Source organism: Micrasema longulum, unplaced genomic scaffold (assembly GCF_059751315.1).
Source record: "Micrasema longulum isolate JH-2025_06_02 unplaced genomic scaffold, ASM5975131v1 h1tg000826l, whole genome shotgun sequence".
In the NCBI taxonomy this organism is placed as follows: Eukaryota; Metazoa; Arthropoda; class Insecta; order Trichoptera; family Brachycentridae; genus Micrasema; species Micrasema longulum.
Genome location: NW_028278018.1, coordinates 65,036 through 309,536, shown reverse-complemented (window position 1 = coordinate 309,536; position 244,501 = coordinate 65,036). Strand labels below are relative to the sequence as shown.

Sequence of the window (244,501 nt, the reverse complement as noted above, 5' to 3'; positions counted from 1 at the left end):
AGAGCCCCGCTGCGCCGTCTGCCCTGATGACGTACCGTTTCCCAGACCTTAGACTACCGAGCGTCGCCGACTCTGATGACAGTAATCATCGCGTGTTGCATATTTTCCGATGAACGTTCGATCTAGTACTGGGTTCAATGCCCGGTGAGAAAGCAAAAATTAAATGTGGTTTTTCTCAAGGCTGGGTGTTCTGCGCTGTGATTGGGCCTACTGGCCTGTTGAGGCGCGAGAAAAAAATGTCTGTATCAAGAATGAAGAATGCAGCGTACCTACACTGGACACGGGAGACTGGAACCTCTTTCCGGGGGGATGCGTTCGTCGCAGTGCCGTGTGAAAAATATATTCTAAAATAAGAACAATGCTGGATTGATTTTCTTGTATAAAATTCAATTAGGGTTTTTTTTTAATCTACTCTTTATCATACCCTACTCTTTTTCTTAATGTAACACAACAATTATTAATTAAAAATGTAAAAGAACGCTTAGATCAGCATGTTATCGATATAATATATAAATATAATTTAATTTCTTCAGGACAAGTTTCAATTCTATTTAAGAAATATAGAGGATGTCGTGGGGGAAGAAAAATAAAAAATAAAAATAAAACAAACACTGTTGATAACACAAATAACACTTTTATTAATCAGATCTCTAAGTCACAAGTCACATATTTAAATAAAGATAAAAATCAACCAAAAACAATTAAACACGTAAAAATAAATAGAAACGCAAACACACCTTGTCTTCTTTCACTTGGTACATGGAATGTACGTTCAATCAGAAATAAAATTGATGATATCCTCAACATAATTAACGATAATAATCTAGACGTTCTTGCATTAACGGAAACTTGGCATGAAGACCATAATTCTGTTACCATTAATCTACTTCGTAGTAAGGGTTTTAATGTTATTGAAGAGGCACGGAAACCATCCATTGAAACCGTTCATAAGAAAAATAATATAACATGGACGAACCACGGTGGAATTATTGTACTAACAAAAAATCAGCTTAAATTAACAAAAAATAAAATACCACTCTACACAACTTTTGAATGCATTGGCTGTAGGGTTAGCGCAGGCAGCAACCATTTTACCTTAATCACAATTTATAGACCAGGTTCTCAAGCACCACCTCGGAAATTTTATTCGGAAATAAAATCTTTACTTGAATGGGCCATCACTCGTACAGAAGTAACATACGTAACTGGAGATCTGAACATTCGTTTCGACCGCAAGACGGATTCAGAATCGGTTCGTTTTAACGCACTTTTAAGTGATTTCGATTGTTCACAAGAAGTAAATACCCCTACACATGATGCGGGAGGTACACTTGATGTTATAATACGACGGAATTGTGATAAAAAAATCACAGTTTTTGTAACAGACATCGGACTTTCAGACCACAGATTAGTGCACTGTAAAATTAATATCCAAAAACCAACACCAACTTATATAACACTCGCATCAAGGCCATGGAGAAAATTAAATTTAGAACATTTTAAATCCGAACTTCTGACATCGTTGATTGGTCCGGACATTGACCGTCGCTCAAACGACGTCGATCAATTGGTTGGGTTGTACAATGAGGTACTATCTAACCTGAAAGACAAACATGCACCATTTACTACGAAAACTATTCGAAAAAGGAAATCTGATGCATGGTTTGACGAAAATTGTTGACTCAAAAAGAAAGAGCTAAGACGTCTAGAACGCAAATACAGAAACACACTGTCAACTTCGGACCGATCAATATGGTTAGATATGCAAGCCTCTTATAGGACATTTATAAAAGAAATAAAATCTAGTTTCTGGTGTACAAAAATCACTGAACAGAAAAAGTCTCCAAAACAACTCTGGCGAAGCCTTCAATCTGTTCGTGGTGACTGTATAGCAGAGACATCTAACACAGGCGCTACTGCCACTGATTTTGCCGACTTTTTTACAAATAAAGTCGAAAAAATAAGACTGGCGTGTAGTTCAGCGAAAAAACCTGTAATTTTAGCTAATGCCCTTCAAAAATTCAGTAAATTTGAACCAACATCTATAAATGAGGTTAAAAAAAAATTTGCGGCATTACCCAACAAACAATGTATATTAGATCCGATGCCAACATGGCTTTTGAAAAAATGCATTAACGTATTAGCTCCATTTTTAACAGATTTATTTAATACATCCATGGAGCGCAGCATTGTTCCGAGAGCCATAAAAAAAGCAAATGTAACTCCACTTTTAAAAAATTCACAACTAGATGTGGAAGATCTTTCCAGTTTTCGCCCTATTTCAAATCTTCCCATCGTATCAAAAATACTAGAAAAAATAGTTTCTCATAGGCTCGTTAACTATATCGAGCGGAATTCTTTATTTTCGGTAAGGCAATCGGCATACCGACGTTTTCATTCCACGGAGACGGGAGTGATAAGAGTACAGTCTGACATTATAACGGTGGTGGACTCTGGTAATCTGGTGTTGATGGCTCTTCTGGACATGAGTGCTGCATTTGATACTGTAGACCATAATATTTTGCTTGAACGTCTGGAGAAAACTTATGGTATCCGTGATCAGGCACATATGTGGTTCAGTTCATATCTTAATAAAAGAGAATATGCAGTTGTGTTCCAGGGTAAAAGCTCAACCAACTTTCGGGTGTCTACAGGAGTGCCTCAAGGGTCAGTACTCGGACCACTTCTCTATCTCTTTTAAACTAAAGATATAGAGAACATTATCAAAGAATGTGGATTGTGGTCGCACTGCTATGCAGATGATACGCAGATTTATTTTTATTGCAAACCAGGCGAGAGAAGTGTGCTTGTCAATTTAATTGATGGATGCATCAAGAAAATAGGAAACTGAATGGCTGAAGACAGACTAACATTAAACCCATCAAAAACTGAACAACTGTGGGTGGCTTCAGCCAGACGACAGAATTTGATCCAGGATACGGCTCTACCTAATGTAGGGAGTACCGCTGTTACCCACCGTTAAACTACTGGGAGTTTTACTCAATTCTGACCTATCTCTTGACGCTCAAATTAGTAGAACGATAAGTTCATGCTTCTACCAGCTGAGACAAATTAAATGCATACGCAAAAATTTGCCGGTTGATGCCGCCCGTCAATTAATAAATGCGTTTGTAGTGTCTAGAGTCGATTATTGTAATGGTATCTATGCAGGTCTACCAATGAACAAAATGACTCGCCTACAATCTGTATTGAATGCCGCAGCGAGACTTATTTTCGGAATCTCTAAGTTCAGTCATATCACTCCACTACTTCGGGAACTACACTGGCTACGTTTTCCACAGAGGGTCGAATACAAACTCTGTTGGCTTATGTATAAGTCACTGCACAACTCGGCTCCGGAATATCTAAGGGAACTATGCATTCCAGATGAACTAGCTGACAGGCGTCTCACGCTTAGATCAGCTACGTCTATGGCGAGAGGAAAAGTTATTATACCTCTACGCAAACAGCGCACTAAATTTGGTGAACGCGCATTTGCGGTCGCAGGCCCTATGGCATGGAATGCTCTCCCAGCAGAGGTGCGAGGCTGTGAAAGTGAAGTGATGTTTCGGAAAAAACTTAAAACCCACTTGTTCTCTAAATCATTCGAATAAATCCGTAGCACGTGACAACAAAAAAAAATATTTTAATTAAATTACAAATTTAAAAGCTTCAATTAAATTAACTTATCAATAGAACCACCATGTAAAGCGCCCTTGAGGTATTTTATTACGAAAATGGCGCTATATAAGTTATCCATAATTAATTTAATTTAACATCAAAATACTATTAAAAAAACGTAACAAAGATTAAAATTTGTTGCAACAAAGAGGGAAAACATTTTTGAGAAAAGAATATGGAAGTCTAGGAATTTACAGGGCTTATGAGGCTTATGATTATTATATGATTGGCTGGTTTGTATGGCCACTTTACACACTGTGTAACATTCACCGTTCTGCCCATGTTTAAACATCCACATTTCCTCAACAATACAATCAATAGGTCTCCCTAAATCTACTCGAGAGTTATATTTATTGTTGGAAAACAAATTTTATTGCCACGTACTCACTAAATAAACTATATAAAACATACTGTAGAAAAATAATAACATAAAAATTAAATAAATATTTTGAAAAGGTGCAAAATATAATTTTACAATGACTACAAGGAGTAAGCAACAATCGGGCGAAATAAATAATTATACTCGTATGATTAAATACATCGATAAAAAAAAATTATCGCTTAAAATTGATATTCTATCGAAATTCAATGAGCAGGGAGAAAAAAATATAAAAACTTTGAATCATTAAAAAAACCGAGGTCAAGGCAACTTCAGAGCGTTTAAAAGAATAATTCTAAATGAATATTAATGGAAACAAAGATTTGAGAACTTGTTTGCTCTGGAACTTCATCAACAACGACGAGAGCAGTTGGACAGGGCTTCCAATATTAAAATAAGTGGAGTGCCTTTTAATAGAAACGAGAACTTAATGCGCACATTTTCAAAGATTGCAGAAAAAAATTGGAGTTAATATTCAAAGAGAAGAATTTGCGTTTATTTACCGTTGGAAGATCTGTTTAAAAAATGTGAGGAAAATGCTGAAACTATAAAGGAATATAAAAAGGAAATGGAAGCCTTGCGGTCGAATGACGTCAAAAGGAATCTCGAAATGAAAGAACTTCGACACAGAGAAGATGATTTGGAGAACCCGGATAGAAATCTGAGTGTAGAAATCCTCGGCATACATTTTTCTGATAAATAGACCCATTTCTCTCCTGACCATTTTTAGTAAAATCCTTGAAAATATAGTATCTGGTCAGCTGTTCAGTGTTATAAAACCACATATTACTCCCAATCAACATGGATTCTATAAAAAGCGGTCAGTTGAATCAAATCTTTGTGAATTTACCGATATTGTTTTGAATGCAATGGATGCAGGTTTTCAGGTAATTTTTGTTTGTATACGGATTATTCCAAAGCGTTTGATAATATAAGTCATTCGGTTTTACTTCGCAAGCTTTGGAATATTGGTATACGGGGGAATCTGTATCGTTCAATATGTTCCTACCATAGTAACCGCAGTCAATCAGTCTCACTTAAAGGATTTAATTCATCATTTAAACCAATTCCATCTGGTGTCCCTCAAGGTTTGCATCTTGGACCCTTAGTTTTTACTATTTATATCAATGATATAAGTGTATGCAGTCAAAACTAATTTTTTTTTCTATACGCTGATGACGATGATTTCTATAAACTAATTTGTCGTTTGCCATAAGATAATTAAATAAGATAGGATTTTTTATTCTAAAAAATCGCAATACCTGACATTTTTTAATGTTTGGTTGCAACTTGTTTGTCGAACACCACATAAACAATTTTTCAACATTTTTCTGTAGAGTTAAACAATCATTTACAGGTCGGGTTGTGGTCGTGTGGCTAGTGTCTCGGACTCACGGACCAAAGGTCTGTAGTTCGAATCCCACTCTACCCCAACTTGATTCCATTTTCTAATAGTGAGTTATTTATAACTCGTTGAAAATGGCCCTCAAAATGAAATATTTGGGTAAATCATAAGAACGCAAATATTTCTTTTTCTAAAAAAAATAAAAAATAAAATTTATTTCAACAGAGAGGGAAAAAGTTTTCGAGAAGGGAATATGGAAGTCTAGGCATTTACAGGGCTTATGACCTGTCAATGCCTAGACTTCCATATTCCCTTCTCGAAAACTTTTTCCCTCTCTGTTGAAATAAATTTAAATATGAACAACTCCCTAGGGAGGAAATCCAGCCAGTCTGCAAGCATTTGGACATAATCAAACATTGTTGAATCATTTACAGTGTTTATTACTTTGAAAATCCTTATATCGTCAGCAAACAACAATACCTCTACATCATCGAATATGACTACTACATCATTTACAAAGATAATGAACAGTATTGGACCCAAGTGGGATCCCTGAGGAACACTACTTGTCAGTATTCTACCGGTTAGATAACTTGTAAACCAATTCAGCATAGGTCCGCTAATACCCAGACTAGATAGTTTATTCACAAGAATTTTTAACATACCTTATCAAAGGCCTTGCTAAAGTCGGTATAGATCGAATCAACCTGTTTTCGTTTTTTAAAAGAATCCGAAATAACATTTTCATAAGGTTAATAAGAGTTGATCTTGAAGACATAAATCCATGTTGATGAGTGGTTACTATTTGGCTAATACAAGAAGATATTTTATTTAAAATAAGATTTTCAAAAAGTTTTGGTATGGCAGATTGTATGCATATTGGTCTGTAATTGGTGGTGTCACTCCTATCTCCACTCTTAAAAATGGGAGCAGAAAAGTGTACCTCTGACAAAGATTTGTTAAAAATTATATGAAGTGGATAAAGTAGGCAATCGACACATTTTATAATGAACATGGATGGTATTTTATCACGCCCATAACCACATTTGGATTTTAATTGTTGAATGCTTATTAACTTATTTCTACTTAATAACCGCACGCAAATCGGTCCATCGCATTCAGTTCACCGGGGACACACAAACGAACATTGCCTTTTATATAATACGAGCTGAACCCGGCAATGCTTTGCTATTGCTAGATTTGAGTTAATACTCGTGCTATTGCTAGATTTGATTTAATATAGATTAAAATATATACGATAGATGCGCAAATGTTGAGATCCGTACATTACGTAAGGTTGATATGAGCATTAACAACAAAATCAAGAAAGGAGTTCGCGTTGGTTTGAACATGTAGAGCGAATGGACGACGAAAGAACGGCTAAAAATATTTACAATGCGAATGTTCATGGATGCAGAAATAGAAGAAGACCGAGAAAGACATGGCATGACCAAATCCAACAAATACTTGAAGATGGACATGGTAAAAGTCGGAATAATCGGCGCGCGTGCATGAGAAGATCTATGAATGTAAAGGAAGCGAGATCTGAATGCAAAGATATAGTCCTTCTCTCTTCTCTCCCTATCCTTAAGGGTAAACAGCGTGATAGTTTGTTGTTGTTTTTGAAAAAAAAAAAACATTTCTCCAATGCCATAATTCAGAGAGAAAATACGTGAATCCGTTTGTATGAAGAAAAGACGGACCGCGTTTCCTGTTAAGGTTAAACATAATTTAGTATACCTACTTATTTATTTATTTATTTGACACTTTATATACATAAACAATAAATATACATATAAGGGCGGGCATATTGTCTTAAGGCAATTTCTTACAAAAACTTACAAAACTTCACTAATTTTTTTTAAGTAAAAACCGTTCGGATAAACGTAAAAAAGATGTTGTAACTTTTCATTAGTAAGTAGATACCTACAGAGGTACTTGTTTATGATTAAATTCCAAATCTAAAAATAATAGATATTTAAATATTGAATTCAAGTAGGTACTTAAGTACTTGTTTATGTTTGAATTCGATTCAAAAATCATTAATGCGATTTTCAAAAATGCATAGAATGTCAATTGATATTATTTTAGTATAACCAAAAATCCAATAAAAAGAAATAAATGGGTAGAAATTATAAGGAATTTAATGAAATAATCTGATTGCGATCCATAAAAAAACGAATGCTGTCTGTTAACATTCAAAAACAAACTTTTTTATATACAAAAATACAACTATAAAGAAAATGCCACAATCTATAAAGAAAATACGTGAATGCGTGTTAATGAAGAAAAGTCAGAAAGCGTTTTATCCTGAGCCTTCTAAAACTATGACACTTAACTCATGCCCAACGCGAATTTAGTCATTCTTTAATCGCCGGCCGTGTTATGATTTGAGCTTGACATTTAATTCGAAACCAAAATAAATTACGAAAATGACAAAATACATAGTTTTAACTTACATATTTCATAACATTATTTTTTTTTGTACAAAATATTACCAATCAGCAAAAGTGCTGGTCTGAGGGTATATAATTTATTGGCTTGTATTTATTGTTTGTATATTGCAGTTATAATTTAATTTAATATTTGTCTTAAAATGAAAAGAAAAATACTTGATTGTGTCGTGAAAGCGTGCAAAAACTATTCGAACTTAAGGAAAAAGACTTTTCATTAAAAATAAGGTACTTGTTAATGTGAGAATTCCGAAACTTAAAGCTAGTGATACTCAAATATTGAATTTAAGTAGGCACGTAGGCAAAAATCACTGCTCAAGTGCCATAATCCAGGAAGAAAATACGGGAATACTTGCTAATGAAAAACAGTCTGACCACTATATATTCAAGCCTCTAAAACAATGACACTCAACTCATGCTCAACGCTAATTCTTTAACCTCCAGCCAGATTTTACAATATATTACGTGTTAACGAAAAAAAGTCAGACCGCGATTAACCTTGAGCCTTCTAAAATTATGTTATAACTCTTGCCATAAGTGAATTTAGTTATTTTTTAATCGCCAGCCGTGTTTCGACGTGATCTTGACATTTTATTCTACACCAATTCTCATTTTTTTTTGGAATATTCATTTCAGTCGAATGTAACCCTGAAAAATCGATGAAAACACATATATGCTTCTAACTTTTTTTCTACTCAATATATTGAAGATGTTATTGTTTGTAAACCTTGAGTACTCGAATTAGAAAATTTTGCAAAAAATCGCATGTAAATCTGCCAAGCTATTTTCGAGTTTTTGCGAGACACAACACGGTGATTCATTTTTATATATATACAGAAGATAGATAGATAGAAGATAGAAGATAAATAGATAGATAGATAAGAAGATATAGATACTCATAGATAACAACCTCTATGGAAAACGCAAATGTCAACGATTATTCTTTTCTCGATTAAGTTTTTTTATTTTTTATCACATTTAATGTTTACATTTTTTACATAATTTATGAAAACCTAATGGGGTATTTTTATGTTAGAAAATCATTTTTGTTTGCTTATTATAGATGACTGCATGTTTTGTGAATAATTTTTTTTTTAAATATATATATCGCGGGGTAATTACTACAACTACGTAACTTCAAAATCAGCGTTTTTTGTTACCCACTAAAAACACATATTTGTCTCATGTTACAAATAGGCAAGTCGTGATTGCATGACTTGTCTGTTTGCGGCATTCATGGAGGAGGATTAAAAGTTGTATTTTTATGTTTTTATGTTGCTAGTATGCATTTATTAATTTAATTTTTGTTCCGCGTTTTTTGGATTTGGTCCTAAAAAGGTATGCTGCGAATAGGGAAATATCACTTTTTTTATATTTACATTTTTAAAGTAATAAGGGTCTATAAAATACAGTCCGGAAAAAAATCGCTACTTATTAGTAGCATAAAATATATTTTCGAATTTTTAATTTTTAATTCTCGCAAAAACGGTCATCGCATTGGCCGCACCCCTCCTCTTAAACGTCACGATTCACGTTCATTTTTAACTTTGTTCCAAACCATTCAAATGTGTATGTTATCTTGACGTCACAACTATCAATGCCAAACATGTCACGTTTTTCTAGTGAGATTTTTTTTATATTTTCTTTTTGTAATGTTATATATGAAAATATTTCTCCACAATATCCATATTCATTTTAAAAAGGCAATTAATTATTCTAAATTCATTTCATATATAATCCCAAAAATGCTGGCTATTTGTTTCTCAGAAACGGAAAGAAAATGAACTTTCTTCCAGTATGGTCTTTGGAAATCAGTCAGCTTACAATGAACAAGACATAGTTAATCTTCTTGCCTCCCACTTTTCATCCGTATACTTTTCTAATTGTCCACTGAATTATGTCAAAACATTTGACTACCATAATACAGTTGACTTTAGTTGCTGACATATATCGACCACCTTGCTCCTTTGCTATACAATCTATTAATTAATGATCTAAACAATTATTTTCTTCATCGACGACACTAAGATTCTCAAACAGATTAACAACCCTTCTGATTGTTCACTTTTACAATCCGATTCACTGTCTTTTAACACCTGGTGCTCATTCAATAATCTACATCTCAACTTAAGTAAGTGCAAGGTTATGAGATTTTTTCGTCTTTAAAATCCAAACATATACGACTACTCACTGAACGACGAAAAATTATCATCTGTGTCTAGTATATGAGATTTAGGTATAAGGTATACTTGACACTAAACTTTCTTTTACAATTCATATTGAACATGTTATCAATAAATCCTTAAAACTCCTTGGATTTATTAACAGAAGCACAACTGACTTCAAAAATATCAATACCCTTAAAACTCACTTCTGTTTCCTAGTTCGCCCGCACCTAGAGTATTCCTCTGTTATCTGGTCTCAATATGATGATGTTCACATCAAGAACATTGAATCAGTTCAACATCGATTTTTGAGAAAGATAGGCTGGAGTTGGGCTTATCCAGAGACCAACATACGTATAATGAGTTAGAAACTAGCTTAAATATATCTTCTCTTCATGACCGTCAAAATAAATCCGACATTCTAGTTCTATTTAAAAATTCCCAACTCACTATATCCCAACTAGAAACCTCAGACAAAACTTCCTCTTTCATACCTATAACCATAGAACTAACTATGGTTTTCATTCCCTTATGCCTAGAATTCTTAGGTTTGCCAACAAACATCCCAGTCTTGATTTCTTTCATGACAAGTTGTCTTCTTTCATACGATCACTGAATCAAATTAAATTATAAACACTTCTGTCCCGCTTCCACTCCCACCAAGTCTTTTTTTAATTTATTTTTTTTTATATGGGAGTTGATTTATTGTTTACCTTGCTTATAATATACAAGGTTTATATTTCAAAAAGTGGATTTTTCTGCAATTAAATATCTTAAAATTTATCTAAACTATTGGGATCAGGAGGGATATATTAATGTGGGCTAATCAGGAACTTCTCAGCATTTGCTCACGTGGAGAGGAAACCACTTAAAACTCTTCAGGAGAAGCCGGCCTGTTGGCAGTAGTCAACAGGCCTTCCGTTCCACTAGAGGAGGGTTCGGCATTTTGTTCCCTACTTTGGTTTATTTTACCAATTTCCTGCGCTATATTTATCATGTATGATACTACCTCTCGTGTGAGTTCTTTATTACCTATCACCGATGGGATGTCACATAGATCTTCACCCAGGCCTCTGCATCGCGCCTCCAGCTGTTGTCTTTGAAAGCTGAAAAAGGGGCAATACATCAACAGGTGAGGGACATCTTGAGGAGTTTCATCGTCGCATTGGCAGCTGTCGATCTCTGAGCTCATGAAGCCACCATGACCCGTAAGCATCTGGGTGAGCTCGTAGCCAGCATTTTGCATTTTTCTGAAATCATAGGCATGAAAAATTGTAGGGAAAAACATTTTAGTTACACTTCCGGTTGTCTCACTCAAATAGCGATCGTTCCAGAGTTGAAGGGTCCTGCTTCTTATTTTCCTTTTGGCAAAACTGAGCGGAAAATCGGCGAAATCGGGGGCTGTTTTCTTAAGCGTAGCCTCCCGAGCCTTTTCGTCAGCCTTTTCGTTGCCAAGGATTCCACAGTGTCCTCGTATCCAGCCGATGTACACGTCCTGGTGTCTGCATCGTAGATTCTGGATATCTGTTCTTATGTCCATTACAATAGGGTTGACCGAATTTCGGTCAGTTATTGCATGGGCTCCAGATTTGCAATCTGTCAGGATCGTTATTTTCTTCCATCTGTTTGGTGGCTTCTTCAAAACATAGACCAGGGCTTCTCTGATCGCAAAGAGTTCTGCCTGAAACACGGAGCAAAAATTGCTGAGTTTCAACTTTCTCGACGGCAGCTCTCTGATGCCATCGTAAGGTACAAAAGCTGCACCCACTTTGCCGTCCAAGAGACTGCCGTCCGTGTAGATCCTCAGCTCTTCCCGCGCTGTCCCAGGCAGAACCTGATCATCGTAGCCGTGATCTATCGGATAGCGCTCCGCCGGATGAGGAAGTGAGAAATAGTCTCCCACTCCCTGGTAAAATCTGTCCTGCGGCAAGTCTTGCAAGGTGAGCCCACCAAGTCTACTATATACCATTGTGTCTTTCTACTTTCCATAATAATCATTTTTTATTTGTAAATATGTTCTTAAAAATGCCCATTGGGCGTTTATATAAATAAATCAAATAAATTAAAAATAAAATGTATTTTTATCGGTATTCGTAGTACCTGCGTGATATTTCCCTATTGACGTACTCGACATACGGCACCTGCTTTACACCGTATCAAAGGATTGGCTTATTTTATACTCGCCGTAATGCGCATCGTGTGGCCGGTCGTGGGGAGCCGCTCGGGATCAACACGAGCGAAAAAGAACTTTTTGTATTAAAAAAAAATATTTATTGAAAAAAATCTTTACAAAATGAGTATAAACCAATAAAAGATTAAAACCAGAAGAGCATTACGACTCTGGGGGAAACGTAAGGACTCGTTAATTCGGGTATAGGGTTAGAACAATCACTCGCGCATGCTTTAGGAATGTAATTTCTTACATAAGTATAATCTCCCGAAACGATATGCCGTCATATACCCGGGACGGTAGCAGAACGGTTGGCAGGTGGCAGATAGTAGGTCCGTAAGTTATGGGTTTGGCCAGGTGTGTGCTCTCGAACAATCAACTCTTCGTTATTAAGGAAACTTTGAAACAGCCTCCCCAGCGCTGTCGGTAGCCGGTAGCTGGTAGCTGGTAGCTCGTACACGAAATATAGGTTTGTCAATAACTCATTATTACTTTATATTTTACGCTTATTGAAGTAAACGATTTCTCAATTTATTACCGCAAGATGGATATTTGGATTTTTCAAATGATATTCGGATTGTCATCAAAACTAGTTTTTTTTTTTAATAGCGCTAATAAATTATAACTGAGAGAATATATATATAATTAGTACAAAATTAATAATTTAATCCCGCTCCATATCTATGAAGAATAAGGGATTGGCGTTTCAAATCTCTTAAGCTAGGGTTTCCTAGGACAGAGAATGGTTTCCTAGGAAAACGGTGTTATCAACACCATTTAACACCGTTTTCCAGGGAAACCACTCTCTAGTCACCGTTACAACGACTGTCCACCGCATCACCGTTTACTACGGCCACCGCTGTCCTAGAAAACCCTAGCTTTAGCCTTGCCAGTGGGACATTCGGAATTGGATTTAGGACGATTTAGATCGTTTTCACCTAATTGAATCGTGATTTGAACGATATTTTAATCATAAATCAAGCATACCAGAGTACTCTTCACTTATAGTTTTAGTAGTTTTCTTCCATTTTTAAATATCAACTATCGTGGATCGGAAAATCTTTTTCCAGTGTAAAGTAGAGAAAAACACGTTCATAAAATTAAATAGTAGTGAAAGATAAAATTACACAAATCCAAACAGCTGATAAAAATTGCCCCCTGCGACATACGTCCGTTTCAAACATTCGTAACGTACTCTGCACATTACTAATATGACATCACGCATGGTAATTATAAATGGCAGTTTTATAATTTCGACATACATTATAAATTATAACAGTATTGCCTTAGTTTTATAGGCGATGCTTATTGTTTATTTTAATGGCGCCCGACAATTCGACGACAGGTAATCTACACAACCCTTTAATATAGGGCACATATTTTGTGTTGATTTGCGTCTCGCAAACCTAATAAAATGAGTGATTTTTTATGCTATTGAACCTATTGGATTTGAAAAGGCCGAATGGAAGACTGTTCTGCGGGTGTACGTTATTACGTTATTACGGTGCTCTTGTGACATTATGACTTTTATTAATGCGAAATATTAGAAAATTAATACCTCAACGTATTACTCCATTCTGTGTCCTCGTTCTTTCCACCGCTGAATATAGGCTTCTTCCGAACGTCTTCACTCCTCATGCACCCGCTTTTATTATCCATGTTTGACCGGATATCGAGGCAATGTCGCTTTCTTCAACTCATCTTTTTTGTGGCCTTCCTATTTTTATTTTATTTGCCCATGGTCACCACTTTATCGAAACCTTTATGTGTATTTCGTTTTTAAATAAACTTAATAGTGATGCTTAATGATTTGCTAAGTGTCCATTTCCATTTATTGATCTCTTTAGAAAATTATTAAATTAATTATTGTACTCATAGAATTACGAATAGTCCAGAAACCACATACGCGCTTAAAACAGAAAGCGACTAAACTACTCTTAAGGATTAGTTTTACGTTTTGACCCACTAGTATCTTTGAAGACGTTGCTCAGTACGCAACTCCCGATTTTTTTTTTTTATAAAAAAAAATATTTGCGTTCTTATGATTTACCCAAATATTTAATTTTGAGGGCCATTTTCAACGAGTTCTAAATAACTCACTATTAGAAAATTGAATCAAGTTGGAGTAGAGTGGGATTCGAACCGTGGACCTTTGGTCTGTGAGTCCGAGACACTAGCCACGGGACCACAACCCGATTATTTTGAATTCAACTATGCCGTGTTGTGTCGTTTCAAAGTGTAAAAATGCTGCTGGGATCAACAAGAAACAGGATGGGATCACATTTCATGTGAAAGTAGCGAATGCATATTCAAGTAGCAAAAGTACTTGAAAATTTTCTTTTTCCTCCTGTCAAAAAAAACCAAATGGACATTTCGTTAGTGTTGCCAGGGTACGCTTTTACGCAACTTTTTATTTATTTATTTATTATATATACGGCCTAAGCCAATTACAACAGTCACATGAAGAAACATAAATGCAAGAAACTAAACAAAAAGAACATAAAACTATTTAGCAAAGACAAACAAGGGCAAAACAATAATTATATACAATATATTCATAAAAACGAAAGACCTAAGACTTCGAGCTAAACCGTGCCAATCCAACTTCATCCCGCACTGTTTAGTCGCGAAGAGATCTACGAAATGCCGGAAGATCTATCCCAAAGAATTCCAAGTCGTGTGATGAATTGACTAATCTACACATTCTGAACATTGGGGCATAAAAACCAAAGTTGCTCTTAGAAGATTTTATAAATAGCAGATTTTGACTTCTAATGACACGGTTGGGAACATGAAAAGAAATTGTTTGCAACAGAGATGGGACATCACTTATAGCATTAAGTATTTTGAAAATGCATTTAAGGTCCATCACAGTTCTACGTCTCTCCAATGAAGACAGATTAAGAGATTGCTCTATTTCAAAATAGGAATTGGACAGACTCGATGTGGTCAATATGAGTCCTGTAGAATGGAGACCAAATAGGAGAAGCGTATTCTAGATGGGGTCGCAATACTAGAACTAGTGAGCAATAAAGAGTTTTGATGGTATTAATATTTTTGAAGTCCACCGTCGCTCTATTGATAAGAACATTGGTTTGGATTAATTTAGTGGAATTTTAGCATCCCTGCTGATGAAAGAAGGAAAACGGAGTGGATAAAAATAATACAAAGAGTACGGCGAAGTGAGTTTTGGAAAACAACAAAGCGAAGCATAATTTGCTCAAAGCATTTTGAGGAGAAATGTTTTTATGACACAAAAGGTCATTTATCTGAATGTAAAACTCTTATGATTAGTTCTGTTTCTAAAAGGCAATATTACAAAAAGCTAACTCAACTAAGGGGAAATTAAAGCTATCGGGTAGACTGTATTGATATGTTCTTATTAAATAGGTATTATTCCTATAAAGGAATGAGGAAATTGGTAAAAAGTTTTACCGAACTCTTCATTCGAAAAAAATCGTTGATATCTTTCTCTCGAAAAGAATTAAAATGGCTTTCTTTTAGACAGGGCATACACTTTCAATTTCTTTCTCTTTTATTCAGCATTCTTCGAAACCCGGCACCTCGGTATCTATCTGAGAATCATTAACACTAACACTTTGCTCATCTAATGAAAGAACTAACGAAAATTGGACCTCTCGGATTAAACAACGCCGTGGTGGACATTTGACCGACATTATCTTTAAAATATCAAATATTATTTAACATGACAAAAAAATACCCGTTTTATGTAAAATAAAATTTGTATTATTTTTTAAGTTCAAAGTTCATTCATTCAATTAGGTACTCTAATTTAATGACCCCTTAATAAATGATCCTTTACTTATCTGCTCTGTTGTGTCAATGTTTCAATCAATGTTTCCGCCTGTACAGTAAGAATTTAAAGAAATTGACAAATGCGTCGAAAGCGGGGCAAAGTGGGGGGGATTTTTGGACACAGTACGATGTATTCAAATATGATTCTACGCTCCTTCTGGACTTTTCTTAATTCTATGATTGTACCATATTTGGATAGGTCAGAATATTAATGGATCGTATCCAAATTTTATAAAGTCGGAGTTTAATGTTTCTATAAGTAGATAAAACAGATTTCTATGTTGTGTGTTAGTAACAGAATAGTAGCTTCTCAATTCTCTCCATAGCAAACAATTCTATTATTGGTTAGAGATCAACATTTCAAACCTTTCAGAATATTAGTGAATCATGTCCATTTTGACCCCTCGTTCACCATTAGAGGTAATATTATTTTGACTGTTGATTGCCAAAAATGAGTTCAAATGAAGACATTAGTTTGTCCAGTGATTCAGAATACTCACCAAAACTCCCTAGGGAGGAAATCCAGCCAGTCTGCAAGCATTTGGACATACTCAAACATTATTGAATTTACTACCTGGTTAAAGAAGAAGTATAAAAATTCGAAAATTGTTTTCAGGCGTTGCCTAGAAGGTGATTTGGTTCAGCCGGATGAATCTCACCCACATAATAAATGTTTCAGCTCCTTTACTTCACAAAAGTCAACAGATGGAAGAGTTAAGGAAATGTGGATGTTTAAACATGGGCAGAATGGTGAATGTTACATGGTGTGTAAAGTGGCCACTTAAACCAGCCAATGACAGGTTCTAAGCCCTGTAAATGCCTAGACTTCCATGTTTTCTTCTCAATAATGTTTTCCCTCTCTGTTGCAATAAATGGAAATATTTTAATTTAGTCGAAGTAGAATTATTAAGTATACTTACAAAACTTAACTACATAATGCTTTTACGTAACCAAAGAAACAGGTTCGATGTTCTTAATTAAAACCATCTACCTATTAATACACAAAGACGCATCCGGAACCCTCTAAAATTATGACACTTATTTCATGCCTAAACGCTCAGTCCTACCCTACGTGTATTTAATTGTTATTTAACCGCCAGTCAGATTTCGACGTAAGCTTTAGATTATATTCGAAACCGAAATGCTTGGTTGTGTCGTTTGAAAGCGTGTAAAAACCGTTCAGATAAACGTTAAAAAGATGGTGTAACTTTTCATTGGTAAGTAGATACCTAGGTATTTGTTTACGATTGAATTCCAAAAGTTAAAATAATTCATTTTCAAATATTGAATTAAAGTAGGTACCTAGGTACTTGTTTGCGGTTGAATTTCAAAACTGTAAATAATTCATTTTCAAATAAAGAATTCTATCTGCAAATATCGAACTTTGCTCTACTTACTAACAGTGGTGCATTCTGTGTTCTTACACGGATGTTCTTACGGATTCTTATCCGTTTTTCAAAAATGTCTCGAATGTCGGTTAATTTTTTTTAAACATTACTTAGAATCCATTAAAAATATGTTAACATGTAGAAATTAAGTAATTGTTAGGAATTTAATCAATTCAGTATCCATTGAAAATAATTGATGTTTTTAAACGTTAAAATACAAACATTTTAAATTTACAAAAAAACAACATTCTCCAAATTTTTTGAAATATGCATTTCAATCGAATGCAACCCTGGAAAATCGATGAAAACACATATATGCTTCCAACTTTATTTCTACTCAACATATTGAAGATGTTATTATTTGTAAACTTGAGTACGTGAATTAAACTTTTTTGCAAAAAACCGCACGTAAATCTGTCGAGCCATTTTCGAGTGTTTGCGAGACACAGCACGGCGATTCATTTATTTATATATACAAGTGGACCCGACAGACGTTCTCCTGCCCGAACATTAACTTGCCTGCTATTAGCTGGTTTAACAAACATTTTTTTCGTAATTAATTACACACGTTATTTATTTTTGACTTTTTTAAGCTATTTATATATTCGTAATTAGGGTTTGTTTTTTGTTTTATCCCCACGTGTGATTGGCTAAGAGACGTCATCGTGCTAAAATCGTGGAAAAATCACTACTCTAGTGCCACAATTTATGGAGAAAATACGTGAATGCGTGTTGATGAAGAAAAGTCAGACAGCGTTTTACCCTGAGCCTTCTAAAATTATGACACTCAACTCATGCCCAACGCGAATTTAGTCATTCTTTAATCGCCAGCCGTGTTTTGATGTGAGCTTGACATTTAATTCGAAACCAAAATAAATTATGAAAATGACAAAATACATCATTTTAACTTTACATATATTTTTACACTCTTTTTTTATTTTTATTTATTTTTTCATAAATTTCATAAAAAGTACATGTTTTTGTAAAATTCTAAAAATATCTACTTTTACACATATAGTAAATGTTATCACTGTAACTCTCCAAAAAAAGAGACTAACTCTTGTGCTTGGAGAGTGACTTACACTGTTTTAGTTGTTTATTTATAAGAGTTTATATAACTTTAAATACGAGTACATGAAAAGAAAAAGAAAAACATTGGATAAATAAAGAAAAAACATAAAACAATAATACATTCATACTAATTAAAATTTAATGTTGTTTTAACACGAGTTCAAAAAATTTCTTTAGCTTAACTTTAAATTTATTTATTGATACATTATTTTTAATAGTTTTTAGTTAATTAGGAAGATTATTATAATTTTTTACACCTTTGAATACAAAACTATTTTGACCATGACTTGTATGGAACATTACATATTTTTTAGTACGAAATATTCCCAATCAGCAAAATTGCTGGTCCGAGGGTATATAATTTATTATGACACAATAGTTTTAATAAAAAGTCGATAATTTAACATTACATATCACTTTAACACGGGCTGTAAGAAATGTTTTGTTTGGGTGTTTTTTAGTACGTATATTTTTAGGTCATTAGAAAGTGAATTGTAGAACTTTATTGCTGTGTATACTTTTTTTCTGTTAGTTCTAGGTTGTTCGCAAGTAAATAATTTGACGACCTTGTATTTCTTGGTTGTATATTGCAGTTAAAATTTAATTCATATTTGTCTTAAAATGAAAAGAAAAATGCTTGATTGTGTCGTAAAAGCGTGCAAAAACTATTTGAACAAAAAGAAAAATACTTTTCATTGCAAATAAAGTACTTCTGTAATTGTTTATGATTGAATTCCAAAACCAAAAGCTATTGATATTCAAATATTGAATTTAAGAAGGCACTAAGGTACTTGATTGTGGTCAAATTCCAAAACTAAAAATAATTTTTATTCCCAAACGTTGGCTTGCCTACTATAAGCTAGTTAACCAATTTTATTTCGTAAATAAGGACACACGTTATTTATTATTCCTTTTTTTTAGCTATTTATAAATTCGTAATATGGGTAAGTTTTTTGTTCAATCTCCTCATGTGATTGGCTAAGAGACCTTGTTGTGCTTAAATCAAAATTGTGCAAAAATCGCTGCTCTAGTCCCATAATCCAGAGAGAAAATACGGGAATACGTGCTTATGAAAAACAGTCTGACCAGGATATAATTGAGCCTTTAAAATTATTATTTTTTTATTTTTTTTATTTAATATAATCATACAATGCATATACATTATACTCCCAGGAGTTATTAGAACTCATTCCGGGACTGAGGAAAATATAACAATTTTATAAAGTACATGATATAAAGAGTTACAAGAGACATCGCATTTCTGGCTAATCTTAAACCAGTTCATACAAATAGAAATTTGAAGATCAACCAGATCAGATTAATTTCAATAGAGATATGCCAGTTTAAAGTGTAACAATTATACAATTAAAAATATACATCCTAACTACAAACAAACATCTTACCTTAAAAGAAAAATCTAACAATTATAAAAAAAGTACATCATTTAAAGATCAACCAGAAATGGACCAGTTTAATGTATAACAATTATAACAAAATACATAATATGATAGACTTATAAATTTATACTACAATATACAATTATAAAATATACAATATACATCCTAACCAAAAAGTACATAGTATGAGGAACAAACAAGAAAAATACTATTTTATCCTACAAATATGCAATTATAAAATAAAAAAAAACATACATCCTAGCTAAAAAGCATTAAACATCAGATATAGAGAAACCTTAAATAAAACAGACCATTAAAAAGCAAGCAATCAAAAAGAAGGAAAACAAACACAATTTCTTATAAATAGAAACAGTAAAACATCAAATTAATATCCAGTCAAAAATAACCTTTATATTTGTTTTCTATAAAAAGGTTTAGGAAGAAATTCTTAAGGGCCACGCTTTGCACTTTACGAATTTTGTTTTCTTTAATTTTACTTGGTAGCTTGTTATAGAGAGTTCGAGAGATATTCTCCAAAGACTTTTTTCCAAACTTCGTTGAATTAAATTTCGGTATATGTAGATTTCTTGAGCTACGCGTATTGTGGCTATGTATCTCGTTATTAAGGGGGTGTTTTAAATTTGTAAGAGCTGAGAAATTTAAAATGTTTAGTATGGTGCTGGTGATATCATGCATAGGTATGACTTTAAAGGGAAGTATTTTGGTTTGCCTGTATATATCTTTTACATGTGTATCCCAAGGCAGACCGAAAATACCCCTCAAAGCTCTGTTTTGGAGAACCTGGATCTCTGAGATCAGTTTTTGTGTTGCAAAACCCCAAATACATGATAGATAAATCAAGTGTGAGTGAATCAAGGCATAATAAATTGAAAGTAGAATAGGTTTAGGAAGTAAACCCCTAAGTCTATACAGAACTCCAGTTACAGGTACAATCTTGGATTTTACGTGGTCAAATTGATGGTTCCATGAAAGTTGGGAGTCTATCAATAACCCTAAATATTTAGTGACATGTACTCTTTCAATTTGATTCGTTCCGAGTAAAATGCTGAGATGGATATTTTTTTTATTTCCAAATAGAATATACGAAGTTTTTTTAACATTTAAGCTCAATTTATTAATTCTCAACCAATTCGCAAGGTGAGCGAGATCTCTTTGCATTGCATTCTCCAGTTCCTCAATCGTAGGGCAGTTATAGAAGATGATAGTGTCATCAGCATATAATTGAAGCGTACCTTTTATGCCCCAAGTAGTGACATCGTTAATGTAGATTAAGAATAATAGTGGACCAAGAATGGATCCCTGAGGCACACCACATGTTATCATTCCAAATTCACTTGAACACTCTCCAATTTGAACCGAACAGTACCTGTTGGTGAGGTAGCTACGAATTAGTTCAAGAGGAGTACCTACCACTCCCAGGTGTTCAAGTTTATTTAGTAAAATTTCGTGGTCAACAGTGTCGAAAGCTTTTTTTAAATCTATAAAGATACCAGCTGCGAAATTGCCCCTGTCTAGGTTTTTTTGTTAGTTGGAAATAAAATCAAAAGCAGCACATTTTGTATTAGAGCCTTTCCGAAAACCGTACTGTTGGGTTGTAATAATATTATTCAGATTCAAATATTTTATTAACCTATCTTTGATTACATATTCGAAAATTTTTGAAAATACCGAAAGAATTGATATTGGCCTGTAGTTGGACACATTTTTTTTGCAGTCGTTTTTATATATTGGGACAATATTTGCTATCTTAAGCTGATCTGGAAAGACACCAGTTAATAACGATTCATTTACAAGAATTGCAAGGTGATCTGCTAATTGATCTCTGCAGATCCCAAGGATAGCAGGAGTGACACCATCGAGGCCAGGTGCTGATCTTTTCTTAAGTTTTGAAATAATAGCTTTAATTTCAGATTTGTTTGTTCTGTGCATAAAAAACGAACAATTAGTCTTAGCAGTATTACAAATTGTATTATGACACTCAACTCACGCTCAACGCTGTATTTTTAACCGCCAGCCAGATTTTACGATATATTACGTATTAATGAAAAAAAGTCAGACTGCGTTTTACCTTGAGCTCTCTAGAATTAAGTTACAACTCTTGCCAAAAGCGAATTAAGTCATTCTTTAATCGCCAGCCGTGTTTTGACGTGATCTTGACTTTTAATTCGATACCAAAGTAAATAGATAAAAAAAAATGCCTGATTGTGTCGTGAAAGCGTGCAAAAACTGTCCGTTTAAAAGAAAAAATACTTTTGATTGATAAGTAAGTACCTAGATACTTGTTTATGATTGAATTCCAAAACTAAAATTATGAATATTCCCAAACATTGGCTTGCCTGCTAATTTAGCAATCGTTTTTCGTTTATTATATTGATTTATAGACCTCGTCGTACTCAAATTAAAATCGTGCAAAAATCACTACTTTAGTGCCCTAATCCATGGAGAAAATACGCGAATACGTGTTGATGAATAAAACTCAGACCATATTTTTCCTAAGCGTTCTAAAAATTATGACACTCAACTCATGACCGACGCGTGTTTGGTCATTCTTAAACCATCAGCCAGGTTTTGACGTGACCTTGACATTTAATTCAAAACCAAAATAAATGAAAATAAAAATGCCTGGTTGTGTCGTAAAAGTATGCAAAAACTGTTTGGATAAAAGAAAAAATTAAATTATATATTCGTAATCAGGGTTAATTTTTCATTTTATCTCCTGATGCAATTGGCTAAGAGGCCTCGTCGCGCTCAAATCAAAATCATGCAAAAATCACTACTCTAGTACCAATGACCCATGAAGAAAATACAAGAATACGTGTTAATGAAGAAAATTCAGAGTGCAATTTACCCTGAGTCCTCTAAAATTATAGCACTCAACCCATACCCAACGCGAATTTAGTAATTCTTTAATCGTCAGCCGTGTTTTGACGTGACCTCGACGTTTAATTTGAAACCAAAAGAAAAGAAAGAACTAAGATAGACCAGATCTTGTCTTGAGGTAGTAATTATTTATTTTTATTTTTGTCCTAGCTTTAATTTTATTTCCTAGTATTTTATTTCATTTGTACCTGTATTTAGTATAAGAAAATGTGTTTACCATTGGAATGGACTGTATAAGTCCGTCAATAAATAAATAAAAATAATAAATGAAAAATGACTGTATCGTGAAAACTTGCGAAAAATTTCCGGATAAAAGGAAAAACACTTTTCATTGAAATGTAGGTACCTAAGTACTTGTATATTATTGAATTCCAAAACTAAGCATTTTTAATATTAAAATATTGGATTTAATTACATAGGTAGGTACCTACCTTGGTACTTGTTTGTGGTTGAATTCCAAAACATGAAATAATAATTTTTCAAATAAATAATAATTTTTGCAAATGTCAAAATCAACGCTACTTTTCTAGGAAAGTGGATTGGAATGTTTCCAAATTGTCAAAGGGAGTTTTTTTATAGTAATATCTAGCCTGATATTCCCTCCGAACCTCGGTACAACGGCGCGTGTAAACTCAATAGGTCTAGGATTATTACTTTTTGCCGCATCAGGTCTGGCCACTGTTGCACTCCGTCGCATCTGTTTCAAATTAAAACTTTAGACTCCAATGCCTGCGAATGTGGAGGCATTGGAGATCTTAGTCACATTTTTTTTACATGTCCTTTAATGACTGGGAGGAAAAAAATATTTGATATTTTACTTATGTTTTTTATAACCGTCTTATTCATTTATCTCAATTGTTTTCTTGTACAAATTGTTCATTGATCAATTCTGTTTATATTTTTTTAATTTCAAACTGTTCCCTTTTATTATTTGTAATAATTGTGTCATTGAAATAATTATGTTTAAATTAATTCTTTATTTTTTTACACTAAATTTATCTTACATTTTTAGGTTTATGTAAAATATTTAAACGTCATTTTTACTTCCTGGCGTTTAAAATTTAATTTTAATAGTTCTAATTTATCATTAATATAAGATTATGTTTGTTAATATTTAGATTATTTTGTTGTAATTTTTCTAGTTATTGATTTCTATCTCCTTTCTAATATTTTACTGTATGTTTCTCTTTTCTGTTAAATAGGCACTATCAGGTTTTGGTGGGTTTTTCTGTTAGTGCCTATTTCAATTTATGTTGAATTTTTTTTTGGTTTGGATATGTGTTTATTATTACAATTGATATTTTTATGTTATTCCTGTACTTATATTTTTGTTGTATATTGTTATTCCTTTCTGTTTATGTTTTTCTTATGTTAATTTATGTAACTTGTTTTTGGCCGATATTTATTTATTTATTGTGGATAACTTATATAGCGCCATTTGATCAAGTTTTGGTAGAAGGCCCTAATAAAGGAAAAAATATATATATATACTTTTGTAGGAATACGATTTTTTTAAATGTATCGAATTTAATATTATTTTAGTATTACTAAACATCCGATAAAATGAAATAAATGGGAAGAAATTATAAGGAATTTTATAAAAGAATCGAATTGGAATCCATAAAAAGCAAATGTTGTTCATAAACATTCAAAAATAAACTTTAATTATACACAAAAAACAACATCTTTCCATTTTTTTGTAAATGCATTCTCCTCAAATGCAACCCCGGGAGATTGATGAATAAAACATTTATGCTCCTAACTTATTTTTTACAAATTAGATTGGAGATGTTAATATCTACGAACACGCACAGCGCAAAGATCTATATTTATCTGAAAACCGCACGTAAATCGGTTAAGCCGTTTAGGAGGAGTTCGGTGACATCACACTTACAGAGGAATTATATAAACCTATAAAGATAGATATAATATAGAAAACTAACCAGTGTTGTATAGCTACCCTTGTGTGAATTTCCAAAACAGAGAGATGACACATACAAAGTTACTTAAATAATTAAATCAGACGAAAAACGGGAAATACGAAAAAAAAAAATGGAAACCTTATACGTCCGAATTTAATAACTGAATATATTAACTGAAATTACTTTTGTGCGTATTGAGTATAAGTTAAGTTACAACTAGTTGTTTTAGTTTGTTTTTACAACTATCTAAATAAATACATCCTGGGCGTTTGTAGAGTTACCCCAAAAAAAGCCATATTTTAAAATTGAATAAACGTAAATATGCATACAAATGGGCACATATAACACATTCATTATTTGCTGATTTATTCAGTTCGTCTAATGCAAATACATAAGTACTGATCGACACTAAACTTGCATACCTAGTTCAAGTCAATAATATCACATTTTAGGTGCGAAGAAATTCATTGATTATGCGAGCAAAGTTCTCCCAACACCTCGACGCATTATACTTTGAACTTAGAAGACTAAACTTATGAACGATATATTATTGTACTCGAACGATTATTCCCGCTCGGTTCGGTGTTTCGATATTTATCGAAACACCATATCTACATAATGTTTATCGAAACATCGTATCTACATAATTGAAACCAAACAACGAAATCGTAAAATTGGAGAAACTAGAAATGAAATTTTCAATTCGATTCAAAACAATTTCATATGCAAAGACATTCCACTCAATATCAATCTCATCCGCCTCAGTATTCCCGTCTCCCTCGCACTCCCCCGAGGCGCGTGGAAACTCAGTGGCGCAAACTGAATTTTCACGTATCAATAATTTAAGAATCTTCCCTCTCATTCTGGCAGTCTTTATTGCACTCGCTTCCTGTCTGAACTCCACGTGACAAATGGGCTCATCTCCTCGCCGAGGGGGCTGCGCGCCTCCTCCGTCTCGCTCTCGCCCGTCTCCCTCGCTCGCGGGGGCGAGACATATAGCCTTCCCGTTTCCACTCGGCGCCGGGGGTGAAAGGTTTCCCGCCGAGTAATGTGCGGAAGCCGAGCACCTGTCTCGCTCCCTCCCACGTCCCGCCGCCAAATTGAATTGGTCATTAGAAGTGATCACATTCCCCAGTAAACCTCCTCCCCCCTCCCCGCACCCGCCTGGGCACAGGGTGATCGGGAAATTGACTTTTCCTCATTATATCTAGGTATTGTATGACGTTGTAGTGCGGTAATTAAAGCTTTGGACTACTCTCGGGTTTGTATCCCACCTCGGTGAAAGGAAGTTTTTTCAAAAAGCATTTTTTTTTCTGTAGGTTTAATGTATGTATGAAGTGATACCGATCTTTGAATTTATTTACTGGTATATTTATTATATAATCACCCATTCGTCTCTTACATAAAAATAGGTAAGTCGGATAATTAGTTAAAAGTTGTATTTAACAGTTTTGTTAATTTAACAAACAATAAGCTATAATTCGTGCACTTGTCCTATGCAGCACTAATCATTATGTGTGGAAATAGTTTATAGTTTAAAAGGAACCATTAAACTTATTCGCATTAAACTTTTTTAACATGTTGTTTTAATTTTTGGATAATAAAACTATGGACAAATTATTCACTGTAAATGTGTTTGAATTTAATTGAAATATAATATATCAACCCAAATCTGTTTCAGCATTTGTTTTCACTTTAAAAAAAAATCTGTACTGATGTCGGGATACTTCAAGGAAGAGTAATTAGACCCATTTTATTTATTTTATTATACTATTATGTTAATGATATTGTAAAGCGGTAGATCTTCAAGGTGAAATATATATATAATCAATTATAGGTATATTCATATCTACAATATTTTGAGTTTGTGACAAGGACTGGATTCAACTCCCTGGGGAGCTGTTAATATTAACATATTACAACAGAGATAAAGAACATTTTAGACAAGATAAAATAGAAGTCTAGGCATCTACAGGGCTTATGACCTCTCATTGGCTGGTTTAAGTGACCACTTTACACCTAGTGTAACATTCACCATTCTACCCATATTTGAACATTTAAATAGGAATTTAAATGTTCAAATATGGGTAGAATAGTGAATGAACAGTGTAAAGTGGCCACTTAAACCGGCCAATAACAGGTCATAAGCCTTGTAGAGGTCTAAACTTCTATATTATCTTGTCTGAAATGTTCTAAATCTCTGTTGTAATATGTTGATAATCATAATTATTGAAATTAAATGAATGGTTTGATGATAGTATTTTATCTCTAAACTTATTGTAACTATTACATTCCTTTCTCATTAAAAACTAGCTAAACCTCTTATAGACATTTGAATTCACACTTCACACTACAAGACACAGCGAACGGTATCAGTATTATGATGATAACTGTCTTTAAATAACTGAAAAATTAGTATCAAATTAATATTTAGGCATAATCATTCAAATGGAAGGAACAACTTAATCTTATTATAAATGAATTGAAAAAGCTATTTTTAGATGAAGAAGTCATCATTGGCAATTGCCATTTTTTTCATTGAAAGACAATTTTTTGTATTAGTTTAATTTATTCGTAAATTACAATATGGAATAATCGGATGGCGTGGAGCTAAACAAATATTTTGAATATTGAAAAAATTCAAAAATTATTAATCCTAATATAAAAATCAAACACCGATTTGAGTCTACAATACTATTATCATTTGGTTTTTAATAATAATAATAACAAAATAAGCAGACTCAAATCAGTATGCGATTATAATATTGAGTTCTGTAAAATATACGCCAACTTTATAAATAAATTAATATAATTCACGAAAGCCATATTACAAAAGAACCATTTACTTTTCCCGTTGCCCAATGAGGAAGATCAGTCTTTTTTTTTGTTTGTCAGTAGACTTTTAAAATAAGACAATTAAAAAAATATATTACGTATCATATTATCAGCGCTGTGACATTTTAAAGTTTTTTATTTCCGAAATTACTCCGCCTGTGACGTCTCATGTTCTATTCCGCTTCTTCTCAGCCAGTTCTACCGATTGGTCTGTTGACATACCGTAAACCGGAAATCTTTCACAACTCTCTTATCATCGGTTATTTCATATGAACTAGAGACGTCATTCAAAGTTTTTCGTTTTCATTAAAATATATTTATTTTTTTCACTCATTTTCAAGAAACTTTGCCGTACAATTTAATGGTCTAATTATTGCCTCGAGTTAGAAAACATTTTTCGTGTCCAATTTCCTGTAGAGCTGAACTTCCTGATTGTATTAGACATTCAGGGGAGACAGTACATAAATTCATTATTCGTGACATTAAGTCATTATTCAAGAATAATAGTTTTTTTCGATAATTTTGTTGCTTTATTATTTACCTTGCTTATAATATAAATGTTTATATTTTAAGAGTGGATTTTTCCGCAATTAAATTTATCTAAATTGTTGGGATCAGGGGGGATATACTGATGTGGGCCAATCAGGAACATCTCAGCATTTGCTTATGTGGAGAGGAAACCAATTAAAACTCTTCAGGAGAAGCCGGCCTGTTGGCAGTAGTCAACAGGCCTTCCGTTCCACTAGAGGAGTGTTCGGCATTTTGTTCCCTACTTTCGTTTATTCTACCAATTGCCTGTACTATATTGACCGTGTATGATACTACCTCTCGTTTGAGTTCTTTATTACCCATCACCGATGAGATGTCGCATAGATCTTCACCCAGGCTTCTGTATCGCGCCTCCAGCTGTTGTTTTTGTAAGCTGAAAAAGGGGCAATGCATCAACAGGTGAGGGACATCTTGAGGAGTTTCATCGTCGCATGGGCAGCTGTCGATCTCGGAGAGCTTGAAGCGAATAATTGTTTACTGCAAATCTATAAGGACCATTCTGTCCGTATGCATTTAATAATGTTTCTGCTTCACGGAATGTAAGTAAGAGACCTAGGTAAGAGACCTAGGTATGCACGTGTATATATGTTAGTGTTACCTAATAAAAGCATATGGTTTCGAAGCAGCACGTTGGTTTTATTTTTTTGTGCAACAATTATGGTGAAGGTACATGGTGTGATTTTCATGTTATTTTAGTTAAGATTTGCTGTTCTGGCCGAAGAACTGGTACGTCTCTAAACTGGTAGAAAAGTCGTTTTATACAATTTTATAAAAAAAATTAAGACCACAAAGTTAATGCTAGAATATTAATTATAATTAAGAATATCCTAATTTCAAAATTAAAAACAACAGGACATCATTATACTTACTGAAGAATATTTTTCTTTAACCCTTCGATACCTAGTAGGGTTTTTGAACTTTTTCATTTTGAATTATGTTATTTAAGCTTGAAAACGATTGTGTATATTTATTGTTTTTTTTTTAAACTCTTTATATAAAAAAAATAAACGGTGGTACAAATTTGAACTGTCAGTAATTGCAATATAAAAATTGATGTTATATTTACAAAAAATATATGAAAAACCCACATTACAATCAAACCACAATTTTTTTGAAAAATAAAGAACTTGCTATCATAATTACAATATTGAGGTTTGTAAAGGGGTAGTAATTTGACATAACCAAACAGGACTGCCAGACATATAACAATAACCAGATACGAGTAGCTCTGCCTAAATCTGATCCTCGGGAGTCATTTTTTGGAACTAATTATTTCAAAATAGTCGAAACTACTCAAAAATGACCAATTATGTACTGACAGAGACTAGTGAAAATGTACTAATCTGCTTTCCTGCCATACTTGTATTTGTTCATAATATATGTACCTGGATATTTTGATGTTTTTTCATCATTTAATTTATTACTCACTGTTATTTGGCATTATATTTGTTACTTTAATTTCTTACTTCATGAAACATATTTCAATTATCATTTCAATTATGTTTTCGTGTTATTTTCTATTAATTTCAATGATTCTATTTTGTATATTTAATATATGTTTGTAACTACATTGAAATAATTTGTATTTTAATATTTATATCTGATTATTTTTTATATTTTCTTTATTTTGAATGTTATTATTTATTGTTTTCTTCTTAATTATTTATACTTTATTTTTCTGGATTGTTATTCTAACACATCCCATGTTTATTATAGATAAATTTATTTTACTATGTATTGTTTATTCTTGTTAAATTATTATGGCCCAAAATGCCTTAATAACTTCACGAATCTGTAAAAGAGCGTAATTCTGATTGAATAAATAAATATACGCGTTATGTTACACCTAGGCAAATTTGTACCATCGCATCGCGTAGAAGAAGAAAATAACTGAAAGCGAACAAAAAGTACGGCCAGGAATACAAAATATTATGATGAATAAATTTAAAATTAGAAATAAAATATTTCGCACTCACAAAAAACAGTTTATATTTTGTAATTTCATTTGTAATAATTCAGTGAAAATATCCCTAATAAATATGAAGCATTTAAGTATACTTGCAATTTGTATAAAACTGAATGAATATTTTTTTTCAATAATGTCTATATGACTGTTAATTTCATTTGTTTTTATTAAATATATAATTACAGAATGTTTAATTTCTGGTTTATTATCATTGTAACATCTAAACTACATGCGTTTAGTGGCTGCGAGACGTATTGTAATCTTTCTCCTTTTTATTATTAGTTTTATTTATTATTATTATTTTATTATTTTACTAATGCGTAAAACTTCATAGTCGGTTTTGTAAATGGGAACTGCATTTCTTACCGTCCATGCGCTCTGTAGCTGCAAGACGTGCTGTTATTAAAACCCTATCTGTTATAATTGAAAAAGATCTTAATTGGAAACGAGGATCTAGAATCCCAACCGTGCATGCGCTCTGTAGCAGCAGGACGTGCTGGGATATTTATTTATTGTACTGCGTCCTTGGGGTGATATTGAGAAAAACGGCGCCATATAAAATTATTAAGAATAATATTATTATAATTGGACAGTCTCATTTGATTATGACAATATGCCCAGAATGATTCGAATGTGAAGACCGTAGAACGTGCGACGTGCGACGTGCGTCGTACTTTCCTCATCTCGATTTCCTCTTTAAATACAGGCATAAATGTTTCATGAGTTTCTGCCGTGCGGTTTTTAAAGGATCCCAATTGCACTTTAACAAGAACTATGGCTTTGTGGTTCTCGGATCAGTTGCAATGCTTTTGACGACGATATTTTTTAAATTGCATATTTATTTGAATAATAATGAATCCCTTCGTTATCACCTTTTACTATTATTAAAAATGAACTTGCATCTATCTGATTTTAAACCATATGTATTTAAACCAAATAAAGATTACAATTATTCGGGCCGAATAAATATTCTAGTCTTCCTGTACTAAAATAATAATCTAATGTAACATTGGGGATTACTACTTAGAGAAGTTTGTTTTGTAAAACTTCAGTAGGTATCGATTACGTTAAGAACTTCTTTATGTAATATGCTTTGTCTCGAATAAAAAACATTTTTCGTTTTTATTTAGTAGGAAAATACGATTTATTTTTATGTCAAATACAAAAATTATGACAAAATAGATGCGTTGGTTTTCACGGTCACTGTTATCAATATGGATATTTTTGGGTGATCGTGTAAAGTGGGATTCGTTTCGACGTTTCGAAATTAAACTCAAGATGGTTCCCGGCACTACACGCTACAAAAATGACACGGAATGTGCCTACTGCTGACTGCGACACGGTACAAATTACTATTGCCTAAGGACATGTTTATTTCTACAAAAACACACACAGTTTACCCTGAAGATGGCCCCTGCAATGGTAACCGAAAAATATACATATTGATTATGAATAAGTGCTTGCGTAGCAGTTTATCGGGGCCAAAATCTTTACATATACATTAAATTATGCATATTAAAATGTCATTACGCAATATGTATTTTTTTGTAGACAAATTCTGGATCGGAAGGTTTCCAACGAGACACACTCCGCAGCCCGCGGACATGTGGACTTTCGACCATACCAACATACCAACATGCGTTCATAAACTCAAAACATCGAACGTGTGTGTGATTTGTTGAATTTTTTTTCCATGTGTTTTTTTTTAAAACGCTTTAATAGATTACCGTTTATTGTAATCATAAAAAGATACCATGCCTATTCAATAGTAGCTTTTTTAACTACTGCCATTGCACACGAGAGTTTTTTATTCGGGCGATTTTTGCTCTCGGGAAAAAAAAGACTGAGAAATAAGAAAAAATAATAATATAAATATACAACAACTTTGTTTTTAACTTTTACTATTTTTTTCTGCCGACCGGTTTCAAAGCTAGACAAGCTTCTTTATCGAGGTATACTTAACTAATCAATCATATCCTATTTTATTTTAACATTGATTACTAAATATTACATCGATACATATGGAGGGGTAATATCTTTTTGCCATGTTGTTTTTGTAAAGATAGGCAGTGTAAATCAAGGTGGATACGATCTTTAAATTAGACAGTTTTTTTTTTCACCTTTTTTACACTCAAATCACTTTTTTTGTTTCTAAGATTTCCAATTTTATTTCTGATTTTAATACTTTATTTACAGCGTGAAGAACTTTTTCAAGACTGTAAAAAAATTAATTGTGTAAATACGATTTGTCTGGGGGGGCTTTCAGTTTTTGTGTCTTGTGTCTTGTTAAATATGATTTTCGAGAACTTGAATAACTACAACCGGAGCATGAAAATGACTTCAATGTAGAGTGAGTAAGCGTGTGAAGCGAATCCGATCTTTAATTTAATATTATATCGTATGTACTATTCAATAAAACCCAAATCGACTCTATTTACATAGATTTTAGCAAGGCTTTCGACAAAGTAAGTCATAAAATCCTAATTAACAAATTAGAACGATATGGAATTAACGGTAATTTGCCAAATTGGTTTAAAACATTATTATTCGATAGAAACCTGTCAGTGAAAATAAATTAATTATAATATCATAAAAGTTTAAATATGTTAGTGGACTATCTCAAGGCTAGCATCTTGGTCCAGTGTTGTTTTTAATATTTATTAATGAATTAATTGATATATTTGATGTACATGTTCTCATATTTGCAGATGATATGAAAATATTCAAAGAGATAAAAAACATTTACGATTGTAACATTTTGTCCCATAATTTGTCCAAATTTTAACATCTGATGCCAATAAAATAAATTGCATTGCAACATTTTGTCCCATAATTTGTCCAAATTTTAACATCTGATGCCAACAAAATAAATTGCAACTCAATATAAACAAATGTCAAGCTATGAGATTCTAGAAAATAAAAAATCCTATTCTATTTAATTATACGTTCAATCAAATTAAAATTACTGATTTTTCTACCGTTAGCGATCTAGGTGTTTTGTGGGATTCGAAATTATTATTTAAAGAGCACATTATTTAAATATCTAACAAAGCTTTAAAATTATTAGGATTTGACGGAAAAAGATTTTAATAATATAAATACATTAAAATATTTTTACACATCTCTAGTTAGGAACCAACTGGATTATAATTCTCCAATATGGTCACCTTATCAAATCACTTTCTCAGAGTCTATTGAGAGAATATTCAGAATAAGTTTCTTAGATATATTAAGTTTAATATGAGTTTTCCTAGTAATCAATTAAATGATAACAAAATTCTCGACTCTCTAAAATTAACTAAATTGCAAGAACGAAAAACATCGACCGATCTTACGACTTTATATAAAGTAATAAAACCAATGTTTGATACCCCTGATCTACTGAAGTTGATTTCATTCTATGTACTACCTAGGTTAAGCAGAACATCAACAATATTTTATTGTCAAAATTCTCGAACGGTAGCTCAACATAACTCACCTATTTTTAGATTACAGAATACAGGGAATAAATTTGCATCATATTTTGATATTATTAGTGTATCTCTGCCTAACTTAAAAAATAAAGTTATCAAAAAGATTCAATCAAATTCAGGAGATCGGGTTAGAATAGTTATAATTTGATTGATCAAAGTATTTTGTTATTTTTTAGGAAACTTATTATAAATTTAATTACTTAAAAATATGTATGTATTTCAAGTAATTAATAATTTGTATAATATATTAATATCATACTCGATTTTTTTCAAGCACTCTTTAAAAGACAGAAGTGCCGTATATAAATAAATTAATTAATTAATGCACTCGAAAATTTGAAACAATTTGTTTTCAAAGCTTGTCCCATTACAGATAATCTTATTGTTATCTAACAATAATGTTTTCTGGACTAGAACTGAATTTATTTATCAAGAAAATTATTTGAATTCAGAGTGTATCGTTTCTTCATAATTTTGATTTGTTTTTATACGGTTTTTGCTGACATGTTTTGTATGCGTGGATGGTTATTTTGATATTCCTATCCGCAATTCGAAGAAAAATTGCCAGTCTGGCCCGGACTAGAAAAAAAAATCCCATGCCGGATCGGTAAGGCATCACCGGCCCAGTTCTATTTTGTGTCTAGGTGAGTATTACTATTTTAGTAGTTTATTGTTGTTCCAAAAACAAATCGCTTTGTAAAATAGTTTTTTTAGGGAAGAATACTCGAGTTAATAAAATGTTATTTTTCTTCATCTAGGTACTTATCAAAGATTTTACCCATCTAAATCGTCATCAACTTTACTAATGAACTTGTAATTTAGCAAAAGGTTTCCTCAATCAAAAACATCCAATATCTTTTATTTTTTTAGGTACCTACTTTTTTTAAGGGAAAAAGAAACAAATTTTTTACGGGATAAAGATACATTCTTTTTGCGCGGTAAATAGGTATTTTTAAAGGAAAACTAAAAAACTTAATATGTTAGATAGAGAGTTGCATAAAGAGATTTGCGCATACCCCGTATCACTGCTGCAGTGGTTCTCGCTAGTCCGGGATCCTGCCCTGTGCGAATGTCAGTTTGAGGAGGAAGATTTTTTGTATTCCCAATAAATTATTGTCATCCTGAATTCCTTTCAGACCTCTCCAATACCAACATTTCCCACCCTTCCAATATCGTAGTTCTCATCCAATAAACCTGTTCATGTAACGTGTTGTAACTAATGAGAATTCAGCTGTGAATAAGTTTTAGGTGGTATGATATTGGATTTCACCATTCTAACTTGTTTATAATATGTATGTGTTACTAGCATAAAAATGCATAAACATACTGAATAAAACGCGACACTGGGGCTAGAACGCCCGAGGTGAACGAGCTAAGTGAAAAAAGCCACAAAAAATAGGAAGGAGAAAAAAATATCCCGTTTAAATAAATATTATTATTATAATCAACGTTTTTGAAGTATTGAAATACTCACTGCAAGCCTAATATTAAAATGAAATTAATACCATGCGTTAAGCCAAATTCCCAAACTCAGCTGCTATAAAATAAAATTACTCTAATTTTTATCACGAGAAAAGGTCATCTTGGCAAATAAAATCTTCATGAATAAAAAATGAAAATATCTAGTTAGCTACCTATGTTAAACTAAATTTAGTTCTGTTTCCCGGACTCCCATTGGCTCGCGTCAGGGGAAGGAGTAATCCAATTGTGGCCAATCGTTTTTATTTATTCCCCCCTCCGCCCCCCTGCGTCCTCCCACCGCCGCTCCGAGCGCAAGTTTCCGGACTTTCCTGATTCTGCGCGTCACCCGAAGTTCACCTCGCAATGTTCTAACAACGGCGAACCTCGCGCTTGCCTTTCTTTAACCTTCCGTTTGCATACCGTTTGCCTCGGCGAATGCTAAACCTCGCTGTTTGAGAATACAAACATGCCCGAATGGAAATTACAGGCCTCTGAAAATATCAGTTTTAGAAGAATACAGTTTTATTTGTGAAATACAACCAGAATTTTGTACGTGTGTGTTTAACTCGATGGTTACTCTCGGGTACAATGAGTTACCTGAAGAAATAAAATAAATAGGAAACAAAATACTTTTTTTCATAACTTGTTTGATAGTTTTTCGGCCTCGTGGTGGAGTGGTCAGCGCGTTTGCAGACCTTGTAAGAGGTCTCGAGTTCGATCCCCGACAAGGTTGATATGAAATATTTATTTAAAAGGGTGTTTTTACAACTAGAATAGATCATAGTCCCTGGACTGGCACCTGAACCGTAAGACTGATCATCTTACCTTCATGTTGCAAAAACGATCGAGATATTTTGCGATTGGTGTACCGATGCAGTGCCAAGTGCACCATCGGGAGCGGAAAGGGAATAATGATGTATTACTTAAATGAAAACAATTGAATGTTTGATATCAATTATTTTACAATGTATCGGCTCTGCCAGTACATAAAGAAGGTTACAAAAAAACAAAATAATTGATTACTTATTAAAAAAATATCGTACTTATGTGTCAAATAGTAAAACAGTGCTTTTTGAAATGGTCAAATCTTGATGTAATTATTTTCTTTCCCATTGCTGCTCGATACAACTAAAAGTATTTTTGATAGAATAAAACTGTCTTCATATTCACTCTCTATATCTTTTTTTTTAGTTTAAGGCCGAAGCCTTCTGTAAAAATCTTGGTTTGCTCGCTGTTCTTCAAAAGGTCGTCGTAGATTTTCTGGTACGGAAACAGATAATTAAAAAAAATATATATATATTATGGCGTAAATTTTTTTTTTTGTTTTAATATGGCAAAATCGTTTGATTTCCTAATTTTGCGTGCGTTTTACCAGACTACAGCCTTTATGTGTTACGATCTAACTTAATAGTGGTGAGAAGAATCCCGAAAAAGGAAATCGAGTGGCGAGTGGCGAGTGGCGAGTGGCGAGCGGCGATATGCGAAGTTCGTAGTATAGCGGGCGGCGCGTTAGCTCACCGTGCTTGAGATCCGGGGATCGATTTCACTATCCCCGGCTTAGCGCCTTCCTTACCTTCATGTAACAGGTGGTCAAGATACTCCGCGTTCGGTGTACCAGTGAGTCCTTTTTCATATAAATCATCAGGTGCGGATATGCATGTCGACCTTCGTCACCTATATGTGTCTCGTAACTATTGCGCAAGGATTAGTCGGGATAATCGGCTGTGGCCTTGTTGAGAAACTTCTTCGAATTTGCTTAATGAAGAGGGAACCGCAGAAAACTCATTCCGGAGAAGCCGAACTATTGACAGACATCATTGAACCTTCCGTTCAAGTAGTTACTCAATCATATAATACCAACGTGTTGATAAAACACACGCTGTTAGTAGCTATCACTGACGAGTTTCGAAACTAATAAAAGAAAAGTCTGTAAGTGGTCAGATACAATTGTTTACAAACATTAAATACAATGTTTGCTTGTGTAAGCACGCAATACATAAGGTTATTAAAGATTTGAATAGACAATAGAAGGTGGGGTTCATGGACCATGGTCCATGGACAGTTCAGCTCAGTTCCAGCATGTAGTTTAAATGCGGCCAGTTCAACTCCTCAGCGTAACGGATCTGAAGCGTAAGTCTAATTATCTAAGATTCGTGCATTGAGTGAACAAGATGCGCTACAATTTGAATGCAAGTTAAAAACTCCATCCTTCACTTCATCCGATCATCTGTTGTATAAAGGTAAATTGGTCAGCCTTATACGAGTACTTCACGTGCCAGCCCGGGGACAGTGAAATATCGTAGCTAACCAACCACCTTTGAAAGAATTATTTCATCTTGACCCTTTCCAGGAATCGAACTCGGGACTTCGAGGATGCATCTCCACTCGATTTCCTTTTTAAGATGTTTACTTGTACAACTGGTTGTGATCGAATCGATTTCGCCGTCATCCGCACTCGATGGTACCTAGGGCATCGGATACCGATCCGATCATAAGGTAAGACAACCATTTTTATAATCGAACTCGAGCGTGTTTTTCTGCGTGGCGCTGACCACAAGACTAGCATTGTGTTAATAAATAATATCGTAGATAGCTAGAAAGATACCTCCTGGTGTTAAAATGTGATGTCTGAGTATTACGGACCATGGGAATTAAAAGAGTTGTTTTTGTTCATTTATTTATTACATCCATCGCTACAATCTTTTTATTAAAGCTACCTAACAATCGGAACTCCCCGCAGAATATACTTCACAATAACAGCTGTTAAACATTTCTTAGTTTTATATTATTTACAAGATGAAGAACACTTTATACTTACTAACTCTACGTCAGTGAACGGTATATATTATATAGAATACAGTACCTACTCACTCGAGTAACGGGTACCTATGCACTATCGGTGTGGGTTTATCGGAACTACACGAGTATGTGGGCATATTGCGGGAACACGATACTAGGTATTAATCTCACTATAACGATCGGGTTGAACGAATTCGCGGTAGTACCGGTAGGTACTCACGCGAGTCACAGGAGTCACTCGGGTATGCTGAATTTCTTTTAGATTACTACTCGTACCTTCGAGTGAATTATCTATCAGTCAACAATATGATTCTTCGTTAATATAATTTTAGCATTCTCTTATCTTATTTCTACTTGGGGGAGAATTTCGATCATTTTTGACCGAAAATTGTACTGTTCCGCGGCTGATATCACAATCGCTATAATATCCGTAAGGACAAAATTTACCGGACCAACCCGAATGGCGAATATCACGTCATCAAAACTAAAAAGGTAGGTGTCTCTTCTCTAAGATTCTTTTAACTTCACATTTCCACAATGTATGAATGTATTGCGGGGTCTACGTTTATGGCGCGAAAAGAATGCGGTATTGTTGCGACGCTGCCCGGTGAGTTTTGATGAAAGTTAGAGCGTCGATATTCACACATTTATATTCGCAATGTGAGGATTTCTGCAGAATTTTACTCGGGAATAGTATTAATTTTGATAATCGGTAAATTACATTTAGGTTTGAATCCACGTTTTTTCTTGACATTGTTTTCATCCAAAGGTAAGGTTCGTGGTTCTTATTTTAATGTTTATTTTTTTACCGGTTCGACGTGTTTTACTTATATAGCATTAATTTTTAATCAAACCGTTAATTTTTAAGCTATTTCATCACTTCTGATTTCATATTTAATTATTAAAAATGGAAATAAAATAAAATATATATTAATAAAATACACACGCATTCATCGTGATGGTGAATCATAATTAGAATTTAGTTATTTTTTTATTTATGAAAAAGTAAAGCCACACCGTTAGTACTGTATTCATATTTATTGTTCAGTATTTTAACAATTTTGTGGGTTATTTGCTTCCGCTGCCTTTGTCTCTTGTTTAGCGTGATAAATCAATTATTCCGCTCTAAAATACTATGAATTTTGGTACTTTTTTGTATGCAGTACTATGGCTGCACACTTTTAGTATTTATAAGAAAACAAAACTGTTTTTATACTAAAAATCGAAATATCGATCTCGTTCATTAAAGCAGCCCGAACAGCACTAACGGCAAGGACCGATCGGGCCCTCCCCGGGAGCGGGAGCGGGAGCGGGGTGTTACTAGTCCGCCAGCGCCCCTCGCCGCCCGCGTCGCGAACGGACCCCGTCCATAGGTACGCGGCAGGTACGCATCGCGGAATAAAACTCATCGTAACACGACCGAAGTCGATGCAGACCGGATGAAGACAGTTTGCGAGTTAAGTACGGCTGCCCGCAGCCCCCAGCCCGCCTAGTCCTCCTCCTTGGGCGACGGGGACGGCGGCGCGGCGGGGGACGGAGCGCGGTTGAGCGCGTGCAGCGCCAGCGGCGGCAGCAGCGGCAGGCCGTGCAGGCCGCGCAGGCCGTGCAGGCCCTGCAGGCCGTGCAGGCCCTGCAGGCCGTGCAGGCCGTGCAGCAGCGCGGCCGAGTGCTCGCGCGCGCGCCGGCGCAGCTCCGCCACGCTGGACGAGCGCTGGTCGGGCGCGGGCGGGGACGGCAGCAGCGACAGCGGCTTCATGGGGCAGCAGGAGCACAGCCCGGGGAACCCTGTAGACGGCGACTCTTTTAATGTTCGTTTAATCATTAGGTATGCTTAGTTTTATCTCAACATTAACAACGGTATATCGCTGTCAAACAAAGTTGTAAATTGTATTGTATCGATCATATTTGTGTTTCAAAGCAAAACCTAAATAGATAGCCTCACGCCTAAAGCTGGTTTTAATCTCTATGAAACAATTTTTTTATACATATAGAAGCTCTTAAATTTCGAATGAAATTTTTTTTTAAATTCTGAACATACAACGACATATTATTATCTATTGCTTTTAGTGTTTTCCCGAAAACAATTCTGTTTTTTTAACCAATGTTGAACATTGCTATTTAAATATTGCACAGTCTAGGGAACCAGATCAGTTGTATTGACATTTTTCACATTAGCCAAATGAAGTTTCAACTTGCTATTAAAGAAATAGTTTAGGATTTTGACTTATGTTCAAGTATTTATGATCATTTATAAAAAGAGAAACATAAATCTATAAATAAATACACGTCAAATATATTTATAAACGTACGACTGCATATTTGTTTTTTTTTTAGTTTTAAAATTTAAATTTTATTATCTTTAATTATTTGTTTTTTTAAAAGGAGCTCTGCGCTGGTTTGGACATGTAGAACGAATGGACAGCGAAAGAACGGCTAAGAATATTTACAATGCGAATATTGATGGATGCAGAAATAGAGGTAGACCGAGAAAGACATGGCATGACCAAATCCAACAAATACTTGAAGATGGACATGTCAAAAGTCGGAATAATCGGCGCGCGTGCATGAGAAGATGTATGAATGTAGAAGAAGCGAGATCTGTATGCAAAGATAGAGTGATGTGGCGTTCTATCCTCTCTGCCTGCCCTTACGGGGAAACGGCGTGATGGTTTGTTGTTGTTGTTATTGTTATGATATTATTTTATAATTTTGTCATAGAACACTGTATGTTAATTGTATTTATTTTTATAAAAGTCATTTGTGCCGAGTATACTGTATACACTGATAAATAAATAAATAAATTGCATTCTGCCTACAGAATGAGTTAGTTTAGTGTTTTTTTTTTATTTCGTAGTTTTTAATATCACTTTTAAATTAAGTATTTTTTTTATTTCAGTTTTTTGTACCGTATTATCAGCGCTATGATTTTTTCATGTTTTGTATTACTAATATTACTCCACGTGTGACGTCTTAAGTTCTCTTCCGCTTCTTCTCGGTCAATTCTGCCGATTGGTCTGTTAAATTACCGTAAAACGGAAATCTTTCACAACTCCATTATCATTGGTTGACTCATATGACATATATGACAGATAACATTTTTTGTATCCAATTTCTTGTCGGGCTGAAGTTCCTCATATTATTTCCCCCAGTTTTTACGCATTATTGTGTCTCTGAAACATTTAACCGACAAACCATCACGCCATTTCCCCATAGCCATTTAATATGTCTTTTTTTTCTGATTATTACGACTTTTGACATGTCAACGACGGACATGTCCGTCTTCAAATATTTGTTGAATTTGGTCATGCCATGTCTTTCCTAGTTTTCCTCGTTTTCTGTATCTTTCAACTTCCGGATCGTAAGACATTTTAGCCATTCTTTCGCCGACCGTTTGGTCCACGTGTTCAACTAATTTCTTACAATTCGCTCCACGTGTTCAACTCATTTCCTTCAATTCCTTTTTTGATTTTGATTGTCTCAACCTAACAATTCAACCGGTAACATAACTTTTTACCCTCAGAATTATCATGAATAAAATCGCAGGATAACTAGGAATAATAAGAAATGAAATCAATTATGAGTAATAAGAACTAACTAGCCCATGCATCTAGGACTCACTATCCCGTGTAACTAGGTCTCACCAGCTCGTGTAGCTGAGACTCACCAGCCTGTGTGACCAGGACTCGCTAGCCTTTGTAAATGGAACTCACCCTCCTGCGTAACTGGGACTCACCGGCTTGTGTAACTGAGACTCACAAGCCCGTATGACCGGGACTCGCCGGCCTATGTAAATCGACCTCACTATCCTGCGTCACTGGGACTCACACTGGGTTGCATAACTGAGACTCGCCGATTTGTGTTACTGTAACTCACCAGCCTGGATAACAAGGACTCGATATTATGTAATTTAACGGGGACTCACCTTTGAGCGGCGGGAAGAGTGGCTGACTGAAGTGCGGTAAACCGGACAGGTGAGGGGGAAAGAAGAGAGGAGGTGCAGGTCTGGAACCGTCCAAGGGGCGGAATCCACCACTGAAACAATAAAAAGTCACGTTACACTTTATTGCTGTATACATATTTGTATAGACGTGTAGTCTCCGCGTCTCTTACCAGTCAATGCGCTTGGAATAACATTTTTCGGATTGATAAGTTTGCGGTCACTGATGACCGGTTTTGTTTTAAATGTATGTACGTAAAGAATTATTAATGCCTACGCGAAAGTCTGCAGTTGAAAACCCACCCATCGACCCGCAAGTTTTGTCCCGGGGGGCTCCGATATAAATATAATATTTTTTTTTTTTTTTTTTTTATTTAAATTTTTATTGATAAACCCTTACGGGTTACATACATTTAACAAAATGTTTTCACTTTTAAAATTCAAATTCTACTGTTAATAATAATATTTTTAACATCTTTTGTAAAGGTTGCCTGAGTCTTTTGTTTAGTTTTGTCTGGTAGTTTATTGTATAATTTCAGTCCATGGTTTATAAGTCTCGATTGTCCTTTTCTCGTTTTAAAAGATTGTATATGATATTTTTCTGAAATTCTCGTATTGTGTTCATGTTTACTACAATTTTTTTCAAGTTTTAATTCTTCGTCTACAATTACATCAGTGGCTAATTTATGAATAAATTTTAAAGATTCTAGTTTAAAGAGTTCAGTTACGTTTAATTGTTTAGTTTGTTCAAAAAGTTCTTTAGTTGCTGTTAGATAGGGAAGGTCATATACTAACTTTAATATTTTATTTTGCTGTCTTTGTAGTCTGTTTATGTCATTTTGATATCCTGTTCCCCATAGTAGTTGCATATAACATATTTTAGTTTTAACATATGCTTCATACATTAAAATTTTTTCCTTTATTGGAACAAAGTTTTTGATTTTAAAAAATAGACTCGATAAAGTTGCCACTTTGCTAATTAAATTGTTGATATGAATTGTCCATGTCAATTGTCTGTCTATTGTTAGTCCTAAATATTTAACATGTTCAATTTCAGTTAGTCGTTCATTATTTATGTAAGCATCTACTTTGTGACATTTTTTTCTAGATTCAAAATGGATAATATTGCATTTTTTTTCATTAAGTGTAAGTAAGTTTGTGTTTGTCCATTTAGTCAATATAGTAAGGTCTTCGTTTATGTCATTGTTTGTTAATACGTCTGTTTGATTTTTATAAAAAAGTCCAATGTCATCGGCATACATAATAATTTTCCCTTTAAAATTATACAGTGATAAGTCATTAATATATAAAATATATAACAGTGGACCCAAAATAGATCCTTGTGGGACTCCAAAATTTACTGTTTGTATTTTACTTTTTTTTTCATTTACAAAGGTATACTGCTTCCGATTAGTTAAGTATGATTTTAATAGTTTGTATTCTTGAGATTTTACTCCTATATCATTTAATTTTTTTATCATGGTCTCAATGTGAACCGTATCAAAAGCTTTTTTAAAATCTAATATTACTCCTGTGGTTGGAATTTTAGCATCCATATTTGTTTGAATATAATTAATCAAATTTACTAGAGCGGTTCCAGTTCCTTTTTTTTCTTGAAAACCATGTTGGTTTAAGCATATTATATTAAGATTTTTAATATGTCCCATTAATCGTTTATGAATACATTTTTCAAAGATTTTATTAAATACAGTTAAATTTGCTATAGGTCTATAGTTACTAGGTTCCGTTCGATCTCCACCTTTAAATATAGGACAACAACAAATTACACAAATTAACAAATACAAAGAGAGAAATTAAATTCGGTAATATTTATAATAAATTTACACTAAGAGAAGGGAATATAATAAAGAAGGACTGCAGGTGATATGGTAATTTTACTATAAATACTTAATGATTTTCTAGATTTGATTAAAATGTATCAATCAAAGTAATACATTTAAAAAATAGCGCTCTGTGATACTTGGTACTGGTATTCGACGTTGCGCGGCGCTCAGTCGTCCCGAGGATCGTAATGAAATATTCACTTAACGGCGCTTTAATTATTAAATAAGGGAATTCGGTAAATTTTAATTAGTAAGACAAGAAGATCCCCCGCTCGCCGTTTAATTCCTCCGAACCATCTGCTGCTCCTAATACATTATGCAATAACAATTAGTTTTAATAATCCGCTAAGATATGACAGATTAAATATGACAACGGCAAACACGGTAACGGGTAACGACATTAATTATTTACTGAGACAGTCGACTCCGCGCTCCGCTCCGCGCGCTGCGCGACTGTAGCTACCGTAGCGAGTGCTGCGAGTGCGAGCACCGCGCTCCATAACTCTGTTGTTAGAAATCCAGAATATCAATAATTGCAGGAGCATTAGACGCTCTTGCGGCCTCCGGCAGTCAGCCGACCGGGGGCGAGGTCCGACGCACTAACAAGTATTAATCTTTAAAACATGGCCAAAACCTCAAATCGCAAACCTTACAGAATATGGCTGTGTTCGGGTATCCGAATAGGTAGATAAACATGACGTCATATGACATGCATAATACTCGTGTTATGCCCAACACCGAGTCAAGTTTGCAGTCAGAACTTAACCTTTGTCAAACCCGCATGTCTGTTTTCTCGGCGCTCCATTTTGAATGAACTTTTCGTTGCATTAAAAAAAAGCTTTGCCGTGCTTTAGTGACTATTACAAAGAATAAAATTAAAGTACAAAGTACGTACATAATAAATATCTATTTTTTGGCCGTTATTTTATATTATACTTATCCTTTGTTCATGTTCAAACACGGCCGTAAAAGGGCGTCTAACTTTTGTATTTTTTTTACGTAAATTAGTGATTTCAAATATGTTCTACTCGTTTCTACTAAACAAAAACTATATGTTATTATAGTATAACTCTTCATTTAACATTTCTTTGAGAAAAAGTATGCCCGAGAGTACACATTTTTTTTTAAAGTTTTTTTTTTCTCCGCCAACTGAAATATATGATATATCGAGTTTTTAACTTTAGTTTTAAATTTTACAGATTTTGAAACTCAAAACCAAAAAAATCAAATCGTAACTCAAAAATACCTTCATGAGATAGTCAAAGGAAGTTCAGAAAGATTTTTGGACCAAAAACCTTAATATTTGGATGACGAAATTGTTCAAATTACGAAATGTTTAACTGAGCTGGTTGTTGCTTTCCGCAGCTAACTGAAAAGTTTTAAGAATGTTTACAAAACAAATGGCTCTCATGTAACCGCACAGAAGAAGTTTTAAAAAAAAAACATTTACAAATGAATACTGACATTTTCTTACCCGCTAGTATCTTCATAGGGGGTAGGCCGAGCAAAGAATTCGGAATATCGAGTGATCGCTCAAAACGCCGTAAAACAATGGAACTTAGAAAAAGTGAAGCGGCTGATAAATTGACGTATGTAGCACAGATGAGTCATCGAGCTGCAGGAAAAATTATTTAAAAAATTACAAAATTCCCGAGCAGAGCAACGAAATTTTAAAATAAAATGGGATTGCTCGTGGATGTGCCAAAAGCTGGCTTCGGTTACACCAATGATGGTAATACATGTCGTCAACGTTTTGAAGACCTTGGGGAATCTGCATTACTCACAGGAGTAAATCAAGAGTTTATTCATAGATTTAAGATAATTTTAGAAATAATTTCCAGTGGTTTCAAAATTGATATAGAAAAGTTTTCTAAATATGCATTTGACAGTGCAAAATACTATAAAAATCTATAGACATGGCAGCCGATGTCACCTACAGTCCACAAAATATTAATTTACGGACCTAGTGTCATTTCTCATGCCCTACTGCCAATTGGGCAATTATCAGAAGAAGCTGCAGAAGCAAGAAATAAGCATTTAAGGCAATACAGGCTAAATTTTTCCCGCAAATTTTCAAGAGTGGACTGTAACAAAAACATTTTAAATCGGCTTTTGTTAACGTCAGATCCATATTTAACTAGCAAGCGCCCTAAGTCAACAAAAGCAAAAGAGCTATTATCCAAAGATGCGTTAGAAATGTTAAAGCAAAACCAATTCACTGACAATACAAATGAAGACGAAGAAGAGAAAGAGGACGAGGAAGTGTGCAGTGAATAGAAATATATTATATATCATTCATGTTATCTGTCAAATTAGTCAAATAAAAATTTAAAAAAAATAAATTTTAAAAAAATAAATTTAAAAAAAATAAATTTAAAAAAAAATCTCTATTTCACCAAAAACACATTAAAATATAATTATTTGAATCAGAATTGAATTTTAAAAAAGTCCAATGTACTTTAATATGCATTTGCCTTTGATAAAATCTGTAAAATGGTTTTGGCCAGCTTTTCAGGCCAAATACCACTATGTGCGACGTTCGAACCCGCTTCCCTTTTTCTAATCGTGAGTTATTTACAACTCGTTGAAGCTGGCCTCTGAAATTTAAATATTTGGGTAAATCGTAATCATCAGTCTTAAAATTACGATAAACGTAAAACAATACATGTATTATTGTAATCTCATTGGAAATCGAATCCGGAACTCGCCGTGTTGTCATTGAAGTTAAGATTGAAAAACAAAGGAAGAAATTTAAGGTTTTTGAGCAAAAATCAACTGTATTTGGAACAAATAATTATAAAAATATTCACCACGAATATTACTATTTTATATTACAAGCATACATCGGGTCATTAATTTATTTAATTTCAGCACTTACTGAGTCAAATACTTGCTATGTTTAAATATGACCACAGTTCACCAGTGATAAATTATTAGTTCACTATATTTTTTCAGAAAACAAAAAAGTCATAAACAAATGAACACAAAATAAACGGACAATTACAGCGCGTTGTTTTAATTTCATACTTTTCAAAATCCAATTGAATACTATGAAATTTAATTTTAACCGCTCTTTTCCGTGCATTAATATAACCCAAAAATATTTGACAGCGCGTTCCGTGTGTTTACGCGTCGACAGTTGATAAATTACATAAGAAACATAAGGACTGTCAACTTTGTAGAACGTTGTCTCTGTCGCATCAGTCCGGTGTAAAATAATTAATAAATTACTGAGAGAGACAGCGCTTTAGGGCGCATGTCATCACTTCAACCCAAGCTTTGAAGGTCGAATTGTAACCGACGAAAATTAATCCATTTTTTTTCAAAGAATAGAGCTCAAATTCCTAGCCTCCAATTTAGTCGAACGTCCAACCTATGGCACAATGAAATAACATAGCATGGATTTATTAATATATTTTTTTAAATAAAATTTCTCAATGAGTAGGTAAACACACGAAACAGTTAACTATGAGGCCGACTAATCTCCACTCGATTTCTTTTAGCAAAATTTTCACCCGCTAGTAGAAACTAAATAAATAAAACCAAAAAAGAAAATAATAAATAAGTATCAACCCACCCTTATTTTACCGGACCGAGTGGATTGGCATAATACGCGTGAAATAGGCCCGTACTGACAGACACAATCAATCATTTTTAGAATAATAACATTTAAGATTAATTTCTCCCTATCCTGATCATGCTAATATCCTGAAAAATATAGGAAACTGAAAGATCCTGAAAAGGTCTGCTAAATATAATATATTATATAGCACATATTATTTGCCCATAAAATAACGACAACGAAATCAAACATGCACTTAAAGGATTCAATTATGAATTACTCAGAATCACTAAAAAACACTCGTCCAGAGTTTTGGTTTATCTTTAAGGTCCCGAGTTCGATTTCTGGCAGGGTGGATGTGAACCATTATTTTTAAAGGTTGTTTTAACTGCAATATTTAATTGTTCTCAGACTTGCATCTGACGCGTAGGACTGATCAATTTACGTTCACCCAACAGATGATCTTAATACGCTGCATCTGGTTTACAAATGCGGTGCCCCATGCACCATTGGGTGCGGTTAGGGGAAAGATAAATAAAAAAATATCTTAGTAACATAATGTAATATACGAGTAAGTGTTCAGTGTATATGCAAATTATTTATTTTATTTATTAATCATCGTCATTATCATAATTTCCCTCTCCGCACCTAGCGGCACACTAATCGCAGCGTATCTCGACAATATATCGTCACGTGAAGATAAGGTGATCAGGTTTACCCTTCAGACGGCAGTCCGGGGTCGATGAAATATTCTAGTGAAAAAACACCTCTATTTTTCATCTCAACCGTGTCGGGAATCGAACCCGAGACCTTTTGCTCGCTAAACAAGCGACATACTCGTAAATGTGTCGTCTACGAAAATTAAGGCATTCTTAAAATAATAACGGGTATGCTGAGTGTAAAACAAATGGTGTAGCACGAGGGAGCGTAGTGGGGCGCGTGCACCGCGAGTCCGCCGCACTATTACCATGTAATAAGGAATAGGGAAGAGCTACCCCTGCACAGGCCCCCCGCACCCTCTTTAACCTGTTATTTCTTTTTTAAATTCCCATTGCAAGATGGCGGACGTCTCATTTACTATTTAGGTCGGCATTACCTCTACCTCCCTCTCCCTCCTCCTCACCCCGCCCACGGTGAGAAGATTGCCTCTTTTTATTATCCTCCGCTGCTACCCCCCCCCTCTCCTACCCCCATCCCATCCACCCCGGCGCTGGCCGACGTTAACATCGTGATGTGTCGCCCCATTGTGCGTGGCTTCCGCCGTCATAATTTCACCTGAGGAGAAATCTAATATTGAAAGCGATAGAAAAAATAAGTGTCCATGTGCGAGTAATTTGTACCGTGTGGCAGTCGGCATCAGGCACATTCAGTGTCATTTTGTAGCGTTTAGTGCCGGAACCATGTCGAGTTTAATTTCAGCCCGTCGGCGTCGTCATTGTTTATGTTATTTAGGTTTTTGTGTATTTAAATTGCCTCTTTTATTATTCGTGCACTGTAATTTCTAGGCTTATGCGAACTCTTCGGTTCGAAGGCGAAAAGATGTCCTGTTTCTATAAAATATTCCGCTATTGCAGATCTTTCAGGGCGCCGTTTACGCTCTTTTATGTTCATCGACGCTTTTCTTTGCCGTTAACTTGGTATTTACCAGTACGTAAATACATATTTTTTCTGCAATTTTTCCGCACAATTCAGCCTGAAGATGGCTGCTGCAATGGTAGCCAAAACGTTGGAGCGAATCCAACTTAAACGGGATTACCCAAAAAAGAGACACATTGATAGCAGTGACCGCGGAAACCTATCTTCACGATGTTGTAAAAATCCAATGTTTTCTTGGAACTATTTTCCCCTTCGACTGTCGAATATAATATAGTCAATATAATTAAGTATTCTTTTCACGGAATATTCCAAATTTAAATGTTAAATGTTCGCTTTGTATTCATCGGTATTCCAGGATATGTATTGTTTTGACTGTGGGCTACAAAATGAAACATTAACCCCCCGAACAACGCAGTACGTAGTCTGGAAAGTAATTCTTTAACATAAAGATGAGATGAAGAAACCAAATTATTTTTCCCCGAAGATGACTTATTCATGTTGTTGCTCGGAGAGAGAATTATAATTTAAATCGTATTTTTACGGAATACTGAATAATTAAAACATTTCAATTTGATAATCTTCCTTAAAAGAATGAAAAATGTAAAAGCTCCGAGAATTTCAATCAGTTTTGCTGAACGATAATAATACAATAGCGGAAGGGGGGGGAGGGTAGGAGGGGATCTGCTCTTAAATAGTTAATTTGCAAAATTTCCGCTTCAGACAAAAGAAAAATAAGCCGGTTTCGTAAATTAAAAACTCGGAAACAGGTAAAAAATAATAAGATGGAACACCTCCCCCTCATCCGTCCCTCCCAACCCCTCGGTGTATTAATGCAGGACAGGGTAGTCCAAATAATGGAGAGTTAATTTATTACGTGAGAATTGATATTACAGTAGCTATTGCGCCGTACTTGTAGGGGTACATAATCGATAAACTGAAAGAATTATGAAACTCACATTTTAGGTATTTTATACAAGTCTAAATATTTCGTGAGCTGCTGGTAGCATTACTTTAACGAATATTTTCGGTGGTTCTGAAAACATTATACTACAATTTTACTGTTCTTTTTTACATTTCAATCGCTTACCTGCTAACCTAACCTAACCTTACTTTTTGTGTGGATATTTAACATACGAGTACCTATCTGGAAATGTCGTTTGGTCATGGTTGCATTATTTTGAGTGAGAGATTCTTCTTTATTACATTTATATTGCTCCAAATAAGAAAAATAAATAGGAAATAAAAGATTAAATGGGACCCGAATTGCTTATTTCGTAACGTGTAATCCTGAATCGACTGTTTCTTGCTAGAATGACATATATATATATACTTGGATAATTTATATAGCGCCATTTTTGTGAAAATCACCTCAAGGGCGCTGTACAATTAATAAATATCCCAGTACGTCTTGCAGCTTCTAGTTCCTCGTTTTCAATTAAGATCAATAAAAAATTATAACAGATAGGAGCTAGATTACAACACGTCTTGCAGCTACTAAGCGCATAGACGATTGGAATTCTAGACCCCATTTACAAAATTGAGGTATTTTAAAGGTGATATATGAAAGGTAGATAACCAATCATCGTGCAGCTACAAAGCGCATGGACGAGTGGAATTCTAGCAAAGTTAGAATGATATCAATAAATTTACAAAAAATAGAGCATAGTAGTAAGTTTGTCAAGTGTTCATGCCAAGAAGTAAGCAATAAAAAACTAAATAAATAAAGCACTGTATCAACTCCATGGTTAACAAAGGGAGATAGATGTCCGAAGAGAATCTTTTGTAGACAGTAGGTTGATACCGTCACCATGTGGTCCACTGGCTGCTGGAGAATTTCTGGAAACGCACTTGTGTAGACTGGGGGATTATGCATATTGTTCCTGATTGATTTGGTGTCCATTTTGGTCCGTATTATTTCATTTTATGAGACGCAACATTCCTGTTCAATTCACTGTTTTACTGGAATATTACACAAACGCGTGTATGAGCGGTTTGATTTATCATTTTGTATGTTATTAGAAGGCAGATATTTGAAATATTATGTATAATATGTATATATATTATGTGATATATCTTATTGAACATCATGTGACGTGACCGTGATGCCGACGCCCGACGCCCGACGTCAGTGGTGCGCAGGGCACTTTATTGGTTCACCAAATGCGGGATATCTCGACAAGTTGTATTACGAAGGTTAAGTTATTATTCAAGTCCAGGGACAGTAAATTGCAGCGTAAAAGCATCTTTTCACTTATATGTTATATTGATCTAGCCGGAAATCGAACCCGAAACATCTCGTCCGAACTCTTAAACCACTACACTACTTGGCCGACCTTTGTGCTCTCGATTAACTTATTTGGGATTTTTACCTGAAAGTTCCCAGTCCGAGTCGAAAACGCTCTTCCGGGATTCTGGTTCTATTTATTTATTTATAACTTCAAGTAAAAAAATACATGTAATTTTCCAGCCAACCTAAAAACAGACATGGTAAATGAAAAATGTAATATTACAAACGCATAACTGTATTCTCGAATAGATGCTGCTAGTTCAGACCATGAATATGAGCAAAACTAAGCTTATGGATCATTGATCGACTATAAGCTATTTATGTCGTAGAACACAACAAGTTAAAATTGGTAATATTACTAGCGAAGAAAAAAACATTGATTTTGGTGTACCGCAAGGTAGTGTTTTGGGTCTGATTTTGTTTATTTTATATATTAATGATCTATGTCTGACACACATTAAACATTGTGATATTATTGCATTTGTAGATGACACTGCTCTTATTTTTAGAAGTGACAAATGGGATGAAACTTTTTCTGCCGCTCAAAACGGTGTCAATATAATAAAAATTTGGCTGGATAACAATCTCTTAACTTTAAATATTGACAAAACACTATACCTGACATTTAGTAAAACCACAGTGGGACAGCCTCAACAAAACCTTCAATTAAAAATATGCTCTGAAATACTTGAATCAGTACACCATATAAAATATTTGGGAATAATTATTGATAAATATTTTAAATGGACAAAACACATACAATATATAACACAAAAAAATAGAAAACTTTCCCATTTCTTCAAGTTGATATGTAACATCTTATCTCTAATTAAACTCAAACAATTATATTATATTTTATGTAACTCAAATACACTTATGGCATAATAGGATAGGGAGGCACACATAAATCAATACAAACCTCTCGAATCTGCTCAAAAATCTATTATTAAAATAATTTTTAAAAAGCCGTTCAGGTACCCCAGCGTCAAGTTGTTCGAGGAATTTGATATAATAGATATATTAGATATAAGGCAATTATATATATCTAGAATAATTTTAATTGTGAAAGCAAATTATTCTACCCAATCCCAAAAGGAACACTCCCATACTACCAGAAGTCAAACTAAAGGATGGGTCATGGGGTTTACCACAAATTTTGAATTCGGGCAAAGAAATTTTAGATCTCTGGGCCCCAAAACATTCAATATGTTCAACATTGCAAAACCATGACCCGCATTATATTAAACAAATTTGTAATAAAATGGTTACTAGATTTAGGTAGAGAAAAATCGGAAAACTTACTAAAAAACATTCTAAAATAATAAATGGTGTATGTATTGTATGACTTTATAATAAATTAACTAGTAGGTAGTCATGTGATTGTTTATTTTTGTATAAAAATGTCTGCCTTAAAACAGGTTGTACCTAGTTAGGCAGACTAGACATAATCCAGAGAAATCTATTACCTAAGTATGTATGTAGTTGATAAAAAAATTGTAATTTTTGTTAAAAAAACCATTATTATTATTATTTTTATTATTATTGTTCATTATTTGTGAGCCAAAATAAAAACATGAAACTACGCAACCTATTTGTTTTCCATTCAGTAAAATGTGAATATTGTACGAACACGAAATGTGTTGGATTTATATAGTAAATAGTAAATAGTAGCGCGGAATAACTTTATTAAGGCATACTCGTGCCTAATGATGTCTAACCGAGAAAATCTAATTAATAAAAATGTAATTAATTTTTGGCAAAGTTCGATGGGAACTTGATATGGAATCGCTAGACGGAGTAAGGTCTGTCCGCGGAAGGAGGGGAGGGGGGAGGTAAACGAAAACCAAATGTACGAAATATCCTTCAGGTAAAGCCCGCCAAGGTACCGCCGTAATATGATAATGGAGGTCCATCCTCAGATGAGAGTAATCGCATTAAATCCCCGATTTATATCGCCCAGTCCCAGTCCGTCCCCAAAGGGTTGCATTATATAATGCCGCGCTACTTGCTCTAAATAAAATTTGAAATTCAAAAAGCAAAATTTATACTGCTCGCAAAGAAAACCAGAAATTGAATTAATTTACTCTGCAACGGCAAAGCGGTGGCGGCGGCGGGTGGGCGGGGAAAGGGGGTAATCCCACCTTCCCTCCACCCCTCCTCACCGTCACCCTCCGGGGCCAGGCACAAGCAACCAAAGGAGGGTTTATCTTATCAAATTAAGGTGTTAACTATCATACCGCTGTCAAATCCTCTTGTCTCGCGTTTGCTTACAGAGATCGCTTTTTATGGGTACCTTCTGTAATAAACTCGTAGAAGGAGAAGAGTGCGTGATGTAGGTAGATTCTACTCGTATATCATGATGTTTGTAAAATACTAATCAATTAATTATTAATTATGTTTAAATTAAAATAATTTTGAAAACCTTACAAATAAAAGCGTAAATCGTCGTACTGGTTGAATCGATCGATAAAAACAGAAAAGTAATAAAAAATATTATAATTAATAAACTTCAGGACACGATCTTTAAGATAACGAAACTAATAATAACATACAGACCCGACGGTCTGTGTCTTTTGTATCATTCGATTCTAATGATTTTCATAAAAAGGAAATTATAAAGTAGTACCTTCATATTAGTCAAAGTCAAGCCAAAGTATATTGTAATTTCACAAAACGGTGAGGAATAATAGGTATGGACGATAGCCACCTCAAGTAGTGGAGTCCCGTTATCGGCTTCGGTCTGCAGGTACAGGGAGGATAGGAAGAGGGAGAACTGCCTCCGGAGCAATCCAACTTATGAAAAATTGACGTAAAATTTCATATTGACTGACATTTCCTTTTCCCTTAAGGAGCTTTGTGTATCTCCACTTCTCCCGAAGCCTTGATTCACTTTACCGCGGCTATATTCGATATTGGAATAAAGAAAGTGTATTAAAATGAGAAATTTCATTCCGCCTATTGATTCCTGGAGAAGGGGTCGGGAGGGCGGCATAGAGTTCCATAGAGTACCCCGCGGTATCTGTCATGATTTTAATGGACGTATTTTGAACAAACAAGATTATTCTTCATCCTTTACGGAAAACATTCAGCTGTGGTTTTTTCAAATATAATATCGGAAAATAGGAAGGAAAAGAGATTTACTAAATCACTTAGCATCGAAGATTCGACATTGAGGATACATTCGGACCGGACCGCGGACTCGAGAACGCTAGAATGAGGCGGCGACAGGCGGGTGTCGGTTGGGTATCCTCTCCGCACACAGTAGGTACTGCAACACACCGCGCGGTAGGTGTACTCCGGATTGAGCCATTATTCGAGGGGATTATGCGGTGAGCCTCCGCCATTACCGAACTGAGAATTGTAATACGCGGATTGCTGTTTTATTTTCGAGCAGGGATTAATATGCACTTTTTCACTTTGCCCCATTTTCTGTTGCGCTTTTATCCTGTTCCGCCATTCGGTAATGTAGCCCCACACACCTCTCTCCGCCTCCGCATTCTCCGCATATACCTACGCAGACGTAAGTAGAATAATGAGATGCAATATTTTAACTGGACATCCATTAGATGATTTGGCAATATTTTTTGCTTTAGACATATTTGAGTAAAAGAGTGCGTACTCTTTATAGAGTAGTAATCTACTTTATAAGTAGGTAGAATACTACTTACCTAGTAAGATATAATTCGATAAGTGGCTAAACGCTGTCGATACTATTTATTAAAAAATAAATGAAGCAAGCTTAAATGAAAAATATTTAATAAATCAACGCCTTGAAGTTGTCGCATCTGAATAGAATTCGGGTGTCATAAAGATAACACTATAATATGCCAAATCGGCATTTTAAAAAGCTCTAAAAATATTCTACTAGTGGTAATTGTCACTCAGCGTTATTTAATTATTAAATAATATTTTTCTCAACAACATTCCTCCGTGCATAGAGCACCGCATCGGCACTTCAACATGGTAGGCTAATGCGCTTACCGCTAGACGAAGAGCAGCTATCGAATCCGAGACTCCTCGCCTAGGGTTAAGGTTTTGTTTTCAAAGGCGTTTTTAAAGTTATCAAACCTGAAAGGAAACCTAACAATCCACACAGAACCCTAAATTGGTTTTACATTATTTTATTTAGAGATACGAGAAAATCTCCGTAATTTGGAGAAATAGAAAAATTAAAACTACTTTTAATAAAATGAGGGTACCTATATAGAATATGGAGATGCGATCAGCCAAGCCAACGTTAAACACTACACACTCTAAATAGTCCTAAACACATCACACGCACGCACTAATAAACGTGTAATTAATTCATATTTCCAGCGGGCAAACTCAATTGCTGGCGTTTTGTTCTTTTTTTTAATTTTCATGCTCCATTTTAATTGACCCTCTGAACTTTAATTTTAGTAAGATGATTGATGTTTCCCCCTCCCCTCCCCTCCCCTCCTTCTCCGCCGTTCGCGGTTTTCGTAACAGAGAAATTATTTTACTTTCACAAGTGTTAATCTAAAGTTATGCATATTCAAAAATCCTTTTTTATAAAGTATCACCGCGCACCGGGGTCTGAGAATCGAAATCTCCATCCGCGTATTATATGAACCGTCAATATTATTTCATCAGCTACTTATATTGAGTTCCCAACGAGCATTTCGAATTCAACGGACAAAGAAAACTCATAAATGACTCGGTATAACACTTGGTCGGGAAACGCGAGAACAAACTTGTAAAAATAAAAGAAAGGTGGAAATGTTTATTTATACTTAATATAAGTTTATAATCTCGTGGAAAACTTTTCTGTGTCGTTAATAACAATTTCAAAGTTCGCGGCGAGAAAACTAAGTTTTTTGCCCGAAATTCGTAAGGGAATAAAGCGATAAACATAATTTGAACCTTAAAAGGAACGCGAGTTCCCGTCAAAGGGAAATTGTCCGCCATTTTTCTAGACGTGGTGGGAAATTTGTACGTCAACGGAAAACGAGGTTAGAATCTATTACAGCGGCCTGTTTTACCTACACAGAAAGGAGAGGAAACCAATCTAATTTGGACTGAAAAATTCCATTCCGAATTCTAAAATGAAATATCAAAAGAGTTGAACGCGAATTGCCAGCAGCACCAGCGGATTGGACGCCATTTGCATTACTTTATCTCGTGGGTTAGGTTAGGTCCCTCCTCTACCTTCGGTGCTTACTGGGAGAGGGAGGGAGAGGGGAGATAAATGTAATCCGACGTAATTACTAACGATCTAATCAACCTTCACCTCTAGTGGAGACAACTTTACTACTCGGGAACGCAATAACCCGTCTTCCCGCTAATACAACACTTCGCACTGGAACAACGCACCGAGCACTCGCGGTTATAGAGCCAACTCCGCGGATGAGCGAACTCGCGCCGAGAAGATTATTACTTGTTACTCGGCTTTGTGTTTTTGTGATAAAATGATTCGTTCCGTGATTTGCATCCTCCAGTCTCTCGCCTCGAATACGGAGTCCGCCATTCCATAATGAGTCCCTAATTACATCAGCCACAGCGGATCCTCGCAGCGCGGAATAATTTATATATTCTGTTTCAGTAATTAATACTTCCGCCCGCCCCCGCCCCCACCCCTCCCCGGAGATGAGCTCCGAGCCTCCGGAGCTGGAGAACTCGACACAACCAGATGACTAATAAAGGATTGTTTCCAAACTTATGGACTGTTTACATTCGGATTTATTTCGGTTTTAATTAGATTCTAGAGCTAGAAATTAAAATGTTGTCTGAATGTACTCGAAGTATTCACTGAACTTCCCTTCGGAAGTCGGAAGTCGGAAGTGGCAAATAGAATCATGCCATGCCATAAATTAATACAGTTGTCGCAAACGTTTCTCTAATACAGAAATAAAGAAATATTTTCGTAATAAAATAAATAAATCGACTTTGTTTTTAATCAACAAAAAAAATCTACCGACCCGTAATAAAATTTACTTTGAAATAGAAAAACGTTTTAAATTCAACTTTCTTGACTTGTCTTTAACAATAAAAATATATATGAAAAAACGGTATTTAACGTAAACCAACATAAACAGACACAATTAATCATAATTCCTCAAATCATCCAATTGTCCATAAACATTCCGCATTCCATTCAATTATATATGGGTTAATTAACGTTCCACTAGATGATACTAATTTCAAAAAAGACCTTTACACAATAAAACAGATTGCTAATGATAATGGATATAATGAGAACATAATTGATAAAATATTAAATCAAAAACAAAAACGCGAACTTATAAATATAAATAAATATGTATATTCTACTCCCACAATAAATTAAGCTTACTCACCTACATAAACAACGGAGGCGGATTCTTTAATAAATGTCAATTTTTTTCAACAATTATCTTATTCCCTGCCATTTAAAATTAAACTTGCATTCTACACAACTAATACTGTAGGATCATTGTTAAAAAATCTCAAAAACAAAGTCCCTAAAGATAATAAATCTGGCATATACCAATTAAACTGTAATGATTGCGATTCACTCTACATTGGAACAACTGAAAGAAACATAATCATTAGAGTCTTTAATAAAGAACACTTAAGGTGCCTAAATAATGATATTTTTTCTGAATTCGCAAACCATCTCATCGAAAATAATCATTATTTCAATAAAAACATCGGATTCAAAGTTCTTCATGTGGAAAATAAAATATTCAAATTAGATGACTTGGAAATCTTAGAAATTAAAAAGCGATGCATAATAAAAAATATATAAAAAAATAACCAAATAAACAATATTTCTTTTAGTCCACTCATATCTAGTTTTGAGCGTATCAATCTCGAATTACGCTTTCCATCCTTACAAGACTAAGAGACTTGATTTATTAGTTCCATGCGAAGCACAATATTGATATGATAAAATAGGATAGAATTCATTACTTAAGTATACCTTGATAAATAAGCTTGTATAGCTTTAAAACCGGTCGGTAGAAAAAAAAAAAATAAGTGGTTAAAAACAAAGTTGTTTTATTTATTTTATTCTAATGAATAACCACAATATGAGTGGTTCAAATATAAAACAAAATTATAAATATTATTTACGTTCTTGTCATTTACCCAAAAATTTCGATTTTTAGACCATCTTATCTTAGCTGTAAATAAACATGTTAGAAAATTTGAAAATAGAGTTAAGCGGGGCTCAAACTTCAGACCTCCCGATTCGGAGTCCGCGACATTAGCCACAAGCCGTTCCTTTATCATAAATGAGTAGTTCTTTTTGATGAATTGTTATGGTGATTTTGCGTACAGAGACTTGAAGAACTGACCCGGAATAAAATTAATTTGTAAATAGATGCAAGTAGGCAAGTACCTACAGGTACACCTCGCACCATCTCCCGAAGGAATACCTCTGGTGAGTGTCGTCACGTGATCACATGCGCCGGTGTCTGTTGCGTTACGTCACGTCACGTCGCGTCACGTATACGTGCACCACTACCGCTACACGGGGCGGGCGGGAGCGGGGAGCTCCACTCTCCGCAACTCCTAATTCTAATACAATATGCACGTCTTGATACCCTCTGCCATAATCCATTACTCCGCTAGTTTGGTGAATTATTAAAATAACAGTCGTCAAATAATAGAGGAATTTGATTAATCCCAGTCTGTTTGATATGTAAATGGGTTTGCGCGGGAAACCTATCCCGAGTCCGCATACCCCCCTCTCTCTCGCCCCTCGTTCTATCCCGTACACTGTGGTTAAGAACTGTTTTACTGTATTGGAAAGGCCCTTCGTTTTAAATTGAATCAAATGATATATTTTGATTAAGTGCAAACATTCGCATTACACAATTGACTCAGATAGTCAAACAACAAACTTATAACTCTGCCGTAATCTAGCGACTGAAGCAAACGTGCTCCATTCTAAAGTCACGACGTTTCAATATTTATTTATTTAATTTTTCATTTCAAATTACATTTGTTTACATATTCACTAACATGTAGTGGCTTTTAACCAGCCATAATAACAAACAACACATTAAAATAATTTTTTTATGTGTATCGTGGAATGCGTGTCATTCTACGATGTATAAGCCCTGCAAGTGCCTAGACCGGCGGTTCTTTAAACGTGTTCGGGGAACCCTGAGGTTCCGTGGATGGCTCACAGGAGTTCGGAGAGTTAGGACGTATTGTCGTATAAAACAGACAGTCGACTAATGTTTTCTTCTTTTAAATGTCTTTCTCGAAGAAAATTAGTTGCAAGTAACCTCAGGTGTGGAAAAAAACATAAATGTACGTTTATTAGACATAAAAAAATCAAAGAAAGAATAATTCCAGAGAAGTTACAGGACATCGACGGGTACATAATCCATCCGCAAATCAGACCAAACAACAATTTTAACTGTGTCGAAGTATGAGAATTTAAACGATATTAAGAATTCATCTTCTCCAAAACGAAAATTCCAATCAGCTGATTCAAACTTAACTTACTTTTGGATTGGACTTAATTAAGAATTCCCTCCAGTCGTCGACGAGGCTATCGTGTTTCTGCTTCCGTCTGTGTCGACTTGCCGATGTGAGACTCAGCTCACGCCTACACTCAATACAAGTACGGAGCTAGACTGGATGGGGCTCCGGGTCTCCGTACTCAAGCAGGAAGTTCAACCCAAGGGGAAGTTGGGTATAAAGAATGTATTATAAGTTTCTTGGAAACGTGTGACTACTTTGTGTGGCGTAACTAGTTTTTCCGAATCAACCAATAATAAGAGAGTTTTGATAAATTTCCGGTTTACAGGAAGTAAACTGACCAATCACCGGGACTCATCGTGAAGAAAATAGTGGGTTTTTCATGTTGGTTTGATTGGTGTCCTGACGAAGAGACGGGTACGTCTCGAAACCGGTAGACGTAGAAAAGTCCGTAAGTGGTTATATACAAATATTTAATAACATTTAATAAAGTTTTTAATTCGTACAGTCTTTATTTTTATATATTTCAATTTTTTTTTTTTCATTTCACTTTTTTTCTGTCGAGATTGTGTTCCGCCAAAAAACGATAGATCAATTTAGTAAGGTTCCATAGCCAAAAAAAATTGAAACCGCTGGCCTAGACTACCATATTTCCTTTTCTAAAATATTCTCCATTTCCGTTGTAATATTTTTATTAAAAAAACAAATTCATAAAAAAAACATACATACCCGAAATCATTGAAACTATGGTGAAACGATTTTCCAACATCCGTGTGTTTAAGGCACAGAGCGGTGTGTGTTTAATTCAAACCAATTTCTGTGTTAATTAAACAGTAATTAGTACTAGAGCCCCCACCCCTCCCTCGCTCCCCCTCAACGTGGCGGTCTCCAGTACCGGATTAGCGTATTATGTGTTATGTGAGAAGCCTCCTTACATATTAGTTTACTCGAATACATAATATAATATAGTACGTACGCGGATGGTAGGTGTGGTGATGTAGACGGAGATATCTCCGTAGTGCAAATCTGAACTAAGACGGTGTAGAAATTATCGAACCTTTGTAGATTAAGAAGTTTTTGAAGAAGGGGATTCCCCGTAAGGTTTTGGGTATTTTGGTAGTCGGATGTTAGAATATTGATTTTTTATGTATCAATAATGGAAATCCGTCAAAAGATTTGTTTTGACAATAGTTACGTGCTTGCCTCGTGATATAATGGTCAGCGCATTTACCTACCTTGCAAGAGATCTCGGGTTCGATCCCAAAAATGTTTGACATGGAACATTTATATTACAAAGTGTATTTAAAACGGAATATTTTTAGTCCCTGGACTGGCGCCTAAAGCGTAAGATTAATCATCTTACCTCCGCGAATCATAAAAAATATTAATGTACGCTGCGATTGTACAATCAATGTGCCTTCCAACGCGGCGCTGGTGCAGGAAGGGGAGTAATGATGACTGACATGGGCAGCAGGGGCGGTCAAAATAATTGTTATTTATTATAAATCTCACCACCATTTATATCTTCCCACAAAAAATATATCTATGAAGTGCGAAACTAGCCGATAACCTAAGCTTATTCCTCCATACAAAAAAATAAACTATATTTTACAATATGACCTAGTCAAATATTTTCAAATATTATTTGAAGATTCTCTATTCGCAAACTAGTATTTTGAACATTTTTTCCGAAGGACTATTTTTCTTTAATGGGATACAGTTGACATATTATTATGTATCACATAGAACATGTGGCGTTCGAAGTGGCTGTTTTTTTAATGATTTATTTTAAAGGAAAATGGCCGGTTGCTTAGCAACTAGAATAACGCATAGATCTTCTGGTTTGAGGTGCGTCATTTTATTTAAATTTTATTGGTTATTGTCATATATTTGTTATTTATTTTTCAAAATACTGTTCGTCCCAAATAATTTTATTGATTGACAGTATTTTCTCTCTTATTCACAGTTTAAATTTTTCGTATATTTGACTTTTTAATATTTGGATTTTCCTCAAACAAAAATAACAAAAAATAGCCGCTGACAACGAAATCGGTAACCATGAAGGCGGCTTATGACAAGCAGCTTCCTACATCTCTACCTGGCGTAGATGCGCAAGCTCGAAAGAGAAGAGATAGTGACAGCTCGGGGGGAACATCTGTATCTAAAAAACTCAGAGAATCTACCACAGGAAACTTTTACAAATTGACAGACACTGGACCATTTACGGGATACGTGCAGAAAATTAACATGGTGTTGAATCTCTCGGAAAATTTTAAATTTCCGTAGATCGGCTAACATATTTTGCTCATCTTCTTCCATGTGCAATCTGTATTCTGCCACTATCCCTTCCTACCAGGACGCGAATGGAATAATAAAGGGTATTCCGACTGACATGCATGAATGGAAATCGTCGATGAAACTTCTGTCCGTCTTCTAAATTACAAAGACACCAAATCGGGAACAATTCAGTGATTTTCTTCACAATTAGTGGCTTCCTTCACAAAGATTACCAAAAAATGTATTTTTACGTTACAACTCCCTTCCAGTTGAACAATACATATTTCCGATTATCTTATGTTTTCGGTGCTGTCGTTTTGGACACACCAAGACTGCATGTAGATCTAGTTCTCGTTGTTTTAAATGCAGCGAAGATCACTTGGGAGAGGATTGTCCCAAAAATTCGCCTCCTGTCTGTTTAGGTTGCCATAGTGCAGTTGCATTGAGCTACAACTGCCCATAGCTATTTAGCTACAACTGTCCTGAATATACTTGACAAAAAAATATTAAACACATTATGGCGTCCCAAAATATGTCTTATTTTGAGGCTTCTAAAAAGATTGTACCTTCAAAATCAACTTTTGCCGAAATTACTTCAATGCCATATTCGTTAAATATTTCACAATTTACCCAGACACTTTCAAAACATCCTAGCCATATCTCAGATAAATCTTCGTTTAAAAAAACGTATTTTACATTCCGCACTCCTAAAACAAGTCAACCTTCTTATTTATCTCGTGATCAAACATTATTAAGTTCAATGTTATTACGTCCTAACGGAAATTCATCAAATGAGTCTCCCGATGGAATCCCCTTTGACAACTTGTCCTGAAAATCTATCCGTAAATTCCGACATTATTCAAACATTACTAACTCTTCTTCTATAAATGATAAATAATAATGAAATACCGTCCAACGCTGCCGAATCAATTGCCAACATCTCCACTTCCTTAAATAATAATAGCGATTCTTCTTCAATAGATCTGCAGAAGTGCCATTTCCAAAAAATCTAATCTTCTTCAAAAATATTATATTTCTGCAGCGGCCATATCTAATACATGGTTTAAACCCTCTCTTTATTTTCAAGTAAGCGGCTACTTCTATGTCAGGTGTGACTAACTCGATGGGAGTGCAGGTGGAGGTTCTGCCATTCTTATAAAAAATGGCATCCCTTTTCCAAGCTTCTCCCCCCAACAACAACCAAACCTAAATTTATGCTATTCGGTTTTATAACCTTATATTGATATCTATTTATTGCAGTCCAACATCTGTGTTTGATGTAAATTGGTGTAATAACCAAATTTCTAACATTTCTTGTCCATTTATATTTCTGGGAGATTCAAATGCGCATTCTCTTGTTTGGGGATGTTCTAGTGAAGACAAATCCGGTAAAAATATCATTGACTTTTAAGATATTTCCAATTTTTGTTTTCCAAATAATGGCTCTCCAATTTGTCTCATTTCACCCAGTTAACACGCTAAAAGCACTTGACCTTTCTATGTCTTCGAACTCTCTAGCCTCTCTTCTTTCTTAACACATCAATCCGAATACCTCTGGAAGTGATCATTTTTCGATTATTTTATCTTTTCAATCATTCCAAACCAATAATACTATCACCCGTCTCAAATTGCGACTTTCATCTAAGAAAATTAACATATCTGGTTTCCAATCTAAACTTGAAAAAAACATTACTTCTTTAGAACCACCTCAATCGTGCATAGAATCTTATGGCAATCTAATAGGAATTTGAAACAAACTGCTCTCAAATCATCGAATCCACATTAACCGAATCCAGCTCCATGGTGGGATTCAGAATGTACTGATGCTATTATAAGTATGAAAATGGCTTGCAAAAAATACTTTAAAAACGTGTCTTTGGAGAATTACCTGGCATTCAAAAAACAGCAAGCAAAAGTCCGGCTAAAAAAAACGAAAAGGCCAACTAACATTTGTAAAACTCTTTAACCTACATCATCCCTAACTACCATCTGGAGTATTATTAGTACAGTTCAGAGCATCTTATGTTCCTCCGATTCTTCTAACTCCATTATTTGGATTGACCAGTTCATGGATAAACTTGCTTCCCCATCTTGTCAACTATCACGAAATACCTCTCTCCATATTTTCTTAATTCTCCATTTGCCTTATCTGAGCTTCAATACGTTCTTCAAAATTTAAATGACTCTTTTCTTGGGCGATATTTCATACTCAATAATAAAACTATCCAATTTTGAATTTCGTATTTTTCTTCCTAATATTTACAATAAAATATTTTCATTGGGTTTAATCCCAGATAAGCCACAATACAATATTATCAGCCTGACTTTCCAAAAGAATGGAACACCTTATAAAAAAACGACTAGATTAGTACACTAAACACCAGCATCTTCTTTCCAAATTCCAGTTTGGTCTTTTGAAATTCTGTGTATTGATTAATTGCCACATAATGTTATAATATTTATTGTAAAATATTTTGAGCTCCTAATATGTAAATATAAATAAGTTTTCATAAATTATCTTTATCTTGTATAATTTTTTTATAAATCTTGCGTAAAAGGAAATTTATGTTTTTTAAAAACAAAAAAAATATTAAGCCAAATATGTAAGTATTACAAATTTTTGTAAAAGGCAGATTTGCCGTTTATGTTAATAAAATAAAATCTCTAGAATAGTATATCTGTCAAATAAGTTTCCATAATATTTTTTTATTGTAAAATATGTATTATCAAGCTTTGGGTGTTTTTCTTCATAATGCATATTAAAATCAAGATTTTTGTTTTATTTCCGATTTTTACCTTTTTTAATTTTAAGATCTTTTATGTTCTATTTATTTTGATGTTGTTTAAGATTTTTCCGATTTTTCTGTTTTGTTTTCTGCAATATCGTTTTGCTCCCATTTAACATTTGTAAATATTGTATTTTTCTAGCAAATATCACCGAGAATGGTAAACATAATAAATTAAATGAAAAAAAAGGAATAGGCCAGTTCACAGTGTTGACATTTTAATTTCAAAGGTTACAGATACAATTGCTAAAAATTAACTTACTACCTACCTGAAGTCAAATATTATCCTGTAAAAACAGTAATATGATTTCAGAGCAAAACTTATTACAGAAGATGCAGTTCTGGAAATAACACAACACATTGCAAGTAAACTTGACGCGAAACTAAAATGTGTAGCAGTTTTTAGATTTGGCAAAAGCCTTTGATACAGTGTCTCACAAACTACTAATTCACAAATTACGTGAAATCGGAATAGCTGGACAATCATTAGCATGGAATACAAATTATCAAAGTGAGAGAACTCGCAGTGTTTGTGTAAATGGTGTCCAGAGTAAACAATGTGCTTAAACTTCGGTGTCCCCCAAGGAACTGTTTAAGGTCCGTTATTGTTTAACATTTATATTAATAAATTTATGCCACCTACCGATTGGAGGCAAAACAATAACTTTTGTTGATGACTGGGTACTAATATTCGACTCCGAATCTTCGATAAAAGCAAAACAAAAATCTGAAAAAGGTGTCCGATGCGTAAAAGATTGGTTTTAAATTTTGGTATTCCCGTTTTGTATTTATTTTTTATCTTATATCGTTAACTTATTTTTTGCCTTTTTTACATTTTTCTAAATATTATTTAAAAACATTAATTATATGTACTTTTTTTTTCGCTCCTTTTAAAAATATATTTAAGTTAGTAGTTATTATTATTATACAACTATGTAGTGTTTTCATATGTTTTAATGTAAAGGATCTTTACCGACAAGCCATATTAATTGGCTTGGTGAGTCCTGTAAAAAATAAATTAATGAAAAAGTGTTTTAAAAAATAATAAAAATGTAATATTGTATGAAAATAATAAATAAATAACTATTCAAAAAAAAGCTAATAACTTACTCCCCTTAAATATAAAAAAAACAAATTCATCTGCTTCAGTTTTACAAAAAAAAACAGAACGTGAAAAATTTTCACTCAAGATCCATTCATGCATACCAAAAACTTGGTGCAAATTTGAAAATTTAGAATAAACAAAATCAATGAAATACTTGGGGGTCGCAATAGATTTTAAACTAAGCTGGAAAGATCAAATTATAGAAATATCTAAGCAAATATGGAAATCAGCATACATTTATAAAAGCCTAAGAAATATCTTGAATGCTCAACTTATGAGACAAATTTACATTTCTTTTTGCCAAAGCAAACTATCATATAGCAATTTAGCTTGGGGAGGTTGCTCTCGTTGAATCCTCGAACCAGTGAAAAAAGCACATAAATGGACCACGATGATCATCAAAAACCCCTCGAGGTATTGGCGGCCTCCAGGGCGTAGTGATCAAGACGCTTGACTTACTCACGGAAGGTTCCGGGTTCGATTCCCGGTGAGAACACAAAAATTCAATGTTATTTTTCTTAAGCCTGGGTGTTTTGTGATTTAATTCACCTCTGTAATTGGGCCTCCTGGCCTGTTGTGGTGCAAAAAATAAAATAAATAAATATCCAACGGAAGATCTATTCGCTGAGTTTAAGATATTGGATGTAAGACAATTGTTTGTTGGGTGCCTACTAAGGTCAAAAGAACTCAACAAAATATAAACACACGTTCAACAACACAAATTAAATGTATTGTCCCGTTTGCATCAAACTCCTTCGGTAAACAATTCAAAACATAAAATACTCAAAATGTAAAACAGATTTTAAAATAAAAATAATTGCACATACGAGTATAAATAGTGTAGCGAAAGATTTTTTTTGAAAAATGAATGTCGATTTATAAACGTAATAAATCTTACCTTCATGTTAAAAAAATTTTCAAGATACTGCGATTGGTGTACCAATGCAGTGTCCTATGCACCATTAAATGCGGAAAAGAAATGATGATGATGATGAGTATAGAACTACTTATACTTTAAAAGATAGAAAAATCTCCATCTTAGAACAGGCGGAGACTATCCTAACCAGAGAACGCTCAGTATTCATTTTCTATTCACTAGTTTTATATAAATTCTCTGATAGTAAATATTTATACTTTATATGCAATAAATTTATAAACAATATTTTTTTTTAAATAATAGAAATATTTGCTAAATGCCATTAAGATATTTTTTTATCAACTTTTGTACAAGTGTTGTGTTAAAGTAATGTAGAATAAAGCTACGTTTATCGCAAAATTAATAATAATAATTGTTTGAGTTTATTTTCATAGAACCACAGAAAAACTAGCTATTGTTTGTATATATGTTTATGTACTTGTGGGAGATATGTTGAGCGGTGATAGCGGGGTGGTCGGCTAACATTCTGGTGAATATAAACATATTTGAGTGAGTGAACGCGTATCGCCTTGCTGTCGCTTCTCGCCGTGCTGCCTGCGAGTGCACATTTTTTTATAGATTATCTACTTCCTACTTAGGTACTTCAATTTGTACATTTCTAATGTTGATTTAAACTATGTATTGTATATACATATATATATACTACATTCTGTTTTGTCGGACCTCGTATGTAAGTACCTATGTATGTATTGAATTTTTCGGATTTTCAGGGCCGTCAAGATGCACTATAATCTGGGTTGACGTCACTCGTGAGGATAATAATATGTAACCTCGCGTATCGGGGATCTGTGCCGTGTCGCACCCGTCGTTGTATGCAGCGTGTTAATTCGAGATCTGTGTCGTTTTACAGTCTATGCTTTTATGTAATTTCTTTATAACCGGGTATCTGGATGATTTGAATCGCATCCCGTTATCTTTGTTTATATTGTCAGAATGTGTGTAAATCTCGAAGACAACTTTTACCAATCGAGTTTGGTGATTCTTCGGTCTCTCTAAATTTATTCTCTAACACGGATCGAAGGAAATTTTGTGCCTCGTTTGGCCGAGATTTTAGATTTTATTTTCCGGGGTAGCCGAGCCGGCGCGGCGTGCACTATCGTCGTAATTGTTCTGGCAGTCTGCCCGATGTACCTGCACCTAGGGGCAGTTTTTACAGTGACGGACGCCGTAATCCGATCCGATACGAACGACACACAGCATAATAACCCAGATAAACTCAATGTGTTCCCGCGCATTGTTTTGTCAGCGAGAGTAGCGGCGCCGGATTGCAGCGCAGGCACAGTACAGAACGCCAAGTGTTTTGTGTACAGAAACACGGTCGGCATTGAATTAGACAATTACAGAATGTTCGTGCTGTCACGTTGATGGAATTATTAGTTGAGTGATGCGTCGCTAACACGATATTATCTATTCTCGCCTACAATTATGATTATAAGGACCCGATGATGTCATGTTTCTACTTTAAAGTAATTTACTCCCACAAAAGAGTGTTCGCTCTATTCACTCCGCTTATCTAATTAACGTCGCGTTTCTTCCCTCGCCGCTCACACATTCACCTAATCCCCAATCGACTAGTGCAATATCCGCTTTACCGACCGCTGCACTTCATTCGAACTCCGCTTAATTTTAGATCAATTTTTAACGAAATTAAAATATTACTTTCTTCATTGTTTTTCGACGAACGAAAACAGAAGATAGAATCGAGATAGACAGCTAGATGACCATGTTCAGTGTCCTGAGAACCTTTGTATGGACGTAAGAAGAAGATGAGGGTAATAACAATGTTTGCAATGTTTACCTCTTTGTGATCATCGTTTTTAAATAATTTTCAAAAATTTGAGAATTTTCAATAAAACCAAACTGAATACTGAGTTAGTAAATATTAGTAGCTCCAATATAATAGATGAAGAGGAGCTCTCGTGTTCTCACATATTATATGAGAAACATTATCAAACTCACGTGGGTAAATCACGCCTCACGTACCTAGATGATGATGATAATAACGATGTTGATTAATAGGAACGACTTGGAAACATTATTTTTTGGGTTATTTTATTTTTATTCCACCTGAATAAAATAACAATAATTATCTATTGAACAATGGGTCGAGGAATCGGTACAGAATTGATTTTTCTTAATCTGACATATATTTACGTATTTTATGTATTTTTCGATAACTTTTTACGTGCTCATAATAATTGTTGTTTGGCATTAACTTTCATATTATTATTTTCGTAATGTTTATTTTCGTTTCGGTTGTGAACTGAATTACTTTATTGAGCGAAAATCAAAGTATGTTGGTTTCATCCTGCATGTTAGATTTAATATCGGCATTTTGAATGTCGTCTCCGCGGAGGTAGGTAGTAGGTACCCACTCTTGTCTTACCTTAATATTAAAATTACATTATACTTGTTGTTAATTATTGATAAATCATGAATTGTTTAAATCGACTGAAAGCGATTATTAGACGTATTTACTTTCAACTTAAATATTTTAGTTTATGTTAAGTCTTCGTCAAAATTGGTCGCATGTAAAAAGTGAGATAATCTGGAATGTTGCGACATCGTCATTGATTTATGGCCATATAACGATACGACTGTTTTATTTCAACATAGATATATTTTTATTAGGTCCTAGCATTGTCGACGATGTTTTATGGATCATTCTGCGTGTAGTGTGCTCGCGTAGTGAGTATCTAGTCTCCTGCGCACTAAACTATCGCGGGAGAGAATGCTATCGAACTGCGGGAGATCCCATTCGCACGCCGCGCGACGCGCGACGCGCGATGGTAATATCTGTGGAAGTCCGTGCGCGCCACATTACACTCCCGAGTCCCGACATCCACTCGAGACAATGGGGCGTCCCCTCGTCAGGACGACCTTTCACCTCATTCGAACAATCGTTCCAGAAATGTCGCGTTTCGCGTTTGTTTGGCGCAATTCCTTCGGAGCTCCCGCTTCCGGTGCGGCACGCGCCGGCTGAGCGCGTCACGCGGCGCGGCGCGTGCCGCCCCCTGCGCCCGCCCTCGGCGAAGGAAGTCGCTCTCCTAAAAGGTCATCTTCGGCCGAAACGGATGTCGCGCGTAACACAGGGAACGTCACTAGGAATGGGTTCGTGTTCAGGATTCCCAGCCCCTCCGATTTAATACGAATTAAGCTCCATTATTATTTCCACGCGCTGAACGTTAGGCGTACTTCAGCGACGTCTAGTAAACTAAATTGCCCAGTAAAAAATCTCTCGGCTAATTGATTTATCAAATGAAGTAACATAACATGAATAAGTCGAAGGAACCCTTTATGCCCGCATATTATTACGGAACTGTCAACCCTCCGGGGCCGCGGACTGACGGACCCGTTCCGACTAATTCACACAAAACTAATAAAACGTGGCATTAATATAAAAGACTTATCGAATCGAACATAAATGCGCCCTCTTTAATCTAAGCAATAAAAATATACGAACTATAAATTATTAACGACGTATCAAATTATTTTTTATTTGGTGGAATTTTTATTTACCCATTAAATATGATTGGATTATTTAGCATAAGCATTAATGCTTCAAACGATAGTAAGACAACGAGCTTCCTACCGATGCAGAGATACACAGACATACTTTAATAAACGTATTAATTTCTAGGTATACCACAGACTACTACTTATACATTAATTTCAAATAAGAAAAAATGTAGATAAGTTACGATACCTACGCCGGTTTCGACTCTGTTATGTGCCAGATTCAATTTATACTTTTTTTACTTGATTACGTACTTTTCATCACCAAAATGTTTACTATTATTAATCATATCTCGAACACGTAAAAATATTAAAATACAACTAAAAGTATGTAACAGATTAACAATATTATTTTTTTTAATCGATTTAACCTGAACCCATGTCGTCCAATGCCGTTTTTGATTAAGTTGGGTAACTAAACTTAACTGTTGTTTTTTTATAAACAAATATTTGATTCCATTAAATTTAGTACACACAAGGCACTGTTATTTTTTTTCCGAGAAATGACAGAATAAACGTACTATTATTATTATTTTGAATAAATTTATTTGTTTTGTTTATTTATGCGAATGCATAAATATTCGTTCGAATATAAAATTTACTTATTTAAATTTATCGGGACACGAGTCCCAACTCCGTGGTCCTCGAGTCCTATGTTGAGTCGGGATGAATAATATAATATAAAAATACAGTAATATTATAGTTGTATGGGCACTGGCAACACCGAGTTCCAGGCCCACCAATCGTAAACGTAAATCCGACTCTCTCCGTTCAACGTCGGTACCGGCGACCGACTCGATATAGCTTCACAGCGACATTCATTGTAAACGTAAATTAATTTCATTCGATATTGTCTGCATCTCTCGTTCATGATATTCGAATCTTCGTTATAGTAATTAAGTCATGAAATTAGCAAATAAAATTCTACATAATATGTAGGTGAATATTTTATTTTAATACACGCAATCCTCTAATAGAATTTCTGCTAAGTCCAGTTCAATTAATCAGCCATAAACCGAAAACAGTACACTACAGCAGTAGCAAAATAATATAATTGAACAAAAAATAAAAAAAATAATACGTGACTATATTTCTATACACTTGCATCAGAATACAAATAAAAACCCGACTTAATTTATCATTACATACCAGTCGATTTAGAGGCAGGTAACTTCAATACGAACTCCGAAAACACGTGCGATGTTTGCTCAGAGGAATGTCTCTTTTGTGGTCCCGAGAGTGTTCAATGTCCTGGATGAACATACTGAGTTCTCCAAAACGAAAGCCATTTTCAGGAGTGTACAAGTCTGGATTTTGTCTAAGGGAAGAGACCATCGCAGGAGACTGCTGCGAGATATTGCGTACATTTATATACTATTAAGCGTGATGTCCAGATGTCCTTTGAAATATATGTATGTTCATGTGATAATATTTCATTTTTATTTTTGCTATTATTTAATTATATACGTGCTTTCACATTTTCCATTATTTCGTATCCCAACTCAACACAGGGCCCTTGGCCTCATAGAGTTTGGGATACGTCATTATTTTATTTTTTGTAATATGTGTGCATTTGTTTGAATAAATAAATAAAATAAAAATAAAATATTTACAATTATAATTTAATCTAACTGACCTATTATTTTTTTATTTTTTTTGTATACTTTCATATTGTTACTATTTTCTATTGTTTGAAAAAAGAACAGAGGGAAGGCTGATTTGGGGTTACTCCGTATGGAGTACGCTGCGAAAATATTTTTTTAAGACCAAGTAAACAAAAAACTTTTTCCTTATTTTTTTTTTATTACTAAATTATTATTGTAATATTTTATTTATTTACAAATGGAATGATACGGAGTGGCTTTTCACATATACGCTTTTTTTAGCCTTGTATTTAGTTATACAAAGAAAACCATAATGGGCCTATAATTTTGGTTTATTTGTAAATATTGTATTTTTTTGTTGTAATAGCTGTTGTTTTATTTTTATAAATGTATAAATAAATTAAAATAACGTTAAATTATTGTTAATACAGCTCATAAATTATTGTTTTGACGTACAGTAAACACGAAATAAATTTCATTGGGTGCGTATTGGCACATTACTATATCAAAATTATCCGACTCAGTCGAAAGTCGAACTGAGAATCTCCAAATAAAACGATAAACGAGAGCGTAATATACCGTGCATAAAGTGTGAAGTCACTCGAGTGAGTTGGTATAAATTAACACTTCCTACTACATACGTATTGTGAGCGTCCACAGAGGGTTAAGAGCGCTGTTTGCCAACAATAATCCAGAATTCAATTTGCCACGATTAATTTAACCCTTTGAACGAAACCAGCGACAAAAAATGACACCGCTTTATGTGTATATGGGTACTGGGTACTACAAGTACATTCGTCCCTCGCTGGGGGCAGTTTCGATGGAGGTCGACATACGCCGAGCCAGCGTCCCGTAACCCTTCCGGGCCCGCGCGTGATTAAACTTTATTCATTTTTGATTGAATATCAATAGCTGTCTGGAATGTGACGCCATGAGCCATGCAGGTGTAACGAATCCTACGCCGCACTAAAACTACCACTTAATCATTTTACTATCGACTGTCGCTGATAATATTCACTGTGCGTACAGCGTACAGCGCACAAATACGTAGACTGTAAGTCGTACAGCGGAACACTCTCGCTACCACTGAACGCTGCGCTGTGTACGTTTATATGGCTTTACTATAGTCCGGACGTATCGAGAATACTCGTAATATAGTTGCGGGTGGGAATTGATACAAGAATTCTAGACCCGCGCTTTCGACTCGATGGTTACTCTAGAAATGGCGGTCGGCACCAATGGCCGGTTAGCCTACCGTGCTCGAGGTCCCGGGTTCGATCCCGATCGATCTTTGTTCTGCACCAAAGTATTTCATGATCTTCGATGGCACCTGAAGCGTAAAGCTGATTACCTTACCTTCATGTTACGGATGATCGGTGTGAGCAGCATCAAGTGCACCGATTCAACGGCCTATTCACCATCGAGTGTGGACAGTCCGATGATGGCGATGATGACGATGATTATAGATACGACTAACAACGATAAAAACTAAAAATTGGTGCAATAAGATGATTTTTATTAATATTTATAAACTCTTTGATTGGCTCTTTCAGTCAATGTACAATGGAAACCTACAAAATACTCATATTATTACATTAATTTTATTCATCAAAAACCAATAGCAGCTTTTGTTGCCGTGTTCTTCCCATATTATCTTATATTTTTACTATGTTTCTACCATCGAAGATTACATCTAGCGTATATCTACAAAGATTTAGATACGTTCAAAATATTACTAATGAAACTAACCGCTCTAAAAATAATAAAATGAGTAATAACAATTATTAAAATCTAACCCATGTCGATTTTTTAGCTCTTTTACTACACAAAATCAACAGACAAGAGAGTTAAGAATATGGATGTCCCAAAATAAGCGGAATGATAACTTTCAATATTATGGCAGGTCATGAGTGCTATAAATACCTATACTTCAATATTCCCTTCGTAAACATGTCCTTCTTCTTTGTCGAAATATTTCAAATATTATTTTACTAATTAATTATATTTAGCGTTACATTTATTCTTATTTTCCAAATTGAAGAACTAAATAAAACGACATCTATAGATGTGACAACATCTCATCCACCCCTAGCCCTCGGTCTGATGGTCAGCACGTTCGCCCAAAGAATGATGACGACGCCGACGATAAAGTAATATTTTACCGCCGATCGATTCATTTATTGAAAAGATGTCGCGAATTGCCAGCGTCAGAGTGGGCCGCCACTCGCACTCGGCCGAGTGATTCGCGAGTCGCCATCAATTATTAGATATTCTCATTGCCTTATTCGATATTATTCATATCAATTAGCCGGTTATTATTCTGACCCGAGTGACGTCACAAGCGCGACCGCTCACAACTACCGACAACTTTACTGCCTTCTCGACATTTCCCATTGGACTATTCATTACTATTCGCATTCCGAGTATTATTATATTAAAACGTTATTCAATTAGGTACGCGCAGACAACTTTAAGAATTATTATTGTTTCAGATTCGTGTGTATTTTAGTCAAGTGTCGAACCATCCTATCCTTGGAAATCCGGTGCCCCTGGTTTTAATATCCGCAGTTCCTATCAGCGTGTCAGGAAGAATCAGTACCTCTTACCTTACCTGTAACATCGTAACGATCAGCACACGAGAAACCGCATTTTAAAAACTGATCTTAGATAACGTGCCCAGATCAATAAAATAAAGTGGAGTGCTTATAAAACGATCGAGTTCTATCCTGGAACAAGTGCCGAAGAAAGGAAAACGTCAGTCCTTTCCCCTTTCATTTGATTCCTGGATCGACATATTTATTATAAAGTACGCGTATTGGGAAAAGGTAGCACTTATTTACAGTCCCAAAAGCATCGAAGGACAACGAACAGTTGTTTTTCGTATAAACACTAAAAGACGACGTCGCCTTAATTTGAATACAACGTGAGTTGATAAACTTAACTGGAGACAGTAAAAATTCAATAAATCAGTTTTTTGTATGAAATTTGAGTATTTTTTTAAACTAAAGATTCTGTTTTAAAATTAGGTATACATGCGTAATTTCATTTATCAAAACAATTCGTAAGCAAGAAGGCGACGTTTTGTCAAAAATCTGAAAATTAGTTAAATATGAGGTAATGTTCTATAAGAAATTTGGAACAATTTGATATAATTTAGAATGTATGGCAATGAAAAGAAATAAATTCAGTTCGAAAAATGATATAATGTTTTTTAAGTTTTTTAAACAATAACTCAATATCTAGAGATGCATAAGCAAAAACTCAGTGCAGATTTATATAGACACACGCGGGTTTTATGCTTTAGAAAGAAATGACGTACTGTGGTTTTACTTATGATTAATTCCAGATTTTTTGATTAGCATAAAGTTGATAAATGCTTAAAATACGACTTTTGCAAATAACTACCTTCTTGCTTATGACGGCAGTACTGAGCTATTGACCGCCTACTTACTGACTCGCGCTGTATTCCAAGGAATATACTATCTTCTTCGAAATGTGCAATAATCCTAAAATGTGTTTTATCTCTTTTCTGTCGACGACTTCTTCCTTCAAATGACAATAATAGCGTGCTATTTTGTACTGCGTAAAATGATGACTTGCGTTGTATTCAAATGAGGGCGACGTTTTGTGAACATAAACACAAGAACTGCTTTTTGTCCGAATAAATAATAACGTAAAATTGTCTTAAATCGTATTATCAAAGAAAAAAATCAATTGATACATTTCGTTATTTCATATCTTACGATTATAACTAGCAGAATTGTTTGTTAATTACATAAATTCAATAATAACTGAGAATAGAGAAATGAGGCAACTCACCTGTCAGCAAAACCCGAGAACATGTGCGCCGGGAAGGGCGGCAGGGGGTGGCGGGGGCCGGCCTGGGTGGGGGAGGGGGGGCGACTCCCTTCCCCGACACTCCTAGTACGGCGAAGTAAACAACAATATATGAAAATAATATCTCAACAAAGAGGAAAAATATTTTTGAGAAGGGAACATGGAAGTCTCGGCATATTGACATGCCATTGGCTGGTTTAAGTGGCCACTTAACATTCACCATTCTGCCTATGTTTCAACGTCCACATTTCCTGATTTCTCGCATATGTTGACACTTTTGAACACAACTGAAACTGATTGATCTATCCTCGTTATTCCCTTTTCAAAAATTTAATTAAAAACCCGCTTTTTTCGTTCGCTAATTTAAGAAATAATGTAAATCGTAATGTTATTTGACTATATCGAAGATGCTCAGTTACATAGTTTTGCATTGGTTCGGCAATTATGTAAAATGATAGTTGTTTTACTCGTCGGATTTTTTAAAATATTTTTTTTGTTGTTTTTTTACAATATACATAAGAGGTAAAACAAAGTATTAAAAAAATAAAATTTAATTACATAGCAATGACATACATATTAACAGTTAAAATAGTAAACAAAAAAATCCCACAAAGGCATGGCCTATTCGTGGGTATACGAGAAATGTTTGTGAATTTTTGCTCCTATAATAAATAGACGGGTATAATATTTTTCTGTAATTTATATTCTTATGAAAGAAAAAAGAAAATATTATGTTAAAGATAAGAAGGTACTTTATTATTTTATAGCAATTAAAAAAGGAAATAACAAATACAAAAAAACATTAAAATATTCCTTATTATTAAAGACTACAAAATATATCATAGAAAAAAAAGTTAATATCTTTAGTTTAAGTCCAGGATAGTGCGTGTTTTTTAAAAGAAGGGATTACATAATTTACTTTCCTAATAATGTTGTGTTCAATTAAATTGGATAACGATGTTATAAGAAAAGTAAGGGTGGCGGTGTAGTAAAGATGACGGAAGATAAAAAGCGTCCTTAATATCTCATAGCAAGTTATGAAACAGTTACAATAATTTATTTTGCCGGTTACAATTTTTTTTTTTACATATTTGTATTTTATTTGGGAGTATTTTATCTAGAGCTCACTGACGCGCTCACTCACTCACTCTGAACTCGAGTGTTAGAATTATTTGACTATAAATGGGAAAACGACGCGACGCGCGACGGACGACAAGGATTGCTTGCGCATATTATCTCCTAAGAGCGCGCTTTATTCGACAGTCGGTGCAGCCAGCTCACCTGGAGACCGGCGATGGCGTGTCCCCGGGGTCGCTCGGCCCCGCGGGGCGGCCCTCTCCCGCCCCCGCGGGGCTGCCCGCGTCCCCCTCCCCCTCGTGGTCGGGGTCGCCGTCGTGCTCCGGGTCCTGCTCGTCGTCGATGGCGGACACCTCCGGAGAAGAAGTCAGCCTTCCGTCGTCCGTCTGAGAAAGGAAGAAAACATATTTAAACGTGTAGTTGCGCAATACAATAATACTTATTATGTGATATAGGAGGTTGGGATGTCTCGCAGAACACCGGCTCGCGCAGCGCGATTGTTTATTTATTTATTTAAACTGCGCAACTCGGTTAAGCTTAGACTATACCCTGTCTGCGTAATATCTAATTGTGAAAGCACTACAATCGATAATATGAATTACAAACCATAAATAAACATTCATTTTAAAGGGATTTTACGGTACTGAAGTTCTTTTTGTATGCACGTTTTAAGATCGGCCATTGTTTGCGCAACTAAATAGAGTATTTTAATATATAGAGTTGCTCATTTTGAGTTTTTATTTATAACTAGTTATCAACAATAATTCATTTAGTTCTTCTATTTTATTTATAATGCTTATTCACCGGTGACCGGATTATGTTGTGACCGTCGGCGTCGCGACGTCGTCAATCTGGTGTGAGACTAAATACATTATTATGTTTATAACACAAGCGAAAGAAGAGATTTGTCAATCAACTTTTAAAAATGTGTATCTCAATTCAAACTCGTTCATTTCCAATAATTTACGTTTTCTTTTGATTACTTAACTCTTTTTTTGTTTCTTCAGCTGTAATGCTTACTGAATTTCTAAGTGTTCAGCTTTTCTGTTATAATTTAATAGTGGTCTATGGATTAAAGGCTCATAACTTATGTTATCGAAGAAAAAGAGTTATTACTTACAAAACGTAATATCCCACTATTTTACCTTATCTTCCTTAATGTCATCTCTCTTCCCCATGACGTCATGGCCATCGCGTTTTCTTTGTTCTTCTTTCAATCTCTCTGCTTTCCTCCACTTGGCTCTTCTGTTTTGAAACCACACCTGAAGAAGTATTATATTTTGTTTATTCAGAAAACAACAGCAATACAAAAAATTATACACGACGTTATAAAAAAAAAACATAAAATAAAGCCAAATCAGTTTTCCACATAAATACAATTATAAAAATCCAGTTCAGTTAGATATTAATTCATACAAGTGCATGTGTGCGAGTTTTTTTTGTGTGAGGATGCGTGTGTAAAAAAGTGGAGTGTGGTTTTGGTAGGTATGTGAATATGTGTGTGATTGTATATGGGTGTGAGGGTAGGTTTATGGACAGGATGAGTGTGTGCTTGATATGAGTGGATAGAAACAACTTAAATTTATAATGTAAAAATATTTTTTTTATAAAGAAACAATTTTTTTCATATAAATTTTTTTAAACATGTTCTTATCGTATCATTTCACTTTAAGACTAAATAATGCCACGTATTATTTAAAAAATGTTTTTATCTCTAACTCCTATAAGGTTATAGACTCGCGAACTGTGGGGGGAGAAAGTAGCGGATCATCCCCTACTGAGGTCTGTGTAACTTTAGGTACTATTATTGAGGGAAATAAGCTTAAGGGATTACATGTCATTATTACTTTAAAACCGAGTTCACCTCCTCCCCTTCCGACTAATGCACTTCATGTTTGTACATTGTATTTACTAAAGGATAATCATCCTCACGCGATCTGTTACTCTGTACCTTTCTGATTTACGAACTTTTTTATTTGTTCAAATATCTCCGCATTTTCGGATGACTGTTTATATTGTGAGAGATATTATTTATCATTTGTTTATTTCTATCTTTGAACGATTATAAAATGATATAGCAAATACATTTAACTAATTAACATCCGCTTTCTTCCTATTTTCAAGTTATTCAAACGATCCTTAATTTAATTTAATTCGTATTATAATATTATTATTATTTATTTTATTTGCCGGGAAATCATACAGTTTTAACGCATAATACGTACAATAAGTCATTAACATAGCCAATTAAACTATTCCACCGTTAAAAAATTATAAGTAGGTATTGTTTATAATAAAATGAGATGTTAGATAAGATTAAATTTATGACATCTTTGTGTTTTTTCTAATGTTTTGTACTAACCTCCATAATATATTCGTATGTTTGTGTAAAACTTGAGTTAAAAGTTTTACTAAACCGAAATAATTGGTAACCACAATTATCTGTAAATTTAATACTTCTATAAGGCAAACTATCTTCTTCTTCTTCCTGTGCCATATCAGGTTCCGCCGACGTCGACGATCACTCGGGAGCCTACTCCCGAGTGGCGAGCCTACGCCTACAGTAGGCACTCCCCGGTCCTACGCCGACTGGAGTCGATCGGTTGATCGGTTGATCGGTTGATCGGTTGATCGGTTAAGTTGTAGAAGCGTATAGGCACTTTCGCGCACGATGTGAGCCAGATATGCGAGTTTCTTCCGCTTTATCGGCGGCAGTATTTTCCTTTCGGCACCGGCTCATCTCGGCAGCTCCGCGTCGCGTCGGTCACTAAGTGGAGCTCACCTTGAGAATCAACGTTTCCACCCCGTAGAGCAGCATTCGTTACACATAATACTAGACCATCCTCCGTCTCGGTTTAAAATTAAGATTTATCACTGCGGAAGAATGGAAAACTATCATGTTTGCATACATATATAAAAATTCTAAATAGAAACTACGCTATGTCTTGAGTTTTTGGCGGCAATCGAAGCTGTTATTTTTATTTCATTTTTAATGACAAGTGTGTCATACTGAGTCACGCTGCGATAAACGCGAGGCCCTTACGCGTAATATTCAAAGTGCCGACTACTGCACTACGAAGTCGAGATATAAAAACATTAATTAATTCGTATCTAACCCTTTCACTAAGTTGTGATGTCAAATTGAACCTGAAGTTGAACCTAATTGATCGCGTTGTGTGAGTCTCGAACGAGTGGGGTTTCGAGGATTTTTATTTTGTTTTCCAGTCAGTGGAACGTGTTAAAGTGGAGTTTAGGGATCCCCAAAGTTGGAGTGCAATACGCAACCAACAAAAATAAACTTCCCATGCACTTGTATTTCAAAGGTGCTTATATTACACATACGTTCGTAGTACGTAGGTACCTACCGGTATTTACTTACGGTCATTCGTAGCTGTCATGTTTTTAAAAGTCGTAGTCATAAAAATAATGCATTTGAACACGTTTACAATACTGTATTGACCACTGTGGAATATTGTCACTTGCAAACAAGCAAATAAACCATCGCGCCGTTTCTCCGTGGGGGTAGATCGCCTAATATGACGTCTCTGTTTTCGTCTACATCTTCACCTGCTCGCCACTATTATTATTCCGACTTTAGACATGTCCATCTCGAGTTGTTAGATTTGATCAAGCCATGTCTTACCCGATCATTCTCGTTTTCTGCATCCATCAACATTCGTATCGTCAATCCTTTTAGCCGTTCTTTCACCGTCCATTCGCCCTACATCTCCGAACTAACGCAGACTCCTTTCTTGATTTTGTAGATAATGCTTTTCTTAGCCTTACATAATGCGCAAATCTCGGAGTTCGTAATTTATTATGCATTGTTTTACCACACACTAGCCTGAGAGATGGCATTTCGACAACATTCTATACCTCCCTCGCGGGAGGTACACGAGGGTCGGCTGGACTCCATTGAGAACTGCTAATGTTGCCTCCTGCGACAAACATTAATTTGCCAAGGTTGAGTTCAGGTCACCGTTCACCCTGTTCCCGGCACTCGCCCTCCTTTCAATATCTTTCTCAGTCTTTCCGTCCCCAGTAAACATACAAAGTTTATTAAATCAAATCACCATTTAGTCTTTAACGTAATGTTTTAGGGGTATAAATAAAATAACTTTGTTTTACGAAACACTTAATGTGTTATATGCCGCGCTACGCCGGTTATATGCCGCGCTACCGTCACCCATGCTCACAATACCTATTTTTAAATTAAACACTTTGTTTTTAATCACTTATTGTTTATTAAATTACCGACTGGTAAATATGTCCTTTAATGACTGTGAGGCAAAACATATTTGATATTTTACTCATGTTTTTTATAGCCTTTCCAATTCATTTATCTTAAATTCTTTCTTGCACAAATTGCTTATTGATCCGTTACGTTTATTAGTTTTTGTGTTGAAACGGTTCCTTATTATGATTTGTTATATCGGTTTCATAGAAATAATATGTTTAAATTAATTCTTAATTTTTTACAATAAATTTATCTTACATTTTTATGTTTATATAAAATATCTTAATCTTATTATTGCTCCCTTGCGTTTATTTTTTAAAATTGTTATCATTATTATAAGATTATGTTTGTGTTATGATTATTCTATTGAATTTTTCTAGTTATTGAGTTTTATCTTCCTTTATGTATTATTTTTATAATGCAAGTTTCTCTTTTCTGTTAAATAGGCGCTATCAGGTTTTTTGTGGGTTTTTTTTCTGTTAGCACCTATTTCAATTTATGTTGGATTTTTGTAAGTTTAGTTATACGAGTATGTTTATTAAAATATTTTTTTTGATGTTATTCTTGTACATATATTTTTTTTGTCTATTGTTTGTATTCATATTGTTATTCCTTTCTGATTGTTTTTTTTCTTATGTTTATTGTTAATGAATGTAACTTGTTTTTGGCCGATGTTATCGTACTTTGGTAGAAGGCCCTAATAAAGGGGGAAAAATTACCTAATGGTTTCGAAGCTATAAGTGCTTCCTTGATGATTTATTTTACATTTTTTTTTTATAATTATTTTAATTAAAAATATTTTTCGCTCACTGAAAAACATTAAATTAATTATTATAATTATATATATTAATTCAACACTGTTTTATAATTTAAACATTGTCTACATGAATATAAAATATATGATAAATTTAGTATTTGTACGAAGTAGTATTTCGTGTTTGTGTTTGTGTGGGTGTGGTGTGAGGGCTTAGGGGTTGAAATTCAATTATTTTCACTTATTCTCATCATAGTGAATTTTAGGAAATATTATACTTTTATTATTGTTACATTGTTGAGAACAACTGCAAATGATCGAAATTCGACCTCCCTCGCCCCTCACTTCATACCTCCACAAACACAATATACTACTTGACACAAGACTTGATTTATTACTTAAAATATAATATAAAATGGGATTATATTAATTTCTAAATTATTTCTTGATAAGGGAGCGCGTGTAGCTCAGAAACCGGTGGTCAATAATTGAAAAATAAGTAGTTAAAATACTATAGTACAATTTTATTTAAATAATGAATAACCACAATGTTTGTGCTCCAAAGACCATGTTTTTAAATTTTGAAAAATGATACATTAATCAATGAGAAACCTCAACCGTGCGAGAAATTGGATACAATAAATGTTTTCTTGCGCGCGGTGAAAAATGGAGTACTCATTGTACGGCAAAGTTTCCTGAAAATGTACGAAAAAAAATAATAAAGACGAACTACTTTAAATAACATTACCGGTTCATACGAATCAACCTATGAGACCGGTTTGCTTGCCGTGCATGGACCAATGGGAAGAACTGATCAAGAATAACCTGAAAAGAACCTTTGTCGTCACACGCGAAGATATTTCAGAAATACGAATACAAAAATAAAAAATAAAAATTGGCTTAGTTTAATAGTCTATAAACAATTTTCAAATATTAAAAAAAAAACCACTTAACATTATATTAATCATTGTAGTGGAAAAACTGCACCCGAAACAGCTCAAACAAGAGTGGACACGGCGAAACAACGCGTGTTATTGTTTGTTATGTTAGCAGCCGTTTACTCAATCGCGTCTCAATAGAGAGGATGTATCGGGAGGTACTCGAAGTGAAGTCCTTTCGCCCCCTTCAAATTCGCGAAGCTGTTATTCACACCCCTCTCATTACAGTAGCGTCATTCTTTTGTGTTTCCTCGAACCGGGTGACCCATCCCTGCGGGCATGTGCGGCGCGGCGGGCCACCCTGCGGCACTCCGTGTAATGCCAAGTGGCCGGCCAACGAAGGAGGATCGGAACGTTCAGTGGCTACATTGTGTAGTAACCGTCGGCGTCGGCGTCGGCGCTGATTGTTCGGTGGTTCGGTGGTTCCGTAGCACATGGCTTGCGAGAGTGCGGAGGTCGAGTGTTACGATCCACAGTGCACAGGTGCAGGGTGCGGGGTGCGGGGTCGCTCTCGGACGCGGATTTAAACATTATCCATTTGACAGATTTTTAAGTGGGTATCGTAAGGTTTATGTTTTTGATTAAATTTTGTTTTTTTTTACAGTTATATTAAATAATTAAATAATGATAATGATGAAAAGAATCATAAATCTTTATTTACCATAATATAAGTAAACGATAAAATTATACAAAAAATAAAACAAAGGTATGCATGATTAAATGGCGGACTTATTGCCCCTAACAATTTCTAACAGCCTGACCAAAAACAAATAAAAAATACGATAATAAAAAACAAATAAATTAACAAAAAAACTGTTTGCACTACAACAGGCCAGGAGGCCAAATTACAGTGGTGAATTACATCACAGAACACCTAAGCTTGAAAAAAATCACATTTAATTTTTTATGTTCTCATCGGGGACCGAACCCGGAACCTTCCGTCTGAGAGTCAAGCGTCTTAACCACTACATCGCGGAGGCCGCCAATACTGTTTTTTCTGTTCAAAAAAACACAAACAGTAAAAACGTTATATTAGTTATGGTGTCTATTATTAATTACATTATTAATATTTAATGCATTTTAATTTATTCAATTGCATTTACCAAATATATATTTATCGTATAGAAACATTTATTTATTAGAAACACTTTTAACATTCCTACAAAAAAAATTGTACAATTTATTTCTTTAATTTAATACCTCAAACCAGTACCTAGTATAAAAATGGAGTAGATAAATAATATTTTTATTAAGTCTAGGTATATACAGAGCTTATGATATGTCATTCGTTGGATTAAGTGATCGCTTTGTATATTATGTAACAGTCACTATTCTGCTTGTTTAAACACCCACGTTTCCTCAACTCTTCCATCTGTCAACTTATTTACAGAAATTAATATGTTTTTATACTTATTTAATGAATAATTCATTGAAAAAAACGTTAAATTATAATTATAAACATCTAAAAAATTATTTTTCCGTCTAAAAAATGACATTTCAATTTAACCAGTTTCAAGATGAAGTTAATTAATGGTCTATTTCACATTTCTTCGAGTACAAGACGTCAAGTCAAAAAGTCAACGTCAAAAAGTTAATTCTAAATCAAAACATAAAGGCAAAAAGCTTATAGACTTGAAAGTTTAAACACAAAATATTATCATTTTGTCAGTCGGTTCATTTCACCGGCGATGGGCTTAAATATTATGACTTCAAATTTTATTACTTTCCTCATTTGAAGATCGGTCATGACTCGTGACTAATGACACTACGCGATTTGCAGACTCGGTCATGTCCGCGAGCGCGGCTGAATGGCGCGGGGAAACTACGATAAACCGTCAGCAAACAGGCCGCGAGGAGAGCCGGGGTCGCGCCGCGCCTTCTGTCCTCGCCACCGCGCCACCGCGCCACCGCGCCACCGCGCCACCGCGCCACCGCACATCTGCGAGGCTGGCGGCAACAGCAATCATTGTTACGGCGCTAAACTTCCCTCCCTAATCTGCTACACTGAAGGGGTTGGAACTAATTACAGAATGGATATTGTGTTTTAACAAACAAACACGACCCATTATGTTATACAAATTGTTTGTACTTGTAACAAGCGCGAGCGCTTAGGATTCCACTTCTCTGACTTCACCCCCGTGCCCCTGTGCCCGCGATCCCCAGTCATTTGTTTCGTGTGTACATTTATCTTAGGCAATTTACGTAGATAAACAATTATCTTTTTTCAATGCATGTAAGTACTTGTTCTTTAGAACAAAAGAATATATTTATTCGCATCCGTAATATTCTTACTCACTTACGCCATACTACATTGACTTGTGGTTGGTATTAGAGTAATATCTAGATTTTATTTGAGATTGATGTATTACAACAGAAACGGAGAACATTTTAGAAAAGCGAATTTGAAAGTCTAGGCATTTACGCCTTTATGACCTGTCATTGTCTGGTTTAAGAGGTCACTTTTCTCATTTTATCTATTACATCTGAAAATCTAGGTCTGTCTCTTAGTCTTTTTCGAGTTCTACCTAGATTCGGATACTTTCCTGATCCATTTTTGTACATCATCTCTCCACAAGTGACCGACCCAGTTCCATTTTAAATTTCCGCCTTTTTGCGTGACATCTTCCAATTCTGTGACCTTTTGAATTCAATAGTTCGTGTTTTGTGTCTAAAAACATATAAGTAAATATATTCAGAGTGTAACAGTCACAGATTCAAGTTTTAGTCTCTGCATAGAAACGTGTAAAACATAATTCTAATGAATAATTATAATGTATAATTAAAGTGGAATAAGTAATTTCGTGGTTTTTTAAACACCAGTCTCTCCAGTAATATAAACAATTTTTGGCACGCTTTTCACAAAAATATTTTGAATATGATTTATTTAACAAAATTAAAATATGAGTATAATTTGCATGAATGCGTGTGAATGGGTAGAAACCAAAAACAAAACTTTTAAGTAAGTTCTGATATCACTCACGCCCATGGATAGAACGACAGAATCTGTATCAGGAGATCTGAGCTTCGATTCCAAACTCCGAAAAAATATCACCATTTACAAAGAGTTATGGTATCTTATAATTTACCGTAGATAAACGCATTATTTGCGCAAATTTTCTCTCACTTTATTATAGCACTTAAAACATTATTGTTTCTATTCTCAATATCCCCTCCCGCCCCCTCCACCACACTGACGTAAAGAGACCGCCAATTTTTAACCCCTAGCCCCCTCGCACTCCCTCCTGCCTCTCTCCCTAAGACTAATGGTGGTTTAACGATTCCCCTCCGAGCTTAATTCCCTTTGCTTTTTTATTTAAACCCGACTACACAATACCACCGCGCGCTGGAGGATCGGTAGTGTTTTTCGGAGCAATTATATCCAATCCTGAACCCCAAATTTTGGTATTTTGCGGTTATTCCGCATAAATCTAAGCAAATAAACAAGAAGGAAGGAATAAACACACTATTTGATTTCATCATTGATAATTTATAAAGACAAGTATTGAGAGCGTAAGAATGTGTTGACAATGAAAAATATATATTTTTCCCTAATACTTAATTATTCATAGATGGGTATTAAAAATGCTTACATAAATTAAGCATTATGTTTAAACCTTTTATTTCTAAAATAATTTACAAGCGCTTACAGATTTCTTTTTTAATTCATACTCTATTGTGAATTATAATATTGTAAACGTCAATTTTAAAGGTTGTCTGAGTCTTTTGTTTAATTTGTTCTGGTAGTTTATTGCATAATTTCTGCCCCCGGTTTCGCCATTAGTCTCGACAATCCTTGTCTCGTTTTAGAATGTTTAGAATGTCATATGTGATACTGTTCCGATATTCTCGTCTTGTGTACGGGTTTATTACATATTTTATAAAGTTTTAATTCTTTGTCTACAATCGATGGTTTGATTTATCGATAATCTATAAGATTCTAGCTGATTACGTTTAATTGTTTAGTTTTTTTTTATTTTCATTAATTTAGAATACAAACAGATGCACGTACAGGTTAAATGATTATTAATTGAAACTTAAAAAAATGTATTCATAAAAATAGTAGGGCCTGCCGTCCAATAACATATGTTCACTTAATTATACTAAATAAAGTAAGATTTTTACAGTTCAAAAAAGAAGATCGTAATATTAGACGCACTTAAATATTTCATTTTGCTACCACCGCAGTCTGTCTATGCAGTCTGTCATTTCAATTTCCCATTCCACGTAGTTCCGCGTAGTTCCGCATTCATTCTAAGATATTAAAGCATATTTTACATCACGTTACTTATTTATTTATTATATAAACGAATGACCGAAACTAAAATGATTATTATTTTACTATCCAGTGTTTATCCGATGCACTTAAATCCCGAAACAGCCGCAAATCATGCGGATAATAAGAAAATGGATCGGTCTAAATTTAAAATGATGTTTTACGATTGTAAAGTGAAGGTATCGGGTTACGGATCCCCCGCCCTACTCCGGGGGAGGGAGAGGGGATGCAGAGACGAAGCGGCGATACAGGGTTGTGAATTTTTCATGAGGACTCTAAAAAATATATCTTCGAGGAACTATAGCCTCTCTGCCTCCCCCCCCCCCCCCGGCCCACGCTAATCTGCATTCCCTTTATTCTCGGTGATGCGATTACGTCATGTTATAAACTTTCCGCGGTGCCTCACTTATTCATCGCGCGCGCGGGGGTCGAGAAGGACGATTCTCGATTCCTCGCGAAACGACGCGCAAAAATAGATCAGGCTGAAATACGATAAGGAAGTATCTTGTTTTTATTATTTATAGAAAATATGGATTTTTTAAAACTAAAAACTAAAAAATATAAAGTTAGGTGCTTTTTATATTATATTCAAAATAAAAATAAACAAATATTTGCGTTATTATCATCTACCGAAATATTTCCATTTTGGGGGCATTTTCAAAGAGTTATTAGAAATTGGTAATCCAATTGTGGTAGAGTGGGGTTCGAACCTCGTACTTCTGACGTGTGAGTTAGTGATATATGTATTAGCCACGAGACCACGACCCGGTTCGTCTGGTAAGCGAACCTAAGTATTTATTTATTTGATTACAAACTACACAGTCCATTAAGTAAAGCCAAATCCTTTTATATATACATATATACGAGTGGTCATGTATGTAGAACAACGACGTATAAGGAATCCTTTTATATATTCATACGAGTGGTCATGTTCGTAGAACAACGACGTATGTGGTTTTCTTCAACTTTGCATGAGACCAGTTTTTTTTTTCCGTCAGTTTATGTCACATCTCGATAAGTACAAAAGTATATCATTTGTACTTCTGTAAATTATTTATATTAAAAAAATCAAACCTAAAATATAAAGCACATCCGTCCGAAAGGTGACTCGTTATTATTTATCGTGTGGCAGGAAATAAAAAAACGCGAAAATGAGGAAAAACAAATAAAATTTAGAGGTCCAGATCTGGGCCAGTCAGATATTCTATCGATCCAGGAACCGCAGTCGGGAGTCCGCTCGACCACCGGGTAGCCGGGTAGCGTCTCGCTGGCCGATGCTCAACGATATTTGTGTCGATTTGCCTGGCTGCGCCGCAGTCACAAATCGGCGAGGGTATCAATGTACCGTATGTAGTATTAATACAAATACGTACTAAGGTGACTATTTTTTATATTTATTATAGCGAGGAGAAAAACCTTTTTGAACAATATGAATCAAGTGCTTTTTACATTTATGGTATTTTTATTTTACCCGTTGTTTTTCGATTAAAAAAATCGAATAAATTGATTTATTGAGGGCCAATTTTATAGTCATCTATTAAACTTCCGTAAGTGTTACGAACCGTTGACCGTTCGATACGATAACCGACGGTTTTGTGTTTTATAAACCATTTTTGTGAACGGACGGTCGCCGGTAAGCATTTTCATAGAAATTCAAATTTTAGTCGCTGCTTCGACATTTTTTTGTCAATTGTCTGTAAAAACTAATGTCTAAGCTCTTTCTGTCGAACGCGAACGGTGTGCATTGCTATTCAGTGGATTAAAAAATACATCAAATACAAATGCTCGACGATTTCGAACGTTACACAAAAAGAAGTATAATATTAAATGAGAGCAAGAAAGCAGCAGACGACGCCGACGATGGATAGTTTTTACTATTATCTATTATTATTGTATAAATTTATTAATAAACCGTGTTTTAAGTTTTTTTCAATTTCTCAGTATTGTTATCCATTAGACTAAAAATAAACATTTATTTGAATAATTTAAACTCATCTATTTGAATGAACTGAACAACAAAAAGTTAAATAGATTACAGCAGAAATGAAGACCATTTTGTGGAAGGGAATATATAAACCAACTGTCATGCCAAATACGGCAGCGGCTCCGAAGGTAACGGATCGTAATGCATTTAACCGGCCAAAATCGGCCAGTAACCATTTAACCATAGTTTTAACGACTCGTAACGCTACGAACGTTTATAAAACGCAATAATCGGCTGGTATACAAATATTAGTTAAAAATGGTATCAAGTCAACGAACGGATGTTTATAAAACCGGCCCTAAATAAATTAATAATTTAAATAAACACATTTCTTTTTCCATATATATATAAATGAATCGCCGTGTTGTGTCTCGCAAAAACTCGAAAATGGCTTGATAGATTTACGTGCGATTTTTCGCACCAAGGTACCTACCTATGTAATTTAATCCAATATTTGAAGATTAAAAATATTTAGTTTTGGAATTTAATCATAAACAAGTACTTAGGTACCTACATATCAATGAAAAGTATTTTTCCTTTTATCCGGAAAGTTTTTGCACGTTTTCACGGTACAGTCATTTTCGTTTTATTTATTCATTTATTGACGGACTTATACAGTCCATTCCAACAATGGTAAAAACATTTTCTCTTACTAAATACAGATACAAATTAAATAAAATAAAATGAAATAAAATTAAAGCTTGGACAAAAAAAATAAAAAAATAACTACCTCAAAACAAGATCTGGTCTATCTTAGTTCTTTCTTTTCTTTCGGTTTCGAATCAAATGTCAAGGTCACGTCAAAACACGGCTGACGATTAAAGAATTACTAAATTCGCGTTGGGCATGAATTGAGTGCCATAATTTAAGAGGGCTCAGGGTAAATCGCACTCTGAATTTTCTTAATTAACACATATTTCTGTATTTTCTTCATGGATTATTGGTACTAGTACCTAGAGTACTCTAGAGTAGCAATTTTTGCATGATTTTTATTTGAACGCGTCGATACCTCTTAACCAGTAAAATAAATTAAAAATGATTGCTAAACCAGCAGGCAAGCTAATGTTCGGGAATATTAACAATTTTTTTTTTGGAATTCAATCATAAACAAGTATCTATGTACCTACTTATCAATGAAAAGTCTTTTTCCTTTTATACGGACAGTTTTTGCACGCTTCCCGACACAATCATTTTTTTTCCCGGCATTTTTTATATATTTACTTACGTATCGAATTAAATATCAAGATCACGTTAAAACACGGCTGGCGATTAAATAATGGCTATATTCACTTTTAGCGAGAGTTATAACATAATTTAAGAAGGTTCAAGGTAAAACGCGGTCTGATTTTTCTTCATCAACACGAAATATATCGTAAAATCTGACTGGCGGTTAAAGAATTAGCGTCGAGCATGAGTTGAGTGTCATACTTTTAGAGGCTCAGATATATTGTGGTCAGACTGTTTTTCATTACCACGTATTCCCGTATTTTCTTCCTGGGTTATGGCACTAGAGCAGTGATTTTTGCACAATTTTGATTTAAGCACAACGAGACTTCTTAGCCAATCACACAAAGAGATAGACTGAAAAACTTATCCATATTACGAATTAATAAATAACTGAAAAAAAAGGAATAATAAATAACGTGTGTCCTTATTTACGAAATAACGTTTGCTGAACCAGGTTATAGCAGGCAAGCCAACGTTCGGGAATAAAAATAATTTTTAGTTTTGGAATTCAACTATAAATAAGTACCTACTTAAGTTTAATATTTGAATAATAATAGTTTTCAGTTTTAGAATTCAATCATAAACAAGTACTTAAGTACCTCATTATCAATGAAGTCTTTTTTCTTTAACTCGAATAGTTTTTCCACGCTTTATAAACCCTCAGACCAGCACTTTTACTGATTGAGAATATTTCGTTCAAAAAAATGTAATGTAATGAAATATGTAAAATTAAAACAATTTTTTTAGTCATTTTTGTAATTTATTTTGGTTTCGAATTAAATGTCAAGCTCAAATCAAAATACGGCTGGCGATTAAAGAATGACTAAATTCGCATTGGGCATGAGTTGAGTGTCATAATTTTTGAAGGCACAGAGTAAAACGCTGTCTCACTTTTCTTCATTAACACGCATTCACGTATTTTTTCCATAGATTGTGGCACTAGACTGGTGATTTTTGCACGGTTTTAATTCCAGCACGATGAGACCTCTTAGCCAATCACACGTGGAGATAAAGATTAGCTTAAAAAAGTCCAAAATAAATAACGTGTGTAATTAATTACGAAAAAAATGTTTGTTCAACCAGCTGATAGCAGTCAAGCTAACGTTCGGGCAGGACAACGTCTGTCGAATCCACTTGTTTTAAATAAAAAAGAACAATCACAACAGTGACCATAATAGAGTTACGTTTACAATATAAACTTCCAATTTTATTGGACACCTGCAAATCCAATTTCATCTGAAATTAATATTAAAATGACACCCTCTTGTCATAATAATAAAAAAATCTGTATTTATTACCATAATAATAAAAATAATTTTTAAAAAATCTGTATAGAAGAAGAATATGTATCTATATTCTTCTTCTGTATTTATTAAATAACTTAATGTTTTTTTGAACATACTTTTTTATATTTTCAATTACTGAACTTTTAATGTACCAATCCATATGGGTTCATTTAATAACCTGTCGATTTTTTTAAATAAATATAAATGTATTATTATTACTCCTGGATTATCGGTGGTTTTTTTTAAAATTGGATCTAGTGTTGTGAACATATTTCTACCAACTGTTAGGTAATAGCTGTAAAAATCCCTATAAATTTCTCTCAACACGGTTCTGAGCGCAATATCTAGTTGACAACAATAATAAGGGCGGCAAATTATTCCGCGATCACAGTCAATCTCAGCCCTTCCGAGGTTGCGCGCCGTTACCTGTTACCGGAACCTCGCCGCTGACTGCCTGCTACGGTCGCCGGTCGCTGCCGCCAACCACAGCTAGCAACAGTCACGTAGGGTGGCAATTCTAAACCTCATCCATAATGTCGAGGGTTCGGAAAACAAATTTGTTTAGGTAACGATCCCCTTCTGCCCGAGGGCGCGAGCGGTGGGTGCGGGACAAGAAAGGATTGCAGCCACCCACGTCACAACGCGAGGAAATGTTTTTAACCGTCCTTATTTTCCTTCTCCACTATAACACCGATATTATATATGGTTTTCATATCAACAAACATCTCTACAAAAAGGTACCTATTGCCACTGACGTATAATTAATAGACCCGTTTTTCCTATCCTAGCTACATCTAAAATATAGCAAATATTGCATTACCCTCAACAATTTCAAATATAAAAGATATCATTCTATCACGATACACATGCAATGACCCGTGTAAGAAAGAAATATAGGTACATAATTATATAACAGTACAATAATAAAAAGGAACCGATTACCAGATATGTATTCGCCTCGACTTCAAGATGGATTACAAGTAACCTTTTTTTTTATCTGTATTTTACTTTTACAACAAGGCATAATTTACAAAAGTTCATAAAACTAAAAAAAAAACAAAAAGAAATCATTCTCTTCGATCTACCGTTATGTGTACAGAACCTGCTAAAGATACTGTAACGGGTTACATTTGCCACTCGTCAGAGAGAATATTGCAACCAATCTTTATGATTTTGTCTGTGGCGAACACAATCTACAAATGCAGTTTTTTTCTAAGCCTTCTTCCGTGACACAATGTAAACGAAGCGGGTGCAATCTTCTAAAAAGTGGCTACCTTGAGTGTAAGTGGTTTAAATTACTTTTATTTATGCAGATTCAATGCCTTTAACATCCTATTAATCTTTGATTGAAATCCACTTGGTCCCTTTTCTTATATATTTTAACAAAGTATTTACGAGTATATTTGTTAAAATAACATATTTTCTATGTGACAATGTCACACGGCCACCGCTAAGTACTTGTAGTCGGATTGATTAAATTTTGATGAGCCAAAAATCACGATCATAATGTTATCCATAAAATTTATCATTGCACATTACATAAAAAGGCAACAAATTAATGGATTTTTCCGAACGGACAATTGAAAGAATAAAAAAACGAATAAGTCACGTGGATGTCTTTTGAGAACTTTCTGTCGATAAATCCATGGCTGGGAACGGGAGCACCAATCACTGGACCTGATGACAAGCCCAAGCAGATGACCAGGACATCAAATAGAACACGCCAACCGGCCAAGACGACGCCGTTTCAAAATTAAAAATTCTACGCGTTGCCATACTTTTTCATGGATGCAAGATTTCGGTTACCTCAATAATTTAGAATTTTCAAACTAATAATGGGTAGTTCAATTAGCATTTTTAATGAAATGAATAACTTAGAACATTTTAACCAAAATTAGAACAATAAGCGTTTTGTATTATTCTGGAATAAGGTAGCAACTTAAATTTAAACAAATAAATGTTAAAATTCTCGTACAATAAATTCTCACGCTGTAAAGTAGGTGTTTTCATTTCAAATATTTTGTCTCTCATATATTTCTGTATTTCATGTAGTAAACTTCGAGCCTAGTGATCCTGTCATGTTCTAGCGTTGTAGCCTAGCCGGCGGTAATTGGTTTTGTGAATGGGGGATCGCGGGTTTGATAATGCATTTTCGGATAATCTCGTCCAACCTTCAATTAAATTTTTATTTATCAACTCACAATATTTTCAATAATATTATAATTTTATAAGAAATTACCAATAATATTCATATTGCTTATATTATACTACTCAAATGCCGTTCATGAGTTTCACTAGAATCAAAAAACATATTCAACTCCTCACTATACATGTATATCGTTCACCGTCTCTAGATAGAAAGGTCTTTATAAATAAATTACAAGATTGTTTTAGGGAGACTGTTTATCTGGAAACATTGAGTTTTTATTTGTTCGTATAAGTTAATTTTTCGTTTCTTTTATTTAAATATTCATTTTTATTTATTGGTTTATTTGTGTTTATTGTTGTGCACACAGTGTTATGTTGGTATAAAACAAATATATTATTACAAAAAAACATAAACCTAACACAGCACCGATTACGTAAGCAACACAATATATAATACTGTTTCTAAACAGGACAGCAAAATGTGACGAGAATATGTATAAAACGTGACTCTATTTTTGTTGGTATCTCCATTGTTGTGAATGTGTGGCTAATGGAGTGTATGGTGTTTGTTTTATATCTATGGTAGATTTCGTATATTTTTTCTTTGTTTTTTGCCTTTTTTTTTTTTTAGAGGCAATAAGTCTCGGCTTCCGTTTATAGCTCTAAGGTACAGATACTCGTATTATTTGACATAATCAGTCTGTGCAAATTACATTGGATGACGTCACATCACGTCACGTCAGTACCCTTTCCCCTTTATTCCATTTTCAGTGGTGATTCGAATAAAGAAGCCGTAATTATGTAATAATAATATCTTCCCTCCAGGGCGGGGGCGGGGGCGGAGGGCGGAGGGCGTGGTGCCCATTAGGTAAATACATCACATTACAGCGGGTACACTACCCGCCCCGGGCGAGTGCAATCATCCTGCGCCGCGCCGCGCCGCCTCTGTTTGAAAAGTAAACCTAATAAACCCACATGCGCTTGTTCTAGATACTTAGAGCCTCCACACACACACACCCTCACCCACCCTCACACCCCTACACACACACGTGCGTTAGGCAGCCTATCAGATGGAATGCGCGATATTTCTTTTTGCCGTGCATAGCGGAAAAATGCTTTTTACTGGAATTTAGTTAACACGCAGTAAAACCCATACTAGAGTAGCACAGTCGGTACTATATGCGAATAGTCAGGTACTGCCGCCACAACCACTGACAGACTTCAACATACGATCAACATTCAATCATACGATTATAATTAATAATAAAAAAATCAAATTGAAAAAATATTAGTTTACCTTTATTAGCATGAAAACAATACATAAAATAAACAATAAAACACTTAAGGTTGAACTTAAAAACAGTCTGAAAGAGATTTGATACGACGATGATGATGAAAACGATAATTTGGTTATCACTATTGAAGATCCTTAATACTCTTAATTCTCAGTCTTCATTCTCATTCTTCCTTATTAGTCCTGAACAAAAACTCGAAGAAATTTCTAAAACTCTTTAAAACAAAATGCAATTAGTTTTCCTAAAACTTAATAATGGCATGGAAATATTTTAACACTCGTTTCTCAGACTTTTTTTATTTATTATTTTATTGAACACTTTATATATATATAAACACTACGTATAAATATAAGGGCGGGCATATTGGCATAAGGAAATTTCTTAATCACGGTTCTGTTTAAAAACATAAAATCAGCGTTTTATATTTAAATGCGAATGCAACTCATATGATCTTGAATGAGTACAAAGAATGTTTTTAAGATGCATTCAATTTAAATTACGTCTACCTGTGTCGGAAATAAATTATAAATCCCTGATGACTAATTTAAATTTACCGCCACTGTCAAGCAGGGGGACAATAAATGACCTCTTGTTTATTTTTAAACTATAAAATAATATAATAGATTGCCCAGAACTGTTAACTTTAATAAACTTTCGTATTCTACATAGACCAACAAGACTAAACTGTTTGTTTTACAGTCATCATCGTGGTACTAATTATTCGTTGAATTCACCAATTTTTCGCATGCAGTGACTTGCAAATCAATACAGTGATGATTTACATTTATTTGTACCACGCCGCTAATGACCAAGTCCTGTGTTTTGAAAAATAATTAATAATTTAAAATTCAAGGAATGATTAATTCTTTACTTTTGTTTTAGCTCTTTACCTTTGTGTTTTTAATTATTTTAATTATATTTCTCTTTTATTATTGTTAAATTTAATATTTATATAAAGAATCGTGTAAACTGTTTAACTTTCCTTTTAAAGCGCATTTTTTTTTTCTTATCTTCATCTTTTTTAAAATTCTATTTACTTTCATTCACTTTTCTTTTAAACAGGTAAATATTTATATTTGTTACAGAAATGTAATGAAATACTTCTTTTTTTATAAATACTGTTTACTTTTGTATACTTTTATTGATATTTTTTGGTTTTTTTTTCACTGGTTTTATTGTAATTATGTAGAAGATTCACGAAACCGTTAATAAATTAAATCAATAAATACCTTTTCTTTTATTAATATTTCTAACTTATATATAATAAACCATATATTTTATCAATATTACTTATACTCGCATACGTACTATATACATTAACAATACATATTTTGATACTTTTTCATATTTCATTATTTAATTTAGTACTTACTGTTTTTATTACATATGATTAATTACTTTAATTTCTTACTTTATACATCATATGATGTTTTTTTAAATTATTTTCTATTGAGTTTAATGATTCCGTTTTTTTTATATTTGATTATGCATGAAACTAAATTTGATATATTTTAATATAAATTCGTTGCAACAGTGAGAGAAATCATTTTCGAGAAAGGAATATGGAAGTCTAGGCATTTACAGGGCTTATGACCTATCATTGACACTTACATCCAGCCTGATTATTATTTATTTTTTTTGGAATGTTATTCTTTATTGTTTGATTTACACTTTATTTTATTGCATCACATGTTATTATAATTTGATTAGTTTAACCGTGAATTTTTTATTTGTTTTAATTATTATGGCTTAACACAGGTCTGGCCTAAAAAAATCATGAATCTGTAAACGAGTGTAATTTTGAATTAATTTTTAAATAAATAAATTAATTAATTGATTAATACTTGTTGCCATGTATTTGTGCTCAAAGTAAATATGAATATTTTTCACTTATTTATAAATTACTTTTGTGTTATTATTGTGCATCTTCAGACTGAATAAGGACGTGAAATAATATTATATACGTGTTCGGCAGATTGCGGACTTTGTAGCAGGCGCACTCGATATGGCGAATAATTATTTATTGGATCCTTTATGGAAACCAAACGGCGTACCAACATTAATGTAATAAAGGCATCATTTGATTCTGCTGTTTAATGATAATTTTTTTAAAAATCCAGAGAGAAGATGCAGCGCTGGGCGTGTTTAGCTCCTCACTCCGACAACTGTCTAAAAATTTCAAATACGCTGTTCATTGTTAAAGTGATTAAATTAATATTTATACGTCGCTAATGTGCATATGTATTATAAACAAAGAGAGAAGAAAATAAACTATTCACAAGGAGCATTGATTTTGGCACCTTTTTATGTTGGACGATTTATTCTAAACAAAATATACGTAAGCAGTGGAAACTCTGAAATGTAATTTTATAACAGTGCTTCCGTTTAACCTTTAAGAGTGTTGTAATTTGTGACAAGCGAGTGCCTAAATTTGAGTATCTCGAGATATACATATCCACATGACACTATTGTACTGCTGCTATAATTGTACGTGTATTAAAAAATACAGTATTTAGTAATAATACCTACAATATTTCCCATATTATACAAAACGACTAAAAAATCACACGTTTATCTAAAATCAACGTAGAATAATTAATAGAAGAAATTTTTAGCGGAAAGTTTTGCGTCTAACAATAATTATTAAAGTAGACCGAAGTGGGCACAAAGCCGAATGAAGCCTGCTACCTACACGTGTGCATCAACCGTCATCCAGGAACTGCGCAGTCCCAGCTGGCAGTCAGTCACCAGTCACCAGTCAGCAGTCAGCAGTCAGCCAGATGCAATAACTAAGCGATGATACTGGATGTACTGCCTACATTGGCTGTCCTTCGGTCATCGGTCATTGCTTTTGTTATATTATAAACCATAATATTATGCTAAGGAGAGCTCTACTTGTTTAAATTATTTTTGTGTTGCTAGAATTCTAATTGTCCTTTCGCTCTGTAGCTGAAAGATGTTTTTAAAAATATATTATTTTGAATAAAAACACTTCTTAATATTTTTTGTAAAATACGAATGGGGGCTAGATTGCAGTGGCGAACGGTGATTTTATTTCCAGGTAGGCTATATATCATTTATTTGTACCTACAAAGTATAATGTATATAAACTATAAATTGCTATTTATTCTGTGGTTTCGTGTGATACAGCAACTCTCATCTGTGAAATCAACTCAAACAACGTAACTACGTTATATATTTTAATGTGTAGCTTGATACATAACTTTTATAAAAGTTTATAAAAATTAGCGCAATTAATTCAGTTAGTTTTAGGTATTCTCGTTACGATTGAAATGTCAATTGGCCGATTTGTTCCAAAAATGAATAATCCCAAAAATGGCCGCATCGAGCGCTACATGTGTTGTGTGCGAGTCATATGTCAAAAATATCATCTTAAAGAAAAATAGTATTTTAAGAAAGAATGTTAGAAACACTATTTTCCAATTCGAGAATCTTCAAAGAATGTGCGTAATCTACGAGTTTACTCTAGGAGAAAAATCCAGCCACAGGGTTTAAAATGTTCAAAATATAGTACACTTATTTGTATGAAGAAATAAGCTGGAGTAATCGGCTAATTCCTTGGTTTATTGCTGGCACTGGGCGCGCTTTATTAATATGTTTATTCATATTTGGAGAAAAATACAAATGGTGGCAATGATTGATAAGAAATTGTAATTATTTGTTAGTTTTTCTGTAAATAAAGTTACCGTAAAACATTATTACGGATACTCAAATATAATGGTAAGTTGCGCATAATCGCTTCTATACACGGTTCGCCCCTGCTAGATTATAACTGTTCGTGCACTCTGTAGCTGCAAGGCATGTTTTTATCTAGCTCCTATGTAGTTTTTGAATTAAAAATAATCGATTGGAGAAGGGGAACTAAAATCCCAACCGCCTATGCTGGGTAGCTGCAGGACGTGTTGGGATGTTTATTGTACAGCGCTTTAGAAGTGATTTTCCACAAGAATAGCGCCATGAAAAACATCTGGGATAAATAAATAAATGCGTGTTAAAACAATTAATGGCTGATTGTGAAATAAATTAACACACAGCACACGGCTCATAAGATGGCACATTATTGCGATAATATCATAAAACCATATTTCTTTTATTCAATTGACCTCGTGAGAAGTAGGTACCATACAAACATCAAAGGAAAAAATAAATAAAACATTTTTCAACACTGGTCAACGTCGAAACCGAAATGATTATTAATATTTATATTTTAATGATACCCTTTTTTTAAATATAACTATTAAATACTCGTACATATTAACGCAGCTTACATAAAATACTTTTTTTTTGTATATTTTAGTTTTTTTTAAATAACGGAAATAAAATCGTGTTTTATTTCCGTTTTGTCACTATAAGATAGCTTTATCCGTGTTCGGGCCGAACGGAGAATACGGTTTTCCGTCTGAAATTTTCACCTCAATCATTATTCTCGAGTAAAAATAAAATTGAATATAGATTGTGACTTTAAACAGATTATTTATATATTTTATTAGATGTTTGTATGGTATTTTTTTCTTTAGACAACATACAGTCTTACAAAAAAACGCATATTAAAAATAAATAGATTAATTAAGTTGTCATAAATTAGTTACAAATGAACTTATAAAATACAAAAATATAATTCTAAAAATTCGAGTTAACAGCTAAAAGAAACATTGAAAAAACAAAGAAATGTATAAATCTCTTATTTACATGCGTGCTACTACTAAAGATGTATATTTCTGGACGATAGTTATTACAGTATTTACATGATCGGAACGACTTTACCGAACTCAAAAAGTAGTTATTTTACGAAACTCAACAGTTCCAGTTACCTTTCAGTAGGAACATATTAAAAATATAAAAAAACATGCATACTCTTATAGTAATTCGTAAGTTCTCAATATAATATAATCGTAAATTCATAGAAAATAGACAGTTAAAAGATCAACTAAAATACATTTCTGACTAATTATTATAGATCCATGTCCTAGCGTATAAAGAATACAGTTTTGTGTGTGAAATAGAACCAGAATCCTGGACGAGTGTTTTACACTCAACGGCTACTCTCAGGTACAAATCCTGAAAAAGTAAACTAATTGGAAATTAGTCCGCATCGTTGTGCAGTAGTGAGCGAGTTGAATTTCATACCATTTGGATTTTAAATTATAAAATTCGTTTTATATGTGTGATAAATATTTGATTCGATTGCGTAACCGGTAAATGAAGGCAAGAAAAACATGTTTTTTTAGATATTAAAGTCGAGAAGTTTATATAACGTAACCTCTTAGGAATTATATATATTGCGAATGTACGTGAGACGTAACTCGGAACTCGGAACTCGGAACTCAAGAGTAGATTATATTATAACGACTTGTAAAGTTGTTATTTATCGGTAATTCACCACAAGTGAAGCACAAGACGGCACTAAATGTGATTGCCTGTTGTCTTCTCCCGCATAATCCTGTCGGAGGCTGGAGAGGTTAGCGTAAACAAGCCTGCGATGGCGGAGTACGGAGCTTAATTCCCGCCATATATCGCGGAATATGATGAAATAACGTCTCTCCACCCCGCCCCGGCACAGTGCGAGGCGCTGGGATCCCACCACCACAACGCTACGCGGAGACCATTAACTTCTTAGCGAAGTTTGTTGCCAGTAAACGAATTTGATACATCATAATTCTGTCACGCCCGCGGTAAGCTGTGGAAAACTGCTTGACGGGGAATGAGGGAGGCACTTACTCCCACACACCGAGTAAATAAATAATTATGGACGTCTAATTCATTCGTAATATTTCATTTTATCTTTGACAAAAACATTTTAACTGCCCGAATTATACGAATACGTACGGGCAGTACCTACATATTTGTTTTAATCATGTTTAGTAAGAGTATTCGACTGTAACGGAACAGTTGAGGATAAATAAAGCTGCCTACCAATGATCATATTGTTATTCTAGATTTATTGCAACAGAGAGAGAAAATAGTTTTTCACAGGGAACATGGAAATCTTGGCATTTACAGGGCTTGTGACCTGTCGTTGGCTGGTTTAGTGGCCACTTTACACACTGCGTTCCATTCACCATTCTGCCTAGGGAGAAAATCCAGCCCGTCTACAAACATATGAACATACTCAAAACATCAAAGACGCTGTCCTAGTATATTTATATATTTAATTGTATTTTTACATTTAATGTAAACTGTACTTTTTTTTTAATTTTCTTCTCTTTTGGGCTATAACTGTTTTTCTGTTTCTTCAATATTATTTTTATATATGGGAAACATATTCGAAAACCATATTTGCCGCAACAAATCGGTTTCTTAGAACAGGCATTTGCCCATATAGGAACCGATTGCAACATTAGGCATACTAATATTTCTGGCTTGCCGACCCTTCATATACTGCATTTTTGTAACAATGTATGTATAAACTAATAAATAAATAAGTAAATGTAGGATTGGGTTTTCGTATTGCGTGAGGTTAATAAGGTTGATTGCAGGTTTCGACTGTGATGATGCCATGTTTTGAATAGATTAATGCAAGGTTTTCGTCTTGAATAGGGTGGTGCTAGGAATAGAGAGAATTTATAAACAGTGGTTTTCTTTTGGGCTTAATAGGTTTGAATTATTTATTTATTTATTTATTTATATACGGCATTTCGGCCATTTACATATATGTGGTATAAAGAGTGCTTAAAAATAACAATATTTTTAAAAAATCGAGTATGAAATATTAATATACTCGTACTGTACACATTATTAATTACTTGAAATACATATATATTTCAAAGAAATTATACAATAACAAAATACATTAATCAATCAAATTATAACTATTCCAACCCAATCTTCTGAAGATGATTTGCTCTTTTTGATAAAAATATGTTGGTCACTTTATTTTTTAAGTTAGGCAGAGATAAACTAAATATATCAAAATGTGATGCATATTCATTCCCGGTATTCTGTAATCTAACAATAGGTGAGTTATATTGAGCTACCGTTCGAGAATTTTGACAATAAAATATTGTAGATGTTCTGCTTAATCTAGGTGGTACATAGAATGAAATCAATTTCAGTAGATCAGGAGGAGGGGTGGTGACGGTTCTAGTTCTCCCGATCGGACTTGTTTCTTCCGGTTTACTAACAAGCTAATGAACTAACATACCCTATCGCCGTCGAAATTGGGAAAATAAAATTGAGGGTGACAGACAAATTAATTGTATATACTTAGGATGCTCTGGCGGCGAAGAGGGCATTGAAAGCGGTAGATGCAAATTCCAAAAAAAACGCAAACATTTTGTAACCAAAGAATATTTTTTAAAAAAGTATCGTTCATTAAAGTTTAAAAAAATGTCTTTGCAATGTGCGGATCTGAAAAGAGACCACAAGACCTTTAAAACGGATCCAGTTTAGTATAATATATATATATTATGCCGTGTATACTCGAAACGTTGTTGATTCAACTCACTATTGTAAGAGAAGTATTCTAATTAAAAAATCGTTTTCAGGCGTTGCCTAAGTTGAGTAGAGTAGGTGAAATGTGTCAGCCGGATAAATCTCACTCGCATGGTAAAAGTTTCAGCTCTTTCACTTCACAAACGTCAACAGATGGAAGAGTTGCGGAAATGTGTATATTTAACGTAGGCAGAATGGTGAATGTTACACAACCTTTAAAGTGGCCGCTTAAACCACCCATTGACAGGTCATGCGTCCTGGAAATGCCTCGACTTCCATTTTTTTTTTTCAAAAATAGTATCCCTCTATGTTGCAATAAATTTAGATCTAATTAACTCCCTAGGGTGCAAATCCAGCCTGTCTACAAACTTTTGGACATTCTGAAAACATTTATTATTATTATTAATTATTATTATTATTGTTCATTGATGTTATTCAAATTCAAATAAAAGCGGTGTATTTAAAAATTATCAATTAATTTCATCTCCATCAAGAGCCGATTGTTGCTTCGAACCGTCGCGTCGCGTGTCGGAAAATTAATAAAAAATAAGTGAAAAATGAGTGAAAAGGGGAGTGTTTTTATTTAAATTTTAATTATAATAAATTACCACAAAGTCAGTGCTTAAAATATCAATTTTACTTTACTGTTTTTGGCTAGAAATTTGCTATGTATGAACAAGAGCCAATTATGTAAAAAAATATTAAATACTCGTAGCATTTTAGTTTCAGGTATTTTCACTTGTTTTTTATGCATGCATTTTTTTATTTTAAATTGTTCACAACCTCTTTACATGTTAAAGTCCTCTGGACGTTAAAACATAAATAAAATTATCTAAGATAACTCTATTTTCTCTCATAAAATAAAATATATATAAACTGTTAAACGAACATTTGCTTCTGCAACGTGAACTCAACTCAAATGTGTGACATGCGACAGTAACTGTGAGACAACGTTAAATGTCAATGGTCGTAAGTATAGTTTTATAAATATCTGGACTTGTAAATAAAAAATACAGTACTGTGTGTGAAATAGAATCCAGAACCTTGGACGAACGTTTTCGACTCGCTACTCTCAGGTGGCTCAAATGGCGTGGAAAATTGAAATATTTGGGAAATCCTATGCACCACTCGGTGAGGATAGAGAAATGGTGATGATGATGATGATGTTCATATTTTTATATTTAATCTCACGAACGTGCGATAAGTGAGAAGTGCAAGCCGCGCGCGCGGGGCGGCGGTCGGGGAGCGGTAAGCCGCGGGGAGGGAAAGGGAAGTGGTTAATGTATTTCGCCGTCGATCAGAAAGTCCCACCGCCGACTGCTGATGCTGCTCACCGCCTAATACATTAAAATGTTTAGCAACTTTTCCCGGATTCCGCCGTCACCCATGCGACCGCCCCTCCACACACCCTCACACACAGACCCTCACACACACACGCACCACTCAGTAGTCCGTAATCATATTTTATATTACAGTATGCCGTAGTAAAGGAATTTACCGCCACTCGCTCTGGTGGATTTTCCTTCTTAATAAAAACTTTCCTGTGGGAGGAAGACTTTCTTTCGAATTGGGAAATGTCGAGAGAAATTATTATTTATCACAGTGTTATAACTCACTCGCATATTACAAATTATGAATACCGATTTTAAAACCGACCCTAATTTGATTATTTATTTTACTTTCAAAACTTCGGTGCCTTATTCTGATTTTGGATAAAATTTAATCTTGGATTTAATTTATTAGACTCTCGAAGTAATTTACGATGAATGTTTACAAATTAAAGAAGCTCTCCGCGATGTAAACTGTAAAGCTAGGGTTTCCTAGGAGAGCGGTGCCCGTATTTTAACGGCCGTAGTGAACGTTGATGCAGTGGACAGCCGTCGTAACGTCGAATAAAGAGTGGTTTCCTAGGAAAACGGTGTTATCAACACCATTTAACACCGTTTCCCTAGGAAACCACTCTTTATTCGACGTTACGACGGCTGTCCACTGCATCAACGTTCACTACGGCCGTTAAAATACGGGCACCGCTCTCCTAGGAAACCCTAGCTTTACATTATGAAGAGACTTACAACTGTCAGTGGGTTATATTCACTAGCCAAACAGCCGAGCTATTGTCTTTTTAATGTCTTTAGATGTGTAATTTTTATTTTGATCTTCTTGAAAATCGGAATATAATTTTAATTTTTAAATAATTTAGATAATTTATTAGGTTCCATGGTCATTCTTCTCGGCCGTTGGTTTATTACGAGATAATTTAACTGGTCATCCTCATAAATTCAAAATTAAACATGTCCTTGTTAAATGACCCATTTACCGGGATTTAAAATCTATCCTTAACGAGAAGGTTTGCGCTGTTAAGTAGATTAATAATGAAGGATAAGTGCTTAATCGGGAGATTCGAACGGAGTTCTGATTGGGTATTTGTTCTTATTCGTGTGACTTGATCAACTCCGGGGTTCCTTTTCTGAAATATTTACTATGGGTACATACTTTAAAAATTTAAAAAGAAATATGATTTCGCGATAATAAAGTAAAACTAGTAAAAAACCGAATGTAATTACTTAATTATTTTTCAGTACAGTGGCCGAGTGCATTTTACCTTGCCTAACGTCTCACTGTTTTTGAATTCGCATATGTTGGACATACCCAGGACATAATAAAAAATCCGAGTTTTCTAATTTGGCAAGACTACGCGCCAGATGTTTTATTGAAAAATTTCAAAAATAATTTGATCTTAAATTATGATTTCGTCTTAAAATAGAACAAACATAAAACATGAATGTCCTAAAATTAACTAATTAGTATATCTAATTATCATTAAAATATGTACTTATTATTAACATTTCTAAACAACATTTAAATAAATATTGCAGAGATCAAAACATTTTAAACAAATTCACCATATTACCAAAAAAAACTCCAAGAATAATCCCGAGAAAAAAACACAGACAAACAAGGGATACTTAAACTCGGTATTTGCAAGTTTTCATTTTGTAGAAGTTTTGTTATGAACATCTGAACACTTCTCTGTCTGTCCGGCATCTAGTTACAAATTTGAACCATAAGATAACGCTTACGGACAGACCACACCATTGCTTTTTGAAGAGTATATTGAAATGATAATTTTGGTATTATGTATTTACCTTTGTACAGGACCGAGAGAGCTCGCCTATTCCGTGGTTTCACTTCAACACTCCCAGTATAATCAATTGAAGAGTAGTATGCACATCTTCCCTTACCCAAACGAGGAAATTGGATATAAAATGTTTTCTTAGGCGCGGTAAAAATAAGAGTATTAAATTGTTCGGCAAAGTTTCATAAACACGTGTAATTTTATTTTTTTTAACAATAACTACCTACTTTGAAAGACATCACTAGCTCACATGAATCAATCGATGATAAGGAAGTTCTGAAAGATTTTCGGTTTACGGCACGTCAACGGACCAATTGGCAAAACTGAACCAGAAGAAGCGGAAGAGAACTTGAGACGTAACAGGAGTAATTTCAGAAATACAAAACTTTTCAAAAAGTAATGGCGCTAAATACGATACAAATATATAATATTTTAAAAATCAGTAAACTTCCTCATTCAGCGGATCTGGTAATTAATTTTAATGCCGAGCTTCGAACAGATTGAATATTTTTTATATTGATTTTACGGGAAAAACTCCAACTGGTAATACCACATTTAATAATAGATTTCCCTCGTGACTGATAAGTATTAAAATGATAAAATCACAAATAAAATAAGTACACCTTTACAAAATGTATGCAGAATAATATTTTTTCGAATAAATTGTTTCAATTCAGACGCAACGGAACTGTTCGTCTTCTTTATTATGCTTTGAATATCCGTAATTAGATGTAATGGAATAGTTCAGTAATCTAGAAAGGGTTAAGGGAATCGGCATATTTATTATAATAATTAGGCTATTGAGTGAACACAATTGGAGAACATTTTGATTTATCACCCGCATGAATGCGTACCGCGGAGCTACCGGACATATTATTATTATGTAGGCACCAGATCTAGGCTTCAATTGGTGATGTTATTATATGTAGGTACCATTTACACTAATAATCATTATTGATTCTCTCTCAAATGTGATTGATTCAAACAGCAATCATTTATCGTCCAGGATAGACAGAGCAGATTCAACAATTAAAACATAATTTTTTGGTAAAAATCAAAACTACACACTTCCTAATCATCGTCATCGTCATTTCTCTATCCGCATACTACTATTGCGTTGCATGTGGATAATTTTGTTTGCATGTAATGTAAAGTGATCAACCTTACGTTTCAGGTCAAATAAATAACCACCTTGAAAATCAATATTTCTCATTGCCCCTGCCAGGAATCGAACCCGGAACCTCGAGTATGGTAGGCGAACGCGCCACACACTACACTACGAGGCGGACTTTTGTTCCCTCGATTTATTTTTTTCAAGATTTCACGTGCACAAACGTACTTTCCATCCACCCGGACATAGAAGAAAACTGCTGAAACGATAATAAAGCCAACTTTTTATGCTTAATATGATTTTTCACAGCCGAGTAATTTATTTCATATACGAGTACTACGCGATAGGCACAGATTTCACCGCATGTCTTAACTAGTATGGCGATGTAGCGCATAATATGTCGTATTTTTAAATTTAATTTAATTATTTGGTAAACAAACCTCTAATGAAGCGAATGCCTTCGGTGGACCACGGGGCGGTCGTCGGCGGGGGCGGTGGAGTAGGAGGGTAAGGGTGGTATGCCCGTAATACGATAATCGGATAAGCGGCCACGGCGCGGCGCGGCGCTCTGTCAAAAATAAAACGCTACAAATTCGATGGGGATTATCGCATTTGTGTTCCGAATCAATTTAATTGTATTATTACTCGTGTCAAAAGTTCCACCAAGTGGGAATCCCGTTACGCGATTATCCACTCCGAACATTATTTTACAGGCACGAGTATTGATTCTCACATGAAATGAAGTAGTAACATAACTGAAATTGAACACGCTAAATACTTAGGACTAACAATAGACAGACAATTGACATGGACAATTCATATCAACAATTTAATTAGCAAAGTGGCGACTATATCGAGTCTATTTTTTTAAATCAAAAACTTTGTTCCAATAAAGGAAAAAAAAATAATGTATGAAGCATATGTAAAACCTAAAATATGTTATATGCAACTACTATGGGGAACAGGATATCAAAATGACATAAACAGACTACAAAGACAGCAAAATAAAATATTAAAGTTAGTATATGACCTTCCTTATCTAACAGCAACTAAAGAACTTTTTGAACAAACTAAACAATTAAACGTAACTGAACTCTTTAAACTAGAATCTTTAAAATTTATTCACAAATTAGCCACTGATGTAATTGTAGACGAAGAATTAAAACTTGAAAAAAACTGTAGTAAACATGAACACAATACGAGAATATCAGAAAAATATCATATACCATCTTTTAAAACGAGAAAAGGACAATCGAGACTTATAAACCATGGACTGAAATTATACAATAAACTACCAGACAAAACTAAACAAAAGACTCAAACAACATTTACAAAAGATGTTAAAAATATTATTATTAACAGTAGAATGTGAATTTTAAAAGTGAAAACATTTTGTTAAATGTATGTAACCCGTAAGGGTTTATCAATAAAATTTAAATAAAAAAAATAAAAAAATAAAAAATATGCCATTTGAGTAAACTTATCGAACACGCTTTCATTTTCTATTAAACACGGGGCTCTTGGCCTCATATAGTAAGGGATACGTTATAATCTTTAAATAAATACATCTACAAATAGATCATCTAAAGAGGATATGCGGCGATGAGCGATTCGATGAATATGTATTTGCCGTCCCGAATTCTCTGCGAAAAAGACTAAAAACTAAGAAACTAAGGTCCCGTATTCCCGTTTAACGTTAAAAAAGAACCGATTTTTAGAAACAAATTTTCCGTGCCTGCACGTTTTACTTTTAAAAAAATATTTGTCATATGCGTAACCGTACGCGTGCGTCCGAAGACGGCAGATAAAATGAAGCGCTTTTAAAAGATTCGGATGCTCCCTAGCACCTATAAAAAATAATTTATAAAAATAAAAATAAACATCACGGACTCACCGATATAGAATGTAAAATCGTCGCTCTAGTACCATAAACCAGGGAGAAAATAAGGAAATACGTTTATATGGAGAAAAGTCATCCCGCGCATACTCTTAAACGTAAGAGAAGATAGGAGAGAATGGAAACATCTGTATTTGTTTTCTCCAATAGAAAAGGTTTCGTGTTATCCAACATCTTAAGGTGTGACGGACATTGCTTACCACGAAATTATTTGACTTATATCGGGTTGCAGGGTCGTGATAATGTCGCGGAATCACCGACCAGACTTTCGAACCCCGTCTTAACGCGGACTCCTATTTTCTAAAAGTGAGTTATTTACGATTTATTGAAAATGACCCTCAAAATTTCAATATTTTACTACCTTAATTAAAAGAAAGAAAATTTTATATTAATCTATCAATCTTGTAAGGCCACCGGGAAAAATTGAATCAATATTTTAGCATTGAACGATATATTTTTAGTTAACCTAAAATGCTTTTTAAGGACATAGCGAGTATCAATAAGAGCCAGTTAAAATCAATTAATTTCACACATATAAGTATAATTTTGAAATATTTTATATTTAAAAATGGATTTCATACTTTTGCAATCAACATTATGATCGTCTAGAATACTTTCACATTTTTAGTTTAGAATTTAGAAGAGTTTCATATTTTTGCGCAAAATAATATCCAACTATGTATATAGATGCCCGTGATAATAATATTCTCGCTAGGATTGACTTTAATGTACCTAGCCGTAATTTACGTGCCAATGATGTCTTTGCTCTAGGAAACTTTAGAACCAACGTCAGATTCCTTTCAACTCTGACAAGGATCCTCGGAACATTTAACATAATCTCTTAAAATAGCATTTTCGACGAGTTCCCATGGCAAAGTTAAGTATTCAAACAGCGAGCGGTTTTATGATCCCTGGCTTGTGAAAATGACACACTCGCCATGGCCGCTTAGTCATGGCCGCTTGGATCATACTGTTACCATAGCTACTTTAATTTTAAATATTTTCAAAGTTTTCAAAGGTTAAGTTGAAAAAAATTATGAAATATATAATGTCAATCGATGTATTTGACAATTTGACTTTGTTAGGAATGAAGTAATAAGAGAACGGACGCACCGAACTCCGGTGACAACTGTCATCGAGCGGAGGCGATACGGTTGGCTCGGACATGTGCTGCGGATGCCTCCTGAGAGCCTTAACCACGCTTGCCTACTTTACAAGGCATCAGAGAGGATCAAATCTAACACTCAGATTATGAGGACATTGACTAATTCCTTGGTAAGAAGTCGTTTGGAGTTTAGTTCCATTATTTGGTCGCCATATGTGGCTCGATACTTTTTGATGTTGGAGAGAGTGCAGAAAAAAATTCTGCGCTATCTGTACCTAAAAGAGTGTGGATATTATCCTTGGCTCTTCCCAACCGACTTTTTACTGGGGATGCTAGGCTATCAGTCATTATGGAGGAGGAGGGACGTTCATTTGGGTGTTCACTTTTTCCAGGTGATCGGTGGTCGCATACATAACTCAGAAATTCTGATGGATGTAGGTATGTTCGTACCTGATAACTATCTTCGACAAAGACAGCATCGATTGTTTTACCTACCACGATGCAGAACCAACCTGCCAATGGTTATACCGGTTGGTAGAGCAATCTTGCTACTTAATCGCATCGCCTCGGATGTCGACATATTTCACGACAGTGGGCCTTCCCTTAGGAAAGCACTTTCTAACTTTTAATTTTTCTTTTTACATTTTGTTATATTATTTTAATAACATAACTATCTACTGTAATTTGTGATCTATTATTGTATTTAGAATGAATTGGGTCTTTTTTCTGTAATGTTCTAAATATCTGAATAAATAAATGAAAAAAATAAATGAATCAGGTTCTCGACTTCCTGGACGTCCACTGCTGACTGTTCGTCGGCAGTTCGTGTCAGAAATACGGGACGCGAACCTGACTTGAGAGGATGCACAGGAGCTGGTAGCCGACAGAGATGCTTGGAGGATCTTTGTGGATACCATATGCTCTGATGATGAATGTCAATCGATAAGGCTTTTTGTAAGTTAATCTATTGGCTTTATTTTTTAAAAAATACAATGGCTGCCCATTTTCCTAAGAAAAAACTTACTTATTTCCAAAAGTTGATTTCAATCAATTTAGTGCAGCATAATCCTAAGAATGATAAGCATTTGGTTTATTGAATTTCACTCGTTAATCAAACCAACTTTTTTGATCATAAAATTTCACCCGATTAACGTAAAAATTATTTCAAAAAGACAGTTTAGATTGTGAAGCCCATTTCCCCACGCCAATCCTTGCCTTTTGTGGTTAACCTCCAAACGAAAAAAGATATTCACTCCGTGTCCTGCTCGGGTCCACGGAGCAATAGGGGGCATCTAGTCGCCATTTTACCAGGAGCAGCGAGCGGCGAGTGGTGAGTGTGCAGTGTGCAGTGTGCAGTGGGTAGTGCGCCGTGCGGAGACACCCGCGTTACGAAACGTTCCCAGAATTCTGCGAAAATGGATTGCAATTTGACACCGAGTCCCTTCCCGGGGGTCGGGGCTGCCACGCTCCCCCCGCTCCCCCCGCCGCCCCCGCTCCCCCCGCCGCCCCCGCTCGCCGCGCCGGAACGTGTGGATTCGGCGCTCTGTTTGGAAAGATTGTTACTTTATTCAATTTGACTCCCAGTTAGTCTTTCGTGTCACTTTTCATTACGTTCTGAAGCTAGCTCACTAGAAAACCTATTACCGAAATAAATGCGATGCGGTGATTAAAAGAGAACAAAATATTTTTTTTCAATTAACTAGAGGATTCTAAAAAAGCTAACATCCTTGTCGACAGGTGGAAGAACCGATGCCGCATATTGTAATTGACTTATTTTGTCATTTCAATGAATTATTCGTAATTAAGAACTTGATTTACCACCGCAAAAGTTTTTCCATTTTTCATCTTAACCATACACCGCCCAATGTAGACGATCTGCCACATACCGATAATCGGTGTTTAAAGGTGATTGTAATAGTTTTTACCTCTCGGCGACTTGTGTTTTATATTGCATACTAGCCCTTGTAATTAAAGACACGCGTGGATAAAGGTGACAAAAAACAAAAAAAACAGAGATAATCGGTGTTATAAAATAAGACCTTCATACGGACTCAAACTAGTTACTTTTTATAGTAAAATCGGCTTTATGTTGAAGAGCTGTACATAAATTCTTCATTATTTGTAAAACGTTTTTTTTTTTTTTTTAATATGCGACAAAACGACTTCATCCACTCATTTTTAAAATTTATTTTTAAAAATCGCTGCCAGAGTAAAATTGTGTTATAAAATTTACAACCAAATGCCAGTTGCACGTTATTTATCAAAAGTATAATTTAGCCTATGTTTAAATGGTGATTTCTTTGTATTTTTTTTAGAATTTGAAGTTTTAATAAAACGTTTCCTAACCTTTCGGTATTAGATTTAAAAAAAACGTTTTTTCTTGTTTTCCTTGTGTTCTTGTATTTTTTAACCCTTTATGCCCGATGTAACTAACTTATTGTTTACTTACCTTAAATATATAATGAAACTAAAATAAAATTATTTTTTGATTATTTTTCCGGCGTCTACACCAAAATCAATCGCAGATGTATTTTCTTAGTAAGCATTAGAAAAATTAGACGATGAAGGGTTATAGTTAGAGTTGACCATTATATGGATTTCATTGAATTCTTGTACTTTCAATAAGATATTGGTTTTCCACTAGAAGCGCCGACTTTTCAAGGTTATTCGTATTTATTATCACTTCCACAGTTATTTGGTTAGTTCATAAAATTATTATTATTATCATTATTTATCATCACCTTACCCCAATCTTTTCAGCGAAACCAAAATGCCTCGAAACAATTTCCGTCTAAATTACAAAACGTTCGTAACTTATTCTCCTTGTAAAACAGAAAGAAAGTAAGTGAATACTGAATGTTCTCGTATGAAAAGGTAAATCATACAAGTTAACCATAATATATCACAGAGGATCTACTCCCACCCTCGGTCCCGTGGGATTCCACCCCTCTCCGACAGTCATGTCCTATCACCGACGATACAAACACCCTCCTTACTCCTTCGCAATATAATGTCTATTTATTAAAAGCGACTAGAGCCTTCCGTTGTCTTTACCGGAATCGCTTCTTACTGTCCATCCCTAACTCCCCCGCCCTGTACTCGTGCGTCGTTTAGTTCTTTACTATCGAAGAAGGAAATTTCACGTCTGGTGTAAATGCGCTAAAAGGAGGCGATCGCTCCCGCGCTATCAAAATTTAATTCAAATACTGCCAAAGTAAGGGAGCTAATAATTTGTTTTCCGTCTAAGTATTTTTTTAAAACCACAAAGAAATGATCTAATACCCTACATACGTACAATTCTTTCTAGGAACTTTTTTTATTTCAACTATCCAAAAACAAAAATTTAATACGAATATATTATAATTTTACGAAAATTCCCATTTATACATCAATTTATTCATTCTTACTTCTTATCTTTCCTCTCCCCAATGGAGGCTGGAAATCATCGCAGCAATTCTGGCAGCTGCCCTGAACAAGCACTGTGTCGTGTCATGCAATGGAACCAGTCAAGCGAGTTCTTTACTAACCGAGAGATGCGCCTTCTACCTGCACGTCGTGAGTCGTCTTCCTTCAACCCTTCGACTTAAAATGACTTGTAAACTGTTCACTTTTCACCTCCCATCAAATGCCCAAAGTACTTCCATACTCTTTTTGTTTCGAATTTGCTATACGAGTAATTCAGTAACAATTTTATCATTATTTGGACCTAATTTTTGGAAACCAATCGAATGGTGCGCGTTTGGCACTCCCCGAACCTACCACCTGCGATTCCCTCACTCGCAACGAGAAACATTTTAATTGAGATTGCCTTTTCCTCAACTCAACCGAAATATTCACGAAGATTTTTCTTCTGAGGCGATATAAAATAATCGTAAACGTTTTACCGCATTCAATCGTTCCTTTCTCCCGATAACCGTAACCCGCGAGTGTACCTCAGCACTCGGCAGTGAGAGCCAAGTAACGCGCTGCGGGTAGTATATCTACCCGTGTGTGTATTATGTAGATAGTAGATAGTAGATAGGTTTTGCCTTGAAGTTTATTTATGTCCCAAATTATCTGTCAGTTTTATTTGAAAGGGGATTATTTCACCCTAAAAAGATGAACTCCGCCACGTTACGAGAACATTCCACCTAAATGTATTTACCCGATAAGTTTCTGTATCGCCGTAACCATATTTTATGTTACACCTCAGCACTTTTATTAAACTAGACATTTCTCGAAACGTTCTCCGTGAGATCTTTTTTCCCCACTCATCTTCACTACATCTTCTACGGGTCGAAGGAATCTTTCAATTTTTACTTAGTAATTATAATTCATCGGGGATTAAGCGAAACGTGTTTTAAAAAATATTTAAAGTATTTTTTGCATTCCGCGTGACGAATGTTTTCAATGAAATCATTGAAATCAAATACCTAACTAAATTTTTAAAATGGTTGATTTTGTTGCTTGGATTTCTTATTTTACTATTCACATTCAGAATATTTATCAATTTGGAAACTGATTTTTTCTCACTATATTAGATAGATTTATTGTTCTCTACACACTTCATCCTATCGAAGACTACAAAGACAACAAAATAAAATATTAAAGTTAGTATATGACCTTCCCTATCTAACTGCAACCAGAGAACTTTTTAAACAAACTAAGCAATTAAATATAACTTAACTCTTTCAACTAGAATCATTGAAATTTATCCATAAATTAGCCACTAATGTAATTGTAGACGAAAAACTAAAACTTGTAAACAATTGTAGTCAACATGGACATAATACGAGAATATCAGACAAATACCATATACAACTTTCTAAAACAAGACAAGGACAATCAAGACTAATGAACCAGGGACTGAAATTATACAATAAACTACCAGACAAAACTAAACAAAAGACTCAGACAAACTTTTCAAAAGATGTAAAAAATATTATTTTGAACAACAGAGTATGAATGAAAAATGTTTTTATATTTTTTTTTGTAAAATGAATGTAATAATCCGTAAGGGTTTACTAATAAATTTTCAAATAAAAACCATCACGGTCACATATTTATTTATCTACGTAAACAATGATATTATATTATATAAGTTAGAAATATTTTTTCTTGCACTATAATACATGCGGAAGATAAATTTTACATTAGAATATTTAAATCGATAACAATGAGAATAGACGAGTCAATCGAAATATGTGATGACGCAAAACGATGCGCGGATGACTCGACAATAAGAATGGAGAGTGAAAATAAAAGTGTATACGTTAATTTGTTCACATTAATCCGACTACCCCCTGTAAGAAAGTGCACCGAAATCCTATCCGTAAAGGCCAAACAGTATACAGTAGTTGTCGTCGGCGAGAAGGGCTCGAACTTGCGACAACCCTGCCCCTGCCCCTGCACCTACTGAACTGAGCCGAGTGAACTGCCGCAATCCCCAGACAATGGACGATGATCAAACCTAATTACAAACTTTGAAATCAAATTATTTACAATGGGAAATTTGTCTGATGCGCCCTGGAAATCTGGTGCGAGAGTTTCGAGTTCGCAAATTTCTCGTTACATTTTGTATTCGAAGAAAGCATTCATCTCACCTGGACTCTGGCTTCCGTCAGATTGATCTTCATGGCGAGGTCCTCCCTGGTGAAGACGTCGGGGTAGTGCGTCTGGGCGAAGGCCGTCTCCAGCTCCTCCAGCTGGGGATCAGACAAGCCAGGATTAGCGGGGAGCGGGGGGCGGAGGGCGGACTACTACCTGCGGCGGGCGACCCACGTACCTGCTGCAGCGTGAAGGTCGTCCGGTTCCGGCGCTGCTTCCTGCGCACGAAGGTGTCATCGTGGATGGCGGGGTGGTAGGAGTACGAGGTATCTGCAACAGGAGAGCGCGTTACTGGGTGCGGATGCGGCGGCGGCCGGCCCCGGGGGACGCCGACTGACTGGATTCCCTCCTAATGGACACACCCTTTGATCTCCGATAACAGCGTTACGGAACTAAATACTTAATGAGATCCGTTCCCGAGCACGCTATTATTGGCTTACTTTCCTAACTTCGTCAACTTTCGCATCCCGGACGATCTTAACTCGATATCTCGATTGTTTAATGTCGGCTTATCGAATCGGGCGACGAAAGAGTAAAGTGTATCCGCAGTTCGCGTCCAAACACGAAACGAATTTATCTCGTTTATTTGTTTATTTGTTTATTTGTTTAAATTTAATGTTGTGCACACAGTGCTATGTTAATATAAATCTAGACAATATTACAAACAAAAACTAAACCTAACACAGCACCAATTACGTACACAACACAATATATGAAATAACTATCTAACAATACAACAAGATGTAAGAAGAATTTGTGTAACTTTAAACTTTGAAGTAGGGCACACATAAGCAAATTCCCTTATGTGCTCCAATAATAACAATAATAATATTAGTGATACTAAACATTAAAGTCTATAAGACTCAGTTTCCGTTTGTAGCAGAGAGCTGAGTCGTTAAAGATGTCTAAATTGTACATCTTCTCAATTTTAGAAAAATTACAAACTGCTCTTCCTAAGAGCGAATTTTGAGCTGCTCTGGTGTTACATTTGTTGTAGCTCAGTAATACAGTATGTCGAGTGCGACGAATAGGAGTATTAAAGTTTATTTCAGACAGCAAATCGGCACAATCAATCCGATTATTTAGCAAATTATAAATAAATAATTGATCCGCAATCATACGCCGTTTATGAAGACAAGGTAACTTTAAATTACTGACATTAGGGAATTTACATTGGATGTACTTATGAAATTTATTTTGTACTTTGTCTATTAAATTTATATAAATGTTGTATTGGGGATTCCAAATGCAGGAAGCGTATTCTAAGTGACTTCTGACTAATGAGGTGTATAGTACCAAGGTCGTGCTTGGATTTTTGAATGGTTTACAAACTCTCATTAGGAAGCCTAACATTTTATATGATTTAGATAGAATAGCCTCTATATGAGTATTAAAATTAAGTTTTGTGTCCAAAATTACTCCCAAATCCCTGCAGCTGTTTTTTTTTTGGATATTAATATTGTTAAAATTATAGGGAAAAGTTATTGTTTTTTTGTTTCTAGTAAATGTCATTTTATGGCATTTCGAAACGTTTAAAGCTAGGTCGTTCTCTTGGCAGTAAGTTGAAAACCGGTTTAAATCGTTTTGCATGGCATCACAATCAGAGATAGAATTAATAGAACAGTATATTTTCATATCATCGGCATATACACTAAATTTACAGTGAAGAAAGCATTTGGAAATATCATTGATATAATAAATAAACAGTAAAGGGCCCAGATGGGATCCTTGTGGCACTCCTGAAATTACCTCGACAGGGTTAGACTTAACACCATTTACAATAGTAATTTGGTTGCGGTTACTTATGTAAGATTTTATCCATCTTTTCAAGTCACCGTGTATTCCCAACGAAGAAAGTTTATTGATCAGGATGTTATGATTAACGCGGTCAAATGCTTTTGAATAATCAGTGTAAATTGTGTCGATTTGCTGTCTTTTATCCATATTTTTATGCAGGAAGTCAGTAAATACTGCAAGATTTGATGTTGTTGATCTACAACGAACAAAACCGTGCTGGTAAGGGACAATTAGTGAACTTGTAACTGAGTATAATTGGTCGTAGACGATCCTTTCTAGAACTTTGCTTAATATTGGCAATTTAGCTATCGGTCGATAGTTAGTGACGTCGTGTTTATCTCCACTCTTAAAGATTGGAGAAATAAAGGCTGTCTTCCACCTATCTGGGAAACAACTTTGTTTTATAGATTTTTTAAATATTGCACAAACGGGTGGAGTCAAATTATGAGCACAGTTACGTATGAAAATACCCGGCAGACAATCTATACCAGGTCCCTTTTTTGGGTCTATGCTTAGTAGATATTTAAGCGTGTTACTTTTGTTAATATTGATTGTAGAGATTTCAATAGATGCAGAATCAATAAAATTGTTACGAAAATGTGTTGCCGTTGGATTTGAAAATACCGATCCGAAATAGTCCGAGAAAAGATTCGCTACCCCAGTGTTATCTTGTGCTGTTATAGAATTATATGTCATGTGATCGGGAATTGTTGGGGTTTTTCTTTTTGATTTCACGTAGGACCAGAATTTTTTAATATCCATTTGGATACCGAGTTCAATTGAATCAATATATTTGTTATAATCTGACTTTGATATTTTTTTCTGCCTATTTCGTAACAGAGAAAATGATTGATAATCTAATGGGTTACGGGAAAGCTTCCATTTTCTATGAAACTTAAGCTTTTCTTTTGTGACGTTTTTTAAGGCGGGAGAATACCAATCAGGAAATTTTCCTGTTAATATTTCTTTTGTTGGGATATAATTTTCTATGACATCCTCAATGATTTGGTAAAAATTATCGACAGCTGCGTTAACATTTGGGGCATTTATAACTAGTGACCAATCAGAATCTTTAAGAGACTGATTGATAGCTTGATAGTCTGCTTTGTGGTAAAGTTTTACAATTTTTTTTATTGGTTTTGGTTTGATTAGGTTTGGAAACTCGATGTTTATAAGGATGGCGCTATGATAAGCGTCTTCGGGAACGAGAGGAAAATCCGATGTTTCAATTGAGACAGGAAAGTTACTAATGACGAGATCGAGTATGTTTCCGTGTGAGTTCTTGATATCATGAAACTGTTTGAGGTTAGAGAAGGATAGACAATCAGTCAACGCTCTTGCGCATAGATCATTACGCGCGAGTGGTTGACTGAAAGAGTCGTCGGTATGACATGGGCCATCAGTAATTATATTCCATTGGATATGAGGTACATTATAGTCACCGACTATTAGGAATAAATCGTTTTGGAATTTAGAGGTAAGTTCGCAGATTTGGTTTGTGTGGCTTGAGAATATTGCAAGTCTTTCAGACGCAGTTAGTTTGGGGCCAGTACCCGGTAAGTAAACACAACACAAGTTTAGTCGAAAGTTAGATTGGTTGAGTTTTTTTAAGTTTATAGAAATCCATACATCCTCTGCATCCGAATTCCAGGATGAGTGTGATTGAACATTGAGATTTTTAAGGATCCCAATTAATGCTCCACCTCCTTTTTTTTTACCTTGTTTATTATTAATGTCACGATCAGTTCTATATACATGGTAACGGGAGTCAAATAGCTCTTCGTCGGCTATTCCTTCGACTAACCAAGTTTCTGTTATTAAAATAAAATCAAAGTTGTTGATTAGAACATTGGATAGGAACTCATGCGTTTTAGATCTGAGTCCCCTAGCGTTTTGGTAGTAGACTGTAAGTAACTCAGGCATAAGTAATATTTGGATACAATAAGATAAACAATGTCTGAAGTAAAAATACGAAAATGAGCAGTATTAAAATATTGAAATTCGAATGAGAAGTATTTAACTCAGATTCAAACACACATATAATATTAGAACGTATAACATATGTGTATCTAAATTCTGTAAAATAATGAAAATCAATGATATAAGTGGAATCAGTTGACGATAAAAATATTGGTAAGTAAAATTCCTTATGACTAAAACATATGAGCATGTAATACTGTAATAAAGTACTATAATATAGGCGATGTATACTTATTAAAAGAAAATAAAAAATAACTAAGACAGGTAATATTATGCCCGTTAGAAAAAATGAGATCGAATTTATAAATCGACAAAGAATAAAGAAAATAAAGAAAATAAAAACCTCAGCCATAAACATATTCAAGTTGGAAGAGTGTTTTATGTTACAGTAGAAAAAGAAATTGGTAGTGTAGTGTATAATAATGTGTATTTGAGTATCAAATGACAGTGAGTTACAATCGGTGACACAAGCGCCGGCTAAAACGCCAATAAGTTTATAAGTAAATTTGAGAAAGTTAAAAATAATTACAACCTTTCGGTGAGGTTTTTTAACACTGTTGTGGAGTAAACGTAAATCGCTTCTGAAGTCTCGTTTTTTCGTAAGTAAATTTTTGAGTTTTTCACCCACAAAAAATTGAATTTATATTTAATTTTAATTTCTTTAGCGGACCTCAGAAGTGATTTACTTTTCCTTGTTAGGTGATCGTTAACATAAAACTTCTCTGCACCCGACAGTCCGATTTCTTCCAGCGATACACCCTTCTTCTTCCTGATGGCTCCAAGTAGCTCGTCTTTTTTAGTTCTCGACACGAGTTTCACGATAATGTTTCTGGGGAAAGATTTCGATATATTCCGTTTTTCTACAGGTCTACGAGTCACGCGATGGGCATTAATAATATCTTCTTTTTTTATTGTACATCCGGATGCCGCTCCGATCTTACTGACGAGGTCAGAAAGTATTTCATTGCCGGATTCCGGTAACCCGCTTATCTCAATGTTTTCATATTGCAGCTGTTGTTCCCTCTCTAAGCTGTCCCTTTCTAGATGCATGAGATTTATTTTTAAATTTTCCACTTCTGTTTCCAGGGAATCAATTTTTTTCAATTTGGTCTCAAAGTCTATGATCTTTGAGGAAAGTTCCTCTATTGTTTTGCAATTAAATGCAATGGTTTGTTCAAACGCATCTAACCGCAGATTAGTAGTATGAAGTTGGAAGGTTAATTTTTTCATTTCCTTTAACAACGTTAATTGAGAAGATTCCAGGTCATTTGAAAAATCGTTATTCACTGTATTTTGTGCCGAATCTTTGCATTGGTCGCATTTCCAGTTAGCTTTTCGATCAGTTGACATTTTTTTGAAACTATTCTCCGAAATTTTCATGCAAGAGAAATGAAATGTTTTTGTGCACTTTGAGCACTTGAGATGCTCACTGCTTCGAAGCGGCTTAATGCATACGCTGCAGTTTGTATCCATAGTATCCCGGATAGTTTAGTTAGCACCAAAGGGTCAGTGTGAAAGAGATAACACCAGTAGTGTTAGTAAGCGGCGCGGCGTGAGTACTGAATATTAAAAACTATATGAATACACAATAGGTTGAGCAGCCCTGAATTTGTCGCTCCTGCCGTATGAAGTATGTAGTGCGTAGTGAGTATCTACGCACCTAGCGTTGCACGGGTATATGGTGGGTGCAAAGTCCAATTCCTCAGTAAAATGAAGCGGATTGGTTGTTGGCGAACACAAGACTATCACCAACCAATCACGAACACACAAGAAGTTTACAACGATCTAAGAATATTGGTTGAGTATTGTAATTAATAAAATTTTCAAAATAGGTTTAACAATTGTTCGTTAGAAATCTGAATTTAATTTATTATTCTTCTGTTCACGCTGGTAGTTATTGTTAAGTTAAAGTTTAGTTTATAATGAAAAACGTAGTAAATATCACTGTTTTTGCTATTATTTTGTGACAGCTAAACGAGTTAGTATACACTTCGAACACTGATGTACACGTTTAGTGTACTAACTCTCGTTACTAACTTTTAATGGAAAATTCTCAAATCGAATACGATACGCCGGGGATTCATTCAGATCGGCTTCCGCTTCTTGCGGAAACTCGGAAGTTACTTTTAATATTGTTTCCATAATTTCACGCTATCCATGTCCGCTTTATTCACGACCTGGAGCTCAATCACAGATGGCTATCGACATGCTAAAAAACGTGCTAAGTATTTGAGCAATCACCACGAACAATCATGAACACGCTGAAGTTAAAGCGGTCGCGTTGCAAAACGAAATTCAACTTCGGTCAGTTCAAGAGGATTGGTTGAATCTCGCACACGCCTTCTTTCTCGAGTGCCGTATTGCATTTAGCCGGCGGTCGGCAAGCCAAATGTTAAGAAAAGCAGTCGCCATAGTAATTGTTTGTAACTTGAAAACGAAATAACAAACCGGCACGAGATTACACGCGTGTTGACTTTTTTGATTTGACGTTTGACCACGGACTACGGATACGGAACTTATCTATGGCGTTTTGCAACGCGACCGCTTTAACTTCAGCGTGTTCATGATTGTTCGTGGTGATCGCTCAAATACTTAGCACGTTTTTTAGCATGTCGATAGTTATCTGTGATTGAGCTCCTGATTTCCTTAATAAAATGCCATCCGCGCTGCGCTCGCACCCGCACCCCGCGCCGAGTGCCGCGGCACCGCCGGCGCGGCGCGGCGTGTCGGTGGGTAGAGGAATGCGGCGACACAATAGCTCGGCAGTATCCGATAATTACAGGCGAGAGGGATCGCACTCCGCGGAGAAGATTGCGCCAATTTGCTTTTTATTATCGAGTGATGAATCCCAATCACGTTGACGCGATGTCACGAGTCACGGGGCACGAGGCACGAGGCACGGGGCACGGGGCACGGGGCAGGTGCATACCTATGTACTTCCCGTATGTTTCCCCGATCTCCCCAGACTTGTTCTTGACATTATGTCTCACCGCGTCGCGTGTATTATTTGTCCCGTTATTATTTATGTTAATTTCTATAAGTTGTTAATAAATGAGGATCAGCTAGGCGAGTCACATCTGAGATATCGATACATTATGCGATCTTTAAACATGATTACGAGTACCTACCTATAACGTATTTATTTATTGTACAATATAATTCTGATAGTTTTTAGTCAAATGTTAAAAATTTATGAAAACATGTGGCACTCGTTCGATGCCAATTTTGTAAACCTTTCGGGTGTTTTAGTGAAGTAAATTGCTAGCATTTCAAATTACATGTTATTTTTTAATTGATTTATACTTTAATTATCCGGATTACCGAATAAATGGATTGACCAAATTAAATTTCGATTGAAAAATAAACGCTTATTTACTCTGAGATCACATTTTTATCGGTTTTGAAATGACTTTTATTTATTTTATTCATTTATGGTTTATTAAGTAAGTCCATAACATCTTAGGAACCAATATAAACTTTTAATAATATTACAATTTTTTTTATTAAAATTTCTCAGTAAATTTTTTAATATTTCGATTTTTTCTATTTCCTTTATTTCTTCAGGTAACTCATAGTACAGCTTCAATCTCTTGTACAATGAGGTTTGAGATTCTGTTTTTCTCCTCATTGGTAATCTTATCTTTTTTTTACCCCTTGTTTCATATGTATGATATTGTGACTTATTTTATTATTTTATTATTGTTTTTATTTTATTCATCCCCTTAATTATTTTATGCATAAAAGTTGCTACATTAAATTTAATTTGTTGCTTTTTAGTGAGCGAGCCGATTTCTTTGTGCATTCTTTCTACATTAGAATAGATATTTCTTTCGAGTACAATCCTCATGGCCTAATTTTGAAGAATTTGCATATTTTTAATTTTTCCTTCATTACATAAAAAAAGAATGGAAGAGTAGTAATTTATGTGTGGACATAGTATTGTTTTATATATAAGAATACTACTTTGTATATCTATAACATTTCGTAATCTTCCCATTGATGAAAAAAATTTGTTACATATTGAGAATGTGTTTTGAAATTCAAATATCTGTCCAGGTAGGCCCCGAGATACTTTATTTCGTTCACAGAATTTTTATTCAAATTATCAATATTAATATTGAAACCCTGGGGTATTATTTTTTTCCCAATATTCATATATTTTGTTTGAGATATATTTAATTTTCATTTATTCACTTTTAACCATTTTGATATATTTCCTAAATCATAATTAATATTATTTATCACTGTATCATAATTATCTCCTAATATGTAAACTAGTGCATCATCCGCAAAAAGTTGTTTGGAATCACATCAAACACTCGCTTAAACATGTCCACGAAGTTAATCGCTTCGACGATGAAACTCGTTTCCGAGTTATGAAAACGGTTCGAATATTTGGCAATCCGGATGGCTGGAATTCGGATAAACGGAATGATACCATGCCTATAGTTAATGAGGAAGTTCAGTGTTATTTTTACTTTTTCATTATTAGACTTTTATAAACTAGGCCAAAATTTTTATTTTTATATATCGTATCATCAGCGCTAAGATTTTTTAAAGTTTTGTATTGCTGAAATAACTCCGCGTGTGACGTCAGAGGTTCTTCACTGTCAGTTCTTCCGATCGATTCGTTCGCGATAAGCAAACCGGATATCCTTCATAGCTCTCATATCATCGGTCGGTTCATATGAACCGGTGATGTCGTTCAAAGTAGTGCGTTTTGTTTTATATTTTTTTTCGTAAATTTTCAAGAAACTTTGGCGTACAACTTGATGCTCGAATTTTTACCGCGCAAGAAAACATTTTTCGTATCCAATTTCCCGTCGCGCTGAAGCTCTTCATTATGAACCTTACAATACACATACTCGTACACTCGTGCGTATTCGTTTTCTGTAGTAATAATTATTATTACGCTTAATTATTAGGTAGGGGACCTAAGTACGAGTACATTGTCATTCTTGGAAGTAACGCAATTTCAGGCACCAGGCACCGGGCACCAGGCACCGGCACTACCCGGTGATTTGATTCGGAATGTTGTCACTATCTACGCGGTGTATGTGTAAACAATGAGATGTCGGATCACGACTCACGACCCGCGTCGTACGACGGCGACGGCGACGGCGACGGCGACGGGCGAGTGCGGAGGTCCGGTGCACCTACTATAAACTATAAGGTACGCGCGGAGAACAACGCTACACGCTAGAATCTGCAGGGTGTCAGTACCACGACGCGGCCTGCCCTGTTATTAGTGAGCGCGCCACGAGGAGAAATATACGATAATACCCCGCGTCATACTAAACACAATATTATGATCAATTCAACATATTTGACGAATCAATGTTTAAGTTATCGATATATTTTTACTAGAACGACCGGTAAAGTACTAAACTTAGTGTTTAGATCTGTTAAAAAATAATAACACTCATTTAAATCGGGTATTTCTCGTACGACCATAATATTTTGATCCGTTTGTAAATTATTCCTCACTTGGAATACAGCAATATTTTGAGTATGTCCTAATTGCTTGCAGACTGGCTGGATTTTCTCCCTAGGATGTTGTTCGTATTTAAATTTGTTTGAATGTTACGCAGTGTATGAAGTGGCCACTTAAACCAGCCAATGACAGGTCATAAGCCTTGTAAATGCCTAGACTCCCATATTCCCTTCTCAAAAATGTTTTCCCTCTCTGTTGCAACAAATCACTTGGAATACATTTAATTATATTGTTTTTTTAGACGTGCATAAATTGTTATTTAGGTTGTCACGTTACCGACTAAATGGGTAACATGTCCTAAGAAATAATAATAAAATATTCCAATGATTTACTTTGAAATGTGACAACCCGCGTAGAGTCGATAAAACGGGTCGCCACTGGAACGCGTCTCTCTTTTGTCACAATGGCGTTGACAAGGAAGCATAACACGAAACCGTCAAATTTTGCACTTGATGGATATTTTGCCCAAAGAGTCTAATCTATGCTCAACCTTTAAAAATATATGTTTCCGTTTGATTTCGGTAAATTTGGTACATTAAGAAGGAAAGTAGATTTGTCACAAACTACACTCAGAAGTTTTAGTCACTACCTTTACTCAGTGGCTTGTCAGAACCTGCCAAAGTGCGCGTGTAATTTGTTGCGAGCCAATTACGACTCTGTGTTTTTTTATGTGCTGCTCGATGGCAAAGACAAAGGTAAGTTTTTCTTGTTGCATGATACTGACAAAGGTTTTCAGATCATTTTCTGTTTATATAATGTACTGCCAGTAGCTTAAAGCAAGAACTATAACGATGGGCAAATAAACCCGCATAAGTTGAGCCTCTGGGTTGTCAATTTTGCCCAAACGAAAAAATGTTTTAGGGTTGTCACTTTCTTATTTTCATAATTAGTTAATTTTTTTTTTCATTTTCATTCATAGAGTCTTTATTTGAATATACGCATGATTATAATATTAATACATTATAAAGAAAACAAAATAATTAATTATATTTTGTCCAGATAAACTATTCAATAATAGTCATCGGGTGATCAGACATTAGTTTTAATTAATACTCAAATAAAAGGGTACAGACATAATACTGTATACGTATAAAATAATGAACGTATATTATTTTGTTTTTTATACTTTGAAAAATATTATTGAAAAGAAAAAAAACTCAACAAAACCAGATAAAAATGGTTTAAAGAAATATTTTTTTGAAAAGTAATAAAATAGAGTAAAATAATACAATTAAAATTAAAGAATAACCATTTACTTGGATATATTTTAAACATGGGAAAAAAATATAAACACATGTATAAATAGTGTGTGCTCATAAATGTAATCAAAACAAGGTTAAAAAATAAAACAAAGTAAATCAGAAATTTTAATTCACATCTCAAGTAAAAATAAAAATTATAAGAAAATTTAAAGAACCTAGATCTTAAAAATGTAAATAAAATAAGAAATAAATAAATGAAAAGGTTAACCTAAGAAAATAACAAAAATGTTTTCTATGAGAGATAAAAAATATTTCACACAAATAATAAATCAATATAGGAACGTTCTGTCTACTATGATGGTTTTGCACATATTAGGTATTTCAGATTTTCAAAAGTATTGTTATTATTGTGGATAATTTATGTAGCGCCATTTTTGTGAAAATCACCTCAAGCGCGCTGTACAATAAATATCCTAATACGCCTTTTTATTATTATTATGGATAACTTATAAAGCGCCATTTTCATAATATAATACTTAAATCTTAACTGAGTGATTTTTATAAATAAATAAATTTGATTTTAACTTCTTGAATTTGTAATTTAAGTAAAACTTCGCTTCGGATTTATTCAAATGATTTAGAGAACAAGTGGGTTTTAAGATTTTTCCCAAACAACTTCACCCTCACAGTTTCACACTTATCTAAATAAACCTAATTCAGGTCTCACTAGTAACTTTTTGATTTTATTAAACTTATTTTCTCACGTATATTGCTTTTTAATAGTTTCTGAAGCATTTCTCATTTCTTGTATAGTATACAATTTGTTTCTATATAAGATCATTTTAGGAGTTAACCAGTTATTATTCCCCCTCAAACGATATTTTTTCACTTTCGTAGCTATGGACTTAGATTCCGAAATAATTTATATTATATTTTTTAATTGATGTCGTCTGGTTTTAACCTTCTTAGTTGTTCATTTACTTTATTTCTAAAACAGTTATTATTTCTCACATAGGTATATTTGCCATTTCAAAAAACGTGTGTATCTACCTTATATTAAAAATTGTCAATTAAGTTATTAAGACTAGGATTATTGGTATGTGTACCTAAATAAAACATTTCAATAAATAAATAAGATTTAATACTTTTTCTTAAGTTATCAAACAGATCTTGACAACCCTAAGCCCTATAAGTTGCTTGCGTGAAAACAAATAGAGTTCGGCGGGTATATTTGCCCACTTGTTTTCAGACGAATATTTTATTAATTAGCCATTGAAAATATGTTCAAACGACAAATTTGCCCTTGAATTAATAATTCAATAAAGTAATTCTTAGACGAGAACGCCATATGAGCTACAATTCAACAAATAATTGTTGCGGGCAAACATGGACGAACATGAAGGTAATTTTGCCCGCTATCAAAATTTCAAATTGCTTGGAATCGCATTTAAATATGACTGAAATTACAATTATAACCCGTTTCTAGGCCATTCTTAGAAATTCAAAAATAAAGCATAGTTTACATTTTTTATGAGAAAATCAACATAATTTTTAAAAAGCGGGCAAAATTGGACGATTTCGCGGTATTCGATTTAAGTTCGATTAGGTGACCACACAGAAAATAAGATGACACCTTAAACCAGCAGGACCGGGGTCGAATCGTAAGTTAAAACCCCATATTTGATTTAACCAATGTTGAACTAAACGAGGTACCGATCTGATTAAATTTTGATGGGGCCCCACCTTCATAACCCTAATTATAATGTCATGTTCATACTTAAATAAGTTTAGAATCTATTTTTCTATTGCATCTTGAAAATAAGATGCAATATTCAAGCTTTCGAATGAAGAATCCACTACATATTTATATTGTATCGAAGATTATCCCGTCATAAAAACATATTTTACATTTATTGAAGTATAAAACGAGAGGTAGTTGCAAAGTAGAAAATACCCCCTTCATAAGGAATCTTCGGCAGTTGGAATAATCAATGGGGGAAAATTTATGAAGAAGATGACCATTGGATGGAATTCATCGTCGCTTTCCTCAAGCAGATGACTGAAACAATGAGAAGATTTTATTCTTGTTAAATTTACCTAGTTGGATTCATAATTTTCTAGTTGTAAAAGTATAAACCGAGCGTTTAATGTAGATTTTAAAATAGGACTTCAGATTTTAGTTATCCATATATATTTATAAATCCTTTACCTTTTATCTAGTAAAAACTTTGTTATATACCATTCGGACATCTTTCATTTAATTTTCGTCAGATCACCCGTGGAAAATCTGTGAGTGCTGTCAATTGAAATATATTTTTATGGAGTAAATTGTGAAATACTGAGTTGGTTTGTGGGGATACTTTGTGACAGGGATCATGGAGGACCTCCTTAGCGACTTCTCTTAAATTCTCCAGACTCCCGGTCCAAAGCGTGACAAGGTAAGTGCCTACTTATAATTTTTTATATTAAAACACTTAAATAAACTAATTTTAGTCCTCTTGCTAGATTGTTGTGTTTATTTTTTAAAACGTGGGTACCCACGCGATAGTTATTTAGATTTTTTTAATTTTTTAGATGTTTTTTAGTTATGCGAATTTTTATCTTCGTCATCCAGTGTTTTGCTGTCAAGTATGTTCCTATAGCTGTGTTCGGACCAACTCTCAACCGAATATTTATATTATTAATGGAATCGGCATTATCTTCGTAACACTTCATCATAAACTATTATAGGAGTTTTATATCGCTCTTTAATAGACGGAGTGCTCTACCTTAACTGTAGTAGTGCTCTTGTAAAAACAAATTTGTGTTACACTAATAATAAAGTTTTATTTTCAAATTAATTTATAAAATATTTATAAATATTTCATATATCTACCTACTCGTCCTTCTTATTTCCTAGCGCACTCCGCGTAACAATAATTCTAATTGTGAGTGCCGGGAAAAACGTTCTAACTTTATTACTAAGCAACATTCTACTCTTCAACAGTCTGATTTCAGCTGCAATGACTGTTCTCACTGAGCGTAAAATAATTTGTGATCATAGATCAGGATTATGGGCGTCACAGTCGCGAGTTTTTCTGAATGAATTTTCATTTTTTACTTTCGTTTTCAAACTACAAAAAATATTAAAATCGTTCTAATCAATTTAAATGATTCTTAAATTTATATTTCAGTTTTGGTGCATAAATACCAACACCAACGATTTTGAGGGATTTAAATTAACCGGGAACAAAAGTAGACAGCTCAACTAATCATACAAAGTATAAAAGCCACGTATACTTAATTAAGTAAAACGTTTATCCCGAGTATTGTTGGCAGGTGCTTAGTGGAATTAAATGTAATTATTCTGTATTGTGTTCCTGGTCCATAGCTAATTAATAAACCGACACCGGCGGTAATGGCGCCGGCGATGGCGGTGGCGGTAGCGGCCTTCCTGCAAATTAAAATGTTATTATTTAACGTTTCCAATCTTTTTTATGTTTAAGGGGGAGGGGGCTTGTGAGATTTTCACTTTTCCATTAAATTTGCGTTCCTAATCCGCGGTTAAATATTTACACAATTGTACCCGCTCCGAGCGGAAATGGAAAACGTTCGGGCACCCCGTCCCGCTATCTGCTACAGATAGGTCTCGACGTATCACTGGACTCCGAACCGGGGATCTTCAAACTGTTTAGTCTAAGGCCCACGCTGACTTCTCCACGATGCCGATGTGCCGAGTTCCGAGGGCCGAGACCCTCAGCTGGCTCAGCGTACCGACACACTGTAGTCGAGCGATATTTTGAAAGGAAAACATTCAGACACATCATTGCAAATATTCAGACACGACTTTAAAGAAATCTTCCACTCACAGTTTGATCAGTTGCGTAAATTTGCTCTTTGTTTTTTTCCGCTACTCAACTTGCTCCGGAACTACTGCGACTTCTCCGAGTTAAAAAACAAAAACGAAAATTAAATAAAGCAAATATTTACAGATTCATGTCAACTGATCAATTATTCTACTAGTTAGATCCATAACTTTAAACAATTGGCATTGGAAAGTTACAGCTGCATAAATATAACTAATGTTAGAGACGCCCCTTCTTTATTTACATTTAAGTCGAGATTGAAATGTCACTATCTAAATATTTGAATTGTTCCTTTATCCTTCTTCTTTCCTTCCCATCCCCTCTCCTCTCTTCATAGTAAAGTGTTATTTTTTTTTTATACATATATTTATTTTTGTTAATCTTTGCTTTTAATTTTTGTATAAAATTGTAAGATTCAATATGTCCATGTATTTATAATTTTCTCAAACTGAACGGTTTGGGTAGGTAGGAAGAAATTGCCTTAAGGCAATATGCCCGCCCTTATATGTATATTTATTGTATATGTATATAAAGTGTCAATAAATAAATAAAAATGCCTTATTTCATAATTTGAATTACTTATGTATGTCACTTACGGTTTTTTTTTAGGATTGATCTTTAATTACAGTTAAACTGTTGAATTTCATTGTCTATGTCAGTTTTCTCGGCCTTTAGTGTAGTGGTCAGCGCATTAGCTTACTATGCGAGAGGTCTCGGGTTCGATTCCAGACACGGTTGACACGAAATATTTATTCGAAAAGGTGCTTTTACACGAGAATATTTCATAGTTCCTGGACTGCACCTGAAGCTAGTTTTAATGTTATTTTATACCGTCTCGATATATGTACTGTTTTTGCGTTTATAATTTTGTGTGGTATTTTTATTTAGAAAACTAATTAACTAAGAAACGTAAGTACCTAAATATAAAAGGGTCAATAGTTCAAAAATGGAAAAAAAAATCGTTAACCTTTTAAATAATTATTCAAATATATATTTTTATTTTAAAAGCATTTTTACTTTGTTGTGTGATATTCTTAATTGATTTATTAATAAATTTGTATAAACCACTCATTGATTATTAGTGCTCGTCAAGAGGTTTCGAGGTTACCACTTGACCATCGGGATGTATACAATACTGACTTTAAACCACTCACGCTACTATTTATATTATAAAATATGGTTAGAAAAGAACAGAAGATTAAAGAAAAACAGAGAGAGAAGATAACGTGAATCATAACGGAATATTTTCAAAACAGGACTCGAAGTTCAATTAAATAGATTATAATCTGTACCTTGGCTTAGAAGGTAACGCGGAAGTCCACTTTTTACCGTTTTGAATTTTAAAATGCAGAAGTTTCCGCAATATTTCATCTGTGAATATCATAAAAATGTTTTTTTAGGTTAAAATTAAAATCTTAAGTCCACTTTGTTTTTTTGCTAAAAATATTAGTAGACGCAGACGCGCTATTTTCATATTTGCTTTTTGTATCAATATAATCGTTATTTTCCATTGATTGAAATGATATCATTTGGTTCAAAAGTTACCATGTTTTGGAAATCGCACAATCACAAAATCTTGTTTCCTGAACATTTCGTTCAAGGCGACTCCCGCTGTTTACCCTTTGAGGCTAAAGCCTTAAAATGTACAGAATTATTATGGGAAGTTTTTGATTAATAGCTTTACTTGCTTCTTATCATTCAAGATTGAGTAAGTGAAAATCGCTTTTATCGATGTGTAAAATTTCGCCACACATAAGTGTAATTATTTAGAATGAACTAAAAATATCGAATGTCCGCAAATCGCATCGCTTGAAACCGGTCATTTTCAGTCCTTATTTTAGAAGTAGGTCCGGTCTATTCAAACCTTTAAGGATCTTTGCTTATGTGTATGCTTATGCAAAGGAACGGTCCAGTTCATTCGAATAATCATCAGCATCAGCACCTTTCCACACCCAATGGTGCATAGAGCGCTGCATTGGTACACCGATCGCAGCGTATCTTGATCACTTTTGTTACATGAAGGTAATATGATCAGTCTTACGCTTCAGGTACCAGTCCAGGGACTATGAAATATTCTGGTGTGAAAACACCCTTTTAAATAAATATTTCAAATCAACCATGTCGGGAATTGAACTCGAGACCTTTCGCGTGATAGGCAAATGCGCTGACCATTACACCACGAGGCCGACGTACGGTGCGTACACCTACCTAAAACCTACGCTTTACATGAATTTATGTGGACTCTAATATTATTTATTATCTAAAAAATGATTTGTAGAGTGATTGAGGTACTTATATCAATATACCATCAACACAAGATTTTTTTTATTTTTTTTATCTGAAAATTTATTTATAAACCCTTACGGATTATTACATTCATTTTACATAATATAATATATACATTTTTCATTTATACTCTGTTGTTCAAAATAATATTTTTTACATCTTTTGAAAAGTTTGTCTGAGTCTTTTGTTTAGTTTTGTCTGGTAGTTTATTGTACCCTTATTGTACAGTGACAAATCATTAATGTATAAAATATATATGTATATATATGAATAAAATATATATATTCTATATGAATACAAAAAAGATAGCGAAATATCTCTGCTCTCTGTCATTATCCAATAATGGAATTAAATTAGCAAAACGAATATCTAAATCTGATATTCCACCCTCGCACCCGGTGCCATGGGCGGGAGAGGTACGGTGAGGGTGTGGGGGAGTGAGCACCCAACCCGCCAATGGGAACCACTCTAAAGTGCTCATTAATTATGCATCGAAAAATTCTTTTTTTATAAATTTTAAATGCGCATTAATATAGCCAACTTAATATGCAATTTGTTTCAAATAAAATACTATAAATGAAGTACGCTCACACATAGCTGTAAATATAAAACTAGATTAATGACTTATTTTCATTTCCACAAACATGTTTTCTGTCCATTGGCGCTTTTATTGTCTTATGGCAATTATGTTTGTGTGAACAATGTGAAATGTAGACACGTCGTGGTCCCGTGGCTAGTGTTGCGGACTCACGGATCAGAGGTCCGAGTTTCGAATCCCACTCTACCCCAACTTGATTTCCATTTTCTAATAGGGAGTTATTTACAACTCGTTGAAAATAGCCACCAAAATTGAAATGTTTGGGTAGATTTTAAGAACGCTTATATTTATTTTTTTCTAACAGTAAAATAATATCTATCGTTGGGTAAAAGGCAAAAGATATAAATAAATATTATTATTTTGATTACATTTTATGTCGTGTTTCTTGCGGAAGAAGTACTTTGTGGGCATACTTTACTTTGACTAGTCTCTATCAATGATATGTCTTTTCTCCCTGCGACGTTATAAGCAGGAATCGAAAATAAGTACTCGCATAATTTCAACAATTAGTAGGTTTAAATCGAGATATTATTAGTTCCATCGGGACAGAGGGCACAATGACGGTGACAGCCCCGATATATCGGGACGGGGGGCAACCCTAATTCAGCTCTCAAGGTCCTGTTGCACATGATAGCCTTTGTATAGAAAAAAACCTTTATAATTTTACTATTGTCCAAATTAGGTGCCCTGTTGTACACCGTTAGTTGCTGAAAAAAGTAAGAGTACCTAGTTTGGATTGTCTTATCTTGCACGAAGTTTCGGGTTCGATTCCCGACACGATTTATATTAAAAATTAAATAATTATAAAAAGTCATTTGTACTAGTTTTCACACTTTTTTTGAAGTCCTTGAACAAAAAATATTAAGATACACTGCAGTCGGTGTACCAATGCAGTACTGTACTCGCATTCTACTTTAGAAGCGTACAAGGAATGATGATTATAATTTTTTTTTTATTTGATAAAAAATATGTAAAAATATTTAGGAAGCGAGTTTTTCAAAATATTTATAGGTACATCAACGAAAATGTGACAAAGTCATCAATATTTTGAGTTTTCCCAAATGTTTGTAGACAAATACTGAAGTTCACCCCCTAGGGAGTTATTAATAACTTAGGATCAACATATCACTACAAAGAAGGAGATCATTTTAGATAAGGCAATATAGAAGTCTATGCATTTACAGGGAACAGATCGAAGAATTTAAGAAATATTGATGATCGAAGTTAGGCACAATAAGGAATCTTACATAGGGTGTAAAGTGGTAACTAAAATCAGCCAATGACCTGTCATACGTCCTGTAAATGCCTAGATTTCCATATTTCCTTCTATAAAATGTTTTTATATGTTAATATGATGAAGTGTTGAATATTAGCGGGTCCAGCTCGAGGATACAGTGTAGGGGGGCGCCCGGTGGGCCCTGCCGGCGGCCCACTGGGCCTTGCGGGCAGCGGCTGATGGGATTGACGAGTGTGTAATCGCGTTACTTAATCCTCTCAGGGGACATGGCCCCCTCCCCGGCGCGGGGGCGAGTAGTTAATGCACATACGGAATAAGGGGTAGCTACTAGCTACCTAAATGGAGCCACCTATTATTACTTCTACATTATCAAGAAGTAATAGAGCAAGGGGTTTCGCGTTAATCATTTCAGCGTTTTATGACCTTCATCCCTAACGTACTCTCTGGGCGAGCTTACAACAACAGGGTAACAACAGGGTAACAACAGGGTAACTTGTTCATTCTGAGCGCTTGTACTAGCTACAATATGTCGGGATATGATCTAGTTTACTAGTGTTAGATTTATCACGATTCAATATTATTTCATTGCAGTTATTTAGAATGAAGCAGGTTATGATTTTTGAATGACACGTTTGTATAAATGAATGGTTCGCGATTAAGATAACGTTCATGAGATTTATTTTTACTGAATTTAAAAATAGCGAGAATAATTTTACAACCAAGAGTTTTAGAGATTAAACGTCACATGTTACTTCGGAGGCTGTCGGTGTGGAAAAAAGAACGATCTCTCTTGCGTTCTTTTATAATGTGTTTACATCACCCTCTTTTGTCGGTGTTGCGTATTCAGGCAAAGCGCAAATGTTACTTTTATTTAAAGCTCCGCTTTATTTATTTAATTTTTTTTTTTTTTTTTTATGTTTATTTATTTTAACAAATAAACTAACACACATAATTGTATTTTTGTTCCCGTAAAACCGAGGCTTGTCTGCGGGTAACATTTTATATATATTTTTTTAATATATAAAAGGTAAGAACATAGTTTAATAATAAATGAAGAATATAATTTATATTTATGTGCACTGTATGTATATTTGGATTGCATACGATTCGGTTTGTAATTTAAATAAGGTATTTTTATCAATTTAAAAACTTACGAATTGTGTACATGTGAATTATCTGTGGCCAGGCGGATGCAGAATACAGTTATGTGTGTGAAATGGAACTAGACGAGTGTTTTCTACTCGATGGCTGCTTTCAGATAAAAATTCTAAATAAGGAAATCGAGTGGACATAAGTCCGCCTCGTTATGAAGTAATTGGCGCGTTTGCCTACTATTCTAGGTTTAATTACTGGGAGGGTTGAAGTGAAATATTGATTTTGAAGTTAGTTTATAGCGCATTTTTTCATTCTTTCTGGACTGGCACCTGAAGCGTAAGGCTGATCACGTCGCCTTTATGTAACAGATGATCAAAATACCCCGCATTGGGTGTTCCGATGCAGCATTCCATGCACCATTGGGTGCTGAAAGCGGATGATTAGAATAATTTGAACAATTTTATAATAACAATTCTGAGTAGAAATTAACATGCTAATTGGATGGAAACGTCTACAACATCAACAGTATGATTCTCTCCAGCACATTATCCCCAGCATCACTGGTGGGCAATATACGATTGTATATTATAATTTATTATTGCGGCGGAATGGAAATGGAGACCAGAGCGTCACGGACGACCAATTAAGTCCAATTAATAATTATTGTACACAAACACAATTAGCGCAGTGACATGACGAGCCTGGATCCTGCAACCGTCCATGAGGCAGTACCGGTGGCAGTTGGCAGTTGGCAGTTGGCAGTTGGCACTGTAGCAGTAGAGCATTATAGCAGTATAGCAGTATAGCAGTACTGGCCACTGCAGACAAAGCTTGGTGCCCCACAATGTTCTATAGCCGCGACTTAGGTACTTCATTATCGATAATGTTCAACACGCGTTTCTATGACGAGGCCCTTAGCTTTCGGATGTAATAACCTACCTACCGGACCCCGATAAAAATAGGTACCTAACTAATTAAATATATTATACAGTGAAACAATTTTTAATAACGTAAGGTAAATTCATTTATTTTAAGGGGAGTTTATGAATGTTAGTTATTTTTATAGCTAAATAGACATGTTTATTAAAAAATCCGTTGTTTTTTTCTTTAGAGGAAACTATGAAAAAAAACTGTTTAAACTATTTTCCTCACAATATTTAAATTTTGAAAAATAATATTTTTTTTATTTTCTTAATTTATTTTTACATAATGAACAAAGAGGTGCATTCGAGTTTCAATCCATATTAAAGTACCTATAATATAATGTTTTTGCTTTAAATGCTGTTTCTCTCTTAAAAAGACCTCTTGCGTTTGAAGAGGGACTTACACTAAATTATAATTAATATCAATAAAATTTGCATGATAAAAATATATTAATTTTTCAATTTATTGTCTTTAAAATATTATTTTCAAAATATTCCTTTAAAGAAATTTTACATTTTAAAGTTTAATTTGTTTGTATTAATTTCTTATTTCTGTAGATATTACTATTTTACGTAATTTAACGAAATTGATTTTTTTAGTCGATAAATATTAAAAATATCAAAAACAAATTTGAAATATATTTTACTCCTGCCTTTCGGTTGCCATCTAATTTCCTTATTAATGTAACTTAAATCATGAGGAAAAACTACCTGATTTTTTTGTTGTTTATCAACAACATCGATTTAACAAATAACAAATCTATCGATTATTGAAATAATTGAATAATTAAAAAGAGATAAAAACAAAGGAGAAGAAAGACGGTTTGATACCGTCGCATAAATAAAAATGGTGTGTATCATTATGATTTGTAAAATATATCGGGTAATAAAACGCCACTAATAGAGTCGCCCGTAGGAACAAAAACCGTCGTATGATTATCAACCCCGAAGTCAGCTACAGTTTACAGCAATACAGCGGGCCGAAAGTACTCAGGTTAAAAATTGCAAGCGCAAACCGAAAGCACCCGAACACGTTTGTTGCTAAGCCGAAAACCAAACTAAAAATTTGGAACGCTTTTGTTCCGAGCGAATGAATGCTGTAGCGAATGTTTACTCTGAGGACAGATACCATTTATTTGAAATCGTAACGTACATGTCTGATATGGCAAGTCCAAGGTACGTATGAAAGAAAGCATAACATATGCCGTATTATTGAAGATAACGTATTATTCAACTGCTGCGCAGCTCGAGGCAGTTTCCGCCGCGCCGTCTCATGTCCGAGAAGACGAGGTACGGGGACCCGACTCGCCCGACTGTAGCCTGTAGCCCGTCGCGTGGATGCTGTCGGAACGGACTACGTAATTATCGCGTTATGTTTTAATTGGTCACATTTTAATTGACATTAATTACGGAAATGAATATCGCAGCGAGCTACGCTAACCATACTACGGGTGAGTAGATAGTAGTAGTGGAGTGTAAAGAGCCGTCTCCGGTCCCTCTGCCGCAACGCCTCGCATCGGATGCTCCGTAATAGTATAAACAAGTGTCGGCCGGCCGGTTGTTTCGGGTTCAGTCGTCAGATTGTCTAAGACAGGTCGATTGAACGCGAAATATCCCGTTTGATTATTCTAAATTAATGCAAAGATTCTTAGAATTATGGCTTCAGCATGATTCAATCTCAGAACATCCTAATTAAAATATAAAACAATTTTAAGCACCTACATACGTACATAAGTAATATGTATTATAAGTCTTTTTTGTATCTACCTTTGGTTCAGTAGTAAACAAAGAACACAGCAACAAATAATAACCAGATATTCCTCTAACGTAAATTATTATATTCCAAAAAGTATAATAACTTGCGCTAGGGGGCATTTCTCTGTGGTAGGTCCGAGCATCCTCAATTTACAGGATCGGTTGACAGAGTCTGAATCCTTTTCCAAATTCAAATCTGGTTTGCGTTATTGTTTTTTTCGAATGTGGAATAACTGGTGAATGACCGATATGTATGTATGTATATTTATAGATGTACAATGTAAATAAAATTAAAATAATAAGTAATATGATGATTAAAATAATAAGTTTATGGTGTATATGTGCGTAACAATAACCTAACAAATGTAAATTACGGTTCACCATCTTTGAAATAACTCCTTTTTTTAAATAGTCTCCATCTCTATCGCGATACGTGTAGATCGGTAGTTTTCGGGACTCGGTAAAAGCTCCCTTTTGGCGCAAGTCACTGGAGAAACATCTCCTATAATACTATAATTCCAATTAGAATGCAATAGTCATAATCAAAGTCGGTCCTCCTCAGCCGGGGAATGCCAGGGGCGAGAATTAGCGGATTACATCTGCCGAGCGTTACTCCGTCCGAGGGCGGGGGCGGGGGCGGGAAAACCCACCCCTCGGGTGTCGCCCAACAGGTTATTAATATTGCGGGCGGCGGGAGCAGGTGCGCCTCCGGGAAACTGATTAACTAAAAAATGAGACGCCGTGAATATTTCATTAGCGGGACAACTACTCGTCGTGTGGTTCAGATACACAACCCGATCTAATCATTCGATTATGTTATTACCTACCCGATGTACGAGCGCGTGTTTATGTCGCGGGCCTATTTCATACGATCGTAAAAATTCCTCGCTAAACAAATAAGCAAAGAAATTAATGTATGAGGCCGATCTTAAATCTAAACTGTGTTATATTATTCCATTACGGAATACAGGAAAAGAATATCGAATGGACTTACAGATGCGGAATTAAATATGTCAAAAATAGTCATAGATATTCACATAAAACGAGATCGGCTAGATTGTACTATATATAAAGTTCAAAAACAAGGCAAGTCGAGGGGCCTTACCGCAACACACTAGAGCAATGCAATTCTACCCATACAATATCCATATAAAAGATACGCGCCAGATGGCTCTCCGACACAACGCGGTAGAACAATGTTGCGAGAAAGTAATCCGAGAAATATTTTTCCTCAATTGGTCCGGATATTGTGGTGTATTTTTCATAACCTCCTTCCGCTTCCTTTCTTTCCCACCGAATGAGAAGCCTCTAAAATAGAGGCTTGGCGGGTTATTCCTTTTTTTAAAAATAATATGTATATATAATCCTGCCTTTACTCCGTGCTAAGGCAGCCTAAAATGTATTATTCTACTAGCCAAAAACATAATAAATGAAAAAAAAAACTGAAAAAAAAGATGTGGTACCGTGATAAAAATGACAGTTCAAACAAGAACATGTGTTGGCCACCTATCAGCATCGCTGAAAGGAGGGTTAGTGCCGGTAACAGAGTTAATGGTGCCTTAAAGTCTGTCGTAGCAAATAAGTGTCTATCGCAAGAGGCTAAATTAGCAGTTCATAATGGAGTTCTGGTACCAACCCTAATGTATGGAAGCGAAGCATGGAGTTGGAAAAAAAGGGACGAAAGTAGACTGAATGCTGTTGAAATGCGATCCCTCAGGCGAATGTGCGGAAAAACAATGTATGATAGGTGCCCTAATGTCGAAATTAGAGCAGAATGCAAGGCTGAGTTAAGCATTATCGACAAAATTAAGAAAGGTCTTTTGCGATGGTTCGGTCATGTGGAGCGAATGAATGATGAAAGAACGGCCAAAAAGATTTATGATGCGAATGTGTCTGGTTGTAGAAGTCGAGGAAGGCCGAGAAAGACATGGCATGATCAAGTACAACAAATTCTTGAAAGTGGTCATGTGAAAAGTCGGAATAATCGACGTGCGTGCATGAGAAGATGTATGAATGTGAAGGAAGCAAAGGAAGTGTGCCAGGACAGAGTGGTGTGGCGTTCTATCCTCTCTGCCTACCCCTCTGGGGAAATGGCGTGATGGTTAGTTAGTTAGTTAGAAAACACGTCTTGTCAATAACCTCTTTAGCTTGAGGCTCTTACAACATTTCCACGGTACTGGTTTTATGTCGTTAATTTTTTATCCTCGAAGATGGACATGTCAAAAGTCGGAATGATCGGCGTGTGTGCGTGAGAAGATGTAAACAGGTATGTATGAATGTAGAGAGGTCCGTATGCAAAGACAAAGTGACGTGGCGTTCTGTCCTCTCGCCTACTCCTACGGGGAAACGAACTGAAGGTTTGATTGTTTTTGAGAATGTTGACTAAAGCTACGAATTAGCGTGAATACCACGCACGCGCACGGCCAGAAAAACTTTATATTTGAAGTTAGTAAAGCGCCAGATTTTCGCGTTTTGTATAATTTTAAAACCGCGTTGGTTGTCTGGCCCATTAGCTCAGTTGGTTAGAGCGTCGTGCTAATAACGCGAATGTCGCGGGTTCGATCCCCTCATGGGCCAATATTTTTTTATATCCAACAACCCACAATGCATAAGAAACTCGAGCTAGTTCTGGTGGAATTTATTAAAAATAATTTTAAGCGACTAAAACAATTTTCCGCAATTCCGCATTTTAAAAATTACAAAAAATATTTAACAGAGGTCGGCAAGCGATATAATGTATTGTAATTTACGTTTATTTGTGTATGTTAATTTTTTGTAATAACAAGATCTTATTATTTAACCTTTTTATTAATATCGGTATTACTTCATAATACCGATATAAAAAGTGAACATGGCCCATGAGGGGATCGAACCCGCGACATTCGCGTTATTAGCACGACGCTCTAACCAACTGAGCTAATGGGCCGGACACCGGGCGAGTCACAAAATAAGTATAGCTACTAGGTAATAGAGGCTTGTATGCACCGTCATTCATCAGTATCTCCACTTTGGCACAGATCCAAGACTGCACAAATAATTCCCCGGTCGGTAACAGTTTGTTACAAAACAGAAAAGAGTCTTACGTAAGAAAAGAGAAAATGATTTATTGCGGCTATTACGGATGATAAAGTCTTCATCGAACATATTATTCTATAAATAGCTCGTATCGACAAATCTACAAACAGGTATTTATGCTAACAAATAACATTTCATTATTTATTACGTATACCTACTAACTCTAATCTCGTTTTTGTGTCTCGTGCCAAAATGAATTTTAATATTCAAAAAGGGTTATTTCGTTTTTTTTATTGTTATGGATAACATAACGATTGTTAAAAGAAGCGATCGAGATTTAAATCTACTTTGGCAAACAAATGTTTATCGCAGGAGGCTAAACTAGCAGTTCACCACGGAGTTCTAGTTCCAACTCTAAAGTATGGGAGCGAAGTATGGAATTGGAAAAATAATGATGAAAGTAGGTTGAATGCTGTCGAAATGCGATCCCTCGGGCGAATGTGTGGTAAAACGATGTATGATAGGTGCACAAATGTCGAGATCCGTGAAGTGTGTAAGGCTGAGACATGCATTATTGACAGAATCAAGAAAGTGCAAATGTTGATGGATGCAGAAAACGAGGAAGACCGAGAAAGACATGGCATGATCAAGTCCATCAAATACTTGAAGATGGACATGTCAAAAGTAGGAATAATCGACGTGCGTGCATGAGAAGATGTATGAATGCAGAGGAAGCGAGGTCTGTATGCCAAGATAGAGTGTTATGGCGTTCTATTCTCTCTGCCTACTCCTACGGGGAAACGGCGTGATGGTTTGTTGTTGTTGTTGTTGAGATTTAAAAACATCCTAACAATATAAACAGAAATGAGGGGGTGAAAATCATTCTGGTACCCGGTTAGGTATAAAGGAATCACGTAAAAGCGTAAACTGTGAAATGACACGCATCAAATTAACAAGCTGTATATAATATAGCAACGACTGCAAAACGGTACAAATCCTGAGTACATACATTTCTTCCTCAAATTATGTTCATGATGGAAAATATTCCAAATATACTCGCCAACGACCATACCATGTTGAACACAACGGTTCTCGTCCGATCACCGAAGTTATGCAACATTGGGCGGCGCGGTCAGTACTTGGATGGGTGACCGCTTGGGAACACCGCGTGCTGTTGGCCTTCTACTTTTTGCACTTTTTGTATTTTACTGTGTACATTTCTTCCTAATATTTTGATAATAATGCGAGATACTCCAGAGGCTTTCGCCAACGACCATACCATGTTGAACACACCGGTTCTCGTCCGATCACCGAAGTTAAGCAACATTGGGCGGCGCGGTCAGTATTTGGATAGGTGACCGCTTGGGAACACCGCGTGCTGTTGACCTTCTACTTTTTGCAGTTTTTGTATTTTACTGTGTACATTTCTTCCTAATATTTTGATCATAATGCAAGATACTCCGGAGGCCTTCGCCAACGACCATACCATGTTGAACACACCGGTTCTCGTCCGATCACCGAAGTTAAGCAACATTGGGCGCGGTCAGTACTTGGATGGGTGACCGCTTGGGAACACCGCGTGCTGTTGGCCTTCTACTTTTTGCACTTATTGCATTTTATTGTGTACATTTCTTACCATGTTGAACACACCGGTTCTCGTCCGATCACCGAAGTTATGCAACATTGAGCGCGGTCGGTACTTGGATGGGTGACCGCTTGGGAACACCGCGTGCCGTTGGCCTTCTAATTTTTGCACTTTTTGTATTTTATTGTGTACATTTCTTCCTAATATTTTGATCATAATGCGAGATACTCCAGAGGCCTTCGCCAACGACCATACCATGTTGAACACACCGGTTCTCGTCCGATCACCGAAGTTAAGCAACATTGGGCGCGGTCAGTACTTGGATGGGTGACCGCTTGGGAACACCGCGTGCCGTTGGCCTTCTAATTTTTGCACTTTTTGTATTTTACTGTGTACATTTCTTCCTAATATTTTGATCATAATGCGAGATACTCCAGAGGCCTTCGCCAACGACCATACCATGTTGAACACACCGGTTCTCGTCCGATCACCGAAGTTAAGCAACATTGGGCGCGGTCAGTACTTGGATGGGTGACCGCTTGGGAACACCGCGTGCCGTTGGCCTTCTACTTTTTGCACTTATTGCATTTTATTGTGTACATTTCTTACCATGTTGAACACACCGGTTCTCGTCCGATCACCGAAGTTATGCAACATTGGGCGCGGTCGGTACTTGGATGGGTGACCGCTTGGAAATCGCAAATTGCAAACCGAAACCGTCCGTTAAACTAAAAACCAAACTAAAATTTGGAACGCTTTTGTTCTATGCAATAGAGCTTAAGGTTTTATCTAATGAATTATTACTCCTAGGAGTACATACTATAAAAACACCAAATAGGTAGGTACTAGCCTTTTTATTATTGATTGCATTGTAGAAACTCAGAACAGAACTCATTGATGCACCGAGCTGTACAGTTATATTATAAGGAAATACCATTAGAAATAAGAGAGAAAAATACTATTATTTTATTTAAATGTCAATTAAAAAACATGTGTTAAGCAGATAAGTTTTAAAAAGTAATCTTATTCGTGTTAGCTTTATAGAAGTTTTCTTTTTAAGTGTACGTATATTGTTTGAAAAATGTTAATAATTAGTATATGTTTTAATAATAATTAGATATAAGTTAATATTAGGACATTCATTTATTATGTTTATACTATTTAAAGACAAAAAAAAAAGACATCCATTATATGAATATTAATAATTTCGAACAACAGATTTTTTTGGGTAAAATATATAAATAATAATAAGATAATGTAAAAGCTCATAAGCCAGCGGAGATTAACCCCTTAAGTCCACCCTATGAGCCGACTCTGAGTAATAATAAATCAATTAGCTGCTGCCATCGTCACTTATCGAGAAGTTATAAATGAGAATCTCATTAATGTTTTCATTATCCATCACCCCCCTTTCCGCACCCATTGGTGAATAGCATGGGTAAACAAAAATGCAGCGTAGATCGAACATCTGTTAAGTGAAGTCAAGGTTATCTATCAGTCTTACGCTTCAGGTGCCAGGCTAATAACAATGAAATATTGCTGTTCAAAAACCTCGAAAATGGCAGGTGAACAAAAGACAAAATAGAAAATCTTTGTGATCATTTAAAATCTAAAAATGTAGGTGAAGTTTTTAAAGCGAGCCAAGGTTGAAATATATTTTAAATAAAATACATTGTACATATAGAGCAAACCCGAGTTTAATATCATAACACAACTTGTTTTAGGTATTCTCATTGCCCATCATCAGGTGTAACGTGTAACTAAAATAAAGAATAATTTAAAGAAAACAAATGGCAATCATGAAGTTTGGCGTGTATTAATTCCGCGATCAACGGGGTGTAACCTGTGTTCCTGTGTACGTGTGTACCTATGTGTCTGCGGTAACCCGGGTGTCACTGACATAAACAGTAATCTCCCCGACAGATACTCAAAGAAAGGCCGAATAATTCCTGGATTGTGAATGCTCCTAAATCCTGCAGAGAAACGTCCAAGAAGAAGTGAACCGAAGTATATAAGAACTGTGGGACTGTGCCAGGAAGAAAAGCAAGATATCAACTACCCAACATGGGTTTGTTCAATGTTGGTCTACAATATCCAATTTATTAATTTACCAAAACTGTATTGTCAAAGGTACGGCAAGTAGATTCCAGATTGATTCCATCTACACTGACTTCAGTATGGCAAGAGTTTCTCATCAAATTCTTCTTGAGAATCTAAAGGCTATAGGGATTGCTGGTAATTTTTTAAACTGGATAGACAGCTATATATCTGATCGAGTTCTTTGCGTTAAAATTAAAGGTATAGTATCTCCTTCATTTATTGCCAAGAGCGGTGTTCCACAGGGATCTGATTTGGGCCCTATTTTATTTATTTTATTCATTAACGTTATTATATTCCACCATGTCAAAATACTCCTATTCGCTGATAATCTCAAGATCTTCAGACTTGTTTAAACTCCTTTTGACTGTTCGATTGTTCAAAGAAATTTGGAAAATCTTAAGGCCTGGTGAACGAGAAATTATCTTTTTCTTAACGTGGATAAGTGTCATGTAATGTAGTTTTCTCGAATCAAATATCCATTGGTTTTTCAATATGGCAACAGTAATACGACATTAACTCTAGTAAAGAAAATAAATGATCTATGTGGTTGTCTTTGATGGTAAATTAACTTTTTTTCCCCGTATGAATGAGATGGTAAATAGAGCCACAAAAACCCTAGGCTTTGTTATCAGAACAACAAATAGTTGAGGTCCGTTGATGCATTAAAAATATTAAATATGACCCTAGTAAGAAGCCAGTTAGAATATGGGTCCTCATATAACTCATATAACAGTATGGAGAAGGTCCAACACAAGTTTTTAAGATTTATAAATTTCAAATTAAACATTCCAACTGAAGAGCTTAACTATAAATGTTGAATGAAGCAGTTAAAATTAATATGTATTAGTGATAGAAGGGAAATTTCAGATTTAGTGCTGCTTTTCAAGTTATCAAATAATGTTCTTGACAGTCCCGAACTTTTAAATTGTGTGAATTTTTAGGTGAGACGAGCGTGGGACGAGACAAAATACTTCTTTTGCTGTTGATTTGCATAGTTCAAACTATGCCAAATACTCACCTATTCTACGGTTCCACATGTTAGCAAACAAACATGGAAACTTATATTTATTTTATTTATTTTTATACCAATTAAAATCATTACTTTTTAATCACTTCTTTTCTAAATTATAAAAATGTTTTAAGTGTTATACTTGTTTTACTATTTATGCTATAACACATCGCCTCTGTTACTTCAATACTTTTTTATTTAAACCCTTTATTTATTGTTAATTTGCTGCATACCTATGTTATAATTTCTTATTTCATTTTTCTTTATTATTTCCTTATTTTCTGCTGATTTTATTTGATATATCTATATTTTTTATACTGTGTTCAGGTGTTTTGTTTTATTTTAATTGTTTTTCAATATTATTTTATACTATGTTAAAGGCGTAAGCCATCGAAAAAATAAATAAATACTCTCGTATAAATGTCACCGCCAAATAGTTAAATCAGCCACTCAACAGAGCAGCTAGGCTTTTCATTAAATGCCAGCATTCACCGAATGGCTCGGCCGTTCGTTGAATAAATTAAGATAACTCAAAAGCTAGTTAGCCCCTTGGAAACGGCCAAACCAAAAACCACCGCGCCGGATTGTATTAGGGTTTAATAATAAGTTTTTTTTACATAACTTATTAAGTTTAGTTGAGGACGAATTATTCAGTTAAATTGCGAATTAAGTTGCGTAAAAACACCTTTCTTTATTATTACTTAATTAAACTGATCCTAACCTAACCCAACTTAACAAAATAAATACAAAAATAAAACGATTGTGTTATTATTGTATTAAAATTAAAAAGGCTTAGCCACGTTCGTTCCTTCGGTTAAACGTTCTTTCAACAAACGGCCTAGCCGAATTGAATGCTGGCATTCAAGGAATAGCCTAGCCGCTCAGTTCAGTGGCCGAGTTAATTATTTAGCGGCGACATCTACAAATTTTATTTATTTGTAGGTACCTATATTGTTTTATACACAAACACAATACCCATAACAAAAATAAACAAGGAAAAACCTACACTTCTGTGTGGGCTGGTAATAAATAATAAAACAGTTTGCCGGAACGGGCATAATTTTTTTTTTCATAAAAAATTCATAGAGTCAATAACGTTAAAAAAATTGTTTGGAACAGTGAAAAAATCCAAAAAACAATAATTCAAAGAAATAATTGAGTATCGCGATATTTTTTTGAACTTAACCTATGAAGTTTTTTTAACGAGCTGCCATCGAAAAAACAACAACAATAGCGGGTTCTCGCTCTAGAAAATATTTGTATGTTTTTTTATCGTGTCTATAAGAAAAGGAAGTTGTTTAGAAAGTAAAGTTCTGGCATTGAGAAACGATACGTAAAGTTAAGAAATTGGCACAACCCCAGTGGGTAGCAAAAGCACCTAATAATGATAATAGTATAGAAATGTAGTTAACTGTCAGAGGGGGGCGAATTACATTTACAAATAGCCAGTTAATAATAATAATGCACATTTTCCAGTATTAATATTCGCAATCTCCCCTCCGCCCCGACAGCACTTGATGGCTACAAAGTGTAAATGTAAAAGTAAACAATAATTGATTAGCGGGGTAGGTCGGTAGGTACCTCCCATTCAACCATTGTGAGGGGTGAATTTGTCATCCGGGCAATTAGTTGGCAACACCGACTCGTTACACCGGCACCGGCGCGGCGGGTGCGCGGGCGGGGGACGGCAAATTGGGCGCCAAATTGATTTCAGGCTCCTAACTAAATACCGGCGGGAGGTAGCTGTACCTACACGTTGGCAGGAAGGCAGGAAGGCAGGAAGGCACGGGCACCGCTAGGTACCCGTGATCAAATACAATTTGGGTATATTTGCCATTGATAATAGATGTCTGGTGACGGGGCAGAGCGGGGAGGGGTGCAACGGAAGCGGAGGATGATATTGGTCCTGAAGGGTTAACAGCCAACCGTTCTCGCCACCGCGCACCGCCACTGCTTTATTCCCTCGAACGAAAATACACCGTAATCTAGGAAGGTTGTTTGAATTCATTCATAATAAATTCACTTCTACCTTGGTATTGGCACTCCGCGGTGTCGTGGTTAGAACGCTTGACTCGCGAACGGTTTCGGAAAATTAAATGTGATTTTTATCAAGCCTAGGTGTTCACTGATGTAATTCGCCACTGTAATTGGGCTTCCTGGCCTGAGAAAAAAAAACAAATTACAACCTGCATCAGGGAAGACGTTTTTAAATGCAGCCAGATAATATTACCGAAAAAAGTTTAAGATAAATAATAATAATAGATCTTTATTAACCATAATACATACAAAAATAATAAAAAAGTTATACATAGTTAAATGGTGGACTTATCGCCACTAGCAATTTCTTACAGTCTAACCAAAACTAAATAATAAATTCAATTATAAAAAATAATTTTAAAAATTAAAATTTAAAAAAGTTTAGAAAACACAAATAGTTAAATCATTATATAAGATTATGGTGTCTATTGCTTACATTATTTATATCTAATGCATTTTAATTTACTCTATTGCATCTTCCAAATATTAATTTATAGTATAGAAACATTTATTTATTAGCACTTCTGCAAAAAAATTAATACAGTTTATTTCCTTAATTTTTTGGGAAGCTTATTATATTTTTTTACTGCCATGTTGGTATAAATCATTGTTTCGCCAATGGAATTTTTAATTTACTTTTATTTCTGGTGTTATGAAAGTGTCTTTTTTCCTGTGTATTAAAATATTCTGGTCTTGATTTAACAATAAGGAAAAGTTCCATTATAAAAATACCCGTCACTGTTAATATATTGAATCCAATAAATACTGGCAAACATGTTTCCGGGTAGTCGGCATTTACCATTTTCCTAACACATCTTTACATCTACAAGAAATTGCTGTAGTTGTTAATAAACCATTAAAAAATATAGAATAAAATAGTGTATGCATTGAAGATGCCTTCACTTCTATATTCCCTTCTGTTCTGCATCTCTGTTGAAATATATAAGACAATTATGTATTATTGCGTGCTCACATGTTAATGAGTTATTCCCCCGATGATAATAAAGTATAACAGGTTTGTAATCTTAAAGTCAACAACTTCCAACTTGCATTTTCCAACCATTATAAATTTCCCATTATTTTTGTATTAATATTTTCCTTAATATACCTGCATGTTCCGGGATCGAGGCAATACCACGACGTTAGTAAAAAGGTTTATAACCTTTTACTGGAATTGTGGAAAATACTGTTTTAAGATTGAAGCAAGTGTTGACTCTTTCGTGACATTGGTCCTAGGGAGTCAAAGAGATCGATGCACGCCGTGGATTGAAAATTCTTATTGGATGGTGGAAATAAAATAAAATAAAAAAAATCAAATATAAAGCAAAAAGTTTCAAAAAAGTATATATATGTATAGTAGCAAGTTTTTTTTGTAAATATCTCTACTTTCTTGGAAATAGATTAACTTGTAAACCACAATATATTAAAATGTAATTGCCTAGCTTGGAACGGGATATGTATTCTTGTGAGCTGGGCAAAGTTCCTAATAAAAAAGTCGATATGGTAAAATGAATAAATAAATTAATAATTGAATTCGTTCCCTCCTTTGTCTTTATACTTGCGTGCGATATTATTTATAGTGACGGGGAATCAACCGTTTTCAAAATTAAATTTTGAATTCTTATCGTGGCATAGTGGGATTCGAACTTCGGACCTTTTATCTGCGAGTTAGCAAAACTACCACTAATTGCGGGATATTTTTTCCATTCAAATTGTGGATATTTTCCTGCATCATTTTTTTAAACCTTTTTATATCTGCTTAAGTTAATTTCGGTGTATTAAAAAAAATACCATAAAAAGTACCTGAAATGTAAGACTGATCATCTTACCATCATCTAAAAAAATCAAGCTACACTGCGATCGGTATACCAATGCAGCGCCCTATGCACAATTAGGTGCGGAAAGGGAATGATGATGATGATGAAAAAAAATAATGAAACCTTTAAACTTTATTCATTTAAAATATTTTGAAAAGGGTTTTTTAATTGATTTAAATATTCTGTATGTCCAAGCGGGTGATAAATATAGTAATTTAATAAATAATACAGTGTGCGAATACCCCGGTGTTCTAAATGCGCATTATAAAAATATAATCCGAGTTTTAAATAATCTCTCGTTCACTCCGGGCCCGCAGCTAAGGGCGGGGGGCAGTATTCCATCTGCAGAGGAGATTATCCCTAATGCGGGGGGGAAGAAAATCATTATTCTCAATCAGAAAAAGTAACTGGCTTGTGGCCTCCCCGCCCCGGTCTCTGCGCCCGCACCCGCCGCCGCCGGGGGGAGGGTGTGAAGAGTTGCGAAGGAAGAATAGTTTGGTAGAAACCGCGGTTTCTACCCCGGCAGGTAGTTATTCTAAAGTCACCCTCGGCCAAAATTCGAAGTCACAAAAAAAAACCCGATAAAGGAATAAATGTGTTACTTATAAAATACGTCAACGATTACAATAGTCATTGGTTAACAAAACCCGGCATGTTTGACGTGAAATATTTATTTAAAGAAATGTTTTTACTAGTATTTGTTTTTACGGTAACCTCCGTAATAAGTTAAGCTGACTTTACTTGTATCGAGACGGGTAGCGACTGTAGCGAGTAGCGACTAGTGACTTAGGATCGGGAGGTCCGCGGTTCGAACCCGCTCTACCGTGACTTGTTTTCCATTTTCTAACACGGTTATTCACTACTAAAAGAAAATGATGCCAAAAATCAAAAACCATTGGGCTAGGTAAATGATAAGACTACAAATATTTTCTATTAAAAAAAATATATATTATCATGACAACCGGGTTGCGGTCCCGCGGTTAGTGTTGCGGACTCACGAATCAGAGGGCGGAAATTCGATCCCCACTACTAGTATACCCCGACTTGATTCCCATTTTCTAATGGTAAGTTATTCACATCTCGTTGAAAATGCACCTAAAATTTAAATATTTGCCTAAATCATTAAAAATATTAAACTCTAATCGGCACCTGGTGGTGCATAGGGCACTGTATCGGTAAAGTACATGCGGTGGATCGCGATCATGTTAGAAAGTCAAGGTAATCTTACGGTTACATTTCTTCACTCAATTTCCTTTTTCTGTTTTTTTCCATTTTTTAATTAAATTTACCTAGTAGCTATCGAGTTGAAAAGAGTCGTCTAGGATTCTAGTATTTCACATAGTTACTAAATAGTATTCTGCATCCGCCCGGACACAGACAAAAATAAGAACGCAAATATTTATAATTTCCCTTATAAATATTTGCGTTGTTGCGAATTATTTTATTTATTTTATTTTATTTTAATTTTATTTATTTGGATAACCAGCAGCTATAATTATCTTTTATATATATTACAAAACAAATAACAAATGAGCCAATCACAGGTTTTCACAAATAGCATCACAGTGAGTTAAAAAAAATTCTCGAACATAAAATGAATAGTAATTAAACGTAAATTCAAAAGAAAAGAAAAAATATTACGAATTATTTCGAAAGCAAACGCCATACGTCATTAAGATTATTTGCAAATAAATCTATGTTAAATGATTTATTTATTACATTAAAATTATTAAAAGGGAATTTTAAACAACAATTCGACGAGAACCAACCAACGATAGGGTCAAATAAGTAAGGTTGATAAATAAATAGTTCATTTATTGGTTAACTTTATTTGTATTGATTTAAGTAACAAAACGAGTACCGTGCCTATATTGATGAATTATTAGTACACAATGATCAAAATTATATTATATGGATATGTTTAATATAATTCAAATACGATTTCTAAATTATTAATTTATATATACGCCCAGTTGGCATTTTTAAGGACATATTTATACGTAGAAAATTATTATAAAGGAAAGTAGAAAAACACAATGGTATATTGTGGGAGTGGAAGCGGGAGAGGGGTGTTTATAATTTAATTTGATTCAGTGATCGTTTGAAAGAAGACAACTTGTTATCAAAGAAATCAAGACTGGTATGTTTATTGGCAGACCTAAGAATTCTGGGCATAAGGGAATGGATACCATAGTTAGTTCTACGGTTATCGGTATGAAAGAGTAAGTTTTGTCTGAGGTTTCTAGTTGGGATATTTAATATTATTATTGTTACGTCAGCAGTTCAGGCGCATCAAAGAATGAGTTGATTTGAAATAGGACTAGAAGGTCGGATTTACTTCGACGGTCTTTATAAGCTAATCAAGTATAAAAGGTACGTTTTATGTTACACTAAAAATGCCATTTTAACGTTGAAACCCTCAAACCCGATATTATTTATTAGAGATTTCCTTCCAACGATCCGTAATTTATTGCTATAGATTTGATATCACCGATCACGAGCTTCCGATATATCCGACACTAGTATTCGTCGAATCATTCCGTAATACACGAGCGGGCGGGGGTGTGGGGTGAGATGGGAGGACAGGAGAGGGGGTGAATAATAATATGATCGACCCCTAATCCACCAAATGGAGCGATTGTTCCCGTAACGAAGTTACTTCCGCTGAATTACAATCCTCCACCAGCCCTGTTTATACGTTTATTCCAAATCAACACCAACAATCAATTGCCAACGAATCGCTCAATTTTCCTTTAACCTAATCTACCACCGCCAGTACCCCCCTCTCTCCCGCCATCACGTAAACCGGGAAGTTTCTGTGTTATCATGTTCGGCTCAACTTCTGATTGCTGGTCGGGGTTTGGTCCAAATATTCGCGATACGATTGTGGATCGGTGGAGCCTCGCTCAAGGTTTCCAACGTCGGATTCATTTTGGTTCTAATGTCTTTAAATTCACCTTTGATTTTAAGTGATAAAACGTCGCCTTTTCACTTAACTAAAAGGTTTCGTCCGCCTCACAGTCAAAAGGTCCGAGCAATTTCGTTTTTATTTAAGCTAATGTAACAACCTCGTTTTAAACCTAATTTTCGTGTCGTTTACAATAAATTACATTGTTAATTTTCTGTTCTATCAATGAAGAAATTCGATGATACAGGATATTGGATATAAACAATGTTTTCTTACACGCCGTAAAAATTAGCATTTAATTTTAGCGAAATTTCTCTAAAATCTATAAAAATGAACTACGTCACAAGTTCTTCCAAATCATCCAATGATAAGGTGCTGTGATAGATTTTCGTTTCCAGGAAGAAAACTCACCAATCAGCAGAACTCACCGACGAGCCTACTCCGCCCGTGACGTCACCAACTTGTGACGTCACGGGCGGAGTAATATCAAAATTCAAAACTTTCAAAAACCATGGAGCTGATAATACGATACATAAATTTTATTTTTTAAATTTGGCTTAGTTTGATTGTCTATAAATATTATTTTTTTAACCCTCATTGTCGGCCTCGTAGTGCAATGGTCAGCACGTTTGCCTGCTATGCAAGAGGTCTCGGGTTCGATCCCCGACACGGTTGAAATGAAATATTTATTTAAAAGGGTGTTTTCACACTAGAATATTTCATAATCCGTGGACTGGCACCTGAAGCGTGAGACTGAACATCTTACCACCATCTAAAAAAAAAATCAAGATTCGCTGTGATTGGTGCACCAATGCAGCGCCCTATGCATCATTGGTTGCGGAAAGGGAATGATGATGATGAACTTTGATCTAAATCCTGACGTGGTCGGCAAGGTATAATTCCCGACATAGTCAGCATAAAACATTTATTTAAAAAGGTTTTTTTACGCTAGTCATAGTTCCTACACTAGTTACTCAAGCGTAAGACTATTCATCTTACCTTTATGTAACAAAAATAATCAAGATGCGTTGCGGTTTAGGCTATCTAAAAATAAATTACTACACTAAAAAATAGAAATCAAGTTGTGGTAAATAGGGGTTCGAACCTTGTACCTTTGATTTGTAAGGACATGACACTACCACGGAACCAAATCCCAGGTAATAGATATTTGAATTTATTTGTTTATAGCGCACCGGTCTCCTATGTGTCCTGGTCTCCTGGTGGATAAACAATACAGTTCTGTGCACTCACACTAAATAGAACCAAAATCCTGGAGTGTCTTCGACTAGATGGCTGCTCTCAAGTAAAAATCCTGAATAAGGAAATCGAGAGGAGATAATTCCGCCTCGTCGAGAAGTAGTTGACGCGTTCGCCTACCATTCTAGATTTCCTGGGTTCGATTCCTGACGGGGGTAGTAAAATATTGAAATAAACGATTGTTTAAACTGCAATATTTCGTTGTTCCTTGACTGCCACCTGAAGCGAAAGACTGATCACCATACCGTGATCGAATTAAACCGCATTTGGTTTGGCAACACAGTGCCCTACGCACCGCCGGGTGCTTAAAGGGGAATGATGGCGACGTTGGTCACCTAAGGCGGACCGCGGTCAGGTCGAGTCGACTCAGCCGGCCAGGGGAGGATAGCGAGCCATACTTACAAGGGTGCGTGGGCGTAAAGGGGTACTCGATCTGCGGCAGGCGGTGCTGGTGAGGCGGCATGGAGGGGGGGCAGTGGTAACAGAACATGCCTCGCCCTCCCGCCCCGCTGACCTGCGGAACAAATCAAAACCATTACTCAACATTGTCATTTCCAATGGTGCATAGGATCCACCGACTACAAAGCATCTTAATGATTTTAATAAAAACAACGACAATAATCCTCGGTTAAGCATTATTTGTTTTATTATTAATATTGATTCAAAGCATCAGCTTTGTGGTCAAATATTTTACTAAATGTTATTAATTATTTGTTTATAATCACTTACCGACTTTTATATGTCTACCGGTTTCGAGACGTACCCGTCTCTTCGTCAGGACACCAATTGAACTTACACGCGAAACTCACTATTTACCTTTACCATAGTTGTTGCACATAAATATATAACCAAATACAAATATCGAATCGGCATGTTGGTTTTATATTTTTGTACACCAACTATGGCGAAAGTGTATAGAGGGTTTTGCATGTTAGTTTAATTGGTGTCCTGACGAAGAGACGGATACATCGCGAAACCGGTAGACATAGAAAAGTTGGTAAGTGGTTATATGTATGCAAATATTTAACATCATTTCATTTATTTTTTTATTTGACCAACGAGTGATTTCGCGTAGGTATGTAAGCATCTTCGGGACTGGGCGAAAGCGCTCGTTGTTCAAATACAACGAAGAAAAATCCGGGAATTTTATTGATATTTTTATCAAAATCGTTAGTTATCAAGAAATTTCTACGAAAACATTAAGATTAATACTGGTCTAGTCTGTACAGATATAAAAAAATGAATTTAAAAAATATTTTCTTTGGAATATCATCAACTCATTTTCAGAATTAGCAGTATAAAGTATTAGATGTAATGGGTATTGTAGCGTATCTTTACCGTACATGTAACTATATACAGTCGTCGTCAGTTCTAGCGATGTTATCATAAACTGAAGATCCTATGTCCTGCAGATGTCATAATAACACCTTTTTGACAATAATAATAAAATAAAATAATAATATTTTTATACTATCGGTCACTGGTGAAAATTAAAAAAAAACAGTATGTACTGAAGACAGAATTTTTATGGTAATTATTAAAATGCGGCTTCCCCAATCTATTAATTTGTTTTTGGCTGAATTAAAAATCACGCATCAATAATTATTTGGTAGTTTTACTTTAAGACAAAAATATATTAGACTTTTTCCAAATTTATCGTAAAAACAAGTTTTCTATTATTTTATTTTATTTATTTGTTTGAAAAAATCTTCACAGTTACATACACTGTATTTTATGATATATTTTTTAATATCTCTTCAATAAATCAGTGAGGTTTCTGTGCGTGTGTGTAAGAGTTTATTTATTTATTCGACACTTTATATACATCATATACAATATATATATATATACATATAAGGGGGGGCATATTGCCTTAAGGCAATTTCTTCCTACCTACCCAAACCGTTCAGTTTGAGAAAATTATAAATACATGGACATATTGAATCTTACAATTTTTTACAATATTTAAAAAAAAAAAGAGTTCAGTGTGTGAAGTACTTGGGTGAGAATTAGTACCTATATAAAGGTTATTTTGAGTAACAGATTTAATAGGACTTTGGAACCTTTGATAGTGTTTTAACAACGAAGAAGAAAAATGATTCGCTTAAAAATATTGTAGTTATTATTATTATTATTATGGATAACTTATATAGCGCCATTTTCGTAATAAAATACCTCAAGGGCGCTTTACATAGTGATTCTATTGTTAAAATAATTTAATTGAAGCTTTTAAATTTGTAATTTAATTAAAACAATTTATTGTTGTCACATGCTACGGATTTATTCAAATGATTTAGAGAACAAGTGGGTTTTAAGTTTTTTCCTAAACATCACTTCACTTTCACAGCCTCGCACCTCTGCTGGGAGAGCATTCCATGCCATGGGGCCTGTGACCGCAAATGCGCGTTCACTAAATTTAGTGCGCTGTTTGCGTAGAGGTATAATAACTTTTCCTCTCGCCGTAGACGTAGCTGATCTAAGCGTGAGACGCCTGTCAGCTAGTTCATCTGGAATGCATAGTTTCCTTAGATATTCCGGAGCAGAGTTGTGCAGTGACTTATGCATAAGCCAACAGAGTTTGTATTCGACCCTCTGTGGAAAACGTAGGTACGTATTTATTGTATATAATATGTAAATATGAATACGTTTCGAGAGAAACTTAAAACCCACCTGTTCTCTAAATCTTTGAATAAATCCCCACCGTGTGAAGTCAAAATAAATTGTTTTACTTAAATTATAAAGTTTAAGCTAAAATTAAATTGATATTCACAGAATCACTTTGTAAAGCGCCCTTGAGGTATTATATAACGGAAAGCCCGCTAGCTTAATTATACATAATAATTATTAGAATTTAAAAAGCCTGTTTCATAAAATCTTTTAAATATTTATTTTTTTTAACGTCTAAGTTGATAAACATGTCGATAATTTTTTGTTTATCTGTTTGGCATTGTTCACGTGTACAAACATATCATCAGATTTTCATACCCTTTTCGCTCCTAATAGTGCATAGGGCACTGCATCGGTACAACAATCGCAGCGTATCTTGATACGCTGCGATTGTTTTATCATTTTTTTCACTCATTTTTTATTACATGAAGGTAAGGTGATCAGTCTTACGCTTCAGGTACCACTCTAGGGACTATGAAGTATACTTATGTGAAAACGCCCTGTTAAATAATATTTAATATCAACCATTTTGGGAATTGAACCCGAGACCTCTTGCATGGTAGGCAAATCGCCATCACACCACGAGGCCGACAAACATTTACAAATATATAAAATACAGTTCTACATTATCATTCTCTCTATTTTTATTTTCAAATGAAATGAAATCATATATAATCGTATAATATTCGAATAAATGTTTTCATTTAAAATATAATCCAAAGCGGAGATGTTTTTCATCACCTGTTCGTATGTGTGGAGACGCGCTTACGCCACGCTGGTAGAAAATGTCTTCCCTTACGCGATACACACGAGACACGAGACACCAGATACGAGTATAGCATATAACAATACATGTACGCGGCACAAGAAGCGAAGATACAAATATTTACCGTACAAAGAAGAATGTGTAAATCTATTAGGATGACACCGAAATTGGAAAATAAAGGAGAAAAATAACAATCTTTATTACCCGGATTTTCTTTACTTTTATCCGCCACATTGCAAATGTAATAACAATCCTATTTTCTCAGATATAGCTTGTAAATGTGGAGTAATGTGCTTCTCTCTGTAACCGACCGGGAGGGAGAGGGGGGACGCTCGAGCCGGAGATTTGTCAGCCGCTCACCGGCTCACCGGCTCACCGGCTCACCGCTCGCTGTGTGAAGGTGACAATGAAAAGGCGAACTGATTACTGAAGGGTCATTCTTTAGTAACAGTCGCGAACGTATGATTTTTGTCATATTATTACTTAACCATTATAAATAAAAAAAATTATGCATCTCTTGTTATTTATAACAGAGATGCAAAACGTTTTAGATAAGAAAATATGGAAGTCTAGCCATTTTGAACATCCATATTCCTTTTTATTCATCTGTTAATTCTATCAATCTATCTGGCTGCGATACACTCCCACTTTTTAATTATGCGCACACGTGCACACACCTGGCCCTGAATTATGAACGCCGTCTTCATAAAATATAATAACTAAATTATTTTTTTACAGTTGTAACTTTCTAACGCCTAGATACTCGTAGATGTTAACAGGATAGAACCTAGCGACATTATTTTCGCATCTAATCGTTTGTTTTATTAAACTGACAGTTATGTCGGAATTCAATTCTACTTCAAAATGTTCTTATTTCTCTCTCATATTTTAAATAGGCTTTTAAGAAAAAAAGTGCCAGCCTCAAAACGATTAAAATTTTTAATAAATCGTAATTAAAGGGAAAATTGCTCGGTGGAACAAAATTTTTGACACTTTTAATGCGTAAATAAACGTATCGGGGGTTCTAGACCCGTCGGTATAAACCGATGTACTTACATCAAAACTTAATGGTGGGGGGATCGGCAGTATATCTTTGTAGGCGGTCGGGAGAATTTTATCTTCAACTATGACGTAATACTGATGCTATGTCATTTTAGAGCGTAGATATGTGTACCGTGACGTACGCTTCCCTTTGTTTCATATCGATGTACCTACCCAAAACTTGAAGGTGGGGGGTCGGTAGTATATCTTTGTAATCACTGGAGAGAATTTATCTTCAACTATGCCGTCAAGGTGAAGGTCTATCCCAGAGCACTTACTCTCATACAAATACACACAAACACACCCTCTAACATACATATATTCGCACGCACACATTTAAGAATGTACCATAACTTTTAAAAAAATCAACCTTATTTAATTACGTAATTAAATAATTTAATCTTTTCAATTTTAATTTATTCGTACACAAAGGAAAGATGATCTGTTTAACGCTTTAGGTGTCAGTCCAGGAATAATGAAATATTACAGTTTAAACTGTCCTAAAAATCCTAATTTCACCTTCACCCTGCCCGGAATTAAACCCAGGACCTTAAGAATGGTAACACAATCGCACCAAACCGGGGCGACCAACTCGAAAACACTCACCCAGGGATATTTTTCTATTTCACACACAGATCTGTACTCTTCATCTACCGGGTTGTGGTCCCGTGGTAGTATTGAAGACTCACGGGCCAAAGGTCCGAGGTTCTAATCCCACTCAACCCAAACTCTATTTCCATTTTTCCAGCACAAGTTATTTACGACTCTTAAGAAAAAATTTAAATAGTTGAGTAAATATTAAGAACTCATGTATTTCTCTTTTTATTATTTTTTTTTAATAAAAAATAAAAGAAAACAAAGAAAGTATCTATGTAAGTGTTCGGAAATGTATCTACTTGCAGTCAAAATCATTATTTCACACATATGTGTCTTACTAGAATCACAGAAATAATAACTTTCAGTTTTTTTATACTTCTGCATGAAATATTTTAACGCAATTTTGGTTTTTCAAAGGCTTTTGCAAAATCTCCACTCTAAATATCAGGTAACCTCCAGCTGAAGGAATATGTAATAATGTTACCAGTTAATATCTTGTATAGGTAAGTAATACCTTATTACGAATGTCAATAGTTTATAAAAAATAACCTTAATTACTGTAAATTATCCATTTTCCAGATTTCCCAAGTACGCGTGGGGAGATTTTCTAAATTGCATAGTATTTTCGGGCGTTTCCTAGCAGGTGAAATAATCCTGTAAAATCGCACCCACCCACATCGTTAATGGTTTCTTTTTTTATACGTATTCATACATTTATATATTCATACACATATTTTATTTTATTTATGCATATTTACATGGTTTATATACGTGTATTATTAATTGGGCATCACTTTTACCAGTTATTCCACATTATTATTTTTTTTAACAAAATATGTAATACATGAACATTATACTCCCAGGAGTTATTAAAAAAAATATTTGGCACAGGGCACAGTACATAAAAAGAAAACTGTTTTGATGCAATACATAATGTCAGTCAATACAATCCTAAATAGTATGATAACATAATATAAGAAACAGAAGACACAGTATTATACGCTATTTATTGAAATTACATTAATAACTATCACTACCAAAAAGATTACAGCGGTTTTCGTTTTTTAGTTCATCAAGCAGTTCATTAAATTCGGAACAGCCAATATTTTCAAAAAAAAAATTCCCGAATCAGTCCTAGATGCGTATATTAAACATGACATAACATGTAAATATATTTGTCTAATCATAAGGACTTTGACTTCTTCGAACAGTAAATCCGATGGATACGTAGGAGGATATTTACATATTCGTTTTAATATATATATTTATTTAATTTTACAATACGCCCAAGGGGCATTTACAAAAAAATATACTGGTAAGTACAAAACATAGTGCGTAAAAATTTAAAAGATAAACAATGCTTTTTTGTATATATTTAGAAACAATAAGAAGCATACTGCCATGCAAAATAAAAAGTGAAACTTTACATAGTAAAAAAGAAAAAAAAATTAAATGGAGATAATAAAAGTAATTGAATTAAAAAGCAAATTGTAAATAACTTGTAAATAATTCAAACAAAAAAATAAATACATTTTCATATACTTATAAGTATAAAAAATGGTATCAACAAATTATTGGTAAAAACAAATAATGAAAATTAGTTAACAGTAAGTATATATGTGAAAATAATATAATATACGGTACACAAAAATATTTGACAAATTAATATCAGAAAGAGATAAGATAATAATAATACACATCAAAAACAGAGAAAGAATTGTATGAGAAAGAAAGTTTTATTACGACATTAATAATTTGTTTCAAACAGTGCATTTAAGAACGTTATGCAGTTTTTTGTATGATCATGAGCGGTATAGACTATATCTATGGAGATCGCCTGAACTCATCCACTCAATTCTATTAAACCACATCTTACCACTCATTGAAGAAGTATAAAGTACATAGAACAAAGAGTGCTATCGTTTTTCTAAATATTAAGTTTTTAAAACAATACAAAATCACGAAACTCTTCATCACTCCGGTGGCAAAACAAATATAAGTATATTCGGATGTAGAACTAATACATAATATATAATTGGCTTTCAAAAAAACAAATAAAGTATAATATAACGTAGCTTTTTTTTCTATATTTGTGGCAATAGAGAGGGAAAAGATTTTCGAGAAGAGAATATGGAAGTCTAGGCATTTACAGAACTTGTGACCTGTCATTACACACTGCGTAACATTCACCATTCCGCCAATGTTTAAACATCCACATCTCCTCAACTCTTCCACCTGTTGACCTCTGTAAAATGAGCGAACTTCTATATTCCCCTCTCAAAAATAGATTCCCTCTCTGTTACCACAAACTTAGATCTAAATTACTCCCTAGGGAGGAAATCCAACCTGTCTAGAAACATTTAAACATGCTCATCACAGGATTGACTAACATTTTTTTATTCCTAAAATAATTAAGAGGTTAAATGAAATTAAAAATGTAATAAAATTTAATCAACAATGCCATACATACGATACTAGAGATATTAGCAAACTTATTTTGCAAGAGTTTAAAACTGTACAATAAGTTACCTGAAGAAATAAATTAAACGAAAAGCCTTGAAATATTTCAAATATATTTCTTGAGAAATTGCAATGTTATATTAATTACTAACAATAAACTTAAGTTTACATTTATACAACTTTACATAATACAACCTAAGTATTTGTTAACAAATAAATATTTTTTGATACATGAAGAGTGAACGTATACTATAATATTTATCTCGTGTACTAACCACAAAGGAACAACATGCAGATGTACAATGTACAGTGTACAGTGTACAGTGTACAGTGTACAGTGTACAGTGTAAAGTATACGGTGAGCAGGATATTGTGTAGTAATGAGACTCTGTGCATATAAAAAGCCGAGGTCGGGAAAGTATGCAACGATTGCGGGTGTGGGTTGTGGCGTTGTGGGTTACAGATTGTTGGGCGAGTTGAGAGTGCTAAATTGGCGCTAATTCGTTCAGGCGGCCGGTACTACGCCACTCGGTCAGCGGCCGCGGACCGGCAGTGGGGAGCGGGCCCCCCGGGTCGGGCTCCGGGGGGCTCCCGCATTACAACACCAGAAGTGATCGGGCCCCGTGCTCGAGAGTACCCGACTGATAATCTCCAATATGAGTGTAATGCCGACTTCTTACAAACTTGCGCGATTGTATTGAATACAAACATATCATTCAAATAACCGTAATCGTTTCCTTTTGTCAGCCTTGAAATATTGTGAAAAAAATTAACCGTAGTCCGGGCGGAATAAAAAATGCAGTTCTATGAGCGAAATAGAACCAGAATCCAGGACGAGTGTTTTTTGGAAAGGAAATCGAGTGGAGATTAGCACACATCGTCGTGTACCGATTAGTGCGTTTGCTCACCATACCTGAGATCCCGGGTTCTCGGTTAGCTCATCTACATATATGTTTTAATGGGTGGTTTTTATTGAAATATTTTATGCCCCCTGGCCTAGATCCTGTAGTGTAAGAGACCGGAAGAATTAACTTGCAAACAAAACTTTGCACATTGTAATGTCAATATTTGACGATTTAGAGATTTACTATTATTGTATTCTTTTTATAATTCTTATTACTATTTTTTTTTTAATTTTTTTATTGTTCTTCTTTTTTAATTTATTTATTCATGTTTAATAATAATTCTTTCTCTCTTTATTCACATCACGTAAATTCTATTAATGTTCATTTTATTTTACTTCCCAATATTATTACTGTGGAAAATGCATATCTTTACGGAGTGGCAAAATACTTGACATAAAAAAAATTTAGAGGGTAGAACACCCCAAGGGCTGTAAAAAAAGGCAAATGTGTTCAATAAATAAATTGTGAACTGTCTCTTAGATACAATTTTTTTATTGTTCTTTTTAGTTGATTTTCGCCACTGTCGTCTGATATTTTTTTGGATCATATCAGATTTTTAAAAAACCGCATCCTCAGACCTTTCATTGATTAAAAAAAAATCTTGGGAGGTGGCTACTTTTTTAAAAATTATGCGAAAGCTTATTTATTTCCTTTGTTTTTTAATTACCATTCTTTACACCTGATCTAAAATCAAAAATCAGTGTCGGCGTCTCCAATAAACTATTGAGAAATACTATTATTCAATAAAAAGTTAGAATTTAATAATACTTTCGATTGAACGACACGTGTTATTTTTTTTCCTTCAATAACATACTTTATATTCAACAAATGAAGAAAAAAGTTTTTTTTTCTATTATATTTATCCCAAAACCAAATTTTTAGACGACTGTGGCGAAAACAATAAAAAAATATATCAGAAACGGTTCATAATTTATTGAACACATTTGCCTTTTCTACAGCCCTTGGAGTTTCCTACCTCCTACATTTTTTTCCATCAAGTATTTGGCCTCCCTGTATGTATCTATATAAATATAAATAGGTAAACTCTTTTTACAATTAAGTTTCTATATTTTTTTTATTCTGTATGTATTTTATGTAAAATTAGTCATTATTTTTCTAAAATAAGTTTAAAAAATCAAATCAACAGTAATAATATCAGCAATATTGATATCAACCATTTGTACAAAATATTATGTACTTTACCTAATTACACTTATCAGGTGGGTTGTGCCATAACATCGTGAATTTATCTGAAAAAATGGGGGTATCTACATTTATGAAAATGATATAAGTTGCATCCAAATTTCTGTTCCCAAATATAGCCACAGTGACAGTGGCCGCAGTGCGCTGTGTGCTGTGTGCTGTGTGCTGTGTGCCGTGTGCTGTGTGCAGTGTGCAGTGTCCAGTGTGCAGTATCCGGAGTCCGGACTCCGCGCTCCGTACAGACGCTAGGAGTTGGGACTGATCACACGAGTACCGACGTGTACATGTTGTGTAGTACGTATCTATTGTAGTGTCACTGGTAGCGGCGCGGCGGCGAGAGTATCCAGCGGATAGCGGATAGGATCATAAATCTAGAGCGACACAAGGACAAATTGATGCACAAACTGCATTAGGAAGAGGATATTACTACTGCCCGCGCTCACTTCTCCGCTGGCTACTTGCTGCTCGTAAGGTGGCATTATGAGGAAGTCGAAACCTATTTATCGCTTTATTTAAGTTAGTTACCAATACATAATTACGAGATCTCTGAAAAATCCTAATCTTATAACCATACCGATTTATTACGTTCTGTGGTCCTGTGTTGTTAGTCTTGGTTACGTACAAATCGGGGTCAGAAGTTTAAAAACTCTGATAATAAAAAAATGTATGGTAGGTTTTTCTTTATACCGAATAGCCCAGAGAAAAACTTGGCTTGAAAATAACACAATAGAAGTACACATTTTATCTTAAATGTTATTTCACATCGCGCTCGCTAAGACTTACCGTTAATGAGTTTGATTTTGGCTTGAAACCACGCTTGATTTGTAAATGGTATTTTAAATGTAGATTCTGAATTTCACATAACTACGACTTATTATTGAGCAGTTCGATTTTATACCGAAAAGTTCCGAGAAAAAAAAATCCTGTCCCAGAAATTGCATCTAGAATGACTTTTCCAAATTTCATGTCGTTACGACTTACCGTTTCGGAAGAGATTTTGTGACGAACAAACAAACACCTACATGGATTTACAGTTGCATAAAATCCATTAATTATCGAGTCATAATTTATCGAGGTTTTATATTATTGTTGTAGAGAAATATGTACCTACTACTATTTGTACCTGGATTTAGAGACACGTTGATAGATTCATTTTATTTTATATTTTATTTTATAAGGTAATTCAACAAATATAATTACTAGAAAACAAACGATTTTAAGGCATTAGTCGATGCAATTTCGCATGCATACAATATCTTCAATTATAGAGTTACAGAAAACAGATTGAATTACATTTGTTGTTTTTTAATACTTTTTTAAAAATACTTTTTTTAAATTTCATATATAATACAATAAAAAAATAAGTTGTGCATGTGTACTCGTTAACTCAGATTTATTCCTAAGAGGTTATTCGCAAAAGTTGGGAGAGTATCACGAATATTTCGATTTTGTTATTTCGACAGTATATGTTATGTTCCCGACACATGCGGGCCAAAGGTGCAGCGATGTCTGAGTGTTCCTTAACCCGCATTTATTCGTATTTTATCGAGGAGATTTATATCTACATTATACTTAAATATTTCATAGGAAAATTTTATATCGTTTTTGTATTTTATATAACAACGCTCGATTCTTTATTATTAGTGCTGGTCTGGTCCATCAGAAAAAAAAACGCTTCACTAAAGAAAATCTACCTAGGCCTACATAGTACGCACAGGTGGGTACTGAGCATCTTGTTTAGGCGTCGATCCGTCGGTCCATCACGTTCACGTGAGTACATATTAAATATAAAATGTTCCCCGTGCCTTCTACAGATGAACACCCGGAGACGAGTTCGAAAGTATTGTAAACCTAATTGATAGATATTCCCGGAGTCTGGAGTAATTATCCGCATTTAATTCAGCATCAAGAGCGCCCCTTGTTGGCTCACAAGAAGTTGGGACAACATTTTGACACATTTAACCGTAATGAGTAAATTGATGAGGTACCTAGAGGCGGCGGGCGGCGGGCGGGGGGCGGGGGAGGGTCGCCCGCCTACAGCTGCCCCCCGCGCCTCACACCCGCACTCCGCTTCCCGATTCCGTTCAGTGTTGCCAAACGTTTAATTATTTACGATTCCCGCCAGCCATATCATTCCATTTAATCCAATAAGCGAGACTCCGCAGACTCGAACTTTATTCTGGGCGGATTTTAATTAATTTCCCAATGTTCAGCGCTCCGCTTTTCCTAACAGCTCAACTTAACTTTACACATTTAATTAGCGTTCATCCGCGCTTAGGTTAAGTCGACTTTACTGTGATTTATGGCAATCGGGATGCGTCAGCTCTCGCCGCTCGGGTTGACAGCAAACCGCCATCTTTAAGGCTCACCGACATGCGATATCGTCTTATTTGCTCATTTCAGTTCAAATCCCGTGCTCAATAATGTAGGATAGCTTTTAGTCGATATCTCAGGAGTGAAATGAAGCTTTTGGAGAAGAATAGATGAAAATATGCGACATCGAAGATGTCGTTAGGTGAGTGAGGTACATCGGTATTCATATGTGAGGAGAACGCTGGGTCTTGGATCTTCAAGGGCCGATGTCGTAAATCGTAATGCTATATTTTTTTAGTTTTCTTTTGCGGCACAACAGGCCAGCAGGCCCAATTACAGCGGTGAACTACATCACAAAACTCCCAGGCTTGAGGAAATTTTTTTTTTTTTTGTTCTCACCGGGAATCGAACCCGGAACCTTCCGTGTGTGAGTCAAGCGTCTCTACCACTACACCACGGAGGCCGCCGAGAAACAGTTTCGGAAGAGTAACTATTTAGTCATTTTGTTATAATGAACCGCTTGACGTCTTTGATAACAAATATTAACTAAAAATATTACAACGCATGTATGCGTGCATAAAATAGTTGAATATACCGGTTTTTTAATTTACATCGACCCTCTACAAAATGGTGACAAAAATATGAAATCTGACATTAGCCCTTCTAGACCCAAATCACAGAATAAAGTCATCCAAAATTCGTTAAATTTTAATAAATTTCGCCAAACTTATTAGAATTGAATCAATATTTTTTTTATAAAGTTTATATTTGAAGCACTAACTTTGTGGTTATTCATTATAATAAAATAAATAAAACAACTTTGTTTTTAACCACTAATTTTTATTTTTCACCGACCGATTTCAAAGCAAACGAGCTTCTTTGTCAAGGTTTACGTAACCAACTAATTAGTTACGTAAACAAACATGAACTAAGTCATTAAAATATGTTCTAATGCAATGTAAACGATCCTCCTGCATTAAGAATGTGCATAGTTTTACTCTCGGCAAATCAACTGTAACAAATTTGATAATACACCAAAATGATATAATGAATGCTTTACATAAAAATGTTTGGTTGATTCCATTTACATCGATTTCAGTAAAGCTTTTGGGTTGTTATATTTTTTTTATTCCAGGGGATGATCTCGTATGAAGGACAAAGGTGAGCGATGATTTTAGATGGCGATGTAGATTAATGTAATACTAATGCATGTGTTAATAAATAGGTGTAAATATTAGTTGATAAACGAAAGTTACGTTAACTAACTAGGGAAAATTAATAAATAGATACCTTACACCTACTATGTTTGTATAGCGATGTGTGTAGTTTGCATGTTGTTCTATCCTAATGAACTAAAGTCAACGAATTCGAAGCGCCTTAAGTGACTTAACCGAATCCCTCCCGAGTATCGCGCAGTGTACAGTCCGTCCCTCCGGGGCCGGGGCCGGCGCCGGACGGGACGGACTATACCGGAGGAACTTGCTCAACTGTTTAGCATAAAGTCACCACCGCTTGAACTGAACTTGTGGACTACTAATACTGCGACTACTGCCGGTAATTCCTTCTACATTATTTGGGCCGGTTAATACGAGTTAGTGCGTTCTTGCATTTGCCGTTTAGTGTCGAGTTACCTAACTGAAATTATTTAGGGTAATTCCGGGAGAGACGCCTTTCTTCTGTTCACTGTACTTCATAGTCCTAACGCACCTATATACCTCCGTGAAAAATTTCAACACTTATCGATTCATGGTTTACATCTTAGTTCTAATTCTCAAAGCACCCTCTTAATACCCATCCACCATTCGTCTTTCTTCTCTTACTCATATAGTGTCCACGCGGGTCGACTGCGGAATCATCTTGCATCCACTATCAACTATGTTTCTACAGTACCTCGACTTAAATCACGTCCGAATAAATATCTCCTTTCTTTTCATATATCTATAGACCTACCCTCTTTCTTTTTTATTTCTAAATCCCACTGAGTAAAAGTACTGATTTAATTACTATTTTTTACTATGGATAACTTATAAGCTATATGTAGCGCCATTTTCGTAATATTATACTTTAAGGGCGCTTTACAATGTGATTCTATAGATAAATAAATTTAATTGAAGCTTTTGATTTCGTAATTTAATTGAAACTATTTATTTTGTCATGACATGCTACGGATTTATTCAAATGATGGAGAACGAGTGGGTTTTAAGTTTTTTCCGAAACATCACTTCACTCTCACAGCCTCGCACCTCTGCTGGGAGAGCATTTCATGCCATAGGACCCGCGACCGCAAATGCGAGTTCACTGAATTTAGTGCGCTGTTTGCGTAGAGGTATAATAACTTTTTCTCTCACCGTTGACGTAGCTGATCTAAGTGTAAGACGCCTATCAGCTAGTTCATCTGGAATGCATAGTTCCCTCAGATATTCCGGAGTAGAGTTGCGCAGTGATTTATACATAAGTTACAGAGTTTATATTCCACCCTCTGTGGAAAACGTAGCCAGTGTAATTCCCGAACTAGCGGAGTGATATGACTGAACTTAGAGATTCCTAAAATAAGTCTCGCTGCAGCATTTAATACATAGTGCAGGCGAGTCATTTTGTTCATTGGAAGACCTGCATGCACAATGTAATTTATTTACATATATTTATTGTTTTGTACATCTTTAGCTTTTTATTTTATTTTCTATTGAATTCGTTTTGTAACTTAAATTAGATACAATATTATTTTTTTTAAATTTTATTTTATCGGTCAGTTGGGAGAAATTTCCATATGGCAATAAACCCGCCAATGTGCAATTTACATTACGTACAAAAAGTTGAACAAACAAAATAAATACTTTGTGCTATGTAACAAATAAAACGGTAAATAAATTTTTAATCTAGTCTTTTTTAATTATTATTTTATATGTCAAGAAACTAAAAAAAATAATATAAAGTACTGCGGAGACCAATTCACCGGTGGTAAGTGGTAAGATGGCCACGCCAGTTCAAATAAGATGGCGATACAACTTATAACGCATTTCCTTTCCCTTTGCCCTATTCCTTCCTTTACACCCTTTACACAAAGCCACATCATCCGCACTACTTCTAAAGTATGAAAACTTTGGGTTTCATTCTGAGAACCATAAAAGATTTTGAATCAGTTAAAATTATGAAACTCTTGGTTCGATGAAATCCTCGGTTAGAAGCCAATTATATTACTCTACTCTATTGTCCCATTTTAACAAAATTCACATAAATAATGTTGAAATAGTCCAACGAAAACTTTTAAGATTCATTAATTTCAAAATGCATATTCCTATAGAACAAATCATCTACATGTCTTTGTTCTTTTTTTAAATTTTCTTACCCTGGAGGATCGCATGAAAAAAAATGACCTAATATTTTTATCTAAAATCTTTGATTCTACCTTCGATTGTTGCAAACTCCTGGACTTAATAAATATTAATATACCAACACGTAGAACTAGACAAAATAGTCTATATTATTGTCACCCTTCTCAGTCCAACTATCTTTGTCCCTCACCTATACCGCGTATACCCAAAGTAAGAAATGAATGTACTTCTCATATCGACATTTTTAACTCGAGTCTCTGTGAATTCAAATAATCTCTTAATAAATATTTTATGATGTTCTAAAGTAATTAACGAATTATTTGCAAAAGCTACTTATGCTAATGATCTGGTGGTAATTCGTGTTATATTTTTTATATATTTTGTATGCTGACATACATATGTACATACATGTATGGATATATTTTTCTTTTTCTTTTTATAACCATGTTTTTATGTTGTTTTTTTTTTCCTTATGGGAATGGGAATATGGGAAAAAAACAACAGTTTTTACATACACAATATACAGAAAATAAAAGTACAAGGAACATAAATTGTAAAAACAGTCGCTAAATATTTTCCACAGAGATGAAAGATGATAATTAAATACATTGTAGGTACATTGTTCAATAATTAAACAAAAAAAACAATTTATGGAATTCAGAACAAAATATGTATATTTAAATACATATTAATCAGCATAAAATAAAAAAGGAAAAAATATACTTATGTATGTAAATATTATAATATGAGAAAGCATAAAACATTATAGTGAACATACTCATTTAACTAAACATGCGCTCTATCAACGCTTATCTTCGAGAAGGAATCTTCGGAAAAAATATTCAAGGATATGGATACAGAGAATGCATTGAAAAATATTTAAACTCATAGAAAAAAAAATATATATTCACACTGAAGATATTGGAAAATAAGATGAAAACGTAAAATAAATAATTCGATTAAAAAAATACTGATAATATGAAAAGTAAAAAGAAATATTGAACATTTAAATAATAATAATAGTTCAGCAGAAAAGTTAAAAATGTACCTAGATACTTCCGTCATATTAACAAATTAAGAGTTAGAAGACTATGGGAATAATTCAGGTCAGAACGTAAATTTTAAAAAAGACGAACCAATTAATACCATTATGACCACTAAATTCAGCCAATGACAGCTCATAAGCCCTGTAAGTGCCTAGACTTCCGTGTTTTCTTCTCAAAAAAGTTTTGTCTCTCTGTTGAAATAAATTTCAATAAATAATAATGTATTCTACCAGTTATCGGCCAATCTGTTACCTAGAGTATTATAATTGGAGGTGTCGGATTATATAGTTGTAAGTTAATTGTGTAAATGTATTAAGCGTTCTAGTTGATCAAGTTTCTGGGGTAATCACGCCCCCCTCTCCGCCCTGGTACCGCCCCCCCCCCCTTCTCCTCCCGATCCGCCACCATCAAAGTACCTGCCCAGGTAGCGCGGGTGAGCGCGGATAGGGGCGCTCCGGTTAGGCGAGTTAGCGGACTTGTGCAGGAGTCGAGCGCCTAACGGAGTTACACTTCCTAGTGGCTGGTGTGGTCGGAGGACGGTATCTAGATCGCATATTCAATCCTCCATTGCATGGTCATCCAATATGACTTGTTTTATAATGACAACATTTTTCTTTCTCTATAAGCTAATTACAAATATCTAAAAATACTTTTATGTTAACTATTTTTAAATCGGTAACATTAATAAAGTAACTACCGCGAATTCGCTGTAAAAACTACTGTCATTATTATTGTTACTTAATATTTTATTTTACAATAATTATTTGGACAGTTACAAAAAACAGAGTAAAAGAAAATTTACTTATTTTTTAAATATATTTGAAGCACTAACCTTGTGGTTATTTATTACATATACATTTTTTTATTGATTTTTTACCCCCATAAGGCTTTTACATATAATTTGTTCAAAAAATAAGTATAAAAACAACATTAAATAAAAAAAATATACTTATAAGTAAAGTATAAAGAAAGTACGGTATTTAGAAATAAAATATCAGGTACAGAAAAATATAAAGAAATAACGAAAAATATAAAGAAAACGTTGTATCCGATATAAATTATAAAAAGTTAGATAAAATAATATAAAATTAAGAGATATGTGATTTTTTTTTAAATACAGTCAAAAAGTTTGAAAAAGGAATATCAAAATACAATATAACATAATATTAATTGCTATTTGATATGGAACACATACTTCTTTTTCTTCTACATTCCCTTTCCGCATTTAATGGTGCATAGGGCATTACAATGGTACACCAATCGAAGTGTATCTTGGTCATTTTTCTTACACGAAGGTGTCTTACACTTCAAGAGCCAGTCCAGGGATTATGAAATATTCAAGCGTGAAAATACCTAATTAAATAAATATTTCACACCAACCCGAGGCCTCTTGCAAGGCAGGCAAACGCGCAGACCACTACACCACGAGGCCGACAACGTATACGGGTTAATTTACAATCCTAACAATTTGGAGCGCATACAATTATATGTGTACCGAGCAACTATTTAAGAGCTAGGCAACACGGATCATAATATGTTCTTCCAGAATGCAAGACAAATTTACCGTTGTTGTTGCCTACGCCTGTGGGGAGAATGATTGCTCTGTTGAACAGCCTGCCGAGAGTGGTGGACCTTTTCCATGCTGGGATTACCAGCTTCAGACTCTTCCTCTCCAACTATGTATCATAATGTGTATTAGTGACTTATTCGTCTTTGTTTACTATTGTTTATATGGATCGTAATAATCTATTGTGCTTTTTTTTTATATATTTTCGTAGATATCTAATTATATAATCTATGTACATTGTAATTGGCAGTAGTGCTGAATTGTACATTGAAAAAAATTAAGATACATGGAACAAATACATTTCTGTTTAAAATATAGAAGGCTCACGTTCATGATATCTATTATCTATATATCTATACACGCGAATCCGTAGGTACTACTGGTGAATTCGCGCTATAATAAAATAAATATATAACAACAATTTGTTTTTTAACCACTTATCTTTTATTTTTCTACCGACCGGTTTTAAAGCTATACTAGTTTCAACAGTTTTAAAAGTACACTCAACTAATTTATTTATTTATTATTATATATACGGCCTAATCCAATTATAACAGTTACATGAAGAAAAATTTAAAAAATTAAAACATAAATACAAGAAACTGAACAAAAAGAACATAATACTATGTGGCAAAGACGAACTAGGGCAATACAATAATGGTATACAATATATTTATAAAAATGAAAGTCTTAAGACTTCGAGCTAAACCATGCCAATCCAACTTCATCTCACACTGTTTTAGTCGCGAAGAGATCTATGAAAAGCCGAAAGATCTATCCCGAGGAATTCTAAGTCATGTGATGAATTGACTAATCTACACATTCTGGACATTGGGGCATAACAACAAAAGTTGCTCTTAGAAGATTTAATAAATAGCAGATTTTGACTTCTGGTGACACGGCTGGGAACATGAAAATAAATTGATTGCAACAGAGATGGGACATCACTTATAGCATTAAGTATTTTGAAAATGCATATAAGGTTCATCTCAGTTTTACGTCTCTCCAATAAAGACAGATTAAGAGATTGCCTTAAATAAAAATAGGAATAATTACCCCTTTGTAATCCGAGCAACCATGCCACTTTTCTTAGAAAACGGCGTTGGGTATACTCGATATGGTCAATGTGAGTCCTGTATAATGGAGATGAAATAGGAGAAGCGTATTCTAGATGGGGTCGAACTAGTGAGCAATAAAGAGTTTTGATGGTATTAATATTTTTGAAGTCCACCGTCACTCATTGATAAGAACATTGGTTTGGATTAATTTAGTGGAATTTTAGCATCCCTGCTGATGAAAGAAGGAAAACGGAAAGCCCGTCGTCATTCTATTGATAAAACCAAGAAGTTTGAGAGATTTTTTTACAATATTATCAATGTGTTCACGATAGGAGAGTTTACTATCTAAAGTTATGCCAAGATCCTTTATTGACAAAGCCATTAAAAAGGAAGTATTTTTTAGTTTGTAGTTGAATTTCATAAGGTTTTTTCATCGCGAGAAAGATATTATTTTACATTTGTCAATGTTAAGTTGAAGACAGTTGATGTCACACCATTCATCAAAAATATTAATATAGTTTTGAAAAAGAAGACAATCATTGGGAGATTCAATTAGTTTAACTATCTTGTTATCATCAGCAAAAAGCCAGAATTTAGTATTTTGGAAAACATTGATAATATCGTTTATAAAAATATTAAATAATAATGGAGCAAGGTGTGCTCCTTGAGGTACTCCAGAAGTAACAGGAATTGGAGAAGACAAGGAATAATTAATTTGCATCAACTGTTTTCTTTCACTTAGGTAAAAACTGAAACTAATGAATCTTGTCCTATTTTATTTCAACAGCGATTGCTAAATATTGACGAATAAATATGCATCGAAACATATGGAGCAAATGAATTAAGTCTTTTTGTCATGTTGTTATTATAAAGGTGATTTTTTATTATTTGAAAATTTATTTATTAACCCTTACGGATTATTACATTCATTTTACAAAAATATTATATAATCATACTCTGTTATTGATAATAATACTTTTTAAATATTTTGAAAAGTTTGTCTGAGTCTTTTGTTTACGTTTGTCTAGTTGTTTATTGTATAATTTTAGTCCCTGGTTTATTAGTCTCGACTGCCCTTGTTTTGTTTTAGAAAGTTGGATATTATATTTTTCCGATATTTTCGTATTATGTCCATGTTTACTATATTTTTTTACAAGTTTTAGTTCTTCGTCTACAATTACATCAGTGGCTAATTTATGGATAAATTTTAATAATTCTAGTTGAAAGAGTTCAGTTATATTTAATTGCCTAGTTTGTTTAAAAAGTTCTCTAGTTGCTGTTAAATAGAGTAGGCCTTATACTAACTTTAATATTTTATTTTGTTGTATTTGTAGTCTGTTTATGCCATTTTGATATCCTGTTCCCCATAGTAGTTGCATATAACAAAGTTTAGTTTTTACATAGGCTTTGTTCTTTAGCATTTTTTTCCGTTTTTGGAACAAAATTATTAATTTTTAAAAAAATACTCGATAATGTCGCCACTTTGATAATTAAAAGCTGATATAAATTTTCTATGTCAATTGTCTATCTATTGTTAGTCCTAAGTATTTCACATGTTCAATTTCAGTTAGTCGTTCATCATTTATGTGAGCATTTATTTCATGTCATTTTTTTTTCTAGATTCAAAATTGATAATATTGCATTTTTTGCGTTGAGAGATAAGTACTGTTGAGAGAGAAATGTTGAAAGAGATACTTGTATATCTTTGAAACCGGTCGATAGAAAAAATATAGAATAATTGGTTAAAAACAAAGAAAACCTATATTTTTATTTATATTCAAGTGTTGCGAAACAGATCTATAAGAAATATTTTTCGGTAGCCATATGATACTCATGTGAACGATATATACTTCAAAATCAATATTTATTTATTAATTCTTATTTGGGAAAAAACAACAGATTTTACATGTATTGTATACAGAAAATAAGAATATATATAAACAAAAATTGTGAAAACAGTCAATATAAATTTTCCACAATGGTGTAAGCTATTTATTAATTACATTATCGGTATCAAAATAAAAGCAATTCAACAATTAAGAAATTTTAGGCACTTAGAAGTTGCAAATAAAATAAAAATACATATATTTATATACAGTAATAAAAATAAAGTAAATAGAAACAAGATAAATTTAAATTTAAAGAATAAGAAAAGAAAAAAGTTATATAACAATAATGTAAAAGGTACAAAATATAATAATGAACGTACGAGTACATACATAATTACTGACATCGTATTACTAAACGGGTGTACTGTCTATATATTTCATATAGGAGAGATGAAAAATGTCTGCGTGACAGGAGAGAGCAGTAATAATAATAATATAATTCCTTTTAGTATACTTCCCAGCTACGAAAACAATAATACAATTGAGCCTATTTTTAATAAAGATCTGCGTAAGCATAATTCACCTTTGCGTAAAAATAAACATATTATAATCAGTCAAATCAACCTAATTCAGATTCATTATCTTCAATACATTGCATACACACAGTTTAACCTTTCGCCTCCCTCTCTCAAAAACCCAATCCCTGATAAATATCTAATTAAAATAATACTTTTTTAGGAATTTTGCAAGTAGGGGTTTTCCTTCGTATTATTGTTTGCTAAATTTATTATATCTTCTTGTGATATTTCGTCGCGATAAATGTGACACCTCGTAACTGCAATTTTTGCTCAATTTAAGTTTAGATGCCGTAAAGTAATTTTGCGTCTTTCCAGTGATACTTTACAGGGCACTTTATATTCATGTATCGGAGGCTTATTTCACTAATAGAGAGCTCTCATAACTAGCCTTGCTAACACTTAGTACGGTGGACTTAACTGTCAAAACTGTTTTTTCTCTCTCCTGGGAGGTTGACTGGTTTGCATATACGAGGTATCACATCTAAAGCAACGATTTATACCTCTGACTTTTTATTGCATGTTACATGTTTGTGTTTGTATGTGTATATGTGTATGAGGGTGTAGTAGGTATGTTTTCGCTCTCAATATGTATAAATTCCTAGCATGTTTGTACTTTGCAATGTATTATTTATGTCTTAATTATTTGTAGTTGTAAGTTGTAAAATTACGATATTGTCTAAAAACGAGTTTTGTTTAAAACTCATTGGGAATATTTATAAATACATACAATTACATGTATTCATATTTTAATATATTTTTCAAAAAACCATAATCATAAAGTAAGTATAAAATAGAAACCCTCACATGTAAACACTCACACGCATTCATACTTGTTTATATTTGTAGATATTAGTTGTTTTTGTTATTTACCTTTATTTTCCTTTTATATTCTCTGTAATACTGTTAATATGCGCAAGCAATTAAGTCAAATCTCAAATATCCCTGTAGGTATATAATGTTTCCACTCGGGTTTTATTTCTCAAAACTCAATTCATTTTAATCGGGTCGTGTTTAATCTAAGGTCCGAGGTTCGAACCCCACTCTACCCCAACTTGATTTCCATTTTCTAATAGTGAGTTATTTACAACTCGTTAAAAGTGCCCACTAAATGGAAATATTCAGGTAAATTATAAGAACCCTGTATTTATTTTTGAAAACAATGCAAAATAAGTTACTTTATAAAAAAAATTTCTTATTATGTGTTTCTATGTATAAGTGTTTCTGTGTTTCTATGTATATCGGCGGCCTACGTGGTGTAGTGATCAAGACGCTTGACTCACGCACGGAAGGTTCCGGGTTCGATTCCCGGTGTGAACACAAAAATTAAAATGTGATTTTTCTCAAACCTGGGTGTTCTGTGATGTAATTCATCACTGTAATTGGGCCTCCTGGCCTGTTGTGGTGCAAAAATAAAAAAAATAAAAAAACAAGTTCTACATAATATAAATCTGCGCTAAATACTTAGTAATTTAAATAATTATAACCTACTGAAGGCCAGTTGCACCACAAAAATTTATGGTAAGACTACTTTAAAATTAATAATATATTTGACCTATTTTGACGAAAACGCTATTATTATTTAACTTTAAACTCATTTAATTGGCTTTTTTACGACGGAATTGGCTCTTAGTGGAAATATAAACAAATGTTTTATTTGTCTTTCAATATTATTCAATTTAGAAAATGACTAAACGCGAGGTTCTCTGAATATTATTCAATTTAGAAAATGACTAAACGCGAGGTTCTCTGAATATTATTCAATTTAGAAAATGACTAAACGCGAGGTTCTCTGAATATTATTCAATTTAGAAAATGACTAAACGCGAGGTTCTCTGAAAAAGTGCCCATTTCGGGAGTTCGGGTTCGAGTACTACACAAGATCGATACGTAATGTGGTCAAGGGTGAGACGAAGTTTTCTTCTGTTATGTAAATACGCGAACCCCGAATCCCTCATTTTATGGTCAACTAACCAAAAAATTGCTTCACGTTAGTTCGGCTGTGGGCCACTGAAGGGCTAGGTGGGTGGTGGGTACCACGCGTACCTACTGATTTTTATCCATAATCGAAAAATCTTCGTGTATAGTTTATAAGGTCATGTTTAAAAAAAAAACTACCCGTTTTCAATTTTTTCAAAGTATTATAATTTCCGGCATCAGTATATTCGACAAATTTTAATGGTATAGAGCGACGCGATAATTCATTTTTAACGTAATCGGTGGAGATCTTAGACATACCGATTCACGGCCGAGAAATAATTGAATCTTCGAGTCCCGAACAAAGTCTTTAGAATTAATTTAAAGGACACCTGGAGAAGGTACTGCGGAGAGATCGGTATCGGGAGGACATAAAGCGGAGTCCCGGGGAACACCGGCGGAGGTGACTATGGACGCGCTAAGGGGGGACACTTCTAATTCTCCCGTAAATTCGTTCATGAAAGGACATTATTCGTATGTCGAGTGTGAGAGAAATATTCATGAATGGATTTAATTATTTTTTTGTCATTCGGGAAAGGTTGTGAAAAAAGGTTACGAATCTTCGAATTTAATTTAAGGAATAGGTAGATACATAGATTTCATGATGTATTGTGGCACACAGAGACCATGCCTATGTGAAATTTATTTTTTTTATTTTTATTTAAGTGATATATTGTAAAATAGAAAATGCAACACATTTAAACAAAAAAAATGTACGTAAATAAACATGAAAAAAATAAAATAGTTCATTCTGATGATTGAAACCTCACTGCTATATTTTTTTGAAATGTTATAATTTTACAAACAAAACACGCTTCTACTCGTGCTCGTGACTAAATATATTTAGGTCAGAGTACTTTACCGAACTTTTAATAGAAAATTGCGGACATAAGAGAGCGCTAATGCCGCTGGTTAATTATTTATCTTTCTCTTTGGGTACCCTCTTTGTATTTATAAAAGAGGCCATTCCCAGGAAAATGGGAAATTAAATGAATGTTTTATATTGTATTAATGATAATCGGAGAACTCCCCGCCGCCGCCGCGCCGTTCATATTGTTGTTCCCCCGGTCGCATGTCGGCCCCGCCGCGGACCGGCAGCTAGCAGTTGTTATGGCTTCCGTTACGGCATCTTCTATCGCGAATATAACGTTTACGAATAGCATTAGTGCATTACCATATAAATACACGAATCATCATTTTATTTTCCGTCCATATAACTCTCTTTGGGAGCGATACTTCATCAATCACCCTCTCTGTCTCTTCAAGCACCATTGCCTTCCTCCGTCCTGAGAGCTTCTCCCCCTCTCCGCTTCCTGCTCCCCACTTCCCGCCCCTTCCCGGACCGTACAGCACGCTCCTTTACATCACAATGTGTATTACATCCGCAGCCGCCGCCGCCGCCGCCTACTGACTCGGCGGCTTGCAGTCTTGTGCAAAATCGACTTGTGTCGGAGGTGTTCGAGAAATAAATACATTAATAGTACCCCGATTCAAATCGACATAATAACGAAACATATTTTAATACCATTCACGGTTAAACAGTACCTATAAGAAGTATAGAATTAGCATCCGCTGCAGAATATTAATCGACGTTATTTGGTGAAAGAGTGTAAATTTTTATAATTAGCTAATCACACGGTAACCGCACTTTCAGAGCTAAATATGTAATAGAGTTGATATTAAAAATTATATTTTTGATACATGTAGTGCATTGGTATTTCAAATGCAGCGCATTTTGATCATTATTGGATACAGATCGGCCACCGGACCTCAGGCGTGACAGGAAAACGCGCTAACTAGTGCTAACCTCCTCGAGATATATTTCAGGATTTTTACCAGAGAGTAGTCATCGATTCATAAACACAACGGCATTTTTCAAAATTAATTATAAGTCATAAAGAAATCATCATCATCACTCCCAAATGGTGCATAGGGCACTGCATTGGTACACCAATTGCATCGTATCTTGATCATTATTTTTTACATGAAGGTGAGATGATCAGTCTTAAGGTTCAGCTACCAGTACAGGGGCTATGAAATATTCTGGTGTAAAAACACCCGTTTAAATAAATATTTCATATCAACCGCGACGGATATCAAGCCCGAGACCTCTCGCATGGCAGGCAAACGCGCTGACCATTACACCACGAGGCCGACAAATCGCTGAAGTAAAATAAAATAAAGAATGTTCTAGCGTATCAAGAATAGAGTTCTGTCTGTGAAATAGAACCAACATCCTGGACGAGAGCTTTCGACTCGATGGCTGCTTTCAGGTAAAAATCCTAAGGAAGGAAATCAAGTGGAGATGGATCCGTCTTGCGGTGTAGTGGTTGGGGCGTTCGCCTACCACGGTCCTGAGAAGGTCGACATAAAATATTGATTGAAAAGTTGGTTCTACTCTGCAATATTTCACGCTCCTGGACTGGCGCCTGAAGCGGTAAGCTGATTACCACGCATTCATGAAACATATGGTTGATATACGCTGCATTTAGTAAACCAATGCACGATGGGGTACGGACAGTTGTAACGTGTATATTCTGCTGGCCATCACATATAATATAATCGTACAACCAATCTTCTGATTTTTTCTATGCCGAATACGCGTTTACGAATGCGGCTTATCTAAGTTTTCTTTTTGTGACAAAATGTGAGCGAAGCGACCGCGCGCGTGGAACCGGGGCTACTTTGGGTTTGAGTGACTTTAATTACTTTTATTTATGCAGATCCAGTATCTCCAGACCTCGCATTAATCTGTGGTTGAAATTCACAGATTTGTTCTTTTATTTATGTATTTTTAATTATTTACGTATTCTCATTTACAAATATATTTTGACCGTATTCCAATGTGAAATTGTTACACGAACCCCGCGTTTGTTTGTTGATCTGGTGGATTCAATTTAAAGAGCTCAGGAGTGGAAATTTCTCTCAAACTCTTAAATCACATGGCGCAGTATTGAAAGGTAGCGAAGGGATTATATCTGCGAAAAATAAGCGAGTCGGGAAACTGTCATCTGATATATTCTGATAAGCTACTAGCTTTGATATTATGGCTCGGAGCTGAAGCACCCATCGCTGGACCTGATGCAAATTCCAACCAGATGATCCAGGACCTAAACAGAAGGACTCGAGAGATTGAAGAAACGGGTCTAAATAACATTTTTTCGAGATTCCATTTTCTACGCGTCGCCATGTTGCTTTTATTGATACCTTATTTCGGTCAAATCAGCTTTGTAAATCTTTAAACCAAATATTAGTTTAATAAAATAACCTTGTTTTTAACCACTAATTTTTAACGAGACTATTAAGTCTCTAATGTATTTCTGTGTTTTATGTGGTAAACTTCGAGCCTAGGTACATCCCCGTCATGTTCTAGCGTTGTGGCCTAGCCGGTGGCGACGGATTTTGCGAATGAAGGATCGCAGGTTTGAAAAGGCATTTTTCGGAAAAACGCGTCCAATATTTGAATAAAATTGTTTGATGGCGATAAAATTACGACCGAGGTGACACATTATAACACATTAATATTATCATCGGATCTGTCTCTCCACAGTCGACGATGAACAAAGGGCAGGGCACGAAGTGCGGAGTTGATTGGGTCGCATAATAAACCACCCATAGTAGAACAATGGAGCTAGCAACCGGCCCCTCGGCGCGGTATCGCAGGTAGGTACTCGAATCTAACACACAACAGTTTGTTTGGCAATAGAGCCGGTACGGAGAGCAGCCTCTCCACACCTATTACAATAATGGGATATTACTAGCTGTTTGCTCCGCTCACAATCCGCGGAACATAATGGTTCTCCCCTCCAAATATTGTCCCGTGTATTATTAGAGAGCACTTTTACTTGTAATTACCATTACCGTGCCCCCCGCGGAGCAGATACTACACTTTACCATGCAGCTTATTATGCGCCCCAATTTGATTCACTTTACGAACATGTATGGTCTTATCATTGTTTCGATTTGTAACGCTCTAATGGCTGTGTTCTGTGTTATTCATTTTATTGTTTGAAATAGTCATTCAAATATTGTTTATACCAAGCGAGGTGCTTACCTACTTGTCATAAATACGACCCTTGACAATATCAACCACATTTTAAAGTAAAATTGTACAACAGTTTTATATAGCGAAGTGAGTAAATTTGTGCCAATATAATTTTCAACAACATTTACAGAAAATCCATTTTTCACGATTACAAATCTTAAATAAACCTAATGGATGCTAATATTTCAATCTCACCGGATCCTTATGCAAAGATAAAATACATATTGCAGTAATGCATACAGATCTAGTCTTGTACGCAATACTTAGGAAAAAAATAAAATAACTCCCGACTAAATTAAGATTTGAAATAAAATCTGTTAAGGCATTTTTTAAATTACATACTGCATATTTTTATGGGCCGTAATATAAGTTAGAGCGTGAACTTTTTAGACTGCGTGGCTAGAAGTTAGAATTTATTGCTAAAAAGTTATTTATTATGGAGATTTCCATATTTTATAATTTACCCGAAGTAGAAGTGGAGTTACTTCGAAAATAATGATATCAGATTACCACCAGTGTAAGAAAAAAAACACTTGATTTATTGGGTCCACGTGTAGTATTTAGTGAACATGATAGAAATAAAATAAAAAGGAATCAATTCATTAGTTACGTAAACCTTGACAAAGAAGCTTGTTTGCTTTGAAACCGGTCGGTGAAAAATAAAAATTAGTGGTTAAAAACAAAGTTGTTTTATTTATTTGATTTAATTATAACATTAATTAATTAAACATCATTTATACTATGACAATCAAAAAAAATATGTAGATACTCGTTTACTCGTACCTTGGCAATAAATTCACGTAACGGTGAAGTGGCGATAGGTTGGAGCCGCGAGGAATGTGGGAGGTAATCTTGGTCCAGTGCTCGGAACTACAGCCCAGATCTAGTCTCGTAAGTAAGTTAATATGGGAGATAATGAAATTGAACGCGTTAATGGTTACAGAATGTGTCAAGACTGATTCGGCGTGGGACGGCGTAATAAGATAATGTATACAAGTACCGAGTACCGAGTGTCGGAACAGCTTTTTGTGATTTGCTATTCTTTCCACTAACCATTTTTTTTTTTTGCTCTTATTTGTATTTATATCTCAATTGAACTTATTGCGCTTATACATTTTATCGTACTGCTCTTACTCGTCGACTTGCAGGAAAATACAAGTTTATCAGAACACTGTGTTTTTTTGCGTTTTATCGGGTCATAGTGCCTAAGTAATGTTACAGAAAGTGCCTAAGTAATGTTACAGAAAGTACAAAACACACTTTATCTTGTCTGGAATCGAGCCTGGAGCCTCCGTACAAGAAACTAATATTTTTAATAATGGACCACAAATTCAGCTGTCTTATTCCTTATTTAGTTATGAGTTTCAAACGTTGTCTCATGTCTTCATACAAATACGGATTTTTTGGTACTTTTAACCTTTCGAAATATTGTAAAATATGAAAGCCGTTTTAATGTCGGTACCTTGTCCTTGTCACCACTATCTTAATTAGTTTATAGGTTTCTTCCTCTTTCAAAAGATCCTAAAATCCGTATTACAGAAAACTAGTTATTCTCCTGAGATTATGAGGTCCAACTGTTCCTCCTTCTCTTTAGTGGTCTTCCAGGCGGACGTTGTCTAGATGGGATTTCATCGGCTGCAGTGTACTTAAGTCTGTCGCTGCTTATTCTGTCCACATGGTCTCTCCAGTATCTTCGTCTGGATCTGCTCCATCGTACAATATCCTCTATTTCACGCGTATCTCTAATTATCGTTTCACGGATTAGAGCTCGGAGCGTTTTGCCAGTAATGAACCTTTAGACCTTCATTTTAGCAGTTCTGAGTAGCCCTTTGGTGCGAACAGTGTCAACCCGCGTTTACACACCATACTTCATGATGGGTCTCACACATGCCTTGTATATTCACCCTTACTATCAGTACGCATATTTCTCCATATTACGTTTCTTAGACACCTCGACTCAGTTGAGAATTCGTCGACCTGTTCTAGTACTTCACCGTACAAACCACCGTGACTTGAAATTTCTTCTCCCTCACGACCTGTTCCACTGGCTTGTTGTCAATAGTCAACTTACAACTTATATATTACCTGGATACTGTAAACTTTTTGTTTTGCTGACTTATGTTGACATGTTTAGCCTTTGTGATACTAAATGTAATTTATTTAGAATTTTTTGTAGGTCATCCTCAGATTCAGTTTTTATAGCTGCGTCATCTGCACATCATATACAATTTGTGTTATTGCCCATTTTGTAACTCAATCCCGAGTCATGACTGACTCTCTTCTATAATTTCATCCATTTAAAGATCAACCGAAAAAAACGATAACTTTTATTTCGTAATATACTTTAAAGGTTGACCTTGATGACTATGAATATCGATTTTACTTTGACTTAAAATTTAAATAACTATTTTTTTAAATAATTTATTTTTTCATCGCATGCTACCGATTTATACAAATTATTTTCAAAGCAGGTTGGTTTTAAGTTTGTTTCCTTCACTCTCCCAGTTTCACGCTTTTACTGGAAAAGCATTTCATGCCATAGGGCTTGTGACCACAAATGCGCGTTCACCATTGCGCTGATTGTGTTACAGGTATAATACTTATTTGTCTCTAATTGTTTTGTTTTTTTCGTTTTCGGTGTGTTTAATTTTAGTCTATTTTCGGGCATCCAGTTTTCTATTTTGTTAATACATCCATCAATATTTAGTCAACAAACATACCTATGTACTCTTCTCGTCTGGTTGAAATAAAAATAAATCTGTATATCATCTTCATTAAAGTGACACCACAATCTATATTCTTTGACAACGTTCTCTGTATCTTCAGTGCATAGGAGAGGAGTGGTCCAAATACTGAGCCTTAGGGCACTCCAGTAGATACTAGTTTCCTCTTTACCGATCTAAAATTACTGTTTTATTATTGCATATACTTATGTTAATAAATTTTTTATTATTTTATTTGCCGTCCACCGAATTCTGTTGAACTGTTGTAATTAGTTTAAATACAATTTTCAAACTGACCATCCGCAGTTAATTCATCGCATTACTTGCCTACCTCCTCGGTTTTATGGCAAAGATATTGTCTCATTGTCTCATGTTGTAGGAACTCGGTATCACTGTACACGGTAGTACTGTGTAATTTGTTGTAGGAACTCGGTATCACTGTACACGGTAGTACTGTGTAATTCGGATAAATGTAACGCTAATTAACTAAGATTCCGAAGACATTCCTCTAATTGACCGGTCACTGCATCTAGGACTGGGTGCCCCGCCGGGTACCGGCTACTGCCTACTGCGCTAACTACTGACTCGCTACTGTAGGTACTCAGGGCCACTAATAAAGTGCATGATTAGTATATTTATACCGCATAAACATGATGTGACTGGCGACATCCTCGCTACAGCCAATAAACTAATAATCAAATCAATTGCTCCATAACCAAATCGTTATGTCTCCATCGCGTATCGCCCCCCCCCCCCTCCTGCCCACCCTCCGGCGCGGCGGTCGGGCCGCAACCCGCATCGCTACTACACCAAATAATAATATAATATATATGTGGTAGATCCATACTAACTAATAACATCGTATCGTCTACCAATTAATTCCTCAATCTTGAACGTTTAGTGCAATATTAACTTGATTGAGAAGTATTTATTTCATTCGTAGCGGGATTCTTCGGTTCGGTAAAATATTTATTTATTTCCGATTAAAATATACATCTTTTGACTGATAAAACAGCATCGGGTAGGGTCCAAATATTTGTAGACAAGTACATGATTTGATCCGTTTAGGATATCCTGATATAATATGTCAAGATTATGCAATATTTATTTACTTGTTCTTTCACAATTTATATACTACTTTTTTTACATTAAATATAATCTTCTCTCTCCAGGATGTCCCATATCGACCATCTTCAAACATGATCAGAATGGTAAATACGATACTATGCGAAAATTAATCACTTAAATTAGCCAATGGCAGATCATATAAGAATATGGAATATTGGAGCATTTCTAAATTAGTCTAGTGCCAACTCCTAGAACTTAAGAGGATATGCGGCCTGAATTTCCTTCATACACACGTATTCCTGGATTATAGCACTAGAACAGCGGTCGGCAACCAGCGGCCCTCGAGAGTCCCGTCGTGCGACCCGCGAGGTGTTCGCCGCAACGCACGGGGCACACGATGGACGATATCATTCGCGACGGAGTTGCATACCTATCGATTGAAAAAAACATTTTTTAGATTGCAAACAAGCAGTATTAGAATATGGTGTGAATTTTGTTTGGCAAAATACTCGAATTAATAATGCACCCTTCTTCACAGTCTCAATCCTGGGGATTGGTTTGCACAAAGTCCTGCATTTCGTCTTCCATCATTAGTGATGTGGTCTCTCCAGGAAATTCCTAATATTTTTCTGTAGCAACTCATCTCGAAGGCCTCTAGTCTTTTTTAATCTCTTTCGGTAAGGCACCATGTTTCACAACCGTACATCAATATGCTCCATACATATGTCTTGGCAAGTTGCTTGCGGATTTTTAGATTGATATATTTATGCATTATAACATCTTTAAAGTGAATTAGAAAACGTTTTGGAGATTCCAAAAAGATCTCATGTAAAATTGGGATTTAAGAAAACCTCATGGCAGTGGATACGGATAATAAATACTTTTTTATGGGAGTTTACCTACTGAAAACTACAAGGAGTTAAAAAGGTTTGCTTAGCAAATAAATAAGTACGTATGTTTTATAGTATATACGTTTGTGAGAAAACTTTTTCTATTCTGAATTACCGAAAAAACAAACACTATTCTCAGTAGATCAGACTCACATTAGACGAAATACTACGCGTCTCTACTTCAAAATATTCAATCTTATGTAAAAAAAGACAACAAAATCAGATGCAGTTAAAAAAACCTCATTTATTTTATTAACTACATTAAACGTCGAATAAATAACTAACGTTTTACTTTTAAAACAAAATTTTTTCTACACAAATATTTAAGGTACCTACTGTTATAACATTTGGCCATAAAGTATTTGGCCCTCTTGCAACATAAGGTTGCCTACCATATCCGCCATTGGCGTGTCCCCGTTTATGTTATGTTTTGTTGATTTTTTTGATATGGGAACCTGGACCATGCAAAAATCCTTAAAAGCGCCATGTTTTATCTGGCGTCTTCGAACGTACGCTACGGTATACAAATATGATATGATATTTGGAAAAAGTAAAACTTGCCGAAACGGAAAATATATTTCTGACAAACTTTCTTTTTTTTTAAATCGCTAAAGTTTTGGGGTGCGGAAAATGGGAATACGAGACCTCGATTTTGTCTATTCTATTTACGCATAATCATCTCGCATAACGATCTCGCAAGTGCAAGTGGCTTGAAGCGACCCGAGTACATGATGTATGATAGGACCTATACTAGTAAACTAGTACATATGTAGGTAAGTACTCGGTGCAGTGTACAGTACTGTACAGTACCTACACGTACAGTGGTTTAGTACCGAGTAACAAGCTCGGTGTGATCCCAACAAGCTATTGTCATAATGGTAATATACTGACAAAATAATGTCAATTTAAATCTAATTCGAGGACCGCCCGGAAAGTTATATTATATATTTTATTCGATTTTTAAAATTTATTATTTTGAGAAAACAACAGCAAATCATAGCATGCTGTTGTAATAAAACACAGGAGTCCACTTTCGTCATTAAAATGCTTTTTTAAGTTGAAATAAAAATATCAGGTCCACTTTGTTTTAGTACAAAAAACATCAGTAGTCCCAGATACGCTATTTTAATATGCATTATTATTAGCAAAAAAATCATTATTTTGTATTGAAAGTTCATTATTGACTGAAATTATCTAACTTGGTTAAAAAAATTATGATGTTTTGGAAATCACATCTTGTTTCTTTAATATTTCGGTCAATATGACTCCCGGGGTTTATCCTTTGAGGTGCAGAAATTTATAATCCGTTTATAGTTTACTGTTTACTGGTAAAAAAAAATTAAGGCTGACATTATAGTTATGGTTTGCATATTTAGGTACAAATCGGGTTGTGGTCCTGTGGCTAGTGTCTCGGACTCACGGACCGAAGGTCCGCGGTTCGAATCCCACTCTACCCCAACTCGATTCCATTTTCTAATAGTGAGTTATTTACAACTCGTTGAAAATGGCCCTCAAAATTAAATATTTGGGTAAATCATAAGAACGCCAATATTTCTTTTTTTTTTTTTTTTTTTTTTAAATTATATTTTCGTCGGCCTCGTGGTGTAGTGGTCATGCAATAGGTATCGGGTTCGATCCGGCATGGTTGATTTAAATATTTATTTAAAAAGGTATTTTTACATTAGAATATTTCCTTGTCCCTAGATTGGTATCTGAAGCGAAAGGATGATCATTTTACCTTCCTGTTGCAAAAATGATCAAGTTACCCAGCGATTGGTGTACCAATGCAGTGCCCTATACACCATTAGCCGATGATGATGGTATTATATTTTGGATGAACGACGAATGTGTTTGTAAATAAGTTCACTTATTGAAAGGTTTTCATACTTTTTAATATTGTTTAATCTTTTATAAGATTTCCATATTTGAATCATCGTTAGACGTTACTAAAACTAAATATTATGCTGTAATATATAAAAATAAATAAATGCTCCCTACCTCAAAAGAGGCTTTTACTTTACCCAGTGAGGATAGACAGTGTCTTATGTATTTGCTAATAATTTAATTTCACATCATTGTATTATACCGAATTTTTCTTAATTGTATCCTTTTGTTGTTTTGCAAACAGAACAAATTGTATTTTTCACTATAATAAACGCCGATTTCCAGCACTGAACTGAGCTGAATGTATGTATCTACGAGTATAATGTTGCTTGATAAAATTAAGGACGAAAAAATAATAACAACGAAAGGTCAGTTTCCGACTGGACTGGATTGACAAAAATATAGAAGAAGCTTCTACCTGGGTTACCACAAATCCTGTCTCAAGAAATCCGCAATCAAACTTTATAATGAAGAATCTTTTTCGACATTATAGATACATTATTAAATAAAATTTTGACACGAATTTTGAAGTTTTTTTTTTTAATGGATTAGTTAATCCGTAAGCCTCTATTTAGAGGGGATATGGATAAGGAGGTTATGAAAGTTATTGTTATTTAGTATCTTGACATTTAGATGATTGATTTTTGGCGGTGGATTCAATTATGGTGGAAAAAACAGAACACCCAGGCTTGAGAAAAATCACATTAATTTTTCGGGATCTCACCGGAGAACGTTAAGCGAGAGTTACAGAGACATTACACAGCGGAGACGCCTTTTTTTATTTATTTATTGTACTGAAATAGAGTATTGCAAATACATTTAAACTCCACTCCAACTTCTACTACCTGCACCATCTGCATAATGCTCTTTTTATATTTAAGTTCTCATGAAAGATCCACATAGAGATTACAGACCCGCTAGTCTATGAAGCTGGACAAAACATTACGACTGAATAAAAACATAGGTACCAGAACACTTAGAAATCATCATCACGCCCTTATCCGCAATCGATGGTGCAAAGGGAACTGCATCGGTAAACCAAACGCATTTGTTACATGAAGGCAAGTCTTTCGCCTCAGATGACACTCCAGACAAAAAAATATTGTAGTGTAAATCCACCTTTCAAATTAATATTTCATGTTTACTTTCCCGGGAATGGAGCCCGACAATTACGTATTGAATAATCGGCTCATCTCTATAAACAACTTGAGTTGTGGTTCCCTAGTAATGTCGCGGACGCCGGATTAAAGGTCTGAGGTTCGAACCCGGCTTTACTACAACTTATTTCCCATTTTCCAGCATGATTGTTTTCGGTTTAGGCGCTAAAAATGCCTCCAAACGAAAATATTTCCGAACCATAAGAACGCGAAATTTTTCTTTTAATGGAAAAATCGTTGTAATTTTTCTGTACCTTTTTTTAAATTTCCGTTTTTTATGACTGTTATAATACATGAATTTTGTCCCTAGTTTAAATTGCGCAAATAACTATTTAAATGTCCCTCGGCAGACATTAGAACAATCGAGACAATTGGCGTGTCGTGCTTCATTTAATTAGCGCTGTCCGTTCGTGTCCTCGCACTCTAGGCGTTAGCTTCTGGCTGCTCCTTTAGGCCTGCTGATCACATTATATCTCTAACTGCTCTGTACCGTCTGCGGGTTGCTCTTCTAGGCCTGCTGATCACATTACATCTCTAGCTGCTCTGTATCGTCTGCGGACTGCTCCATTGGGTCTATTGATCACATCCCCGACCACTAATCATCCCCTCATACTTCTCCAGCTGTTAGCTCAAAGGTGCTGTCATTATTATTATTGTCACATATATATTTGACTGTCATAATACTACTGGAATCGTTGACTGTTGGTTGTTTTTAGCAAGTAAAACTATTTTCTTCGCACTATGTTCTTAGATTAAAAACTTTGTGTGTTCTTACGTAAAATCATTCCCAACAGAAATCTTGAAAACACACGTCATATGTGTTGTTTTCGCTGATCTTTTTTTTGAAGTTTTGTAAGAATGTCTTCTTATAATAGCCAGTAAAGCCGCCGTTAGACCATCTTCACTTTTAAATAGTTATAATCAATTCTAATTTTTAAGCGTCTAATATTTATATGAAATAAATTGAAAATATTCAGTAATTTTCGTTACTTATAAATTAGGTAAAGGACCAATGAATTGTGTTCCCGACAAAATTTAGTTCAGACACTAAGCCGAGCGGAATGAGTGTTTTTAAATACCATATCTTTTGTAATATTAATAAATCTATTCATATTCTTTAGTAAAAAATCATTTTAAACATAGCGCAAATAAAGTATACACAATATATATGTACTAACCTAAATCGTCATAATTTACATATTATCATTTCGCAAATCATGGACACCTGTTAGCCTAAAAGAAGAAAAAATTGTATAAACTAGGACGAAAAAAAAAAATTGTCACAAAAATCAGACAAAATTTAAGGGAACATTTGTTTTGGCTTATTTAAATAAAATAGTTTTTTTATAAAAACACTAGATTCTTCATTATAAAAATATTCGGATAATGTCATCCTGAATGGAATTTCAGGAAAAGATAAGGCATTTCAAAAAGCTAATAATCTATTATTTCTTTATGGTTTATCGCAATTTTGATAACTCACAAAATTAATGAACGTACGATGTTTCATAAATAATAATCAAAACGTAGAAGGAGAATTACAGATTATTTTGATTGATTTTGTTTGCAATTCTTAAAGCTGTTTTACTCATATTGTTTATTTATTCTGCGTTAACTTTGTGCAACATTTTTAGTATTAAAATAATTTAAATCACTTTATATTTGAGTAGATAATTATTGTATTTGAGTTTGAGTAATTTCATATTTTCACCCGGTGAAGGAGAGCACTGTGTATTGTATATCCAAAACTAGTTGTGTAAATTGTAGTAAACTCATATGCGGAAGAATAAAAAGTGTTTTTTATTGTTTTACTGTTTTATTCATATACATATGTTTGTCTATTGGTTAAATTTTAATAATAGAACCTACAAATAAAAATATAAAAAAATTTTCAGTGCAACGTTATTAAGTATTTATCGCATATTTTTTAGGGGGGTTTTATAGTTATATTCATTTTTTAATGATCTGATTAGGTAGGTCTTTTTAATCGTACAGGCGGTAGACAATTCATTTCTTAAGTTGATATAATGATTTATTATTGTTGTAGGGAAAAAACTTTAAAATGCGGTAAGACCCGAGTTAAATCGATTTTTTTAAGACAGGACACAAAAATGTATCGGTAGGTAGGTACTTAAGTAATATGTACTTTGTAAAAAAACGGCTAGGTAAATCATTTTCAAAAATCAGCAGAAACAATTTCAGTATACAATTCTTTAACACAACAAGAATTTTATGGAAAATGAAAATACTGAGACTTATTTCTTATCCCACCTAAATATTTTTTTAAGTTGCTCTCTAACTTTTGTACGTAGCGCCTTTCATTAAATTATGTATTAAAAATTGAAGATCAGATCATTAAGTTACAAAATGATAGATAATATTAAAATTAGTTTTAAAAAATATAGTTTTTTTATTGCCCAATGTCATTTGCTTAAACTCTATTATTGCAAACTAGAAACGATTTTTCATGACAGACAGGTGCCAGGTAAGCAAACCGGAAGTGCACGTGAAGGTACTTACTTTATTTCCGTCGGAAAATATGGTGACAGCTGGTGACGGCGGCGGCCGCCACTCTCCCGCTGCTGCTCCTGGCTCCTGACTCCGGACCCTGGCACCTTCGGCTCTCCGACCCGCCTCAGGCGAGAAATGTCGACATTGTCACTATTTCTAATTTATCACAATTTGTCGGAACGGCAAAAAAACTTTTACGAAAACTCGACCAGAAGGGGTGGGAAGTTCGCCGCAAGACGTCTCCGATTTTAAAACGAAATAAAGTTCTCGTGATGTCGTGCCATCGGGACGCGCGGCGGGCGCAGGCGGCGGCGGCGGGGTCTGGCGCTCTACTGGCGGACCCCGGCGTCGCGCGGGGCGGGCCCGCGGCGCCCTAAGGTCTGCTTTCCCGTAACCCGCCCGCGCTGTTTCCCGACACTTGATTTATTATCACCGGGATCGTCCGTTCCCGCAGCGACCGCGGGAGGGCGCGCGTCTCGCTCGCCCGCGCGCCCCGGCGCCGCGCGGGAGGGAGACGCGAGACCTCCTCGCCGGCGACCGCAGCCTGAAGAGATCCTTTACAAATCTCGTTTGTCGGCGGGGAGGGGAGGGTGGGGACAGTTGTGTTTTGAAGATCTCATTTTCCCGGAAGCTGACGCCATTTAGGGCGCCACTTTTATCGTTTGCTTGTTTATCAACCGAATTTTATTTTCGCGAAAATGGTTTTATTAATTTTAGGAATAAATGCGACGAGCGAAGCCGAGATACGGTGGCGGCGCGCTACCTACTCGTCGGCGTCTTCCGATTACCTACTTCCTTCGAATTTAAGAAAATGTATTTATGGCGATTATCGTACCTAGCGGAGACTTTCTGTTTGACTTCGTTAATCAACCGCGATAAAATGTTTTTCAACTAAATAAATAAATTATTCGACGGTAAAATTGTTCTTATACTCGCTGAATTATGAAAATATGTTAATCTTTTAAAATGACGTACGGGTTTTACAAATTTGAATCGTGTACCTATATATATATATTAGTAAGTATTATATTACAAAAATGACGCTATTTAAATTACCCATATTAATAATAATAATAAAATTATAGAATAACATCCCGGTCTGGATAGTGGATTTAAACTAAGAGCGCTCGATTAGTTTTATCTCCAATACTAGATTCTGACACAATCATTATATTCGCAAGAATGATCCTGTTTACTACTTGTTTATTTATTTATTCATTTATACGCCCTACGGGTTTTTATATTTATTAGCGATACATTCAAGTGTAGCAGTGTAACATAAGTATATAAATAAACTTAAAAATAAGAATAACACAAGAAAGGCTAAAGACACAATAAAAAATAATGAAGGTATCCTATGTGATTGGATAATATTGTCGAATTATTTGATCATGTTTTATTGTCAACGTATTTAAAGTCACAGTAAATGTATTATAAATAGGGATATATCAGACTTTTTATATATTTTTGGAGTTCATAATCAAGCGATATTGTGGAAAGACCTTTGGAAAGGTCACAAAGGTTTAATCACAAATATCACATTTAACTTTGTTGAATATGGATAGGTAGGTACTTTGGTAGGTACATAAAAAAAGAAACGCGTGTATACCGTTGTTAATGTTTATGTATATTTATTTTTTTAATTGTTTTATAAGGTAATTTAAGAAAGATACACACTGAAAAACGTACAGTTTGAAGGTTGATACAATATATAGAGAAACAAAAACAAACTACGTACCCGAATACAAAATAAAATATTCCTGGGTTATTAATACCGCATCCTTAGAATTCGAAAATATATAACTATTTCTTCTTTAAGTGCCGTCTCCTCTGCGGTGGTTGGCGATCATCGTGCTGCTCCACCTTGTCAGCTGCAACCTTAAACAGTGATGTGGTACTCTGTCCATACCATTGCTTCAGATTTCGGAGCCAGGAAACCTTCGACGACCCACTCTTCTGTCTTGTCTGTCTTGTATTCTTATTTAACTGTGCATTAAAAAAATATTGCAAAAAATACAAGTGATTTAAAAAAATCTTTATAAACGGATTACATACAAAATATTTTTTTCTTTCGTTGATGATATTTTTAACATCTTTTGTAAAGTTTGTCTAAGTCTTTCGTTTTGTTTTTTCTGGTAGTTTATTGTATAATTTCATTGCCTCATTTATTTCTCTCGTTTTAGAATGTTGTATGTGATATTGTTCTGATATTCTCGTATTGTGTCCGTGTTTACTATATATTTTTTCAAGTTTTAGTTCTTTGTCTACAATGACAACAGAGACTTTTTTATGAATAAAATTTAAGGATGTTAGATGACAAAGTTAAGTTACCTTTAATTGTTTAGTTAAATAATTCTCGTGTTGCTGTTTGATAAAAATTAAGCACCGTTTATATCAAACGTAAAAGTGTAAATTAAAAAAAAAAATACAACATTAATAAAGCAGGCGTCGTTCTGGCATATTTAGAATTAAACAGTACGTTTTTGTACCTCGGTAAATATAAAAGCTTCATAACACTCGTAGAATAAAGAAATAGGCACTCGTAAGTTGTAACATCCCTCGAGTAGCGATGCATTCTATTTAGGTTCTATAAATAGGATAGGAACATGTCATTCATTGACGGTGATTAAAATTTGCTCTAAAATCTGGGATTACAAGGCGGCGCATAAAGCAAATGAGCTATTTTTAAATTCATGAAATACAAACACCGTAAATGACTTTCCCTCTTCCATTCCGCGGAGCTATTCTCAGTTTAATTGTGGATTAAGTATTCCCTCACGGCGAGGTAACACTTGTCTCGGTCTCCCCGGGGGGGCGTGGCCCGGCCGCCGCGAGGGTGGGGGCGGCGCGAGGGAGGGGGTAGCGCGAGGCCCCGCCCACGGTGCATCCGCCGCCGCCGCCGCCGCCGCCGCCGCCGCCGCACACTCCGCTGCCGCGCCGCGCCGCGCCGCGTGCCGCGCGGACGAGCATGCACTTCGCGACTGCTCGTACCAATGTCTACTTATCGCCGCAGTTTGGCGAACGGATTATTATAGATCTACCGCCTTCTTGTCTATTCTATCGTCTTTGATCTTCTATTTTTACTTTTAACTCACAGAAACAAATTTAACTCCACAAAGAAAGTTTTTTTTTTTACTACTTTTTAATTATTTATTAATTAATTATTATATTTTTTTTTTAATATGTAGGTGTCTTTATACATTCCTATTTAAATAAAAGAGCCAGCAAATCCCAAAAAGATCAAAATATTTTTTTTCCTACCATTTCCCAGAAGTGGTTTAAATGGCAAATATCAGAAGAAAATATCACAATCAAATACATAAACTCGACTCCGAGAATAACTCAAACTCTACCAAAAAACTAAGAAGGGTACCACTACACTTTTATTATCAAAATATCCGGGGCGTTCGTACAAAATTAAATGATTTAAGACTAATTTTACCAACACTTCATTACGATATGTTTGTACTCACCGAAACATGGTTGGATCCAAGTATTAAATCTTCAGAACTAGGTTTCCCTAACCATAAAATTTATAGGTGTGATCGCTCACCTTCTACAAGTACTAAATCAAGAGGTGGGGGAGTATTGCTGGCGATTAATAAGAAATATTCATCAAAACACCTTAAAAATAATAATCTCATCTCGGAACAAATATTCGTTCAAGTGAGCACAGCTTTTGAAAAATTCATAATTGGATGTGTCTATTTTCCACCACTTACTGATTCAGAAAATTATCAGAGGCATTGTGAAGACATCGAGTTTTTGTGTTCAAAATACCCTAACAACAAACTAATTATATTTGGTGACTACAACCTTCCCAACTTGTCGTGGGGAAATAGTGAGAGTGGCTATATTCATAGTGAAAGTGAGAACGATCGGGCGCGACCAATACTGGACATGATTAACTTTTTAAATTTTTATCAACATAATTTTATTTATAACGTGAAAAATAAGTTGCTAGATTTAGTTTTGTCAAATTATGCTAACCTTAATGTTGAAAAGAGCGTTGATCCGATCTTGCCAATTGATGATTACCACCCTCCTCTTGAATTAACATTATATTTACACGAAACCTGTTCAAAACACACTGATATTTCTTTAAATTACAAAAAGGCTGATTTTGATTCAATTATTAATCAACTTTCTAAAACTGACTGGACTTTTTTAAATAATGATAATACAGAAATATCTATTTGCCATATGTATGACATAATTTTTAATTCTATAGATAAATTTGTCCCCAAGTATCAACTTAAAATAAACTATCCAAAGTGGTTTACCGCTGAACTTAAAATTTTACTAAATTCAAAAAAAGTACTACACAAAAAATTTAAGCAAAGTCGGAGTATTCATGATTATCAGGAATTTTCCAAAACAAGAAACGAATGTAAAACGCTTTCCAAGATATGCTTTAAATCGTATGTAAAAAGTATGGAAAATTCGGCGTTAAACTCAAACAATCTTTGGAACTACATAAAAAAATTAAACAATTCTCATTTCGAATATCCAAGTGCTATGCATCTAGATGGAAAATTAGTGAATGGCACTGAAAATATTGTAAACCTTTTTGCAAATTTCTTTAAGGAAGTGTATGATGAACCTATTCCAGATGATAAGATTCCAACCTTTACTTTTGATAAAACAATTACGCTTTCAAACTGTCAAATTAATATGTTGTCTTGTAAGAAGAGACTACTCTCTTTAGATGAAAATAAATCAGCAGGTCCTGATAATGTTCCGCCTATTTTTCTCAAAAAATGTGCCTCAGTTATAGCTGAACCTCTCACCACGTTTTTCAATAAACTATTGTCAATGGGATGTTTTCCCTCCAAATGGAAATCTAGCTATATAACTCCAATTTTTAAAAAGGGGGACGACTCAGATATTAAAAACTACCGTCCTATATGCATCCAATCAGTCATACCCAAACTTTTTGAGTCACTCATACTTGACCAAATTCAACATGATGTCTCAAATATAATAGACACTAAACAACACGGTTTTATAAAGGCGCGGTCAACTGCCACAAACCTAATGCTTTACCATAATTACATATCGGAAGCCTTTAATGATAAAAATCAAGTTGATAGTATATACACCGATTTTACTAAGGCGTTTGACAAAGTCTCTCACAAAATATTACTAAGTAAGCTGTATGGTTTGGGTTTTCGTGGAGCTATCCTTGATTGGTTTCGAGCCTATCTATCTGACAGGTATCTATATGTAAAAATCAGAAATGTAAAATCAGACTGTTTTTCTGCCTCTAGTGGTCTTCCACAAGGCAGTCACCTAGGGCCTGTTCTTTTTCTAATGTTCGTAAATGACATTACATCCTGTTTCCATGATGTCGAAGTTTTGCTTTTTGCGGACGATATTAAAATATTTAAAAAAATATCGGACATTAATCATTGTGAAACTCTGCAATCAAATATTAATAATTTGTATAATTGGTGTAAAAAAAATAATTTATTTCTTAATATTCAAAAATGCAAAATTATGACATTCTGCCGCAACAGGAATCCCATCGTTTTCACGTATAAAATAAATTCTTCACCTTTAGAAAAAGTTACAGAGATGACAGACTTAGGTATTCTTTTTGACGAAAAACTGAGTTTTATTAAACATATACAAAACATTACAAATAAGAGCATGAGAACCTTGGGATTTTTGCTGCGAACGATACGGGATTTTGAGTCTATAAACATAATGAAAACATTGTATATTGCCCTAGTGCGAAGTCAACTCGAGTATAACTCAGTTATATGGTCACCGCATTACAGGGTTCATGTTAAGGACATCGAAAGAGTTCAGCATAAATTTTTGCGTTTTATCAATTTTAAATTAAGTATACCGATTGAATACATAAATTACTCATACTTAAATGATTATTTAAACATCCAAACATTAGAAAACAGACGAAAATTAAATGACTTGCTTTTTTTGTTTAAAATAATAATGTCGATGTTCGATTGTTGTGAACTTATCAATTTGATTAATGTGCGAGTGCCTGGTCGAGTTACCCGATGTAATACTTTGTTCTACTGCGGTCCATCATCGACCAATTACAGCGCGAATTCGCCAGTAATGCGGATGCATGTACTCGCGAACCAATATGCTAACAACATCGATGTCTTTAGCGTGAGTCTTGTAAATTTTAAATATCAATGTATATGTTCCTTATCAAATAGAACTTAATATTCTGTTCATATTGTATTTTATAACATTATGTACCTAGCTGCTTTAAACCTTTAATTGTATTTCTTTAGCTTATTAAAAAAATAGAAATATATATATATTGCTTTAATTTTTTTAACACCAACTTAACTTTAAAACACAGTTCTATATTTTATTACAGTATATTGTTTTTTTTATTTTTTAAATTTATGTTGTTAATACACTCATCTTTTTATTTTTATACCAACTATACTTCTTAACACTGTTCCTTTATTTTGTTCCTTTATTTTATTTCTTTATATTGTGTTTTTTTTTTTTTTTTTTTTTAAATCTATGCTGTTTATATACTCATCTTCTTTTTTTATACCAACTTTACTTCTTAACACCGTTCTATCTTTTGTTGCTTTATATTGTATTTTTTAAATTTAATGTTGTTTATATACTTATATTTTGTAAAATTTTCATGTATGTAAAAGCCTTATGGGCGTGAAAAAATAATAAAAAAAAAAAAAAATAAAAAAAAAAAAAAAAAAAAAAAAAAAAAAAAATGGCAAATAAATTTAGCGAAAAAACATTTGGTTGCCTAATGAACAGTTTAGTTTCGCAGTACGATAATCGTACTTAAAGACAATATAACAATAAATAATACTAGCAGGAAACAGAATCGCTGACTGGTACATGCTAGAAAATTTGGCCCTTCGGGCCTTGGTTGATTAGGATCTCGGTCACCTCGAAATATCGGCCCTTTAAGCCTCAAAATCTGTTTTTGCTCTTCGGAGCAATCTAAAAGTAGATAATAAAAAATAATCTGTCACTCCAAAATATACAAAATTTATAGATATCTATATTAAATATCCATGCAAAAAATTATGTTAGTAAGCGATAAACTTGAATACTGAAGAATCTGTCATTTAAAACAGTCAGTTGTCGCCGACTGTTACACTCTTCAGTTAATCAGTCTCATTTAATCAGCCCATGATTTAGAAGAATAATAAAATAGATTGATCCATTTTCAGGAAAATGTTACCAAAAGTCTGCAGAGATTAAAAAACATATAAAATATATCTTACATTATTCATTGAATCCGCATTCACTTCGTGGCACTTTATTATAAATTATTATGAAAATAAAACTTTCTTATTAATGTTACTCAATTTTATTATTTTACAAGAACACTACTTCAGGCTTTATATCACTCGTCGATAGGAGGAGTGCTCTCCCAAAACTGTAGTAGTGTTCTTGTAAAATAATACAATTATGTAACACTAAAAACAAAGTTTTATTTTCACAATAATTTAATATGAAAAACAGTTATTTTAAGTAAGTAAGTCTTATAATAAAAAAAACAATGTATTGAGATACTGGAAATAAAAATGAATGTTAAAAACTATTAAAAATCACTGAGAGATAGTAGATTCTTTAGGCTTACGTGGAACATTTGACGTTTGGATTTGCATCCGTCTGCCTCTGAGGTACAGAATTGTATCTACCTTCAAAGTGTATGTTTTTTATTGTGTATTTTCGTTGAATCAACTTATAAAATAAAATAATAAAAACAGATGCAGGATATCGAATCGCTCATCCGGCAAAAAATACATTTTAAAAAATAAACAAGAAGGCGAAGGGGGGTGTTATTTAAACAAGAATGTATCACATCTGTGGGAAGCGGGAAGCAGTGCCCGTGCCAATGTCCACATTGTCCAGTGATGCGACTGACTCGATCGGTTATGAATGTAATCGTTTTTGACGGATTTTTTTCTCCCCCCCGATAATAGGAAAAATCGCGTACTGCGAATACCGATACAAATGTTTGAAAGGGATTTTTAAAAATCAATTGTAATTTCAAAATCAATCTAGATATTGTGGAGAAATGTTTTCGTACATAACTTTGAAAAAGTCCCTAGAAAAACGCGACATGTTTGAGCTTAATAATTGTGACGTCAAGATTCGTATAGATGTTCCATGAAAATGTAAACGGTTACAAAGTTCAAAATTAACATGAACCTTCACGTATTAGAGGCGTGGCTAATCCAATAACCGTTTTCGCAAGAATTCAAAATTATGAATTTGAAAATATTTTTTATGAGACTATAAGTAGTTAAAAATTATTTGTTTTACTCGACAGTATTTTATAGACCCTTAATAAGGGTAAGTAATAACTTTAAAATTGTAATAAAAAGGTGATGCTTCCCTATTTAACAAACAGTTTATAACTACGATAAATCATAAGATTTTTGTCGGTCCCGTGGTGTCGTGTTCAGCGATTTGCCTATCATGCGAGAAGTCTCGGGTTCGATTCCCGACATGGTTGACTTGAAATATTGATTTAAAAGGCGTTTTTGCACTAGAATATTTCATAGTCCCTGGACTGGCATCTGAAGCGTAAGACTGGTCATAATTTCTTCATGGAACAAAAAAATAATAAAGATACGCTGCGATTGGTTTACCAATGCAGTAGCCTATGCCCCAAATTGTGCAGGAAGGGAATGATGATGATGAAACTATAAAAACGCAAACATTTATTTTTTATTAAAAATATATTAAGAGAACGATATCCACATTTTATCTAAAGTTCTAAAGCGACACCACAGGTCCATAGGAACCTATCTGCATGTCTCAAAATAGTATAAATGAATTTATTTGGAATATTATTTAACGTATTTTGTTTTTTAAATATGATTTGAAGCAGCAACTTTTTGATTTTGCATTTTAAGTTTCCGAACAATTTATATATTATTAATAATTTATACCTACATCAAACTTATTTATTTATAACTTTGTATAAACCGCTTTAACTTTTGAGGTATACGTAAATAGCTCAAAAGTCGGGGTGGTTATTTAAATTTTTAAGTGGCCACTTTACACACTGTGTAAAATTCACCTCTTTCAAGGTTTCAGCTCTTTAACTTCACTAAAATCAACAAATGGAAGAATTGAAGAAATGTGGATGTTCAAATATAGGCAAAATGGTGAATGTTACACAGTGTGTAAAGTGGCCACTTAAACCAGCCAATGACAGGTCATAAGCCGTGTAAATGCCTAGACTTCCAAATTCAATTATTTAAGGTGTTCTCCATCCCAGTTGTAATTTGTTGAACAAATATTTAACGTCAGTTTTGTCGAGAATCGAACCAAATCTATCTACTTATTTGTATCTAATGAGAATCGTCTTCGGAAACAAGTTTTTATCTAATTTGGAAAAGGGGTGGAGAAACCAACACAGCGATAATGAAATAAGCAGTTTCCGGCTCATCACAAGTTTCACTAAACAACTGGAGAAGAAAGAACTTCGCCGATACAAATTGTAGCAAATTGATCGAACCGGAGAGTCTGTATCGCATCAGTAGGCGGTTGTTGGGTGTTGAGTGTTGAGTGTATAACCGTACACTGTATATTATCTACTCGTACGTCCACACGAACCAGACACGGTAGGGATGGCCAACTGGCCAACTGGCCAACTAGTGCCCTGACTTCGTGTCTCCGTTCCCCGTGCGGCCTTGGGGCCGAGAGCCCGAGACAGGCTGGGAAAATAAACCAATTTACTATTCTTCTTCTGATTATCCTTATCCGCGCATGATGGCGCATTGGGCACTGTGTCGGTATGCCGCTTGCGGTATATCGTAATCTGTAAATGGCTGAAAGTGGGAGAATTAATAAATATATTTATATAAATATACATATGGGTATTAAAAATAAACACACAGGTAAATTATTAATTATGCACCAATGCAAAAAAAAAACTTTATTTAAACACATTTTTTTCACTAAAGTCAACAGATGGAAGAGTTGAGGAAATGTCGATTTTTAAACATGGGCAGAATGGTGAATGTTACACGGTGTGTAAAGTGGCCACTTGATTTTAATAGATCTAGCCAAATTTATTTATTAACGGACATGTCCATGTGTAACTCGGTTATAAGCTTAGACTATACCCTGTCTGCGTAATCTATAAGTGTGAAAGCACTACAATTAATGATATGAATCATACACGTATACAATTTATAGGTTTTAAATATAAGAATAGAGAATAGTTAAAAACGATTAAAAAAAGAAAATAAGCATTGACAAACATAACGTACATCGAAACAAGATCTGAACTATTTATTTAGTGCTCGTTTGAATCGTTGTAAACTTAAACCAAAAAAGTCCAGATCTTGTCTCGAGTTAACGGGAATTAAGGCCGTAGTTTGTTCTATGCTGATCGATGAATAGTACTTCATTGTTTCTACGAGTCGGAATATTGAATTTTACTTGTCCCGGTAATGATGGAACATGGATTTTACCATTTAGTAAGCCGAACATATATATGGAATCAATATTAGTTCTACGTTTATGTAGACTAGAAATATTGAACATTGACTCTATATCAGCATAGGAATAATTACCTCTCTCTAGTCCAAGCGTCCGCGCTACTTTTCGAAGCGAGCGAAATAAATAATAGTGTAAAAGAAACTCCATATTGTAAATCCAGACTCGCGCAGATACTCAATTTCATAGCTCCAAAACTGTTCAATGCATTCCTTAACCCCTTACCGGAATGGGTTTTTTTAATGAAATATTTATAATCAAAGCCAGATATGTCTCTGTAGGCGGAAGGGGTTAAGGATAATAATTTGTATGTTATAGATTAATTATTATGGGTTTGTTTTTTTTTTTAATCATAGATATCAAAAGGAGATTTAAACTAGTCATTTGTCATTTCTTATTGTACCTATAATATACTTAATGTACTCGTTACTTTTCATTTTTATTAACAAAAAGTTATGTTTTCATATTTTCACTTAGTAATGTTTCTTATATCTATCGTATTCTTCCAATATCCTTTGCCTTTTTTTGAAATGTGTACCCACACACTTATGTTTTGTTTATGTGACAGTGTATTTTGTATTTCTATCATTTATTGTAAAAAGCCATAAAAATATACATAACAAGAAAAAAATAAAAATAAAAAATCAGCTAATGACAAGTCATACGCCTTGTTAAATGCCTAGACTTCTATATTCCCTTTTTAAAAATGTTTTTCCCTCTCTGTTGCAATAGATTTTAATGTATCTAATAATGATGTTTTTTTTTCATTTACAATAACGATCTTACTGTAGTTTAAAAAAGGCATTTCACGAGTGTTCAAAATGAATTATTTTCAATATGCCAACTAGCTACGAAAGTCAATACGTAGATTGAGTAGTATTTTACGAATATTTCTATTAGTAACTACTATTGAAACTATTTTTGCGTCTTAATAACAAGTTCAATCTTTGTTAATAAAAAAAAACACATTTCAAATGTAAATAAGTGTGACTAACGAAAATAAAATACAAGCACGAGTATTACAACCCTCTAGATTTTATTATTTAATAAATGTACCGAAAATGCTCATTTTCGCTTAGTCGTAAAATTTTATTTATTAAATTACAACTCGGCACAAAGTTTCCCGACTAATTCAATATGGAGGAAGATCATACAAATATTTGTCCACGAAATTTTCCGTAACGGCTTATATGAAAATCCACATAGCGAAAACACACACAACCTTTTGATGAAATTAGATATAAATCCGCGATCAAAAGAAACGACGTGTGACCCTTCACTCTCCCGGTAACCCGTCAATCCCATCATCAGGAAAGAGAAAACTTATCGCTGGAGGGTAAAGGAATCATTTGATTAGGAGCGCAGATGGTAGCGGTCGGTTACTTTCGTCGGCCACTCGCTCTCTCGCTCCCACCGCAGAGGAGAGCCATTCTCGGTCTCGTTCTCTCCACCGGGCCACGTAGTTTTTTCCTCCCTGATTGGATTGCGTTTGTTACGCCTGTTCAAGTGGACCAACTCTTCTCTCGGTACCAAACTAATTAGTTTCTGTTCTGAAGGGAGTTGTAATGAATTTAGGTATTCTTTGTGAGCCACGTTTAGAAATCCAATTCTTTATTCGTGTTAGCAGATATTGGACCAGAAAACGAAAATAAGAAATACAAACTTTATTTGGATCCACCACATTACTATACTTGAATTTCTACCGATTCCGGAACAACCTTTCCGCCTCTGGATACATAGTGACAAAAAAATGACAATATTTCTTGGAAAATATGCGCGCTGTTCCAGTGTTTCCACTCGGGAGGAATATCGGATTTAAAATACTGTCGCAAATAAAGTGTTCTTCAAAGATTTTTTAGTGTTTATAAAAGGCCTAATCATCAATAATTTAATCCATAAACTCAATTAGCAAAATTCGCTATCTCTAAAACGGCATTTTAGTAAGTTGGCAATCAATTTAGTCCCAGGAGACCACAAGTGATGCATTTGTTTTGATGTTGATATTTCCATAGACATAAATTAAAAGAACGCGAGCTCCATACCTTATTCCCCCCTCGCATAAAGTTTGTGCCCCTTTCCTATACCTTCCTCAGTCCAGGTGACAAATGACATGTGATAATAAAAACATCCACCCGACACCACCTCTTTGCCATTATTGAGTTCATAGGTGCATGAAAATATGGTTTTTTCGGAGTACTTATTGATGTATTTCTACACTTAGGTTCAACACAGCAAAAAACATTTTTAGGTGCAAAGAAGTCTCAACAGATTCCGGAATCATCATAAAAAAATTGCAACCGGTTGAAGAAAAATTAGCACATGTTATTTGAAATCTGTATACAATGCATCTTACGATTCTTTCACATTTTCGCAGCAGGACATTATGGGCTTAAATATAGGTCGAGTCACTCTCTTATCGTTTAGTATTCTTGAAAAATGCAAAACATTGGATATCACTGGCCCAGATGGTAGACCTCCTATTTTTCATTTTTTAAAATGCTACAGATCCTTTTACCACTTTTTATTATTTTCAATAAATATATTGACTCTGGCATTTTCCTATCACTGCACATATCTATCCAATATTAAGGAAAGGCGACAAGGAAGACGATAGAAAGTATAGACCAATTGCAAAATTAACATGCCTCAGAAAAAAAATTGAGTCTATCATAAATATGTGATAAATTATTCTCACATATTTAAAAACCTATTTCAGCAGAACATTTTTTTTTTTCTAAGCGATCAGTAAAAACAAATCTTATCCAATTCACTATTTTTTCAGTGACAGTCAATGCTGTATAACTCGACATAACAATTTGCATGCTGATCCTCTGTATATACAGATTTCTGTAAAGCTTTTGATAAGGTCAATCATAATCTTCTAATATTAAAACTTCAGATATTTGGGGTGCACGCCTACTCTTAAATTGGTTTAAAACTTATCTCATATTTTTGTTATTAGTGCTCTTTTTCAAATTCTCCTCATTCCGTATCTTATGGTATACAACAAGGGTCCAACCTCGAACCCTTTCTGTTATTAACAATATTTTGAGTTTGTCCAAATTTTTATAGACAAGGACTGGATTCAACTCCCTGGGGAGCTGTTAACATTAACATATTACAACAGAGATGAAGAACATTTAAGAGAAGGTAATATAGAAGTCTAGGCATCTACAGGGCTTATGACCTGTCATTGGCTGGTTTAAGTGGTCACTTTAGGTCAAATGCCTCGGACAAATCACAAAATATGCCGGCGGCATCGTGCAATTCCTCCCAGGCATCGATGGTACAGGTATGTTTAATTAGCGCAACACCAGCATCGGTTGTTGACCGGCCCTGTGTGAGATCTAGATCATGCCTTGACCATACCTACTGTAATTTTAAATAGTTTCTAATTTCTAGTCGGCCTCGTGGTGTAGTGGTCAGCGCGTTTGCTTACTGTGCAAGAGGTCTCGGGTTCGATTCCTGACAGGATTGACATTGACATTAAGTATTTATTTTAAAAATATGTTTTTACACTGGAATATTTCATAGTACCTGGACTGGTACCTGAAACGTAAGACCGATCATCATGTAATTTTTTTTTTTAATATATTTTTTTTAATGATGCAGTGCCCTATACACCATTAGGTACGGAAAGGTATTGATGATGATGTTGAAGATTATTTAGGTTATGTTCAATCAATGTATTTTATATCATTAAAGCCAATCCTAAGCCTGCCGATCCGTTAAAAAAAATTAGAAAATATTAACCACTTTTTTAACTCACTAAACTGATATACGAGTAGGTAGTGGGTAGTGGGTACCTGCTCTCTAGTCTCTATCTGTTTGTACTATTATATTAATCCACCACTCTCCACTACTCTCCATCACTCTTAGTGTCTCCAGTACTTTTAGTGGTTTCTAACTTTTTTTTTTTTATTAATAAATTTAATAAAAGGTACATGTTTTTTTAAAATTCTATACATATCTACTTTTACAGATCTAGTAAATGTTATCACTGTAACTCTCCAAAAAGGGACTAACTCTTGTGCTTGGAGAGTGACTTACACTGTTGTAGTTGTTTATTGTTTATTATAAGAGTTTATATAATTTTTAATACGAGTACATGAGAAAAAAATGAAAACATAGGATATATAAAGAAAAAACATAAAACAATAATACATTCATAGATACTAATGAAAATTGATTGTAGTTTTTACACGTGTTCAAAAAATTTCTCTAGATTTACTATAAATTTATTTATTGATATATTATTTTTGATAGTTTTTAGTTCATTGGGAAGATTATAGTAATTTTTACACCTTTATTATTTTTATTTATTAAGGAAAAACAACAGTTGTTATATAAGAATACAAAATATAAAAAATAATACACACATCCAGTTAAAGTTTGTCACAAATATAATGAGAGAACATGTTACACAATAAAGAGAAAAATAATATATTATATAAGACATGAGGAAAAAAAGAGCTCTGAAAAAGATGAGGAAATAGAGTGGAGGAGTGGAAGAGAGGGATTTTCATAATATAGTTGACCAATTCAAAATTTTGATATAATAAAATAAACATAATCAAAGGAACATACACTTATTACACACTGACAAATGTTTTATTTTAGTGTTTCAAAAAGTTTTTTTTGAAGTCACAAAATTTTGTATTAAAAATGTCTAAATGGGGACAAAGTAAACTAAATTTGGAGCAGCTACGATAAATAAACGAGTTTTGAACATATTTTTTTTTGGGCAATAAATTATTTAAAAAATGAACTTGTGTTGACTTTACGGGACAATTGATTGAAATACACTCCAAGAGATATGGACTATCGATAAAATTGTTTAAAATTTTGAAAAGGAAAGACAGATCAGAAATGCTTCTATGTTTATTAAGGGAAGTTAAACTATGAAAGGAAGAAGAGTCTTCATACAAGTCAAAATATGTAAGAGAAATACGATCCAGAAGTTTAAGGAATCTATTCTGTATTCTATCTAGTTGTGATATATAAATTGTATATCGAGGATTCCAAACAACAGATGCAAACTCAAAATGGCTGCGAACGTATGCATTATATAAGATTTTGAGGGATGCGGTTGTTTTGAATGGTCGAGTGGTGCGTTTAATAAAGCCCAGATTTCTGTAAGCCCTATTTATAGACGTCTGAATATGGGAATCAAATAAGAGTTTTTCATCCATAATCACACCTAAATCTCTCAGCTCGTTTTTCCGGACAAGACAATTACCGTTAATTTCATAATTGAAAATAATTTTATTTATTTTTCTAGTGAACGAAATAACGAAACATTTATCAGTGTGTAAGAATAGCTGGTTATGGTAACAGTAATCCGCTAGTTTATTTAGGTCGTTTTGTAATTCCCAACAATTATTTTCTAACTTAACTTTTAAAAATAATTTAGTGTCGTCAGCAAACATGGGAAAATTAGAATGTTTAATAAATTTGCCAATGTCATTTATGTAAATTGAAAATAATAAAGGTCCGAAGTGGGATCCTTGAGGAACACCAGATGGAATGTAGATGCTATTTGAGTTAAACCCTAACACAGCTAATGTTTGACTTCTATTTTTGATATATGATATAAGCCATCTGTACAAATCACCTTTGAAGACAAAACTATTTTGACCATGACTTGTGCGGAATTTAGGAATTTTAATATTATATTGGTATCTGGGTGACTTGTTAATCTCAAATTCGTTAATTTTTTTATTTTATTATATATTTGTAGAATATAATTTATTTTATATGTGAGTGTCTGCTGTATGAACCATAAATGTTTTAAATAGACTTTCCGTATTGAATGTTGAGGGTTTCTTTAGAATTACTTTAATAATTTATTTTATTTTATTTTTTATTTTCTTTTATTCAGGAAACATACAGTACAGTTACAGAGTTTTATATTTTACACAATTATACTTAATTCTAATGGACCAGTGAAGTTTCCATATTGTAAAGCAATTATATGTAAGGTTAATTATGAAAGTATAAAAAAGAGAAGGAAAAATTAATTAATCTTTGTACTATTTTAAAAGGGTTTTAATATATTGACATATGAACCACCCCACCCTACATATTGTAACAAAGATTGTACTATTGAGTAATAAGCTATGTTTAAATTGTTGATTTTTAAAATATTCCTTAATCTAATAAATATGCATAAATACATTTTCTAATTCGTTTAACTAGTTCACTAATATGGTCTTTCCATTTTAAGTTTTGGTCTATATATACACCGAGATATTTGATTTGATCTGTTGTGTCCTGAACATGTACGATCGTAGTTAGTTTTGTTTCCAAGCGACCAGTCTGAAGATGCCCATCCGAGGGTGAAAGCGCTAATTGGTCGAATAAATAAGTGGAAGTATTTTTAATTGGTAACTATAACTATATGTAAATATAAGTATTTACATACATTACAATGAATTCCTTCGAGAATTGTCAGTAAATAACTTAAATCAAAGTAGTAGAAGTATTTGCTATAAAGAAATAAAAATAAAAACTTAAACCCATAAAAAAATTATTCAACAAAACAATCGAATAGTATGTTATGCGTAGGTATCTATGGAAGTATGCTTCAATATCTTTTATCCACCGTCTTTTTAATTGTATAATTAAACAATCAATATGACTAAACAAAATTAACTTGATAAAAAAAATTGATTTAAAATCATTTTTGGCAAGAGTCCAGAGAACCAATAACTTTTAGAAAAACACATAAACCCACGGGTTATATGTTAGTAAATTAGCTAAAAAAAAAAAAGAATCATCTTCAATTACTGTACGAGTAAGTGTTAATTGTATAAATCAAAACATATTACCGCATCAAAAATTAGCATTATACCCAAAAAACTTAAAACACGTCTAGCTCGCTTCACTGCCGGCAAAGACTGCGGTTTCTATGATAATCCGTTTTGAATCGTGGTGCTAATGTAGCATATTCTTAGAGAAATCCGTTTTTTTCTAGAAGACAATAGGAAATATTCCTTTTATTTACATTTTTAAAGCGATAAAGGTCTATGAAATAGTAAAAAAAAGCCAGTAAAAAAAAAAAAATATGATAATTAGTAGTAGCAATTTTTAAAAATTTAATTTGTAATTTTGAATTCCCGCAAAAACGGTGATTCGGACGTATTTTTATTAAATATCTTTTTTTACATTTCTGTATAAAAACATTGCTTTACAATATCCATATTGGTTTTGAAAATACAATTAATTATTCTAAATCCATTTAATATATTTTTATCGGTATTCGTAGTATGTGATATTTCCCTATCGTCTCATTCGTGGGCACTCCCCTATCTTAAAAAACAAAAAAGAATTATTTGAGAAATGAAAAAAAATCCTACATCGGTCGCTTCACGGTATGTCGAAACTATTGATAGTGAGAAATCAAGTATTTAAATAACTAGAAAAGCATGTATGGACTTCATTACCTACTTGCTCGTCCGATATTTTCCTTCCGTGCATACATTGCATACATATTAACTAGTGCGTAAGTACCGATCTTCGTAACACTTGTACGAAATTGTAAATTGATATAAATCTATCTAACTTCTGAATAAATGTTTCAACGTTGATAATCTAATAGGTCATATTTGCGTATTGAGATAGGTAGGGACAAAACAATAAAGGCATTGTCAAAGGGAGCCCAATGGAAACATCAGTGAATAAGTGATGAGATTTTTATGACAATATTTTAGCGGGAGGAGCGAAGGGAGCGGAGTGATCTGGTTTCCTGCAGATCACATTTAAGGACAAGGGCCCTTTAGGAATCAATCTGACATCAAAGGATCCCCTGCATAACTAATGAACCGGTGCACCCTCGCGAGTTGTATGGACTAGTGCTGCGGAGGATAAACACACGGAGTGCGGAGCTGGGAATATCCGCCGTCGCTGCCGGTCGTATTCTTTACTACCTTCGCGGGTCACCGGGCGCCGGATGCCGAATACGGTGGATACCGGGTGGGCGGGTGCGCGGGTGGGCACACTGAGTAGTGGAGAGTAGAGAGTAGAGAGTAGAGAGTAGGGACCGACCGGCGGAGTGCCGCATTACCTATCACCAGACATCACAGACAGACAGACAGACAGACAGACAGACAGACAGACAGACAGACAGACAGACAGGCAGACAGGCAGACAGGAAGTCAATCACTACTCGATTTCATTATTAAGGATTATTACCGTTACTGTTAAATTGACTAAAAAACACTCGAAAGAATATTAATTTTACATACCTACCTGCAATAATGTATGGTGGATTTTTTTTAATGTTTCATTTATTAAATTTTACGATACGCCCTAGGAGCATATACAAAATAATACAGGTAATTACAAACATAGAAATAAATTTAAAAAAGAGTATTATTAATATTAAAAGCATTAACTTTGTGGTCAAACATTTTAATAATGTTTTTGATTATTATTATTATTATGGATAACTTATATAGTGGCATTTTTGTAAACCTCAAGGGCGCTTTGCAAAGTGATTTTATAAAGAAATACATTTAGTTTTAACTTTTTGAATTTTTAATTTAAGCAAAACAATTTATTATGTTATCACATGCTACAGATTTATTCAAATGGTTTTAAAAACAAGTGGATTTTTTATATATTTGTATATAACCACTTACTGACTTTCCACGTCTACCGGTTTCGAGACGTCAAACAACCTTTCAATATAGCCCATTATACGATGTTCCATTGTAATGGTCACCCTGTACCTATTAACCTCATGCCCTTCCATTCATCTCCTCACTCTTTTTTCAAGCATTTCTCCTACAACATAAAATATTTTTATCACCTAATCAGTACATGTTTGTCCTAATCAGTGGATGTGCTTAATAAAATGCATGTCGCGTTGGTTTTATATATTATTATAACAGCTTTGGTGAAGGTGTATAGTGGGTTTTGCATGTTGGTTTAGTTGGTATCCTGTCAAAGAGACGGGTACATCGGTGAGTGGTTATATACAAATAGTTAATCAAAAAAATAGACTTGTAGAAACCAAAAAAACGAATGCTGCATCACCAAATTACAAGTAAAACTTAGCGTAATAAAAAAGAAAAATATATAGAGATCATGTAACATCGACGGTTAGGTATAAAAAATGCATTAAAAAAACAGTAGATATTTAAAGTAAATGAGGAAAATGTTTGAAATAAAAAAGGCAAATAGTAAATATTTAAAAAAATATGTTAACAAATTATTATTTAAAATAAAAAATAAATTACAGTGAAAATAAGGTAATAATAAACTATATGGTACACATATTTAAAATATTTGAAAAAAATCATTCTGAAAGAGTGTAATTTTTTTTTTGTATTTTCATCGTTCGGGGATTCGATCTCCACTTTAACTAATATTAGTCGCCATTTGGCGACGCGACGCACGGTGGACGAAATTCAGAAAAAACATGAATTAATTATTTTTTGATCAAGCATGAAAAGAAAACATATTTCGGTCATTCGTAAATATTTAATATTGCGTAATGAGTAGATTTAGGCTTAAATTACTAATCTACTCTTACTTAAGAATTGACAAATTTCTAGGAATTCATGTAAATCATATTATTTTTAATTGACATATTATAATGTTCGTCTATATACACAAAAACATGAGCAACAAGTGGGATAGTAGATATTTTAAAAGAAAAATGGTAGAAAACTTAAGTGTTAAAAGCATCTTCGTTGTCACCAGAGTCTTTACTAAAATTTTCAGTGTTATTGGACGGAATTCTTAGTAGACTTAAAACATCAGCAGGTAATAAAGAACTTTTTTTTAGGAAGTGGTCGAATAGAAGAAATTACCGGGTCTGATGAGACTATTTTTTTTTATTTATTTATTAATTACATTATACATACATTTGTTAAGGACAGAGACACAGTTTACAGCGACACAATCAGGAACGACCCATGTCTGTGAACTTGCTCCGAATCCCCAAAAAAACCCTTGTTGAGTCGGGGCACTTGTAATGCATTTACATAAACATTAAGTTTATACACATCATTGATACTTTATACATTATTACATTTTACATTTATAAATACATATTAATCATTTACCAGTTACTCCACATTTGATCGCAGAAATCCATTCCCGTTCGAGCAAACCAGTTACTCAAACCAGATTTGAATTTCCAAAATGACTCAGATTCCTTTGTTACCTGATCTAGTAAATTAAAAATTCTTGGACCTACCACAGAAAAATTTCTCTTAGCCAAAGTTGTTTTACTTTTTGGTACGTAGTAATTTACTTTAGAGGAATGTCTTGTTATTATTTCCTGTTGTGTTCTTTGTTTACTACTTGTGGTCCAAAAGTTGATCAGACATAACTTATAATAGATTTGTCTAATTGAAAGGACTTTGGCTTCTTTAAACAATAAATCCGGTGAAAAGGTAGGAGGATATTTAAATATTTTTTTTAGTATGGTTGTTTAATTGTTTAATATATCTTGATGGTGCTTGTTCTGGAAGCTTTTCGGTTATGGTGTTCCCGGTAGTGTTTTGTTTATTTTATTTTTATTTTATTTTATTTAGAAAACATACAGTCATACAAAATAAGTACTAAAAACAACAATTTTTTAACATAAAAAGACCAATTAAGTTTTCATAAATTAAAAAGATATAAACATTAAATGTGACAAAAAATAAAAAATAAATAAGAATTTTAAGTGAAAAAGGGATAATTGTTGACATTTGCGTTTTCCATGGAGGTAATAAATTAAAATAAATAAAAATACCGAATGTACACTCCGAGCCATCCACGCACACACATAAACGCACATATAAAACATACACAAACATATACATTACATGCGGCACATATACATAGCATAAACCGCTCAAGATGTACATTCAGCAACTATCCCAAATAATCGACCCCATGAAGAAATTTTCCGTACAAATGCAACGTGCAGTTAAAAATGTCTACATCAATACTGAGTCCGTTATAATTTCTACAGGTGCGTCTAATGAATGAATTCGAGGTATAATTGTTTTTACAAGTTGGTACATAAAAAAGGGAATTTAATCTAGTATAGCGAAGAAGACAACGGAAACCAATATTTTGTAAAAGATACGGCGAATCAACTATGTTATTGAGAATTTTGAAAAGAAAAATTAAATCATATCTAAGGCGCCTTGTAGTGATTCTATATTAAAATTGATCAAAGATGCGCCGTAATCATTTTCAATCTTACCAAAACGATATTCCAGGCTCCTTATAAATTTATTTTGAATGTTTTCAATTTGATTAATATATACATTATATTGAGGGGACCATACTAATGAAGCGAATTCGAGTTGACTTCGCACATAAGTATAGTAAAGAAGTTTTAATGTATTTGGTGATGAGAATGGCTTGGAGATTCGTAAGATAAACCCTAGAAGTCTGTACGCCTTATCTACTATTGTATTTATGTGATCTCTAAATAAAAGCTTATCATCCATCAGTACACCCAAATCTCTTGCTTTCATTGAACGATTGACAATTTTCCCAGATAGTTTGTAGTCGAATAGTATACTTTTTTTCTTTCGAGTAAATGACATGACAAGACATTTATCAGAATTCAATAATAACTGATTGTCCTTGCAATAGCAACAGATTCTATCTAAGTCAGCTTGAAGAACTTCGCAATCATTTATTGAAGACACAATTTTAAATACTTTATTGTCATCAGCGTATAGCAAAAAATTTGAGTTTTTAATGCATAAACTTATATCATTGATATAAATAATAAAAAATAAGGGTCCAAGATGCGAACCTTGAGGGACACCTGATAGGATTGGTTTAAATGATGAATTAAATCCCTTGAGTGAGAGTGATTTGTGTCTCGATTCTTGTACATCTTCACTTAATTGTCGTATTAAAAAAAATGCATAACTAATGCACCGTGTATAAGAATTTTTAAAACGCTTGTCGGCATGGGGTACCAATCATATAGACGTACATAAGTCTGGTAGTGTCTAAAGCATACTGTTCGAAACTATTTTCGTCGACGTCATATCCACTGAAGATTACTTTCAAAATTACTAAAAATCGCCATACTAGATCAGCATCGATACTTGTTGTTTCTCAAGACAGAATGCGACTTTCAAAAAATCGACGGCGAGTGTTGCCATCGTTGGTACTACCGAAGCCCTGCTTTGGCATATCTACCAGTTACCCAGTTTTTTCTCGAAACTCGATAATAATGTTTATCTTTCTTAATGCAATTTTTGTTTATTTTCTGGTCTACCGACTTGCCATGATTTAATTTCCAGACGGTATGAAATGTGTAATAGATTTTCAAAAAAGCTTGAAGTATCCTTGATACTTGAAGGGGTGAAAATGTTATTTGTTGAACGAGTTTTGCAGCATCACTTTTTCCCACGCTCCGGAAACTCATTTCTGTTGCTCACTGGAGTTTATCAGGACTGCGAGTCTGAAGCAGATCTTGCACTTTTTTCTGCCTTGATCTAAAATCCCTTTCTATAAACACTTTTACTGGTCTACCTAAAGATTTAGAGAAGACCTATCTAAAGACCTAAAGATCTAAAGACCTAAAGAAACCTACCTAAAGATTTAGAGAATACTATTTTTCCTTGCAACCACTCCAAAATATGTTTTTCAAACAACAAAATAAAATTGCAGCTTTTTTTCCATCTCTTCAATTGTTTTGATTTTTTTTGGTGGTTTTGTAAAATTTGTTTTTCAATATTTTGAAATCTGCCACTACGTGGTATTTTTGTGATATATGTTTAATTAAAAATTCCTTCGATTCATAGAATTAACAATGCACCGCGTTCTCTTAATGCTTCAAATAATTATTTACGGGAAATATAAACAGATAAAACAGATAAATTCCAAGAATACAAATAAAATCAAACAAATCATCACGCAGTTTTCCCGTAAGGATAGGCAGAGAGAATAAAACGCCATATCACTCTGTGTTTGCATGCAAATCTCGCTTCCCCGACATTATTATTCCGACTTTTGCCATGTCCAATGTTCATATTCAAGTATTTATTGAATTTGGTCATGTTAAGTCTCTCTCGGTCTTTGATTTTTGTATCCACCAACATTCCCATGGTAAATATTTTTATTTTTTAGCCCTTTTTTCGCTGTCCATTCGTTCTACATGGCCTAGAATAAGAAGTACCTACCTAATAATTCATAATACCACGTAATAAGAATGCTTACGTACAGTTATGTTATGTTGGGCTCGGGCACTAGGAAATAGCAATAACAGCTACCGTTTCACAAATTAAGCTGTTTCGTGGGGTGAAAAAGCCAATAAAAAACTAAGAAAACGAAGTAGCTGTTTCGTGAAGATGTTTAAAAAACAACAGTTTAGTACAATGTGGGACCACCGTTCAATATTCGCAAAATTCAATATAATGTTATGAATAAAAAATAAAAATATAAAAGCTTTTTCCATTGCTCAATTTTTTTTATTTTAGAAACAAAAAAATAGTAATTTTCTAAATCGTTTTAAAATTGTTTTTATTATTTAATGTATTTTATTGCAACCTTATTTTTTTAACTTAAAACTTTTATTAAATGCAAATAAAGAACTTTAAATTCACAAAACGTCATTTCATTTATACCTATAATTATGTTTTTATTCGAATTACATTCGTATTATTTGTACTCAATTATTAATTCAACATTTATAAGAAATAATTACACTTTCATAACAAATTATGTACAAAAAATTGTCAGCGCAAATTATTGGATGCGCGTGTAAATTGGGCGGGTTTCTTTACTTACATTGTTTATGGGAGCTTACACTAAAATTGAGCCACTGAGTAAACTTAGCATTCTTTTTATACGAACGGCAGGGTCGGCATTAAAAGAAATTGTGTGCTGATTAAGTGCCTCATTACGGTATGGAAATTCTGATAATATTGTATGGAGTTTAGATGGATGGGTCAAAAACGTAAAAGCTAACACCCCAGTCAAATTTAAACAGGCCTTCTTTGAAACGCGGTTGTTTTTAAATGGTGTATGCTCACAGTTTAAAACGGTGAAGTTTTCCCATTTTTTAAAATGTCGTTAAAGTTACAACTGGGCACTGTTTCAGTTTAATTTGCTACTCCGTTGTGGAAACACCTTCAGTATTTGATTATTTTTTTTATAACCGCGGAGATTTCATGCGTATATGTGTATGTATGTACTTCTTCTTGAGAGCACGAAAAAAACTCTTATAAAGAAGACAGAGGCGCTGTTCTGTGGCCGGTGTTTGTGTTAGATTCAGTCCGTTATTGAAAGTAGGGGGGGACGCGCGCATCTAAGATGACCGGCGTGTTTATGATTTCCAATTTATTTTGCTACAACAGGGCTTAATAATGTTTATTTTTATAAATTACGGAAAAGGAATTATTAAACCGTATGACTCCATGTTTTTTTTTCGAATTGTCTGATTTTTAGAATATTCCGTATTTTGCTTGTGGTAATTCGATTTTACATCGCCTCGCGCAAAGCGATTCTTTACCACAGTCTTTAAGGAGTTAAGGCGTTTCTTTTTTACCTTCATTAGCACCAAATCAATAGTGACTTAACAAAGTGAACCTGCAAATTAATATCGGCAAATTGGTTGATTCACTTTCCCTCCTGACTTTTGTTACAACATGTTTGCACGTCCCTGCCTCTACCCTCTACTCACCACCACGCTATGTACGAAATAGCTACTAATGTACCTCACTACCACACCCCACACCTCCGTAGTTTGATTTATAAATTCCTTTCAGTTTTTGAAATTGATTCATTTTCTAATTTATAAAGGAACGATCATTTTCCCAGAAAACCCTAAAACCACTCTTTAAACTTAATTCCATTTTATATTTAACCCTTAAAACTCTCTTCTGTTCCCTAGTTCGCCTGCACCTAGCGTATTCCTATGTTATCTGGTATCCATATTAAAATGTTCACATAAAAAATATATAATCAATTCAACATCGATTTTTAAGAAAGATAGGCTGGAAGTTGGGCTTATCCAGAGACTAATATACGTATGATGAGTTAGAAACTAGCTTAAATATATCTTCTCTTTAAGAACATCGAAATAAATCCAACCTTCTAGTCCTATATAAAATTCTAAACTCACTCTTGCGCCTGAACTACTGGGCTCAGTAAAATTAAATATCCCAACTAGAAACCTCAGACAAAACTTACTCTTTAATACCGATAACCATAGAACTAACTATGGTTTTCATTCCCCTATGCCCAGAATTCTTAGGTCTGCCAACAAACATACCAGTCTTGATTTCTTTCATAACAAGTTGTCTTCTTTCAAATTCAATTATAAATACCTCTCTCCCGCTTCCACTCCCACAAAGTCTACTATATATCATTGTGTTTTTCTACTTTCCTTTATAATAATTTTCGATGCATAAATATGTCCTTAAAATGCCTATTGCCTACTGGGCGTATAAATAAATAAATATCTCAGACATGTTAAATTAATTATTTTTGCTATATTTAAAATCCCGTACTTATCGAATTCCAATAACAACAACCAACCATCACGTTGTTTCCCCGTAGGGGTTGGCAGAGAGAATAGAACGCCATATCACTATGTATTTTCATACAGACTTCGCGTCCTCTACATACCTACGTATCTTCTTATGCACCCAAGCCGATTATTCCGACCTTTGCCATGTCCATTTCAAAGTATTTGTCGAATTCAATCGAATTCCCTTTTTGCAAAGTGCCTGAAATCCAGTTTTTTTAATTTTTTGTTTGTGGTAAAACTTATTGTCACAGCTTGCCCACCACATACCGCACACCGCATTTGAGGACATAAGTCTCCTTGGCGGTGCCCACTTACATGAAAAAATTCCTTGTTACCGACGAGAAAAGCTGTCCGAAGGGGCTCTCTGTGTAACCTGGTAGCCTTAGCATATTTGTGCTGAAATAAGGTAATCTAGTAAGTACATAATAATATGCACTTCATTGAATTGAGAAAAGAGGGAAGTGAATTCTTCACTTACTGGGATTATGGCCAAAATGATTACTAAACTTTTTAAAACATTAAAATTCTCATTGTCACAGTTCAATGTTCACCGCTACAGGCATAAGCCTTTGAACCTTAATTAATATCGCATATAACCTTTATAAATATTATGCAGCTTTATTTTATCTACCAATACTTTTCCAAAACCAAGAAAGTATTTATCATATATTTTCCCCGAAATTCAAATATAAATACCTAAATTCCCCATTACCTATAAAATACTTAGCCTCACCCTTAACCATTGGTTTTTCCCTCAATTATGATTAATGTACATGCTATAGTTCATAATATTATTTTTATTTTCTACTTAAGTACCTTGACTTATATAACTATATAAGGACCTTCAATCCAAATAATCTTCACATTCGTTTGAAAATACCCTAATAAGGCGAAATAATTGTCACGAAGTTTTTATTTTTATATGTTTATATTTGTAAAAATAAAATAAAGTGTTCAATAGACTCAAATCAGTGTTTGATTTCTAATTATAATATGGAGTTCTACAAAATAAACACCAAATCAATCAATTATATATTTTATCGGGCGTCCAATTCATTGTTAACTCCAGTTAACCATCGACATCGATAATATGCTACAGTTCCCCTCTCAAAAATATTTTCGCTCTGTTTAAGTCGATTTCAATCTTCAACACTTGTCCGGGGTTCTGATTATATTTCACACACAGAACTGTATTCTTCATCCGCCTGGACAAGGACCAAAAATATAGCTATATATTCTGTCAAAACAGTGACGAGAAAATAATTATTCTTAATATTATGAAAGTTTATTTTGTTTTTGACGTACAAAATATTGTCAAATAATATTTTCATTGTTTTTCCAACTTTTCATTGGGTTAAAGCGCCACCTATCGCATATCAGAGAACTAATTCCAATTCGTGATGTGGTTTGCGCGCTCGCTACATTCCTGTCGGGAAAACAACATACCTACGCGTACCATATATTAGGCCGGATATATATTTTACTCAAAATAACATATTTTCCTAAAAAAGACATTCGGGGTTTGAGATTAGCGAATTTTCCCTTTCATTCCTGCTCCAAATAAACAAATAAGTCGAGTTACATTCGGGCTCATACGGTATTATAAAAATTATCGGTAGGTACTAGAACACGCTACGGTTACACGTTGCAATTTAAATATTTACTTAGTTAAAACACATGTATTGTCATGTTAGTGTCATTTTTACTGGTTTTTGATCAATTACACAGATAAAATTAATACTTACACCATTATTATCTTATAGCGATGAAAATAACATTCGCGATTACCAGCTTTTGAAAAAGTTGACTACGGAATCGAAGAAATATAATATTTATTATAAATATACCTATTACTTATTTTATTCTTGAAACTTGTGTTTCCAGAGAAAACACACTTATCTTTGTCCATGAATACCTACTACTATTCAAACAATAGTCAAAGTAATGTTTACAGACACCACCGTCCATGTCCCTTTGGCGCAGAGGATAGCGCGTTGGACTTCTAATCCAAAGGTCGTGGGTTCGATCCCCACAAGGGATGAGTACATGTATGCCGTTAGGTGTATTTTGACTAATTATTATACTATAACTTATCAGTGCCATAACACTATTTCAACTGGAATTTCAAATACATTAATTGACAAGCAGTGCCTGGTTATGGGAATATAATATTATAAAGCCGACATTATGAATAGTTTTCCAACCTCTGCATGTTATTATTTCAATATGTACATAATGGGTTTGTAGCTGCAAGATGTGTTGCATTCTAGCTCCAATTTGTACATTATTTTTTTATGGAAGCATAGCCATTTAAACAGCTTAAGACCTGTCATTGGTTGTTTGAGTTATAACTTTATGCACCGTATAGCAACAAGTCAAAGGAATTTTTCATGTCGGATTTCATGGCTTGTATTGTGAACGCAATTTTAACGCATTATAGCACGTATTGAATATATTACTACCAGCCCAGCACGGATTTAGAAGTGCTAGATCAACTACGTACTTCAAATTTGCTGGAATATTCACAGACCAAAGCACTTGAGAGTCGTCAGCAAGTTGATGTTCTCTAGACGGATTTTGCAAAGGCATTGGATATATGATAAATTTAACCTTAAAGTTATTCTTATTGAAAAATTACTGTCATTGTCATTCGTCAAATCTTATCTTAATAGAATATCTATCTTGTCTTCACATAGAAAAGTTTATTTTTTTATTTTTATGTGAAATAAATAAATGGGAGACAGCGAAAGGTTAACATTGGAAACTGTTTATTAGTCAATATCGAAATTACATCAGGTATACCTCAGGGTGCCCATCTGGCACCTCTTCTTCTTAATTTGTTTGTTAACCATCTAGTTAATGTATTCTCTTTTACTCGTTTTTGGCTCTTTGTGAACGACAGTAAAATACTAAAAATAATCCAAAATCCATTATCTGTTTTCGTCAAACATATTTTTTTATGTGGTGCAAAGCAAACCACCTAAAATGAAATATTTAAAAGTTTAAAATAATTTATTTTTTTGAGTTGAATAACAAATTTCCTTTGATAAGAAATTACAAATATTTATTTAGATATAGTCAAGTCTATTAAGGACCTCGGAGTTAACGTGAACTATAAACTTACCTTTCATGAGCACATTGCACTTTTAGGTTTTGTTATTAGAACATCTAGTGACTACTTATATGTATATCTATCTCTACAGTTAAAGCGCTCTACTGCTGTTCGTCCACTTCTAGAATATGCCTCAGCGATCTGGTCTCCCTTTATGTAAACCGAATAAATCATAAGTAATCGGAGCATCATCGTCCGCTAAAAAAAGAAGCATGTGTGATTGGCCATGAGAGGGGGACTATATTTGGAGATATTTGGAGTCAATGTTTAAAATCTCAAATATTGACTTTCATTCATGTTTAGTTTATTTAATAACTTGATTAATGTACCATCATTACTAGAACAAATTGCATTCAATATTCCGGTCCGCCGATTGCGAAATAATGATATGCAGTTCCTCGATCTGCTCAGCACAAACTATGGCTTGCATGCACCAATGTCCCTATTACTACTATTTTGGTGTAAATCTAGATTTAAACAATCGCTAAAATAGGCCAGATCTTGTCTCGATGTATTTTTTTTGTCCTATCTTTAATTTTATTTAGTTCTATTTAGTTCTATTTTAATTTAATTGTACCTCGATATACCTACATTTAAATATATATATATTTACAGTTGATAAATAGACTGAATAAGTCCGAAAATAAATAAATTAATGTTTGTTATTTTAGACTGGTTAATCGAAAATCTTTAAATACTGTAAAACCTTCATTTTCTTGCATTTATTATGGAACGTTGCATAGTCAATAGGCAGATAGACATCACGATGAAACAATGCCTCAATGCCCCGTCACATACTGCAAGGGGTCGGTAATATACATGATGTTTATTAATACGAGCATATTATTCTCCCCCCGTCACAATAGATATTTACAGGTCGCAGTGACGTCAGGAGCTTGCATACCACTGACCCCCACCACTAAGAATATTATTCTCCCCTACCTTGTAAGCAACTGTTCGGTTCTTTGTGCCAAGCAACTAATGGTAAGTCCGGCTCTGCAGTGCCTAGTCAGATATACATTATTATGGAAGAGTCAAGTAGACAGCATTATGGATGAGTACGTTGTCTGGTAGACAGCATTATAGAAGAGTGCGTAGTCAGGTAGACAGTATTATGGAAGAGTACATAGTCAGGTAGACAGCATTATGGAAGAGTAAGTAGTCAGGTAGACAGCATTATGGAAGAGTGCGTAGTCAGGTAAACTGCATTATGGAAGACTACGTAGTAAGGTAGGCAGCATTATGGAAGAGTGCGTAGTCAGGTAAACAGCATTATGGAAGAGTACGTAGTCAGGTAGACAGCATTATGGAAGAGAAGTACAAATGCAGTGCCCCGTGCACCACTTGGTGCGAATAGGAAAGAACGATGATGACGATGATGATTAAATTTAAAATACCTGAATATTCGGTAATATTTCTTTGTTTATATTATTTATATTTAATTTAATATTTTATTTCAAAATTCGACCCTGAAACTCCGGATAACCTTAAAATGTCTACTAGAAGTCGGCGTCAATTTAGTAAAAGAACATACCTATCCACTCAAGAAAATACCGCTTACGTGTGTAATATTGTTTCGTTCTTTTTTATGTGTATTCTCATGCGAACTAACCAAATTTTCATATTTAACACAACACGACAGCCGCGTCACGCCGTGGCTATATCTAGTAAACAGGAGATCGCGAGTTCGTATCCCGCCGGGGTCTGAATTCATAGTATATAATATGTATGCAATCAAACTTTTTGCAGCCCTGACTATTCTTCGTACTTTTCTCCAGCAATTTATTTTTTAATATTCCTAATAATTCCAAAATTTCTTTAAGTTAAAAAAGATACAAAAACGCAATAAGATCTTTATATTATTCACCATTTATTTTTCAACCACCTCTATCAATATTTTTGCATTGTATCAATAAGGACAACGAAGATAGAAGCAAAACGATAGAACGATGCGTCGAAAAAAATATCCCGCCAAAAATGTATCAAAACGTCAAAGGTGACGTGTAATGATTTGTAAATTTAAAGAAACTACTGACATCTAGCGACGAATGACATAAAAATTAATAACCTTGTGCAGTAAGTAAAACAGGTCGCGACATTTTGAAAAATCTATCTCTTTTTTCGTATGTTTTCTTAGGCAGTAAATAAATTAACTTTTTAAAATATGACGCATAAAATATTAGTTTACAAAAACCGATAAAACAAAGCGCGAAAAATTAATAAACTACCGATTTATTACTAAAAAAATATATAATATTTTGAAATTCCCGCATAAAATAGTTGCGCTGAAGCCGTAACTGTCGTCCCCGTCGCAGGAAATGAGTCTTAAATCTGCTACGCAGGCGCAACAGGGTCTTTCGGTTGAAGAACCCATCTCAGTCACATGTGAGTATAAATGAATTTTTCATTTTCGCCGTGGATTTTTGTGTAGTTACCTGTGTTAATTCATTGTTGTAAGTATTTTCTGGTGCCATACGTACATCACTTCGATATCAAAAGTCTCTTAGTAATCGCAACCCGCGGTGAAATGTTTCTGTGGCCAGTTTTGACCGGCTGGTTTGACTTGACAAACCACGTCTTTTTTTGTCGGCATTCGGTTTATTTTGGCGAACAATATTGCGTTAAGAAATACGATTTTACACAAAAAAATGATAATACCCATGTTATCGGTTTACTTAGCCTTTGCATCGAGAGAACATTCACTTTTACAAAGGTTTACTTTCGACACCTATAGAGCCACATGTCTACATCATGGTGCCACCAGAGGTCAATATTTTTTCTTCGATCCCGGTTTTCTGAAAAATTTTCGTTAACTCCGTAGAACCGCCGTTTTCGAATAAGGATCTAGATTAAACAGTTCAAAGTTAGCTGAGTTCGCGATCAAACAATTTTTTTTTTGACGCGTTCGTTTTTTTTTACAGATAGGTACGAATCGACATATTGTGCTTGAAAATAACCTCATTGTTACGCCATGTACGCTATTCTTTATTCTGTAAACCGTGTCGAAGCTTTCGTTCGAAATAAGATTGCGCAGATATAGTCGTTGTTTACTATCGATGCACTTGTATTCCGTCAGAAATGGTTACTAATATGAGAATTCGTTTCTTTCCCACAGAGTATCGCACAGAGTCCGCGAGACCGTGCGAGTAGTCCCCAGTAAGGCACATCAGACGAGCGACGTATCCACAATGACCGACATGGAGGACACCCACTTCGAGACCGGAGACTCCGGAGCCTCGGCCACCTTCCCCATGCAGTGCAGCGCCCTGCGCAAGAACGGCTTCGTCATGCTCAAGAGCCGGCCCTGCAAGATCGTGGAGATGTCCACCTCCAAGACCGGCAAGCACGGCCACGCCAAGGTTCACATGGTGGGCATCGACATATTCAACGGAAAGAAGTGAGTACCGAGTGACGCCGTCGATTAAGTGAGCGTTCTGACTGCAGTTCCATTCGCGAGTGTATTACAAGTTTTGGTGTTATTTACTTTAAGCCGCGGTGCGTACCCACGCTTAATACTTCGCGCCATCGCTCGCATCGTACAATTGTTGTACCCATTTGTGTGAGTTTACTAGATCTGCAGAGTGATGGTTCGATTCTTCCAGTCTTGCGAAAATTCTTATTACCTTTTGTGAAAATACATCTGCACACCCGGAGGTGGCCGATTATTACTTTGGTAGTAGTTATAGTTAGCATTTGACAATATTTTCAGTGGGACAGTTGTTCTTACTGCGGATTGTAAGCTCTCGGGCTTTTTAATATTTGACATTTGCCAGAGTAGACCGCATCGTGTTACTCGATTCTGTGAATCCACCCAGTTTTGCTAACGGTGCCATTTGATGTAGTTAAAAATGTTTTTACAACCTTCACTATCAAAAAGCTCTTAAATTAGTTATATAGCAGTCACGAATATTTACTACATTAATGTAATGTTCTGTTAAAAGTTGTGTATAGTTCTATTTATTAGATTAGGTAATTTAGTATTATCTCCATTATACAATTGTTATATTTGTCGATGAATTAAGCTTTTTTTCTGTGCAAAAAATACACAAATCGCGTATCGTCATTGTTACCCTATTCTTAAGGAATTGCATTTTCGGATTTAAAGGGATACACGGTGGCGGAGCGGTTTAATGAATAGATATAAAAATATGGTTTTTCTGTCACTCACTGGTGCCTCCCCGAATTATGTGCGGAAAAGACGACTGTATGTCGGACTGATTATGCCTAACCAAAATAAACTAATATTCCCATTTTCTGCTTCCCTAAAACTGAACCACTTTTGTTTTTTTTTTTTAATATTTGTATACTGTGCATCCAGTTTTTGGATGGTCTTAGCTCCTATATAAGACAATTTATCAACAAAAAAAACCATAGGTACACGCCAATGGTGGTCATCTATGGTGTGCAAAAAATCATACCTCTAGTGCCTTAATCCATGATGAATGCGTTTGTATGAAAAAAAGTCAGACCGCGCATCTTCTCAACCAGTGTTATATTCAGTTGCTTTGTTAAAAAAAATCGATCCATATATAAACCACAAATTAATCTACTTTATCGGTGTGTAAATAAGTGTGGTTTTTATTTCAAATCATTTTTTGGGAGGGGCAGTAATGTAGTTTTATTGCGAGCATCTTTATACTGAAAAAAATATTTTGCTCGTTTAATCTTATATTCATTAAATTACAAAATTTACAATTTGCCTTTGCACTGCCACGAAAAGTGTGTACAAGTTGTATAATGTCCAGGGAAACAAATGAGTTAATTACAAATTAGTATTTAAATTGAAACTAGAAACATTAAGAAGTCTCCTGGACTCAAATTACTAAACTGCATGTACAGCTCTCTTACGTATTAGGTATTGCAATTTTTTTTTTGTAATCATTAGTATTCACAAAAAGTTGGTGCGCGCATGTCCTTTGTGAAAAAATCATATAAAAATGACAATGCTGATGGAATTCAAAAACATTTTCCGCAATATCCTATTACTCATGCGCATTCCAGGTATGAAGATATCTGTCCATCCACTCACAATATGGATGTGCCGCACGTGAAGCGCGAGGACTACCAGCTGACGGACATCGACGACGGCTACCTCACCCTCATGGCTGACAACGGGGACCTGCGCGAGGACCTGAAAGTGCCAGACGGCGACCTGGGCACCCAGCTGCGCTCGGACTTCGAGGGCGGCAAGGAGCTGCTGGTGAGTGTCCCCCTTTCCGTAGCACGGCGCGCGTTCAGCTGACGGCCCCCTGACCGCCCCCTTTTTCTGTTGCAGTGCACCGTGCTCAAGTCCTGCGGAGAAGAGTGCGTGATCGCCATCAAGGCCAACACAGCCCTGGACAAATAGGCTGCGGCTCTTCCCTTCTGCCCCAACAACACTCTCATTATTGTAATGAAACATTAAACATAATACATGGACTGGTCTTTTATAAATATATATAATAATGACAAAAGAAGATGGAAGTTTTGTGTGCGGAAGTGATTATCGGGCCAGTGTATCACCGCCCCTCCCCGGCCGAAGGACCTCCGTACGCCTTTTGTTATCCTATTTATACGACTTGTAATTGAACCGAAAAGGACTCAGTTCCCGTGCGACCGACGTTTTAATTGGGCCTTGTACATAATACTCACTAGAGAAGATCACTTTCCATTTTGCAGTCTGTATTTATTACTTCCTAGCGCAGTCTGCCCCCGAGTGAGCGCTCAGGGGGCGCTGCGTAATGTAGTCGGTGCGCGGTTATGGCGGGTGAGGGGATTACTTCCCCGTGCCCGCAGTGTGTTTGTTATATTATCGGGATTTGATATTTACAATGACAAGTTGAAAAGTTTATTAATAAAATTAAATAAAATTTAAATAATATGGAGCGTTAATTTTTCCGACAATTGAACCATTTTACGCTGAGGCGAGAAGAATCTGCGCGCTTGTTTCCCCCTTTTGGCTTTATCCGTTCCCACGATCCGGTGATCTCGAGTTGTGCATTAAGGAGTGTCCTATGGACATCTCTCTCTAAACTAAATTATCTAATATCCTAGAATACTATTGTTAACGAGAGTGAAGACGGATGTAGTGCGTGTACCACTATACTCGAAGGAGCTACTTAAGGAAATGTTGGACGATGATTTTTATCATTTTCTGCAATTATTTTTACCAATAAAATCCTTTGTGGAAAAACATCTGAACATTTATTTACTGTGGTGGGTTCTCCGCCATCGTAGTTCCTTCACTGGACAGTACAACCACCGAACATCCTGTCCACCCCATGGTAAGCTTGTGCCCTTAATTATAGATAATTTTTAGGTCTGTGCTATCTGTGCTCGTAAGCTTATTAGTACAAATACAGTATTCCATCTAATGGAAATATGAGCGCAGCAATTCTCTCTCCCCATGTGGGTGTCAGTAAATTATTTAGCGTTTATTAATAATGGCACATATATCGAGTAGTTTTTCTTTTTATACGTATGAATTTTTGAAATTAAGTTTCTGATGTAATCAAGAAGATATAAATGAATTGAAGTTCCCTGGGAGAGGATGTTCTGTGAACCACTAAATATTGTTTGGCATCTCTCGCTAATTAGCGATGTCTCGTACTCGAGTCGTGTGTGTGGACGATCAGTGAGGTGATGCTGATATCGATATAACACGGGAACATAGAACAATCAACTCACCTTTATGTATAATAGAGTAGGGGTAAGTCCGTTAGCCCCGGAGGTGACCATTGTGTATAAAGTAATTTGTTGCATTTCCAAGCAATGTTTTGCGGCACCTGCGCCTGAAGCTGCTAATTTATAATTTTTTAAATAAATGGTTTATAAAATATAAATCGACTTTCATTACAAGCCTTCTTGTTACTAACCTTCATTGTCCGGGGCCAAAGGACTTTCCTCTAACAAAGACTGAAAAATAAAACTAACCTAACCGACACAAGTCATTCTACAAGATCTCTTCCAGAATACTTCTTTAGTCATGCCCTTAATAATCAGGTTGTGGTCCCGTGGCTAGTGTCTCGGACTCACGGACCGAAGGTCCGTGGTTCGAATCCCACTCTACCCTAACTTGATTCCATTTTCGAATAGTGAGTCATTTACAACTAGTTGAAAATAGCCCTCAAAATTATATATGTGGGTCATAAGAATGCAAATATTTCTCTTTTTTTTTTAAATATGATGTGACAAACCATAAATTCTTCACTGTCGAATGTGCATGTTTTTAGGGTTTTTTTTTACTCTAATCCTTCAAAACTATTTTATTAAATTCATTTTCAGCCTCTTCAGTACTCGCATATTTTGAAATAACTTTTTTATGATTATTAAAATTCACTATTAGCTGTTAAATCTTACTGAAAATAAATGTGAACGCTTCAGTTTTGAAAATAATCTAAAATTAACAATTTTAAAAAAAAATACTTTACAAAATAAAAAGTTAGTTTAAAGTTTAAAAATTCTTACGTTTTTGATAAAATGGTTGTTTAATTTTACCTCTTCATGCAACCTGTTTTGACTAAATGTAACAATTGCTAATCTTTTTTTTCTGCGCAAATGGCCCCTATAATCAGGCAAGGACTTGGCAGGCCTAATTAGGAAAGTCAAATATGGAATAAAACACTAAATACAGCATAAACATGGCTTTATTGATTAAAAAAACTGTCATTGGCGTAAAATATGTTGGTTCAGTACCCGCGTATCAAATCTACTCTAAATTAGACTCCAAAGTGGGGGTGAAACTGGACTCAATAAAAGCCTGTGAAAAGTATTACAAGCCCAAAAATTCACAAAATGAAGGAGTGACGTAATAAGGACCAAGTGTAATTATTAAAACCAGCCATTTATATCCGACAGGGCATAATTCTGGAATTTTTCAGGTACTATTCCACTCCTGATTCCAGAATATTATAGATTTTATATATTATTTATTACAATAAATCACCGAGTGGCGGAGAGCCATTTTTCCCATAAAAAATATAATGGGAATAATTAAACCTAAGTGGTGAATCTTTCAAGTAGTTTACATTACCTGCAGTGATTGTTTTTATGTCTCCGTGCTAATTAGCGGAACAATGCCTCGACACAAATGCCATGCATATATTTTTTTTCAATTCAACCCACAATGACAGCATTAAGAGGTTTTTGCGATGCAAATATCAAATGTATTTTATGAAATAGTCGATAACAACTTATTCTATTCTTTTACAAAATAGTCAATACCAACTTAGGTTGCCCACAGCTGCTTGAGAAAATTAAAATTGATATCCCTCAATGTGCAACTCTCATGATGGTATATCAAGCGAAAAAAATAAGAATGCGTCTTTTTCCATTATAACAATTTTTTTCTGAAATTGATATATATTTCTTCATTCTAAACAAGTGTAAAAAAAATGCTAGAGCCTTAATTACAAATAATAATAATGAATCTAACTGGCCACAAAACGCCAGTTGCTTTTAGAACTCCGCTAAGGGTGGTCCATTTGCTCACTTTGAACGTTAGCAAATTGTTTTTTTTATGTTATTATCACTTGCTTCAAATATAGTTAATTAAAGCAATTGCCTATGAATGTTCCACTTTTCAGAATGTAAATCCCTCATTTTTGTATGTGTACAGCACCGGAACACATGGAGTTTTTTTAGCACAGAAAGAAAAGGGCTAAACCAGATTATTTTTACCAACAATACTTTGGCTATGTCCAAATCTTAGCAAACTAATTCTAGATTTTTCCCTGACATACAGTTTGTAGATATTTTTCAACAGAGATGAAGCTGTTGAATATAAAAGTATAGGTCTAGGCATTTACAAACCTTATGATCTGTCATCGGCTGGGTTAAGTGATCGTTATACATTCTTAACAGCTTCCAATCCCGAAAAATTCAGAATTTGTGTACAAAGATTAGAACATACCCAAAATATGAGTCTAGATAGAATACAAGACTTGATATACATACAGTACTCCCTCTTTAATCTGGCACTTCACTTCTGTGGCCCTGCCAGTAATCCGGCATTTTCTTTTATACGGGTAGCTACCAAGCGGGCAGCTCAGTAATTTCAAGCGAATTTTTTTTAAGGAAGTAACGGGTAAGTAACACTATTTTAACAGTGTTAAATCAAATGGACAGGTGCTTGAGAATGTTGAAAGCATAAAATATCTACGAGTTTGGATTGGAGGACTCTAAATTATCTTTTACAAGAAATGCAGATATACTATTACGTTTGTCTACCATGCAATAGGTCTCAGGTTTGATTCCTGACATGGTTGACATTAAATATTTGCTTTAAAGGGTGTTTTTAATGCTAGAAAATTGTATAGCCCCTGGCTGGTTCTGGTATTCTGAACGGAATTGTACGCAAAGAGCACGCTCTTACCGTGTATATAGTATGTAAAAATGCATTTCTATGTGCGCTTTTGCATTCAGAATACCACCCCTGGACTGGTACCTGAAGTGTAAGACTAATCATGTAACAAAAATGATCAAGACTCACTGCAGCCGGTGTACCAATGCAGTGCCCTATGCACCATTAGGAGCAGAAAGGGAATGATAATGATGATCCTATTATCTAGATTTAGACCATAAAACCTTTGCTAATATTGGAAAGTATTTTATATTTAAGTAATGAGGGAGATCTTGAGAAAATGATTAAAAAATAATGTATCGGGCTGAGCAGATTGCTTCCACAACCTAGTAAGAATCTTAAGTTTGCGCATATGGCGAGTTCAGTACGGCGCAGGACATGAAATTTATATTTGGTACCTTCATTCGATACCCGAGATCAGCCAGTAGCTAGTACGCGCATGTCTGCGCTAGCGAACCGATGTGCGTGGGGAGTGCAATGCCTTATGAAATTTTTGTGCAAGGTGATAGCAAAACCCCCCTGCAATTTATTAGTTTATAGTAATCTTAATGTTAGGTATTACAATAATTGAATTGTTAAATGTAATATATTAAAAACATTTTACTAAATTTTAGGGGAGCAAAGGCTCCATGCGTTCTATGGACGGACCGCGCATGGTATACTCAATGTCATTAAGTTTGGGTGCCTATTAAGGAATGAGTAATTAAAAATCTCTGTGTATGCAGAAAATAAAATTTTGAAATCGAGCTCATGTAAGTTCAGTCAGTGTTGATCTTTTGAAATAGTTTATTTTGATAAAGTATTTTTAATACATTAAAAAAAAAAAAAATTCAAAGGCCTTTTAAATCTTACGACACTAGAGGTTAAAAATATTAATTATAGAGCAGGTACGGGGTGTGAACATGGATAACTAGACTTATAGGTAAAGTTTTCTTTTAATTAAAAATAATATGGCTGTAATATTTTTAGCGAGTATATCTCAAATTAAATTTGTTATATTTTTATCAATTAGTACATTTTAAGAGAAATAAATTGGAAATTTTGGTTTTTTGGGGCTAAATAATTAAAAAATATGGAAGGACATGCGGGAAAAATAAAACTATTCAAGTTTTGTAATGTGTTATTCTTTACAGTGAACACGTTTGCACAGTAACCGATGACTTAAAAATAATTTAAATATATGCGATATATATCTATTTAGTACACTCCGTGTTAACAAGTTGAAACCTTTCTGGACGTCATGGTTTGTATAGTAGAAGATATTTTGCTAATTCTCTGTGGATTTGTAAAAAGGGTACCAATGTTATTAAACAAAACTATATTAGTATTTTTGTTAAAAAGAAGTCATACATAGTCGGGTTTCTGGCACAAGTTGGTTACTACATTTTACTAGTTGTGAGATATTTCACTTTTAAAGTTAAAAGCTCATTCCAAATCAACAATTCAAATAAAACTGCAAAACCGAATGTTATAAAATATTATTTTTTGTATTTATAAAATAAAATAAATTGTTGAATGCCATTTACGAAGACATCTCATTTCTTGAAAATTTGTAGTTACCAACTTATGCAGAAACACAACGATATTTACTATTTATTTTAAATATATGAGTAAAAAAAACACTGCTAATTGCTCCTGTAATTTGCACCCTCATTACATTCCGCAGTTGGCGCATTATGTCTAGGCTATATATTATATTATAATATGATGTAGCGCAATTGTACACTACAAAATTGATATAAACAAATGGCAAGTGAAGTGAGAAAAAATCCCAGCAATGTAAAAGATTCACAGTAAAGTTGTGGGTAGTTTTGACATTTGAAGTTGGACTGAATGTTTCAATTCCGTTTACGTAAATAAATCAATAATGTTAGCGTATTCAATTGAATAATATTAAAATCTCTCAAAGATAATCAGCAAAATCTGTATGGTTTTGTCTTACTGTCATATTGTGTAATAAAAAATGTATGTTGAAAGACAAAATGTTCGATTGATTCCTATAAATATGCACATAACTAATAAACAAATTATAATACTTAATCGCAAAGTAAAAATGAGAAATGAAAAGTACTAATCTGTACAATTGGGTCACAGAAAGTTATTGCTGAAATTGTAGACACGCCCTTAAAAGATAAGAAACGCGCATTAGTCTATTTGTGTTCATATCAGTTTACTCGTGTAAAACATGACAAAGTACTGTAACAATATTACTAGTTCGTATTTTGTTTGTTGCTTTATACATTTATAATTTACAACAAAACTGTTTCTGAGAAGATTATGCAGGAAACATAGAATATTCAATAAACAATAATATTTATAAATGCTACAGTGACAATATTTCTTATTAACCAAAATTAAGTAGTATCTAAAAGTATGATAATAATATATTACTGATTCCAGTATGGGGGAAATGCCATTGACAGTCTTAAAGCATTTGTTTGGCCGCAATTTTTTTATTTCTGCGCTAACAAATATATGAAAAATACATCCATAACATTCGTTGACCGGTTTCTTTTTTTAGTAAAAGGATGAAACTCGAAAAGCAAATTACGCATTAAATCTAACTTGAATAAGGTTACTATATTATATATACATATATATAATATACTAAATACCAAAAGAATAAAAATAAATAAAAAGATGCGCTCAACAATGTAATAAAAAGTATGTAAGGTTTATCGTAAATATTATTTTTTAGATAGGAGATATTTATATACACATATTATAAATACATATAATGTATCTCTGATAAAAAGTACTTATTAGTGTCAGTTTGGATGACTTTATCAATTATTTATTAGCTTTAGTAAAATAAATATTTTCACTAGAATAAGTAACGGCGAATTTGGTTATTTATGAAAATTATATCTATCGACAAATTATTTTATAAATAGAAAATTTATGATAAAAATACTATAAATGAACAGTAAAATTAAGTTAGACTACATTCAACTAAACAAAGAGAGTAACGGATAGGGTGCGAGGAGAGCGGCGCGTGCAGGTGGGGCGGGGGCCCTCGGTAGGGGGGACGGAGCCCTCAGTCCGCGGGGCGCGCTGCCTGTCGGCGCTGCAGAGCGGCCGCCAGGTCTTGGTGCAGCTCCGCCTGCCTCCGCTGTTCCCCGAGGGCTACGGCCGATCGCAACCCGTTCACGATATCCTTTGTTTTGCCTGAAAGGGAAATGGTTACTTCTTATTTAAAGTATCGAACAGTATGGATATACATTCATGACTAATAACTAGAGACATAATGCGAGTACACTGAACTGCCGGCTATACTCGTATTCATATAATATTTATTACAATGTGTAACTGTGCGACTGACATTGGTGCTCTGTATCAAAGTGTACATTTATTTTAATATTTATAATAATATAAGTTGTGTACCATCACTCTTCTATTTCATTATAAGCTCTAATTTGAATTGATAAATGTATTTATAATATGTATCTTATGATTTGATTGTTGTCCGTTGCCTATCCAATAAAATAAATATAATATACATTTATTTAGAATGTATTTTTATAATTCTAATGATGTAACTATCAATGTATTCGAAACAAGTTTCCATTTATAATTTTCAGGTTTAAAAATGAGCACACACAAAACAGGTCGCAGTTGGCGTCATTAGCTGACTGCACTTCTAATAAACATTGTATATAAGTATGGCGCGAAAACGTCATATGAGCCGCTTGTCCCATAAGGCGCGAAACATCTTGTTTTCAGGCAATTCAAAATGTACATATTTTAAACCTTTGTACTAAATTTATTCAACGTCGCACGAATAAAATATTAATACTGTTAAACTAAAAACCTATTGGTCTTAAAAACTATAACCACATATCTGATTATCGTGAGCAACTAAAGGGGTTCAAAATTTGACAGGAGAGAGATTTTCACACCCTCTTTTGTTGCCTGTATTCCATAGTCCTAAAGCTCCACTACATCTTGGTTCAAAATTTAAAGACTTATCAGATCATGGCTTACCTCTTTGTTCACACTCAAAACATCCTCTTAATTCTCATCCATAATTCCTCTTTTTCAAGCTCATATACTGTCCACGCACCTCGAATGTGGAATCATCACCCATCCACTATCGAAGATGTTTCTCCAGCAACTTTATTCAAATCACGTTTGAAGAAATATTTCCTATCTCTTCCTTAAACTCTACTCTTTTCCTCTTCATAGAAAAATATGTTCCCATTTTCCTATTGAAGACTAGTATCGAAATTAATTAATTTATGTATACATTTTATTTTGCTTTTTAGCTTGTGCCTATTTAATTTTACTTTTTTTTCGCACATGCATTGAAACAAAAAATAAATAACACCTTTTATTTATTTGTTCGGTTGAAAGAAATTTCCATCTGGCAGTAGTGGCCAATGTGCGATTAATATTATACAAAAAGTTAAATAAATAAATTGTTAGTCTACTTCTGAGATTTCTACAATATTTCAATCTAAACATACATACCGGGATGTACTCTTTATGCTAAATTGCAGAATCAGTAAGTTCGGCTCTATGAGAAATTGGATATAAAAAATGTATTCTTACGCGTGGTAAAAATTAGAGCACTAAATCGCACAACGAAGTTTCATGAAAATGTATGAAAAAAATTAACTACTTTGCATGACATCATTAGTTCTTCCGAATCAACCGATGATAAGAGAGTTGTGATAGACTTCTGATTTACGAAAAGTTAACTGACGAATTAGCAGAATTCACCGAGAAGAAGAAGAAGGGAACTCGAGACGTCACACGTGAAGTAATTTTAAAAATACTTAAAAAAATTATAGTATTTTTTTAAATGTGGCTTAGTTTAAAAATCTATTGACAAACAAAAAAAAATTGAAAATCCACTGAACTTCCTCAGTGGCGAAAACAAAACCATTATTTTCCAGTTGAATAAACACAAATGTCCTAAAATGCACATATTTCCATGTTGAATTCAAGTACCAACACAAGTAGCAAAGAACATTTTGTGACTCATCCGTTACGTGATCATTGACAGTATCTTTATTCACATAATACACGATGATTAAAATATTTCAAAAATACATTAAATAAATAAGACAATACATCTGTTTTACCGTGGATTTTAAGTTCCGAGACAGATTAACTAAAAAACCATATAAAACAATTACCAAAATATATCTCATTGAGCGTATTTCTAATTTTATTTTCCATATCCTCAACCATTCGGCCAATGTTGGCGATGTGAGGGCTGGCGTCCGACACGGCGGCATCCTGCTCAGCCTGAAACACGGGAACAAACAGTCAGTGTTCTGCTCAAACAATAATACTTACCTTCTATCAAACATCGAAATATGTTTTTTCTGAATCCAAGATAATATTAAATTTCATGGACTTAATTATTAAAAAAACTAATATGGGGCAAATTATAAGATCTTTTAAATGACATAAAAATCATTTGTATTTTCAGTTATACGATACAATTTATTGAATAATATAATGCTTATCACTAAGAACGAAAGCATATACTTTGAAAGACATCTGATAAAACAAAGTCGTAACTCAAGAGAGAACAATTTCCAAGAGAGCCTAAAAACTAAAATAACATGTTGAATTATTCATTGAAATTTTTTTCCACCCCTTAAAGCAATGCCAATGTATATGTAAAAAAGCTATTACATTGTTTACAGAAAATCTCGATTATAATAAATAAAACAAAAAAAATAAGACACTGTTTGAGAATAGACACGTAAATAAATGTTAGTGTAAATATGTCATCAAGCTGTTAAACGGTAAAGCTGTCTTTTTTTGGCATATGGGAGTGTTTTTAATAATTTATTCTGTACATTTAATTCAAAAACAGAATTTTTACATTATGACTCTATTTTACCGGAGGTGCGATATACATATTCTTGATTGTTTTAATTTTTTATTGTTATTATTTTGAAAATAAATCAATTAAATTTGAAAAGTATAAATAAATATAAAAATGTACGTGGAACTCTCACAATATCATTTGTTTAGTATAACAAAAAATGTTTACTCAAATGCATCACATTTGCGCATTGTGATTGGAATTAGCTACACAAGACTGCATTCCTAACAGGATGAAAGAAAGCGCAATACCAATCTGGAGATTCTCTGCCCTCACGACGTGTTGTAAGAACAATGGATTCGCATTTTCACAATCAATTTTTCAAAACTAATTTGCCGAAAATTTCCTATATCTTTACAATCAAACTGCGAAAATAACAAATTGAAACTTAAAAACCTTTCATGGTCATAAGTGCAGTTTTGTCAATTTGTGAACAATCAAATACACACGGTCAGTACATTCACCTTATTCTAGTTTCCCAGTACAAATATAGCTTGCCCACCACAGACAGCATACCGCACACCGCATCTGAGGACTTAAGTGCCTTCGGCGGTGCCCACATAAAAGAAAAAGTTCCTTGTTGCTGAATGAGAAAAGGTGCCAGAGGGAGCTCTGTGTAATCTGGTAACCTTAGCAATTTTTTGCTGAAAGAAGGTAATCCAGAAGTACGCAATATGTACTTCATTGGATTGAGGAAAAGTGGAAAGTGAATTCTTCGCCGACTGGGATTGAATTAATCGGACATGATCGATTCGCCAAAATGGTTACAAAACTTTTGAAAGCCTTGAAATTCCTTTCGGAAGCCACCAGATCTTTATATCCGACGGGACCTATAACTGGGCCACGGATAGTAACGAGAAGCTCTATTCATTATTCAGAGATGGGGAAAGGAACAAGACCGCAGTGAAGAAATACAGTGTTAGTTCCGAATTTAGACTGCAGCTTTACTACCCAAATCCACGAGGAGAACAGCGAACAATACAAACCTGTCGCGTGAGACTTCCCCCGAGGTTCATGGTACCGGAGCCCTCCTTGTGCGTCTGCAACCACAGCATGGCGGTGGAGGTAAGCTTGTAATGTGCGCTCCGACCGGAGCTCTTCTCCTGGACCTCCACTACGTGTATGGAGTCCCAACACCCCTTGATCTTCTGCGACCCGTCACCCGCCTTCTTTATCAGTATTACTCCTGTCCACATACATACTAATTAGGAGGTTAATCCTAAATACAACAAAGCGTTTGTGCTAGATTTTCACAGAGCAATTGAGGACCTTGCATGAAGAGGGGGGCAGATACAATTTTTTGCTGATCCCCCTTTTTTCACTTACTATTTGCAAAATAATATGCTCTCGTTTGATGCACAAGAGTCAATCTGATTGAAAAACTTGCGGGCTATTGCAAAATTTGGATCCGTCACCATCCACCGTGCATGGTGCAATACGGAAGTAGATCCTCCTTTTGCAACAAATAATCAACAGTGAACATATTATAATTTTTTACGTAAAAAATATTTCTATTTGTGTGTTTTATTAGCTTTAATCCTCAAAATGGTAATCAAATGTTTACATTTTTCCAAAGTTTTTACAATTTTTGCAGAAGTGTATCCAAAATTTAAACCTATCCCGAAGTTTTCAATGAGCCATAATTACTAATGATGAAACAGATGGTGGTTTAGCCGAATATGGGATATCCGGCAAACCCCTAAGTCAGATAGTTGGATACCCTGCTCATTGTCAAATAAAACAATAAAAACACACGAATTTTTGTAATATGTCCATAAAATAAAAACCAGTTAAAATATTTTCATATCTTGAATTATCTTTTATCGATCAATTAGTTGCATATCAAAATGGTTTATAAGATTTTTAATTAAATAATTATAATAGTTTGGGGTAGTTTTACCACTTGCTCTTTATTTTTTTTACGCTAAAATATTTTTAATTAAAAAAAAATTGATAAATATTTTTTATTTGCGGATTAATTTTTTTTTCTCGAGTGTATACTGAACAGTTATGACCGTTTTATAAAAAAAATATCATTTTTCAAATAATGAGGATTACTTTTTTTTTCTCAAACAGGGTCGATATCAATAAATATTTTTTTAAAAAGAGGAAATATTTGCGTTCTTATGATTTACCCAAATATTAATATTTTGGGGGCGTTCTCAACAAAGAATCAAGTTGCGATAGAATGGGATTCGAACCTCGGACTTCTGATCCGTGAGTCCGCAACCCTAGCCACGGGACCACAACCCGATTAGTGGCGTCGATTTCATGAAAATTAAGTACCTCCGACCGGATACCGGATAGTTACCGGACATTCGGTTCATCTCTAATAATTACTCAACTCTATATAATTTCATCGGGTAATTACTGCAACTAGATTTCTTCAAAATTAGCATTTTTAGTTACCTACTAAAAACACATATTTGTATCTTCCTCTATGAACACTACAACTAGGAAAGTCGTGAAAATCATATTAGGATGTTTTGAATGCATGACTTGTCTATTTGTAGCGTTCATGGACGAGGATAAAAAATGTGTTTTTAGTGGGTAACTCACAAATGCATATTTTCAACTAACCTAGTTTTAATAATTATCCTGCGATATGTACAAATATTTATATTTCAATGTTGTGTATAATTAGTAATCCCAGATATTATGTCCATTATTTTTTTTAAGCTATTTTTAATTTTCCAAACTTTTTGCAAACCGGAACAGTCCTCCTCTTCATGGAAGATCCTTAATCACTATGTCTCAATGGAAAAGGCGTTACATGGCAACATCGTAACTAAGATTATTCATTACCACCCTTCCCTTGAGCATACCTCTCTGCGCCTAATAAGACAAAGAGCAATTCAGGAAATTCCAAAAATTGTTAGTATAATTATATTACTGTTATGAATTGTTTAAAGTTTTCTTAAAATGTTTCTTTCGTCTTTTTACTGTGTTATTTGTAAAAAAAATAATGTGTGTAATGAGGAAGTTCAGCTCTACGGGAAATATGATATAAAAAATGTATTTTTACATGTGGTAAAAATTAGAGCATTGAATTGTATGGCAAAGTTTCTTAAAAATGTATGAAAATGAACTACTTTGCATGACATCACTAGTTCTTCCGAATCAACCAATGTTAAGAGAGTTGTAATAGATTTTCAGTTTACGGTAAGTCAAATGACGAATCAGCAGAACTCATCGAGAAGAAGGGGAAGGGAACTTAATGCATTATACGTGAAGTATTTTAAAAAATACAAAACTTAGTGCTGATAATACGATAAATTATTTTATTATTCTTAAATTTTGGCTTATTAACAAATAAAAAAAATCACTGAACTCCCTTATTAGTTCAAGTACCTTTCAACCTGACTGCGTTTTGTATCGACTCCGATTGTATTTAAGATAAACGAATAAAGGCACTCCTACCGTCCTACCATAATGTGTTATGTATTTTAACCACATTAAGAACTGTGTAATGTAAAAATAAAAAAAATGTTATCAGTTTGACTAAATATTTTATGCCATCAACCTGTGTTTCAATAAATATATAATATTAACAAAATGCAAAAACTTAAAAGCAACATGTTTTTACCATATTATTGTTGGAATAACCGTCGATGGCAGGAGTATAAAATTATAATGTATTTATTAAACATTATACTCGCATTTCTCATGTTACATAAAGAAAAGTCTATGGTAAAATTAACCAATTGATCATATAAAAAAAACGTTATGATTAAAATATTGACGCACACTAACCTGCAAACCCATGGTCTAAATCCCATAAATACACTGATGAAACACCGCCTTCAAAATACATTTCCCTATATTGATCGAATGCGTGATTTGCATCAATTTCTAACTTCCTCAACTTCTCAGAGGGCATGGACCCGTCCTCCAGGGAAGGGTCGTAGGTGTTAGACCACGGTGACCTGTACGAATCTCCATCTCTGTTGTAATCGCATAACAAGTAGTCCTTTCCATTGCTTCGGTCCTTTGCTATCTTCAGGGGCTGGTCTACTGAAGATAAGAGATCTTCGCATAAACTTGGAACTAAGTCTATTAAATCACTCAAATTCTTTTCTATTTGTTGAGGAGGCAACCGCCTCATCAAATCGAGGGCGCAATCCATTTGAGCGTCCGTCTGAAAATTAAAATACTGATATTATAATCGCATAATTACGATAATTTTAAAACAAATATTTAAGTACATGGTAAACTGTCAAAAAAAAAAAAATGTTTTTGATAATCTGAATAACAGGAAACGTTGCATTAGATAATATGGAAAAAGTAATTAAAAGAGTGAAAAACTTACCATGTTGAATATTCACAATGAAATTTCTAAAATAAAATCTTCTTGGAAATGGGCTGGGCAAGATAGGAGCCAGCGTAAAATGAACTAAAGTTATTGGTGACAGCTTCCGGTCGCGGCCATAAAGAAGAAACAACTACTGTACACTCTTAACGAACATAATTTGACATAACAACTTCGTGAGACTTCCATAAATAATCCTTGTGGTATATTATAAAAATACACTTCTTAATTAAAGTGATTTGATTAACTCTAATCGCGTCCTCATATTTCCGGAATTTCTTTCATCAGATTTACTCTTCTTCTTTTTTTACACTGGTTAACTGGTCACAAGCTAGTGCTGCCATTACCAATATTTATATAATATTCATTCGTCACGGGTACCTACCACCCTATTATTAAATTTTGTAATTTTTCCGTTTGTTATATCTATATTGTAATGATTTCAAACTGGCGCGGCCTAATTTTTGATCAATCTATTTTATGGACAAAGCGTCCGCAAAGTTTTATGATGTTTCTAAAAACATCACGAATGATCTGAACTACGGGTCTTAATTGGAAAATAAATAGATTTAAACAATTTTTAAAAATAAAATTCAAAGAAATATTCGTCTTCTTATTGTTTGCCTAATTTTTTCAAATAAGGGACAGTTTTCAATGAATTGTAAATAACCCACTCTAAAAAAATTGACATGTATCGGTTTCTAAACTGTACGGGATCACAAACAGTTTTTTTTTTTTTAAAGAAGTTTAATTTCAACATTAGCAATTTCACTTTATAGATGCATTTTTTAAATATCTTAAACAACACAACTTTTCAAAAAATTATTATTGCACCCACAAAAAAAATTATCAATGAATAATTTGACAAGAATAAAAATTCCCTTTTAAAGAACATTTTTTATTTTAAAACGAATATTGTATTTTTGGACCATGCACAGAGATAATTTTGACGACTATCTATCGACAAAATTTTTATTTGTTTTATCAGAAATTATTGTATAATAATCAAAACAACTTTTCTGTATTTCGAGTAATCAAATACAATTTCTTTATCATTATAATAAAAAACTTATGCCACTAGGACACTTTACCTATTTGAAAATGAATAACATTATGTATGGCAAAAATAACAACAGAATCCTATAAATTCTTGATTCTCTCCTCTCGTTTCTACGTTTCGATTGTATTTTTTTCTATGTGTTTGCGGTTTGCCACTTGTTCTTTACGTCAAAATTAGTTTGTTTTGTGCTTTATTGACATTTATATTAACGTACATTCACATTTTATTGAATTATTTAGTACTGGGATTACATTCAAAATACTTTTATGATAAACAAACAACAGATAAACGTGAGTCTTTTAATTTGTTATATGTCAGGTGCAAGAAACATTTACTTGAAACTGTCATCACAAACCTTGGAATTTCTTCAGGTGGTTTCCGTACATTATGATTCACTACCCGTTGTTACTTTACTTCCAATTAAGGTTATGGGCTTTTCAATTTATAATTACACTCTTTATAAAGAATCCAGAAGTTTAGACAAACGTAAATATACTTTCTATTTCAATTTCAGTTAGCTTTTCTTTATTTTAGTTTGAGTTGTAAGTTTCAAGATGTGTATTTTGTGCATATCTATAGTGAACTTAATTAACTAATTAATGCGTTTAAGTCTTTCTTCCAAGTTTTTCTTTTTATTTGTTCAATCGTTTTTCATGATTTCAGATTTGTGAAATCTAAGAAATAAATACTGTCACTGGACAGGAAGAGGACAGTAGGATAGTTCACAAGATGCCTACCCAATTAGTGAACCAAGACAATAACACCAACGACATTAGAGTGAAGACTGCTTACAATGGAGAGATTATGATAACCTACATTAATCAAAACATATCTCTTCAAAACTTGTGCCAAGAAATGATTGCAATATGTCGTTTCACACCAGATCAGGTATGAATACAGCAATTACTCTGAAGGAATACAACTATTAGGGGCCTACATGATGTGGTGGCTAAAATGCTTGCCTCATGCACACAGGTTCTGAGTTCAATTCCCTGTGTCTGATTCAAATAATTAAATCGTTACTAAGTGTAAATAAATAAGTCAACCAAAAAATACTAAGATATAATTAGAACAATTAAGTAACATTGTAAATAACAATCAAACGAAATGAGAGGCATTAAATATAATACGTAGTTGATAGGACAGTTAAAGTTATTCTTTATTTCAAATTTCTATCAATGTTTTTTTTTTTTTTTCAAGTCATTGAAAAAGTTAAATAATATAATATTTTTATTTTTTTAAAGAGTCCTCAGCACGGGTTACTCCAATGAGGAGAAATGATTTATTTTTGTTTTATATTTAAAAAAAATAATCAAAATAGATAAATAAGCCACAACCACTTTATCAGTATATTTTGCTGACAATATTGATATTTTAAACAATTTGAAGTATTTTTATTGTGGTTCTCAACCTGAGTACCTACGGCCCATTATTTTGCTGTAAACTATAGCTGACTTTGTTTTTGATAGTCCTATAATGATTTTTGTCCATATGGGTGGCTCCACAGCGATAGCACCTTATAACTCAGACAATAATCTAGTACAACAATAATATTATAGTATAAGGAGAACTCCAATAAAAAAGAACAGATAGCAAATCAATACAGAACGAACTAACAAATATTTGGTTTACATGAAGAACCAACTCAAATCATGGATTTGGTCCTTGAGAGCTTATGAATTGAGAATGCAATAATTGTCTCACTGGGTATAATGCAGGTGTTCACCATGAAGTGGGTGGATGAAGAAGGAGACCCGTGCACCATCTCCACCCAACTGGAGTTGGATGAAGCCCTGCGGCTGTACGAACTCAACCGAGACACGGAACTCACCATTCACGGTAAGTCCTTTTGCTCGGCTGTTAGTGGCGATGAATGCCTAACCCCCCATGCGCTCCGTAGCTGTGGGAAATATTGTAATCTAGATTATATCTGTAAACCTTTTATTTATTTTTTTATATACATATAATATATAAGAATTTTATTATTATATCAGCACTCACCAAGCCAATTTATGACTTTTCGGTGAAGATTCTTTACAGGAAAACATATGAATACACTATTTGTATAATATTATAATGTAAACTATATATAGGGGCTTAGTATTTAAATATCTGTGTGCTCCATAGCTGCAATGTTTTGTAATCTAGCTCTCGTGCATTATAAATATTTAACATAATTGGAAACGAGGAAATAGAATCCCAACTGCCCATACTCTCTGTAGCTGTGAGATAGACTGGGATGTTTATTGTACAGTGCCCTTAAGGTAATGAAAAAATGGTGCTATAAAAATTATCCAGAACATAATGTCAATAAAATAACGCATTTCGTAAGGAACCGAATGCCACTCTTGATGAAGTTGAATAAATACAAATTAAAGATCCAAAGTGGGTTGCATCTTCTTCCCATATGCTCGTATACTGAGACCTTGTTTTAAAAGCCTCAAATGTCAAAATATCAACATTTTGTTAGTTCCTCTTTCTGCTCCCAGCTATGCATAGGCGACTGCATTGTTACGTGAAGGTAAGGTGATCAATTTTACTCTTCAGGTTCCAGTCAGGCAGCGATGAAATATTGCAGTTCAAACAACCGTCTAAATTAATATTTCATATCCACCCTGCTAGGAATCAAACTAAGGACCTTAAGAATGGTAGACAAAAGCGTCACCCGCTACGCGACGAGGCGGATTTATCTCCGCTCGATTTCCTTATTCTGACAGCAACCATTGAGTCGAAAACACTTGTCCCGGGTTCATGTTTTATTTCACACACAGAACTTTATTTTTCATCCGCCTGGACACAAAACATTTTGTTAAAAGAGTTTAAACTGATTACCGCGGCTTTACTGAGGTTATTATTTATTGTACGGCACGAGTGCCTATTACAATAAAAAATATAACATTACAATTAGTTCAGTTATACAAATATAAAAAACAAAATTAAAATATGGATATATAAAAAGAAAAATAGATTTATAGACATATATGTATTTTTATTTTTTTATTTATTAAGGAAAAACAACAGTTGTTATATAAGAATACAAAATATAAAAAATAGTATATACATTTAGTTAAAGTTTTTCACAAATATAACTAGAGAACATGTTACACAGTAAAGAGAAAAATAATATATTATATAAGTCATAAGAAGAAAAAAAAGAGCTCGTAAGAAGGTTAAGGGATGAGGAAATAGAGTGGAGGATTGGGATTTTCATAATATAGTTGACCAATTCAAAATTTTGATATTATAATAAAATAAACATAATTAAAGGAACATAAGTATATCAGCATAAGATATAAAAAGTCAGTATATTATGAACATAAAATAAGTTAAAAGCAAATCATTAGCATAAGTAGCTTTTTCAAATGAATCGTTAATCGTTACTATAGAACATCATAAAATATTTATAAAGAGATGATTTTAATTCACGGAGACTCGAGTTAAAAATGTCGAAATGAGAGATTCATTCATTTTCGTAATTTTTAAAATAAGCTAATTAACTGTAGAAAAAAAATAGTTAAATCACTCCAAGATGTATTAATTCGCAATGCCCTTCGTTCAAACACTGCTAGAACAACACAACCACTTAAAAAACATGTTAAATAATACCGGCGTGACGTCACGAGACACCGCTCGCTCCCCGGCCGACTGCGACTGTCGAACCGCCAGACGGTCGGACGTCGCGTCCGTCGCGCGTGGCGACGTGACAAGTGACGATCGTCGTGCTCGTGCACGTGCGCGTCTAGCAGCGGCACTGCGACGCGGACCGCGACCGTGCCGTATCCCGCCATCCCGCGCAGTGCCGCACTTTTGTTAACATTTAAATTTCGGCCAGTTTCCATCAGTTCGAAACAAATTAGTCGAATTCGTGGCATTAAAAATCTGGATGGCTATTTGAGAATGTGTTTAAAGTTCGCGATTGTTTTTGTCAAGAATGAAGTTTTGTTTGAAAGTGCTCTTTTGTCTATACTTATTACGGCCCGTGTGTGAATCTCCAGCAGAATAACGCTACACCGATGCTTCGTTCGCTTTGTGCCTGGACTGCCTCGCGTCCGTATTCCGTATAAGGAACAACTCTAGTTTAAAAGTGATCAGACAAACAGTAACAAACAAATAATCACAAACAGAACGTCATATCACCCTGTTTTTACACACATACCTCATTTCCTCTACATTCATACATCGTCTATAGTATTTGTTGGATATGGTCATGTCATATTTGCCATGTCTTTTTCCGTTTTCCTCTATTTCTGCATCCATCAACATTCGCATCGTAAATATTTTTAGCCGTTC

The 244,501-nt window shown here is 34.4% G+C and overlaps 3 protein-coding genes, 7 non-coding genes and 3 pseudogenes across 12 annotated transcripts; 10 read left to right on the top strand and 3 right to left on the bottom strand.

The window, feature by feature from the left end:
* Nucleotides 1–37,690: 37,690 nt before the first annotated feature.
* On the bottom strand, nucleotides 37,691–190,863 carry Drgx (Dorsal root ganglia homeobox). Its single transcript, XM_088230899.1, has 9 exons — nucleotides 190,565–190,863; nucleotides 153,344–153,455; nucleotides 115,180–115,271; nucleotides 114,998–115,099; nucleotides 77,718–77,834; nucleotides 76,777–76,958; nucleotides 75,478–75,579; nucleotides 41,694–41,803; nucleotides 37,691–39,556 (listed from the first exon to the last, which is right to left on the bottom strand). Exons 2-9 carry the CDS (start codon nucleotides 153,429–153,431, stop codon nucleotides 39,261–39,263), a joined length of 1,089 nt encoding a protein of 362 aa, XP_088087025.1. The 5' UTR covers nucleotides 153,432–153,455; nucleotides 190,565–190,863; the 3' UTR covers nucleotides 37,691–39,260.
* On the top strand, nucleotides 139,717–139,790 carry TRNAI-AAU (transfer RNA isoleucine (anticodon AAU)). Its single transcript has one exon. It is a non-coding gene; the product is annotated as a tRNA-Ile (tRNA).
* On the bottom strand, nucleotides 140,066–140,139 carry TRNAI-AAU (transfer RNA isoleucine (anticodon AAU)). The gene has a single exon. It is a non-coding gene; the product is annotated as a tRNA-Ile (tRNA).
* LOC148278782 (5S ribosomal RNA) lies at nucleotides 141,287–141,408 on the top strand (annotated as a pseudogene).
* LOC148278781 (5S ribosomal RNA) lies at nucleotides 141,494–141,615 on the top strand (annotated as a pseudogene).
* LOC148278780 (5S ribosomal RNA) lies at nucleotides 141,701–141,819 on the top strand. The gene has a single exon (XR_015823081.1). It is a non-coding gene; the product is annotated as a 5S ribosomal RNA (ribosomal RNA).
* Nucleotides 142,055–142,173, top strand: LOC148278779 (5S ribosomal RNA). Its single transcript, XR_015823080.1, has one exon. It is a non-coding gene; the product is annotated as a 5S ribosomal RNA (ribosomal RNA).
* Nucleotides 142,259–142,377, top strand: LOC148278778 (5S ribosomal RNA). Its single transcript, XR_015823079.1, has one exon. It is a non-coding gene; the product is annotated as a 5S ribosomal RNA (ribosomal RNA).
* TRNAS-GCU (transfer RNA serine (anticodon GCU)) lies at nucleotides 152,285–152,361 on the top strand. The gene has a single exon. It is a non-coding gene; the product is annotated as a tRNA-Ser (tRNA).
* Nucleotides 190,864–218,513: 27,650 nt separating the features above from the next.
* TRNAR-UCU (transfer RNA arginine (anticodon UCU)) lies at nucleotides 218,514–218,586 on the top strand. The gene has a single exon. It is a non-coding gene; the product is annotated as a tRNA-Arg (tRNA).
* A 3,421-nt stretch (nucleotides 218,587–222,007) lies between these two features.
* Nucleotides 222,008–225,829, top strand: eEF5 (eukaryotic translation elongation factor 5). 2 transcript variants are annotated; one of them, XM_088230901.1, is made up of 4 exons: nucleotides 222,008–222,042; nucleotides 222,773–223,054; nucleotides 224,659–224,857; nucleotides 224,933–225,829. In XM_088230901.1, exons 2-4 carry the CDS (start codon nucleotides 222,846–222,848, stop codon nucleotides 225,002–225,004), a joined length of 480 nt encoding a protein of 159 aa, XP_088087027.1. In that variant the 5' UTR covers nucleotides 222,008–222,042; nucleotides 222,773–222,845; the 3' UTR covers nucleotides 225,005–225,829. The 2 variants fall into 2 exon arrangements, with proteins under 2 accessions (XP_088087027.1, XP_088087028.1); XM_088230902.1 differs by having other exon boundaries at nucleotides 222,008–222,110.
* Nucleotides 225,830–230,105: 4,276 nt separating this feature from the next.
* Nucleotides 230,106–239,479, bottom strand: cpb (F-actin-capping protein subunit beta). Its single transcript, XM_088230900.1, has 5 exons — nucleotides 239,152–239,479; nucleotides 238,596–238,980; nucleotides 235,829–236,028; nucleotides 234,139–234,250; nucleotides 230,106–232,165 (listed from the first exon to the last, which is right to left on the bottom strand). The coding sequence occupies exons 1-5, from the start codon at nucleotides 239,152–239,154 to the stop codon at nucleotides 232,035–232,037; spliced, it is 831 nt and encodes a 276-aa protein (XP_088087026.1). The 5' UTR covers nucleotides 239,155–239,479; the 3' UTR covers nucleotides 230,106–232,034.
* An 860-nt stretch (nucleotides 239,480–240,339) lies between these two features.
* LOC148278772 (atypical protein kinase C pseudogene) lies at nucleotides 240,340–242,779 on the top strand (annotated as a pseudogene). Its single transcript, XR_015823077.1, has 4 exons — nucleotides 240,340–240,501; nucleotides 240,875–241,099; nucleotides 241,930–242,070; nucleotides 242,759–242,779. The product of XR_015823077.1 is annotated as an atypical protein kinase C pseudogene (transcript).
* The last annotated feature ends 1,722 nt before the right edge of the window (nucleotides 242,780–244,501 follow it).

What these genes read in the sequence shown, in the direction of transcription:
- Drgx (XM_088230899.1), bottom strand. Translation starts at nt 153,431, where the DNA reads ATGTTCTGTTACCACTGCCCCCCCTCCATGCCGCCTCACCAGCACCGC. An exon ending in CGACCTTCACGCTGCAGCAG is followed by an intron (nt 115,100 to 115,179) that starts GTACGTGGGTCG and finishes TCTGATCCCCAG; the next exon opens with CTGGAGGAGCTGGAGACGGC. An exon ending in ACGCCATCGCCGGTCTCCAG is followed by an intron (nt 75,580 to 76,776) that starts GTGAGCTGGCTG and finishes TCGCCGTACTAG; the next exon opens with GAGTGTCGGGGAAGGGAGTC.
- eEF5 (XM_088230901.1), top strand. Translation starts at nt 222,846, where the DNA reads ATGACCGACATGGAGGACACCCACTTCGAGACCGGAGACTCCGGAGCC. An exon ending in GACATATTCAACGGAAAGAA is followed by an intron (nt 223,055 to 224,658) that starts GTGAGTACCGAG and finishes TGCGCATTCCAG; the next exon opens with GTATGAAGATATCTGTCCAT. An exon ending in AGGGCGGCAAGGAGCTGCTG is followed by an intron (nt 224,858 to 224,932) that starts GTGAGTGTCCCC and finishes TTTCTGTTGCAG; the next exon opens with TGCACCGTGCTCAAGTCCTG.
- cpb (XM_088230900.1), bottom strand. An exon ending in GGGGAAGTCTCACGCGACAG is followed by an intron (nt 234,251 to 235,828) that starts GTTTGTATTGTT and finishes CCCGTGTTTCAG; the next exon opens with GCTGAGCAGGATGCCGCCGT. An exon ending in GCTCAATGAGATATATTTTG is followed by an intron (nt 232,166 to 234,138) that starts GTAATTGTTTTA and finishes TTTCCCTTTCAG; the next exon opens with GCAAAACAAAGGATATCGTG.